The sequence below is a fragment of the Microcebus murinus genome, chromosome 27, assembly GCF_040939455.1.
Source record: "Microcebus murinus isolate Inina chromosome 27, M.murinus_Inina_mat1.0, whole genome shotgun sequence".
Lineage (NCBI taxonomy): Eukaryota > Metazoa > Chordata > Mammalia > Primates > Cheirogaleidae > Microcebus > Microcebus murinus.
Genome location: NC_134130.1, coordinates 6416701 through 6694714, shown reverse-complemented (window position 1 = coordinate 6694714; position 278014 = coordinate 6416701). Strand labels below are relative to the sequence as shown.

The 278014-nt window shown below is 54.4% G+C and overlaps 8 protein-coding genes and 1 long non-coding RNA gene across 12 annotated transcripts; 4 read left to right on the top strand and 5 right to left on the bottom strand.

Annotated features, from left to right (window-relative positions):
* The first annotated feature begins 11966 nt into the window (after window positions 1–11966).
* GADD45B (growth arrest and DNA damage inducible beta) lies at window positions 11967–14056 on the top strand. The gene is made up of 4 exons (XM_012769388.3): window positions 11967–12244; window positions 12354–12455; window positions 12838–13060; window positions 13293–14056. The coding sequence occupies exons 1-4, from the start codon at window positions 12201–12203 to the stop codon at window positions 13404–13406; spliced, it is 483 nt and encodes a 160-aa protein (XP_012624842.1). The 5' UTR covers window positions 11967–12200; the 3' UTR covers window positions 13407–14056.
* A 24472-nt stretch (window positions 14057–38528) lies between these two features.
* On the bottom strand, window positions 38529–162431 carry GNG7 (G protein subunit gamma 7). 2 transcript variants are annotated; one of them, XM_020283859.2, is made up of 5 exons: window positions 162341–162431; window positions 127652–127709; window positions 70831–70866; window positions 44533–44648; window positions 38529–42554 (listed from the first exon to the last, which is right to left on the bottom strand). In XM_020283859.2, exons 4-5 carry the CDS (start codon window positions 44611–44613, stop codon window positions 42429–42431), a joined length of 207 nt encoding a protein of 68 aa, XP_020139448.1. In that variant the 5' UTR covers window positions 44614–44648; window positions 70831–70866; window positions 127652–127709; window positions 162341–162431; the 3' UTR covers window positions 38529–42428. The 2 variants fall into 2 exon arrangements, with proteins under 2 accessions (XP_020139448.1, XP_075854293.1); XM_075998178.1 differs by lacking the exon at window positions 127652–127709 and having other exon boundaries at window positions 162341–162417.
* Window positions 162432–165724: 3293 nt separating this feature from the next.
* DIRAS1 (DIRAS family GTPase 1) lies at window positions 165725–171331 on the bottom strand. The gene is made up of 2 exons (XM_075998174.1): window positions 171242–171331; window positions 165725–168751 (listed from the first exon to the last, which is right to left on the bottom strand). The coding sequence occupies exon 2, from the start codon at window positions 168681–168683 to the stop codon at window positions 168087–168089; it is 597 nt and encodes a 198-aa protein (XP_075854289.1). The 5' UTR covers window positions 168684–168751; window positions 171242–171331; the 3' UTR covers window positions 165725–168086.
* Window positions 171332–177860: 6529 nt separating this feature from the next.
* Window positions 177861–185835, bottom strand: SLC39A3 (solute carrier family 39 member 3). The gene is made up of 3 exons (XM_012769385.2): window positions 185714–185835; window positions 184074–184405; window positions 177861–179906 (listed from the first exon to the last, which is right to left on the bottom strand). The coding sequence occupies exons 2-3, from the start codon at window positions 184281–184283 to the stop codon at window positions 179172–179174; spliced, it is 945 nt and encodes a 314-aa protein (XP_012624839.1). The 5' UTR covers window positions 184284–184405; window positions 185714–185835; the 3' UTR covers window positions 177861–179171.
* Window positions 185836–193780: 7945 nt separating this feature from the next.
* Window positions 193781–214260, bottom strand: SGTA (small glutamine rich tetratricopeptide repeat co-chaperone alpha). 2 transcript variants are annotated; one of them, XM_012769384.3, is made up of 12 exons: window positions 214138–214260; window positions 204026–204164; window positions 203327–203433; window positions 202953–203043; window positions 201705–201804; window positions 200600–200704; window positions 199864–200002; window positions 199049–199111; window positions 197367–197404; window positions 196305–196394; window positions 195999–196121; window positions 193781–194267 (listed from the first exon to the last, which is right to left on the bottom strand). In XM_012769384.3, exons 2-11 carry the CDS (start codon window positions 204123–204125, stop codon window positions 196007–196009), a joined length of 948 nt encoding a protein of 315 aa, XP_012624838.1. In that variant the 5' UTR covers window positions 204126–204164; window positions 214138–214260; the 3' UTR covers window positions 193781–194267; window positions 195999–196006. The 2 variants fall into 2 exon arrangements, with proteins under 2 accessions (XP_012624838.1, XP_012624833.1); XM_012769379.3 differs by having other exon boundaries at window positions 193781–194434; window positions 214138–214259.
* Window positions 214261–215910: 1650 nt separating this feature from the next.
* Window positions 215911–237333, top strand: THOP1 (thimet oligopeptidase 1). The gene is made up of 13 exons (XM_012769365.3): window positions 215911–216127; window positions 218757–218969; window positions 221595–221743; window positions 222897–223004; window positions 225873–225975; window positions 229083–229243; window positions 230199–230334; window positions 230593–230959; window positions 231394–231595; window positions 234408–234594; window positions 234769–234897; window positions 235633–235769; window positions 236906–237333. The coding sequence occupies exons 1-13, from the start codon at window positions 216112–216114 to the stop codon at window positions 237056–237058; spliced, it is 2061 nt and encodes a 686-aa protein (XP_012624819.1). The 5' UTR covers window positions 215911–216111; the 3' UTR covers window positions 237059–237333.
* A 3958-nt stretch (window positions 237334–241291) lies between these two features.
* ZNF554 (zinc finger protein 554) lies at window positions 241292–250180 on the top strand. Of its 2 annotated transcripts, XM_012769374.3 has the most exons (5): window positions 241292–241488; window positions 243606–243676; window positions 244652–244778; window positions 247347–247538; window positions 248205–250180. In XM_012769374.3, exons 2-5 carry the CDS (start codon window positions 243644–243646, stop codon window positions 249389–249391), a joined length of 1539 nt encoding a protein of 512 aa, XP_012624828.1. In that variant the 5' UTR covers window positions 241292–241488; window positions 243606–243643; the 3' UTR covers window positions 249392–250180. The 2 variants fall into 2 exon arrangements, with proteins under 2 accessions (XP_012624828.1, XP_012624822.2); XM_012769368.3 differs by lacking the exon at window positions 241292–241488 and having other exon boundaries at window positions 241540–243676.
* Window positions 250181–255042: 4862 nt separating this feature from the next.
* Window positions 255043–265912, top strand: ZNF555 (zinc finger protein 555). Its single transcript, XM_012769354.3, has 4 exons — window positions 255043–255604; window positions 263041–263167; window positions 263713–263773; window positions 264178–265912. The coding sequence occupies exons 1-4, from the start codon at window positions 255311–255313 to the stop codon at window positions 265742–265744; spliced, it is 2049 nt and encodes a 682-aa protein (XP_012624808.1). The 5' UTR covers window positions 255043–255310; the 3' UTR covers window positions 265745–265912.
* Window positions 265913–269126: 3214 nt separating this feature from the next.
* Window positions 269127–269757, bottom strand: LOC105873974 (uncharacterized). The gene is made up of 2 exons (XR_001155297.3): window positions 269671–269757; window positions 269127–269306 (listed from the first exon to the last, which is right to left on the bottom strand). It is a non-coding gene; the product is annotated as an uncharacterized LOC105873974 (long non-coding RNA).
* Between the last annotated feature and the right edge of the window lie 8257 nt (window positions 269758–278014).

Here is a 278014-nt window from a genome sequence, read left to right as displayed (position 1 = left end):
ATCCGAACGCGGGACCCTCTGAGCCCCGAGTGGCTACAAAGATAATGGCTAATTGCTGTCTGCTTTGGGGTTATGGGGTGCAGGGTGAGACATCCCCGTCCCCGAGGGCTGTGCAGGCCCGGGAAGCCCCCAGTCCCGAACAGTCCCTCCCTCCACCTCCTCGCCGCCAGCCTCACCCCGCGCTCGATTTTGGCGCCAGATTAAAAAAAAAAAAAAATCTCAGCCCAACGGCTGCAGCTGGCTCCCGGCCCGGACTGTAAGGCTGGATCCGGGATTCCAGAGCCTGGAGGCCAAACCTGGAATCTAGAACCAGACAGAATTCAGGGACCTGGGGCCGGAGCCTGTAATCCCAGCAGAGACCTGGGAGGCGGGCAGGGCACTGGGCATAGTGACATCAGCAGACATGGATGGGCACATCTGCTCCGTGGCAGGCACTGGAGAGCGAGCTGTATGTGTGCTATGCCAGGTAAGTGCAGAGCAGACATAAAGCGGGGTGAGGGGGGTGGGGACTGTGTGGAGGAGGGGGGTGCATTTCAAAATAGGGTGGGCCTCTAGGAGCAGGAGGGGAAAGCATTCCAGGGAGAAGGAACAGCCTGTGCGAAGTCCGTTAATTTCCTGATTTCCTGGACACAGCCGATACAGCAATGGATGAGAACTGCCTGTGGGTAGGGACCGGTATGAAAGAAGGAAAAAGGTTGGGCGTGGTGGCTCACGCCTGTAATCCTAGCATTCTGGGAGGCCGAGGAGGGAGGATTGCTTGAGCCCAGGAGTATGAGACCAGCCTGAGCAAAAGGGAGACCCCTCTCTGCTAAAAATAGAAAGATTAGGCCGGGCAAGGTGGCTCACGCCTGTAATCCTAGCACTCTGGGAGGATGAGGAGGGAGGATTGCTCAAGGTCAGGAGTTCAAAACCAGCCTGAGCAAGAGCGAGACCCCCCATCTCTACTAAAAATAGAAATAAATTAATTGGACAACTAAAAATATATATACAAAAAATTAGCCGGGCATGGTGGCACATGCGTGTAGTCCCAGCTACTTGGGAGGCTGAGACAGGAGGATCGCTTGAGCCCAGGAGTTTGAGGTTGCTGTGAGCTAGGCTGACGCCACGGCACTCGCTCTAGCCTGGGCAACAAAGTGAGACTCTGTCTCAAAAAAAAAGAGAAAGATTAGCCAGATGTGGTGGTGGGAACCTGTAGTCTCAGCTACTCAGGAGGCTGAGGCAGGAGGATCGCTTGAGCCCAGGAGTTGGAGGTTGCAGTGAGCTATGATGACACCACTGCACTCCAGCCTGGATGACAGAGTGAGAGTCTGTCTGGAAAAGAAAAGAAGAAAGAAATACACATGATGTAACATCAGTGTATTAGTTAGCTATTGCTGTGTAACAAACATCCCCGAATATAGTAGTAGCTTACAACAATTCATTTTTCTTATCTCACAGTTTCTGTGGGTCAGGAATCGGGAGGTGGCTTAGCTGGCTGGGGTCCCCTGGCTCAGGCTTCAACGGCTGCCACCACAGTGTCAGCCTGGGCAGTGTCTGCTTCCAAACTCACTCATGCGCTATTGATAGGATTCAGTTCCTTGCAGGCTGCTGGAATGAGAGCCACAGGTCCCTGCTCACTGTTTTCTGGGGCTATCTCAGTTCCTCATCCATATAAGAGAGAGGGTTTGATTTGGGTTTTGAAACCTTCACTGTTTGTAATAACAGGGAAACAAGAACTGAAAACAACCCAAATTTCCATAGATAAGAACAGACCAGACCAAAAAAAAAAAAAAAAAAATGAGAACAGACCAGTACCATGATATAGATCACACAGTGGAATATTATGCAACAGTGAAAATAAATGCAGCCAAAGCCTGCCGACAGCTACCAGAGAGGAGCATGGAGTAGATTCTCCCTTACAACCTGCAGAAGGAACCAGCCCTGCCAACATCTTTATTTCAGACTTCTGGCCTCTAGAACTGGGAGATAATATACTTCTTTGTTTTTTGTGTGTGTGTGTTTTTTTTTTTTTTTTTTTTTGAGACAGAGTCTCATTCTATTGCCCGGGCTATAGTGCCATGGCATCAGCCTAGCTCACAGCAACCTCAAACTCCTGGGCTCAAGCGATCCTCCTGCCTCAGCCTCCCAAGTTGCTGGGACTACAGGCATGCGCCACCATGCCTGGCTAATTTTTTCTATTTTTAGTTGTTTGGCTAATTTCTTTCTATTTTTAGTAGAGATGGGAATCTCGCTCTTGCTCAGGCTGGCCTCGAACTCCTGAGCTCAAACGATCCTCCCGCCTCGGCCTCCTAGAGTACTGGGATTATAGGTGTGAGCCACCACGCCCGGCCAGACAATATACTTCTGTTGTTTTAAATCCCACCCAGGTCGTGGCACTTCGCTATGGCAGCCCCAGGAGACTCATACCCTATCCTTGAATCACCTGTAGAGAAAAACCGTGAAAGACTGTTGACCAGTAATGTGCTAGGTGCCTTTCCATGGGAAACTAGGTGTATTAGTTAGCTATTGCTGCGTGCCAAATGACCTCATGTGTAACAGTTTAAAACAACATATGTCATTTTTTATAATTATATAATAAGTATATAATTATGAGTAATAATAGCATTTATTTTTTCACAGTTTTTCTGGGTCCAGAATCTAGGTGGCTTGTGTCACGGTTTCCCACAAGATTGCTGTCAAACTGTCGACCGGGGCTGTGGTCTCACCTGAAGGCTGGACTGGGGAAGAATCTGTTTCCCAACTCATTCGTGTGCATGTTGGCAAGATCTACATCTTTGTCGGCTGCGGTACTGAGGTCTCAGTTCCTACTGGCTGTTGGCCGAGGCCATCTTTGGTTCCTTGCCAGGTGGGCCTCTCCATCAGGGTGAGAATGCCAGGCCGGGCACGGGGCGGCTCATGCCTGTAATCCCAGTGCTTCCAGAGGCCGAGGCGGGAGGATCACTTGAGGCTAGGAGTTCAAGACCAGCCTGAGTAACATAGTGAGACCCTGACTCTACAAAAATCTTTAAGAATTAGCTGAGTTTTGTGGTGTGCATCTGTAGTCCCAGCTACTCGGGAGGCAGAGGTGGGGGGATTGACTGAGCCCAGGAATTGGAGGCTGCAGTGAGCCATGATCACACCACTACGCTGGGGGACAGAGCGCCGTGGCCGGTCATGTTGACACATAAAATTAACCATCGCAGGGAAGTCACTGGAGCCAGGCTGGGAGCTGCCCCAGCCCACGAGCATTGTCTGTGTCGTCCGATTCTCGGGGTCCCTGCCTCTCTCATTGTCTCTGAGCTCTTTTACAAGCCTGCGAGACATAAAACACAGACCGTGTAACTGATTCCTGTCCATTGTGTGGTAAGAAATGTAGCCTCCCCCAAAGAGAGGTCTGGTCTGCAGCTGCCGGGAGGTGGCCTTTGGGCCCCTGGAATGTCCTGCGCGACGGGTATATCTTTGTTTGCCTGGAGGTGCTGGCCTCTGGACAGTCCAGCCTAACAATAGGCCATGTGACCAGGGCCTGGGGCCGTGCCCTGTCAGCCCATGCAGGAGGGCTGGAGACGAAAGGCCGGTCCTGCCGGTGCTATGTGACTGAGCCCCAGTAAAAAGCCAGACACCGAAGGCTCAGGTGCACTTTCCCACTTCGGAAGACCCTGCTCGTATTGTCACATGTCCCACCCAGGACTCCAGGAGGACCCAGCAACCGGAAGCTCTGCCTTTGTGTCCCTCCTGGGCTCTGCGTCTCTGTCTTCTCAGTGGATTGTAACTTGTGTCCTTTTGCTGTCACAAAACTGTACGTGGAGTCCTTTTCTGGGGTCTGAGTGCTCCTAGCGAGCCATCGAGGCTGAGTGTGGCTGTGGGGTCCCCTGGGTTTATAGGCAGCTGGTCTGAGCTGAGGGAGGTCTGGGGACCCCCGAATGTGCAGCTCGTGTCTGAAGTAATGGCCATGTCTTGTGGGGACTGTGCCCACTGACCATGCAGTTGCTTAAACTCCAGGCACCCATAGAAATACAAATCATCTCCTAGAGAACTAAAGGTTCCTGATACAATTTTGCATCTTCCAAGCAAATTCATTCTGGCATCCTAGTTGCTTATAAAACATGTGGTTGGGCCGGGCACGATGGCTCACACCTGTAATCCCAGCACTCTGGGAGGCCGAGGCGGGAGGATCACTTGAGCTCAGGAGTTTGAGACCAGCCTGAGCAAGAGCGAGATCCCATCTCTACTAAAAATAGAAAGAAATTAGCCAAACAACTAAAAATAGAAAAAATTAGCCGGGCATGGTGGCATTTGCCTATAGTCCCAGCTACCCTGGAGGTTGAGGCAGGAGGATCGCTTGAGCCCAGGAGTTTGAGGTTGCTGTGAGCTAGGCTGACTCCACGGCACTCTAGCCCTGGCAACAGAATGAGACTGTCTCAAAAAACAAACAAACAAACAAAAGGTGGTTCTTTTAATTCTTTGAACTGAGGATAACATTCTAACTAGTTCCCTCATTCATTAATGCATTAGATACAATCTTTGACACATTCATTGTATCCTATGACAGCCTTGCTTCTTCCTTTCTATTTATTGTTAAAATGTATCATTTAACTTAATGCTCAATCTCTGAAAGGGTCATCAGGGACCTATTCATTCATCGAACCAGCCTGTATTTATTTTACTTATTTATTTAGTCATTTTTGTTTTGGGGGGTTGTTTTGGGTATTAGGGGGTTTTTGTTTTTGACACAGGGTTTCACTCTGTCACTTAGGCTGTAGTGCAGTGGCGTCATCATAACTCACTGCAGCCTTGAACTCCTAGGCTTAAGTGATCCTCCTGCCTCAGCCTCCCGAGTAGCTGGGACTACAGGCACCACTGTGCCTGGCTAATTTTTTTTTTTATTATTATTATTTTTTTACTTTTTGTAGAGGGGGCCTGTGTGGTCTCATTATGTTGTCCAGGCTGGTCTCAAACTCCTGGGCTCAAGTGATCCTCCCAGCTCAGCCTCCCGAGTAGCTGGGACTGCAGGTGGGGCTCATTGCACATGGCATAGTTATTCATTTAGATTGTTTTCAGAATTGCATTAAAATATCATTTGTCATTGCGACTGAGTTTTGTGGTGCCTCACGCACATGCATAGTTATTGAGCACTTGCTATGCACTAGGACTACAGCAATGAGCAAAACAGAAAGAGAAAATTCTCGCCCCAGTGGAGCTGACATTCTAGCAAAGGGCACAGAAATGAGAATTTGGGTGAATAAGTAAACTGGGTGGTATGTTAGATCCTGTTCAGTACCAAGGAAAAAGAAACAAAGCTAAGAAGGGGATGTGACTCCTGGGAATTGGGGAGGCGGCCGGGGAGGCCCCCCAGGGAGGCGGGGACACGGATGTGAGGACGTGGGTGAGGAGAGGCGCCCAGGGAGAGGAGCTGGCGGAAACTGGAGGGAAATTGGGGCAGGGCTCATCCAAAGAACAACAGGAAGTGTTTTCCGGTGGTGTTTTGTTTTGGGAGGGTGAGCAGAGGAGGAACGTGCCCAGCTTAGGTTTCGGAGCCGCTGGGTGCTGTGGGCAGAGCCAGCTGGTGGGGAGGGGTGCGGAGTGACATCCAAAGGAACTGCGGCAGAGAAGGTGTGCGCGTTGCTTTTGGTAATCTTTTCTGCATCCAGATTTTCCCATGAAAAGAAGGAGTTTCAGAGAGACCAAGTCACCGCCTCGAGAACACAGAGCTCATGAGGGGTGCAGGCGGGATTTGAAGGAGGTGGACTTGCTCTCAGAGCACAGCCCCCTGCCGCCTGCATTTCTCAGCCAGACGCGGCCCGCGCCCCACCCTCCTGCCGCACCGCCTCCCGCCCCCACCCGCCGCCGGCTGCCCAGACGTGTCTCAGCCTTCCGGCCTCTGCTCTGGCCACTGGGGCCACCTGGCATCTCGTTCCCACCTCCTCCCAGCCCCTGCCTGTCTTACGAATGTCTCTAAGTTCAAATGATGACTCACCTCCATCCAGAAACCTCCCCTTGGGGACAGGAATCACGTCTTGTTCATCTTTGAAAAAAGGCATGATGTCAGAGCGCAGCCCTTGCCAACGGCTTCCTGGCTGCCCGGAGTCAAGCCCAGACCCCTCCCCGAAGCCCCCCCGGACCCGCCTCTCTGACCTCCTTTGCCCCCCTCACTCTGCCACCCTGGCCTCCTGCTCAGACTCCTCCAATACACCGCGCAAGGTCCCATCTCAGGGTCTCAGCTCAAATGCCACCTCCTCAGGGAGGCCCACCCTGACCACTCCCTCTGAAGTAGCAGTGTACTGCCCCCCCCCCACCACCAATACCAAATCAGCCCCCAGGCGGCACCCACACATGTGAAAGTCAGATAACAGCCCCAGTTCCAGGGCACTTACTCCACACAGAGCCCTCTTCCAAGGGTGGACCAGAATGAACTCGTTTCATGCCCAGAACAATCCCAGATAGTGTTATTATATCCATTTTGCAGAGGGAGAAACTGAGGCACCGACAGTGGGAGAATGACATGCCTGAGCTCACACAGCTGGCCAGGAGGGGAGCTGGGATTCGAACCCAGGTGGTCCGAAGCCTCCTTGGCCATCCCCATCCCTCCCCACATACTGTTTGGGGGACCCCGTCTGTCCCCGTTTCCCCACCCCAGCCCCCCACACTGCTCCTGTCTCAGTCTGCTCAGGCTGCTAGAACAGAATCCCATAGACTGGGCGGCTTAAACAACAGGAATTTATGTCCCACAATTCTGGAGGCTGGAAGGAAGTCCCAGACCAACGTGCTGGCCGGTGCCTGGGTGAGGGCTCTCTTCCGGGTTTGCAGAAGGCAGCCTCCTGGCTGTGTCCTCACGTGGTGGAGAGAGAGTGAGTGCTGGCCTCTCCTCTTCTCCTAAAGTCACTGGTCCCACCATCAGGACCCCCCCCATGACTCCTCTAAACCTAATCACCTGCCAAAGGCCCCACCTCCTATAGCACCCATTGGTGGTTAGGGTTTCAACGCGTGGATTCGGAGGGGACACACCTACTCTGTCCACAGCACCTCCTCTAATGGCAGGAGGCCTCCACCTCTGCACCCAGCTCTCTCCAACATCCCTCCCACTCCTGGAACTCCTAATTCTGCAGAGTCCCGGCCACCCTGCTGGGAAGGATCCCTGGATCCACCCCCTGCAGGCCGGTCAACCCTAACCCCAAGCCCTCAATGTTCTGGAGACAGGGTTTTCTCCTTTGCCCAATGGGAACCTGCCCCAGGTGTGCTGGGGCCGGCAGGGAGGAGGGGTGGGAGAGGCACTCACCTCTGCGGCAAAATGCTAAGGAGGCATCACAAAACTCAGTCGCAATAACAAATGACATTTTAATGCAATTTTGAAAAGAATCTAAATGAACGCAAAAAAAATCATGCTGGATACATTTCTGAAATTTTATTTTATTTTATTTATTTATTTATTTTTGAGACAGAGTCTCGCTTTGTTGCACAGGCTAGAGTGAGTGCCGTAGCATCAGCCTAGCTCACAGCAACCTCAATCTCCTGGGTTCAAGCGATCCTCCTGCCTCAGCCTCCCGAGTAGCTGGGACTACAGGCATGCGCCACCATGCCCAGCTAATTTTTTTCTATATATATTAGTTGGCCAATTAATTTCTTTCTATTTATAGTAGAGACGGGGTCTCACTCTTGCTCAGGCTGGTTTCGAACTCCTGACCTCGAGCAATCCGCCCGCCTCGGCCTCCCAGAGTGCTAGGATTACAGGCGCGAGCCACTGCGCCCGGCCTCGAAATTTTAAATCAAGACAGGATCACTCATACTGATCAGTTTTCTCAGCCGAGGCTCCAAGATGGCACTGTTATGGATCCTGTCTTGATGAAAAATTTTAATATTTAGTTCATCAAAAATTTGGTTTTTTAAAAGATAGCATCTCACTCTATCACCGGGGACAGATTATAGTTCACTGCAGCCTCAAACTCCTGGGCTCAAGCGATCCTCCCATCTGAGCCTCCCGAGTAGCTGGGACTACAGGTGCATGCCACCATGCTCGGCTAATTTTTTTCTTTTTATAATTTATAATATTTTATAATTTTTTATAGTGGGGGTCTTACTATATTGCCCAGACTGGTCTCAAACTCCTGGCTTCAAGTGATCCTCCCACCTTGGCCTCCCAGAGTGCTAGGATTACAGACATGAGCCACTGGGTCCAGCCATTCGCATTCATTTTGATGTAAACAACTTCATTAAAATTTTTTTTTTTTTTTTGAGACAGAGTCTCACTCTGTTGCCCAGGCTAGAGTGAATGCCATGGCGTCAGCCTAGCTCACAGCAACCTCAAACTCCTGGGCTCAAGCGATCCTCCTGCCTCAGCCTCCCAAGTAGCTGGGACTACAGACATACACAACCATGCCCGGCTAATTTTTTCTATATATATTAGTTAGCCAATTAATTTCTTTCTATTGATAGTAGAGACGGGGTCTCGCTCTTGCTCAGGCTGGTTTTGAACTCCTGACCTTGAGTGATCCTCCCGCCTCGGCCTCCCAGAGTGCTGGGATTACAGGCGTGAGCCACCACGCCCAGCCTAAAATATTATTTATCTCATTCCAGATTAGGGGGTGATGGTTGCACAAACTCGTGACCTTACTACAACCCACCAAACCAGACACTTTTTTTTTTTTTTGAGACAGAGTCTCGCTTTGTTGCCCAGGCTAAAGTGAGTGCCGTGGCGTCAGCCTGGCTCACAGCAACCTCAATCTCTGGGGCTCAGCGATCCTACTGCCTCAGCCTCCCGAGTAGCTGGGACTACAGGCATGCGCCACCATGCCCGGCTAATTTTTTGTCTATATATTTTTAGTTGGTCAATTAATTTATTTCTATTTTTGGTAGAGACGGGGTCTTGCTCTTGCTCAGGCTGGTTTCGAACTCCTGACCTTGAGCAATCCGCCCGCCTTGGCCTCCCAAAGTGCTAGGATTACAGGCGTGAGCCACTGCGCCAGGCCAAACCAGACACTTTTAAAGGGGGAGTTTTATGGTATGTGAATTATAGCTCGACAAAAAAAAAAAAATGAGAGAAGAAAATATGACTTACCATGACAACTGAGTTTTTTCGGCACCTCTTGCACTTCACTCTTCTGACTAAAGAGGGCATGCAGAGGCTCAGAGAATGTTCATCCAAGTCCTTCCTCGCTTGTACACTTCACAGCAGCCATAACAACCTCTTCCCTGAGGGGCTGGGCTCCCGTCCAGGCTGTTTCCTCCGCCTGGGATTGCGTTTCCCGTCTCCACCAGGAAAACACCACTCATCCGTCAACACCAGACTTTGTCTCCACCCAGACTGACCGCCCTCTACCACGTGGCCCTCCAACCTCAGGCCTTCTCTCTCTCTCTCGACCCCAAACACCTGGTGACCCCCTGTCCCCAGTCCTGACTCCAGGTGCTGTGGAATAGCCCCAGGAAACTCGGAGCTCTGTGCCCTTGAGCTAAGACCAGTGATCTTCCCGAGGCTTGATTCCCGCCTCTGAAAACTGAGAACAGTAGCAGAAGCGCTGCTTCTGGGGCATTGCAGGAGGAAATGCTTAGTGCCTGGTAAGCTCTCAAGAAATGGGTGCTTGACTAGACTGGGGGTGCACACCTGTCGCCCCAGCTACTCGGGAGGCTGAGGCAGGAGGATCCCTTGAGCCCAGGAGTTGGAGGCTGCAATGAGCTGTGACGATGCCACCGCACTCCAGCCTGGGCAACAGGCTGTGTCTAGAGAAAAGAAAAAATAAAAAGGAAGGAAGCTTTGTCATAGGCTACCACAGAGATGAACCTTGAGGACATCGTGCTCAGTGACATAAACCAGACACAGAAGGACACCCAGTGTGACTTCACCCACAGGAGGTCCCTGGAGTCATCAGAGCCACAGGGACAGGAAGCAGGGTGGTGGGTGCCAGGGGCTGGGGAGGGGGTGGGGAGGGAGTGTTTCATGGGGACAGAGCGTCAGTTTGGGAAGAGGAGAAAGTCCTGGAGGGTGGTGACGGCTGCACAGCAGCGTGAGTGTGCCTAATGCCACTGAGCTGTGCTCTTAAAAAGGGTTGAAGTCGTATCTATTATATGTATATTTTACCATAGCAATAAAAAAGGTAAATTGTAAACAGTAAGTTGTCGATTGAATTATTTTTAAGAAATTGCATCTTGGCCAGGCGAGGTGGCTCATGCCAATAATCCTAGCACTCTGGGAGGCCGAGGCGGGCAGATCATTTGAGCTCAGGAGTTTGAAACCAGCCTGAGCAAGAGGGAGACCTGTCTCTAATATAAATAGAAAGAAATTAATTGGCCAACTAAAAATATATAGAAAAAAATTAGCCGGGCATGGCACATGCCTGTAGTCCCAGCTACTCGGGAGGCTGAGGCAGGAGGATCGCTTGAGCCCAGGAGTTTGAGGTTGCTGTGAGCTAGGCTGACGCCAGGGCACTCTAGCCCAGGCAACAGAGTGAGACTCTGTCTTAAAAAAAAATCGCATCTATAAAATATAAAATAGATATATTGCACGTGTAAAATATTGTATAATAAAAGTATATAAAATATTGCAACCCCACCCCCACCCCAGCCCTGCGCCCAAGCAGATCTGGCCCTTCCGGCTCCGTGGTCGCAGGGACCTCGCGTGGCCACCAGGTGGCGCCGCCGCGCCTCGCAGCCGGGCCGTGGGGGGAACATTTCGCGCCCTCGGGTGGGCGGCGCGGAGGCGGCGCGATGCGTCAGCCGGACCCGCGGGCCGGGGAACCGGGGGATCTGAGCCGCGGGGCCGAGGCCAGGTCCCGGGCTGGCGGAGGAGGGGACGCAGATGTGAGTCAGCCGGGAGCCCCCAGTCTACCGTGGGAGACAGTCCCGGGGCGGCGAGGGGGAGCCTGGCGGCCGTGCCTGGCGCTCACGCGTGGCTGCAACACGCACCAGCCTGTGGCTTTCGGCAGTGGCGGCCTCCCCAAGCCTCAGTTTCCCCTTTTGCATAATGCACATAAGCATCGCCCCTGCTTCCCAAGCCCTCGGTCACATAGAATCCAATGCACGAGGAGGGGGCGCCCGGCGCACGTTGCTCACTGGACACGCGCCAGCGCCCACCCCGAGGGAGGAAATAAAAGTGGCACCTCCAGTGCAGGCGGGGCGGAGGTGGCGGCGTGCCGCGCCAGCCACAGCCATTCCCCGCCGTGCCTTCTCCCGGGCCTCGGTTTCCCCCCACGGTCAAAGAAGCACATACGGTCAAATCGGGGGGCGCGCGACAGCAGGCGCACTGGGGGGGGGCTGCGCCACCTGCGCCTCCCACGCGCACCCCTGGAACTCGCGGGGGTGCAGTGGGGGCGCCCCGGCTGTCCTCCAGGGCTCCAAGGACTTTGCAGGTTCCACCACTAGGGACCCCGAGGCGCATAGCTGGTGCTAATTGAGCGCTTAAGGTATGCCCTTTATCGTATTTAATCCGCTCTCCAACCCAGTTAGGCTGGCGCGGGATCCCCTTTATTCGGATGGGAACGCAGAGGCCGGGAGACGTTAGGTCAACCGAGGGTCTGGGGTCGCCCCAGCCGGGAGAGACCCCCTCCCACCACGCCCGGGAGGGATCCGGCTGCAAATGGGACCCCTTCCCGGTGCAGCCCCTCAGCAGAGCTTGGGAAAGGCTCGAGCCCGGGACTCTCCGGGGACCAGGAGGGGATTCCAGGCGCCCCCCTCCCCCCCACTCCCCGAAAGTCCGAGCCGCCTCGCGCTCTGGAAATCCCGCGCGCGCCCTGAACCGCGGCGCGGCTGCCGGGAAATCAGGAGAAAAACTTCTGCTTTTTTTTCTTTTCTGGCACTCGCGGCCACCCCCCGCGCCCTCCTCCCGGCTCTCGCCCCCACGTGGGCGCCCCGGCGCGGCGCTCCGCCCCCCGCCCGCCGCCGGCCAACCGCAGCGCCGGCTGCGCTCGCCTTTGTTTTTTCACCAATAGGAAAGGCGAATGGCCCCGCCGAGGCCACGCCCCGGCCTCCAGAGTCTATAAAACGCGGCGCCGGCGGCTCCGGGCTCAGATCTCAGAAGTGGACTACCTGGATTCACATCTGCGACCAAGGGGATCCTTCTTCCTAAGGACTTTGCAATTTTTTTCCGCCTATTTTTGAGGGGAATTTTACTGCCTCTGGAAGATCTTGGACGAGCGCTCGGGCTCCGTGGGAAGATTTTGGGCTGTCTGGCTCGGATTTTGCAATTTCTCCTTGGGGACTGTCGTGGGACTGCGTCCACTGTGGATTATAACTGCAACATGACGCTGGAAGAGCTCGTGGCGTGCGACAACGCAGCACAGAAGTAAGTAACCGGGAGCCCCCGCCGCCTGAGGTCGGCCAGGCTGGGATGGGCCCGGGGAACGGACCGGAGTGGCCCGCCCGGCGCTGAGCCTCCTCTCCCCCGGCCTCAGGATGCAGATGGTGACCGCCGCGGTGGAGGAGCTGCTGGTGGCCGCGCAGCGCCAGGACCGCCTCACGGTGGGGGTGTACGAGTCGGCCAAGCTGATGAATGTGTGAGTCAGACCCCCTCCCTGGCTGGGCGCGGGTGGGGACCCCCTCCGCTCTGCACGCTCCCCCTACACCCTCGTCTTGCTGAGGCTGGGACTCTTCCCCAGGTGCCCCCACTGTAGAATCAGGGCTTTTCGACTAATTTTTTGAGGGAAGGGCTGCAGTATTCTAAGGCTGCTTCCTGTGCAAGTGCTCCCTCCCTCTATGGTCCAGTCTTCCCCCACAAGACTTTGAACCGTGCCCCCCTCCCCCACCCTGTCAGCCTGCAGAGGCAATGCCCTGCAACGGTGCAGTTTTCCTCTTTGCTCTTGCACACTCCTTTTTTGCATGCACCGCGGCCACTCCCCGGCTCCCAGCTGACCCCCCCCCTCCTTCTGGCCCCCTCAGGGACCCAGACAGCGTGGTCCTGTGCCTCCTGGCTATTGACGAGGAGGAGGAGGACGACATCGCCTTGCAAATCCACTTCACACTCATCCAGTCCTTCTGCTGCGACAACGACATCAACATCGTGCGGGTGTCCGGCATGCAACGCCTGGCACAGCTGTTGGGGGAGCCGGCCGACACCCAGGGCTCCACCGAGGCCCGGGACCTGCACTGCCTCCTGGTCACGGTGAGCTGGGCCTCTGCCCCGCCCCACCCCGGGCACCTGGGTCCCTGTTTGTCAACAAAGTCAGGCTGGCCGGCCCCGCACCAGCTCAGCGCTCAGCCACGCTCGGCATGTCCCGTGGGCAGCCCGGCCAGGGCCTCCTCACCCAGAGTTATTTTGAGTCCGCCTGTTTTCCCCAAACAGGAGCCTGGGGAGAGGGAGTTGCCCGCTAAAGCCCTTCTTTCCGCTCCCGCAGAACCCTCACACGGACACCTGGAAGAGCCACGGCTTGGTGGAGGTGGCCAGTTACTGCGAAGAGAGCCGGGGGAACAACCAGTGGGTCCCCTACATCTCCCTCCAGGAGCGCTGAGGCCCTCCCAGCATCGGAACCTGTTGAGTTGCTGCCAAAAATAAAATAAAACAAGTATTTGACCCCCCCTCCCCCCAGAACAACCCCAAAACAACCCAACCCATGAGACCATCGGGGGCAGAGTCACTGGCGACTGAGGAGGAGGAGGAGAGGGGAGTGTGCGACCACCCCCAGGGCGAGAGCCGGGAGCAGTGCCAGAGACAGACGGGCGGGCGGCGGCCACCGGGCGAGGAGAACGGACGGGCACCCAGGCCAGCAGGAGATGGACCCTGGAGCTCAGGCCTCGCGACAGAGCAGGAGCCGGAGTGGGGGAGTTGCTGCGTCCCCCTCGCAGGGGGTCTTGGACTCCACAGCTGGAGGGTGGGGTGAGATGGATGGCGTCCCCCCTCCTGGAGACGGGAGCTGACCTCTGCAAGACGAGGCGACTTGGCTGACCGAGGGCGCGGCCCTCACGGGACTACACGCTGGGACTTGGGGGCAGGGGCTGCTGTTGCTCTGTGCTCAGGAACTCCCAGTTTGCAAATTATATAGACAGTCTATTTTGTTACTTGCACTTGTTACTGCAACCACTGAAAGAGAGACGGGAAGCTTGGAGATACATATATTTTTATTTCTACTATGAGGGCCTTGTAATAAACGTCTGAAGCCTCTGGGTTCTTGTATATTTTCTGTTTCTGAGAACCCCCACCCCGTGTGCTCCAGCGCCATTCTCCCCCCCCCCCAGCTCACCAGGAAGTGTGACTTAAGTCCCTGTTAGCAGTTCCAGGCTCCTTTGCACAAACAGTGCCTCTTCTCTCTGCGGCAGGCGCGCCACCACCCAGCTCCAACAAATCTTTTTTTTTTTTCCTTCTCCTGCCCTGTAGCAGTTAAGAGACCGGTTTATTACGAAACCTGGCCCCTGTGCCACCGCTGTTACTGGCTGTACCGGAGCCAGCCCCAAGCAGCTCTGGGCACTTATAGACGCGCCCCAGGGAGGGGGGTTGTGCTGGCTGCAGCCCCTGACTGCCCAGGTCCAGAGGTCAAGGGGGCACCTGGGGCCACACAGCGAGGTGGGCTCGGGCCAGGTAGGAAGGGATCCTTTGGGGATCCCCAGGGAGGGGGCCCCCCTCCCCCACCCCCACCCCCGGCGCTCTCCGGCGCTCTCCTTCCTAGGATGGGCCTCTTCCCTGCATAGAAAATACTTTTTTTATTTCTTTCTCTAACCTAAAATCAACAAGCAGAAAAATACCCCAGGAAGTCGGCCTGCAGGCCCAGCTGGGCTTGGCACGCGGCTGCGCTTTGCTCTAAACCGAAACTGAGCCCGGCCGGGCCACCACGTAGTCCTCTCGCCGCCGCCGCGCGGTGACGCCCCCTGCCCCGGGCTGGGGGCGCGGCCCGGCCCTTCCGCTGGGCCTCAGTCCTCCTGCCCCGGGTCTGCGGGGTGGGCGCGCCCCAGCCCGGCGCCCAGCAGCCGCGTCTCCCTCCGTCCCGCAGCCCCCGGGGCCTGGGAGCTGGGGAGGAGCCGGACGCGACGGGGGGGGGGGGCCTGCCCGCAGGCCACGACCTTTCCACGGAGCCCCGCGTGGGCGCGCAAGGAAAACCCCGACGGCTCCCTGGGAGTCACGGGGCTGGGGGCAGCCCCGGCGGGGGAGGATGGGGGAGAGGAGAAGGGGGAAGTCCCCGAGGGAGCTGGGGAGGGGCTGGGAGGAGGGGAGAACCCCAGTGGGGAGACTAGAGCCCAGAAGAAAGGGAGGGAAACCCTCAGGCCGAGCCAGAGCGGGTAGGGGAACCCAGGGAGGGGAGGGGCAGGAGGGATCCCTGCAGGGACTGGGGGAGGGGAGAATGGAGGGGAACCGGCGGGAGCCCCCAGAGGGGGAGGGGGCAGTCCCAGGGGGTCGGGCGTAGGGTGGGGAGGTAAGGGGGGAGCCCTGAGGGGTCAGGGCACCTGCAGGGTGGAGGAGCAAGGAGGGAGACGGGGAGGAGGATCTGTCCCCATCCTGACTCCAGCCACCCAAGATGGCTGTGTGACCCCTGAGTCACCTGAACAGTGAGGGCAAGACCCCAGGCCCCAAGGGAAACAGGGTGTGGGGGGGCCCCACTGGTGGGACCCTCAGCTGGAACCTTAACCTGTGTGTGCCTCATTTTCTCCCTCTGAAAAGTGGGTATAATAATGCTACCTGGCTCGTATTAATAGATTGTTAAGGAGATTAACTGAAATACAGATTCCTTTGACTATATTCCCTGGATTATTCAATTCTTTCGATTATATTAATGCTTCCAGCATAGAAAGTATATAAAAGATTAGCCATTGGCAATGGCTCATGCCTGTAATCCCAGCACTCTGGGAACCCAAAGCAGGAGGATCCCTTGAGGTCAGGAGTTCGAGACCAGCCTAGGCAGCATAGTGAGACCCTGTCTCTAAAAAAAAAAAAATTAAAAAGAAGGTATTCCATAATTATCAACACTATTATTATGCTCCAGGCACTGGCAGGGTGACTGTTCACCCTCTCCCAGCTGCCCGGGGAATCCGCAGAGCTGGAGTAGCATCCTGCAGCCAGGCACACTGCAAAATTAAAAACTCAGTGGCAAGACCAAGAATATCTTCAATCACTATTTCTGAAGCGCAAATGAGTGCAAAAAAAAAAAAGAAAAAAATCTGTGGTGAACAGAATTTCAAAACTGTAAATCAAAGAGGAGTCAGCATTGCTGACTTGCTGTTCTGACTCAGGCTCCGAGGCCGGAGCTGTGGACTGTCACCCGTTCGAGCGTGCAGGACTGTGGCTTGTGTGTTCTGACAGTAGTTCTCCCATTACTGTTACTACTGCTGCCCTCGTCGTTGCTGCTGTCATTAATAAAAGTGTTCCGCGGTCGACCTGACCCAGCCTGAGCACGCACAGGAATCAGCTCTAACGCCGCCGCCTCGCCTCGCTGGGTGAGCAAGAGCAGCTCTGCCTTTAATATGCTCAGTCCTCCCTGGGGGTAAACCGTGAACGCCCTTAAACTTGACCACGGCCCTGTAGCAAAGATACTGTTGTCCCATTGTCCAGAAAAAGAGACCAAAGCTCAGAGTGGCAGAGCGGCAGCCTGGCCAGCTCCTGGGGAAGACCCAGGCTGGGAGGGGTGGGGAGGTTGCGCCACACCCGGCCCCGCCCCTCCCCCACCTCCAGTTCAGGCTGGGGCAGAGAGAAGTTGTCGCAGGTCACCAAGGCTCTGTCAGCTGGCACGGGCCCTGCTCCGGGCTCCCCGTCCCCAGGACTGGGTGCCAGCTGCCGTGTGTGTTCGTTGGACGAGGAAGAGCAGGAGTGAGTTGGCAACGGCAGCCTCGGGTTGCAGGCGGCCAGGCTTCTCCCGCTGGGCACGTGTGTGGTTGGGGTGCATGCTCGCCTTGGGGTGCCCACACTCACGCCTGCACCCACGGGCCCGAGACACGCGCGCGCGCACACGCCCCTCTGCACTGCTCACACGTACACACACACACACACGCGCCGCACTCACGTCACACGTGCAGGGCCACGTCACCTCTTGCATGAGGCAGATGTCCTCCCTGTCCCCACGCCTCAATAGTTTACAGGTTTCCGGCTGTTTTCCTGAACTCCAGGGAAGCAGGGGCGGCCTTGTGAATATGTCACGAGGCGCTTGGGGGACCGGCGGGGGGAGCGGGGAGCGAAACAGCCCACATGCCACAGAGGTGTTGGGGAGAAGTAGTATAATCATCGCTGGCCTTGCACTGGGCTAGCCCTTCACCCTGGTATTTCTCTCAATCCCGGCAAGACCCCCACAAAGCAAACACTATTATTATCTGCTTTTTGCAGAAAGGGAGCAGCAGAGGGTCCAGAGAGGTGCGGGGATTTGCCCGAGCTCACACAGCAGGATGATTGCAGAGCCAGGAACCAAACCAAGGCCAGTGCGATTCAAAGTTAGAGCTGTTTTACCATATTCACACACTCATAATATATATGAACATAATAACATATATTACATTGAGATAGAGTCCACGTACCATCAAATTTGCCCCCTAAGTGAACTCAGTGTTCAGCTCAGTGCTTTTTAGTATGTTGACAGAGTTGTGCGACCATCACCTCTATCCAATTCCAGAACATTCTCATCACCCCAAAGGAAGTCCCATCCCCTTGAGCAGTCACTTCTCATCCCCCCTCCCCCAGCCCCTGGCACCCCCGATTCCACTTCCTTTCCCTGGATGTGCCTGTTCTAGACATTTCATATCAATGGAGTCATGAACCATGTGGCCTTGGTGTGTCGTGTCTTTCACTTGCGTACTGTCTTGGAGGTTCGCCTGCATTACAGTTCGCGCTGTCTGCGGTCTCCGGCGAATGTGCCTGGGAACCCTAGCAGTACACTAGCACCCTCACGTGCGGACAAGGACTCGCACCCGGGCGTTCAGAGTCATGTACGTAATTCATATTTGGTGAGCGTCCCATGTGGGTGGGCATCGCACACACACCCCGGACTCACACATTGTCCCCACACTCGGCTCTCTAACCCGGGCCAGTGCACATGCCAGAACACTCCTTGTCTGCCTTTCCCCATGTTATCGCCGACTCACCTTTTTGTTCTCATCTCACATGTCACCTCCTCTGGGAAGCCCTCCAGAGAAGACCCAGCAAAGCCTCTCTGCTAGCTCTGCCCCCCTCCACCTCTTGGCAACTGTCCCCATTTGTAATGACGTATTTAATGCTGTCATTAGTGGCTTCTTGTCTGTCTTCTGTGTTCGGCTGCGCACTCCCAGAGAGATGTGGAGAGAGTCTGTTTTTGTCACCTCCAGACCCCGAGTGGCTTGCTGAGAGCCTAGGGTACAGTTGGCACTTGATAAGTGCTTGTGGCATCAAGACTCAATCCAGTCCTGTACGATTAGATATTGACCCATCGATGACCTTCTGTGTCCAGGCTCCAGGACAGATCGTTTCGTTCCTAAGGGACACACACTGGCCTGCCAACTGCTGGGTCCTGGCCAGACACAGTGACACCACTCAGCTCCGGGAGGCTGGAACCTGGCCCTGTGGAGGTGGCCGGCTGTGTGACATTGGGCAAGTGGCTTTGGCTCTTTGGGCTCAGTTTCCTTATCTGTGCAGTGGGAACACCAACTGCAGTGTTTATCTCTAGGGGCTGTCGTGAGCATTGAATTAATTAAACTACGTAAAGCACTGAGAACAGTGTGGAGTTTCCAGAAAAGGCAGCTATTATTACTCGAGTCAGGGCGCGACTGTACCCCATGCAATCCTTCCTACCTGCACACAAACACCTCCATCTCCACTTACCTGTGCGTTGCAACTTGGCTCTGAATCTGCACACGGTGGTGTGTTCAGGCACGAGAACCTGTGCTGCTACATGGGACCCCAGCAATACATGTACACGTACGCAGAGTCCCTGCAGTGAGCCCTGACCAACTCGGGTCCCCAGATTGTACCTAGACCCCTCCTGCCTCACTCTGATTTAGAGGGGCAGCCCTGTCGACTTTGCTTATAGCTCACCTCCCACTCCAAGGTGGCCCCAGGGCATAACCTCTGAGTAGGAAGCGGCTGACCTGGCTGGTGACCCAAGGATGATCTATTTATTCTAAGCTGTCAGCATGGATGGCCACGTGTATACACACAGGCACACACGTGGGTAGCAAACAGACACATGTGCAAACGCACATGGACACACAAACACGTGCCAGCATTCCTTGCCTTGTTCCACACTCACCCACTGCATGAGTGTCCTGGGGCTGCCAGAACAACATGCCACACACCAGGGGGTGTAAGCAACAGAAATTTATTCTTTCACAGTTCTGGAGACCAGAATGCCAAGTTCAAGGTGCTGGTCATCAGGGCTGGTTCCTTCTGAAATTGGGAGGAAGGATCAGTTTCAGGGCTCTCCCTAGTATCTGGTGGCCTGAAGTGTTTGTTGCTTGGCTTGTAGACGGCCCCTCTCCCTACACATCATCTTCCCTCTGTGCATGTCTGTGTCCAAATTTCCTCTTTTCCCCAAAGCCCTTAGCTATGTTAGACCAGGGCCCACCCCAACCACCTCATCTTAACTTGAGATCACATTCCCAGGGACAGACGATTGGGGACTTCAACATCTTTTCTGGGAGACGCAGTTTGACCCCTAACCACCCTCACACAAAAATACCCAGCCAAGCGTGCAGACGCTTGGGAGCTCACACTCATGTTCAACAGACACGTACGCACCGCATGCACACAGATGCCTCTCCACCTCCTTCTTGTGTTTTCCTAACACTAACACAGGCCCTAGCACCCAGTAGGGGCTCAGTAAATATGGAATGAATCAAAACACCACCCAGCGCCACGTGGTCTCAAGAGCATGTAAACCCCTCCCCCACCCCTGTGGCCAAACACACTCCCACGATGGAGGAGGCAGGAGGGAGGTCAGATGGGAGAAAGATGAAAGACGGCGGTGGGTGTCTGGGGTGGAACCCCACGGAGAACTGGAAGAGATGCTGATGGGGTGACGGAGGGGGCCGGGCACCTATTTATGGGCCAGCTGGGGTGCAGACTCCCTGGTACTTCCTGGCACCCAGGAGGGGCTGGAGTACGATCCTGCCATTAGAGAAAGCTTGTAGGGAATGGTCCCAGGCTGCCTCCTGGGTGGCCCACCCCCCCGCCAGGCCCCTGGTGCCCTCTGAATAGAGACTCTTACAATTCGGGGTGCACTGGCACCCCCAGAACACTTTCAGCTTGGTAGGTCAGATGATGTCCCGGGGCACACCGATGTCTGCACTGGGCGGGGGTCACCCTTTCCCTCCTCTGTCCCAGCGTTTGTCTCTCTCCTGGCACTCCCATCCCCAGAACTCAGCCCTTTCCCACCCCCTGGGCTTGGCCCTGGGAAGCACCTCCACCCGCTGTGCCCTAGGGTGGCGGGGGCTCCTCCTGGCCTGGTCTTTCCTCTCCCACCTCTCTTGCAGGAGTGCGGTCTCGCTGCTGGACTTGCCCCTTCCCAGCCATGCCCAGCTGGGGCTCGGGGAGGCGAGCAAGTGGCCAGCGAAGGTCCAGTTGTGCGGAGAGGGGCCTCGGTGACACACCTGCTGCCTTTCCCAGCCCCCGCCCAGTGGCCTGGAGTCCTGCACACCACCTGCGACATGTAGGACATGTGATCAACAGCTTTGTAGATAGATCCTCAGGGATGCATGGCGACCTGGATGACCTCTAGAGGCCCAGAATGACCCACAAGATACAAACCAGGTGGGCCGAGGACCTGCTCCCAAGGGCGCTGAGCCAGGGACACTGCAGACACACTGCAGGCCGTGCTCTGGGCCTCGCTAGGCGGGTCTGCACAAGGGGCAGGGGGGTTTCCTTTTGCGCCTCTCCCCATTCTTTCCCTTCATTGTTTCATCCTTCCCACCCCACCCCCTCCACCCGGATGCGGGCTGTTCCCAGGCCCCAGGGCTGGGTTGCCCTGGGGCAGGGTGAGGGGCATCTTACGACAGCGGGTGAGACCCTAGTGCACTTGTGAGCGCCCCTGCCCCAGGCAGGAGCGCACACAAACGTGGGAGCCCGAGCCTGCGCGCGGGTTGGTGCTGTTGCTGCTGCGTACACAGCAGGCACGCCATAAATGCCTCTAGCTAGCATGGCTCCACGGGGTGGGGGTGGGGGTGGGGGTAAGGCAGAGTTCAGGCCGTTCTGGGAGGGGTAGCGGCCTAGCTTTGGGTTTGATTTTCTGCCAATTACTAGCCGGGGGCAGCTCAGCAAAAGTGTGACTCAGTTTCCCCCCTCCATAAAGGGAAAGTCGAGTCGCCCTCCCACGTGGCGAGGTGAAACCAGCTCATGCACCGAGCGCTTAGCAAAGCGTGCTGCCTTGAGAACCCTTATTACGCCTTCCCCGCGCCCTACCCTCTCGCCAGACACTCTGGGGGTGGAGAGGGGCGCTGACCCGGACCCAGACGCCCCTCCCGCCTGCCCTCCCCGGCAGGCCCGGAGTCCCGGCTTCCCGGTTCCTTAAATTGGATAATTGGAGACAGGCGGGTATGCGAGAGACAGCGCAATCCTCCAGTGGGAGAAACGCACGGACCTGTCCCCCTGGTTTCCCCACCTTGGGGGCCCCTCCGACCCTGTCCAGGGCTCCTTCCGGTGCGCCCTGGGCGCGCAGCCTGTGCGCTCGGGAGCCCCCAGCGCCGGCCGCCGGCCCCCTCTGGTGCCCAGCGGTGCCAGCCTCCCTCTGGTGCCCGCCAGGCGCGGTGTCTGCGGCCGCCCGGGCGGAGGGGGGGTCCGGCCCGCGGCGGCTCCGGCGGCGTCTCCCTCCCCCAGCCCCTGGCGGCGGGCGGCTGGGCCGAGGGCGGGGCGTCTGCACAGACCCTCCTTTTGTGAGCGGCGCCTTCCCCGGGCGGCCTGGCGCGCGGGGCTCGGGCACTGCGCCAGGGCCCGGAATAGCCTCCCCGCCCGGCCGCCCGCCCCACGCCCCGGTGGAGCCGCCTGACCTGCCCGGCCGGGCGCTGGGGGAGGCCGGGGCCGCGGCGGCGCTGGGACCGGGTGCGTGCTCAGCCACACGGCGCAGCCAGGCAGCCTCTCTCCTGCACGCACGTGTCTGCTGTGTGCGCCCCCTTGCTTGCATGCAAGCCTACTGTGTGCAGAGCCCCACCTGCGCTAACACCTACTGTGTGCACACCCAGATACACGCAGCACATACTGTGTGCGGGCATACAAACACCTGTGGGAGAGAACAGGTACCCTCACACGCGCCAACACCCACTGTGCGCAGTCACACTCACCAACATCCTTTAGTGGAGACTTCCCCTACTTTCAAACACCCGTCTATGCAAGCACGCACGGTGAGTAAAGACCCTACTATGTGCACATCTGTACATCTACAAGTAGACGTGCACCATGGGTAGTCATCAGGGAAGTGCAAGGGTTTCTAATTCAAGTGCTCACTGTGCAGAGCCCCAAGCCTGCAAGCCCCCACTGTGTGCAGAGTTCCACAGGTGGCAGCACCCAATCTATGCATGTGTGCGTGTGCTGATTTGGGGTGGGAACAGCGTGCAGGGCACCCTCTCTGAGGGCCCTTTGTGTGTGCCTCGGTTTACCCCACTGAGGGCGAGACTGCCCTGCTTGAGTCATTTTGAGGGACGCTGAGGTGTGGGAGGGAGAGGGGGTCGCACACCCCCTCTGCTACGTGGGGTCTGGGCAGTGGACTCAGGAGTGCAAGCAGGGCTGGGGGCTGGGCCTCCGGGGCCTTCCTGGAAACCCAGGGGGCAGGTGCAAGGGCAGGCAGTCTCCGTGGGCAGGGTGCCAGCCCTTGGCTTCCCTGAAACTGGGCACAGCAGCTGGGAGAGGTTTCCGGCCCGCCCAGCGCCACCTGGCCCCGGGCACTCTCGGGAAGATGGGCGGGGCTGGCAGGCCATGCCAAGGACAAGCCAGGCCCCAGCCTGCACATGCCCGGACAAGGACCTGTGTGCACACACGTGTAAGCATGTATGTGTGTGCCAGGCTGGCGCAAATCTCTACCCCACATACAAACGTGTGTGCTTGTGCATACACACGGGCTCACACGTGTGTTGCACAGTTAGCGCACGACACAGGCAATGGCCCACGGAGGTCCACATTCACCCACAAGTTCCACAAGACATAGATATCTGTCTACTTTGCTCAACGTGCGTCTTCAGCGCCTGACCGTTGGCGATTGGTACCACTTGAGTGGACAAATAAATTAATAAATGAACACATCATTTTTGCAAATATGGACTGAGTGTCTACGACGCACTAGGCATTTGTCATTGTCAAGCAACCAAAAGATCCTTGGAACTGACATTCTAGACACACACGCAGGGGTAGTAATAAACTCACACTTGCACACACCTGTGGGTACACACGTGGGCCCACCAGGAAGCACCTGAGTCCACTTTTATTTCCTCACCTGCAAAAATGAGCCAGGTGGACACACAAAGGCCCTGTGGACTGGACAGGGGCACATTTTTGTACATGCAATTTTCTCCTCTTCTACTCCCCGGCCACCTTCTCTTGGCCTCCCCTCCTGAGGCCTCTGGGTATCCATCCATTCCTGGGTTTGCAGGGGTTCGTCGGAGCCTAAAGTGCTGAGCCCTAAACCCAACTTGCCAAACATTTTCCATCATTTGAGCCCTCCTAGGGCTAAGGCTGTTGCCCGCAGAAAACTCCAGAAAGCGTGCAGCCGGGGTTGATGGGTCAGAACCATGTAGGATGGGGAACTTGGGGAAGAGGCTCCCAGATACTCTCAGAAACCATCCACCCATTTCACAGCAGGGGAAACTGAGGCCCAGAGAGGATAGGGTCTTCCAGTTGCGTCGGGGAGGGAGATTGTGAGAAACAGATGGGCTGGCTGGGCACCCTCGTCCTTCTCCCCTTGCAGCTGGAAACAGTAGGTTCCCAGGCCAAAAGGGCAGAGACTGGAAGGTGGGCATCCCGCAGAGAGGAGGAGGCAGGAGGGGGGCCCTGTGGGGAGAGGGGCCTGCCTATGTCCTGGAGACAGACACAGAAGAGGTGGGCTGCCCAGAGACCCCCACCTGGGCAGACAGACACGTGCTCGGCAGCTGGCGACAGAGACCCAATCTGGGACGTGCAGACACTCATCTGCCCTTCCTGTTGCAGATCCCCCCTCTGCAGCCTCCAGATGGAACTCCTAGGTGCTGCTGGAGCCTCTTTCCTGCCAGCGTGTGTGTAATTGTGTGTATGCATAGGTGTGTTTGTACCTGTGAAGCTGCACATGCATATATTTATGTATGAGTATGCATATGTGTGTGTGTGTGTGGTGCCTAATTGTGTGTATGTGGGTGCTTGTGTGTGGGGTGTGTTTGTGTGTGCATATGTGTGTTTGTGGGTGCCTTGTATATGCACACATGTGCTTGTGTTAATTTGTGCACGTGTTTATATGCATATGTATGTTTTGTGCACATATGCTTGTGTGGGTTTGTGTGTGTCTGAGTGTATACCCGTGTGTTTGTGGGTGTGTAGGTGTGTGGTTTTTTTGAGTGGATGTGCATACGTGTGTGTAGGAGACTCCAGGTGTCCCAGGTATCCAAGCCTTCAATTCAAGGATCTAGTTTTATGGGGCCTGGATACTCCATTGCACACACATAACAACAACAATGGCAATAATAGTAACAGCTACCCTGTATTTGAGGGCCTGGAACTCCTGGGCTCAAGTGATCCTCCTGCCTCAGCCTTCCCAGTAGCTGGGACTACATACCACCATGCCTGACTAATTTTTCTTATTTTTTTTAAAGATGGGATCTTGCTATGTTGTCCAGGCTGGTCTGGAACTCTTGGCCTCAAGCGATCCTCTCGCCTCAGCCTCCCAAAGTCCTGGGATTACAGGCATATTTTTCAAAATTATTATTATTTTTGCTATGTACCAGGCATTTTAAAAAGCACCTTACATTTGTCTTTGAAAGCTAAGTGTATTAAGGTCTAATTCACAAATAGCAAATTCATGCTTTTTAGGTGTGCAATTTGGTAAGTCTTGACAAATGTCTGCAGTCATGCAACCCTCACACATTCAAAATAAAAGGCGTTTCCATCATGCCCCAAATCCCTTCTCCCCACTCCCAGGCCCACTCCCCTGTGACCCTGGCCCCAGCAGGGCAGCCACTGATCTATTCTGCCCCATAGTTTTGCCTGTTCCAGAAAGTCACCCGCATGGAATCACACGGTAGGTGGCCTTTTGAGCCAGTTCCTGCCACTCAGCACAACGCATTTGAAACTTATCCATGTTGTTGTGTGAATCAGCAGTTTGTTCCTTTATTTAAAAAAAAAACAACAACTGAGCTATAATTTGCACATCATAAAATTCACTTTTTAAGGTGCACCATTCGGTAGTTTTTAGTACATCCACAAGGTTGTGCAACCATCACCACTGTCTAATACCAGAACATTCCCGTCACCCCAAAAGGAAGCCTCGTCCCCATCAGCACCCACTCCCCCCCCCAAGCCCCTGGCAAGCACTTTCTGTCTCTGTGGATTTGCCTGTTTGGGACATTTCAAATGAATGCAGCCGCACACTATGCGGCCTTTTGTGTCTGAGCACGTGTTCCAGGTTCGTGTGTTCCCCTTTAGTGACTGGGTGCCTTCCATCCTATGCGGGGACTTCAGTTACCTGCTCGCCTAGGGATGGGCGTTTGGGCTGCTGCCAGCGGTAGGTGATCAGGGCAGGTCAGCCTGCCCTGCATTCCCCTCCGGGTCTTGGTGTGGTCGTAAGCATTCATTTCTCTTGCATAATACCAAGAGAAACGGGGTTGCTGGGTCCCCATAACCTTATGGGGTTGGGACTATTATTGGATCCATTATATTTGTCTGCCAGACTCCCCCTCTGTCACAGGCGCGCGCACACAAGCAGACACGATGCCATCACTCACGCAGACCCGCCGGGACCCACGCAAACGCCCAGGGCTCCCCCACGCCGCGCTGAGCACCAGCTGTCCCGCACTCCACCCAGGGCCGCGTCACGCCCCACGCCCCCGGACCAGACGCCGGCGGGGCCCGCGGCCCCAGAGGTGCTGCAGACGCACCGCGATTTGTTCATCTTTCCAGCCAGCGCGTCTCGTCCTGGCGGTAATTATAATAGCTCCCAGACTGCCGGGGAGACGGTGAACAGTCTCGCAGTCATCGCCGCGGCCCCACGCCCACAGGCCGCGGGCACCGGGAGCGAGCGTGCGTCCAGGCTGGGGAGGGGAGGAGGGTTTCGGGTCGGGGCGCATCTTGCGCTCCAACCGCTGACATCGCCACGGGTGCCCACCCTCTGCGTAGAGCCAGCGCCCTGCGCTCCTGGGCGCCGGGCGTTCCACGCGGGATCGTGCCCGCGAACGCGTGCACGCCCGCACCCGGAGGGCCTGCCCGTGCCTGCGTGCACACGCGCCGCGCCCCGTGCATCGCGCGCCCGTGAAGTGTGCACGCGTGGGGGTGGGGGGATGGTGTGCGAGCTCGCGCACTCGGCTCGCGGAGGGCGGAGACAGGCCGTGCTCGCGCGCTCCCCGGCCGCGGTGGGGGTGGGGTGGGGCGGCCGCGCGGGAGGACGCCCCGCCCCCCCTTCCCCGGGCGCGGGCCGGAAGAACTGCGGCGGCGGCGGGCGCTGGCGTCACGGGTTTCCACTGGGGCCCCCGCGCGGGGGCCGGGATTCCCTGGCGCAGGAACGCCCGTGACTGCGGCGCCGGCCTGTGGATGACATCAGCCCCTGAGTTTCTGGAGCTGGCCTGGGCGGGGGTGCGGGGGCCTTGGAGAAATGCGAGTGACACCGACTTTGATTTGGGGTTAACACTTGCAGAGGGCTGAGAGCGCGGCCGTGGGCCGAAAGCTGTGATGATGATGCAGGTACTCTTAATGTCCACATTTCACAGACAGGGAAACTGAGGCCGGCGCACTGCCTGGCACAAAGTCGGTTGCTCAGTTCTCATCTCCCGGCCCGGAGTGCGGGGCGGGGGGCGGCTGGAAGCACCCCCTTTGTCCAGCGCCCCTCCAGCCCCCAGTGTCCCTCTCTCTTCTGCACGAGCGGGCTCAGAGAGGGCCTGCGGGTGTCCCAGCGCCACCCAGCAAGTTGGGCGCTGAAGCCAGATCTGTCCACACAGTTGTTCTCTCCCCAGCTCTGGCCCCCGTGGTGGCCAGAGGCGGTGCCCGAGCCGGAGCCAGGGCGCCCGGGCTGCCCGATGGGGTGTGCCCGCCGGCTGCCTTTGTGCTGACGCCAGGGCCAGTGGATTCTAAATATAGCCGGGGAGGAGGAGAGGGCTATTTTTAGCTCGGGCAGCTTGGGCCCTCCCAGGTCAGCGGCGCTCGGGCCAGAACCTTGGGGAGGGGGGCGGGGCAGCGCCACCTTCCAGGGTCGCCACGGGCTGGGGCCGCCGGTCTGCCCCTCTGCGCGCAGCCCGCCCGGGAGGACCGTTGGGGGTGAGCGCCTTGGGGGCCCGGGAGCGGGTGTTGTGGCGGGAGGGGCTCCCCGGTCACCTTTTCTAACCATCCCCCACCCCGTAGCTACCGGCCCGCCCTAGCCTTTTGTTGGGCTAAAGGCTGGTTGCTATTTTGGGAAGGTGTTGGAATAATTTCTCCGGCTATTTTTAGCGGGTTTGGGGATTCCTCCGCCCAGGCTGACCGCCCCGCCTCTCTTCCTCCTCCTCCTCCTCCTCCTCCTCCCCCTCCTCCCCGCTGACCCAAGGATTGCCTTGCTAGGCTGAGGGCAGACGGGGACACGCAGCCCCTGGGGGAGACCCAGAGTGGGGAGAGCCCCCGTATTTCCTGTTTTTGGGGGGCTCTTCCAGGGCGTTCCCAGGTGAGCCAGACATTCCGGTTAAGGAATCCGTGACACCCCACATCTGAATTCTGTCTCCAGGGCAGGGTGGGGCTCCCCGGACTCTGACCTTTCACCTCCTTTCAGGGTTGTCACGCTTCTGCCCTGCTGAGAACAGAGTTTTGACTCCTACACCGCTTGGCTGGGGGTTCCTGAGAACCCCGAAGAGGGAGAGCTGGGAGGTGAGGGTAAAACTGAGGCACAGAGAGGACGCCGGGGTGGGACATTTCTTAGGCTTGTTCCCTGATGGTTTCATTTCCTTCCACGCTCTACCCCTTAACAGCTGGTTAACCTTGGGTCAGTTACTTGACCTCTCTGTGCCTCTTTCAGGACATGGGGTGATAGTGGCAACCGAGTTATAGTGAATATGTGAATGAATTTATTAAAGCTCTTGGAGAGCAGGATCCTGGCAGGCGATGGCCCAGTGGAGCTAGGAGGATGCTGAGATACGTCTTGCTGGAGCAGAGAGGAACATTCTGGGCTCTGGCTGGCTCTATACTTCCGGAGGACACTCAGTTACTCCCTTACTCCTCCCAAGTCCGTGAGGCTGGTGAGAGTGACCCTGTGTTACAGATCAGGAAACCGAGGCCCCGGAGCAGTTTCACAGGCCCAGGGTCCCATGACAGGTGACACACAGGAGGCCAGAACGGGCTCCTGACTCCTGGCTGTGACCCACAGCGTATTCCACAGCTGCCTTCTGCATTCTTTCATCTGCTCCTTCACTCAGTCAGCAAACATGTGTCGGGCACCGTATGAATGTCCCAGGATTGCGGTGATGCATCGCCACAGTTTTAGTGGCTTAAAACAACACAATTTATTCTTTTACAGTTATGGAGGTCAGAGTCCAAAGGGGACCTCCGTGGGCGAAAGTTAAGGTGTGGGCAGGGCTGGTCCCTCCTGGGGGCTCCAGGGGAGAACCTGTCTCGGCCTTTTCCAGCATAGAAGCCTCCAGAATCCCTCACCTTGGGGCCCTTCCTCCACCTTCAGGGCCAGCAGCACAGCACCTTCCGGTCTCTCTGCCTCCAATCCTCCTGCCTCCTTGTGTGAGGACCCTGTGCTGACACTGGGCCACCCCAATAATTCAGGATAATCTCCCCCTCTCAAGATCATTAACTTAATCCCATCTGCAAAGCCTTTAAATTGTTTACAGGTTCCAGGGATTAGGACATGGACCTCTTTGGGGAGCTGGATTCAGCTCACCCCAGGTGCCTCCATGGTGAGGCCCTGCTGGGTGTCCAGCAGACAGTGAGGAATGAAAACCGAGGGCTGCCTGTCCTGGAGTTTACAGTCCTGGGGCCATGGCCAGCATCGATCAGGTGGTCACAATGATACACACACAACTATGAATAGGGTTGCCAGATAAAATATTAACACAAGACACTCAGTTACATTCATAAACAAATAATTTTTAAGTATAAATAGGTCCTATGTAATACTTGGGACATAATTATTATCTCATTTAATATTTTAGCCGGACACGGTGGTGCGCGCCTGTAGTCCCAGCTACTGGGGAGGCTGAGACGGGAGGATCGCTTGAGCCCAGGCATTCTGGGCTGTAGTGCACTATGCCGGGTGTCCACACTAAGTTTGGCATGAATATGGTGACCTCCCGGAAGCGGGCAACCAACTGGTTGTCTAAGGAGGGGTGAACTGGCCCAGGTTGGAAACAAAGCAGGGCAAAAGTCCAGGGCTCGGCACTCTAGCCCACGCAACAGAGTGAGACTCTGTCAAAAAAAAAAACAACTCTCCAGGCGTAGTGGCTCACGCCTGCTGTCCTAGCTTTCTGGGAGGCCGAGGGGGGTGGATAGCTGCTGCTTCAGGGGTTCGACAGCAGCCTGAACACAGCCTGAGCACAGTCAGACCCCGTCTCTAAATCTAAAAAGAAAAAAGAAAAAAAAAGACAAAACAAATTACACAAAAACCAACAACAAAAACAAAAAACAACGAAAAACTCCCATGCTGATCAGCAGTGGGATCGTGCCTGTGAATAGCCAAAAAAAAAAAAAAGTTTTAAAAATTTAGTGTATGTCTCATTAAATACATCAGTCATACTTATACTAAAAATATAGCTGTTTAGTACTCCCACGTGCTACTAACTATAAATTATAATTTATCATCGAAAGGCTTTAATCAGAAGTAACAAGCTGACTTGGGTGTCCAGATGGCTCTGGCCGTGGAGCAGACAGTGGGCTGCAGTGACATAGGTGTCTGCAACACCCAGGTGTCTGCCCAGGCTTTCCCACCTGTGCCCGATTCTCTGTTACAGCCTCTGGTGGGCGGGGTCTATGCTGAAGGCCCCGCCCCATAGGCCCCGCCCCTCACATTTGCACATGCGCATTCTGCCTGTGAACCGTACTGAGAGGAGGCTGGCCCTTCTGCGCAGCCTCGCGGGGGCGGAGCCTCGCGGGGGGCAGGGCCTCGTGCTGGCTTCCCGCGCAAACTGTGAGCTGCCAGGTCTCAGGAGGCGCCACGAGGCCAACCGAGGCCTCTGAGCGCCCGGGGTGGGTCCCCGGTGGCCTGGTCGTCTGAAGGCCCCAGCCCTGCGGAGGGGACGCCCGCCCATCGTGTTCTCTCACGGAAACCTGGGCCGAGTGTGAGGTCCTGGCGGGGCGGAGGCCGCCCGGGAACAGGCCCCTGGCCGGGCGCCCTAGCGTCGTGGGGCCCAGCTAGGCCCCTTCGGAGAAAGGAGCCGGCTCCTCCCGCTGGGGCCTCCTGACTTCGGAGAAAGGAAGCAGGACACTCCCCCGGGGCTGCAGCTGCTCATCTTCGGAGAAAGCGTCCGGAAATGGGGAGGAAGCGTCTGGCGGCCGAATGGGGGAAGTCAGGCCCGTACCCTACCCAGCTCAGCTCAGCTCAGCTCGCCTGGCCGCGCGGCCTTCCCCGGGGCCAGGCTCCAGGACGGGCTCAGGCCCCCTCGTGCCCTGTCCTTCTGTCCTAGGACTGGTTTTGTGAGGGAAGAACGGTTCAGCACTTCCCCAGCCCAGCAGGTCAAGACTCTGGCCTTCAGGGAGCCTCTTGGGACTCGACCTCTCTTTGCACTGAGCTGGGTGACAGCAGCCGCTATAGCGGGCCCTGGTTTTCTTTCAAACAAACACACTTTTTTCACTGTGCAAGTTGATTTTTTATGAGCATGTTGTTTCTCCTCGGGAGCGGATAGCCTGACTGGGGAGATCAGACTCATGGACAGATAGTAAATGTCAGTTGGGCGTTCGGCAGGAAATGCCAGTGGCCTTCAGAAGGAGACAATTGTCATTTATTTGTCCTAGGTGCCAGTTGGATATTGAGTGCCTTGCACAATCTGGAGACCACCAGCCAGTTTGATTTGTTGAATGCATCTTAAGTACTTTACGTCTATTGAATATCTTCTTCACAACCTTGATGGTATTCATCGCCCTCACTTTACAGACTAGGAAACAGACATAGCCATGAGTTGTTGGAAGTCCCACAGCTAAGTTGGTGGCAGAACCTGCCTCGACTGTCCCTTTTCCATGTAGCCTGTGCTGGAATGCTTTTAGGGGCTGTGCAGACCCACTCCTGAGCCGCCATCCTCTTGCTCCAGCCCTTTGGCAACAGTCAAGAAGTTAATGGGTTCTGTTTAATATAATTCCGGGCCCAAGCGCAGTGTGGCTCTCCCAGTCTCAGGTGTTTTGAAAACAGCCTCCGAGAGCTCACAGAGGGAACTTTTGGAAGTGTGCTGGCCAGGAAGGAGACCAGACGTGAAGGGTACTTCCTCCCTCGCTCTCCTCCAAATGGCTGCTCCAGGGGTGGCCAGGATGAGGCTGCCAGATAGACAAGACAGCAGGAATGTCAGGAAGAGGGCAGCTTCCACCACTTCCTCCCTGTGGGGGGATGTTGCCAGAAGAGCAATTTCATGACCCAAGGGTCGGGCTTTGGCTTTCCTTTACCCCGAAGCCAGCCTGTTAAGTGCCTCCTGCCAGGCGGGTGACTGCAGCTCTGCCCCTGTCGTTGTGCCCAGATTGTCTCAGGAAACTTTAAGACACTGGTCTGAGAATTCCACCTTCCCAGAGGCAACAGCTCTGTGTGGCATTGCATGGTGGGGTTGGGGGGACATGAATGTTTGCCAAACTCAGAATCTTCCTAGATCCCCCTGATTCTTAGAGAGGGGGCTGGGGGCAGCTAACCCCCCTAGAAGTGCACGCAGGGCTTTTGCTGTATGTTTGCTGGGGTAGGTGATCATTTTTCTCCTCCTTAAATCCGGTCTGTTACCTAGGATCTGAGGCTTTAGAAAGGGGAGTGTCACTGCTGTTTTTACTGATCATAAATAGACCAACAGAGCTAGACATCCCTGAGATCGCCTGTGGAGGGCAAAGGTACAAGAAGGGGTGTGGCTGCGTCGCATCATGTAAGTGAGAAGCAGAGCTGGGACCCAGACCCTGGACACCTGTCGGCCTAGTCCTCCACCCTACCCCGGCCTGCCTTGCTGTGAGCTGACAGTCTGCGTTCCGAACACAGGAGAAGTTTCTTTCTCAACCTTGGCTTGGAGTTCTTCCCAGAGCGATAAATCTTGGCTAGAATGAGTGCCACATTCTTGGGGCCGGCTCGCACGTCACTCTTTCCACTGTAAACCTGGTGCTGGCTTCTACACGTCAGCCCCAAGTGCACGGCTGAAAGTGCTGAACCTGCCGTGGCCACCCAGGGACGCCCCCACCACCACCATCCCGGAGACTCTGCTGTGCCCTCCAAGGCCCCTAAGGTCAGATTTTTTTATTTCTTCTTCTCATGTCTGTGAGCCTGCCCCACTGGCTGCCTGGGCTCTGGGGCCCTGTCATCACTTGTCAAGGACTTTTCTTGGAGTCCTGTGGGTTAGCCAGCAGGGGTGGGCGTGGAAGAGCAGGCACGGGATTCTGGAAGAGGGAAGATCCCAGTGGGAGGGATCTGAAACTGGCAGAGGGTCTGAGACAGAAGTCCAGATAGACAGGTTTGAAGTCTTTGCTTAGATAAGCACTACAGCCCTTTCTTTTACCTTTTCTTGAGTACGAAAAGAACCTTTCTAGTTATTGTAAGTAAAATGAGTGTAGTGTGAAGGGTGGTGGTGATGGTACTCACCGTCTTTCCCTTATTTGACATCAAGCGAATTCCCACCACCAAAAAGGACGCACAAGGCCTCATGGGTCTCTCTGGATTTTGGAAGCAATAGGTGCTTAATTTGGACGTGCCACTGAGGCCCAATTAGGGAGGCCATCAGAACCCCCTCAGTCGGCACCCTGTGTGGCCCGGACCCTTCTCTGCTTTGCACGGAGGGATGTTTGCATACTGTGTTGCACCCAGCCCAGTCCGCAGTTGACACGAGGGTCACTCTGGGACGTGGGCGTTCTTGGTGGTGGGTTTTGCCAAAGGTATAATGTCATGTATCCGCCATGACGCTATCGTACAGAACGTCCTCTGTCCTCTGCTTGTCCATCCTTTCTGCTCTCCCCTCAACCCCTGTCAACCACTGACCTTTTTACTGTCTCTGTAGCTTTGCCTTTTCTAGAATGTCATATAGTTGGAATCGTACAGTGTGTAGCCTTTTCGGACTGGCTTTTTTCCCTGCTTAATCCCAGGAGTCTATTCCAGCTTCTAGAGGCCACTTGTGTCCCTTGGCTCGTGGCCTCACATCCCTCCAACCTCTTGCTTCTGTTGTCACATCTCCCTCTCTGCCTCTGACCCTCCCGCCTCCCTCTTGTAAGTCGGGCCCACCGGGACAATCGAGGATACTCTTCCCACCGCAGGGTCCTCGGTGGAATCACATCTGCCAAGACCCTTTTATCCCGTGTAAGGGAACACAGTCACAGGTTGTGGGATTAGGACATGGACATCTTTGGGGGCTGGTCGCACAGGCTGCGTACCAGGCCTGCCTGTTCTAGGATGTCCTACAAATGGAACCACACTATCCATCCTCTTGTGCGAGGCTGCCTTCACCCAGCGAGCAGTTCTCTCGAGTCAGCCGTGTTCCAGCGTGTTCCAGCTCCGGCCGGGAGTTCGTTGCTTTTCACTGCCGAGCGGCGTTCCGTGGTATGAGTGGATCACAGTGCGTTGATCCATTCATTCACCTGCTGCCGAATACCTGAGATGTTTCCGGTTTTTCACTCTTACGGGAAAAGCTGCTCTGAACATTCTTCCCGAGACTTTTTGGGGATGTGTGTTTTGATTTCTCTTGGGTAAACACCCAGGAGTGGAACCTGCCGGGTTACGGAGCAGGCGTGTGTTTAGTATTATAAGAAACTGCCAAACCTTTTCCCAAAGTGGGGCTACCGTTTCACACTCTGACCGGCAACTCTGAGAGTTCTGGTTGCTCCACATCGTCCCCAACCCCAACCTTTTAATTAGCCATTCGGGTGAATGTTGGATAAGGCTTTTTGTTTTATGTTTGTTTTTACGGTAAAATATACACAACATAAAATTAACCATTTCAACCATTTTTAAGTGCACAGCTGAGTGGCATTAAGCACATCCACAGTGCTGTGCAGCCGTCACCACCCTCCGTCTGCAGAACTTTCTCGTCTCAAACTGAAACTCTGTCCCCATGAAACACTCACTCCCCAGCCCCTGGCACCCACCATCCTACTTCCTGTCTCCATGAATGTGACTACTCTAGGGACCTTATATAAAGGCAAAGTTATAAATGTTCCCTTCAACCTGTTGTGACCTTTTTCCTGTCATAGGAAAGCTAAATAAACCCTTTTTAGACTGTCTGAAAAGTATTGTGGTGGGTGTATGAGACAGGGGCCACTTCATCACTGTGTGACCTGTGAGTCATCCAGGCCCCCATGTTGGGAAGGGCCCCAGGCTTCGTTTAATGTCCCATTGTCATTGTCTTGAAATTCTTTTTTTTTTTTTTTTTGAGACAGTCTCGCTTTGTTGCCCAGGCTAGAGTGAGTGCCGTGGTGTCAGCCTAGCTCACAGCAACCTCAAACTCCTGGGCTCAAGCAATCCTCCTGCCTCAGCCTCCCGAGTAGCTGGGACTACAGGCATGCGCCACCATGCCCAGCTAAGTTTTTCTATATACATTAGTAGGCCAATTAATTTCTTTCTGTTTATAGTAGAGATGGGGTCTTGACTCTTGCTCAGGCTGGTTTTGAACTCCTGACCTTGAGCAATCCGCCCGCCTTGCGTGAGCCACCTCGCCTGGCCTGTCTTGAAATTCTTAACAATTTTTTTTTTTTTTTTTTTTGAGACAGAGTCTGGCTCTGTAGCCCAGGCTGTAGTGCAGTGGTGTCATCATTGCTCGCTGCAGCCTCCAACTCCTGGGCTCAAGGGATCCTCTTGCCTCAGCCTCTTGAGTAGCTGCGACTACAGATGCACACCACCACGCCTGGCTAATTTTTAAAAATTTTTGTAGAAGTGGGATCTTGCTATGTTGCCCTGGCTGGTCTTGAACTCCTGGGTTGCAAACGATCCTCCTGCCTCAGCCTCTAGAGTAGCGAGGCCTACAGCTGTGCACCATGGTGCCTGGCGCTGCTCTGCAATTTCTTTCCCCTGGGGATTACTGGCAGATGTCTGAGGCCCTGGGCAGTCTCTCCTCTCTCCCCAGGGTCACTGTGGACCCTCCCACCTTCTCCTCTTCCATCTTATTTGGTGCAGTTGCATTTTTATATGCGGAAATACAAGCATCTAATTGTTGCAGAGAGAAGTATACACATGTACACACACATACAGATGTGTACAAGTGTGTGTGTGTAGAAACAAATATAAGAAGCTTCGTTGAAAGATAGTTTGTAAAAGTATTAATAGTGAAACTCAGAAGTAACCTCAATGTCCACTAATAGGGGAACAAGTAAATAGCTTACTCTGGAGTTATTAATAAAATGCACTGACTTAGAAAGCTGGCCGTGGTATGAAGTTTAGTGGAGGAAAAAGAAAAAAACCCAGCTAAACTAGTTTCAGAGCAGTCTGTACGAAGTGAGCCCAGTTTTGAAAATCATATCGCAATTCTGTGCACAAGGCAGTACCGATCTCTGTGAGTGACAGCAATTTTAGGCATGAGCCCTGGAGTCCCATGGTCTGGCTTCAAATTCTGGCCGCGCCACTGACCAGCTGTCGGACTTGAGCGGGTTGTTTAACTTCTCTGAACCATCCGCACACTGATGGGCATAGCCAGGGCTCTTACCTCACTGGGCTTCCGGGAGGATCAGATGACACAATCTCAAGTAAACGGACCATTAATGCTACTTCCTGTCACTGCCTTCTCCCGAGGGACGCCAGCCTTTGCCTGTGCTTAGAAGTTTGGGCGATGTGCCTCAACTGTGACCGGTGGGCACAGGTCCTGAGAATGGGATCTGATGAGAGACCATGCAGGGAAATCTTTATTTGTTTACTTGTAAGGAAAAAGAAAGAGGTGAAATTAAGGATGACTTTTGAATACCCAATTGCTTTCTGTAACTTCTGTAAGGATTGTATTCTGTTTGGGGGATTCAGAAAAAAGTTGTAAGCCTTTTTTTTTTTTTTTTGCCTATTTCTTATGTCTTTTTTTCTGCGCATTTTAAAAAGCACAGTTGATGGTAACGTGTATACAATTTTGTCCCTGGGTTTTTGGATGATTATTATAGAAGCATTTTCTTATGTCCTTAAAAAACCAATCACAATGGATAAACACAACCTGGTCCATCCACACGTGGACTATCATTCAGCCATGGAAAGGGACGAGGCTCTGACGCAGGCCACAGAGTGGAGGGACCTTGAGGACATCGTGCTAAGCAAGAGACGCCAGACACAGAAAGACACACAGTGTGAGACTCCATTTATATGAAATGTCCGGAACACGCAGATCCACAGAGATGGGACATAGATTCGTGGGTGCCAGGGGCTGCAGGCAGGGGATGGGGATTAACTGCTGATGGGGACGGGGTGTCTTTCTGGGGTGGCAGAATGTTCTGGAATGAGACAGAGGTGACGGCTGCACAACGCCTATGTTTTAAAGAGTGACTCTGTGCTATGCGAATTACATCTCAATTTTAAAAATCATAAAAATTTTGAGGGCTGCAAACATCCCGGTGCGTGACTGCATCACAAGGAGCGACAGAGCCACTGTGGTTGGACGTTGCCGGCATTGCCGGCATTTCAGATCATTACTGTGGATTCTCAGAAGCGAGTGCGTCCTTGGCATGAATTGCTAAAGCACTTTCCAGGAAGGTTGTACCAGCTTCGAGGTCCCCTGGCAGTGGGTGACGGCTTGTATCTCCCTGTGTTCCTGCCAGCACAGAACCCAAAAGCTTATCTTAATCTTGATGAATTTGAGGCAAAAGGAAAACTTCATCCTTTAAATAAATTATGAGTAAACACGGTCTCATCTGTTCTCTGCGCATATCCTGGGCCCATTTGTCTATTGGAATCTCAAGAGTTTTCCTTTCTAATTCTCAGGGACTCTTTTTTAAAAATTGTGGTAAATTTTACGTAATAATAAATTTGCCATCTTAACTAAGTGTATAATTTAGTGGCATTAAGTACATTCAGAATGTTGTGCAACCATCACCACCATCCACCTCCAGAACTTTCTCATCTTCCCTGTCTGCCGCTGTGTCCCCATGAAGCACTCACTCCCTGTCCTCTCCCCAGCCCCTGGGGACCACGAATCCACGTCCCATCTCTGTGGATCTGCCTACTCTGGATGTTTCATATAAATGGAGTCTCACACTGTGTGTCCTTCTGTGTCTAGCATCTCTCCACTGAGCACGATGTCCTCAAGGTCCATCCACTCGGTGGCCTGTGTCACAGCCTTGTCCCTTTTCATGGCTGTGTGATACGCCAGGGAGTGGAGGGACCACGTCGTGTGTATATATCCATCCGTCTGTGGACACTTGGGTCACTCCCACCATTGGCCATGTGAGTCCTGCTGTGAGCGCAGGTGCACAAATACCCCTTTGAGATCCTACTTCTTGCTCCTTTGTGTACATACCGTGGCGCTGCTGGGCCTACAGTGACTCTGTGTTTAGGCTGTGAGCTGCCTTCTAGTCTTAGGCTTGGTAATCTATAGCAGATTGGTTTTTTTTTTGAGACAGAGTCTCGCTTAATTGCCCAGGCTAGAGTGAGTGCCCTGGCGTCAGTCTCGCTCGCAGCAACCTCAAACTCCTGGGCTCAAGCAATCCTCCTGCCTCAGCCTCCCGAGTAGCTGGGACTACAGGCATGCACCACCATGCCCGGCTAATTTTTTCTATATATATCAGATGGCCAATTAATTTCTTTCTATTTATAGTAGAGATGGGGTCTCACTCTTGCTCAGGGTGGTTTCGAACTCCTGACCTTGAGCGATCCGCCTGCCTCGGCCTCCCAGAGTGCTAGGATTACAGGCGTGAGCCACCGCGCCCGGCCTATAGCAGATTGTTTTTATGCAGTCGAGTCTGCACCTGTTTTACACTGACAAGGTTCCTTGCTCTGAAGTCACAGTCACCCACTTAAATACTTTAATATCAAACCTCGAAGTCTTCGAAGTGCGGTACAGAGATTGAGCTTTGACTCACTGGACTTTGTCCCCTGGGCTCGGGCTTTGACGGTCCAGCCTGGTTTCATGGTGATTGGAAAGCCCAGGATGGGGCCTGAGGTCCAGGATTAAAACGTTCCCACATTTGAGCCCTTAAAAGAGGGTCATGCCTCCCCCCTCCCCCGCAAAACAACACACAAACACCCCAAACTGTGGGCCGCACACCCGAGGCTTGTGCAGACCTTAAACAGCTCCTCCTCCTAGATTTTCTAACCGCAAATCTGCAAATCCGTCCTTGTCCGTGCTTCGGCCAGGCCCTGGATGCCCTCGGCGGGGTGCAGAGTCACCCGGGGATCCCCTCCCGGCACCTTGTCCCTGGGTGGGCGGAGGGGGTGGGGATGATGCGGCCCAGCCCGCCGCCTCTGCTGCAGCCGCAGAGAGAAGCAAGAGCCCAGAGCCCGGGGAAAAGGAAACGTGAGCCTTTTTATTGTGTATGAATTCACTGCGTATCAACAATTCCACACGATATTAAAACACTGGAGAAAGTGGGTGCGGCACGCCTGGAATCTTAAAAAAATAATAAATAAAGATAATGGGACATCGAAATGCAGATGGGGTGGGACCGGCCAGAAACTGGTCTTCACCGCGCCTGGCGACTGCGTCCCTCGAGGACAGGGGCGGGCGGTGAGTGCCTGGCGTATGGCTTCTTAGGTTGGCTGACTTATTTTATGAGCGCCCCTCGAGGGAGAGAGACGGTTCAGTGGCTTCACCTCAGCCCGGAACCCCCTCCCGGGTCACTCCCTCGCGGGCAGGGCTCCGATGGCCTTTTCCTGTGGCCCCAGAGCTTGGCGGAGATGGATGAGGGGCCCGGCGGGCCATCAAAGGGACCTGGCAGAAAGGGAGAAAGACAAACACCTTCCGCCCCGGCCTCGGGCCACGCTGGCCACAGTGTGTGTCCCCAGAGGTCACAACCCAGCCACTTCATGCTTGGCCTGGGGGTCACCTTCGGGGAGGGGTGCACATTCTAGCGCCTTCCTGGGGTGGGGGAGGCCAGGGGAGGGTGCCCAGGTGGGCCACCAGGTGCACCCCGCAGCCTCCAGCTGGCCCTGGCCCGTGGCAGCTCCAGACGGGGCTGCAGGAGAAAGGGAAGCTCGTTCGGTTCCCGCTTCTGCCCGCGCCGGTTTTCTTCCTTTATGTGCAGGCAGGTGCGTGGATGGGTATCCTCAAATCTTCCTGCCCCGACATGGCTGAGAGACGCTGGCCTCCCCACGGCCAGGGCCGGGGCTGTCCCCACACCTGCTTCTGCCACCGGTGCACCAGCAACCCCAAAACGCCTGGATGTGGCCCGTTCTCGCCGGACATCCCTGACAGATGGGCCCACGCGGTCGGCAGCACGGTGTCATCAGGTGTCAGGTGTCTGTCCCTCCCTGTGGGCTCGGAGGCCGACTCTGAAAGCTTGAGAGACACCCACAGGCTTTTGCCAAGTGCCTCCTCCCTGTGGTCTGAGGCTGTGGCACCTGGTCACCAGGCTCGAGAGGCAGGACAAAGGGGGCGGTGGAGCGGGTGGGAGATGGCGGGGCAGGGGGCAGGGACACGTAGCCAAGGCCCAACTCTCGAGAGACACCAGCCTGTCCTTCCCCTCCCTGGGCCTCAGTTTACCTAGAAGGACCCCAGGGTCCTTTTCATGAGGGGGAGGATGTGGGTTTAGTGTCCGCTGGTCGAGTGGGCCCAGAGTGGGCACCAGGGCTGGGAAGCTCCAGCTTAGCCCCATCATCTCCCTCTGCCCTGGGTCCCTGCTGGCTTCTCTGGGGTCGCATCAGTGGGGACACAGGGTGGGACTGGGCTTGGCACAGCTGCGTCCCCCTCCTCCCTGGGCCCTGGCAGGGCAGGGGGCACAGGAGGAGGAGGAAGGAGGCTTGGGCCCCTCGGGTGCTGCTGACCCTGAACTTAAAATCTCCCGTCTTCTGTGGGGCCTGGTGGCCAGAGGGCCAGGATAGTGGGGACGGAGGAAGGATGGCTGTGTGAGGATGTGACGCCAGCTCAGGGGATTAAGGCTTCTTTCTAGGAGAAATGGGGGCGCCTTGGTTCCCAGGCGCCAAGACGGTTGGTTGGAAAGGGAGGAGCTGGGGTGGGTCTTCCCCTCCACCGCCTGCTTCTAACGCCGCCCCGCCCGCCCCTGCCTCAGCCTCCCTGCTGGGGCCGCTCCCCAGGTTTCCGGGACAGGCTTGTGCCCCTTCCCACGGTTCCTGCCAGGCATGGCGCAGAGGCCCGCCCTAGGTCCCCCGGCTCCCAGCCCAGCAGGAGGAGGCTGCTGTCCTTGGGTCCAGCAGCAGGTTGGTGGAGCCAGGTCTCCCCCGAGTCCCAGCCCCCCCGGACCGGCCGTAGAGAGCTGGGTGCCTGGGAGAAGCCTGAGCTGCCGTCTGATCCCTCGGGAGCCAGCCCGGGGTGGGGGGGTCGAGGGCCACCCCCTGCACCTGCACCTGCTCCCTGCCCGCGGCCACCCGATCCTTCCAGCCTTGGCCCTGCCCCGGGAGGCGGCCGAGGCTCCAGCCCCTGCCCTACTGTTGTGCAGGGAGGACCCGGTGGCCGTCCTGGAACCCTCCGGGCACAAGCCCTTAGACTCTGATTTCTGTCGGGGCCTGCCGAGTCCGGGGCTGTGTGGGGTTCCCCTGTGTGATGGGTCCCCACTGCCCAGGACCCATCTCAGGTGTGGCCATAGGTGATGCAGGTGGATGCCGGACGGTGTGCCCGCAGCACCTCCCTTCTGCCACCTGCCGCTGCCACTCTCCATGTTGTAAAAGGGGACAAAGCCATCTTAAGAAAGCCCTGCCTCTATGACATCTTTTTTTTGAGACAGAGTCTCGCTTTGTTGCCCAGGCTAGAGTGCCGTGGCGTCAGCCTGGCTCACAGCAACCTCCAACTCCTGGGCTCAAGCGATCCTCCTGCCTCAGCCTCCCGAGTAGCTGGGACTACAGGCATGCGCCACCATGCCCGGCTAATTTTTTCTATATATATTTTTAGTTGGTCAATTAATTTGTTTCTATTTTTAGTAGAGACGGGGTCTCGCTCTTGCTCAGGCTGGTTTAGAACTCCTGATCTGGAGCAATCCTCCCGCCTCGGCCTCCCAGTGTGCTAGGATTACAGGCATGAGCCACTGTGCCCGGCCCCATGACATCTTAAATTTCCAAGGCCGTAGGGAAGAGTGAGGGATTCTCCCCCAAAATGCGACTCTCGTCCTCAAACCAGCCCTTCCAGGTTGCGACTTGGGTGGAAAACCGCAAGGATCGGGCGTGAGGGATGATGGGGAGACCTGAGCGGGCGTTTCCATCTCTGGACGGAGGATCTCGCCTCCCACCGTCCTTTGAGGTCACTTGGAGATAATTTGGCAACTGTGCACACACCCAGGCGCAAGGCGGCTCGGCCCGCCAGGCAGGGGCTCCCTGGGCGGCATTTCGGTTTGAAAAACCGCCATGGTGATTCTTCGAGAAAGTGGGAAACAACCCGGAAGGGCAGGGTGTGATCAAAGCTTCATGCTTAGAATGAAACAGCCACCCCTCCCCCACAGGGGGCAAGTCCTGAAAATCCGCTTTTGGGGTCCCCTGGAAGGGGCGAGTGGCAAATGCCACACAGGGGAATGACACTCGGCAGCCTGGAGTGCATATCAGAGACAAAACCCCCTGCCCGGTCCCTACAGTCCATCTGTGCACGACACGTACAGTTTAGCTACAGGTTCAGCCACCGAAATCTGGTGTCAGCTGTGTGGAATAACAATTTTTTAAATGGAAAGGAGAGATTCTTTTTTTTTTTTTTTTTTTTTTTTTTTTACAAAAAAGTTCATTAGGTCACCCAACCCCCCAACCCCAGTTTTACCTCTACTAAAAAAAAAAAAAAAAAAAAAAAAAAAATCCCAGCAACCTGGCGACCCCTTTCACGTGTGGCCAATTGTGAAGGAATCGCTGCCCCGGGCCGGGGACAGGTGCCCTGAGCCAGCTGCAAATTCACCCTCCTTTCCTTCCCCGCTCCGCTTCCGCAATGCGGACGGCAATTGAGAGTTTTAAAAAATTGTTACCACGTCGCTTGGGCATCTCAGTTGTTCCTAATTGGAAGTGGCTGCAGAGCCACCGACCCGGGAGAGACCGGTGTCCTCGGGTCTGAAAATCCATCTAATCTGGAGGATACATTTTACCCCACCTGGGCAGTGCAATTTTTTTTTTTTTTTTTGCTTTGCTTTTGGAATTAAAAGTTTTGGGGACTCGAGATGTTTTGCTCGAGCTGGGCACTGAATGATGCCGGGGAGAGAGACAGACAGACAGACAGACGGAGAGAGAGGGAGGGGGGAGGAGCCGAGCGCAGGGAGAACACAGCTATAGAATAATACAAGGCTTCTTGTCCTTAAAGGGGTTCTCGGAGGCAGGGACCCCGACCAGCAGAGGGTCGTTCCGGGCGTGCTGTTCGCAGTAACTCATGAGTTCCGACGAGGCTTTGGAGACCTGTGTGTGGCACAAGGAGGGGAGAAGAAGGGTGAGAAGGGAGGAGGCACCGTGTGCCCGTGGCCGCATTCACAGCAGCCCCAAGGGGCATACAGCCCGGTCTCCACGGCGGGAGCAGATCAACACGACATGGGCTGTCCACACAGCTGGAACATCACTCAGCCAGGAGAAGGGACGAGGCTCCGACACAGGCCACAGTGTGGAGGGACCTTGCGGACATCGTGCTCAGTGAGAGACGCCAGACACAGAAGGACACACAGTGTGAGACTCCGTTTATATGAGACGTCCAGAACAGGCAGATCCACAGGACGGGATGTGGATTCGTGGTCGCCAGGGGCTGGGGGAGGGGGAGGGGAAGTGACTGCTGATGGGGATGGGGCTTCCTTTTGGGGTGATGGAATGTTCTGGAATTAGAGACAGGTGCTGGTCGCATAGTGCTGTGAATATACTAAATATCACTAATAATACATTTGATATGTGTCTTTTACTACAACTGCAAAATGATTTTTAAAAAAGAAAGAGAAGGCTGAGCTTCCTTCAGGAGTCGCCAGGTGTTGAACAAAGAGTCGGCTGGACGCCCCACGCCCGCCGAAGGATGGGAAAACCCGCCTGAATATGCAACTCGATTGCCAGAGGTCTGACAGCGTTACAGGCGACACTCTCCTTCATCCGGTCGCAGCCGGAACCCACGGGGGACACTCCCGTTCACGGGCGGGACCCTCTGCCATGGGTTGCAGCCACCAGCCGTCCCTGGGCCACACTGCTGGTCCTCCAGGCAGCGCCTCCGGGAGGCCGCAGGTGCTGCCCCGAGGCTCACCCCAGCCGGGCAGGAGGCCAGGGTGTCCAGTGTCCCAGGCCAGGGCGAACGGGGACACTCACGTCCCTCTGCCCTGGAACTCACCCCCAGGGTGGCAACTCTCTCTGCGGAACTTGGCGACCGTCTCCAGCCTGGCTGCCTCACCTGGAAGGTGCCTTTGCCCCCAGACACCCCATCCTCCCTCGGACCCCAGGGACCCTGGGACTGCATCTCCTCGGGCCAGCTTCAGGGCCAAGCCGGGCAGCCCTGGGGGGCGCGCCTGCCCACGGGTGGATGGAGAAAATTGCCACTCTTGTGGGCTCGCTGGCCGCGGCCTTTGATGACTTGGGTCGGGCTCGCTTTCTAGACATCCATTTGGGAAGCAGCGTCCTCGAGGACAGAAATAGCCTCGAGCCTGGAAATAGCCGGCGCGGTGGCCCTGGCACAAACGGAAAGCCTGTGCCCGCCACTGCCCAGGCTCTGTGGTTCTGGTCACCACTTCGAGGGGACAAAAAACCTCAGGCGGGACTGGCAGGGGGGCGTGGGCTCTAGTCCTGACCTGACTTTCACGGGGTGGGGCTCAACCCTCGACATCAAACGGGGCGGGATGAGTCACCGCCTCCCCAGGAAACCCACTTCAACCGGGGCCTCTCTGTGCTCAGCCCAGAGGAATGCTTTGAATGCCCAGGTCTGCCCGGCAGTCGGGGTTCTGGAACATTCAGACACCTTGTGGGGGGTACCCCCACCCCTCCTGGCTGGATCCCAGCTGGCAGCGGTGTGACGGGGTCCGGGAGGGCTCAGGGCTGGGCTGGAAGCCCACCGGCTGGTTGAAGCCCTCCCGGACCCCCCCCACCGCCAGGCCAGCAGGGCAGAGTCTTTCCGTCCCTGCCTGGAGCCACCTAGGGGCCGGTCACCCCTTCCTAGTGAATACGCATGACCAGTGACCACCGTGGGGGACAGGTGCTTGAGAACAGAGGTCTGAGCGGACACGTGGGGGGAGGGGCAGTTGACTTTATGGGTCCACTGGGCCAGGCCACAGTGCCTTGTTGCATGATCAAACGTCAGGTGAAAGGCCCGAGGTCACACAGCGAGAGGCGCTGCCACGGTGGCGCAGCCTCTGCCCTCCTGCGAGGCCCCCTGCCCGTCACTGGCTGAGCGCCCCTGGACCCCCCAGCTCCTCACCTTGATGCGCTCGATGCCGGCTTCGATGCGGAGCTGCTCCACCAGCTTCCGGGCCTGGGCTATGTTGTTAGTGGCTGACATTGTCTGCCATCAGCTCGGGGCCGTCGTCCAGAGACCTGTGGGGGGGGCAGAGGGACATGAGCCGGCTTGTGACGGCCAAGGATGCTGGACCCAGGAGGGCAGCGGGGCAGGACGCCCCGTCCCGCAGCCCCCCGCTCTGGGGAGTGGCCATGGCCTCTGTGTCCCCAGCTCTCCGGCCAGCGGGAGGGAGCCCGCTAAGCACGACATCCCACTTCCCTTCCTGTAGCCGATTGGGGCCAGTGCCCCCGGCTGTGACCATCAAAGCGCTCCCAGGAGAGTTCCAGAAACAGCTGCTGGTTGGGCTGGAGTGAGGGGCTCGGCAGGAAACAGAAAGGAGCTTTTGCTCTGCTCCCCGCCCTGCCCCAGGCTCTGCCCTGGCACTGGGCAGCCCGGACACTGCAGCCGCCCTGGCCTCCACCCACCCATGCCAGGAGCACCCCCGACCCAGTCGTGACAGCCACAAATGTCCCCAGACATGGCGCAGTGTCTCTGGCGGGACAGAGGCAGGTCTTGGGGATCCTGGGGGGGGTCGCCCTTCTCCTTAGGGCCTGGGCTCACTTCACTCGGCCTTCCCGCCGTCCGTTCAGCAAACCTCACAGAGAGCCGACCGCTGCCCGAGGGCAGGAAGTTGGTACAAACACTTCCGGCCTCCAGGTCCCTCCTGGGAAAGCCGTACCCAGCCCGGACCCTACCCTTAATCTCCCACAAATACCGGTATGCGCTCCTTTCCCAAACTTTTATCATTTTAAGAGTGTTGCCAGGTGCGGTGGCTCATGCCTGTAATCCCAGCATTTTGGGAGGCCAAGGCAGGAGGATCGCTTGAGCCCAGCAGTTCGAGACCAGCCTGGGCAACATAGCAAGACCCCGCCTCTACAAAAAATAGAAAAATTAGCTGGATATGGTGGTGGTGCCTGTACTCCCAGCTACTCAGGAGGCTGAGACAGGAGGATCCCTTGAGCTTAGGAGTTGGAGGCTGCAGTGAGCTGTGATGATGCCACTGCATTCTAGCCTGGGTGATAGAGCGAGACCCTGTCTTAAAAAAAAATAAAGAGAATGCTACAGAAATGGGACAATATGGTATGTAACCTTTTGGGATTGGCTCCCCCCGCCCCAGGCGGTTGCAGATATCAATATCTCGTTCCTTTTTGCACGAGCAGCACTCTGCGGTGTGGAGGAACCACGGTTTGCTTAACCATCCACCTGCTGAAGGACATCTGAGCCGAAGCTAGTTTTATCTACCACGTGCAAGGCTGCTATAAACACTCCTGCTCGGGTTCTCGCGTGGACATAAGTCTTTATTTCTCTGGGATAAACCCCAAGGAGCGCAGCGGCTGGGTCACACGGTAGCTGCAGGTTTAGTTTTTAAGAAACCACTGAGTGGTGCTTACTTGTCTATATAATTCGGTTATGTGAAAATTTTTCTGTTCCTATAGGCAGCAAAAATTCTGCTTCCATCTAGTTTTGAGTTATTGGGTGAGTCTTAATTCAGTGGTTCTCGACTACGGGTGATCCTGCCCCTCTCCAGGGGACACTGGGTGAAGTCTGGGGACATCCGTGGTTGTCACGACTGGAGAAGGGGGAGCCCCTGGCACGGGGTGGGTGGGGGCAGGGACGCTGCTCAGCACCTGCAGTGCCCAGGACGACCCCACCCCGAGAACGACCCGGCCCCAGTGTCAGCAGCATCGGCGTTAAGGGACCCTGTCAAGCAGGACCCAGCAGGGGTGTCCGTGCTGTTGGGGTGCCAGGCACAGAGCCCCGGGCCTGCCACTTATTTAACCGGGTGACTAAGTAGCGCTGGTGTCCGTCACGGCTCGCGGTGTCGCCGGCAGTTCTGTAGAACTAGGCGGCCGCAGAAAAGTGAAGGCAAGATTTCAGATTTTCAGAACATTCCGACTTCACGCTCAGTGGACGTTACACGCGGCGACGGGTACGAATCTCCAGGGAACGGGGCAGAGGGAACAAAGCCAGTCCCAGCAGTGACATGCTGTGTGGCTCCCTGGATAGAACGTGATTGGGACGACAGCCCGGGAGACACGGAGACCGGATTAGAGGTCGCCAGGGGTCAGGGAGGGCGACAGGAAGGACACTTGCTGCGTCTGTCTCGGCCATGCGCGAACCTGCCCAGGAGGTGGCCTCGGAGGGAACTCAGGGCGCGCAGGCCCAGGGCACGAGTGAGACTGCAGAAAGGAACGGCCGGGTGGGCTGTGTCACCGTCTGTCGCGCCGTAGTCTTACAAAATGCTACCCCAGAACCGGGTCAAGGAGACGCACTTTCCCCGTGTTCTCTGGTACGACTGGATGTGACTCCACAGGGATCTCAGTAAAAGTATCAATTAGGGAAAACATGCCTGGACACCGCCCGGCTCCCGCGTCCCCTGCAGACGTCCAGCCCCGTTTGGGGCAGGAGGCCCCGGGCCTGGCTCCTGTGTGCCCCGTGCAGGCCGCGTGTGGGCTCGCGCAGGGCTGTGATTCAACAGGGAGCTTCAAAGCGGCCACAAAACATCCAACCCAGGGAAAACCGCCCTGGGTTCGGCTTAAAAATACCTAAATTACTCAGCGCTAAATATAGACACGGACAGAGAACAAACGGGCTGGCCCCACGGCCTGTTTTCCTTGGAAGGCCAAGGGGCCCTATCTGACACGCACAGGACCCTGGAGCTGCAGCCGCCACGTGACCATCGGGTCCCTGCTCTGGGCAAACGGCATGGCAGAGGCTTGCTCTGGGCTGGTTATAGCCCAGGCTGGCTGGAAAGGCCAGAGAGGGCTGCGTTTGTGTGTGACTGTGTGCGCATACATTTGTGTGTTCACATGTGTGCTTATGCGTGTACATGCATATGTGTATGCACACGTGTGCACATGTGTATATGCTGGTGTAAGCATGTCATTGTGCATGTGCACGTGTGTATTTGTGCATGTGCGTATATGTAGGTGTCAGTGTGCTTAGGTATATGTATTTGTGTACACACGTGCACTTATGCATGCATCATGCACATATGCACGCCAGCATGCATCTGTATGTCCACACATGTGTTTGTGCATGTGTGCGTATGTATGTCAGTGTGCTTGTGTGCATTTGTTTACACACATGTACGTGTGCATGCACGTACACATGTGCAAATGTGTACTTGTGTGTACATGTACACACGGACACCGGTGCATATGTGCACATGTGCATACATGTGTGTCTGCACGTGCACGTGTCTGTGTGTGCTCACACTGAGATTCAGACACAGGTTGCATCACCCACAGCCCTTGCAGCTGCGTCCTGAAGTCCCTGTCTTAGCTGCTGTCACCAGCCAGCCACACTGACTCAGGGAGCAGCCATGCCCCCCACCGAGAATTTAGCCAACGCCAGCAAAACACGCCTGGGTGCTGAGTCAGCCCAGGGAACATTCCTCACCGGCTGCCTCCCCGAAAAGGCACGTGACGGTGCCGGGCACCCTGACCTGGCTGGGCCGGGCAGGGCCTGGGAAGGCTCTGGTGGCCGGGCAGGGCCTGGGGACGCCGGTGGGCAGGGGTGGGGTGGTCAGAGCCGTGCGCAGCCCCGGGGGCACCTCCCCGACATGCTCGGTGCACAGTGCTCCGGGCTGGGGAGGCTGGGGAACAATGTGGGGTGAGGCTCTCTAAAAATAAAACTCTAATGGATGCTGCCAGGCTCTGGGCCGGCCTCCTAGCCAAGGGCTAACAAACCACGCCCGAGTTTAAGCCTCCGCAGAAGAATCCCACAAAACGCACGGCCTGAAAGCGTGCCCAGGGTGCCCCCCAGGACACACAGTAAAGCCTCATTACCCCTAAATAGAGCAGGTCTGAGCTAAGAAGTGAGGCTGCAGCGCGTGCAAGGATTCGGCAAACCCAGGCGACAGGCAGCTTCCCTCAGCCACAGGACACGTGGGTGGCGGAATGGCAACGCCTGGTCAGAGCGGGGTCTGAACCTCGGCCCTGCGCACACTGGGGCCGGCTCAGTCTCCGGGGGCGGGCCGTCCGGGGTGCTTCGGGGCGCTGAGCAGCACCCCTGGCCTCCACCCGCCCCACGCCAGGGGCTGCCCAGGCACAGCCGCAGATGTCTCCAGATGTGGCCAAGCGTGCCCTGGGGGTGCTGGGCAGAACCGCCCCTGGGTGAAGCACTGGGTTGGAGCAGACCTTTTCCCACACTCCCGGAGATGCTCCATATAAACAGCCGCAGACTGAAATGGAACCATACCCAGAGGGGGCCAATCATAGGGAATATTCTTTATCAGAGAGCGGTTACATCCTGGCGACTGCATCAACAGAACGAATGGAGATTGGGAGCTATGACCACGTACAAGGATTTAGGGCTGGGCGTGGGGGCTCACGCCTGTAATCCCAGCTACTCGGGAGGCCGAGGCAGGAGGATCATTTGAGCCCAGGAGGTGGAGGCTGCAGTGAGCTGTGATGATGCCACTGCACTCCAGCCTGGGTGACAGGGTGAGACTGTCTCAAAAAAAAAAAAAAAAAAATTAGAGCTTCATGACAAATACTAGTAAAACTAAAACCCAAGACCATTGCATCGATGTGACAAGGACACTGGAAGAAAACCTCTTGAGCATATTAATTCCGTAGCCAGGTCCTGGTTGATATAGCGAGTAAAGGACACATTTAATTAATTCGTGTAAGAAGAATTTAACTGGTAAATAACCGGTTAGAATGGCCTCATTAATCATGAAAGAAAGCGGGTTGGAAGACTAACAGGTGGCACTCTATGTAGTCGCGACACCAGTCAAGTGAGAGAAGGAGTAAGAAAGTCCCGTGTAACTAACGCCTTTGTGGCCTGCCCCTGTAGCCACCCGTCTGTTCACTGTCCGTATAGCTTTGCCTTTTCTGGAAAGTTCCTTAAATGGAGTCATAGGGTACATAGTCTGGTTTCTTTCCCAGGGCATGAAGTGTTTCGATTCGTTCCTGTTCTTGGCCGTGTAGGATTCCACCCAGGGACAATGCCACAGCCTGCGGGTCCGTTCACCACTTGGGGGACATCTGGGTGGCTTCCGGTTTTTGACGATTGTGCGTCAACCCGCAACGCATATTCACGTACAGGTTTTTGGGTGAACCTGTTTCCATTTCTCTTGGAGAAATCGTTAGGCCTGGGGTGTCTGGTTCCTGGTTCACTTTATAAGTTAAACGCTGTTCCAAACGGTTTCCAAAGTCACTGCATTGTTTTGTATACCCACCAGCAGTGCAGGAGAGATGGAATGGTTTTTAATATTATATACACACACATATATATATATACACATATATATATATATATATTTTTTTTTTTTTTTTTGAGACAGAGTCTCACTTTGCTGCCCAGGCTAGAGTGAGTGCCGTGGCGTCAGCCTAGCTCACAGCAGCCTCAAACTCCTGGGCTCAAGCGATCCTCCTGCCTCAGCCTCCCGGGTAGCTGGGACTACAGGCATGCGCCACCATGCCCGGCTAATTTTTTGTATATATATATATATTAGTTGGCCAATTAATTTCTTTCTATTTATAGTAGAGACGGGGTCTCACTCAGGCTGGTTTCGAACTCCCGACCTCGAGCAATCCGCCCGCCTCGGCCTCCCAGAGTGCTGGGGTTACAGGCGTGAGCCGCCGCGCCGGCCTGTATATATATATTCAAAGCAGATACAGTGTAGAGAGATCCAGGAAGAAGGTAAACCAGTGTGGCCACGGGCACGAATAGTGTGCGCCTGGGACGCAGGGGCTTTCCTGGACATGGAACGTTCAGTGTTAAAACGGGGAGGGTCCCTGGTGCACTGGGATACGATTCTGTCACCCCAGCGGTGAAAGCAGTCACAGAGGGGCTCTGACCTGTGCAGTTGCCAGGTGTCCCCTCTGGCCTGCCACCAGCTGGGAGAGATGTGGATCCATTTCAGGGGATCCATTTCAGGGTCCCCAATGTCCCTTCATGATGAAAACCTCAGTTAAAGCGACTACGAGCACCTGCACGTCCAGAAGCTTGCAAAGGTGGGACAAGGTTCTCAGGCCCGGGGGACCTGGCTGGGGCTGAGCCCCGCCAGCCTTGGGGCCGCACACATGGGTGGTCCTCGTGCCCGGCTCCCCCTGGAGCTCTTCTCAGCCCCCGGGGAGGCAGAGTTTAGCTGAAAGGTGTCCTCGCTTTGGAGCAAGGGGAGGAGAGGGTGGAGGGCTCGTGCATGGAACTGAGCTAGCAGATGGGACCTTCCCCAGGACGTTGTCCGGTGACACGGCCGGAAGGACGCAAGGGGACTGACTAGCATGCTTCACCGCCTCGTGGTCTGGGCGAGGACAGTGAGGGCCAGAGAGGTGAAGCGACCTGCCCAGAGCCACAAGGAGTCAAGACCGAGCAGGAGGTGGCTGACCGAGCAGGAGAGTGTGGGGGACTGTCTCTCCCGCACCAGGAGTAGCCACTGTCTGGGGACAGACGTGGGGGAGATCCGAGAGGCAGCCCTGGGGGCAGCGGGAGACCAGGGGGTCTTGGGGTGCGCTTCTCTGGGGACAGCCGCCACCGTGTGGGGCTGGTTTAACACCAGGAGAAGGGGCGAGGGGCTCCCCACCCGGCCTCGCTCGGGCTGCCCCAGCGCACAGAGCCAGGGAGGGGAGGGCTCTGGGACCTGCGAGGCTCTATGAAAATTAAGAGATTTTGGAGGGTCTCTTCTAACTGCTCAGAAAAATTATTTTTAAAAATAGAGGCCAAAAACTTTAAAAATAAAATAAAATAAATAAATAAAAGATTTTGGAGGGGAAGGTGAGAATTGCTACTTATTTTATGTTTATTATTATTTATTCATATCATTTGTTGTATACTTATCATTATTATATAGTTGTTTATATTGTAATACGCTGATTTTTTTTTTTTTTTTTATAGAGACAAGGTCTCGCTCTGTCACACAGGCTGGAGTGCCGTGGTGTTATCACAGCTCGCTGCAGCCTCCAACTCCTGGGCTCCAGTGATCCTCCTGCCTCAGCCTCCCATAGCGTGAGCCACTGTGCCTGGCCCCAGTAATGCTAATTAATATTAGTAGTTTTGGGGGGAGGGGGGAAATGGGCATTTATTGAAACCTTAAAATCTGTACCCCCATAATATGCCAAAATAAAAAAAAAATCAGTAGTTTTATACATACTTATTCATAGGTTTATGTTATTTATTGTACATTTGTTAAATATTTAGATCTTAATTCATTTTATTGATATTATTTGCTATATATTTATGTTTAAAATACTTTCATATTATACATTTATTAGCTACATATTTATTTACCATTTATTTATAACTATTATATTCATGTCATTTATTATTTATTATCGCTTATATACTTATTGGTTTATAATATAGTTATGTTATACATTTATTCATATTTGTATATTTATTCATGGATATTTATAGTTTATTGCTCATTATATATTTATCATATATTTATGTTACTTATTATATATTTGTTACATCCTCGAGTATTCATTCACTATATAGTCATATCATTTATTATTAATATATGATTTTATCAGTATCTATAACATGTTTGTATTACTACGCATGTTACATATGTGTATGTTTATTTATCATATTATGTAGTTTGATTTGTATTCATGACATGTTTATATAGTTTTTTATTAATTTCATATTGATTTATATTTGTAAGATATTTAAATCACCATCTATTTACTTTGCATATATGTACCCATTATGTACTAATATCCCTTGCTATGGCCTCACTGAGCATCGTGTATTTTACCTTATTGAGAAACAGTCCCAGACCCACAGGCAGCTGCAGAACAGCCCAGGGTGTCCCACGCACCCTCCCCCCCAGGGTGTCCCACCCACCCCCCCCAGGGTGTCCCACGCACCCTCCCCCCCAGGGTGTCCCACCCACCCCCCCCAGGGTGTCCCACCCTCCCCCCCCAGGGTGTCCCACCCACCCCCCCAGGGTGTCCCACGCACCCTCCCCCCCCAGGGTGTCCCACGCACCCTCCCCAGGGTGTCCCACGCACCCCCCCCCAGGGTGTCCCACCCACCCCCCCAGGGTGTCCCACGCACCCTCCCCCCCCCAGGGTGTCCCACGCACCCCCCCAGGGTGTCCCACGCACCCTCCCCCCCAGGGTGTCCCACGCACCCCCCCCAGGGTGTCCCACGCACCCTCCCCCCCCCAGGGTGTCCCACGCACCCTCCCCCCCAGGGTGTCCCACGCACCCCCCCCCAGGGTGTCCCACGCACCCTCCCCCCCAGGGTGTCCCACGCACCCTCCCCCCCCAGGGTGTCCCACGCACCCTCCCCCCCCAGGGTGTCCCACGCACCCCCCCCCCCCCCGGCAGTGTCTCGAGTGACCACAAGGCGACATCCGGACCGGAATCAGACGCGCACGGTGCTGTGTCTCGCTCAGATGCCCTCATCTGGGGGTGCCCAGGGGATCTGGGCGGCCTGGGTCCCCTGTCTGTGGCCTGTCCAGGCCGGGCGGGGAAGGTGTGCTCTAAATGTCTGCAGACCAGATGGATGACACAGAAGAAAAGGTGACACAACATTGGCGATGGCGCCAGTGGAGAGAGCCGAAGTCTAGGGCTCCATCTGCAAATCTGGCTGAACGATTACGTTTATAAAACCCTAAAGGCACTGGATCGATGGTTGGACATTAGCACCGCATGCGCAGGGTCTCCCTGGGCACTGCGGTCATTCGGGCTGGTCGTTCTCCGGGGCGGGGCGTCCTGGGCGCTGCAGGTGCTGAGCAGCGTCCCTCTCCCACCTACCCCACGCCAGGAGCACCCCCCAGTGTGACAACCACAGATGTCTCCAGATTGAGACATGTGTCCGTGGGGGCAAAACCTAAGGCCTTTACGGAAACCTTGAGGCTTCAAGTGGCTCTTTTAGGTGAGATGCAAGCGGTTTGAACTCAGCCGGATTTTGCTACCCAAAGAAACAGTCCTGAATGAAACAGAAGCCTGTTTCGAAAGAGGATTAATCTTATTAGCATCCCATGACCCTCCTTCCCCTAGAGCTCACACCTTTGAAGGGGGTCGAGACCACAGCTCCAAGAGAGGAGGGGACTCTGGGAAGGGGAGCCACTATGGAAAATGGTAGACCTGAAACTGGCCGCAGCTCTACCAAGCTGTGTGGCCTTGGGAAAGTGGCCTCCCCTCTCTGAGCCCCAGTGAACTCTGCTGTGATGCCCAGAGGGACATGCCCATCTCTGCACTGGGGCCTGGCAGGAGGCCTCCCTGCCCCAGGTCCCAGGGCCCCAGAGGCTGGCGGCCAGGAAGAGGGCCCTCTTCCGGGGACCCGTGGCAACTGCGCAATGTAAACACAGCTGCTGGGGAGAAAACGTGACCAGAACACCCTGCACCCAGCGAAGGTGGAAGAGCAGGTTTGCTGGAAGCCAGTTGAGAAATCCCGCTCCCCAAGGAGCTCGCTGGCACCCGGTGGCCACTCCCCTGACCTGTCCCCCGAGACTGGGCTTGGGCAGGGAATTGCTCCAGGGAGGCCCAGGCAGAGTCGAAGTCAATCGCACTGAAAATCAAAGTGGACGGAATTAGCAACAGAGCCAGAGACTCGGTGTCCTGGAATGACCCATTTTTGGGTTGTCCAACTTAAATCACACGACCCCGTCTTTTAGGCTGTGCTGTTAGTTCGGAGAGTCTGTGATGACCGGTCATGCTTAGGTCACTTCCGTGTCATTTATGGACATGAGAGGCCTAAGGGCCTCTGGCAACCGTGGGTGGCATAAGCCTCTTGCTGAGTCGACACGACTTTCAGGTTTCAGGGAGAGGTGAGGTCATTTCCAGGGACCTTATTCGCGGTTGCCGCCAGTTCCTGGAGCTAGAACACACGGCTCGCGTCTGCAAACGGACGACCAGGAGCGCACAGCCCAGCTCTACTCCTGACTCGGGACTTGACTTCCTCAGCCGGAAAATACGAGGGTGTTCTCAAAGCTGGGGAGAGGTCCCCGTTGGTCATTCTGTGGTTCTGAGTTCAAGATGATCCCTGTCAATGACCTCTTTCTAAAGTACTCAGACTTTGAATAAAAATCTCCATTGGTAGATTTTGTCTTGCACAACGGTGGCTCAGCTAATAAGGACAAACTCACTGTCCTGTTAGGGGCAACTAGAAAAGTGGGACAGAGTATTCGAACGTCTGCCCGAAGGTTCTGGAGGGTTGTTAAGATAGTGAAGAATTTCCAGCCGGGATGTGGGAGGGATGGAAGCCTGAGAGGCTTTGGGGTTACTTTATTCTAGGGCGGGGAGTTTGCTAAGAAGCTGAGTGGTTTGTGCATTAGCCTCACAAGGCCAGGGGTACAGAGATTGAGGTCTAGCACCTGTTGAGGGGAAAGGGTTTGGTGAATTCCCCCTCGGTGTGATTTGGGGCAACTTTGTGTTACTTTAGAACTAATGGTAAACAAGACATGCACAGGGCCATACAGAGACGGCAGCTGAGTTTTGAATAATCTCAATCGCCGATATGGCATTAAGGCGACCCTAGACTCCTTGCAGCCCTAGAAGCCTGGAAGAAGTAGACATAAATCCTCTCTGGAGGAAAACATCATCTCAGGCCTTGAAATATTTCTACATACTAATCTGCAAATACCATGTCTGGCACAAATAAAAATAACCAGACATACAAGGAGACAGGACCACATGAAGAAAAACCAGCAGAAATAACCGGCAATATAAACAGACCCACAGGGGTTCCACAGACTGGTGTGGACAGAGACTTCAAGAGAATTGTGTTCATTATGTTCAAGGAGATAAAAAGATAAGGTTGGAATTTAGGCAGCAAATTGGAAACAGTAGGGGGAAAAAACAACAGTGGACATGTGGAAAATGACAATATCTGAAAAGGAAGAGCTCAATTGGAGAAATAAAAATTAGTGAACGGAAAGATGGAACAGAGGAAAATATCCAGAATGAAGAAAGGAGACACAAAGGGAAAGAAACTATAGCGTGGAGGGTAAAAGACACGGAGGGTGCAGTGAGGTCTACGTGTAATGCTGGAAGGAGGAGAGAGAGAATGAGGCGGATGCAATCTTTGGAGAGGTAATGACAGACAAATTTTCAAAACTGGTAAAAAGATTTCAAGCCACAGATTCAAGAAGTCCCAGAGCCTCGGGGACAATAAATGTCTTAAAACCTGACAAGAGAAATGGCCAATAAGCACATGAAACAGGGCTCAATGATTAGTCACCTGGGAGATATGGATTAAAACCGCAATGAGAGGCGGCGTCATAACCACCTGAATGGCAAAAATTAAAAAGACTGACAACACGGGATATTTGGGAGGATGTAGAAAAACTGGAAGCATCATACATTACCGATGGGGATGTGATATAGTACAACCACTGCAGACAATGGTTTAGCAATTTCTTATAGGCAAAACACATACCTAACCTGTGACCCAGCAATTCCACTCCGCGGGATTTACTCAAGATAAATAAAAACATGTCTCCGCAAAAGGACTTGTACAAGATGTTCACAAGCCTTTATTCGTAATAACAAAAACTGGAAATGGTCCAAATGCCTGTTGACAAGGGAATGGATAAACAAGCTCTGGTATTTCATACAATGAGATACTACTGCAAAAGCAAAAGAATAAACTATTGACAGATGAAGCAACATGTATGAATCTCAAAAAAATTTTTGTCAAGCAACAGAAAGCCAGATGTTAGAGGTACGTATCATATGATTCATTATCTGACTTTCCCACCAACAGACCTGTCCTTTTAAAGGTAAAACTAAGGAGTATTTCAGAAAATGATCCCAGATGAAAGGTAGGAACTGCACAGAGGAGTGAAAAACAGCAAAAACATTGAGGAGAGGAAAGAATTTGATAAAATAATTCTACAGTTCCTGTGGAAGGATGAACAGGGAGTGAAAAACACCAAAAAAGCTTTGGAACACAAATGAATCACCACAACCATCAACTCAGACCTGCCTTCAACCACTCCATCAACAGGAGATGTTCTATGTTTCTGCCTTCACATTTTTATTATATTATTTTGGTTATTGGATTCTAGTGGTCAGAGTCCTCCATATTGCTTGAGGAGTTTGCTAGTGATAACATTATTGAAATGTTGCAATTTTACACACAGGAAAAATGAAGTCAGCATCTGAAAATATATATATATATCTCCATCTGCTGCAACTGGTCCAGAGGCAGAGTGACAGGACTGAAGGCCAGCTGTCACCAGAGATTTTTCCTCGGTTCAGCTATCCCCTCCCTCAGTGACCATCTCAGCAGCCCTCAGCAGTGTCAGGCAGAGTCCTGTGTCCCCTACCAATGGCATCTGACACATTCTCCACTCCCTCCAACTCTCTTCCCAACAGCCAGAGGGAGCTTCTGAAAGTGCAATTGAATCTGTTCCTCTCCTCCTCAGAAACCAGCAGCAGCTTCTAATTCCTTACAAAATCAAGCGCAAAAATCAAAGCTTATTGTTCAGTGCCCCCTGCCAAGAATTATTCCTCCCCCAACCTCAATTATGCCAAAGACTGTATTCTCTGGTGCCTGGCTCCAGGGTCATCTACTTCCTCACCCTGTGGCCTCACGAGCTCAGCATTTTCCTGATTCCCGGAAGGAGCCAACAGGGGAACAGCTGTCCCTGGATAGCTAAGGCTCAGAAAAGGGAAGTGGTTTGCCCCAAAGAGATTTATTACAAAAAATTGGCTCACATGATTATGGAGGCTGAGAAGTCATAAGATCTGAAATCGGGGAGCTGGAGACCCATGACAGAGGAGTTCCAGTATCTGAAAGCCAGTAGGTACCAGGTCCAAGAGTGGATGCTTCAATTTGAGTCCAAAGGTTGGAAAAGATTTATCTACCAACTGGAAGGCTGTCAGGCAGGAGGAATTCTCTCTTACCCAGCCTTTTTGTTCTATTCAGGCCTTTAACTGATTGGATGAGGTCCACTCACACTGGGGAAGGGCAGACAATCTGCTTTACTCAGCCAAAGGTCCATTTCATTCAGAAACATTCTCACAGACACACCCAGAATAAGGTTTGACCAGATATCTGGGCACTCTGTGGCCCAGTTGACACATAAAATTAACCATCACCACCACTTGGGGTAGTCATTCAGCCTGCCACACCATTCTCTCATGGCTGTCTCTCTTCTTATAGTACTTATAATTTGATTTTTTTTTTCTTTTTTGAGACAAGGTCTGTCACTGGGGCTAGACTTCACAGCTGTCATTATAGCTCACTGCAACCTCAAACTCTGGGCTCAAGTGATCCTCCTGCCTCAGCTTTCTGAGTAGCTGTGACTGTAGACACCATCATGCCCAGCTAATTTTTCTGTTTTTTGTAGAGACAGTGTCTAGCTCTTGCTCAGGCTGGTCTTGAACTCCTGACCTCAAGTGATCCTTCCTGCCTCGGCCTCCTAAAGTGCTAGAATTACAGGCACGAGCCTCTGTGCCTGGCCATAGTTTGGTATTTAAGTTGTCGCCCCATTGGACTGTAATCCTCATGAGTCTACAGAGCTGGGCTGTTCTCCTCAGAGCCTCGCACACAGTAGGTACTCAAAAGACATTTGCTAGAGGCATGAAGAGGTCGGGGGTTGGGGGGACCTGCCTTTTTAGACATTGAGCCCTAACCCTAGAGGACCACTTTGTGTTTTGACACTTTCATCCTTTACAATGGTGGGTTCAAATGTTATTTCTTCTGTGGACCCTTTATTGAAGACCTTGACTCAGAATTCCTAGAACACTCCAGGGTCCACTCAGAAACTCAACAGTGGTGTTTGCTATGGACTAAATGTTTGTGCTTCTCCAAATTCATATGTTAAAATCCTGCCCCCCAGTGTGAGGGTCTTAGGAGGTGGGGTCTCTGGGAGGTGATGAGGTCATGAGGGTGGAGCCCTCATGAATGGGATTAGTGCCCTCATGAAGGAGGCCCCAGAGAGCTCCCTCGCCCCTTCCACTGTGTGAGGACACAGGGAGAAAGCGTCATCTATGAACCAGGGAGTAGGTTCCTTTTTTTTTTTTTTTTTTTTTTGAGACAGAGTCTCGCTTTGTTGCCCAGGCTAGAGTGAGTGCTGTGGCATCAGCCTAGCTCACAGCAACCTCAAACTCCTGGGCTCAAGCAATCCTCCTGCCTCAGCCTCCCAAGTAGCTGGGACTACAGGCATGCGCCACCATGCCTGGCTAATTTTTTCTATATATGTATTAGTTGGCCAATTAATTTCTTTCTATTTATAGTAGAGATGAGGTCTTGCTCTTGCTCAGGCTGGTTTCGAACTCCTGACCTCGAGCAATCCGCCCGCCTCAGCCTCCCAGAGTGCTAGGATTACAGGCGTGAGCCACCGCCCCTGGCCAGGGAGTAGGTTCTTAACAGATATTGAATCTGCCACACCTTGACCTTGAACTTGCAGCCTCTAGAACTGTGAGAAGTACATTTTTACTGTTCATAAGCCACCCAGTTGATGGTACACTTTTGTGGCAGCCCAAATGGACTAAGACAGTGGTTTTTTGTGTTGTTTTGTTGCCACCTGCTTAAGTGTGTGTCTCCCTGGCAAACCGTGGGCACCCAGGAGGCAGGGGCTGAGTCTTTCTTCCTGTGGTCAGCAAGGCTGTAGGCACAGAGCAGCCCTTGGGAGGTGAGAAGAGCAAGAAGCACCCCCAGCCGTGAGCAGCTGCCCCTGCAAGCACAGTGGGAAGTGGCTCTCTCTGCTCTTGTCATCCCAGAGCCACAGGACATTGGCCCAGCACCCGTCAGCTTCTGCCTGAGCCAAGTACTTGGTCTGGGAAGCACGCACTTTAAAAAAATCATCTAGCTATAATAAAATCTGGCCATTTAAATTCTGAAATGAACAATTTAGTGGCATTTAGCACATTCACAATTGCTGCGCCATCATCACTAGCATTTCTAAAATGTTCCATCAGCCCAAATGGAAGCCCCGTCCCCACCAGGAGTCACTCCCCATCCCCTCCCAGCCCCGGGCACCCACGAATCCACGTCCCATCCTTGTGGCTCTGCCTGTTCTGCACATTTCATATAAACGGAGTCACACACTGTGTGTCCTTCTGTGTCTGGCGTTTCTCACTGAGCACGACGTCCTCAAGGTCCCTCCACGCTGCAGCCTGTGTCAGGACTTCATTCCCTTTTAAGGCTGAATAATATTCCATTGTCTGTACAGAGCAGTATTTAGAAGCAAACATTGTTTTAAAAGAAAAGCAAAAAAGAAAAAGACCTCAGGTTGCTGTTGTTGGAATCGAAGCCACATGGCTTTTTTTTTTTTTTTTCCTAAACAGAGCTAAAGTGAAAGATTAAAACACTCACTGTTTTGTTTGTCTTGGAGCAAGAAGCAGATTTCTGTTTCTGGCTCGTGGACGGGAACACTGGGGCGCTGGCGTGCGTGCGTGTCGTGCAGACCACGGGGCCGTGCAGGGGAGCGCGCGCTCGGGCCGGGGACCCGGTTCTGGGCACGTCCCCTGGACTCCCTGAGCCTCAGACTTCTCAACTCGAAAGTTCAGAACTAAAGAGCTGTTTCCTCCTTGCTCCGTGGCGCCCCTGGGGTGCCGTGTGGAGCTGAACAACCCTGGCCTCGCGCGAGTAGCCCCCGCGGGTCTGGGGTACACTCTGCACCTCTTGGCCAGGTTCTGTTTTGTGTGTGTATCTTATCATAAATATAATAAAACAAATATTATATATAACATACAATAGCTTCATAATATATAAATACAATCCAGAAACAACACGCTGAACGTACTTAAAGCGCACGATGCCATGAGTTTGGGCGCAGGTATACACCCGTGAAACTGTCACATAGTCAAGATAATGAGTGAAGGTGGGGGTCTCCATCACTCCCAAAAGCTCAGATTCCATTTTAAAAGAGGGATCTGTAGCTTAAGAACCAAATCTGAAAACCGCAGAGCTGGAGAATCGCTGGTGTCCCTCTCTGCACAGAAGCGGAAGGTTTTTTACCTCGTCCTCACTTCATTTTGCAGACACGGAAATCGGGGTCTAGAGTCAGGTGGGGATTTTTTCTTTTAATTTTAAAATTTTATTTATTATTTTTTTAGAGACAGGATCTTACTCTGTCGCTCAGGCTGGAGTGCAGTAATGCAATCATAGCTCACTGCAGCCTCCAACTCCTGGGCTCAAGCGATCCTCCTGCCTCAGCCTCCCGAGTAGCTGGGACTACAGGTGTGCACCAGGCCTGGCTAATTTTCCTATTTTTTGTAGAAATGGGGTCTGGCTATGCTGCCCAGGCTGGTCTGGAACTCCTGGCCTGAAGTGATCCTCCTGCCTCAGCCTCCTAAAGTGTTGGGGTCACAGGCGTGAGCCACCGGGCTTGGCCCCACAGTTCTAGATTCTAAATACACACAGTCCCAGAAACCTCTCGCCACTTCTTTCTTTGGGGTAGCACCGGTCACGGTTTGGGCCTCTGCAGATGTTGCAGACTCCCGAGAAGCAGAGCCTGGGGCGGACCTCACTGCCGCCAAGGTCGGGGGAAACCCTGGGTGAGATCTGACAGCGAAAGCCCGCGCTTCCTGCCTCTGGTGTGGTTTGTGAGCGGTGCCAGGGCGCTTCCGAGTCCTGCCACCTTTTCCCCAAGGGCGGGAGCAGACTGTCCTGCCAGCGCCCCGCGGGGCTGAGACTGGTGGGTTCCTCCAAAGGCACTATGGTCCCTGAGCCCCATGGAGGACTCTGCAAAGGTTCCTCAAGTTCGAGGTCCTGTCCCCTTTGCTCCTGGGACTCCTGTCCCCTTTGCTCTAGTAACTGGGCTTTGCACAGAGTTTTGCTCCTGCCTTGGGGAATCAGGAGTAACCGGTGGCCCCTAAGGTGTTAGGACAGGCTCAGACTAAGGAAGTTCCAGGCCAGCACGGTGGCTCATGCCTGTAATCCTAGCTCTTTTGGGGGGCCCCCAGTCTCACTCTAGCCCCGGGCAACAGAGTGAGACTCACTCTCAAAAAAAAAAAGAAGTTCCAAGATGCTGTTCTTTTCCGGGTCTTGCCAAGACTCTTAGCACGACTGGCCCGAACCGCCCAGAGGGGGCTGCCTGGCAAACAGGCACCTGAGACCCAGCTCCAGCACGGTGGCTGAATCTCAGTGTCTGGGGTGCAAAGCCCAGAGGCAGACGGCAGGTTGGGGGCAGTGCCAGACTTTGCAGGGACTCTGAGGTTGCAGCTCAAAACTGCCTGGCGGGGGCGGGGCATGGATCCCGCCTGTCCCCTTCCCTCCCACCGAGACTTCCAGAGAAAACCCAGCTCCTCTTTTGGGCCTGCTAGGCCTCTGCCACCCTCAGAGGTGTTTTCCAGCCGGGACAGGAAGCAATGACAGCAGACCCAGAATCGCCTGCAGCGAGCGCACCGGATTCCAAACATAGTTGTCATAGTTGGGAAAGTGCCGCTCCCAGCCCGCTCCATAAACCGACACCCGAGCCTGGCCAGGGCCGTCCTCTTCTTACCAGAAGAGAAAGAACCTGCAGCCGCTGGAGGCTTCCGAGAGGTGGCCAGCAGCTGCGTAAAGGGACAGGAATGTGAAGAATGTGCCTGGCCAGGCAGAGGCAGAGGCTGGGCCTTTGCAGAGCAGCTCAGGGTCTGGTGGCTGGAGAGGGCTGTGCGCTACTGTGGGTCGCTCCATGCGCCCCAGCCCTGTTGAAAGAGGCTGACGAGGGCTGAGCTGGGGACAGGTGTGTTCCTGCAGCCAGCGTGGCCAGGCCTCCGCCTGCGCTCCCTGCAGGGGACACGCGCCCAGGATCCAGCCAGGCTCTGGGAGGCAGCTCGGTGTTTCCGGTTTTCAGTTCTGGGCCCAGGACGGAGCTGAGCCGACTAAGGCTGCAGCCCTGAGGCTCTTCTCGGAGGCAGGCGCAGAGAAGCTTCCAGAGACTGTGCCTGTGCTAACGCCTAAGCCCGTGACAGCTGGGGCTGATTGCTCTGTGAGATGAGGAGAGCCGGGTTTAGGAGTCGGGGTCTCTCTAGAACCTGCTGCCTGACCTCTCTGTGTCCCAGAGAGGGACTCAACTTCCCCTAACAGCACGGGCCCCCAGGCCTGGCATGAGGTGGGCGGGCAGCACGCCTCGTGGTCAGGTGGTCAGGCGTGCCGTTGTCGCTCTCTGGGGCGGGCCGTCCTGGGCACTGCAGGTGTTGAGCAGCGTCCCTGCCCCCACCCACCCCGTGCAGGAGCACCCCCAGTGTGACAAACACAGATGTCCCCAGACATCACCTCGTGTCTCCTGGGGGCAGGATCACCCTGAGTGAGAACCCCTGGGCTAGAACATAAATGCTCTTTCCTGAATTCTGCTGTTAAGGAATGAAAGGGGAAATCTCAGGGAAGCAGGAATTCAGGTTTTCTGTTTGCAGTTTGTTGTTATTCTCAGGCCAAACCCTGAGCCGGGACTTGCTTGGCCCAGTCTGACCTGTGCCTGCAACAACTGCCTGGGGCCAGCCCGGGAGGCCCCCCCCATCTCCCCGGGGGTGCCACTTGGCAAGTTGTCACACTGAACTTCCACCACACCCTGGCAAGGGCGGCTCCCCTGGGGCTGCTGTGCCCATTGTACAGACGGAGCCTCAAGGCATGTTGGGCAGATGTCTTCGATGGGGCCCAAAGACCGTGTGTGAGCCCCTGACCTGAAGTGTAGGTGGGACCGTCACTAAGTTGGACCGTGGCTCTGGGAGTGTGCCCGGCCACGCGGCATGGCGGCACAGCTGACTTGAAGAAGACTGCATTGTCCTGGGTGGGGCTGATCCAACCAGGTGACCCCTTGCAAGGGCCGGTGTCCTTCCGGGCGAAGTGATTCGAATGTTGAAAAGGAGATTGTCCGTCCCTGGCTTTGCGGTGTGGACACGGGGCGGCGGTTTGAAGCTGCTAAGCTCGCGGTATTTGTTACGCAGCGCAGAGAGCTGACGCGCCAGGCCAGGGTGGGACCAGCCGCGGGGCTTCCTCGGTGAGCAGGCGTCAGCCCTGCGGCCCGGGCGGGCTCCAGCGGCCGCCCTGTTTGCTGTCTCTGGGTGCCGACTCCGGCCTGGGCGTGCTGCACACACGACCTCTGCAGGTCTCCCTGGGACAGCCGGGGCTGAAGGTTACGGCAGTTTTCGGGGACTTTGCCATTCACGGGCTGATCAGTTCCCAGTGCATCCCGCCACCCGGCTGGAGCAGCCCGCGTTTGCTCCCCCGACGGGGTCGGCTCGGAGCCAGCTCTGGTGGCTCCCAGGCAGTGTCACACCGAGGCACCCGGTGCGCTTTTCCAGCCTGTTCATCAAAGCAGCGGGGCCTGTGCCGTGGGCGGCTGAGTGGCCTTGCAGGGGTGGGGGCGGGAGCTGGCAGCAGCAACACCTCGTCTTCGGAGAGAGCAGGGACACTGCATCTGGCTTCAGCGCTTCCGGAACCGGTAGCTTTACAGCTCGGCACGCTCCTGGACTCTGTCCCCCGGGGCCCGGCCACCCCCCAGCCCGCATTCTGCCTGCCACGAGAAAGGGACGAAAACAAAACCCCGAACAACAAAAACCTGCAGCCAGATCTTGCAGGAGGACAAACAATGCCCGAGCGCGAGCGCCAGCTCTTTCCCCAGCGGAGGGACGGCTGCTTCTGAGTACACCGTGTTCGGAGACAAGGAGAGACGGGTGTTATGATTTAAGAGGAAAAAATCCAAACCAAAACAGAACGAAGCGGTGGTTTGGGAGAGAAGGCGGCTCTGAGGCGGGGCTGGGAACAAGTCGCCCTGGAAGGCGGCCGGAGCCGGCGTGCAGAGAGCCGTGTCCTCGGGCACCTCCACGACCCCTGCACGACCCCCACAGGGCCGCGCTCTCCTCCCGGGAGACGCAGGTGTCTTGGTCCATGTAACAGCAGCTGCAAGGACACTGGTCCTCCATGGGGGTGATTCGGTCCCCCTCCCACCAGGGCACTCTGGGGTATATCTGGGGACATCCGTGGTTGTCACATTGTGGGGAGCTCCTGGCGTGGGGTGGGTGGGGGCAGGGACGCTGCTCAGCACCTGCAGTGCCCAGGACGGCCCCACCCCAGAGAAAGACCTGGCCCCGATGTCCACAGGTCCCTGGGGACCGGGACGCTGGTCGTCACGGTGAGAAGGCACAGGGTGGGCACCTGCCTGGATGTGGCCAGGATGGACCCTCCCCATGCTGTCTGACCCCCGCAGGCTCCACGGGGACCCCAGAGAGGGGATCTATGCAGAGCCCAGGTGCGGGTGTGGCACTGGAACTTCAATATGGGGACACGTCTCCAGGGCCGTGGTCACCCAAGCAGGGGTGGGAAGGCAGCCACGTGAGCCAGGGCCCCTCCGTGCCGGCTCTGGCCGCTTGCAGCTCGGCCACCTGGTGCAGGACGGCGGGGCCCGGGGCTGCAGTGGGGCTTTGGCTGCGCAGAAGGGCAAGGGGCACCCCCGCTAGAAAACAGAGTCTTGTGACTGTCCCCGTCAGTGCGGGCCCATTGTCCCCAGGCTAAATCGGTCCCCCGGGCAGCTATATTTAGAAGGGGCCGAAGACAGGGAATGAATGAGCTGCCCACGAGAGGGTGAGAAACAGCCCGGCGCGCAGGTCCCTCTGCGGGGAGCACGGAGCCCAAGAATGGCCCGGCTTGTTTGCACAGACAGGCCCGTGATGACAGAGGGTGACGACGCGGCTCATGTGGCTTTTGTCGCCGTGGTGACGGGAGTGGGAGAATAGCCTGCTCTCTGTCCATGGGGTGGAGGCGGCGGCGGGGTTGGCGGGGGCGACCGCGGTCATGTGAGAGTTTGCAAGCCCAGGAACCCGGGCAGGGCCAGGACGCCGGACCCCGTGCCTCCTGTCACTCCTGTTCTGGGCTTCCCGGCACTTAGGAAATGCTGTCACCCTGGCCCCGGGCCAGGGCAAGGGGCAGCACCGGCCACCAGAGGGTGTGGCTCAGGAGCCAAAGGGCAGGAGGGCAGTGACGGGACTTCCCACCTCAGCTGAGACCGGTCTTTTTTCATCTGGGCCCTAGAAAAACTCCTATACATCCTGCAAAACCCCTCTGAGAAGCCTCTGATCAGAACCATGCAGGTACAACTAGGCTGAGCTAAAGCCCCTTCTCGGCATCCCCGCAGCTCCTTGGACCTTCCTTGTGCAGGTAACGTTGCGGCTATTGTGACAAGTCACCACGGACTTGGTGGCTTAAACAACACATGTTTCTCATCTTACAGTTTGGAGTCTGCAGTCAGAGATCCAAACGGGACTCACTGGGCTGACACCAGGGTGTGGCCGGGCCGGTCCCTCCTGGGGGCTCCAGAAGAGAACCGCCTCCCGCCTTTCCCATCGTCCAGCAGCCTCCACGTCCCTCCTCTCAGGGCCCTTCCTCCCCCCCAGAGCCAGCAGCGAGCATCTTCCGGTCTCTCTGCCCCCCCTCCTGCCCCTCATAGGAGGACCCTGTGCTGACGCTGGGCCCCCAGGGCGTCCAAGGTGACCTTCTGTCTCAGTGGCCCGAACTCAATCCATCTGCAGAGTCCCTTCGACACGTGAAGTGACACATTCACAGGCTCAGGGGGTAGGACGGGGATGACTCTGGGGCCACCACTCTGCCAGGCACATCCCAGGAGCCGGGTACCAAAGGGGCCACCTGGGAGCCGGAGGCCTCGTGCATAGCACGGGGAGTTTACTTGGTGCTACTTCCAGGAACTCACTCTGTCCCCAGGGCCAACTTCCCTCCGGGATAGGGGCTCCCCGGGACCAGGCAAGAGGACCAGAGTGCCCGGCGCCACCTGTGCCCACAGTGGACGCAGCTCGTGGGTTTGTGCCTGGCACAGTGTGTCTACCCCCCAGGCTCTGCAGAAGGGGCAGCCCCACAATTTAGGGACGCAGTGAAGTGGCAGAGAGGAGACAGCGTTGGTCCAGAGGAGAGTTTCTGCAAACGCCGGCGGGGCGGGGCGGCGGTGGGGGCGGGAGGGCAGGGCTTGCAAATCTGCATTCTCATCCAGGACTCCCACGAGGCAGGTTCCGTACCAGCTAAGTGTGACCTAAGCATGGAATTTTAGTCTCCTTGCAGAACCTTCCAGCACTGCAGCTGCCAAGGCCGGGCCTCCCCGCCGCGCTGCCCCCACGCCCGCTAAGTACCAGCTGACCGGGTGGGAGGGGCCTCAATGCCCATCCTGGGTTGGCACAAAACTCCTTGTGACCGTGAGCTCGTCCCAGCTTCCTGATGGCCTCTGCCCCAGATGAGGTTTCGATGACCCACGTGGAATTTCTAACGAGGAGAGCAAGTGTGTGGTTTTGCACACGCTCACATCCCCTTTTCTTGTCTGTCCAAGTTCCATGACGCCTTTTCTTGTCAATGCAGAAAACGCAGCCAAGCCCCGGGCCGCCCCAGGAAGTGCTGAGGTCTCTTGCAGCTGTCACTCAAAGGGGAAACGTGGCTGCCTCGGGCTGGGCTGCCCGTGGCTCTCAGAATCTCTGCAGAATAGGGGGAAGACGGCTTGGGTCACAACCGGCAGGCAGGAAGCGTACGGCGTGCACAGGAAGAGCCACCGCAGCCCCCCCAAAGGCACCATCTTGTTGAAGTTTCTCGGTGCTTCCTCAGGGCCGGGACTCTCAGACCCCTGGCCCCACCTCGAGGGACCTTCCTTGCTGGCTGGCTGGAGTCGGTGACTGTGTCGGGGAAGCCCACGTGGCCGGGAGCAGTGGGTGTTTTGTCCCTTCCAGGCTGCGCTAACAAAATACCTGGGAGGCTCATGAACATCGGAGACTGAGCTCTCCCAGTTCTGGACGTCCAGGCCAAGACGTGGCAGATCCAGTGTCCGCTGGGGACTCACCTTCCGGGTTATAGATGGCACCTTCTCGCTGTGTCCTCACACCGTGGAAGGGGTGAGGGAACTCTCTGGGGCCTCCTTCAGAGGGGCACTAAGCCCAATTCGTGAGGGCTGCGACCTCCTGACCTCGTCGCCTCCTCATGTCTCTCCTTGCAGGGTGAGGATTTCAACATACGGATTTAAGGGGGACCAGGCAGTGGGCAACCCCTAAGTGTGGCCTCCACCTGACAGCCAGTGAGTAGCCAGGTGCACAACCCTACAACCGGAAGGAAATGGATTCTGCCACACCCAGAGGGCGCCAGGAAGCAGACCCTTCCCCAGCCGGGCCTCCGGATGAGAACGCGGCTTGGCTGCTACCTGGTGGGACCCTGGACAGAGGACCCAGTTAGTGACGTGATAATGTGTGTTGCTAGAAGCCGCGGAGTTTCGGGTAGTTTTTTTGAGCAGAGTCTCACTCTGTCGCCCAGGCTGGAGTGCAGTGGCATCATCACAGCTCACTGCAGCCTCCAACTCCTGGGCTCAAGGGATCCTCCCACCTTGGCCTCCTGAGTAGCTGGGACTACAGGCATCAGCACTCCCAACTAATTTTTTTATTTTTAGTAGAGACGGGGTCTCGCTCTTGCTCAGGCTGGTTTCGAACTCCTGACCTTAAGCAATCCTCCCGCCTCAGCCTCCAGGAGTGCTGGGATTACAGGCTTGAGCCACCGCGTCCGCCCCATATTTCATATAAGTGGAGTCACACACTGGGTGTCCTTCTCTGTCTGGCGTCTCTCTCTGAGCACGATGTCCTCAAGGTCCCTCCACGCTGTGGTCTGTGTCAGAGTCCCTTTTCATGGCTGAGCGATGTTCCAGTGTGTTTATAAACCACGTCGTGTGTGTGTCCATCCGTCCACCGTTGTGCTCTGTGCACGGTGCTGCGGTGAACGCGCTGCACACGCTTCTCTTCGTTTTGCGGACTCTGCCTCCTCCACTCGCCTTCCCACCAATCTCCCAGCCGCTGTGACTCTGCCCCAGGGAAGGTGGCCCTGGTGGGCTCCACAGGGCCTTGTCCACATGGGCAGGTGGCTCGTGCAGCCTGGGAGGCCACCGGGTGCTCTGTGGCCAGTCAGGAGTTCCAATCCAGCCCCACCTCCGACCAGCCCTGCATCTTTCCGCTGCTGTGCCTCAGTTTCCCCACCTACCAAAGAGGGACCATGAAGCCTGCTCCCCAGGGCTCCCAGGAGAACTAAACGTGGCAGAACAGCTAGGCCTGGCCTGTAGTCGCCGAGGGGCGGAGTGAGGGCAGCCTGGGACGGCGAGGCAGGTGGCAGCAGGGGCCTGTGGGCCGCCTGGGGCTGGGCTGGGGGTTGCCTGGCCACAGGCGGATGGGAGCTGCCTGACGTCATCGCTGGAGGTTTTTCTCATCCCCCCTGGCAGGTGCTGCAGCACAGGGACCTAATCCCGGTGGCATGCGGCCACGCGGCTGGCGGCTGGAGCCTGCATGCTGGCGACACCTGAGCCGGCCGAGGGCTCCGCCGCACCTGCCGCCCATCGGCCAACACGTGCGCGTCTGGCTGGGGCGGGCTCTGGGGCCACACGCCCGCGGTCCGGCCTGCCTATGGCAACCACCGGAGCTCTGGTCTCCCTGTCGGGAAAACTGGTGGGGGGGACGGGGGTGGGGACCCGTGCTCCATGTGCGGAGGACGTAAAAGGATCTGCAGACGTAAAAGGACCATACGTGTGGGAACCACTCAGCAACTGGCCGCGTTTTGAATCTTCACTGACTTTGTCGTCATCGTTACATCAAGTGTGCAGGGCCGGGGCCAGGGTGAAGTGGTGAGACACGTTGGGAGCAAAATTATTTTTTAAAAAAATGTGTTTTTTTTGAGGCAGCATCTTGCCCTGTCACCCAGGCTGGAGTGCAGTGTGTGGCACTCTGGGAGGCCAAAGCAGGAAGATCATTTAAGCTCAGGAGTTCAAGACCAGCCTGGGCAACGGCGACACCTCATCTCTACAAAAAATAGAAAAATTAGCCAGGCGTAGTGGTGGCACCTGTAGGCCCAGCTACTCGGGAGGCCGAGGCAGGAGGATCGCTTGAGCCCAGGAGTTTGAGGTTGCTGTGAGCTAGGCTGACGTCACGGCACTCCAGCCTGGGCGACAGAGCAAGATCCTGTCTCAAAAAAAAACATAAATCCCAGAAGACACGGGGGCCGTTAAAGGAACACCCCGCACCCCCGGCAGAAGCAGCCTAGAGGGAGGGAGAGCTGGCCCTGAAGTGTCCCTAGAAGTCACAATCCCGTCAGAGACGGAGGTGGGCTGGGGTGTGGGGAGGGGGTCCCAGCGCACACAGGTCAGGGTTTGGGGGGGGTTACAGGTTAAACTTCGTCCCTCCAAAACGGCATGTCGGGTCCTAATGTCCATCCCGGCCACGCGGCAGGTGCGGCCACCAGAGTCCTGGCTGCAGACGCAGTTCACCCAGAGGCGAACAGGTGACACTCTGCAGGGACAAGACCCTGCAGCCCGAAACCAGCCCGAGGGGAGCGCGGCCTCCCCAGGGGTCCGGAGACAACGGCACAGAAACCTGTTCCCAACCGAAAACATCCTTCCCGGCCCTCCCTCTCCCCACACCAACCGCGGCATGTGCAGAGACGACACACGCGCCCTCAGACTCCCGGTGCGTCCCAGGAGGAGTCGGGCGGGAAAGCGGGGAGCCCACCGGGACGCACGAGGAGGGAACGCAGCCTCCCGGGCCGTACACGCCCGCGTCCGGGAGGGAGCGAGGTTCAGCTCCACACACTGCCGTGACACCTTGAAGCGTGAACGAAACCCGCAGGCAGCAGGAGGAAGGAAACGATAGAGATGGGGAGAGATAAATAAATAAAGACTAGAGAATCAGCAGCATGGGGAAACCAAAAAAGTTGGTTCTTCGAAATGGACCCTGAAATTGACAGACCTCTAGCTCCATTGACCAAAAAAAAAAAAAAAAACCACCGCCACCAACAACAAAAAAAACGGAGGAAGTGGGGAGATAAGATGCAAATGAACAAAGTCAGAAAAGAGAGGCGGGGGACGTTACTCCATGCCCCCGACCTCATGGAAATCAAAAGGATTAGGGGAGGATGTCGCGCTGTGTGGACAAGCGTGCACCGCCCGATGAGACAATCCACGTGAAACGCACGGATTCTTAGAAATACACCAGTGACCGGAACAGCCCCGGTTTCGGATTCGACTCACATTTCTCACATGCCAGGGGTTGTGCTGGAGGTTTTTTTTTTTTAACATTTCGAGATCTGTAGCCTCATTTAATCTTTGCAACATTCCTGCAGCGTGAGGAATGTTATCTCCAGTGCAGACAGATGACGGGGACCCACCCAAATGTGGCGGGGTGGGGTGGGGGGAGAGGTGGGCCGGGGATTTGAACTCGGGTTTCCTGGCTCCGAGCCCAGAGCTCTCTGTGGGATGACTCTGACTCCCCATGTGTCAGGGGCCCATAAAATACTGTGGCTTGTTTGTTCCTTTTGCTAAAAAACAAGAGATTCCAAGCTCTTGAAGTAAGATAAAACGCTACATACCTTTTATAGCTTTCCCAGGAAGCACGGCTGTACGCCCTGGTTAAAAAAGGAGAGAAAGACAAAAGCATGGTTAAATACTTTTTACTTACAAGGCGCCCGGAGAGCTATCTCCGGCGTTTCTAACCATGTTGCTGTCCCCACAAATGGGGCGTGGGAATTTGAAACGGCTGTGTCCTATGCAGAAAATGCCCTGGGGAGGGGACAGGCCTTATTCTTTTGCGACCGAAGCGTTCAGAAAAGGACAACTGTTGTTTCTTTTGCAGGGGAAAAAAAAGCAAGAAAAGGTCAGGTTTTCTGTAGAAGTTGTATTATTCCATTTGGGAACACGGGAGCCCCAACGTGTGGTCAAAGCGCGGTGTGTCACCCGCCTCGGTGCGAGGACAACAGGACATGCAGGGAAACGAGCCCGAACCTGGAATACTCGGGTGTTTTTCCATCTCTGGTTTCTGCTTTTATGTGAGCCACGTGCCGGGGCAAAGGGGGAGGTAGCAGAGTCGGGGGGCGACCGATTAACCTTGGACGGAGGAAATGAGGGGGTGGGACAGCTGACGAGGGCCAGAGGTCGGCAGGAAAGGAGGGGAGGCCCCATGATCGGACGCTGGAGGTGGGGTGGGCTTGGGCGCTCTGGACCTGCCACTTTCCCCGGAATGGGATCCTCTGCCCCACGCCGGCCCCTGGATGGAGCTGGGGCCGCGTCTGTCTCTGACATTCAGTGCATGGAGAGTGAGGGCCCTCCTGGGGACAGCACCAGCTCTCTTCATTCCCACCAAGGCTTGGAGGGAGGGGCTGGCAGGGAGCCTGCCCCCTCCGGCCACACCCCGTCTGCCAGGCCAGCACCAGCCCCCTAGTGTGTGGGCGGAGAGACTCGAGGTGTCCTTGAGCAGCCAGGACCTGCACCCAGCTCGGCTGCGTGCCTGTCCCCCGTCCCCGTGAGGATGCTGCTTTGCCACGGCCACGCTCTGCACAGCACAGAGCTGGGGCACCCTTGGCTCTCGGGGAGGCCCCGTCCTGCCCAGCAGGGCTCACTCGGCAGTGGGCTTGCCCGGGAGGTCAGTAGAGGCCCCTGCCCTGGGCCCAACCCAGGCCCGGCTTCCTGAGCCGCTGCAGGCCCGCCTGGGCTCACGTGGCCTCGAAGGTCCCGTGTGGCGTCCCAGAGCCAGCCCAGCCCCTCTTCCTTTACAAACATTTGCTGTTTCCACAAACCAATGGGGTTTTTTCCACCCACACATAGGGTGGCCGCAGGGCTGCGGGGCCTGGGCTGAAGCTGAGGGCCTTGCACGAGTCCTGCTCAGCAGCCCTGGGTGGCGTCGCTGTAGCAGAGGCCAACGGGCGCCTGAGGTCCGGCAGGACGGCTTCCTGCAGCCCAGTGGGGCAGGCCGAGCCGGCTCCCTGGGAGGTTTCGGGAGGCTCTGCCGCAGGAAGCAGGTAGCCTCGGGGGGCTTTCTCGTAAGCCAGGGTCTCTCCCCTGGGCTCTGCGGACTCTGGTCCCAGGTCGTTCTCTGGGGAGGGGCGTCCTGGGCACTGCAGGTGCTGAGCAGCGTCCCTGTCCCCGCCCACCCCATGCCAGGAGCTCCCCTGCCACCCAGTCCTGACAACCACAGATCTGTCCTGACATTGCTCAGTGTCCCCTGGGGGGCCAGAGCACCCCCTGCAAGATCTGACCTAGCAACCTAGGGACGGCGGGGGGATGCCTGCCCTCCCACCTACACACACACACACACACACACACACATACGTGCAAATGAGAGCCTGCGCCCAGTCCTGCAGAGAAAGCAGGGCCTTGACCGTGAAAACACAGGAACCAGGGCCTCTGGAACTCCCCTCCCCCGCCCAGGTCGACTCAGAGGCCCTGCCCGGCCGAGTCAGCAAACGGGGTCCTGACACCCTCCCAGGACTTGGTAGAGAAGGAAGGGAAATTAGATTTCTGACCACCGTAAACACTAAGTGAAAGTGACGGCCCTACGTCAGCCCGGTGGGACCTCAGCCCCGCCTTGCACCCGACCAAGGCTCCCAGATCCATAAAATCAGAAAATGAGCGAGTACACTGCAGCCCACAGCCAGCCCCAGGCTCCGACTCTGTCCTGGGGCACTGGGCCCATTATGGCTCCTGCTTCTGGCCAGGGGACTGTCTCTTTCTTTTTCTTTTAGAGATAGGGTCTTGCTCTGTCACCCAGGCTGGAGTGCAGTGGCGCAATCACATCTCACTACAGCCTCCAACTCCTGGGCTCCAGTGATCCTCCTATCTCAGCCTCCTGAGTGGCTGGGACTACAGGTGTGTGCCAGCATGCCTGGTTAATTTTTAAAATTTTTTGCAGAGTTGGGGTCTCTCTATGTTGTCCAGGCTGGGCTCAATCAGTCTTCCCGCCTTGACCCCCTAAAGTGCTGGGATTACAGGTGTGAGCCGCCGTGCCGGGCCAGTCTGGGCCCATTCCTGACTTGGGTTTACTTCTGGGTGGCTAGAAATGTCACTTCTCAGCACCAGTGCATTATTGCCAAGACTGTTGCTGTCAGTAGACTCCTTCCCAAGCACCAGGCGCCATGCTTGTCTCGGCTCATCCTAACAACAACCTGAGAGACTCCGTGTACAGACAGGGACATTGAGACCGGAGAGTGAGCCGCAGCTCGTCCAAAGACGCGTGCCCCTTGAAGGCAGCGGACCCAGAGCTCTCGCTCGTGCATACCCCGAATCCCCTCGCTGCACCTACGGCCAGAGGACTGACTTCTCAACACCTCCGAGCAGGTGCAGGCTGGTTGTCTTCTAGAACCTTCTAGAACCTTCTAGGAGGTTCTTCCTTCTGCCCGACCCAAACACCTCATGCTGAAGCCCAAATCTGTATGCTTTTTTCTGCCTTCAGGAGCAAAAGTGCAGACAGTAATGATGATAATGAAAATCATAATACCGATGACAGCAACACCACAATAGTGATGCATTTGGGAGGAGGCCCTGGGGAGCTTTTGGGGGTGGTGCTAGAAATGTTCCACATCCTGATGCAGGTGATGGTAACACAGGTGTGTACATGGTTAAAACGCCTGGGGTTGGAGGCTGCAGTGAGCTGTGATTGTGCCGCTGCACTCCAGCCTGGGCGACAGAGTGAAACCCTGTCTCTAAGAAACCTAATCCAGCTCCAATGTCCCCAGTGTTGAGGGGAGAGACCCTGGTCAGGTGGGGTCACAGGTGGTGCCAGGGGCAGCGCGTCCTTCCCCGCCCAGGAGGACCCGGTCCCTGTCCCTCCGTACTGCTCCCTGGTCCTTTCTCCCTCCACGTCTGAACTCTCAGCCTTAAAATGCAGGCAATCGCCTCTCCTAGAAGGACTTCAAAACAGATCATCTACTCATTGTTCTATTCACTCTCAGAGATGCGAAAGCTGCCCGGAAGCCGGAAGCCCGGCCCTGATTTTACCAGCTCTTCTGGGAGACTGGCGGGTAATCCCCGTCCTCGGCCGCTTCTCTGAGAAGCCCGAGCTCCACTTCTCAGAATGAAACCGGCTCTCCGGCAGGCATTCACATCTCCGCCCACTGGGGGGTTTGCAATAAAAATCCATCCCATTCGCAGGGTTCACATGGGAGCTGGAACCCTGAGTCACCACAAACCTTCCGAGAGCTGCAGGTTTCCCCGCGGGGACACACATCTATAGCGACTCTTTCTCCTTTTTCTTTTAAATGACTAGCAAACATTATTTCTGTTCAGCTGAAAGCTACACTCACTTTCAATATCTGCAACAGGGTTTTTCCCCCTGGGCACTGTGAACATTTGGGGCTGGATTTTTCTCTGGGGGGAGCCATCCTGGGCATTGCAGGGTGCTGAGCAGCGTCCCTGCCCCCACCCACCCCATGCCAGGAGCTCCCCCCCCCCAGTCGTGACAACCACAAATGTCCCCTGCGAGATAGAACCCCGCCCCCACTGCTCCAAGATTATTGAGGTAGTATCTTTGAAGCCCTTCAATGAATTCCTTTTAAGTATGAATTTTTAGCATAACTGTTAACTGTCCGGTTATTTAAACATTCCTACCCAGCCACCCTTCCTTGGTCCAGGAAGGATTTGAAGCAATTATGCACTGCAAACAACACAATGACATTGCAAAAACCAGGCATGGGAGAAACGGCAGAGGTGGTATTTAGGGGTGGTGGGCTGGGGTGGGTGAAAGGGCAGGAAAAAGTAAAAGCAGAGTTAGCAAAACGAGGAGGAGGACGTTTACATGGAAGGGCTGTTTTTTTTTTTTTTTGAGACAAGAGTCTCGCTTTGTTGCCCAGGCTAGAGTGAGTGCCTCAGCGTCAGCCCAGCTCACAGCAACCTCAATCACCTGGGCTCAAGCAATCCTCCTGCCTCAGCCTCCCTAGTAGCTGGGACTACAGGCATGCGCCACCATGCCCCGCTAATTTTCTATATATATTAGTCGGCCAATTAATTTCTTTCTATTTATAGTAGAGACGGGGGTCTCACTCTTGCTCAGGCTGGTTTCCAACTCCTGACCTCCAGCAATCCGCCCACCTCGGCCTCCCAGAGTGCTAGGATTACAGGCGTGAGCCACCGAGCCTGGCCTGGAAGGGCTGTTTTGTGTTCATTTTAAGTGTGAGTAGTTTTCAGTTCAACAAAGATAATATTTATGGATTGCAGTGAGTTGAATAATGTCCTGAAAAAATTCATGCCCCACCCCCCAAGCTCAGCTTGTGACCTCCTCTGGGGACTGGGTCTTTGTGGCTGAAAAATAAGGCTCTGAGATGAAAGTCATCCTGGATTTAGGTCCCACCCAGGAGATGGTGATCAAGCTGGTCTGGGGTGTGGCTGGGTCGTGGGACAGTTGAGATTGCAGGTAACTGTAGCTGGCAACCCGGGGTGCAGCCCCGGGCACCCCAGCAAATGAGTGTGCCCAGTGCCCCCCAATGGGGTGGGCACAGTAATGTGTTCAGACATTTAATGACAGTAGGAAACAGAAATAAAAAAATAAATGATCAAATTCTGCCTTTAGAAACTTTCTGTGCAGCATGAGTGGGGGAAGGGAGGAGTTCTTAAAAGGCACAAATAGCCTATAAAATAAGAAGTAAATAATGAGCACGCTTTTTCTGTAAAAGGCCAGAGAATAAATACTTAGATGCTGCGGGCCCAAGGGCCTCTGTTAATACTATTCATCTCTGCCTGCATAGGGAGAAACCAACCAGGGATGATATGTAAATGAGTGGGTGGGGCCATGTGCCAATAAAACTTTATTTGCAAAAAACAGGCAGAGGGCCAGATGTGACCCACTGGCTGCAGTCTGCAGAATTTTGAGCTGGAGAGATGAAAGCCTCTGTAATGAAGGATTGGCAGTTCCTCAAAAGGTTAAACATAGTTTCCACGTGACCCAGCAATTCCAGCCCTGGGTGTCCGCCCAAGAGAACTGAAAACGTATGTCTGCACAGAAACTCGTATGGGAAACTTCACCGCCGCGTGACTCATGGGAGGCAGAAAGTGCAGGCAGTCCAAATGCACATCAACGATGAAAAGATAAGCAAAATGTGGTGCATCCATGCAATGGAATATCGCTCAGCCATGACAAGGAAGGAAGCTGTGACACAGGCCACAGCGTGGAGGGACCTTGAGGACATCGTGCTCAGTGAGAGACGCCAGACACAGAAGGACACACAGTGTGAGACTCCATTTATATGAAATGTGCAGAACAGGCAGATCCCGCAGAGACAGCACATGGATTCGTGGTCGCCAGGGGCTGGGGGATGGGGTGGCGGGTGACTGCTGATGGGGATGGGGCTTCCTTTTGAGGGTGCTGGAATGTTCTGGTCTGATAGTGGTGATGGTTGCACAACCCTGGGAATATGCTGACAACATTGAATTTCATCATTCAGGTCGGTGAGTTTCGCAGTATGTGAATTATATCTCAGTTAAGGAGAAGAAAAGGAGTTAAGGGAGACGTCCCAGTGGAGACGATGTCTCAGTGGAGACGATGTCCCAGCGCACGGGGGAAGCGTGGGTGCCAGAGTGGGGCTGGAGGAGCCATGGGAGCTGCGCCTGCCCAGAGGTGTGGGCTGGGACACTACCCGAGTTCAGGGCCAGGATGTGGGTGTGGCCAAGGTGACAGGGGCAGTCAAAAATGTCCTTGCCCACCATGTGCCCTTCACTGGGCTGGGAGGAAGTTTCCACGGTTACAATTATCTGTTCTGAGGGGAGGGGACATGCCAGCAGTGTCCCATTATGACATCTGTGGTTCTCCCTCTGTAAAGAAATACTGATTTACGACCGTATTGGTGGAAGGATGACTATGACAGGGGCGGTGGTATTCATGGCTTCTGATTTTAATAGAATTCGGCTGAGCGAGGTGGCTCACGCCTGTAATCCTAGCACTCTAGGAGGCCAAGGCGGGCGGATCGCTCGAGGTCACAGGTTCGAAACCAGCCTGAGCAAAGAGTGAGACCCCATCTCTACTAAAAATAGAAAGAAATTAATTGGCCAACTAAAAATATATAGAAAAAATTAGCCGGGCATGGTGGCGCATGCCTGTAGTCCCAGGTACTTGGGAGGCTGAGGCAGGAGGATCGCTTGAGCCCAGGATTTGGAGGTTGCTGTGAGCTAGGCTGACACCACAGCACTCTAGCCCAGGCTACAGAGCGAGATTGTCTCAAAAAAAAAAAAGAATTCTGAGCACTTTGGTGGCCTTCATGGATATGTCAGACCTCAGACGGAGTGAGGTGGGGAAGGGGGTGTTCCATGGCCCTGACCTGGGTGGTGACAGGTGTGGCAGAGGGGTCTGACATATGGGGTCGATCCTGGGGGGAGGGCAGGGGAAGCTGACCTGGGGGTGGGGGAGGGGAAGAGGGGCCGAGATGGGGTGCAGGGATTGGGGGTGTCTGCAGGACAGTCTGGGCCGCCTGCTCCCGCTGGGGTCTCCCGCCAGGGTCCCCCCGCTGCCCTCTCAGGCAGCAGCCACGGGACGACGTCACACAAGTACTTTCTGCCAAGAAGTCTCTGCAGCCAGAAGCAGCAAAGCTGACCCCCGTGTGCAGAGGTGTGCTGTCTGTGAGACCGGCCACCTGGCCCCAGCTGGGCCTGCGACACCCAGACCGCAGCGTGAGAGCTCGGTGGGCCCGTGCAGAGGCTGCGGGTGGAGGACAGGCAGCAGAGGCCGCCGCTCAGCGCCCCGCACAGCCCCCCAGACGGCCCAAACCCAGCGAGGCCCCCGAGCCTCTTGCTGCCTTACTTCTTTACCGGGCCCGAGGGCTTCCTCCAAATCCTGAGCGGACACTCAGGAACCCGAGGACCCCGTGTTGGGGTGAACTGTGTCCCCCCTCCCCAAATTCATGTGTTCCAGTCCTAACCCCCGAAATGTGACTCTACTTGGAAATAGGGTCTTTGCAGGTGGACGTAGTTAAGATGAGGTCATACCAGAGCAGGGCGGGCGCCTAGTCCAATAACCGGGGTCCCTACACAGAGGGAGTTCGGGTGCAGACGTGCACACGGGGAGAGCGCCACGCGAGATGGAGGCAGAGCTCCGGATGGTGCTTCTAGAAGCCAGGAAACGCCAAGGACGGGCCACCGCCAGAGGCTGGGAGAGCCCTGGGACAGACCCTCCCTCACGGCCTCAGGAGCCAGCCCCGCCCACACCTTGACCTTGGACTCCCAGCCTCCAGAACTGGGAGAGAATGAACTTCTGTTGTTTAAGCCACCTTGTCAGGGCGGTCCCAGGACACTCACACGGAGCTCCCATGGGCAGTGTGTGAGTGAGTGGGCGTGGCGGCGTGCCAATAAAACTTTATTGACAAAAGCACCCTGTAGTTGGCTGACCCCTGTCTAGAAGCCCCTTCACCTCAAGCTCTGCGTCGGTGGTGCTCATTTCCTAATACACAATCACCGTACCCATCTGTAGATTCATTTCTTTTTGGGGGTCTTCTGTTATGTCTTCCTACACTTTGGCTGCTTGCGAGCTGCAGCGGCCGAGCCGAGCAGCTGTGACAGAGGGCGTCTGGTCACAAGGTCAAATGCTGGGGCTCTCTGGCCCTTTGCGGGAGCAGCCTCCGTTCCTAGACCAGCTGCCGGCGGGCGAGGGTGAGGCGCAGGGGACGTGGAAACGTGAGAACCCCGTCCCTTGGTAGCACCGGGTCCCAGCGGGGGACAGAACGATGCCCCTAGTGGGGGAGTCGCCCATCCGTTCAGGGCGGGACACACCGAGATGCGGAAGTGAGAGAAAGTCCTCCCCACTCTGCGGGAACTCGGGCAGTGGCGTCTGCTGAGCCTTCCTGGAAAATGCGCCTCATGACGCAGCCCGGCCGTCCAGGGATGGGTTTACACGCACGTGACCACACACGAACACACACACGCAGGTACACACAACATGCATGCATACACGTGTGCACACAAACACACACACAACATGCATGGGCACACACACGCACACACACATGGGAACCTTGGACAACACGGGGCCACTCATCCTCGGATTTTCCTCCGCCTCTGCCACGCCCACGACAGCGAGCCCCACCCTCCTCTTCCTCCTCCACGTAAAGATGACCAGGACGGCGACCTTTAGGACGACCCACTTCTGCGAACAGCAAATCCGTTTTCTCTGCCTCAAGGTTTCCTCCACGACATTCTCTTGCCCGCAGCTCGCCGTGTTGCAAGAGCACAGCAGACACACGCGGAACGTGCAAATCCGTGTCCCCGGCTGTATGTCATCAGTGAGGCCCCCGGTCACCAGGAGGCTGGTCGTAGTTAAGTTTCGGGGGAGTCAGAAGCTTTACATGGTTTTTTGACTGTGCAGGGGTTGGCGCCCCCAACCCCACGTTGTTCAAGAGTCAACGGCATACAAACACGCCCACACGGTGTGGGTGTCCGCGCGCGCACGCACGACTCAGCGATGGGAGGCCGGGGCAGGGGGAGTTGGGCGGGATCTGGTTAAACACAGAACAGAATCGAACCACCTGGAGAAACAGTGGCCACCAGACAGACCATAATTATCCTAATTCTTGAATGAAAAGTGCACAAAATGATGTGCAATTTGTTGAGATTATATTAGAATAGGGTCTCCCCCGGGCGCTGTGGACATGTGTCCGGATCATTCTCTGCGGAGGGGCCGTCCTGGGCCCTGCAGGTGCTGAGCAGGGTCCCTGCCGCCACCCCCCCTCTGCGCTGGGAGAACCCCCATGTCCCCAGACATGGCCTGGTGTCCCCTGGGGGGCAGAATGGGTCCCAGTTGAAAACCACTATACTAGAACAACAAGGACAAAAACACCTAGAAAATCCCAGAAACCGCCAGCACAGAACTGAACAAGGTCAGGTGCGCAGGGGCACACAGAGCTCCAGGGGCCTCTGGGCAGGACGGAAGCCGCCCTCCTGTCACACGTGGGCGGGGCCTGTGCGGGAAGTCGCAGCCACAAGCCTCAACTCTGCCACCTGTACAATGGGCACGTCTGCCCCCGTGAGTCTTCGAACTCATTGGGAACAAAGGAGGCGATAAAACCTCAAGGACCCGGCATTGGACGGCCCCCGAGGGGGGCAGTGGAGAGAGACAGGCAAGTCTCAGCCACGAGTGGAATGTCCCGGAAGGTTTTCCATCAACAGACAACTTCCCCCACGGTGGAAAGATGGCAAAAGACATAAATGTGTACGATTCATATAGGGAAAAAAACAATCCCCAAACCAAAAAGCCCCGCCAGGTGGCTCAGGCGGAAGCCGTGCGGCCCAACCAGAATCCCAAGGTGATGGCAACTCTCTCTGCCCCCCCCCACTGGCTGACCCCCCCTTTGCCCAGGGGACCTGGACAGCTGGGCTCAATGCACGATTCTCCTCCCCTGCTCAGCTGCCCTTGCCCTACTCCTGCTCAGGCACCTGGAGTGGCCCTGCCCAGTGGAGAGTCCGGGATGGGCCTCAGTTTCCCCACCTGTCACACACAGCAGCTCTGGAAGTCGGGTCAAGGCGTCAGCACGCAGGAAGAGCTCCGTGCGTGTTTCCTGGGGCTGCCCTAACACAGTGCCACGAACCGGGCGCTGCAGACGACAGAAGCGATTCTCCCAGCTCTGGGGCCAGGGTCCCAGACTCAGCGGTGGCAGCGCCACGCTCCCTCTGGGTTGACTTTTTTTTTTCTTTTTTTGAGGCACAGTCTCACTCTTTTGCCTGGGGTAGATTGCTGTGGCGTCAGCCTAGCTCACAGCAACCTCTAACTCCTGGGCTCAAGCAATCCTCCTGCCTCAGCCTCCCTGGTAGGTGGGACTACAGGCATGGGCCACCATGCCCGGCTAATTTTTTCTATATATTTTTAGTTGATCAATTAATTTCTTTCTATTTTTTTTTAGGTAGAGACAGGGTCTCGATCTTGCTCAGGCTGGTTTTGAACTCCTGACCTTGAGCTATCTGCCCACCTTGGCCTCCTAGAGTGCTAGGATTACAGGCGTGAGCCACCGCGCCCGGCCATCTTAACCATTTTTAAGCGCATAGCTCAGCGGCATTAAGCGCACTCACAGCGCTGTGCAGCCGTCAGCACCCTCCACTTCCAGAACTTTCTCGTCTTCCCCAACTGACGCTCTGTCCCCATGAAACACTCACTCCCCAGCCCCTCCCCAGCCCCTGGCACCCACCGCCCTGCTTCCTGTCCCTGTGGATCTGACGACTTTAGGGACCTCCTGGGAATGCAACCACACAGGACGTGTCCTTCTGTGTCTGGCATCTGTCACTGAGCACGATGTCCTCAAGGTCCCCCTGAGCTCCCAGAGCGGCAGGCAGGCCCCAGCGGGTGACTGCATTTGTCAGCCTGCAGCAGCTGCTCTGCATGCGGGGGACAGCGTTGTCACGGAGCTGTCAGAGAACCGGGGAAGGAGTCTCTGCTTTTGTTTTGCTTTGCCATCCTTTGAGACTGCTCTGGAAAGCTGCTGGGAGGTGCCTGAGGCAGGAAAAGGGACACCTACCCGTGGTGCCTGCACACGCAGGCACACGCAGGCACACGGACACGTGCCATACACGTAAGTGCTCCCGGAGCAGGGGTCGTCGGGTTGGCGAACTCTGAGACTGAGTTTCCCAACCCACTGCGGCGAGGCCGCCCCGGGTGACGTGCAGGCCTGCAGTGCCCACGCCCTGGAGGACCGCAAGGAAAACAAACAGGCCTGGGGGTCGAGCAGAGCAGCAGAGCCCGGCCCGGCCCGCAGGCCGCGTTGGAGCTGGGACTCGCCAAGCCTTCGAGCCCACGAGCCAATGCTGTCCAATAAATCCCTCTCTATGGCTTTTGTCCTGTTGGTTCTGTTTCCCTGGAGAGCTGTCACCAACACGCCCTGTGAGTGACACCGGTCAGGCCCACGAGCTCTCCAGACTTCCACCTGCTCCGGGCTCTCTGGGCAGAAGCTGGAAGCGCCCAGACTCGGGTGCAGGTCCCCACCCTCCCACGGGCCCACTCCCACAGGGCTGACGGGCGGGGGGCCGGCCACGCCCACCTGATCCCCAACTGGGCCTCGCCCAGAAGACACGTTGCAGGGCATTCGGGGCAAAGAGTACCATTTCCCAACACCCAGTGACTCGAGAGGGATTATTTCTTTTTTTTTCTTTCTTTTCTTCATTTTTTTTTTTTTTTTTTTTTTTGTTGTTGTTGAAGACAGGATCTCACTCTATTGCCCAGGCTGGAGTGCAGTGGTGCAATCATAGCTCCAACTCCTGGCCTCAAGTGAGCCTCCCACCTCGACCTCCCAAAGTGCTGGGACTACAGGTGTGAGCCACCACACCTGGCCTCTTTTTCTTTAAAGAATCCAAACTATAGTCCAAGCCAGGTGGCTCACACCTATAGACCCAGCACTCTTGGAGACCAAGGTAGAGGATCGCTTGAGGGCAGGAGTTTGAGACCAGCCAGGGCAACATAGCAAGACCCCATCTCTACAAAAAATAGAAAATTAGCTGGGCATGGTGGTGGTGCCTGTAGTCCTAGCTACTTGGGAGGCTGAGGCAGGAGGATCACTTGAGGCCAGGAGTTGGAGGCTGCAGTGAGCTACGATGACACCACTGTACTACAGCCTGGGCGACGGAGCGAGACTCTGTCTCAAAAAAAAAAAAAAAAAAAAGAATCCAAATTATACAGTTTTATGGAAAATGAGCATTAATAAAGTCATTATAATATGCAATTTTAAGCATGCATTGGTAGCCAAATTAATTAGAAGCAGACATAGATTTCATGTATCACTGTAGGAGTTCAACAGTCAAGTCTGCAACCCAAAAGAAAAATTTGTGAAGGAAGCTTTCCTCCAGCAGATACCTTGTATTTGGTCTGACCTTCCATAGCATGCAACGTTTTATATGTTAAAATATAAGTATCATGTAATATCTTACATATTTTATATGCATATTAACATGTATGCATATGCTACACATTTATATAGCATATATTGACATATTATGCGTATATCCTATATATTTGTATGGAGGAGTAAATCCAAATAAAATAAAATGTAGAGCATCCCTATATCAAATGTGATGGCATTCGTCCCACAGCATCACGGCGCCACAGAGAGGGGCAATTCTCGGAGATGAGCCTTTGCAGCTGGAGTGGGACCAAGAGCTGGGACCGAGGCTTTTCCAGGGCCGGGGACCCGCGAACAACGTGGCGCCCGCCGTGGAGCTGCCTCACCTGGCGCCGCACTCGCGTCTACAGAGCCGTTCCTATTTTCCTACTCGGTTGAATCTCTTCCTGAACGCTCGCTGCAGTTCTTTGCAGAACGAGGCAGAATATAAATGAATCAACAGAAAACTGTGCTCCAGCCACGTGCCACGCAGTGCTCGGCTCGCGGGGCGGAGGGAATGCCGGAGGTGCGCCCAGGGCCCGGGCTCCGCGACACCAGCCAGGGAACCGGGGCCAAAAAGCACCTGTTTGCTGTCCTGTTCGCCAGGGTTTCGGCCCCCGGGCACTGCGGGCACTGGGGCCGTCCTGGGCGCGGCAGGTGCTGCCTCCACCGCCCATGCCAGGCTCAGCCCCTCGGCCAAGAATCACCTGGCTCCAAGTGTTCCCACTGCCCAGGTGGGGAAACTCCATGCCGAGGGATGTCAAGGTCGCACATCTGGGGAGGGCTGACCTCAAACCTCTGTCTCCTGGCTCCCGGAGGCCGTAGAGATGCAGGTTGCAGACTGTGACCGCACCCCCCATGGAAAACAACCGCCTGGCCCCGAGCCAGCACCGCTCATCTGTCTGCACAAGGCCAGGAAACAGCGGGCAGACGGATGGACGTTAAACGAAAAAACATCCCAAGAATGCAAATTGCGCCTCTCCGCCCCCGGCAGCTGGCCCGTGCCTATAGAAGGGACCAGGGCTCCGGGCTTGGACCTGGCATGCTGCAGGACTTGTGCCCCTGGCCAGGCAGGTCCAGACCCTAAGGCCGGAGCAGGGGTCGCCCAGACACCCCTGACACCAGCCACGTGGCTTTGGTTGTTTTGAAATTTCACTGTTCCCCGTAAACCAGCGCTGGGGCAAGTCCCAGCCCTGCTGGCCCCTGTCCGGGTCACCGTGTCCTGCAGCTCAGGGCGGTTGGGGCCGGCGGGGGGGCCCTGGATCAGACCCAGACCTCCACCCTGGCCGTGGGGCTGGCCAGAGGAGCCAGACGGGCAGGGGGAGCCGGGCAGACGCACCGGTCTCAGGGAGTGCGTGGGGAAGGGTGCCCAGAGGGACTAGCGTGGCACGGGTGAGTCTATAAAGCCCGAGTACTCTCGAGTACTGGTTTTGCTCTGAAGTCTGCGAGTGTTTACGGTTGCAAGAGGAGGAGGGGATGGGGGCGGCCACCGCCGGTCAGCAGCTCCGCCTGCTGGTCACTTCCTCGGGGACACATGAGGACAAGCCACCGAGCTGAAGGGCTTCAGTAGAAACGGGGTTCTTGGGGAGCAAAGGATGCGCCCCTCACGGACAGGTGCTTTTCTGGCCACCAAACATGCAAACGACAGGCCCGACCTCCCAATTTCTCAGTTACCCTGTGGACACGTGCCCTGGGGCGGCTGTAGGGAGGTCCCCTTAAGGGCTCCTGAACAAGAGACAGTTAGCCTCCTACGTGCTGGAGGCTCCAGGGCAGGGTCCTTCCTGCCTCTTCCAGCTCTGGGGGCTCCAAGTGGCGCTTGGCCTGTGTCCTCCTCAGATGCCCTGCCAGGCCCCACAGGGACTTTTAAAACTCTTTGCACCGCCTGTCCCCGGCCCAGAGCACACACCACGTAAGGTTTGAGGAAATCCTCAGGGAGCCACGGAACAGAAGTCCGCTGGGGATCAGGGACCAACGCCACAGCTAAGTGTGCCCCAATGTCCCCATCAGCCCTAGGCCCCTGACATCAGCATCCCCCCCCCACTCTTCCCTTCTAATCTCTCCCTTCACGGCCCTGTCTCAGTCAAGGGACAGGGACAGGGACAGGATGTGTCCCTGCCACTCTCTGCATGGTTCTTTTTTTTTTTTTTCTTTTGATAAGGGGTCTCACTCTTGCTATAGAGTGCAGTGGCGTCATCATAGCTCACTGCAGCCTCCAACTCCTGGGCTCGAGTGATCCTCCTGCCTCAGCCTCTGGAGTAGCTGGGACAACAGGCATGCGCTACCACACTCAGCTGATTTTTTTAATTTTTTTATGAGATGGGGTCTCACTATGTTGCCCAGGTTGATCTCAAACTCCTGACCTCAAGTGATCCTCCTGCCTAGGCCTCCCAAAGTGCTGGGATTATAGGTGTGAGTCACCACGCCCCGGCCTAGTTCTTGAGGGCTTCTCTTTCTCCTCCCACCGTCCCCCCATATCAGGCCACAAGAAAGAATTGATATGAACCTCATGGAAATTCCCACTATGGTCCTGTTCACCAGTCATCTGTGGTTGGGCCCCTCCCCCAGCAGAGTGTGTCTTAAGGACAAAAAGTGCCCAGTGGTCTGGGTGACAGTCTGATTGGGGGTATCTCTGGGGTGGCCTGGAGCACCATGCTGTCAGTTCCCTCACTTGCAAATTGCCCAGGAGGGGACAGGGAAGCCACAGAGTTCTCAAACCACAGGGGGGTGAGAACCTGTGGCTGTGGGTGGGGCCTGGGGGCCACCTTGCTGGCCCCTGGCTGCAAAGCCACACCTACAGGCAGGCTCTGGGCTCCACGCCAACACTCGCTGGTGTGGGGCTTTGTGGCCTTCCCTGAGGGGATGGGTTTTCCTGCACCACGTTTATGGTGACACCTCCCCTTTTCCATGAGGGTGGGGATTCGGTGACAGGATCCTCCCCCCTGTCCGCCCCCTGCAAGGTGCCCCTTTCACTCTGCGTCACTCAACAGATGTTGGATCAACCTGTGAACCGTGATATGGTCTGAGACGCAGGCTCTGCCCAAGCTTCGCACAACTTTGTGGAGTAAAAATATTGAGGTTTCACAAGGTGACATGTGGCCAGTTGCTCGACTTGTGTTAGAAGAATGGAGAATGTTTGTGAGGGGACGGGAAGGTGTGAACAGTTTGTGGAGAGCCCGGCATGAGGCCTCTGCACCGCCGGGTGCCTGACACTCATTCTGTAACCCTTGCCTTAAACCAGGACACTGGCGTCACCCTATGTCACCTGCCCACCATCTCTCTTTTGTATTTTTTTTGAGTCAGAGTCTTACTCTGTTGCCCGGACTAGAGTGCCGTGGCGTCAGCCTAGCTCACAGCAGCCTCAAATGCCTGGGCTCAGGCGATCCTCCTGCCTCAGCCTCCCGAGTAGCTGGGACTACAGGCATGCGCCACCAACCCCGGCTAATTTTTTGTATATATATTTTTAGTTGGTCAATTAATTTCTTTCTATTTTTAGTAGAGACGGGGTCTCGTTCTTGCTCAGGCTGATTTTGAACTCCTGACCTTGAGTGATCCGCCGTCTCGGCCTCCCAGAGTGCTAGGATTATAGGCGTGAGCCACTGCACCTGGCCCCCCACCATCTCTTGAAGTCACCACTAAACTAAAAAAAGCAAAATGACAAATACTTTGCCAAAGGTATGAGGGACAAAATGTGGAGGTCTTTAATACATAAAGATCTCCAACAAATCAATAAAAAGTAAACAAAGCAGTTTAATAAATGTGGGGTCCTCGATAGAATCATGGAATAGAAAAAGTATATTAATGAGAAAAATGGTGCCATTTGAATGAGCCCCGTCTGTAGTTAATAACATCACAGCAAGACCGATCTCTCGGTTCCGACACACATTCTGTGGTTACCGAAGACGTCGGCCAAGGGGAGGCCGGATAAAAGTTGCAAAGGAACTTTGTACTATATTTGCATCTTTCCTGGAAGTCACAAATTATCTCCAAATTTGAAAAATGAACAGTTAAAAGTGACCTTTATATGAGATGTTCCTTTTAGCCTTTAACTGGCAGATATGTCTAAAAAATAGACAATAACCAAGGATGCACAGGGGTGAGAAATCACGCATGAACACAAGGGAGAAAATTGGAATAATGGCTCTGGAAGCTCCTTCTAGGCTGTCCTGAGGATGTGACCGTAGGATTTGCACAGGTGCACACCCGACACTTTAACTGCAGTGCTGTTTACAAAGGCAAAAAGTAATACACAATGTAGAGGCCCAATCTTAGGGGACTGGTTAAATCATTTATGGTACAACCCAAAGATAACATATTAATTAATAATAATTAACACTATAGTATTATTTTAATACTAATAATTAATCATTAATACTATAGTATATATACTATATACAACTATTTCTCTATGTGTATATATCTATATTGATACACACATACATACACATAACTACATATAATATATGCATGCACACATATACATGCGTGTGTACATATGTAGTGAATGATTGAGTGAGTGAGAGGAGAGAAAGAAAATAATAAAAGAAGGGCCGGGAGCAGTGGCTCATGCCTGTAACCCCAGCACTCTGGGAAGCTGATGTGGGAGGATCGCTTGGCGCCAGGAGTTCAAGACCAGCCTGAGCAAATGCAAGACCACATCTCTACTAAAAAATAGAAAAATTAGCTGAGTGTGGTGGTGACACCTGTAGTTCCAGCTACTCGGGAGGCTGAGGCATGAGGATCACTTGAGCCCAGGAGTTGGAGGCTGCAGTGAGCTATGATGACACCATTGCACTCCAGCCTGGGTGACAGAGTAAGACCCTATCCCCTGCCTCCCAAGAAAAGGAAAGAAAAAGTAAAAGAAAATAATAAAGAAAACAGGACAAGTGTAAACAGTTGGCATATTAGAGTATAAAGAATGGACAGAGTTCCTTATACTGTTCTTGTAACTTTTCAATAAGTCCAAAACTATATAAAAAGTAGACAGAAAAAGACAGCCTGGAAGATATTTTAACATTTATCTCTGGATTGGGATTACAGGGAAACTTTCCTTTTATTAAAAAGAAAGGGAGACATTCCCATCCCATAAAATCCACCTTCTTAAAGTATAAAATTCAGTGATTTTTTCAGTATCCTTTCTTCTTTAAACCTTTGCATGTTTTCTGAAACTTTTCTTAACAAGGAGCCTGTGTTACTTTTACAAGAGAAAGTGATACCATGTTGATGGTTGGAAACTGACCTCTCGTCCCCTTTGCAGACTGTGGGACTGCGGCTGGGGACTCGCACCTCCGCCCAGTCCGACCCTCCCTCTGCTCAAGCTGTGCGACTGGCTGCCTTGTTGGTGCAGGTGCCGGGGCTGCTGGCGCTTCCCGCCTTCTAGGGTGACTGTCACCCTCCCTGATGAGTTTGCCATCCGCTCAGTAGGCCCATAAATCCAAAGCGGGGGCTGCAGATGGGCACCTGGGATGGCGGGTCTGGCCTGGGGAGCTGGGAGCCAGCGGGGTGGGACAGGCTGCTGGTGAACTGGGTCCCCCTGAGCTCAGCGAGGCTGGGAGCAGCGGCGGGGGAGGGAAAGACACCTGCAGGCCGGAGCCGGGCCAGCCCACGTGCAAATCCCAGCCCTGACATTCGCAGCCAAGGGCTCTTGGTCTCCTCTGAGCCTTGACTTATTTCCTCAAATGAAAAAGAAGATAGAGGCCGGGCGAGGTGGCTCACGCCTGTAATCCTAGCACTCTGGGAGGCCGAGGCGGGCGGATTGCTCGAGGTTGGGAGTTCGAAACCATCCTGAGCGAGACCCCGTCTCTACTAAAAATAGAAAGAAATTAATTGACCAACTAAAAATATATATACAAAAAATTAGCTGGGCATGGTGGCGCATGCCTGTAGTCCCAGCTACTTGGGAGGCTGGGGCAGGAGGATTGCTTGAGCCCAGGAGTTTGAGGTTGCTGTGAGCTAGGCTGACGCCACGGCACTCACTCTAGCCTGGGCAACAAAAAGTGAGACTCTGTCTCAAAAAAAAAAGAAGATAGAATCTACACACACACACACACACACGCACCCCTCAATGGGAGCGCAGAATAAATATCATCTCAAAGGTATAATTGCAGTGGGGAGACCTGGTGTACACTACATGCACCAGGTGACCAAGATGTACGTTGGCCACCATGTGCCCTTGACACTAGGTGGTGAGAAGGGCCCTCATGTCTGGGGTCTTGGCCCCCAGAACCCATCGCCCCAGCCTGAGCATGAGAAAAACATCAGACAAACCCAATCGATCAGCATCCTACAAAACTGCTGACCAGTCCTTCTCAAAATTGTCCCCCCGGGCATCAGAAACAAGACAGTCTGAGAAACGTTCTCAGTCCAGATGGGCCTGAGGGGAGGTGATGACTTCTTAGGGTGGCTGGATAGACGGATGGATGGATGGATGGATAGATGACAGAGATGGATGAGTGGATGGACAGATAAGTGGATGGACAAATGAATGGATGGATGGATGGATGAATGGATGGATGGATGGATGGATGGATGGATAGATGACAGAGATGGATGGGTGGATGGACAGATAAGTGGATGGATGGGTGGATGGGTGGATGGACAGATGAATGGATGGATGGATGAGTGGATGAGTGGATAGATGGGTGGTAGGTATATGGATATAGACATATGAGATAGATGACAGATAAAATAGTTTTAGATGCATACACTCACCTTTCCATATATCTGCACATGCACACATGTTTCCATACATATGGTTCATATAAACGCATATATTTTCAAACATATATTTACTAGAACATTCCTGAATTGAACTTCTTTCTCAGAGGCGTCCCACTCTGAGCTTCCTTCCTGCCTCCTACCTGGCCCTCCCCTCTCTGTCCACAGCAGACCAGTCAATAAATCCTGCCAGTTCAGCTCCCCCAAGGTGGAGGGGTCAGCTATCCGGTTCTCGTCACTTCCCCCACCCTGCCAGGCACTAACTTGCTAGGAGCCACAGGAGCTCTCCTGCCGCCAGGGTGGCCCTGCATGTCCTCACCAAAACATAAGCCTGACCACAAATGTCCTCAACCTAATCCTGGCTCTTTCCCCCCAGGCACTGTGGACACTGGGGCCGAGTCGTTCTCTGGGGTGGGGTCGTCCTGGGCACTGCAGGTGCTGAGCAGCGTCCCTGCCCCCACCCCCCATGCCAGGAGCACCCCCAGTGTGACAACCACAGATGTCCCCAGACATGACTCAGTGTACGCCAGGTGAGGATGGCCGGGTCAGAGTTTTCACCACGAGGACTTGCGACGGTGGCAGTAGGATCGCAGGAGCGCGCTGGCTGCACATGCGCCATCAGTCCACTTGTACTTAAGTCTCTGCTCGGACCAGACCATACCCAGACCGAGATCCAGGGGTCTCCGCTGCCCCTCGGGAGGCCGCGTCTGCTGATGGGAATTCCAGCCGCAGAGACGCGGCTGCAGAGGTCTGGGGAAGTTCCCGGGGCTGGGCCGTCAGATGTAACGCCCGGCCCTGGGAACGGCTCATGTGTTTCACAGAAAGTTACGAACTCGGGGCAGCATCATGCCACCACCTCGCCCCCCCCCCCCCCCCCCCGCCGCTGGCCAGGACGAGGAGGAGCAGAATGGCTCAGCCGCCAGGAGGTCCCGGTGGACATCTGACTAACGCTCAGGAAACGGAGTTCACAGCCACGTGGGTTATCCTGTGACTGGTCATTTTTTACAACCCACGGATGCCTTCTGAACGGGGGGGGGGGTTGCCTTAGCCGGGGTCTCCATCCAGCACCAAGTACGGTCACCCTCCGGGGCGGGGCGTCCTGGACGCTGCAGGTGCTGAGCAGTGTCCCTGCCCCCACCCAATCCATGCCAGGGGCTCCCCCCAGTGTGACAACCACAGATGTCCCCAGCATTGCCCCATATCCCCTGGGGGGCAGAATCACCCCAGGTGAAACCCCCTGGATCAGGGGATTCCACTGACCTCCGAGAGACTTTGTGTCCCACGGTCCCCTGCCCTGCTGAGGTCCTGGGAGGTTCCGCACATTTAAATCCACACCTGAGTGGGTAGGGAGGGAGAAGGGAAGTCCCAGGAGCTGGGCGTCACCTGGTCTGTGCCGTCTGCCCCGTCGGGAGTTTATTCTGGTGTCTGGTGTGAGCAAGGATTGGATTATATTTTTTTTCCAAATAATTAACGCAGGATCTCTGCCCCGGGGCACTGTGGACACTGGGGTTGGGCGTTCTCTGTGGAGGGGCCATCCTGGGCATTGCAGGTGTTAAGCAGCGTCCCTGCCCTCACCCACCATGCCAGGAGCTCCCCCAGTGTGACAACCATGGATGTCCCCAGTCATCGCCCAGTGGATTGCCCGGTTGAGAAGCACTGCTGGGCCACCACCCATCCTCCCCGCAGCCCTGTGAACAGGGTCACAGTCAGGGTTAGATGCATCGGGAACCAAGGCTGGGCAGCTGGTGACCCCGTGGTCTTCAACGAAATACTAGCAAGACAAATCCAGCTATACGGAGAAAGGCTTGAACCCCGTGGCTGAGCGGGATTTGTTGCAGGAATGTAAGGTTGGTTTAACATCTGAAAGCCGATCGGTGTAATACACATTAGCCACAGGATAAACGACAAAACCCGCACGACCATCTCAGTAGATGCAGACAAAATTCAACACACAAGTAGATTGTGTGATACAAACACACAACCTAACTTGGAGGGGAAGGGGACCTGCTCGAGGTGATGAAAGGGGTGCTCAAACACCCTGGCGGTGCGAGTCTGATGCTCTCCTCTAAGGCCAGGAACGAGACCAGTTTGCACAGGCGTGCTATTCGATGTCGCACTGCAAGTCCTGGCCAAGGCAAGTGAGCGAGACAAGGAAATAGAAAACACCCATACTGGAAAGGGAGAGGGAAACCGTCTCTGCATTTGCAAACGGCACGCGCTCGCGTAAAAGCTCGGCGGGTACACGCTGTGCGGCGGCCGCGCAGCTCGGGACAGGCTGCGTAGAGCCCTCGTGGGTCTGCAGAGCACAGACTATTTTCCTAAGCCCGGCGGGGGCGTGGGAGGGCGCCCAGGGTGTGTGACAATGTTGTTTGTGCTCCGCCGGGAGACAGGGAGTCTTGGTGAATTACGACTGGCCTTTACATCCTAATCAGGTCCCTGGGGACAACCAGAAGGGCATCAGATTAAAAAGTCACACGGAGATAAAGCAGGACCCAAGGGACAGGTAGTAAACAGACCTCTTAAAGCACGTCATGAGGTCTGTTTTTCTTTCTTTCTTTTTTTTTCTTTAAAGTCAACAGCTGGTGAGTCGCGCAGAGCCGGGGGCAGGGCGGCCAAAAGGGCCGGTCCCTCCGGCGGGGAATGGGGCAGGAGCCGAGGGCGGCGGCCGCTGGACGCCGGCCCTGCCTGCGGAACTTTCTCCCGTCAGGGGCCCCGTTTCTTCCCCATCCCCCCCTGACCTTCATTCCAGGCCGCCCTCTGACGCAACTGACCTCGGCCGAGCTGTGGGAACTCCAAACGCAGGGTGACCAGCTGTCCTGGTTTGCCCGGCCTGCACGGGTTTGAACTCTCAAACCTGGACGCTTGGTGCCACTGCAAACTCCACCCGGTGGTCACCTTTCTGGGGAAACTGCCTTCCTCTTCCCCCTCCTGACTCTTGCATGGCTCTGTGGCTCCATCTCCCCTCCTGGTTGCTCCGGTGTGACATCAGCCATCCCTTGTGGTCCCCTGGCGCTGGCCAACTCCCAGGTCCCCGCTCCTGCCGATCCTCAAATCCCTCGACCTTCCCACATCGTTCCCGCCTCCGCTGTGTGATCTGTCCCCTTTGTCCCATGCCCAGGCCACGAGGACAGCAAGGGCAATCACGCACTGGTTTAGCGTCCTGAGCCCTGCTGTGGAAGGTCTGAGCATCTACCCCGCAGCACCCAGGCGCCGGCGGGGAGAACCCAGAAACACGGAGCGCAGTGACAGGCGCCAGACACAGGAGGACACGCGGCGTGAGAGTCCGTTTACATGAAATGTCCAGAACAGGCAGAGCCACGGAGCTGGGACGTGGACTCGTGGGTGCCAGGGGCTGGAGAGGGAGTGACTGCTGATGGGGAAGGGGCTTCCTTCTGGGGTGATGGAATGTTCTGGAATTAGATAGTGGCAACGGTTGGATATTTGTTAAATATACTAAAAACCTTTGAATTGTACACTTAAAATAGGTGAATTGTATAGTATATAAATTTTGTCTCAATAAAGCTGTTAGAAAATAAATGATAGATAACACCATTATCAAGAGGTTGGGCCCTTTATCTAAATGGATTTTCAAATGAATCAGGTTTTTTTGTTGTTTTTTTTGAGACAGAGTCTCACTCTGTTGCCCAGGCTAGAATGCCGTGGCGTCAGCCTAGCTCACAGCAACCTCAAACTCCTGGGCTCAAGCAATCCTCCTGCCTCAGCCTCCCGAGTAGCTGGGACTACAGGCATGCGCCACCATGCCCGGCTAATTTTTTCTATATATTTTTAATTGGCCAATTAATTTTTTTCTATTTTTAGTAGAGACAGGGTCTTGCTCTTGCTCAGGCTGGTTTCCAACTCCTGACCTTGAGCAATCCTCCCGCCTTGGCCTCCCAGAGTGCTAGGATTACAGGCATGAGCCACCACACCCAGCCTGAATCAGTTTTTAAAAGTATCATTAAAAAATAACATTATAAGTGCAATGAGCAGAAATACAATAGGTAAAGAGAACAGGATGTTGGTCTTTACTTTTTCTATTGGGCACATAATAATTTATATCTTGCAGATGAAACTGAGGCTTAGAAATGGTAGAATTATTTGAATTATATTTCAATAAAGCTGTCATCTATGTCTATATGCCTATCCACCCATCTACCACCCATCCATCCATCCACCCATCCATCCACCCATCCATCCATCCATCCACCCACCCATCCACCCATCCATCCACCCATCCATCCACCCACCCATCCACCCACCCACCCATCCATCCATCCATCCATCCATCCATCCATCCATCCATCCACCCATCCATCCATCCATCCATCCATCCATCCATCCATCCACCCACCCATCCATCCACCCATCCATCCATCCATCCATCCGTCCACCCACCCATCCATCCATCCACCCATCCATCCATCCATCCATCCATCCATCCATCCATCCACCCATCCACCCATCCATCCATCCATCCACCCTTCCATCCATCCATCCATCCACCCACCCATCCATCCATCCACCCATCCACCCATCCATCCATCCATCCATCCACCCTTCCATCCATCCATCCATCCACCCATCCACCCATCCATCCATCCATCCATCCACCCTTCCATCCATCCATCCACCCACCCACCCATCCATCCATCCACCCATCCATCCATCCACCCACCCATCCACCCACCCATCCATCTATCCACCCATCCACCCATTCACCCGTCCACATACACACACTGGAAATGGTAGAATTGTAACTAGAATTAAAGACTTGAAAATCCTGGTTCAATATTTTTCTGATTCCTTTTAAAATGTCAATATCTATTTTATTTTCAAAGTTGAGCATGATTCCAAATACGTTGTTCCCTGGATTCCTGGTGCTCTCTGTAACCTAGCAACTCACCGACTCCCAGAGAACCTTCTCGCGCAGTGTGTTCGACTCGCAAACTAGCGTTCCACATCCGAAGGCTTGTGTGAAGCCATGATGCGGGAGTTAAAAATAATCACCCCTCCCTGCGGCTCCGTACGAGACTTGTAAGGAATACTCCTACTTGCCAATGCTGTTTGCCACTGTACTACCTTGCCTCCTCTCTGCCGTTTTCTCCCCCATAAGATGTCGATGACGCATGTAGGATTATTTCTGTCTCCTCCAAACCTTTTGGTATTTTCAAAATTTCCTAGTATGTCATTGCTTTTGTAATTTGAAAAAAAGTTATTAATTTTTTTAAAGGGAGAGATTATAGAGGACCAAGGAGACAACCTTGAGTTCCTCTCTCTCCCAGCTCCCTGCCGAGGCTCTTTGACTAAAGAACCAATGTAGGGAAAATTCTATACCAAGGCTCAAGATGAAAGGAAGCTGTTTTCTAGACACCAGGAGCTTTAGGATGGTGAGAGCCATAAAGCCAACAAAAAGAAAATAGCAAACTGGAAAAACGGTCACAACATATGTGACAAAGTATTAGTGCCCATCATATGTAAAGAGCATCTATAAATTAACAAGAAAAAATGTCTCAATAGATAGAGGATATACAGTTACTTAGTAAAAAAAAAACAAAAAAAAAAAACTACTAGCAGCCAGAAAAGAAAAGGTGATTAATATCACTACTAAACAAACAAAGATTAAAACATCAAAGAGATACTATTTTTCACATAACTGGCTGGCAACACTTTTGAATTTTGTTACTGACCATTATGGCAAGGCAGTGGGAAATGAGGCTCTCATTCTCTACTGATAGGACTTCAAGTGGGCACAAACTTTGTGGAAGGTTATTGTCAATGATTCACAGAGTTTTAAATGCAAATATCCTCCAAGGTGGCATTTCTGCTTTTAGGAATTTACCCCTTGAGACATTCAGACATGTTCACAGAGCTATGTGCACAATGATGTTTTTGCTGCAGCATTATTTGGACGTAGGAAAAGAAAATCATTCCGGTACATCCATACACCGAACATCCTCATCACAAAAAGCAAAGCAGACAAATTGCACTGATTAAAAAATATATATATAAGCAAAAATAACTGTTAAAATACATTTTTTTAAAGGCTAAAAAGTATCACCACTACAGTTTTTTTTAAAAGGTTTTCCTTTTGTCATAGGATTTATATTTCTAGCGACATGGCAGACGACATCGCTTTAACCCTCTCCTAAAGCCTGAGCAAGACCGGACTAAAGAAAATTAACACCCTTTCGAACCCTTAGCTGAGGTCACAAAAAAGTCAGAAAACTCGGCACAGAGGAAACGGTGACAAGACAACTGGGCTCCAGGGTAGCGGGAAGCGACCCGTGGCCGCCAGGCTGAGAGGAAGGGGTTGCTGGTCTCCGTCACCAAAAGGCCTGCTGTTGTTGTTTTTAATCTGTCTCCTCAAAATCTAGAGTGGAAAATTTCCAACACACCCTGAAGTAGAGAGGACAGGATGAGGGCTCCCGAAACACTGTCACCTCCTCCAACAGGGGTCAACATCCCACTCTTCTTGTGTTGTCCCTTCTTCCCTCCTTATTGTTTTTCTTTTTTTTAGAAACAGTCTTGCTTTGTTGCCCAGGCTGGAGTGCAGTGGCATCATCACAGCTCACTGCAGCCTCCAACTCCTGGGCTCAAGCGATCCTCCTGCCTCAGCCTCCTGAGCAGCTGAGACTATAGGGGCCACCACGATGCCCAGCTAATTAAAAAAAAAAAAAAATTTTTTTTTTGTAGAGATGGGGTCTTGCTATGTTGCCCAGGTTGGTCTTAAACTCCTCGCCTCGGCCTCCCACAGTGCTGGGATTACGGGCGTGAGCCACCACCGTGCCCGGCTGGAACAGCATCTGGCTGGCACTTACTCATCTCAGCCGCTGCTCAGCCGTGACCATCGACGCTCCAGCTCAGCACTCACGACAACTCCGCACAACACGTGGTTACCATGCCACCGCACGGAGGAGGAAGCGGAAATGCGGGGAAACAAAGCAACTTGTCCAAGAACTCATAATCAAAATCATCGGGCAGATTTAGATGCGGACTGTTTGTCACCCTCCACCGAGTTGGTGATAAATCAATTTCCACCCACCCCACGCGGCCGACGGCGCTTAATACCGGGGTTCCAGAATGGAGATTTCCACTTTCTCACTCCTGCGTGATGACATTTCCTTATAAACACTTTCCCAACGGGGCAAAAACCGGCTCTCGGGGAGGTGACAAACCATCGCGGCAAGTTGCACGGACAGGACACAAACAGATACACGGTATGTCTGTCGGGTGCTAAAATGTCACAGGTCTTCCATAAAGAGACTGTTCCCCATCGCCTCTCATTACTGGAACTTCAATTTTTCCCCATGACGAGTTAATGCCCAGCAACCCCCCAAAGTAAACATCGGAGGCTTTTTTAAAAAAGTATCTTAATGAACCCAATAGCACTGAAATATGTGATGTGTCTTTTAAAATCGTTTTCCCCTTTGAATTTAACGAGTTTACATTTTAAAAAATGAGGTAGCCGGTTCACATTTAAAAGATAAAAATCTCAGCCAGGGGAGGTGGCTCACGCCTGTAATCCTGGCACTCTGGGAGGCCGAGGCGGGCGGATCATTAGAGCCCAGGAGTTTGAGACCAGCCTGAGCAAGAGCGAGACCCCGTCTCTACTAAAAATAGAAAGAAATTATATGGACAACTAAAATATATATAGAGAAAAATTTAGCCGGGCATGGTGGCGCATGCCTGTAGTCCCAGCTACTCAGGAGGCTGAGTCAGGAGGATTGCTTGAGCCCAGGAGTTTGAGGTTGCTGTGAGCTATGCTGACGCCACAGCACTCTAGCCTGTGTGACAGAGTGAGACTCTGTCTCAAAAATAAATAAATATAAAATAAAATAAATAAATAAAATATACAAATCTTAACAATAAATAAAGAGAATGAAAGGATTTTAACTTTCACACCCCTTTTTGCTGTAGTTTTTAACTATAATTCATGTCATTGTGTCTTATTGCAAACTGCAAATGCCTTCCCACTGCTCCTTGCAATGGTAAGAGGAAATTCAAGGCAGTACAGTGTGATGGTGGCCCTCAACGGAAACTGATTTATCTTCTATTAAAGACACCCTGGTACACTTTGGGAGGCTGAGGCAGGAGGATGGATTGAGCCCAGGCATTCCAGACCAGCCTGGACAACACAGCCAGACCCCGTCTCTACAAAAAATAGAAAAGTTAGCCAGGTGTGGTGGTGGCGCCTGCAGTCCCAGCTACTCGGGAGGCTGAGGCAGGAGGATTACTTGAGCCCAGGAGATGAAGGCTACAGTGAGCTGTCGTCACACCACTGCACTCCAGCCTGGGTGACAAAGTGAGACCTTGTCTCTAAAATAAATGAATAAAATTTAAAAACAACACAAAACCCCACTATGGTAGATAACCATTGTATAATTAATAACGCTACTTAGGCACCTTTTGTCCAAAAGAATCAGATGTCTAACGCATCTAAATCCATTGCTACCCAATTAGGAAAAGTGTCTAAAAAGAAGGTAATCGTGAAAAAAAAAAGAAAGTTGCAGAAATATGGGTTGATGGTGAGCCAATATTACTTCTGTTATTTATTTATTTTTTTTAAGTGAAAGAAATGGAAACTCTTCAAACTTCCAGCTCATTTCACTTCAAGCTGGGTGAAAAAATCTAGCATCTAGCGGCGTCTGCAGAATTGGAGGGGAAGCTGCTAGCGCATAGCTGTGCCGAGCCCTGGTGAGGAAGAGTCCCCTGCCAGGAGAGATCCGGGCACGCCGGGGAGCAGGTGGCCCACGCTCAGCTGGGAAAGTAAACGCTTGCGGGAGGGACACCCAAGCCCGGGGCTGCAGTTGTGCGCTCGGGGGCCGGGGGTCCCCGCCCTGCCGCTGCCCTGCTGCACACACACCACGCGGGCTTGTGCTACAGCGGGGCCCGCCCGCTGTCCTGGCCCGACCTCTCTCCAAAAACACTGCACTTTCCCTCCCGGGCTTGGTGAATTTTTGTCTCCTCTGATATCTCCTTGAAGATCTGAGGTTTCCATTCCACCAGAATAAATACTACAATCAAAATAAACCCAGCTGGTTTGGGAGAGCGTTTCAAGGGCTTCCGGGGGAGAATGCAACCCCCTTCCCCCTGCCCCGCCCAGGACTTCCAGGCGGTGGACTGCAACCTGTGGCTGGGCCTCGGGGCAATCCTGCAGCGCAGGTGTGTCCTTACCCCTGGGGAAGTCCGGGCATGTCACTAAGGTGTCAAGTTGTAATTGCAACCCAGGTTTGGTTCGGGACACCAAAGCTCGGGCCACAGGAGATCTGGTGTATGAAAACCGTCTATTAGCAGATGGAGGCAGCTTCTGGGAGGGCCCGGAACAGAAATAAACTCTCTGCCTTGAAATCCTAGACGTGAGGATGCCTGGGGGGTGACAGAGAAATGACTACGAGGCTTCCCCTGCTGCTTGCGGATGCTGTGGGGAAGAAACTGTCTGGAGCAGGGTCTCCCCCGGGCCCTGTGGACATTCCAGCCCTATCTTTCGTTCTCTGGGGAAGGGTCGTCCTGGGCACTGCAGATGCTGAGCAGCATCCCTGTCCCTGCCCACCCCATGCCAGGAACCCCCCCTAGTGGGACAACCACCGATGTCCCCAGACATTGCCCAAGTGTCCCCAGGAGGCAATTCACCCCAGTGAGACCCCTGGTCTAGAAGAACTCATTATGCACCAATAAGCAACTGCTTTGCTGATGCGACTCAAGAAATGTTTGTGTCACCTACCGAAAGCAGATCGGGGGTTCCCCCTCTGTAGCTGCGTGACCCAGGACAGGACGGCCAACCCCTTTGGACTCCTACATCTACCCACAGCTCGCACGGGGCCTATCCCGTAGTGAGCAGCATGGACGAATGGGCAGATGAATGAACGATGTAGAAAAAACATCGTGGCGAGCAAGGGAAGTTCTGCTAACAGTCACGAAACTAATAAACTACCTGCGGGAACACTTTCTACTGCAGCCTCCCAACGACTGATTACCTTGGAAAACCTTCAGCAGAATTTGAGAAACATGAGCAACACGCGAACCAGAACGCTGCCTTCAAGATGGTGATAACATCGAAAATAGCAATTTAAAACGGGATCCGATATGCAAAAAATTGGGGTTACTGTCACTGGGAGAGGCCTGTTGTGTTCTGGGGGGAGTTAATATGAGTCCCGTGTGAGCATTCCACACCATAAATTCAACGATCATGAGCTGGATGAAAAATAAAACATGAGAAAAGTTTTGCAAACAGAGCAGAGAATCCTACACTCCGTTCCGCGATGCCACTCACGGGGTGGGTGCCCAGGGCGGGATGGAGGACGCACCTTGCAGCTCTTGCCCTCTCTCCCAGACCCGCTTCCAGCAAAAAGCCTCAAAAACCCTCCCAGTGTGTGATCGCTGTTTCTATTATTATTTTAAACACCATGGCCTCTAACTGCACAAGCACCTGCTCCCCCAGGTGAAAGTACAGCAGACTGGACTAACGCTAGAAAGAAAACCTGACTATATTGGACTCATTGAAAAACACCAGGCTCCATGATCCCTGGGAACGTTCTGCCTTATCTCAATTTTAATCTTTGAAGAGATAATAATTAGAGGAGCAAACTCAGAGCAGCTGCGAGCACAGGCTCCGGAGGCAGAAGGCGTGGGTTCCAAGTCTGGTTTCTACTGTTTGCTGGCTGTGAGATCTTGGGAAAGTGAATTTGAATCTGTTTTGGGGCTTCTCGCCTATAGTAAGAGGCTAGTAGTAGCATTTGCCCCAAAAAGTAGTCGAAGAATCAGATGAGGGAAAGATCTGAAACTGTTATTCTGCACCAGTGATTCTCAAACTTTTAGGTCTCAGAACTCACCTACACTCTTAATTTTTTTTTGTAGAGACAAGGTCTCTCTCTGTCACCCAGGCTAGAGTGCCGTGGGATCATCATAGATCACTGCAGCCTCCAACTCCTGGGCTCAAGCGATCCTCCTGCCTCAGCCTCCCAAGTAGCTGGGACCACATGTGCCACCATTCCTGGCTAATTTTTCTGTTTTTTTTTTTTTTTTTTTGTAGAGATGGGGTCTTGCTGTGTTGCCCAGGCTGGTCTCAAACTTCTGACCTCAATGGATCCTCCTGCCTTGGCCTCCCAAAGCGCTGGGATCAGAGGTGTAAACCATTGTGCCCAGCTGAAAAGTAATCATTTTTTTTAAAAAATCAGGGAGAATAGTGGCATTGTTTTACATTTTTGCAAATTCATTTCATGTCTGGCTTAATGGAAGACAGCTGGGTTCTCCTATTGGCGTCTGCATTCAATCTGCTGTGACATCAGACATCGTGTACCCTCTGAAAACACCATCCATGTGGGAGAGACTGAAAAAGGCAAATGGCATCTTAGTGGGACGATGGGAACAGTTCTGACCTGACAGTCACCGTGCAAAGCTCTTGGGGACCCCTGGACGTCCCGGGAGCACACGTTGAGAACCCTTGAGTTCCCTAAAAACCACGGGGCATGAGGAGGTAAACCCCAAATGAATCACTCCTCAATTTAATCCACCGCTAGCCGGCAGCCCTCTGGGTGCCGGGCACCGCGTTTGCACAGCCATGGGGACGCAGTCCCGCCAGGCACGGCGCATGCGTGTTGCAGGTACACTAGCGTGCTTGCAACACATGTGCCTGTCTCCCCACTGCTCCATCGTGAGCTCTCTGGGGACGAGGATTGGGAGCCTTTCTACTCCGTGTCCCCATGGCTTGGCAGCAGAAAAACAGGCACCTGCACTTAGAGCCAAGTGCCACCTCCCCACTGCGAGATTTCATCAAGGGAAAAAGAAAAGGCAGTGGAATCCCAGATGGCCCTTAATGCTCCTTCCGGAACCTGCAAGGGCCCTTCGGCGGCGGCCCAGAGAAGGAAGCTGCCGGGCTCTGAGCGCCAGCACTTCAGACCGGGCTGCAGACCCGTCCTCTGCGGCCCTGGCTCGGCGCCACCCACCCTGCGCACTGTCAGACAGAAACGCTGTCTTCCGTTGGGGCCACAGGGAGACGCTGCCAGCAGCAAAGAACAGTCTGTGCAGGAGCCCCAGGTGACGCCAGCCCTCCCGGGTCCCAGGGCACATGAATGCAGATCTGCTGCCACGCACGGGCTGGCGGGAGGGACACCCTGGGCCGGGGCCCTGGCGCATCACGGCACGAGCCGCTACGCAATCGTAACAGCATGTGCTGCCTCGCCTGGTATTCAGGGAATCTAAATTAATCCCATACGCCGGACTGCAGACCACGGCAGAAGCCAGCCCCGGCTGGGCAGCCGGCCACCCCATTCTCCTCCACACCCGCCCGCCGTTTCCTTAGATCAGATCTGCCTTTTATAGCCAGGCTGATGTGTAACAGCTGGCGCGGCTGAAGGACTAGAGGAGGAAGCGCTCGACTGGTCGCCGGGTGCAGGAGGCGAGAGGCAGGTGCCACGCACAGCAGGGGCTGGGGGAGGTCGTGGGTCCCAGGGTCCCGCAACTGTGGAAGGGCAGGGCCGGCGTGGGCACCCGGCCAAGCACTTCCTTCCCTAGGGGCATTTAGGGCTCACCGCTGCCCTGCAAGGCAGGAGGCATTGCCCATCCTTTTCTTATTTAAGAGGGAGGGGAAATATTTCACCCGGTGTCACATAGCACGTGGTAGAGCTGATTGCCACAAGAACCGTGTTTGCTCTTTCCCGCCAGGATGGTGAGAGGGAGCTGTCACCCCAACTAAAGGGGCAGCGCTGGGGCCAGGAGCAACAGGCACCAGGCGGGGCAGCGGTGGCTCCTGGGGCTGGACATTCCAGGAACCCAACGTCCCGGGGCTCAGAAATGCAAACACAGGGCTGTGCATTGAGAGCCCGGGCTGGAGACCAACCAAAAAGTACGCAGGGCTCGCTCTTGCGGGGTGGCGGCTAAATTTAGGAAACCCAGCTATCCTGGGAATGCAAGCGCACGAAGCCGTTAGCAGCACTTAGGAGGATAATGTGAGTCCATTTGTCTTGGCTGTTCACAGATTCCATAGTTTCTCCTGGGATGTTAGAGACAGGAGGAATTTCAGACTCATCTCAGCAAAATTCATTTTGCAGAGAGGGCAACTGGGCCCGTGAGTGAAGAGTGTCTCTGGACAGGCTGAGAAGTTTTCTGTCCCAGACCTATAAACAATGGCGTGAAAACCCCGACCCATGTCATCCTGGTGCCCGGGCGGGGTCTGAGTGTCCCAGCACCCCAGGATCAGGGACAAAGCGTGGTTTGCTCCAATGCCTTTCCCAGACAGAGGGACAGTGATGAGAACAAAATCCAGGTGTGACTGTGTTAGGCCATGTGGGCCCAGGAACACCCCAAATCCGGGATGAATTAGATTCAGTGACTGTGGCTGCTATAACAGATCACATTCATTCAGTGGCTTAAAAACCGCAAATGCGAAAGCAGCCTGAGCAATAGTGAGACCCCATCTCTACAAAAAATTAGAGAAATTAGCCAGGCGCGGTGGCTCACACCTGGAATCCCAGCACTCTGGGAGGCCAAGGAGGGAGGCTCGCTTGAGCTCAGGAGTTCAAGACCAGCCTGGACAATAGCAAGACTCCGTCTCTACTAAGAATAAAAATTAGCCCAGTGTGGTGGCGTGCACCTGTAGTCCCAGCTACTGGGGAGGCTGAGGCAGGAGGATCGCTTGAGCCCAGGAGTTGGAGGCTGCAGTGAGCTATGGTTGTATCACTGCATTCCAGCCTGGGCCACAAAGCAAGAGCCTGTCTCAGAAAATAAAACAAAATATAACAAAAAAAACCCCAATGCAAGTGTATTCTCTACAGTCCTGGAGGTCAAATGTCCACAATCAAGGTTAACAGAGCCACACTCCCTCTGAAGACCCCACAGGAGGCTCCTCCTGCCTCTTCCAGCTCCTAGGGGCTCCCGGCGCCCTGGGCCTGTGGCTGCATCGCTCCTGTCGCTACTCCATCTGCACCTGCCTTTCCCCTGTGCCTGTCACTCTCCTCCGCCTCTCTCTTAGAAGGACAATTGTGATGTGTTTGGGGCCACCCGGAGAAGGCAGGACAATCTGCCGTCTCAATGGCCTTAATTTAATCACGCCTGCAACCTCTCTGCCATCCACGTAGGGGGACATCCTCGGGTTCCAGAGATTCAGGAGCCGGTGTCTCTGGGGACCATTATTCAGCCTGCTGCGAAGTCTCTCTCCAGGGAAACGTATGTGCTCACAGGAAGTGCCTCCGGGTGAGCAAGTGCCTTTAGGAGTCGGGAGGAGGGAGGGCGGCCCGGGCACGGGAGACCGACCAGGAGCTGCGGCGGCGTGATCCCTCCGGAGCGCGTTCCAACACTAAGCTGGGAAGATTCCCGCTGGTGGTGATGAGAATGCTCTGGAACCAGATACGGTTGGTGGCTGCACAACAGCGAGGATGGACTTAATGCCACTGAGTTGCAGCCTTTAGCAAGATGAAAATGCCAAAGAGAGAGGGACAGAGAAACATACTAGGATGGAAAGTAAAACCGGCGTGGGGTCAGTAGGCAAGTCCCTCCCATGCCTGGTGCCGGGGACCCTCCCTGAGTTCTCAAGGAAGGGGCAGTGTCCCCGCCAGCGGCGTGGCAAAGTGGCTTGGGGTGTCAGCGTGGACTGGTGCTGAGGCTTTCTAGGGAGCTGTCCCTCCCTGGGACTGCAATACTTTCAGTTGACAAGGACACCGCTGCAAAACCGGTTCCTTCCTGGCAGGCAGCCAGAGACACCCTGGCGGCCCACACCGTTCAGAAAGTTCGCTGGTGGCCTAAGAGGCAGCTGGCCGCAGAGCGAGATTGGAAGATCAGGTGGTATTTGAGAGAAGAGTTAAGCAAACTGAGCGGGAAGGTGGCGGCGGCAGGGGGAGGGGGTTTAGACAGAGCCCGCGGCTGTCACCCGTGACACAGGGCAGGCCACACTGGTTTCAACACCTAAAAGTCAGAGCGACTTGCAGGTGGTGTGTAGGTGGCGATGAGGAGGGGTGAGGTCTGAGGGGCAGAGAAAACCGAAACGCAACAGTAATATCTGACTCAGCAAAGGCGCCGCCCACACCGGGTCGCCCCACGAAACATACAAACCCGAACCAGGCCAGGCCCGCGGACTGGGACCGGGACGGGGCTGGGACGTGGGACAGAGATCGGCTAACGGGGGTGGACGACAGCTGCAGGGGCAGCGCGCCACCCTCCCCCAAATGACACGGGACAGTGATCCGGAGACCAGGAGCTGGCTCACACGTGTCCAGGTGCAGGCACACCTGCACCGCCTGGAACCCTGCGGTCACGAGACTGGGAACCCTGACACCCCCAGGGCGGGAGCCTGGGGCCTCCTAGGGCGACCCATCTCCAGCAAAGGGGGGGAGGGGGGAGTCTCAAAGTCCTTCCTGGGAGGGGCAGAAACAGAGGACACGCTGGCCCTGCCGCTTGCGCCATGGCCCTGGCTGACCCCTGGGGCCTCCCGGGCCAGGACAACTGGCTTCCGTGCCCTGGTTTTCAGGGCCCCCCTCTGCCAGCACCCAGGCCTCCATGGGACCCCTGCACAGCTGCAACCACAGCTAAAACCTGTGTCCCTTCTCTAGAGCCACCCCCTTCTAGACATGTTTTTAAAAAATTGAGGTAAGATTTGCATAATATAAAATTAACCATTTTAAACTGTACAATTCAGTGATTTTGGGGGTATTCACAGTGCTGTGCAACCATCCTCTCTATCTAATTCTAGAACATTCCTATCACCCAAAAGGAAGCCCTGTCCTCAAGGCAGTCACTCCCCACCCCCTCCCCAGCCCCTGGTGACCACGAATCCACGTCCCGTCTCTGTGGCTCTGCCTGTCCTGGACGTTTCCTATAAACGGAGTCTCACACTGTGTGTCCTTCTGTGTCTGGCGTCTCTCACTGAGCACGATGTCCTCAAGGTCCCTCCACGCTGTGGCCTGTGTCGGAGCCTCGTCCCTGTTCCTGGCTGAGTGATGTTCCACGTGTGGATGCACCGTGTTGAGTTTATCCATCATCCGTTGATGGATTAGCGCTGGCGAACACTCACGCACACGCATGCGTTTGAGGACCTGTTTCAAGCCCTTTGAGTGCACACCCATGAGCAGAATTGCTGCGTCACCCCTCAAATGGCCTAAGCCAGGCCTCTGCGCCTTGCACCGTTGGGGCTGGATTTTGTGAAGTGTCACTATTCAGAATCGGCAGGTGCACACCTGTCTGATGGGAGGCCACAAGGCCGAGGGTGGAGTGGGAGATGGCTGGTCTTGCATGACCAGGGTCAGGTGACCCAGGCACTCACCTTGGGCACAAAATTTAAGGGAATGCCAAAAAAAGTCAGCAATCAACATAAGTAATATTTTAATGCGCTATTATAAAAACTCAAAATGAATATGCAAAACCCATGATGAACAAAACATCATGATTTTCAACCAAGACGGTGACAGTGCCTCGAGAGACACAAGGGAGCCTGAGGCTGAAGGAAAATCACAGTTACCGACCTTGTCTTGATTTAAAATTTCAAAATTGGCTTCCTTGTGGATTTCTGCATTGATTTTGAATTTTTAAAATAGAAGTAATAAATAATATTACATTGACATACATTGCTGTTACATTAAATCAAACTAGAATAAATTGCAATATAAAATAGACCGGGCACGGTGGCTCACACCTGTAATCCTAGCACTCTGGGAGGCCGAGGCGGGAGGATTGCTCGAATTCAAAACCAGCCTGAGGAAGAGCGAGACCCCGTCTCTACTATAAATAGAAATTAATTGGCCAACTAATATATATAGAAAAAATGAGCCGGGCATGGTGGCGCATGCCTGTAGTCCCAGGTACTCGGGAGGCTGAGGCAGGAGGATTGCTTGAGCCCAGGAGTCTGAGGTGGCTGTGAGCTAGGCTGACGCCACGGCACTCACTCTAGCCTGGGCAACAGAGTGAGACTCTGTCTCAAAAAAAAAAATAAATAAATAAAATGAAATTAAATAAATAAAATAAAATAGATTCAGTTCAAATAAAATTAATGAGTTTTTATTTTACATTAAAATAAAATAGTATTTCTCTTGATCGCTGAGGTTTTCCAGCCCTACTTGCTGCACCCTGGGAACTGCCTGGGATTTGGGCCCCTGACAGGTCTGAGTGACAATTGCAGTTTAGCCACCTCCTCGCGGCGGGCGGGGGACCTCGGGCTCCCTTCTGTGTGACTTGTTTTAGCCACTTCCAGAATCCCAGCTGTGCAGAGTGGGGGTGGGTTGCAGCGACACCTGCCCACCTAGCCCCGAGTGCCGCCGCACGGAAGGGTCCCACCTGCTAACAGGCTGGGCTGTCACGGATGCCGCCGGGACCTCGGAGGGGCTGGCACAGCCAGAGCTGTCTAAAGAAAAGCGGCACACAAGCTGGGGTTCCACTTTTATTTTCTGTTGGTCTTGGGGAGGAGGGGCGTGAGCAGCCACTGGCATAATTTTCTGAATCCCCTGTTTTTTGTTGACAAATTTGGGGCAGCGACCACAGCCCCATCCCTGGGGTTGTTGGGGGGATGGATGAGTCCCTCTAGAGACTTCTGGAAACAGTCCTGGGCTGCGGAGGCAGGTAAGGAGGTCTCCCGCCTCTCTGCAGGTGAGCAGAGCCTCCTTTGGAGAACTTTCCACCACACTGTCACCCTACCAGGCTTCAAGGAAGCACTCCAGCACTTTCTTAGAACATCATTTGTTTTGCAGATGGCACCGACAGGCACTTCCCTCTGCCACGCCTGGCCCCGAGCCACAGGCAGCCAGTGCAGCCAGGGCTGTGTCCCCGCCGACCTGCTCCTCCCCCTCCCCCGCTAGGTAGGCTTCTAGCTCCCGCAAAGCAAGCTGGGAGGTGCCACTGAGCACTTGCTTCCAACCTGGGACCCCACAGGCCTGCTGGAGTCCAGTGTCTGGCATTAGGGGCTGAACTGTGTCCCCTGACAAAATCCAGGTTAGGGTGAAGTCCTAACCCCCAGGACCTCAGAACGTGACCTCAATAGCATCTTTGCAGGTGTGACTGGTAAGATGAGGGCGTACTAGAGTAGGGTGGGCCCTGATCCGATATGATTGGTGTCTTTATAAAAAGGGGGAAATTTTCGGCTTGGCGCGGTGGCTCACGCCTGTAATCCTAGCACTCTGGGAGGCTGAGGCAGGAAGATTGCTCGAGGTCAGGAGTTCGAAACCAGCCTGAGCAAGAGTGAGACCCCGTCTCTACTATAAATAGAAAGAAATTAATTGGCCAACTAATATATATATAGAAAAAATGAGCCGGGCATGGTGGCGCATGCCTGTAGTCCCAGCTACTCGGGAGGCTGAGGCAGGAGGATCGCTTGAGCCCAGGAGTTTGAGGTTGCTGTGAGCGAGGCTGATGCCACGGCACTCACGCTAGCCTGGGCAACAAAGTGAGACTCTGTCTCAAAAAAAAAAAAAAAGGGGAGGAGGAATTTGAACACAGACACGCGCGCAGGGAGATCTCCACGGGAAGACGGAGGCAGAGATTGGCGTGATGCTTCTACAAGTCAAGGGTGGCCAGGAAACCCCAGGAGCCGGGAGAGGCCTGGGACGGATCTCTCACGGGCTCGGCAGGAAGCAGCCCCGCCTGCCGACACCTTGATCTTGGACTTCCAGCCCCCAGAACTGAGAGAGGATAATGTCTGTGGCTGAAGGCCGGGCGTGTGTGGCTCACTGCAGTCCTAGCAAACCAGCTCCCGGGGTTAGGAGGAACTGGTTTGCTGAGCCCATACAACCCCCGACTGGACGCTACGGAGCAATCGGACGGGACCGGGAGGCGCCGCTGGCCGGCTGGGTGGCCCGTGCTGAGCCGGTGAATGCAATGCACCTTCACATATGAGGAAACTGGGTGTCCGGGGAAAACGGGGTGGCCCGTGCATCCCAACAGCTAAGGTCAGTTGCCACGACCAAGAACCTTCCAGGCCCCACGCCGACCAGCACACAGAGGCCTGGCGTCCAAAAGTGGGGGACTCAGGACCCTGCCCCAAACCCTCGGGGGGTGATGTCACTTGGAGCAGAGGACGATGGCCCAGGAAGGCAGCGGGTGGCTCAGGCGGCCTCAGCTGACGTGACAAAGAGCGTCTCTCGCGCTGCAGAAGGGCCTGGACCGCGACGGCCCCAGGCGGCCCCTGGGATCTGTTTCTCCCGGGCCAGGTTTGGTTTCGGTCGGGCCGAGGGTGCGGACACCTGCTGCCCGGCACTAAACCTGAGACTCTCGGTTCCTACCCGCTGGGGGAGGGGACGAACTCAAAGCCACCCCCATGCCAGGCCAGGGAGACGCTTGTCAACCTTCTGGGAAGTGAGCACGCGGGTCCCGGTGGAGAGTGTCGCACGCGTGTGCCAGGCCTGCGGTGGCTCCCCTCTCCCAATCCGCCTTGCCTTCCGGGCGGCGGTGGGCAGTGTGGGCTCCCCCCGCCCCGGCCCTTACTCAGCAGCTCCGCTGAGGGCTCCAAGGCCCTGGCTAGACAGCCCCGGGGGCGCGGGGTGGGCAGCGGTGGCTGGGAGCCGAGGTGGGGAACGTCTCCACGCACACTGACTTCAGGGGACAGGAATTCCGGCCGCCGGGCGTCTAGACTGCGGTGTTTCTGGGACGCTGGGAGCCGGAGCCAGGAGCCGGCTCAGGAGGGCCGGGCTATGCTGCCACCTGGTGGTCATGGCCAGACAGGCCTTGCTGTCTCAACGGAGCGGGCGCTTAGGGGCACAGAGGTGCTGGGGTCACCGCAGCAGGCTTGCGTGGGGCTTGCAGTCCGGTGGGCAAGGACAGTGCCAAACCCGCACCCACTTAATGCCTCACTCGATAATGCAATTTAAAAGTCTTTCTTTTTTTAGCAATTGGATTGACCTTGGTGCAAAGTCTCTCCCCCTAGGCACTGTGGACGCTGTGGCCGGATCCTTCTCTGGGGCGGGGTGTCCTGGGCACTGCAGGTGCTGAGCAGCATCCCTGCCCCCACCCACCCCACGCCAGGAGCTCCCCCCCCAGTCGTGACAGCCACAAATGTCCCCAGATGTCGCCCACTGTCCCCTGGGTGGGGTCAGATAAGCCGGGGCAAGACCCCTGCCCTAGTCCAGGCTCTGAGGAGAGAGGGCAGAGGGGCAGGCGGCCCCAGAGGGCGCCTGTGTTTTAGGGTCTTTCTCCTTCAACGGCTAGGACAGACAACAGGGGAATAAGATTTTATCACTCAGAGGTCCTGGGGCCACATGCAGGGACGTCAGGGACAGAGCTGACAGCGTGGCGACTAGCAGTGTATACGGGAATAGGGTGTGGGCCACTTCAAGTTCAAGGGCAAATGCCCCAACGGTCCCTTCCAAGAAGGCGCGGGAACACGGCAGCCCAGGCTGCCGGGCGGGAGAGGCGCCTCTCGGGTCTTATCTCTGGCTGCAGCGCAGAACTGGAGACTGTGTCAAGGTGACTGAGCCCTGTGTTCAAAGTGGACCCCGAGGCGACTCGAATGCTAGGCGCTGGCTACGGCACCCCGCCCCTCCCCCAGAACCTGCCCGAGACAGGCCGGGGTCAGGCAGGGCCACGTGTGGCGAAAGTGCCAGGGGTACGGGACGAGACTCCTTGGCTGGAGAAGGGCTGAGAACCGTGTTTTCCAGGAATTGGCAAACAGAAATGTGAGAATCTGTGCTGAGAACACACCCCCCCCCAGGGCACCGGACTTTCCCTAGAGCCACACCGGTCGGTCCCCCAGATGCGTCCCCCCCACCCCCGGCATCCCCCATCATCCACCCCACAGCAAGTGTGACCCACTGGTTCCCAAATCATCTCTGTTAATGGACCCCACCAGGGAGTCTCAACCAAGGAGGCTTCTGCCCCCCAAGGGACACTGAGTGATGTCTGGGGACGTCTGTGGCTGTCACCACTGGGGGTGCGTCTGGTGTGGCACAGGTGGGGGCCAGGGACACTGTTCAGCACCTGCAGTGCCCAGGACGGCCCCTCCCCAGAGAGTGGCCTTGCTCACTGTGTCTCCAGGTCTCCCAGGACAGTGCTGGGACGTTGGTCTGTGGTGGGCTGGGCCCGGGGACCTGGGCTGACTGCTCTCTCAGAGCTCCCGCACGCAACAGGGTGAGGGCCATCCTCTGCAGGACGGCAGGATTTGGGAGCTGGGGGCATCCTCCTAAAGTTATGTCAGCCCTTCCGTGAAGCCAAGGGGCTGGGCGGCTGCAGCTCTGGCCTCCCAGAGCAATGTCAGCGGAATGCACTGGCAGCCACTGCACTTGGACTTCCGGGAAACTGACACCCGAGGCCAGGAGGGAGCCCCAGGGCAGCTGCCTGCTTCCAGCAAGCTCCAGGTAGGGGCTGGTGGGGGGTGGGGGAGGAGCCCAGGTGGTTCCTGCAATGCTCTTGGCACCCCTGCTGCGGCCCAGCCGGCTGAGTCAGGGAGGGACCGTGGGCTCCGAGCTGCACCACGTGCTGGAATGAAACACGGCCAGCTGAGTCAAGGCTGTTCCCAGCAGCAGGCTGGCAGCGGGAGCCTTTCAGAATCTCCATGGGACCACGTGCCTCCCCGCTCACAAGGCCCCCCCACCTCCCCGAGGCCCCTGCACCCCCCGGAGCAAAACCGGACACTTCACAGTGGCCTGTCAGCTTCTCAGACATCCCCGGCCACTCAGCCCTCCCAGAGGCATCCTCTTGGCACAGGGCATTTGTGCAGCTCTGCTAGACTTTCCTCCAACACTCTTACAACCGGCGCTTGTCTCTGCAGGACCTCTGCTCTGATGTCCCCACCTTTCAGTGAAGCCTTCCTTTTTTTAAAAAAAAAAAAAAAAAAGAGACAGGGTCTTTGCTGCTCTGTCACCCAGGCTGGAGTACAGTGGCACAATCATAGCTCACTGCAGCCTCAAATTCCTGGGCTCAAGCGATCCTCCTACCTCAGCCTCCCGAGTAGTTGGGACTAAAGGTGCGACCGCCACCATGCCCGGCTAATTTTTCTATTTTTTGTAGAGATGGGGTCTTGCTATGTTACCCAGGCTGGTCCCCAACTCATGGGCTCAAGTGATCCTCCCACCTCAGCCTCCCAAAGCACTGGGGTTACAGCGTCCCTGTCTTCCACCCATTCCATGCCAGGGGCACTGCCCCTCCCCAGAGTCACAGCAACTCAAAATGTCCCCAATCTTTACCAAGTGTCTCCCGGGGGACAGAACTGCCCCCAGATGAGTTAGAGGATCCAATCCTCTCCCTGCCAAGACTTTACATCCCATAATTACCTCAAACAAAATCTAGAGTTGGAAAGTATGTCACGGACGCAACCTAAAAGTACCCATCCTGTCGAGATGTGTCCCTATAGGCAACCTTCTGAATCAGGGATGGGCAGACCAGTGTCTGTGAGCCGCCTGTTTGTGCAAATAAAGTTTTATTGGCAAACAGCCACACCATCCCTTGACACAGGGTCCATGGTGGCTTTTGTGCTACAACGGCAGAGCCAGGTAGTCGCCAGAGACTATCTGAGGCTGGATATAGAGCCAGGATGGCCGCACCCCTGAGAATGATCCCGTCCCAATGTCCACGGTGCTGAGGGGGAGAGACTCTATGAACTATTTGAACAAGAATCAAGTTCAATCTCTAGCTCACACTAGACACCAGAATAAATTCCCAGGGGGTCAGATGGTGGCAGGGCCATCCTGGGCACTGCAGGTGCCCAGCAGCGTCCCTGCGTCCATCCACTCCACGCCAGGGGCACCCACCATTGTGACAACCACAGATGTCCTGAGACATCACGCGGTGTCCCCTGGGGGCAGACCTGCCCCAGCTGAGAACCTGGTTTTTGGGGGGTGGGGGGCTAAGCCCACCAGCCTCCAGGTGTCAAGCCCACCCTCGTCCCTGCAGCTCTGACCCCATCTTGGGCTGCGAGTTCTGGGGACCCTGCCGGTCTGACCAAGAAGCCACATGAGACCCACCCAGACCCAGGATGTCCTGCAGAACACCTGGCCATGGTGCCTCATGACTGTCTGCATCCTCCTCGTCCCCAGCAGCCCTGCAGGGTCTGTCCCTGCAGGAGCCCTGCAGGCTCCCCGCTCTGCTCCCAAACCACCCTCCCTCCCTCCAGGGAGCCCTCCCCCCTGCCTGCAACACCTCCCTAGAGACAGTCTCTCCTCTCAGCCCCGCCCCGTCCCATTTCCTTGTTTCCTAAGACTCTCTGTTTCCGTTTCTTGCGTGCCTGGGGGTGACAGGCCGTCCTGCACTGGAATGGACACTCCCTGAGGACAGGACTTCATTCTGTCTGAGTCAGGCTGGTCCCTAGCAGCTAGACTGTCACCAGCACACAGTGGGTGTTGTTGGGTCAACATTTGCTGACCCCCCCCATCCACCCACTGGCTTGTCCATCTTGCCAACCCCCGGGCACTGGGCACCGAGGACAAAGGTCTCGCCCTCCTCTAACGGAGCTCTCAGCCACAATTTCTTTTTTCTGTACTACTTTTAAAAAAATAAACATTTTATTTGGAGTAATTTTAGGTTTACAGGAAAGTTGCAAAGATAGTATAGAAAGTCCCCGCCTATGCCCCGCCAGCTTCCTCTAGAGGTGACATCCTGGTCACAGCTGAGTAACGGACACGGGCTCGTTACTATTAAGTAAACTTCACACTTCATTCAAGTTTCCTCAGTTTCCCCGCATGCCCTTTCCTGTCCCAGGGCCCTTCCCAGGATCCCACATGGCACTTGGTTGTCACAACATCTAAGGCTTCTCTGGGCTGTGACAAGTTTCTTGTTTTTTTTTTTTTTTTTTGAGACAGAGTCTCGCTTTGTTGTCCAGGCTAGAGTGAGTGCCGTGGCATCAGCCTAGCTCACAGCAACCTCAAACTCCTGGGCTCAAGCGATCCTCCTGCCTCAGCCTCCCAAGTAGCTGGGACTACAGGCATGTGCCACCATGCCCGGCTAATTTTTTTTATATACATATCAGTTGGCCAATTAATTTCTTTCTATTTATAGTAGAGACGGGGTCTCGCTCTTGCTCAGGCTGGTTTTGAACTCCTGACCTTGAGCAATCCGCCCGCCTCGGCCTCCCAGAGAGCTAGGATTACAGGCGTGAGCCACCACGCCCGGCCTAGTTTCTTGGTCTTTCCTTGGCTTTTCCACTAACTTTCTTGTTCGTGTGTTTTGGAAAATAGTTACTTTCCGTGCTAAAAAAATATGTGTCATTTTGGTTACCCTAAGAGTTTATTATTGTTATTTTTTAATGAATTAATACATATTTCACATTTTCTCGGTTTTAAGTTCAAATATGGCAAACATCGATAAAAATAACCCACATAAATAAAAGCTCTGGGGAATGTTCAGTACCAGAAAGTTTGAGAAACTTTGCCCTGAGCCAGGGGTTGCCCAACTGTGGCCCTTAGGCCACAACTGGCTGACTGTGTGTTTTTGTAAATAAAGTTTTATTGGTACAGGGCCAAGCACATCTGTTTACATGTTGCCTGCCTGTAGCAGATTTTCCACTACAGTGGCAGAGACTGCCTGGTCAGCGAAGGTTAAGACATCGACACTCTGGGTCTCTGCAGAAAAGTCTGCTACTCCAGGTCTAGGTTATAGCAAAGTCGCAGCAAGTGCTTGTCTATAATCAGCCAAACCATATCCACAGTGCTGCGCCCACAGCTGTCAGACTGCCACTGCGACATCCGTCACGTGCCACTCAGCCAGGAGAAGGGACGAGGCTCTGACACAGGCCACAGTGTGGGTGGACCCTGAGGACATCGTGCTCAGTGAGAGACGCCAGACACAGAAGGACACACAGTGTGTGACTCCGTTTACATGAAATGTCCGGAACAGGCAGAGCCACAGAGACGGGACGTGGACTCATGGTCACCAGGGGCTGGACAGGAGCTAGGGAGTGACTGCTGATGGGGACAGGGTTTCTTCTGGGGTGCTTGAATGTCCTGGAATTAGAAGTGATGGTTGCACAACTCTGAACATGCTAAAAAATCACTGAATTGTATGCTTTTAAAGAGTGAATTTTGTACTTTGTGAATTATATCTCAATAAAGCTATTATTTGTTTTTTTTTTTTTAAAGAGAGAGAAACATACTTGTAGAATAAAAGAGAAGTGGCACTCCTGCATTCTGGCTCCAGGAATGTACCTGACCCCCTGTAATCCCCCTACAGGCAGAAGAACGGCCTTCACCTTGTCCCCCAACACCCCAGAGGAGTTCCTGTGCGCCAGGAAACCTGCCACCCAAGGGGCTGCTAAGCCACCAGACCCACAAGATGTTAAAAAAAGGTAAAATGGCAGAATCCTTTCCTATCAAAACAAGTTAGAAAGATCTCAGGCAAGAATCCAACATTTTCAGGCAATTAAAAGCAAAAGCAGCCGGGCGCGGTGGCTCACGCCTGTAATCCTAGCTCTTGGGAGGCCGAGGCGGGCGGATTGCTCAAGGTCAGGAGTTCAAAACCAGCCTGAGCAAGAGCGAGACCCCGTCTCTACTATAAATAGAAAGAAATTAATTGGCCAACTGATATATATATATATATATAAAAAAAATTAGCCGGGCATGGTGGCACATGCCTGTAGTCCCAGCTACTCGGGAGGCTGAGGCAGAAGGATCGCTCCAGCCCAGGAGTTTGAGGTTGCTGTGAGCCAGGCTGACGCCACGGCACTCACTCTAGCCTGGGCAACAAAGCGAGACTCTGTCTCAAAAAAAAAAAAAAAAAAAAAAAAAAAAGCAAAAGCAGGCTAGGTGCGGTGGCTCACGCCTGTAATCCCAGCACTCAGGGAGGCCGAGGCGGGAGGATCGCTCAAGGTCAGGAGTTCGAAACCAGCCTGAGCAAGAGCGAGACCCTATCTCTACTATAAATAGGAAGAAATTAATTGGCCAACTAAAAATATATAGAAAAAATTAGCCGGGCATGGTGGCGCATGCCTGTAGTCCCAGCTACTCGGGAGGCTGAGGCAGGAGGATTGCTTGAGCTCAGGCGATTGAGGTTGCCGTGAGCTAGGCTGATGCCACGGCACTCTAGTCCGGGCAACAGAGTGAGACTCTGTCTTAAAAAAAACAAAATGAAACATTTTCATCAAAACATCGCAGCTGTCAGTGGGCTTCTTAGGGCCACGTTGCCGGCCACCCTGGGGGCTGGGGGTGTGCACACGCCATCGGAGCCCAGCTGAGCCGCCGGAGTACTGCAGAGTGGACATCTCGGGGCTGGAAGTGCTGACCTGCTTCGAGGCAGAGATCTGGGACCCTGGGTAACCCCCCCCCCCCGCCAGCCTGGGCTTCCAGTTTCGTTTATAAAAGGGGTGACGTGTCCCCTCCCGCAGGGCGCTCTGAAGGCTGGAGGTCACACACAGGCTGTGTGACTTGTGTGTCACCTTTTTCTGGGGTGACCTTCCGTCCCCACGACCCCAGTTGTTTACTGAGGACTGAGGACAGCCCAGCTCTCCTACAGAGGGGGAACCCCAGAAGGTGACAGCTATGTGCCCTTAAAACCCCGATGTTGAAGCCATCACCCCCACACATGCGACTGCATTTGCAGATGGGGTCTTTAAAGAGACTACGAAGGTTAAATGAGTCATAAGGGTGTTTTTATGAGGACTCGTGTCCTTTTAAGAAGAGGAAGAGGCTGCGGAGTTGCACACGCACAGAGAAAAGGCCACGTGGGGACACGGCGAGGAGGCGGCCACCTGCAAGCTCAGGAGAAACCCACCTGCCCACACCTTGACCTTGCACCCACAGCCTGTGCACCGGCAAGGAAATGAATGTCTGTCGTTGGAGCCGCCCCGTCCGTGCCGTTTTGTGACGGCCCCGGCGGACGGAGACAGAGACTGTATTTGGAAAGGGGGCTCTGTCCTTTGCAGATGTCCCTGGCTAAGGTGAGGCTGTGCTAGGGCAGTGCAGGCCCTGAGTCCAAAGACAAGTGTCCTTGCAAGAGACAAAAGAGGAGAAGACAGAGGAGGCGGCTGCGTGGAGACAGAGGCAGAGACCGGAGAGATGCAGCCACAAGCCAAGGGACACCCGGAGTCCCCCGAAGCCGGAAGAGGCAGGAAGGGCCCTCCCCTGGAGCCTCTGGAGGGAGCTTGGCCCTGAGACACCTTGATTCTGGGCATCTGACCTCCAGGACTGTGCGAGGAGAAATGCCTGTGGTTTTAAGTCCCCCAAGCTGTGGTCACCTGTCACAGCAGCCAAGAGATGCATCTGCTCCCCTCTCTCCCCTCCCGACACTGGTCGCCACCGAGGAGCAAGTTCAACGCACAAAACCCCCTCTGACTATTTAAAGGTCACTTCCTGCCCACGCCGTCCCTGCGAGCACTCAGCCTGCCCTTCAGTAACCGCCAATGGCACCTTTCCCGGAGGGTCCCTTCTTCTTCTTCTTTTTGGTGGGGCGGATTACTATTAAACTGCGGCTGTGCCCCGGGCGGGGTGCCAGGCACTCGGGCTGTCCAACCACAGCCCTGCCCCCGGCGCCCCCTCCGCCCGGGGGTGGGGTGGGGTGGGGTGGGGTGGGGGGGTTAGGCTTACGGAGGTGCGAGAAGTCGCCCTGCAGAAATAGTGGGTCAGAAATGAAGGCTAAGGGACCCAGAAACTGGTGACGCCACTTGCTGCCACTTGATTCCGGGAAGGGGAGCCCAAAGCCAGCCACCCGGCGGGAGGGAGGCTTCCCTGTCTCTCTGCAATGCTTCCATGCTTTGCATTTTTATGCCAGGGGCACAGTGCTCGCTCTGTGCAAAACCTTTGCTCCTTTTCCTGGGACCCAGGTGACGGGGGAGGGACAAGCTGCCTCTTGGCTGAGCTCCTGGACCCTGAGGCTCAGCCTGGGCTCCCTGCTCTCCAGGGAGGGAGGAGGTGACCACAGCAGGGTCAGAGGTGCCGAAACAGGGCAAAGGCACACAGGAACCGAAAGTGGAGACCCAGACACATACTTGCACACCACGCTGTCAGCAGCGTCACACACGACAGCCACAAGGTGTGTGGCAGACAGACGGATGGACAAACACAATGTGGTCCGTCCACACGCTGAATATCACTCAGCAGTGAAAAGGGTCGAGGCCCTGACACAGGCCACAGCGTGGAGGGACCTCGAGGACATCGTGCTCAGTGAGAGACGCCAGACACAGGACACGTCCCGTGTGGTTCCACTCACGGGAGGTCCCTGGAGTCGTCAGATCCACAGACACAGGAAGCAGGGTGGTGGGTGCCGGGGGCTGGGGAGGGGGCGGGGAGTGAGTGTTTCGCGGGGACACAGCGTCAGTTTGGGAAGGTGAGAAAGTTCTGGAGACGGAGGGTGCTGATGGCTGCACAGCGCTGGGAATGTGCTTAATGCCACTGAGCTGTGCACTAAAAATGGTTAAGATGGTGAATTTTATGTTACGTGTGTTTTATGACAATTAAAAAAGAGTTCCCCACCTCTACCTGCCTTTGTTCCTCCTCCCGGCAGCCGTGAGCAGCGCCAGCCAGGGTGGCCCTGCAGGCAGCTGTTCCCAGCAGCGCCCAGGCCCCTCCCTCTGCAGGAGCCGGCCTGGCACAGCCTTCTGGGAAAGGCGGGGGCTGGGGGCCTTTCCTAATGACCCCCGGGCAGTGGCTGGAGGGCAAGAGACTGGCACCGCCAGCCCACCCCCGAGCTCTGCTCTGTGGGCCAGGAAAACCAAGGTCGGCTCAGGGCACAGAAGCCACCACCCGGCCGTCATCCTTCCTGGGGGACACAGAGCCCGGGCCCCCAGGCTGGGGTGGAAGCTCTTTATTTACTTCCAGGGGACTCGGGCTCTGTGCCAAGGGGCACGTTCTGTCCCCGGGGTCCCCAGACGCCTTTCTCCTCCTTGGACAAGGGCGCAGACTCCGGAATGGGAAAAAGGGCCCAGAGTTCTGGCACCAACTTGTGGGCCACCCCCCCTTGCTTCCTGGTGTTTCCATGGTTGCCAGGGAAGCCTGAAAAGGAACAGAGCCCAGAGAGGGGGACGCAGGGAGTGACAGGGCCCACCCCTGTTCAGGGGACAGGATGCCCCCAGGGACGTAGACTGACGCTGAGCACTTCATGTTTCCTCAATGCCCTCCCTGTGCTTGGGCATGGGCAAGGACCTCGTAGCTGATTGTATCATTTATTCCTCACAACGACTCGGGTGGTGGGGTGCTTATCACCCCGATTCTACCAAAGAGAAGCAGAGGGTGAGAAGGAGGCTGGAGCCAAACCTATTGATTATCGTCATGAGTGGGGCTGGAACCCTCCATGGCTCCCTCCTGCCCTTGGGTTAAAACACATGTGCTGTGTGTCTCCCTTGTCCCTCCCCCTCACTGCGCCTGAAGTCCAGGGTCCAACTCCTGTGTCCCCTGTCCCCTCCCGAGTCAGTTCCAGGGCTCTGTCGATACTCAACTCGGATGTCACTTCCTCCAGGAAGCCCTCCCTGAAGCCCCACATAAAGCCCGTGGTGTGGGCGCCAGCTTTCACTCTCAGGCAGTGCTGTCTTCATCAGTTCACTCGATTAGGGTCTCAACTGGGGCGATTCTGTCCCCTCGAGGTGACACTTGGCAATGTCTAGGGACATCTGTGGTTGTTACAATAGAGGGAGGGGGAGATCCTGGCATGGGGTGGGTGGAGGCCGGGGACGAGGCTCAGCACCCTGCAGGGCCCAGGACGCCCCCACATTAACAGCAGCAAGCCCACCCCTGGCACGGTGCCAGGAGAAGGACCCTGGTTAATGGCTTGCCAGGGGCACCCAAGGGTGTGGTTCCAGCCCCAAGTCCCTGCTGCCACCTCCTCTGTGTGCCTTGTCCTCTCTGCACCTGCTTCCTCTGGCCCCAGCTCCCTTCCAGGAAGGCCACAGCTAGCACCCTGCATGGCGTGAACACCTGTCCCGGCGTGCCGGCCAGCCTGGCTTTCTGTCCCTGCTGGCTGCTCCCGGGTCCCCCGTCTCACGTGGGACAGAGGCTGACTGGCTCAAGGCTTGCCTGTCATTACGAGCAAAGCTCTGAATCAGACAGATATTAGTCAGGGAGCCGGGGAACAGCATGTCACATTCCGGGAGGCTAATTAGCTCAGGCCTCAGCTCCGGCAACTGACTCAGCCCCGGAGCTGCATGTGATCGTTACTCCTTCCGGGGCCACGACAGTTATGTTCTGGAGGTTTCACTCACTGTCCCATGGTGTCACTGCTCCTGGCCACAGACTTACCTGTGTGCAGGAGGTCAGGTGAGGCTATGTCCCAGGTCCTTCATTCCTTCCTTCTTTCACTCACTCGCTAAACATCTCACGGGGACTTGGACCAATCCCTGATCTTAAACAGCTCATGGTCTGGCCCCAGCTGACAATCACGAAACAGCTGCCATGTGGCCCTGGGCACGTTACTTAGCTTCTCTCCGCTACTATTCTTGTCATCTGTGAAATGGAGACAATTAGCTCCATTGCAACATAGTAAGTGTATTAGTCAGCTATTGCCGCATAACAAATTGCCACAGATTTCGCAGTTGAAAACAACACTTCTTTGTCATTTCACAGTTTCTGTGTGTCAGGGGTCTGGAATGGCTTGGCGGGGTCCTCAACTCAATCTTGTAAGATTCCAGTCTTGTAAGCCTGGAATCAAATCAGTATTGGCTGGGCTGAGTCCTCACTGGAATTTAGGGTCCTCTTCCAAGCTCCTTGGGGTTCTTGCAGAATCTGTTTCCTGGCAGCTGTAGGAAAGAGGTCCCTGTTGGATGGGGGTGTTCTCAGCTCCTAGAGGCCACCCTCGGGTCTCTGCCACATGGCACCTGCCACAGACTGCTCTCTGTTTGCTTTCTTTAGGGCCAACAGGACTAGAGCTGCTGCTTCCCCGGGACTTGAGCAGGAGGCGGCAGGTGGGGTGGGGTGGGAAGTCCTGGCAGCAGCTCCCCTGGACAGTGAGAGGCTGCTGCTCGCTGGGGAAAGGGGGGATCTTTAATCAGCAGTGTCAGGAGAGCTGGGTAAATGCTTAAAAAAGAAATTGAATTTAGATCCCTGGCTTATGCTTTAGGTTGAAACTAGTTCCGGGTGACTGTAGAGTTCGACATAGAAGCACACAGACACACAAGCATACACATGCACATACATGTGCACACACAGACACATGCACACACATGCACACATGTACAGGAACACCCACACAAATGTGCATACACTCCCCACACACACATATGCATACAGATACATGAGTACCCACAAAACGTGCACACACTCCCACACAAACACACACCCCCACACGCATGCACACTGACAGAACATGACAGTGACATTCACATGCACATGTGCACAGGTGGATGTCTGCTGACTGAATGGATGAAGCAGAGGGAAGAATAAAGAATCCTAGCGCCCACACCATCAGTGTCCACGGCCAGGTGGGATCACACTGGGGCTCCCCCGTGTCCCCCTTCCCCTGACTTCTCATCGTACGTGAGTATCGCCCCCATGTATGTTTTGAGTCAAAGGCGGCCGCAGTCGGATGACTCCATGATGACCGTGTTTGCAGCATCCCTCGCTCTGTGGGAGGCCGACTGTGCAAGCGGTTGCTTAGCAACGGGCACGCATGCGCGCTGGGGCTGCCCCTGGAGTGGTCCACTGCCTGGTCCTCGTGCACCGGAGCCTCTCCGGGTGTCCAGTTTCAGCTCCAGAAAATCGGGTGGGGACAGCCACCGACCCTGGAGAAGGACTAACTGAGAGGACGCCTGTGAGGGGCCTTAACCTGCAGGGCTCCAAAGAGTGGGTTTGTTTGCTGGGGCTTGAGCGGGAACCACAGGAAGCTGGTCAGGCAGGGAACAGACAGGATGATCTTGACTCACCCCCCAGGCAAGGTTCCCCGGGACCAGGGTCTCCCCCGGGGCACTGTGGGCATTCAGGGCTGACCCCTCCCCTGCGTGGCAGGACACTGAGCTGCGTCCCTGGTCTCCACACAGGAGCACCCATCAATCCAGACACCCAAAAATGTCTTGGGGACAAGAACGCCTTCAGCCGAGACCCCCTGGGTGAGGGGATTCCACAGGCCCCAAAAGACTCTGCGTCCCACAGTCCCCTGCCCTGTGAGGTCCTAGGAGGCTACACACGGTTAAATCCACACCTGAGTGGGGAGGGAGGGAGGAGGGGAGTCCCAGGGGCTGGGGGTCCCCTGGTCTGTACCGCCTGCCCCATTGAAAGTTTACTCTGGTGTCTGTCATGAGCAGGGAATGGACTCAGTTTTTGTTCCTAAATAAGTACTAATAACTCAGGGTCTTCCCCCCGCCCCTGCACTGTGGACACTGGTCCAGATCATTCTCTGTGGGGGGCCGTCCTGGGCAGAGTGCTGGGCAGTGTCCCTGGCCTCCACCCACCCCATTCCAGGAGCACCCATAATCGTGACAACTACAAATGTCCCCAGACATGGCCCAGTGTCCTCCAGGTGACCCTACTATAAAGGGTCAAGGTCGTGTCCGAGCTCCCCTGCCACCTTGGGAAGCACCACGTGTCCTGCAGACTAAGTGGCAACAGGGTGCAAAGAGGGGCTTCCAGGCACTGGGGGCCATGGCAGAGGCCCCCGGGGGTTCCGAGTGGCACCCCCTAATGACAGTCTACTGTACAGGTGTTTTGTGGGGCGGGCAGCAGCGGCAGCCCGTGACCTTCTGTGAGCAGAACATTTTAAGGTTTCCACAGTGTATCTTGGCAGTTCTTTCAAAGGAACAACTTGTCCACAGAAAAAAAACTGATCATAATGTGCATTTCAACATGCCCAGGACAGGCTGAAAGCCGGGAGCCAGCCGGGGGGAAGAGGTGCGCTGTGACGGGCACGCTGGGGTCTGAGTTTGCTCACCACACAAGGCTCGCTCTCGAGATAAAAGGCTCCGGTAATGCTCGCGGCAGAAATACTCAGAAACTCCCGGGGAGAACAAAGGGCTATCAGAAAAACACACGCTTCGGTTTGGAGGTCACAGAGTTCTTTGGTGCTGTACACGGTGAGCAAAGAGGACAGAGAAATGCTTATGGTGGGACAGGGACAGCCACCACGGCGCTGTGGACACTGGGTCGGTCCTGAGTGCTGCAAGGCGCCGAGCAGGGTCCTCAGCCCCCACCCACCCCATGCCAGAAGCAGCCCCCTCCCCAGCTGTGACAACCACAAATGTCCCCAGATACTGCCCAATGTCACCTGGGTGGGGGTGCAGAGGCAGAATCACTCAGCCCCATGAGACCCACCAAAAAGTTAAATTTCAAACGGTGCAAGATTTAAGTGCAGCACATGCAGCCAGTCCAGAATACAGCTAATTTATATATATATATATAATCTCAAAATCTGGAAGAATGCCACGCAAAACAAAGGCAGACACTGATGTATGAAAAACACTGAAAATCCTCTGTGGCAAGAGCCACTGTAAGCGAAGTCGAAAGACACGCTCGGAAAAATATTCGCAGAGTTCAAACGAACATATATAAAGACTTCAAACAAAGCGAGGAGAGACAGAGACCTCAGCAGGGAGGTCAGCAGAGAACACGTTGGTGACGCGCCCAAGAGACACCTGAGGGGGCGGGTGCTTGTACCCGGGGCCCCAGAGACCCAACAAAACAGGGAGGATCTGTTCTCACTTGTCAGGTTGGCAAGCATTTAAAAACTGTAGCTGGGAGGGTGGAGAAATGGGCATTCCTGGCGGGAAACGGGACATTTCTGGAGGTCGTCGTAGTCGAATGTCAAAAAGTCAATCGCGCACGTGGTGCAGAGAGCACTGCGAGGCTAATTACAAACCCCTGTTTGCAGGAAACCACGGCCACCCAAGGGCTTACAAAGGTGGGGAGAAGGAAGAAAGAGAGGGAGCGAGAAAGGAGAGAGAGAGAGAGAGAGAGAGAGAGAGAGAGAGAGAGAGAGAGAGAGAGAGAGAGAGAGAGAAAGAGAGAGAGAGAAACACCCCAGAAGCCCATCCAGGGAGAATCACTTAAATAAATTACAAAATCATTTAAAAGGGAATAAATGGCCACACCCTGTAGCATGGAACATTAAGCAAGCGTTAACAACGATGACGGCAATGTAGAGTTACTGACAAGGGGCCCATTCATCAAAATGAGCCCCCTGAAGAACAAAACCCCATTCACCTAGAATCGTACGTGTGGATGTAATTCGCAAACAGATCGCGGGATGTGTTCATCGGCACGGGGACAACGGTCACTGCCGGGCTGGGCAGGGGAGGGCTTGGCGTTCCTCTTTGTAGTTTTCTTCATTGATTTTAATTTTCTTTTTTTTTTTTTTAACAAGAAGTCTGTCTGACTTTGACTTTGGAGATGGGATGGGCAGGGCTCCCTCGTTTCCCACGCAAGGTGCACACGCGCGCACACGCACACACACGCACCCCACGCGGGTCTTGCCCAGCAAAGTTAAACATCGCCATCTGTTTTGCACCAGGCTGAGCACAAACAAGCCCAAAGAGACCAGGACTCCTGTCCCAGCTTTGCTGCTGACTTGCTCTCTGGCTTTGGGGACGGCCTGTCTCTTGCGACTGTGTCCCAATGTGTCTCCCTGGGGCTGGGAAATCCTTCCTCCACCCAACTCACTTGGCAGGGCCTGCTCTGGCCCGAAGACCCGGGGGAAGATCTGGGCCGGGGGCAGGTGGTGCTGGAATGCCATCCTCTGGCCCCCTGGGCTCCCCTCCAAGAGGGGGACCAAAGAACCAGGCTGCTGCCTCAAAACTGCCCTGTCCCCCGTGTGGCCCTGGGGCTGCTGTTTGTGCCCCTGAGCAGACAAGCCTGAGAGGGAAGGAGCTGCCCAACTTGGAAGGCATACTCTGTGCCCGGGCGCAGATGGCTTTGTGATGGCCTTCCTGGGAGACAGAATTATAAACTCGAAGCCTGACCCATAGCAGTGCGGTGGCCTGTCCTGTCTTAGCCTGGCGGGGGAGCCGCAGCCGGCTCTGCGTGCGTCCCCTCCGAGCTCTCGCCCTGGCCAGAACGCTCACCTAGCAGGGCATGCCACCAAACCCAGACCAACCGCAAAGAGAATTTTGATCTCGCCAGGGAGGAAATAGCTTCAGCTCAAGTTGCTGTACATAAAGTGGCCCGATTGATACTATGAAATCATGGAAGTTATTAACGATGGGAATTAACACTATGAAATTAAGGACAAGGAATCAGCAGGTGCCCCCCCCACCCCAGGGGCAGTCCCAGAAGAAGGGACCCAGGTATGGGCAGCTGATCCCTGTGGTCACAGAATGGAGAGACCCAGCCCCCAAATGGCCAGAGTCACGCCTGGTGGACGCCCCCACGAGGGGCGGGAGGGGCGGACAGAGACTGGAAGACGCTGCGCTGCTGGCTCTGGTGGGGGAGGAAGGGCCCCGGGCCAGGGGACTCGGTGGCCGCTGGATGCCGGGAAAGGCGGGAGACGGTTCTCCCTGGAGCCCCAGGAGGGACCGGCCCCAATGACACCTTCATGTCAGCCCAGTAAGGCCCATTTGGACCTCTGTGCTCAGAACTGCCAGATGATAGCTGTGTGTGGCGAGCCATTCCAAGTTGGTAGGCATTTGTCACAGCCAACACTGGAGAGCCTGGCCACCACCCGTGATCTGTGTGATATCTGGGAGCTCTAACCTGAGCCCTGGGGGGTCGGGGCAGCCCCTCCTCCAGCCGACAGGCCTGCCCGCCAGAGAGCTGTTCTCCCAGACCCCACTGGGTGACACTTGTTGCCGGGACAGGTTCCGGAGGACAATGACCCTGTCAAACAAGGTCTTTCCAAGAGGCCTGTGGGAGACCAGAAAGCCCAACGCTTCTTGCCAGGAACTGATGTATTTCACCTGGAAGACGCTGTTATTTCTGCAACCAGTGGCATTTCCCCGTCAAACTGAATGTTTAAAGAAGCCCAACACAAGCTGGGCGCAGTGGCTCCCGCCTATGATTCCAGCCCTTTGGGAGCCCAAAGCGGGAGGATTGCTTGAGGCCAGGAGTTTGAGATCAGCAACAGAGCAAGACCCTGTCTCAAAAAAAAATAAAATAAAAGAGCCTGGCACCAAACACCTATGGTATGGCCAGCCCCAGTGAGCTCCTGGAACTTTTCTTTTTTAGAGACGGGGTCCCACTCTGTCTCCCAGGCTGGAGTGCAGTGGTGTCATCGTAGCTCACTGCAGCCTCGAACTCCTGGGCTCAAGCGATCCTCCTGCCTCAGCCTCCCGAGGAGCTGGGACTACAGGCACCACCACACCCAGCTACTTTTTCCATATGCTGCCTGAGCTGGTCTCAAACTCCTGATCTCAAGCGATCCTCCCGCCTCGGCCTCCCAGACTGCTGAGATTACAAGTGTGAGCCACCGCGCCCGGCCTCCCGAAACTTTTTAACACCTCCCTGTCTCTGCCTCGCCTTCCTAGCCGTCTGTTCTCTTTCCAACTGAGCTTTTTTGTTTGTTTAATGGCCTCACTGGGGTACGAGTTACGCGCCTGAAGAGGCACCCGTCTTTCAGTGTGCACAGTTGCAAGAGCGTTAGTTAATTCATACAGTTGTGCGACCCTCGGCAAGATCTCCTCGCAGAACACTGTCGTCAGCCCCAAAGGCTGTTCCGATCCCACCCCTGGCCCCCAGGCAACTGCCAATCTGTAGCTTTTTCGAAAAACTTCCTATAAGTGGAATCATACAATATGAAGCCTTTCACACTTTTTGATGTTTGCACCCTTTTATATATATATGCGAGAGCTTTTTATATCCGTGCTTTATATGCATAAAACAGCTCTCTATACATACACGTCAGCTTTACTGAGATACAACTCATATGCCACACAATCCACCCATCGAAAATACGCAATTCGGTGGCATTTAGTATGTTCAAAGAGTTGCGCAACCGTCACCTCTCCTCCTGCCTCGGCCTCCCAGAGTGCTAGGGTTATAGGCGTGAACCACTGCACCCGGCCCAAATAATTTATTTTTAAATGATTTCCTCCTCCTATATTTTAAAAGCCTCTCAAAAACCTTCAGAAGCGGCCGGGCGCTGTGGCTCACGCCTGTAATCCTAGCTCTTGGGAGGCCGAGGCGGGCGGATTGCTCAAGGTCAGGAGTTCAAAACCAGCCTGAGCAAGAGCGAGACCCCGTCTCTACTATAAATAGAAAGAAATTAATTGGCCAACTGATATATATATAAAAAAAATTAGCCGGGCATGGTGGCGCATGCCTGTAGTCCCAGCTACTCGGGAGGCTGAGGCAGAAGGATCACTCAAGCCCAGGAGTTTGAGGTTGCTGTGAGCTAGGCTGACGCCACGGCACTCACTCTAGCCTGGACAACAAAGTGAGACTCTGTCTCAAAAAAAAAAAAAAAAAAAAAAAAAAAAAACCTTCAGAAGCAACCAGAGGACAGTTAAGGGACCAACATCGGAGTGATAGCTCTGCTCCTAACTTGTTCAAAGGAATCTTCCCGCTGGAAGGAGGAAGTGGCGTGGTGCCGTCCTCGAGGTAATGATTGGGTCTTTGCTCTATTAGTTCCCGAGAGAGCCGATTCACAAAAAATAAAAAGAATAAAAGAGCCCAGCACCTCCTCGCCCCGCCCCCGCCGCACCCCTGCTCCCCGGGCTCTCCCCGGGGACAGAGGCAGCGACTCCGTGCACAGCCTGCAGAACCACGAACCAAATAACCCGTTTTTATGCGTCACCCGGCCGGGGGCATTCCTTACAGCAACGTGACAGACTAAGACCCCATTGGTCACTAGAGGGCGGATGGCGCGTTTCAGACGCAAACGGTGTCCAGGGACTCAGCTCCGCACTGGGCGGGGACCGTCCACCTGCACCATGTGATCGGGGGTGAGGGCTGAAGCCTCCTTCTGCGAAGCCCCCTAGGACGGGAGACCCCGGACAGGCGGGGACACAGCCGTGCGCCTGACCAGTGCCACACACCCTGCTTCGAGGGCGAGAAATGCACCCTTGGCGGACAAGTGGCCGACACGCAGCCGTCAAGGCCAACGCGTTCGCCCCGATGGCAGCCCCACGTCCCAGAGAGCCAACCGAACGCCAGCTTCAACTGTGAACGTGGGACAAAGGGAAACATCGTGCACCCACCTGTGCCCAAGGCCTGCTGTCCCCAGCGCCGAGAGGCTCGGAGTCCAAGCTTCGCCCCCTGGAAGAAGATAGACAGATAAAGAACACAGATAAACAACACAGCATTTTAGGCCGGTGTGGCCAGGCGGGTGTTGGTCAGGGTCAACATCGAAGGACAGTCCCCTGCCCGTGACCAGACATGGTAGAGGTCATTTTGTGGGGTCCTGCCTTTCCGTTTCCAGCCAAACTATGGGGACAGTGCGGAGGTGACCCCAGAGAGGTTCCGTTCAAGAAGGCAAGACATTGACTGGAGATTCACCACGTTGCTCCTAATACGTTTTCCAGGTGTTTAAAACCCGAATTGAAACAAGGATCGATGTTTACATGACATTCGATAGTTTATAAAAGATGTTTATCTGTGTCTTTTGAGCTCCTGTGGTCCCCCTGAGAGGAAGAGGTGGAGGAAGCTGAGTCAGTGCCCTGTCCCTGCTGCCCACGGGTGGCCGACTCATCCGGGTCTGCCCGGGATGTCCCCAGAGTTAGCGTGAAAGTCCTGAGTCCCGGAAACTCCCCCGTCCCAGCTGAACTGGGACAGTCAGTCTCCGAGCAGGACAGAGCCGCAGCGCAGGCCTGGACGGCCCCACCCCGCGGACTGCAGGGGCGGCTGGGCCGGAACGGCTCCTGCAAACACTGAGGTCTGGGTCCGACCCCAGGTTTCCTCTGGGCTCTGGAATCTCAGCACAGGCCAGGCAGGGGGCCGGTGTGACCAGCCCCCACGGACACCCAGCTTGGAGTCTCTGCCAACTTCACTGGGGACAACACTCCTTACGTGTCATCACTGCTCCACGCTGGGGGCAGAGCATGTCCTGGGTGACTCCCCAGGGAGAGGGTTCTGGAAGCTGAGCCTGGCCTCCCTCACGCACCCTGCACGACCTTCCCCTTTGCTGACTCTGCCGTGCCCTTTTGCTGTCATGAACCACGGCCGCAGGGACAACCACACGCTGAGTGACTGCACCTGGGGGTGGCCTTGGGGACCTCTGGCCAGTCAGCATGGTGAAGCCTCATCTCTCAGACTGGACACCCCACGTCCAGGGCCCCAACCCTCCTGGCCTGGCCCTTGCTGAGGGGCCATTTGGCTCCACTAGGCAAAGTTGGATCTGTCACCTGCACCACCCCGGATCCCTGCAGGCCAGGGGCCAGCTCAGCGCACTTGACCCTGAACTAGAGAAGTCAACCAAGAGACCCCCGCTGAACCAAGGTCACACCTGCCTTTCCTGGTCAGGTACCTGGACAGGGAGGTCACCTGTAGGCCACGCCGAGACACACCCCACCCTGGAGCCGGGACAGCCCACAGAAAAGGTGCCACAGACAAACAATGCTCTCCACACGTACTCCTGCTCTAGCCTGTATTGGAGCTCCATCCTTTTTCACGGTCCAGTAATATTCCACCGTGCGGATGGAGCACACTTTGCTGACCCATCGCTCACCTGTTGAGGGGCCTGCAGTTATCCCCACTTTTTTCAACTACAAATCACGCTGCTATGAACATTTGCATGCAAATCTTTTTTGTGGACATATGTGGTCATGTCTCTTCACCCTCCCATACCAAAAGCCCCTTTGAGAGCTCTAAGAGACTGGAGAGTTTTCAATGCCACACACTCACATAGCCCGGAACTGGTCTCTCCTGTTTACCAATACACTGGCTAACATAAGGACGCATGCTCAGCAAGGCATGACGCTGGGGCCGTAGTGGACCCCCAGCCGGCCCAAAGCGGTGCTCAAAGTCACAGGCCAGGAAGCCAAACCATGGCCCCAGGTATTAACAGAGAAGATTCAGGGGGGCAATGTGGCCATCGGGGGACTTGAGGGTGACCCGGCTGCAGGGTCCTCACTGTGCCTCACGGGACGGGCGAGACTTTGAGAAGAGAGGAGGACGTGGCAAACGGCGTGACACCATCTCCCAGCCGTGTGCCCAGCTGGCCAGTGAGGCTGGAAGTGCAGGGCTGCGTAGACAGGGCTGGGGGGTTTGGCTAACTCAGAGTCCCCCACCCTGGGAACTGTGGACACTGGGCCTGGGTCGTTCTCTGGGAAGGGGCGTCCTGGGCACTGCAGGTGCTGAGCAGCACCCTGCCCCCACCCACCCCACGCCAGGAGCTCCCCAGGGTGAAAACCACAGATGTCCCCAGACACTGTACAAGGGCCCCTGGGAGTGGGATCGTCCCCAGTGAGACCCCCTGGTTTAGCCCCATACATGGTGTGAAGCCACCCAGTCGGGGAGGACATGGGGCCCCCCTGGGGACAGAAACTGGAGATCCCCAAGGCTGCAGCCTAATGACATCACGGACAGGTGGTAAAGGTAGCTGGAAATTTGGTGCCAGGGTGCAGGAAACGTAGGTTTGTCCGTGGAAAACTGTCCTGAGACTGAAACGGCCTGAAAGTGTGGTGGGTGTGGAAGAGGGGGCAGAAGTCACTAGGCAGGGACTCTTGTCTCTCTCCCCAGCCAAGGCCACACACAGCCCCTCCAGCCCTTTCTACAGATTAAACAGGGTCACTTTTACAAAGCCTTTCACATACAGTTGGCGCTCAGCAAGTGCAGGCTCCCCCCATATGCTATGACGAGGAAAGCATCTCCCTGCTGGGACGTTCTTCCCGGAACCCACGACCCCGAGTAACGGGGAGAAGTCGCCAGACACAGCCGAGGCGGGGAGCTCGTGCGGGCCACCTGGCCTCCCCCCTCGAGACCGTCAAGGTCACGGAAAACAAGGAAAAACTGAAAAACTGTCACTGCCGAGAAAGGAAAGGAGACCCCAGATGGGGTCCTGGGACCAAGAAAAGGACATTTGGGGGAAACTAGTGACACTGGGATAAAGAATGGAATCTGGCTGCTAGATGGGTTTCCCAGAGGTGGCAGATGGGCGGAGATTGTGTGAGGCACTAACGCTAAGGGGAAACAGGAAGCGTGTAGACGGGAACTCTCTGGCTTTCTGTGCAACTCTTCCAGAAACGTAAGGTTATTCCAACTAGAAAAATTTGTTTAATAAAGCAACTAATTAAAAAATATATATATCAATGCTGGTTCCCTTTCTCTGAAGCCGAAATCCCCGCTGCGCCCTGCAGGTGGCGCCCCTGCCGCAGGAATGTCCTGAAAGCCCTTGGGATCCAAGAGTTGCCGGACCAGGGCGGTGACCCAGGACAGGTGCTGCCCAGGCCTCCGTGGCCGGCAGGGATGAGAGGTGAAAGGGCCGGAGCCACATGCCCACGCAGATGCTGGAGGCTGGGACTCCCGACTCCACCTTGCAGGGCTACCTATGCCCATGGGCCTTCAACTTTGAATTACTGAATTGATTAAAGACTCATGGGACTAGCACTCTGGGAGGCCAAGGCAGGAGGATCACTGAAGATCAGGAGTTCGAGACCAGCTTGAGCAAGAGCGAGACCCCGTCTCTACTAAAAATAGAAAGAAATTAATTGGCCAACTAAAATTATATAGAAAAAATTAGCCGGGCATGGTGGCACATGTCTGTACATGCCTAGCTACTCGGGAGGCTGAGGCAGGAGGATCGCTTGAGCCCAGGAGTGTGAGGTTGCTGTGAGCGAGGCTGACGCCACGGCACTCTAGCCCGGGCAACAGAACAAGAATCTGTTTCAAGACAAAACAAAACAAACTCACGGAGGTTTCAAAAATAGTACGGAGGGGTCCCGTGTGCTTTTCATCCAGCTGCCCTGATGGTGACACTTTACACGACAAGGGGACATTATCAAAGCCAGGAAACCGAGACAGGGCCACACGCTCGGTGCGCAGACCCAGCGCTGGGGAGCGCTGTTTCTCAGACAGGCTTCCCAAGAGGCAGAGCCACGCCGCACAGTCCACACCTTTAAAGCGTACAGTTCAGTGGTTTTAGTTACATTTGCAAAACTGGGCAACTAGCACCTCTCGTACCAGAACATTCTATCATCCCAAAAGGAATCCCCGTCCCCGTCAGCAGTCAGGCCCACCCTCCTCCCCCAGCCCCTGGCGACCACGAATCCACGTCCCGGCTCTGTGGCCCTGCCTGTTCTGGACGTTTCATATAAACGGAGTCTCACACTGTGTGTCCTTCTGTGTCTGGCGTCTCTCACTGAGCACGACGTCCTCAGGGTCCCTCCACGCTGTGGCCTGTGTCAGAGCCTCGTCCCTCCTCATGGCTGAGTGGTGTTCCAGTGTGTGGAGGGGCCGCGTCATTCCTGTCCGCTCCCCAATTGATGGACACGGGGCTGTCCACACTTTCTCGAGACTGGGAATCTGCTGCTACGGACGTCTGTGTCACATGGACCGTTTTTAAGACGGTTTCTCACTCTCTGCCTTCACAGCCACAGGCTGCTAACCTGCCCGCCCCAAGCCCCTGAACCCCAGCTGATGGCTGTCCCCGAGCCTGCGGACATGACAGCGCAATGACCACTGCAGACGCCCCTGCTCTCGGCACAAGGAGAGCACAGCGTGGGTGAACCCCGGCCCGGCCACTCTGTCCTCTGGGCCACGAGTCACACCAGCTGGCGCCGGGCCGTCTCCAGCGACCTTCACTCGCTCACTCGTCTGGACAAAAATGCTAGGCGTTCCCGTTCCCCGTCTGGATGGATTCCACCCCTCCCCCGCCCCGGGGCGGTGGCAGTGGAGCAGAGGAGAAGGGACCTCTCCACGGGGCCCAGCACAGACCCTGCAGAGCCAGGGATGACATGAACCCCTGGGGCCCCTGCTCGCAAATTAGCAGGAATTTCAAGGGACCGGCAACAGCATTAAACCCAGCCCCGCCACCCAGCAGGGCAGGTGGGCCTCAGACCCCGGCAGCGAACACGCCAGGTAGCCGGCGCCAGGCGCTGCAGGGAGAAATCGATCATGCTTGCTCAGGAAACAGATGCCACGTCCGACGGTGGCAGTCAAGGGACGCCCTCGTAGAAGGGACTGCCACCTCCTTACTGGGCTCCCATACCCCGCTGTGTCCCAAGACATGCATCTTACGATCTCTCTTCCCCACCTTGGTGGTCACAGTTGTCTCTTTCTTTCCTTTCTTTCCTTTCCTTTCCTTTCCTTTTCCTTCCTTCCTTCCTTCCTTCCTTCCTTCCTTCCTTCCTTCCTTCCTTCCTTCCTTCCTTCCTTCCCTCCCTCCCTGCCTCCTTTCTCTCTCTCTCTCTCTTTCTTTCTTTCTCCCCTCTCTCTCTCTTTTTTCTTTTAACTGAGACAGTCACACACCATAAAATTCGCCCTTCTAGAACGGGGAGGTCACAATGCTAAATGACACATGCCCAGACAGAGAGAGGAAAACACGGCACGGTCTCATCACATGTGGCCTCTAAAAACAAAACACAAAACTCAAAATACACAGGAACAGAGAGTTGGGGACAGGAGGGAATCCGGGAGAAGGCATTCAAAGGGCCCAAAGTGTCACCCGTGTTGGACACATTAGCCTGGAGTGCTAACCACGGTGTGCTGGCTACAGTTAAAAATAGTGTCTTGTATCTTGGAAATTTGCTAAGAAAGTATCTTTTGGGGATTTTTACCACACAGGGAAAAGGGTGACCGTGACAGATTGACGGAAATGCTCAATCGCTTGGCTGCGGCACCATTGCACGCTGTGGATATTACCAAAACATCCTGTCATATCCCTTCAATATATGCCATAAAAATAAGTATGTAAATTCACCCTTTTAAAGTATACAATTCGGTGGCTTTTAGGATGGTCACAGGATTGCGCAACCATCGTCTGTAGCTAATTCCGGGGCGTTTTCTTCAGCCCTGTAAGGAGACCCCGCGTCTACCTGCAAGGGATGGTTTAAAGCCCAGATTCTCCCAGGAGAGGGGAGACCCCAGGCGCCAGGGACTGTGGGGTTTCGCTCCCACAGAGCCAGGCCTGCAAGAGGCGCTCAATAATTACGGGGCCTTGCCTGTCAACCAGGAGTGGCATTTGGGAGCCTCGCTGCATTGCTACAGGACCAGTTCAAGGAGAACACTTAGCAGAGGTTTGGCCAGGGCAGGACACTCAAAAGACGCCACGGCCCTGAGGCTCCTGCCACCCGCACAAGGGGAGAGAAGGCGGCTGCTACTATGGACTCCAGCTGTGTCGTTTGTCACATTGCAAAAAGGAAAACAAAAACCAGATCTCACCAGCCGTGTTCATGGAGGATCTTCTAGGCTTACTACGTTGGCTGCTGGTTTCTATTTTGCTCGGAAGATTTTACAGCGTAATGTCCCCAAGCAGTGCGTGGAACACAAATGGCCGGACCCTCAGCCCCCAACCCTGGGGGTTTTGCAATGACAAGAACAGAGCGGGGAGATTCAGGGCCAGGGAAGGAGGTGAGGGATTGCTCTGCCTCCCACGGTCCTCTGCCTTGCTGAGGTCCTAGTAGGCTAGACACGTCCAAATCCACACCTGAGTGGGGAGGGGGAGGGGGGAGTCCCAGGAGCTGGGGGTCGCCTGGTCTGTGCTGTCTGCCCCGTCGGGAGTTTATTCTGGTGTCTGGTGTGAGCTGGGAATGGACTCGATTCCTCTCCAAATAATTAACGTAGGTTCTCCCGGGCACTATGGACATTGGGCTGGGTCATTTTCTGGGGAGGGGCATCTTGGGCCCTGCAGGTGCTGAGCAGCATCCCTGTTTCCACTTACCCCATGCCAGGAGTGTCCCCGGTTGTGACAACCACGAATGTCCCCAGACATCACCCAGTGTCCAATGAGGGGCCAGGATTGAGCCGAGGGGACAGGAGGGGAGAGGAACTCCTCCACGGCAGTTTCTGGGGCTCCTCTCTGAGGCTCTGAGACTGGCCCCAGGAGTTCACGAGCTGCGGCCACCTCTGAGCACCCCGCCCCTCTTGGAGAGTAACTCCTGTCCACCCAGAGCCCTGGGGCCCATGCCATGAGCCGGGGGAGGGGAAGGCGGAGTGGAGGACACACAGGAGGTCGCTGCGAGCCCTGCACGGTGGATTCTACTGGCTTTGACCTGTCAGCCCCGCGGCCCCGAGCCCCGGGTAGTGTTCAAGACACATCGGAGAGGCCAGATAGAATCCACTCTCTCCAGAGCAGCAGAGAGAAAGAAACACCATTCTTTGTCGCTGACACCGAATCACGTGTTTTCCCCAGGGTTAAAACACATGATTGGTTTTTGGAGCAAGGCAGGAAAACCTTAAATATTGAGTGGTTTGTGGCCCTACTCAGTTCCCGGCACATACAAACACAGGCGGCACAATCGTGGCATTGACATTTCCTATAGGCTGGGTGTTGGTGGCACCTGTGGTCCCAGCCACTCGGGAGGCTGAGGCAGGAGGATCGCTTGAGGCCAGGAGTTGGAGGCTGCAGTGAGCTGTGGTGATGCCACTGCACTCCAGCCTGGGCGACAGAGTGAGAGCCTGTCTTGAAAAAGAAAAAAAAAAAAAATTCTAAAGATGTTCTGGGGGGTGGGGAGGTTGAGCGCAGATAAAGACAAAAGGTTGATAAACACGGGTTTCTTCTTCAAAAGGACGACACCATTCCACACTCGTTGCATTGCAATAGTCACTGTCGACTCAAGAAGACCAAGGAGCAGGCAGACAAGTGTCCGAATCCCAGCCACAGCGCCCGCCGCCTGCGTGGGTGACGCTCCTGTGACTCCATGTCCTCAGCTGCAAAAAGGAGCTGAGGGTCTACTTTGTGGGGTTGAGAAAAAGGCTAAAAGCTGATCACAAACATTAACACGAATCCCCCTGCACTCCGAGAGAGCCACGCCTGTAGCTGGGAACAACAATGACAGAAACGCAAATATCTCAGCAGCATGAAAACAAATAACTCGATTGAAAAAAAAGAATGGGCAAATGACCCGCGTAGACATGTCTCAGAAAAAGACATGCAACTGGCCAAGAGGTGTATGAAAAAGCTCTCATGATCGTGGTCATCGGGGAAATGCAAATTAAAACCACAAGGAGATACTTCTTACCCCAGTTAGGATGGATGGCTGGGGCCAGGAAGACAACAGACACCAAGTGGCGGTGAGGACGTGGGAAAGGGGACCCTGACATGCAGCTGGTGGGAATGTGAATTGGCACAGCCACCCCGGACAACAGCATGGAGGTTTCTCAAAAAATTCATAGAGGCCAGGCGCGGTGGCTCACGCCTGTCATCCCAGCAGTCTGGGAGGCCGAGGAGGGAGGATTGTTCGAGCTCAGGAGTTCGTGACCAGCCTGAGCAAGAGCGAGACTCCGTCTCTAATCAAAAAATAGAAATAAATTAGCTGGACAACTTAAAATATATAGAAAAAGTTAGCTGGGCATGGTGGCGCATGCCTGTAGTCCCAGCTACTCGGGAGGCTGAGGCAGGAGGATCGCTTGAGCCCAGGAGTGTGAGGTTGCTATGAGCTAGGCTGACGCCACGGCACTCACTCTAGCCCAGGCAACAGAGTGAGACTCTGCCTCAAAAAAAAAATTAAACCTCGAACTAGCACATGATCCAGTGCCCCACTACCGGGTACATATCCCAAGGAAAGGAAACAGTACACAGAGCAGACATCTGCACCCCAAGTTCATTGCAGCCCTATTCGCAGTAGCCAAGATACAGAATCAACCTAAGTGCCCATTGTTGGATGAATGAATAAAGAAAATGCACATATATATATATATATATATATATATATATATATATACAATGGAATACTATGCAGCTGTTTATTTTTATATATCTTTTTTTAATTTTTTTTTTTTTTTTTTTGAGACAGAGTCTCACTCTATTGTCCCAGCTAGAGTGCCCTGGTGTCATCACAGCTCACTGCAGCCTCCAACTCCTGGGCTCCAGTGATCCTCTTGCCTCAGCCTCCCGAGTAGCTAGGACTACAGGTGCAGCCACCACGCCTAGCCTGGAAGGACTTTCTTAATTCTGCCTGCAATTCAACTTTTTAAAAATCTTCTGTTTTGGAATGACTTTGGATTTACAGAAAAGCTGCAACGCTAGTACGGCGTTTCCAGACACCCCTCAGCCAGCGTCCCCCCAGTTAATACCTTCCATCAGGGCTTGGCAAGCTTTTTCTGTAAAGGGCCAAAGAGTAAATCGTTTAGGCTCTGTGGGCTGTAGGGTCTCTGTTGCATCTTCCTCTTTGTTATTTTTTTTTTCAACCCTTAAAAAACATAAAAGGAATTCTAAGCCCTGACCTTTTTTTTTTTTTTTTTGAGACAGAGTCTCACTTTGTTGCCCAGGCTAGAGTGAGTGCCGTGGAGTCAGCCTGGCTCACAGCAACCTCAAACTCCTGGGCTCAAGCCATCCTCCTGCCTCAGCCTCCCAAGTAGCTGGGACTACAGGCATGCGCCACCATGTCCAGCTCATTTTTTCTATAGATTTTTTAGTTGGTCAATTAATTTCTTTCTATTTTTAGTAGAGACGGGGTCTCGCTCTTGCTCAGGCTGGTTTCGAACTCCTGACCTCCAACAATCCACCCGCCTTGGCCTCCCAGAGTGCTAGGATTACAGGCGTGAGCCACTGCACCCGGCCCTAACCCCTGACTTTTATAAAAGCAGGCTTGGTATAAACAAAACATGGTATATACAAAGCAAACCAAAATGTGCGCCCATGTTCATAGCAGCATCATTCACAGCAGCCACGGGGCACAAGTGACCCAAGTGTCCACTGACAGGTGAGTGGACACACACAGCGTGGCTCACCCACACATGGAACATCACTCAGCCATGAACAGGGACGAGGCTCTGACACAGGCCACAGCATGGAGGGACCTTGAGGACATCGTGCTCAGTGAGAGATGCCAGACACAGAAGGACACACGGTGTGAGACTCCACTCACAGGAGGTCCCTAGAGAATGAACCACACCCAGAATGAAGCCGAAGCACACTGCTGACTAGGGTTAACAATATCGTATCAATATCGGCTCACCGATGGTAACACGTGTAGCACACTGATAGAAGTTAGAGACGTGACAACGACAGGGGAAAGTGCCTATGCAGGGACAGGGGATAGATGGAACTTTCTGATCGATCTTTCTATAAACCTAAAACAGCTCTAAAAGTAGTCTATGAAAAGGGGACTTGAAGACGCAAATTGCAAGAGTTAGGTCAAGAACCAAGTATTCTGATTTAAGAGAGAGGGAGGGAGGGAGGGAAGGGACCCATGCTAGACTACATGATCTCCAGCACTCACATTTATGAGCTGATTCATTCAACAAGCTGTTTTGAAAAGCCCCAGGGAGAAGCCTGGTCACTCTCCCGGCCAAGTGGCTTTCTCTCGGCGTCCCCATAGTCCCAGTGAGTATCATAACGACATAACACCAAGAGGATCAAAACCGCCTGCCTGCTCAAGCCTGGATTAACCCACACCGGAGCCATCAGCAGCAACTGGGGGCCCCATGAGCGGATCACAGAAGAGTCCTAATGGAATCAGATGCAAATGACAGCCCCTCTCGGATTACCCATGAGACAAGCCGGCCACTGGGAGGCAGATTAGCCTGGGTTGCGTGTGCAAATCCTATTTGGCACAGGAAAGCATATTACTGCAGGCAGTTAGCTTGTTTCTGCAAGGGGACAACCTCGTCTCCATTCTCCTGTCACCCCAGCAGGGCTCCGTGCAACTCACCCTGAACCCCATCCCCTTCCCTGCGGGAGAGACACAATTCCCTCCATTCCTGCTTTGGGCAAGGCCAGCTTTCTGTCCCACTCCAACACCACGTGGAAGGAGAACTGAACATAAGATTTCCATCTGCCCGCCCTGTTTCTGTCGTCCAGGATAAAAAGGGACAAGCTATAAAGTAGCCAAAATAAGTGGACAAAAGGCATTCCAGGGATGGCCTTAAACTCCTGGGCTCAAGCAATCCTCCTGCCTCAGGCTCCTGAGCAACTGGGACTACAGGCATGCGCCACCATGCACGGCTAATTTTTTCTATATATTTTTAGTTGTCCAGCTAATTTATTTCTATTTTTAGTAGAGACGGGGTCTCGCTCTTGCTCAGGCTGGTTTCGAACTCCTGACCTCGAGCAATCCGCCCGCCTCGGCCTCGAAGAGTGTCAGGATTACAGGCGTGAGCCACGACGCCCGGCGAGGGCGCCATCTCGGGAGCGGATCCTCCGCCCCGCTCAAGCCTTCAGGTGACACAGCCACGGCCGACGCGTGCTCAGCAGCCACATGAGAGACGTTCAGCCGGAACCACCAGCGGAGCTGCTTCCAGATTCCTGACCCTAGAGACCGTGGGTGATAAATGCTCACTGTCCGCGCTAAGCGTGGGGCTCATCTGTGTGCAGCACGAGATACCAAGAGCACCTGCCCAGGGAAGGAAGGGCAGGTCCACCTGCTGTCTCCATGCTGCGATGGTTTCACTGTGTCCCCCAGAGAGCGTGCTTTGGAAATTTAATCCCCACTGCAACCATGGCCAGAGGTGACCAGGTCAGGAAGCCTCTGTCCCCATGAACGGAAGGAACGGGTTACCCGTCTCTCTCTTGCCTTTCAGCAACGAGAAGGCCCACACCAGATGCTGGCGCCTTGACGCTGGCCTTTCCAGCCTCTGGACCCGTAAGAAGTCAGTCTCTACTGCGTACAACTCACCCAGCCTGTGGTATCCACGCCAGCCACACCCGACAGATGTGTAGGCAACCGTTATATTTTTCTAACAGCAGGCACTGAGCGGCATGGGGCCTTTCATTCACTCCTGTCCCTGACGTCGTCGTCCTGATGACCTGGTGAGACCCCAGACCCAGTGATGCTGCACACTCCATGCGGGAAGGTCAGAAGAACACGTAGGCCAAGAAAACGAAGCATTTGGCTGTTTTGCAAATTATCAAGATATAAATGCCAGCGTCAGTTTTGAAAACTGAACAAGACCACACGCTAATCTGTTTCCCACTAAAGCGGGGTCTGCCCTGGGCACTGCGGACATTTGGTGCCGGATGGTTCTCTGGGGAGGGGCCGCCCTGGCACTGCAGGTGCTGAGCAGCGTCCCTGCCCCCACCTGCCCATGCCAGGAGCTCCCCCCAGTCGTGACAAACACAGATGTCCCCAGACATCACCAAGTGTCCCTTGGGGGTAGAATCACCCTGAGTTGAGACCTACTGCTCAAAGGCACGTCCCTCAAGGACAGGGACAGCCCGGGACCTAGCATTTGGTGACAGGCACAGCCCCCCCAGCCCGGGCTGCAGTTCCCTCTCCCGGGGACCGGGACGGGGACGGGGTGGGCGGGACAGGCTGTCAGAGCCCCCTCTCCTCCCACGCTGACACCCGCCGGCACGTGGCAGCAGCGTCTTGTCTCGTTGGAGGCTGGATATAGAAACGCAGCCCTGTCCTTTGTGCCATCGCCAAAGTTGTCAACCTCAGCCTTCACTCATCACCACGGCAACCATCTAAATATGTCACCAGCGGAGCGCTGATTGCAGAGGGAGGGAGCGCGGGGCCTGGGTGACGGGCTCGAGCCCAGGTGCGGGTACAGGCTGGGGGAGGCGTGGGGCCCGGGGCGGTGACGTGGCTGCCCCATGGCCACGTGGCTGATCCCGACCCAGAACAGGGTCCATCGCAGCCTGGATCCGACGGAACAAAGGGGCAGTCCTGCCTGCCCCCCGGGGCTGAGGGTGCGAGGACGGAGAGGGGACGCTGGCACTGTCCTGTCGGTTCTGCGTCCCTGGCGCTTTTAAAAGCCTCCCGACCTAGTCCTCTAGGTCACACAGGGAGGGTGGCCCTGGGTCTGCTCCGTCAGGGACCTATTCGGTGCCTCCCGTGAGCAGGAAGCAAAGCCCACCGTTCACCAAATAACGAACGCAGGGGCTGCCCAGGACACTCGGGTGAGTCGGATCGTTCTCTGTGGGGGCGTCCCGGCACTGCAGGTGCTGAGCAGTATCCCCGCCTCCACCCACCCCACGCCGGGGGCTCCCCCTGCAACCCAGTCGTGACGATCACAGATGTGCCCGGACATGGCTCAGCGTGCCCTGGGGGACAGGATGGCCCGGCCGTGCTGGGCAGTCCACGCCCACCACTTGGGAGTCGGACTGTGCGGAGAGACGGGCGACAGCAGTTGGGAAGAGAGCCAGTTCAAGACAAAAAAAGAAAGAAAACGTGTACAAACGGATTTCTTTTTCCCCTCAAAATCAGAATAGCTGCCCTGCGAGGCCTGGGGAAGGGGCTGGGTGGGGGCGCACTTCTGCCCAGGCAGAGAACCGGCCAAGAACCGCTGTGCCCTGGCCTCACGACTCACCAGCCGGGCGACCGTCACCCCTTCCTGCCTCAGTTGCCCAGTCTGTAAAATGCAGGTGGCAGCAACACCTACCACGAGGTTGTTCTGGCATCTAAATAAATATCTATAAGATGCTGAAAGCAGTTCCTGCGACATTGCTCATAGTGTGTAAAATCTGTTATTTAGAACTTGAATTCCCTGCTGTAGTGACCGGACCAGCGCTCAGCAAAGCGTGTCTGTAGAAGGCCAGATAGTCAGATAGTAATTTTTTTTTTTTTTTTTGAGACAGGGTCTCGCTCTGTCCCCCAGGCTGGAGCTCAGTGGCATCATCACAGCTCACTGCAGCCTCCAACTCCTGGGCTCAAGCTCCAGACAGTGCTTATTTTCAGTTCTGAGGCCATATGGTCTACCTTCCAGCTCGTCAGCAATGCCATCGTATCGCGAAAGGAGCCGTAGACTGTGCAAAAAGAGATGGGCGTGGCTGTGTGCCAATAAAACTTTATTTACAACACCAGGCGAGCTGGATTTGGCTGGATCATGTGAGACCCCCCGCCTGGAAGACGGTCGTTGAGAACAGGGCACTATTTCAGCCACTACATACTGTCATCCGGGCAGCTTTCCAATCTTACATCCCAAAATTAGACCCCTGTCCACATGAAGAAGCTCTAGGTCCAATCCTCATTCCCATACAGCAAAATCGTCAGAGCATCACTTAACACAAAGCACACATTCAGAAACCCAAACTTTTGCTTCTTTTAAATGCAGAAGAGGCCATTGTTTTCATTATCATCTGTTGTTGTTCGTGAACACCTTGACTTTGTCTACTGGCTTCAAAATCTTGTCTGCAAAGCGCATTCAAAATATCTAACTATGGCTAGGTGCAGTGGCTCACGTCGGTAATCTTAGTTCTCTGGGAGGCTGAGATAGGAGGATCACTCAAGGTCAGGAGTTCGAAACCAGCCTGAGCAAGAGCAAGACCCCATCTCTACTAAAAAAAAAATAGAAATAAATTAATGGACAACTAAAAATATATAGAAAAATTTAGCCAGCCACGGTGGCGCATGCCTGTAGTCCCAGCTACTCAGGAGGCTGGGGCAGAAGGATTGCTTGAGTCTAGGAGTTTGAGGATGCTGTTAGCTAGGCTGATGCCATGGCACTCTAGCCCGGGCAACAGAGTGAGACTCTGTCAAAAAGACAAACAACAAAAAAAAAAACCTAACCATGGAGAGCAAAATGTTTATCTCGTTCTAAACAGGACAGTGTCAGTGTGAGACCTGTAAAATCACTGCCAGTAGCAGCCTCTAATGAGTGTCCCCAGCGTGAGAAATGGTCTCTGCATACAGTTGCAGGATAAACTAGATGCCCCATTAAATGTTAATTTCAGACAAATCACAAATAGATGTTTAGTATAAGTATGACCCATGCAATCGTTGGCATAAACTTATAGTGAAAAAAATTTTTTCTTTGTGGTTTATCTGAAGTTCACTTTTAACTGGGAAAACTGGATTTCTTTTTTTTTTTTTTTAAGAGACAGGGTCTTGCTCTGTCACCCAGGCTGGAGGACAGTGGTGTCATCATAGCTCACTGCAGCCTCTAACTCCTGGGCTCAAGTGACCCTCCTGCCTCAGCCTCCCAAGTAGCTAGGACTATAGGCCCACCCCACCACACCTGGCTAATTTTTCTGGTTTTTTATAGAGATGGGGTCTCGCTATACTGCCCAGGCTGGTCTTGAACTCCTTGGCTCAAGTTATCCTCCCGCCTCGGCCTTCCAAAGTGCTGGGATTGCAGGCGTGGGCCACTGTGCCCAACCAGCATCCTGGAATTTTATCTGGCAAAACGATCACTGGATTTCTGCATCTCTGAGTTTTGCAATGTGACAAAGCAGAGGGGACATGTTGGAAGAGGCGGTGGAGGTGGTGGGGGGAGCAGTGGCGGCCCGTCCCTCCCACCTACCCGAAAACGTAGGACTGAAGACGTGGCAGGGCCCCCGTACTCACGTGCGGGCTGCCCACAGTGACGCCCTTCCGAAGGGGACAGTATGCAAAGTGGAGAAAAGAGTCACTTTGCAGGAGAGACACCTGACAAACACACCTCAGCCAGGTGACTGGGGCCAGTGGGTCAGGTGGACGTCCTGCACCCTTGACACTCGACAGGAAGGGACAAGAAGGGCCTTCGCCTCTGTGGCCTTCCTCCCCCAAAACCCACCACGCCAGCCTAATCGTAAGAAAAACGTCGCATGAATCCCAGTGGGTGGACACTCTGCAGGACACCTGACCAGCCGCCCTGAGATAGTCCAACAGAAACAACAGAAGTCTGAAAAACCGTCACAGCGCGACGTGACGACTAAATGTCACTTGAGATCTGGGACAGGGCCCTGGGACAGAAAGAGGATGCTAGGGGAACATACAAAACGTGAACAAACACAGGCGTCAGCTAACCACCATGTAGCGACGCCGGTTCACTGACAGTGACGGTCGCCCCGAGCTGACGCAGGACGTGAACAACAGGGGCAGCTGGGTGTGGGGGTATAGCACTCTCTGTTCTATGTTCCGTTTCTTTCTGTGAATCTCAAACTATTCTAAAACGAAAAGTTTATTTAAAAAAAAAAAAAAGGAGGGGAGAGAGAGAGACGACAGGCAATTAGCTACTCATGCTAGAAAAATGCTCTAAAATGTGATTGAGGGAACATTAAGTCCCCGTGACAGCATCTAATAATGAGATGATTATGTAAAACCTAGAAAAGAAAGACGCTAAAAACGGGATATGCAAATCGGCAGGGGAAGTTTGCTCTTATGAAAGGGGTGGGGGAGGGGAGCAGGTGGCTGAGTGACTGGAGCTGCCTCCTGCTCCCCCAGCTCGGAGGACCCCAACCCGGCCGGGCGCGGGGGGCTGCAGGAAGCCCCTGGAACATCCGAGGCTGACTTCGGCAGTGCACTGTTGAGGCTGCCGCACCCAGGCGGCATGCAATAAATGCCCACTGAGGGTGCTAGTTTTATGGATGGAAAGTTCTAGAAGTTGTTAGACGTTTCCAGTTACACTGGGGTTTCTCGGCCTTGGTGCTGACATTTGGGGCCAGATAATTCTATTGTAGGGGGGGCGTCCTGGGCACTGCAGGTGCTGAGCTGCGTTCCTGGCCCCACCCGCTCCATGCCAGGAGCAGCCCCCACCCCCCGTGTGACAACCAGAAATGTCTCCAACCGTTGCCAAGTGTCGCCCAGTGAGAACCACTGTCCTAAAATATTCAACTCAATCTGCCCAACCACTCCAGAAAGGATCCATATTATCTTTACCCTACGGATGGGGACCCTTAGGTTCAGAGAGGTGATAAAACCAGCCCAAGGTCACCAACCTGGGGTTCTCTATGGGCGCAGTGGTTCGTGCCTTTAGTCCTAGCTTTCTGGGAGGCTGAGGCGGGCAGACAGCTGCAGCTCAGTGGTTCGACACCAGCCTGAGCACAGTGAGACCTCGTCTCTATCTCTAAAAAAAAAAAAAAAAATTAAAAAAAAAAATACACAAAAACTATAAAACCCAGCCAGGAGCTCTGGCAAGCGCCTGTAGTACCAGCTACCTGGGAGGCTGAGGCAGAAGGATTGCTCACAGCCCAAGACCTGAAGTCCAACCCCAGAGAAGGAGGTGGTTGCCTTTGTCAAATGCTACCTTAATATTAGGCCCCTCTGAGTTGGACAATGGACAATGTTAATCTAACACAGCAGGGGGCAGAGGACTACAGCCAAAGCCGGCCCACCACTTGTTTTTGTCAATAAAGTTTTATTGAAACACAGCCACACCTGTTTACCTGATAATGGCAGAGTTGAGCAGCTGCAATAGAGACACCTGCCCCTCGGAGCTGAAAGTATTTAGTCTCTGGTGTTTTACATTAGAGGTCTGTTGACTCGTCACAGAGAGAGATCCTGCCTCACCACTTCAAGCCCTTGACTGCTTTCCTGTCACACACGCCATTGGCGTGCTCCGTGAATGTCGTGTTGAAGGAACAAATGAAGCAGGGGCAGCCTCCCCGAGGAGTGAAATGGATTCTTCCTGGTCTGGCCAAGGCCTCGCTGGCGGTTTGTCCCCTCCCTGCTCCCTAACCCCAGCCTGGCGGGGGTGCGCCACCCCCGTCCCAGGAGCAGTGACTGGCAGCTCTCCCGCCTCTGAGGCCCCGTGCTTGGCCCCGCTGTCACCTCGACCCCGCTGTCACGTGGGGTGGGGCTGAGGCTTTGCTCCCAGCTCTGGTGTCTGCGGGACACACGTCGGCCTGACTCCACAAGGTCAGCCTTGCCGCCTCCGCGTGGCCAGAGTGACCAGCCTCGTTTCCCAGGCCGGGGCTGCTCGCGCACAGCTGTGCGTCCGGGTGCCGGGCGTCACAGGACACCCTTTAACCCTGTGCACTTGCTTGCCTTTTCCTCATTATCCACTCGACCTTATCCACACTCGACATCCGAGTGCAAAGGGTTAATCTGAAGGTCACCTCGGCCCAGGGTCTCCCCACAGGCACTGGGACTCTGGGGCCGGATGGTTCTCTGGGCAGGGGCCGTCCCGGCAGGTGCTGAGCGGCGCCCCCGCCCCCACCCCCCCATGCCGGGAGCTCCCCCCTCTCTCAGCTGTGACCACCACAAATCCATCCCCGTCTGGGGCTTAGGTCTGTCTGATCTCAGACAGTCGCCTCCCCACTCCACAGAAGCCCATGAGCTGCTGCCCTGTGACGGCCACCGGGGTCTGGAGGGAGGAAGGACCTCCCCACCTTCCTCGACTTCCTCGCGCTGCCCTCCCCGACACTGATGGTTCGGTGGAGTTAAAGCGAGGGAAGCTTCAAGGTCACTTTGTCCCCTGCGTTTGCCTCCCTGAGTTACAGCCGCCTGGAATGAGCCGCGCAGGGGGACATTCGCCCTCGAGGCCGAGGAGAGGGCTGGCGGGGCTGGCCCATCGCCAGTCCCGGGGTCAGGAGCTGGGGGTCAGCCCGAGGAGGCAGGTGTGGAGCTGTGGAGCCCGCAGACATGACACCTGCCTCGCTCACACCGCTCCTGGCCCCTGGGGACGTAGCCCAATGTGGCCGGCTCTTCCAGTTACTCTGAGAGAGGCTGTGAGATCTCATACTGTAGAATCTCCCAATGCCTAAATGTCGGCAATAATTCAAAGCTTAAAACCACCGGGCTGGCCAGGTGACCGAGGCCGACCGCTCGTGGAGAGCCCATGCCCCTCGGTGTCCCTCCCCAGAACCCTGCGCCAGGACTGTTCACGGGGAGACATCAGAGGAACCCACAACGGGGGACGTCTTACAACACTCCTGCCCAGGACCCCTCAGAGCCACCAGGTCACCAAAAACAAGTCTGAGAAACGGCCCGTCTCAGGAGATGCACCGAATAAATGTCACCGGGGACCCTGGGTGGGGCCATGGCTCAGAAAAAGGACCTCAGTGGAAAGACTAAGAACATCTAAATCAAGTATGGACTTTAGTTAATACTAGTGTATCGATATTCCTTCAATAATTGTGGCAAGCCAGGCACAGTGGCTCACATCTGTAATCCCAGCTACTCGGGAGGCCGAGGTGGGAGGATCACTTGAGCCCAGGAGATTGAGGTTGCTGTGAGCTAGGCTGACGCCACGGCACGCCAGCCTGGGTGACAGAGCAAGACTCTCACCATCTCACTCTCTCTCTCTCATCCCATCCTAAGTCCCCCTCTAAACACACAGAGGCTGGTCTCTAATTCTCCATGAATACTCAAGGTGACCATGGACAAGTAGCTGGGTAATCAACAGACATGACAGAACTATGCAGGCATTCCTCCCTTTAAAGAGCCACTTTCAGAAACGACTTCAAAGCAATATGTCATCTCATGATGTTGTCGCATCCACCCTCTGAAACCGCCTTCAGAGAGTAAAAACTGGATGGCTAAGAAATACAGCGCCACAACCTGGCGGTAGTATCTTTGTCCAACCCAAATCCACCTTGTTCCCATTGGGCCATCTGCCTTACTGAGCCCTGAGTAGCCTTTGACAGTGTGGGAGACACCCTAAGATGGTCCCCAGGGATCCCCAATCCTGGTGTCTGTGCCCTTTGAAATCCCCTCCCTTGAATGTGGGCAGCACCTGTGACTTGCTTCTGACAAACAGAATATGCAGAGGTGATGGGCTGTCACTTCTGTGAGTATCTCCCACGGGGACGTGACTCCCGTCTTGCTAGCAAACTCCTTTGCTAGTTTGACGAAACAAGTTTCGGTGTTGGGTGAAGACTCACATGCCAACAACCGAGGAACCGAGGGAGCCTCCGTCACGCCAACAGAAAACTAACACCTGCCAACAGCCACATGAGCAAGCGTGGAAGCACACCCTTCCCCGGGCGAGTCTTTGGATGAGACCGCAGCCTCGGCTAATACCTCCACTGCAGCCCGTGGGAGCCCGAGCGGAAGACCCAGCTGAGCCATGCCAGATTCTCGACACGCAGGGGCTGAGAGACAACGGGCACGTGTCATTTCAATCCCCTGCGTTTGCGGCGATTCCTTACGCAGCATTAGCTGACTGACTCGGGCTGTTTCCAAATTCAAACCTACCCTCCAGAGATAAAAGGCTAAAACACACTCAAAATACACAAGAGCAGCCGCAGCCCATTCTTGGAGGGAATTGCCGCCGTCGGAAGTGCAAGGTCTGCGCCCTAAAACGGAGCGGACACCTGCTTTGATGCGAAATCTGGGGGCGTTGGGAGAAAACAGAGGGATCCTTATTTGATGTTCACAACTTAGGTTTTCACACTTAATCGCACGTGCTACACCTGGCAGTTTTTATACGTAACCAGGCTTGGAAACGGTGCTGTTGTGCATCCCTGAACATTGACTGGATTGGAAAACAATGCTATATCGTTCTGTATACCGTACTAGTTTTCTTAAAACAGAACTGTTATAACGCCTCCCCCTCCGGCTGAGACTAGAATAGACAAAAAGTCCAGATTTTCACACACTTGGGACGGGTAATGTTTCAACACATGCAGAACGCTATGGGGTTACAGACTGCTTTAAATTCTGCAAACAAATGTGCAGCCGTGCCAACCACTCCTCCCAGCCGGACGTGTTCGTAAGTGAACCCAAACAGATCACACTCCCGAAGACAAATGTGCGCCGGAAACTCACGTTGTCCCCCGCAAAGAACTAAAGGGTCTCTCTGCGGCACAGGATTGTCAAACCCTGGGACCATCCCGGGCAAGGCAGCCAGCGTGAGGGTCCCAGAACAGGGGACTGGCTTTTAAGAGAACACGGGTAAGGGGTGGCTCGGTGGCCAAGCCAGGTGTCACCCACAGAAAACCTGCAATCACAAGATTGCAGGAAATGCCACCAGGGACAGGAGAGGTCGCTCGGGAGTAGAGAAGCCGGGAGTGTTATTTACCAAACCCTGCTGGTGAAAAGCTGGTGAAAATAGCTGATGTCACGGCCCCTCCGTGGAGGACAGTTCTGAAGGACAGCGATGACCTCAATCGGCTCATGCGAGGGACCTGTCACACAAAGAACTGCTGGGGAAAACATTCTCCCGGATCTTATAGGATACAAAGGAAAACACATAAAAGACACATTCCTTACACAGGGGTAGGGGCAGCGCAGGGGAGGGGATCCTGTCCCCAGGGGACACTGGGCCATGTCTGGGGACATTTATGGCTGTGGGGACTGGAGGGAGCTCCTGGCATGGGTGAGTGGGTGCAGGGACGCTGCTCAGCCCCAGGACAGCCCCACCCAGGACAATGATCCGGGCCGAGTGTCCACAGCGCCGGGGAAGATAGACCCTGAGTTAATTACTTGGAAAAAAAAGTTTTGAGCCAGATGCCTCAGAACGGGGCCTTATTTGGAAGCAGGGTTTTTGCAGATGTAATTAGTTAAGATGAAGTCACACAGGACTAGGGTGGGCCCTAAATCCAATAACTGATGTCCTTATAAGAGGAGGGAGATTTGGACACAGACACGCGCAGGGAAGGAGGCCACGTGAGGACGGAGGCAGGGGCTGGAGTGGTGTCATGGCCAGGGTGTGCCAGGGACGGCCGGCCACACGGGACGCTGGAAGAGGCAGGGAGGATCCCCCAACTGGAGCCCCCAGACAGAGCCCAGCCCGGCCGGACTTCGGGCTGCTGGAGGGCCCGACAGAGAAATGACCCACTTGCTCCGATCTGCGTTTCCCTCCTAGACAGGGTCGAGTCCCACCCGGGGGGCCTGGGCGCTCCTGATTTCCAGAGAATCTCAGAGCAAGTTCTCCGGGCTCTGACTGGCCCCTCATCTCTCCAGAGACACCTCGTCTTTATTACAGACCCGAATCTGTGTCAGCGCCGCGGAGGGAAGGCGCCACTTAATTACACTTCCGTGCCTGCCAAGAGTTCTTCCAGGGAATAGGATTTGGGGACATGCCCTGGAGATGGGACCTTCCGAGCAGTGCTGAGCGCCGAATCGGAGCGACTGGTCTGATTCTAATCTAGTGACGGGATGGCACACAGCAGCCGAAAACGCCAAACAAATTTGCTTTTGCTTTGATTCTATTTTTTCCTTTTTTTTTTTTTTTTGTCTTTTTTGAGACAGAGTCTCACTCTGTCACCCAGGCTAGAGTGCTGTGGCGTCAGCCTAGCTCACAGCAACCTCAAACTCCTGGGCTCAAGCAATCCTCCCGCCTCAGCCTCCCGAGTAGCTGGGACTACAGGCATGCGCCACCATGCCCAGCTCATTTTTCTATGGTCCTTAGTCTGGGCTTGGCCGCCTTGCAAAGACAGTGTGCCCTTCCCTTGGTTGGGTCCACACCTGTGGTGTCGGTGGTGAAAAACAGTAAAATAATAGTAATGCATACGATCATATTAATATTCATATACAATATTTTGAGTGATATTAACGGTGGTTACAGCAATAACAGGGATAACCGTGGCCACCGCCAACCCCAGGTCACTATCTCCTTCACGATCTCCACCCTTACAACGGCCCTAGGAAGTGATTTCTATCCTGTTTGGAACCTTCCTCAGGGCCCTTCCTCCCGGTCCAGAGCCAGCAGCGCAGCCTCTTCCAGGCTCTCTGCCCGCCCCTCCCGCCCCTCGTGGGAGGACCCTGTGCTGACACTGGGCCCCCGGGTCATCCAGGGCCACCTCCCCACCTTAGAGTCCTTGATCACAGCTGCAGGGTCTCTTTTGCCACATAAGGTGACTTTTTGCCACTATTATCCCCTGGTTCCAGGGATTAGGACAGGGACATCTTTGGGGTCATCGGTCTGTCTCCTACACCTTCCCCCAGGCTTCTACCTAAACCAAAGCCCATTTCTTGCCGCACTCTGAGCACCTGCTTCGTGCTGTGCACACATTTTACGTGGGCTTCTCAGCCGCGCTTGAGGCAGGAGCCTCTTTTACAGGCTCCTCTTACAGGAGAAGGAACAAAGAAAACCAACGCTCAAACTAGAGCACGTGCGACTTCCTGGAGGGACGGGAGGGGGGAGGTGGGGGGGGCCAGCGGCGCCAAGGTGGCACCGGAGCACTCGGCTGGACGGAGACAGGGTGATGAGAAGGGTGCGGAGGGTGACAGTGAAGTGTTGTCAAACCCGAGCAGAAGGCATTCCGGGTGACACGGAAAACAGGACAGAGACCCGGTGGAAGGGGAGAAACGTAAACTGCGCCATGAGCAACTGCCCAGGGCTGACCGGCGGGCCGGGACAGGCTTTCTCCTGGGAGGGGCCCGTACAGAGATGGGGGGAGGTCGTGCCGGGCCGGGAAGCTGAGGGGCTCGCTCCGCCGGAGGAACCCAAGTCCTTCCAGGGCCCCAAAGGGGCTGAGCTGCAAAAGGAGCCGCAAATGGACAAAAACCCCACTGGGCACAGAAGCGCGGACCAACGAACAGTGTGTGTGTTTAAAACAGACGATGGGTCCTGAAATGCCACTCCTGGGTGTCTGCCCGAGAGAAAGGAAAGCCTACGTCCACAGGGGAAACCTGGCCCCGATGTGCACGGCAGCGTGACTTGCAACAGCCAAAAAGTGGACGCAGCCCCTGAGGGGCGGGTGGCTGACCACGACGAGGTCCGGCCACACAATGGGACATTACTCAGCCTTCAAATGCGAACACGGGGTGAACCTCGAGGACATCGCCGTGCTCAGAGAGAGACGCCAGACACAGAAGGACAAATCCTGCGTGACTCCATTCCCAGGAGGTCCCTAGAGTCGTCAGATCCACAGAGATAGAAAGTAGGGTGGTGGGTGCCAGGGGCTGGGGAGGGGGGGAGTGAGTGTTTCATGGGGACAGAGCGTCAGTTCGGGAAGATGAGAAAGTTCTGGAGACGGAGGGTGGTGGTGGCTGCACTGTGAATGTGCTGTGAATGTGCTTAATGTCGCCAAACTGTGCAATTAAAAATGGTTAAGATGGTACATTTCACGTTGTGTGTAATTTACCACAATTAAAAACAAAACAAAGCAAAACAACAACAAGAACAAACAAAACAACAACAAAACCAGAGCAGGCAAGACAGGAAGTGGATCTGGGAGGAGGGCGAGGGCAGGGCTGGGAGGTCACTGGGGCGGGGGCCGGTGTGTGCAAGTGGCCGGCGGGTCGAGGTCACGTCTGAGCCCGCCAGGTCTCCCCCTCCCGAGGCGAGGCCCGGCGGGCAGGCACAGCCCTGAGCACCCAGTGCCCAACGACGCCCTGCCGTGTTTGCCGAGTCAAAAGAGGCCACGAAGAAAAAAGCCTCCGTGAGACAAAAGGCCCCATTCACTGTCCCCAGGAGCGGAGAGCCGTCCTCTTTCTCCCGGCCCAGTTTCCCTTTCAAAGGGCACGCCAAACGCCCCGACACGCAGATATCCTGGTTTCCAGCAATCTTCTCCTTTTTTGCCAGACACGCCATCCACAAAAGGAGTCGGACCCCAGGACATGTCACCTCGGTCCCCAGAGGCCGGAAGGCAGAAATTGGCACGAGGTCAGGTGGTTCCCCGGCCTTGGGCGGCCTGTGTCTCAACTGTACCTGCGGGTCTGCGTCTCCCCCTCCCTGGCCCAGCGCGGTGGCTCATGCTGGTAATCCCAGCACTGTGGGAGGCCAAGGCGGGAGAATCACTTGAGGGGCAGGAATTTGAGACCAGCCTGGACAACATAACAAGACCCCATCTCTACAAAAAATGTAAAATTTAGCCAGGTGTGGCGGTGCACACCTGTGGTCCCAGCTACTCAAGAGGCTGAGGCAGGAGGATCGCTTCAGCCCAGGAATTGGAGGCTGCAATGAGCTATGATTACACCACTGCACCCTAGCTTGGGCAACAGAAGGAGACATTGTATCTGAAAGAAAAAAAATGTATAAATACATAAATCTCCCCTTCCTTTTTAACAAATGTGGCAGAGCTGTGCAACACTCCAGGCCCGCTTATGCCTGTTTCGGTTCCTAGCACCGGGATCCGGGCCAAGCCCCCCTCCCGACACATTTGGGACCAACAGGACACATATGTCTCAAATCAGAAGGGAAATGTTTCTCCGAGATGCTCTTCAGCGCTTGCGGCCAAGACAGATAAGACGACGATGGGATTCTGGGGCCCCAAAGCCATCTTGAGGAGCACAGCCCGTGTTGGGTGGGGCGAAGAGAAAGTTGACATCATGATTTGAAGATGGAAGGCCAAGTTCTCGGGACACAGGAGAGAGGATGCCAGTGCCAGTGTCGTGGGGAGGCCGGGGTTCCCGCAGCAGGTGGTGGCCTCAGAGGCCCTGGCAGGTGGGCAAAAGCTACCTGGGCAGGATCTCACGGTTAATGTCACCGATGGGGTGTCTCGAGGGTATCACGCACCCCTGGCAGGGTGCGACCAAAAGGGCCCCTCGACTCTGTGCGTCTTCCCAAAGCCCATAACCTCGGTCTGACCGTGGGAGACACATCAGACCAGCCCACGCTGGAGGACGGTCCGCAAGATGCCCAGCCAGCCCTCCGGGGCCCCGCCCGGGTCACAAGGGACCAGTGTCTGAGACGTTGTCACGATGGACTGCCGTGGGATCCCGGATGGGGCCCTGGGGCAGAAAAAGGACATTAAGGGGAAAATGAATGAAATCTGAATGAAGTGAGAAGGTTGGTTAACAAAAATGTCCCCATGTTTATTTCTTCCTGTGACAAACGCACCAAGGCACTCTAAGACGTTAAGTCCGGGGAAGCAGGATGAGGGACCTCTCTATGCTCTCTCTGCAACTTTTGTAGAAATATAAAATTATTCCAAAATAAAACATTTCTTTAAAAAATCACGCCTCAGAGCGCAGTCCGATACCTTTCTCAGAGACGACGTGCAGGCGGGGGGCGTCCTGTTCTGTTCCAGGCGTGAGGCTGCTCCGATCAGCGGAGTGACAGTTATGAATGTGACCTTATCATGGGACCCGTTTCACAGCTGAGAAAACGCAGGCTGAGGGCAGACGCAGAGCCCAGACCAGAAGCGAAGGTTCTGGAATCCTGGTTCCCTGCCCTTGTGTGCCCCAAACCTACGAACACATGTCTGAGTTTTGAGATGTACAAACGGGCATCCTTGGTTTTCTTTACCCAGACTGAGCGCCTTCTGGAACCCAGAGAGACAGAGACAGAAAAAAGCAGAGGAGACAGAGAGAGAGAGAGAGAGGGGTACAAGAAAAAACAGCCAAGCGATCCACAAAGTTCCACGGAGCCCCACGCCCTCCCATCTCCTCCTGCCCTTGGAGCATCAAAAATTCAAGTTGAAAACAACTGTGCATTTTCATAAGCAGCAATCTGCAAAGAGAAAACCCCCCAAAATATAAAAGCCAAACTACCACTTCTCTCCCCTGCCTCGAATATTTTTACATCAGCCTCCACTGCTAAGTGCTAACGGTTTGTCAGTTCTCAGCCTCCAGAGAAGGGCGGGTCTGAGGTCAGCTGGTGTTGAAAGACAAAACTGTCCCTAGCTCCCAAGCCGACAAAAGGAAACATTGGTTTTCACTTAAAGCCCTCACCGTTTTCAAATTTTGCTCTGAAAAACTTTGCCAGGCTAACTGCCAGGATTAAAAACATCATTCTTAAAAAACACCCGCCCAGGCCAGGCGTGGTGGCTCACGCCTGTAATCCCAGCACTCTGGGAGGCCCAGGCGGGTGGATCGTTTGAGGTTAGGAGTTCGAGACCAGCCTGAGCAAGAGCGAGACCCTGTCTCTATTAAAATAAGTGGAAAGAAATTAGCTGGACAACTAAAAATACATTTAAAAAATATTAGCCGGGCATGGTGGCGCATGCCTGTAGTCCCAGCTACTCGGGAGGCTGAGGCAGGAGGATCGCCTGAGCCCAGGAGGTTGAGGTTGCTGTGAGCTAGGCTGACGCCACGGCACTCACTCTAGCCTGGGCAACAGAGTGAGAGTCCGTCTCAAAAAAAAAAAAAAAAAAGATTGTATTTGGGACAAGTTCTCTGAAGTTGAGTATTAGGGTTCTGCCAACACAAAGGCTTAAATGAAGTGATAATGCACCATTGTAGCAGGGTGCACGAAGCTGTGTGCCAATAAAACTTTATTTCCAGACACTGAGATCTGAACTCCATATAATTTTAATATGTCATGATCTTTTTCCCTACCATTTAAAATATGTGGCCAGGCACAGTGGCTCACACCTGTAATCCCAGCACTCTGGGAGGCAAAAGCAGGAAGATCATTTGAGGTCAGGAGTTCGAGACCAGCCTGAGCAAGAGCGAGAGCCCATCTCTACTAAAAATAGAAAAATTACGCAGGTGTAGTGGCGCATGCCTGTAGTCCCAGCTACTCGGGAGGCTGAGGCAGGAGGATCGCTTGAGCCCAGGAGGTTGAGGCTACAGTGAGCTGTGATGACACCACTGCACTCCAGCCCAGGCAACAAAGCAAGACTCTGTCTCAAAATAATAATAATAATAATACAAATGTGATAACCATCTTAGCTCACGGGTCACATATAAAAACAGGCTGTGAGCTGGGGTGGCCCAGGGGCCATGCTTTGCCGACCCCCGGACCAGACAATCTCCGGGGCCCTTGGTGAACTGACGTTCTAAGATTCTCTGATCCTAAATCCACATAAGTTTCTCAGCCCGTCGGCTCAGTTCCACCAGAACAAAGCTGCGTGTTCCCTTGTGTTGACCTACACTCTACCTCCAAAATAGCACCAATGTGCTTTTTATAATATTTAATGCACTGTAAATCTTTCAACCCTCATTTTAGCAAGCAATGAGTAGACTGGCTTTTTTCCCCTTTGGAAAGTCTCAACAAGTACTTTCTTGGCGTCCGGCACCATCCCTCGGCAAAGCAAACAGTTGAGTAGTTCCAAAAACGACCACCGCCGTGTCCAAATGTGAAGATGCGCGCACACGCCTTCAGACGTGTTATTTTATCCTGAGACTTTCCCTGTTTACTTCCCAGACCTGCGCTTCTAGCACGGCTGCCGCTGGCCTCAGGTGCCACGGAGCGCCTGGGAGTGGCTCCCCCAAACTGGGATGGACTGTGGGTGCGAAACGCACCCCTGACCTCCAAGACTTAGCGGGAAAGGAAGAATGGAAAAAAGCTCGTTCATGCTTTCTTTACATTGAATGGCATGCTGCCATAATGTTTTGCACTCTGGGAGGCTGAGGTGGGAGGATCACTTGAGGCCAGGAGTTCAAGACCAGCCTGAGTAAGAGCGAGACCCCATCTTACTAAAAATAGAAAAATTAGCCAGGCATGGTGGCGCATGCCTGTAGTCCCAGCTACTCGGGAGGCTGAGGCAGGAGGATCGCTTGAGCCCAGGAGTTGGAGGCTGCTGTGAGCTAGGCTGACGCCACTGCACTCCAGCCCGGGCAACAGAGTGACACCCAGTCTTTTAGAAAACAAAACAAAAGAATAATTTCACCCACCCAGAGAGTGATCTTCCCCCAGTGTCCAAGTCTAAGAGACCCTGGTTTATTCAAAGGCCTGCATTTTAACAACAACACGTTTAATATTTATAGAGCATCGGAGGAGGATGCAGCGGGCGGTTTTCGGGGGGCCCCTGGGGACATCCAGTTCTCCGTTTTGTGTGCAGCGTTGCATGATTTAATTTCTATATTGTTAGGAATGACAGAAGGAGGAGGGACAAGCAGGAGGGGGCTCAGCACCCAGACCACAGTCTGGGGACATCCTGAATCTCACCACACGAAAGGGACTGACCGCTTTCTAGGTGTTGGGGGGTGCACTGTGTCCCCGAAAAAGATCTGTCCATGGCCTAACCCTCTATACCCGGGAATGGAACCTTATTTAGAAATAGGGTCTTTGAAGATGTAACAAGTTAAGATGGAGTTACCCTGGCGTAGGGTGGGCCCCGATCTGGTGACAGGTGTCCTCATAAGAGGACACACACACACACACACACACACACACACACACACACACGGGGAGAATGCCGGGTGACAACAGAGGCAAAGATTAGGGTGATGTGGCCACAAGCCAAGGGATGCCCGGGGCCCGCAGGAGCTGGGGGAGGCAGGAAGGTTCCTGCCCGGAGGCTCCAGAGGGAGGGCAGGCCTGCCACCCCTTCATCCCAGACGCCTGGCCCCCAGGACTGCAAGAGAATAATACATTTCTTTTAACTACCCAGTTTGTGACCATCGGTGACGGGGCCCCAGCCCACGGGGACCCGGCACGGCACCGGTGTCCAGGCTGAGCACTGGATGAAAGGAGAGCCCCAGCCGCCTCTGTGCACACACGGAGATGGGGCGCTCTCCCACTGTCCCCTGCTCAAAAGCTTCCTTTTGGCCTCTTCTCTGGACCTTCCCGGCCACAGACCTCACCCCACCTCCGCGCCCCTCCACCCTGGGAGACTTCCTACTGTGCCTGCAGGGGCGAAGCTCACAGAGTACCCAGGCTGAGCCCCTCTCCCTGCCACCCCCGGGGACCCTGCCTCCCGGTGCCAGGGCTGGCAGCAGAGCTCAGGCACCTCCAACCCCGGCCGCCACCTCCATGCCCCCCGCGCCAGCACACAGGCGGCTCATTCACGTGGCGCTCCCAAGGCCTGGCACAAGTTCTGAGGCTTAAAATAGGCACACAACGGGCCTTTGTTGGACAGAGGAAGGAAGGAAGGGACGTTGCAGACAAAGGAGACAGCAACGGCGGCATCCAGGAAACCCGGGGGCAGCGGGGAGTTGGATGGGGTGACAGGGTGGGGGGGGCCTCGGAAGGGTCAGGTGGGGCCAACTCGCTCAGGGCCACGTGAGGACCTGCGATTCTGGTATGGACGATGAGCTGGTGGAGGTGACAGGGAAGTCACCATCTGATTGCCGATTTAGGGAGCTTACTGGGGCCTCGAAGGATCCACCCACCCACTGGAGTGACAGAGATTGGAGGCTGCTCTTAGCTCAAGCGGGAGCGCTGGGGTGGGAAAGAAAGCAGACAGAATTGAGGCAAAAACACCCCTCGATGAACACCCTAAGCTTCAGTCTAGTGGGCCACCTGTGCCCCATAAAAGCCATTTACATAGCTACTGTACGCTTCAACGCCAAAGGTGGACATATGCAAATCCCATCCACAAATGAGTGGATGAACGTGCAACAGAATATCACTCGGCCATGAACAGGGACGGGGCTCTGACACAGGCCACAGCGTGGAGGGACCTTGAGGACATCGTGCTCAGCGAGAGACGCCAGACACAGAAGGACACACAGCGTGAGACTCCATTTACATGAAATGTCCAGGACAGGCAGGTCCAGAGACGGGACGTGGATTCGTGGCTGCCGGGGGCTGGGGGAGGGGAGGGGGGTGACTGCCGATGGGGACAAAGGATCTTATTGGGGTGGTGGAAAGTTCTAAAAGGGGTTTATGGGGATGGTTGCACAACTCGATGAACTTATTAACAAAAAACACTGAATGGTAGGCTTAAAAGAGTTGAATTTTATGATATGTAAATTTAGCTTCCATTTAAAACAATAAAAAGCAAAAAGACTTTCCTCTCTTGCAAGGTTCTCGGGAAGAACCAGCAACCATTTCTGGAAGAGTCTTGGAGCGGCCCAGGAGCCGACCAGTGGCAAGACCAGGCGGGAGGTGAGGACCCACACAGGGACACGGGGAGAAGGTGGCCCCCCACACCACAGGACAGGCAAGGGGAAGGACGGCTGTGACGTGCGGGGGCCAGTGTGCCATGGAGAACAAGTCACCCCATCTCCTTGGCTCTGGCATGCGGTCCGCAGCGCCGGGCCTGCTGGGTGACAGGGACCATGAACCCTTCTCTCTCACCCTTAGCGGACACAAGCCAGGCCAACGGGGGCAGCAGCAAGAGGCAGTGACAAGTGAGGTCGACCAAGGTCAAAATGAACAGCGCTGCTGGGAGGGAGGCGTCCTGACACGGCCAAGGACGTGGCCGCACTGCACAAGTCTGCCGGGAAAGGACACGAGCGTGTGGCAGAGCCGAGACAGACCTTCCTGGGGACAGAAACCCAGCTCAGGCTGTCACCCCCAGGGCTGCCCGTGTCATTTGAGACACAGCAGCCAGCAGGGGACACAGCGTGGGACACAGTGAAAGGACGAGAAGGCTGTGCCACCCTGATCCGTTGCACAGCTGCCACGGTAACCAGCCTCCTCAGAAAGCACCAGAAAGTTCCAAAGCCAGAGAGGCCAGGCACAAACTTTTTGGAAGAAATCGCCCTGGATCTTTAAAACTACCAATGACTTAGTTCATATGACATTTTTTTTTTTGAGACAGAGTCTCACCCTGTTGCCTGGGCTAGAGTGCCGTGGCGTCAGCCTAGCTCACAGCAGCCTCCAATCTTGGGCTCAAGCGATCCTCCTGCCTCGGCCTTCCGAGTAGCTGGGACCACAGGCACGCGCCACCATGCCCATCTAATATTTTGTATATATATATTTTTAGTTGGCCAATGAATTTCTTTCTATTTTTAGTAGAGACAGGGTCTCGCTCTTGCTCAGGCTGGTCTTGAACTCCTAACCTTGAGCGATCCTCCCACCTCGGCCTCCCAGAGTGCTGGGATTACAGGCGTGAGCCACCGTGCCAGGCCAGTTCATATGGTTTTAAAGGCCATCCCTGTCTGCAGATGCAAATGAGAAAAATCTGCAGTAACACCTTGAATGGGGAAAAAAAGGAGTTTTTCACACTGCGACGTGGCGTACGAGAAAAACGCCTCCATTCGGTAAACACGCCCCGCGCTATCCACATGTTAGGACAGTTTGTGTTTACTTGTCTGTCCCCACACGGCAGGGCCCCAGGGTTTATTACGTATGAAACAAGAACAGAAAATAATGGCATCGGTCAAAGCATGTGTTCTCAATAAAGCTCCTCTGTGGACCAGGACTCACTTGAGAAATTCATTCAAGCCACTTTTGGGACCTCACGCTCAACGTTAGAACCGAAGAAGCGACTCACCAACTGGCCACCTTCCCGTGCCTGCGACTGGCACATTCAAAATCCATTTGAAGTGTTCAAAAGCCACACAAAAGCCCCACCCAGAAATAAGCTGGCATTTCCCAAATTCTCTAAAAGCAGTGATTTTTGTTTTCTCCCCTACTCTCAAAACAAGAGCACTAAATGATTTAAAGGACAATCCCGGTTCGGAATGGCCACGGTCCCTAAGGCTCCTAGGTGTGTGTGTTGGGGGGGGGTCTTTAAATGAGAAAATAAATCAGTTTTGTCTGTAACAATGGCTTTCAACTGGAGTGATTCTGCCCCTACAGGACACTGGGTGATGGCTGGGGACATTTGCGGCTGTCACCACTGACGGGTACTGGTGGCGTGGGCTGGGTGGGGGCCGGGGACGCTGCTCAGCACCCTGCAGTGCCCTGGACGCCCTCACCCCAGAAAACGACTCCACCCCAGTGTCCACAGTGCCCGGGGTCAGAGACCCGAATGCGTCACATAAAGTCAAGTTGTAAAGCTGATAAATTTAAAGAGCATAAAGTCAGGGCTCGCTGGTTCCTTACGGGGCACACATGGGACCTCCAGCAACCTTCTCAAGCACATGCACCTGTCCTTCGCTTGACAAGCCTTCAGAAGCTCCTGGTGCCAGGTCCAGATAGATTCTACTTCCTTTTGAGTTTTTTTTCTCATTTTTACTAACACACAGACTTTTTTTTTCTTTTTTTTTTTTGTAGATTGTCTTTTAAAGCCCCCAGGGTGACCCTTATGTGTACCCCAATGAGTAGAGTTAAATGCCAACTGCTTTCTTTCCTTGCCTCTATGCCATCCCAGTCATTCTACTCCCCCACCGCCACCCCAGCACCCCAAGAAAAGACTCCATTTAGAACATTGTCCTCAATGCTTCGGAAACCTTCAGGGTGTGCCAGGGAGTTGTGTTTGGGGCAGGGATTCCCCCATCGGATGTTGCAAGGACCCTACGAGGCACATGCTACTGTATTTATGATTCCCGCTTTTCCGGGGGGCAAATGACATCGCTGAGAGGTGACACTGCCGAGTCAGTAGCTCGAGGCAAGATCTCAACGCCGGGCCCATCTCCCTGAGCCCCTTGACGCCCCATCTCGGCCAGACCAGACCGCAGCCCCCCGCCCCGCACGAGTGTGTGAACTTGGCACTTGCCTCGCCAATACCTAGCAACAGTTTCAAGACTCCTCCCTGGGGGCCTGCTGCTTTTCTGCTGTCAAGCCTGTCTTCCACCGCCCACCTCCCAGCCCCTAGCAACCCCCGCTACCCAGGAAAAATAAAGTGCCGCCCACGCCCCTCAATATCATCGTCCCAAAAACTCCCACTTCAGTTCCTGAAAAATTCAGTCACCAACATGAGCCTTTCTGCTTCCTAAGACATCTCCTTTGCACCCTATATCCTAGAAATAGACCTCGGAAAGTATTTTGAACTCCCATCTCCTGCCGCTGCCTGCTCCCCTGGGACTTCTGCCCGGTGCCCTTTTCTGTGACAGATGATTAGTCCCCCAAAAAAGTATAGGGGGTGATTCCAAATTCCTTATAACGAAATCCTACCGAGACCACTCCCCATTACCTCCTGAATGGTCATCCTCTAGCAAAACACCCTAACCCTAACCCTAACCCCACACCTAACCCCACACCTTTCTCACCTTTCTCTGCCCTAACCCCACACCTTTCTCACCACCTGCCCTGATGTCCTCCCCCACCCCGTGCACTTCAAGCTCTCCATTTCTCCTCTTTGCCTGGACCCCTTCTGGGATAAACCTGACCTCGGCCTCCCTGACTTTGTCCCTGTGGCCCTTCCCCAGATAACCCTAACCACAGGGTCCCTCGATCCCCCTTCTCAACAAACTACACCCCTCAGCCCCCTCCCCAGCTAAGCCCAGCCCTAACTCTGTCTGCAGCCCCCTCCCTTGAGGACCACACTTACAACTCCATCCCCAACCCCCTCTCTGGCTACCCATGGCCCTCAACTCCACTAACAAAGTCCCTCCTCGGATAACCTCCAACCTCCACTCAGCCCTAGCCCCCTCCCCAGCTAACTCAGACCTCCAACTCCACCCTCAGCCCCCTCCCCAGCTAACCTCGACCTACAACTGCAGCCCCCTCCCCAGCTAACCTCGACCTACAACTCCAGCCCCCTCCCCAGCTAACCTCGACCTACAACTCAGCCCCCTCCCCAGCTAAACTCGACCTACAACTCCAGCCCCCTCCCCAGCTAACCTCGACCTACAACTCAGCCCCCTCCCCAGCTAACCTCAACCTACAACTGTAGCCCCCTTCCCAGCTAACCTCGACCTACAACTCAGCCCCCTCCCCAGCTAACCTCGACCTACAACTCAGCCCCCTCCCCAGCTAACCTCGACCTACAACTCAGCCCCCTCCCCAGCTAACCTCAACCTACAACTGTAGCCCCCTTCCCAGCTAACCTCGACCTACAACTCAGCCCCCTCCCCAGCTAAACTCGACCTACAACTCCAGCCCCTTCCCCAGCTAAACTCGACCTACAACTCCAGCCCCTTCCCCAGCTAAACTCGACCTACAACTCCAGCCTCCTCCCCAGTCAACCTTAACCTACAACTGCAGCCCCTTCCCCAGCTAACCTGGACCCCAAGTTCAGCCCCCTCCCCAGCTAACCTGGACCCCAAGTTCAGCTGCCCCCTCCCCAGCTAACCTGGACCCCAAGTTCAGCCGCCCCCTCCCCAGCTAACCTGGACCCCAAGTTCAGCCCCCTCCCCAGCTAACCTGGACCCCAAGTTCAGCCCCCTCCCCAGCTAACCTGGACCCCAAGTTCAGCCCCCTCCCCAGCTAACCTGGACCCCAGCTAACCTGGACCGCAACTCCAGCCTCCTCCCCAGCCAACCTCGACCTACCACTGCAGCCCCCTCCCCAGCTAACCTCGGTCCTCAACTCCAGCCTCCTCCCCAGCTAACCTCGACCTACCACTGCAGCCCCCTCCCCAGCTAACCTCGGTCCTCAACTCCAGCCTCCTCCCCAGCTAACCTCGACCTACCACTGCAGCCCCCTCCCCAGCTAACCTCGGTCCCCAACTCCAGCCTCCTCCCCAGCTAACCTGGCCCCCAACTCCAGCCCCAGCCTGCAACTGCAGCCGGGTCCCAAGCCCCAGCCCCCTCTCAGCTGACCCCCGACCCCCAACTCGTCCGCATAGTCGGAGCTGTCCCAGCCCCCTTCCCGGGTCGCCGGCGCCGCCCTCAGCCCCCGGCCGGGCTCCCGGGCCCGGATTGCGGCGCCCTTACCTGCAATCGGGCCCCGCGGCCGCCTCAGCCCCGCCGCGCAGCCGAACCCGCCGCCCCGGCCCGCGAGCGCTCGCTCCCCTCCGGGGGGCGGGGCCAGCGCGCGGGGGGCGGGCCCTGGCGTCCCGGCGCGACCAATCGCGAGCCCGGGCAGCTGGAGGCCGGCGCCGGAGGCGGGGCGCGGGGCAGACAGTGGGGTAGGCTGCACCCAAAAGAGCGGGGCGGGACTCCGCGCGCGGGCGGGGCCGGGGGCGGAGCTCTGAGTGGCACCGCCGCGGGCCACTCGCGAGCCGGAGAGCGCACAGTGGGGCGGGGCAATGCTAATATGCAAATCGGCACGCTGTGGGGGACTCGAGGGCGGGGTGAGGAGCGGCTTTCTTGGGGCGACTTCATGACGTCAAAGAGGCGCGAGGTGTTGCGCGTGTTCGAATCCCGGGAGTGGGGGCAGCGGGTTCGAATCCCAAATCCTAACTCCGGGGTCACATTTTCGGGGGAAAATGTCAGTAATAATAACAGCGGTGCCTCTTTCCTGAAACATTTCATGGGCTCCCTCTCGTGGAACCCTCTGCATAAAGCAAGGAGGTGAGATAATGATGAGCCCCATTTTACAGAGGTGGAAACTGAGTCTCAGGGAGGTGAAACACAAGGTCACTCGCCTAAGCCCACCTCCCAATTGCCAGGGTTTCACAATTTCCTAACTCATGGATCTTAAAGTGCAGATTCCTGGGCCCCCACCCAGATGGAATGAACCAGAATCTTGCCAGGGAACTGGACGCCGGAATCTGCATTTTTGGCAAGCTTCCCTGGTGACACTGGGAAACATTTGGTATGTCTCCAAAAGCAGCAAGGGGTCCCAACAGGGAGCCATTCCTATGTGGGAGGATGCAGCCACCATATTCTGTGAACTCAGGGACTAGCCAACGCTGACACTCGCGTCCCCTGCCACCGCCACCGCCTGGGCCCTGTGATCTGGCTGCTGGCCTCCCAGCTCTGCTCCCCCAGGGCTCCTGTCATCCCTGCAGGAAACTCCCTGCTCATCTCAGGCTCCAGCGGCTTCCCCTGCAGCACACAGAGAAACCAGGCCCGGGGGCGGCAGCTCCCTCTCCCGGTCTGCCCACCCCTGGCTCGCCCCAGCTCACGTCCCCCAAGAGGAACGACTGTCTAAATAGGGGTTGCAAACTGGTGGCTCCTCCATGCTAGATGTGTCCCAAAAAAATCCTTTAAAAATTTTAAATCTGTTGCCAATGTTTTTAAATCAGGATGGTTTGCAAAAAAAAAAAAAAAAAATCCAGATTTCCAGGCGCTCTTGGGAAATCAGAAAGTCAAAAGATTTCCTGCAGCAACTGCGTGAAAATCAGCTGAGCGCAATTCACTCAGACACGTCACTACTTGGCCCCAAAGGAAAATCAGGGCTGGGATGAGGGTGAGACCAGTGACGCATGTGTCTCAGATCTAAAATGTATTTTTTGAATTTTAATTTTCTAACTGACAAATAAAAACTGTTTATGGTGTGCAACGTGATGTTTTGGAATATGTATACATTGGGGAATGGCAAAATCCACAATTCAAATCCAATATTCAAATCCAAATTTTAAATAGAGGCAAAAGAAAAAACAAAAAGAAACCCAAGTCCCCATCAAGATAAATACTATGTTCAGACAATATTTTAAAAATTCAGAATAAATGCACAAATAATCCATGATGAACAAAACACCAGCATTTTTTTTTCAGCATTGTTTACATGCAGAAACCAGCATTTTTTAAAAGACGAGATCTGATTGATGCTACACTTGTACGACTCACCTCGCTAACTCCCCACAGCCTACTCAGATCCTGTCTTTATTTAAAATATTGATATTTGGTTCATCATGGCTTCCTTCGCATTGAACAACGCATTAAAATAGCATGTAGCTTGATGACTGGGGTTTTGGGAACCTGCATCCCTAGTGGCTGCCACAGTAGTTAGTACACAGTAGGAGCTTAATTAGTTCCTGGCAACTGGAAGGATGAAGGAAGGAACCTGGTGGGGTGGGTTTAAGACTGGAAAACAGGGGAAACCACGGGGGTGAAACTGTCACCGAGTGACGTTGATAAAAACGATCTGAGGACGACGTGGACACGTTCTGCCTTGCTCAGCACCCGACCCCCCTCGGGCCACCCTCTGGGAGTGGCCTGGCACGTCGCGGGAGGTCTGCATAGCAGAGCCTCTAAAATCACAGTATCTGCTTCACCCGGGGTAGCAGGTGATCTGAGATCAGCGCCGTGTGACAAAAGCAAAGATATGGAACCAACAGGGCTTCCGCTATCTTCCCAACTGCCACGAAGGACAGGCCCTAACCACTGCCCTACCCTGCCTCCCAGGATCCTGGCAAGCCAGATTCCAACCATGCATTTCCATTGTACAGATGGGGAAACCGAGGCCCCGTGGACTCCTCCCTGTGTAAGATGGGAGTGCCTCCCCAGTCCCCTCAACTGGCTGCAGCAGGTGCGTGCAGTGTGCATGCGACAGGGCCCTCTGGGTCTCTTGTGGGGACCACAAGGGGAAATGCTGACATGTTCCCATAATGCACCCCACCGTCCTTGTCATTGAAGTCCAAACTCTTCCCACAGCCCACCGGGTGCTGTCTGACGCTGGCCGACTGCTCTGACTTCACTGGCCACCACCCCTTCCTCCCTCCATGCCTGCCCCAGTGCCTTTGCACATGCTGCTGCCCCCCCTACCCCCGCCAATGCTCATCTCAGATCCTCTCAGGGCTGGCCTCTTCCTTGCCTTCCCAGGTCAGCTCGAATGTCACCTCCTGAGCCAGAGTGGCTTCCCTGGACACCAGGACCGCACCCCTGCATCTCTTTTGTGGTGCAGGCTCATCTTCTTCCCACGCAGCAGTGCGCATCTGAAGTGGTCTGATCCAGTTCTTCTCAGGCAGCGTCTCCCCCAGGAGGCAGAGATTCTGGGGCTTGTGTTGGTCACCACCATGTCCCCAGCATCCAGGACAGGGCCAGGCACACAGTGGTGCCTACTATGTACTGGATGAACGAATGAAGGTACAATGAGCCCATGAATAAATGAATGAATGGTGACTCAGTTCCTCCCACTCTGCCCCTGAAAGAGGCCTTACCTCCTCCGCTGAGACCCCTGGCCCAGCCTGGCCTGGGTGGGGAGGATGGCGTCTGGGTGGTGGATGGGACGTGGGCAGAGCGAATGGGGAAACTGAGGTCCGAGGGATCCTGTAGTGGAGCTGGAAGCCCTGCAGCCCAGACTGCCCCTGCCTCGACCTCCCCTGCTCCATGTCCTCACCTGGCCCCTCCCACCCCTCCAGACCCCCATCCTTTGCAGGCGGCGAGCAGAACCCCCCCACCCCAAAGAAGGGGCGCGGTGCGGGCGGGGACTGCAGGATCCACTTTATTGCGGGAAGACTACATCTACAGCGAATGCTACACAGACCCCACGCTGGGGGGTGGGGCGCCCACATGCGGAGGGGGGAGGGGCGGGGTGACAGCAAGCGTGGCCGGCCAGCGTCCAGAGAGAACCCTTCTCTCTCCCCAGGGTCGGGGCAGGGCCCAGGGAGGGAGAGGCCTGAGGCCGGCGGGGCCCCAGGGGGATTGTGCTATCAGGGTGTGTCCCTGAGAAAGGGCCCTGTCCAGCCTCACCCTCTCGGCACCTTCCAAGTCCAGAAGCCACTCCCAGGGCAGGGGAGGGGGCCCGGGCCAGCCAGAGGTTCGGGGGGCTCAGCTGTGCTCAGACTCCACGTGCGGCCCTCCTGGGGCCCCGTCCGCGTGCTGGGCGGCGACTCACACGCACTCTCCCCCAGAGTGTGCCCAGCAAACGTGTGTTGAATGAACAGTCACGTGAACACAGCAAAATAAACATGCTGACAACAGGTCAGACACGAGTAACCCTTCCTACCTACAGCGTCCCACCTGGCCACGTGACCCCAGAGCCGCACCGTGCGTGCGACCTCTCTGGCGGGACGCTGGCGGGACCTCTCTTCCTGGGTAGCCTAACCGCCCCATCCCAAGCCACGCCATGGAGGTGCCACGCCATGGAGGTGCCACGTGGCAGCTTCCAGCTGACAGCCAGCAAGGAACAGGGGCAGACAGTCCTGCACCGTGAGGACCTGAATGCTGGGACAACCTCGTGAGTGCCAGAAGCATATCCTGCCCCCATCCAGCCTTCCGATGAGACCCTGTCGCAGCCAACGCTCTGATCGCAGCCTCCGGAGACCCCGGGAGGACCCAGCTAACCTGCCCACAGAAACTGCAAGATAGTGAGTGCGCCTTGCGTGACGTTGCCGCGTTGTGGTAACTGGTTACGCAGCAACCGCTGGCTGAGACAGACTTAGGGCCCAGAGTCCCCTTGCTGAGAGCCCCTCGGTCAGAACCAGCAGGGTCACAGATACATGCTCTCGGATAAAACACATCACCCACTCCTGAAAATACAGTCACGCTCACACGGGTACAAAGATCCACACGGACATGTCACAGAGACCCAGTCCTGATGACAACCACACGCATGAAGCTGCAGCTACCCACCTCTAAGGACATACTGTCCCGATCACTACCTGCACAGATTTGCGACAGGTGCACCAGCCCCGTGGCAGACACACGCACGCACAGACACACCTTTAGATACAAGCCACCCGTCCACACACCCTGAGCCACACGGGCACGTGGTTCCACAGTCATCTCTGTGTCTGCTGACAAAGCCCCTGGGGTCACGTGAGTGTGGAGTGACCCAGAACCTCATGGCCGCAGAGACACCCCCACTCCGGGACGCCGCCCTCCCGGCAGGCTGGTGGGAGGAAGTGGCTGGACAGGATTCTGCCTGGACCCCCCGCTACTGCTGGTGCTGGTCCTGCCCCTGGAGGGGGTGGTGTGTGTCTCTCACTGCAGGTCCAAGCACCCCCTCCCCAGCACCCAAGAACCCCAACCAGGGCACTGTCAACGTCTCTGTCTCCATGGAAGGGGCGGGCCCCCCAGGCAGGGGGCGTCCAGGAGGCCCGTCCATGCTCACAGCGCCAGGCCCGCCTGCACCTACCCAGCCGGGCCGTCCTCGCCGGACAGTCCCAGAGTTGTGCTGTGGCTGTCGGCTGGTCCTGGGCCTCCCTTGGTCTCTGCCCCGTCCCAGGGGCGAGATTTGGGGCTGGCTGGCGAGGAGGCTGCTGCAGGGCCTGTGGTTATTGCCTGGTGGCCTGAGGCCTATCCCGTAGGCCCCACCCCCACCCCAGTGTAGGGACAAGGGCGAGAGAGGCTGTTTGGGGACCCGGGGAAGGGGTACAGGTCAGAGGTCACGATGGATGGCGTGGGGTGTATGTTAAACACCAAATGGGAGGAAAGAAAAAAAAAATCTGAGGTCGAAGTGCATCTCCACTGCCCCCTCCCCTGGAAGGTCACAGTGATCAAATGTGGTGGGCGGGGACACAGGTCTGGCGGGGGACACCGAGGAAAGGGGACAGAGAAGGGGGTCCTCAGGCAGAGATGGAGGAAATGCGCCCCCTCTGCACCCGGCGGGGACAAGCACCCCCTCCTGCCGGCTCCCCGGTTTTCTCTCACGCAGGATCGGGGGGCTGCCTCCGGCTCTTGGTTTTGGGGGTACAGGTGGAATGGGAGGGCGGAGGTGGGGGGAAGAGCCCAGCTCTGCCTCAGGCTGGCCAGGAGGGAGCCTCGGTTTCCCCGGCTGGAGGAGGGGGAAGGAGGAGGGGGAGGCGGAGGAGGGCGAGGGTGTCGGGAGGCGCGGGCGGGGCGCCCGGGCTCACATGAGGGTGCATTTGCCCTTGATGCGGTCTGTCCTCTTCTGCTTGCTGGAGCGCTTGCCGTCGATGCTCAGGCTCATGTTGCGGCGCGTCTCCAGCGTGAGCAGCTCCTGGAAGAGCTCCTTGACGTTGTAGTTCATCTTGGCCGAGGTCTCCATGAAGGCGCACTTCCACTGCTGGGCCACCGCCTGGGCCTCGCGGGTGTCCACCTCCCGCTGCGTCTCGTCGCACTTGTTGCCCACCAGCATGACGGGGATGTCCTCCACGCTGCCCTTGATCTGCACGATGAGCTGGTAGATGGGCCCCAGTTCCTCGAGCGACTGCTTGCTGGTGATGGAGTACACCAGGATGAAGGCGTGGCCCTTGGAGATGGACAGCCGCTGCATGGCCGGGAACTGGTGGCTGCCCGTCGTGTCCGTGATCTGCAGCGTGCACACGCTCTTGTCGCAGCTGATCACCTGCCGGTAGGTGTCCTCGATGGTGGGGATGTAGGTGTCTCGGAACGTGCCCTTCACGAAGCGCAGCACCAGCGAGCTCTTGCCCACGCCGCCCGCCCCGAACACCACCACGCGGTAGTCGTTGCTTTGCTCGGGCATCTTCCCCGCGGCGGGTGGGGGACGGGGCCGGGAGGGCTGGTGCCGGCTGCTAGAACCCCAGACTGACCCTGTGCGGAGAACAGCGTCAGATGCAAAAGGCCACCTGGCCCTGGGAGGGGACAGCTGGGGGCCCTGCTGGGATGGGGTGGGAGGGGCAGCTTCTCAGGGGAGGTGGCGTTCCTTCCTTCTGCGTCCCGAGGCTGACTTTGCAGTTCTGCCCTGCCTGCGGGCTCGCCGCCAGCCCCTGCTGCTTCCCCTAACAAAATCTGGGGCCCGACTAGCCCAGGGGACTCTGCCTTGGAAGAGGCGTGGGAGACACTGGCGTGCGTGCCCAACTTCCACCCCGGTGCGCGAGCCCCTTCCAGGCTGCCCCGGCCTCCTCCCCGCCCCAGCCCCACAGCTGCCCGGCTCTGAGACCCCTGCCAGCCACCTTGCCACCCTGGGCCTCAGTTTGGGGGGTGAAATGGTGCCAATCCCCAACCACCACGGGGTCCCTGCCCTTGCCCCAGCCCAGAGCTACCTAAACCTCGTGGGCCACTTAAAATGCGGATGTCAGGGCTTTGGCCCCAGATGTGATGGATCAGTTGCAGGTGTGGGGGGGGAGGAACAGCCCTGGTAATGTGTATTTTACAGCTGCTCCCCCCACCCCTGCCCTGCTAAATGTCACCCTGATGCTGGGGCCAGAGAACCACAATTTGCAAAACATGATGTTCATTCCCCAAAGCAGCCCAGGCTAGAGATGAGAAAACAAAAACGGGAACCGAATGGAAAAGTCCCTGCTCCCTAAACTCTGCACCCAAACTGCGAGGCCCCGCACGCCCTGGGGCTCACGTGCAGGTCTGACGTATCCTTAGGAATAGAATCATCTCTCTCCTCTCCTGTGCTCAGAGAGGTCCAGCGGCCGGGGTAGGTCACACAGCACAGCGATTCCTGACATGATGGAGGTGGGTGGGGAAAGACCCTCGGGCAGGGGGACAGGAGTCCTATCTCCAGAATCAATGTCCTGGTTTATGTAAAGCTGGGGAGACCCTCCCCTTCCTTCTTCCCAGCCGTGTCCGAGGGTCCTGCAGCCAGGGGTCTACAGTGGGAGAGAGGGGACACCAGTGTCTGCCTGCCTGGGCGTCACCTCCCCGCACACTGTGGGCAAGGCCCCTCCCCGGGTGTCTGTGTGTCTGTGGAGGGCGCAGGGGTGCCCTGGAGTCAGCCAGGAAGGAGCCAGTGGTGCGAACCAGAGCAAATCTGTGTCCCCAAGCCTCGGTTTCCTCATCTGTGAAATGTGAGCAGTCACAGTGGCCCCTGCGGTGACAAGGACTGGGATAAGGTGGAGAAAGCCCTTAGGCAGGTGCCTGGCACACAGGAGCCCCCACAGAGATGGACAATCATAACTGCTGTCACCGTCCCAAGGGCTCAGGGGACAAAGCACTTAGCCGTGCTCGTTGGTTGCAAAGGCACGTGCCCAATTATCAAAGATACCGGATTTGCCAGGGAAAAAAACCACAATGACAAAGCGTCAGCCGACACATAGCCGGGCTGTTAGGTGCCAGCAAACTTCGGGGAGCTTCAGCCGAGCTACCTCCCGGAACCGACTGCGGGGTGCATGCATGACACGCATAGTGAGTCCGGCACCGGGGAGGCCGGGCGCAGACTCTGCCCTTTCCTGGGTGGGCTCCCCGAGAGGTGGGTGCACTGTGAGTCTGGCCAGACCCTGCAGCAACTGGCAGGGGACCCGGTGGTGGTGGGATCTGTTGCCCCCAACCCAGCCCTCGCCCTGCTGTGGGTGCTGAGGGCTTCGGCCCCCGGCAGCAGGAGGGTCCTCTCCCCCTGGGTCTGGGATTCCTGCCCAGGAGCCCCCAACTCAACACCCCCAACATCAGCACCCACCTGGCTCTGTGGGAATCCCACCCCCACCTCCTGCGGGGAGTAGGGGGAAGAAGAGGGGAGGGGGAGGGACTGGCTCAAGGTCACAGAGCAGTGGGGTGAGCAGAGCAGGACTTGGAGCCGGCCCTGGGTGGCCACCCTGGCCAGGGGTCTTTCTCTAGAGCCAGGCAGCCCAGCCCGAGATGCCCAGGCCGGGCGGGTCTGCACCAGCCCCAGGCCACCCGAGCCCAGCGCCAGGCCAGGCACAGGGCAGCGAAGCAACCTCAGGTGCAGGGAAGCAGAGAGCGCCCTGACCCAGGGAGAGTCGCGGGGAGGGGCCCTGGCCAAGGGTGCGGGGTCTCATCCGGGCTACATGGCCAAGCAGGGGCATGACTGAGAAAGGCCTGCTCCAGGGGCCTTGGAGAGATGGCACAATGGGGCGACCCAAGGCCCTCAGGCCAAAGGGGGCCCTAGGTGGAGGGGGAGGGGAACCTAGAGGGGGCAGCGAGGTGGGCCCGAGGGAGGGGTCCGGGAGGGGACGGTGCGGAGGGGGTGTCCAGGCCAGGAGCGGAGGGGACCCGGGCCAGGCCGAGGCGCGGAGGCCGGGAGGGTGGGGCCGGGGAGGGGCGCGCGGGATGACGGCCGGCGGGGCCTGGTCGTGGGGGCTGCCGGGGACCCCCGCCCCGCCCCGGGCCGCCTACCTGCGCCCGCTGGTCCCCGCGGCGCCGCGGCCGCTGCTCCTGCCGCTGCGTGTCCGCCGGCGCCGCCCCCCGCCCGCCCGAGCCGCCGCAGTCGCGCCCGCGCCGCCCCGCCCGCCGCTCGCGCCGCCCCGCCCCGCCCGGGCCCCGCGCCAAGGTCGCCGCCCCGCGCGCCCCCCGCCCCGGCGCGCGCGGACCCCGGCCTCGTGGCCGCCTGCGCGCTCCGGCCGCACGCGCGGGGGTCTGCGTCCCGGGGAGCCCGGAGCCGGCCCGGGGTGGGGGGCAGAATGGGACCCCCCGGGCCGGCTAGGGGCCCCCGGACGCATGCAGGGCGGCGACCAGGGGCGTGCATTGGCGGAAAGGGCGAGTCCATAACAGATTGATCAGTGAGGGGCATACGGGAAGGCAGAGGTGGCCCAGGGGGCTTAGGGCAGCGGGGCACAGCTGGTGGGGAGGGCGGGCAGGAACGTGCAGGCGTTGGGCTGGGTCGGCGGGGAGGGGGCGGCAGATCAGCCCCTGTGGGTCTGGGGGCCGCAGGAAGGAGGGTGAAGTGCGGGCCTGTTGGGAGGGCAGTCTGTCCTCCCCAGCAGGGCATGTGTCTGGGAATGAATGTCTTTGGGGAACATCTGTTCCTTTGAGTGCGACCCTGTGTCTGCCTTTAAGCCAACAGGAGACCATCACCCTCCTCCCTCCTGACCCCATACCGTGACCCCAGAGGACACCAGACACTGGGGTCCAGGGACCAGGCCGGAGGGCCCACCTGGGCTGGGCATGAGACAGTCCCAGGCTGTCCGAGGAAGGCGTCCCTCCACGAAGAGCCCGCACTCGCCCGCAGGGAGGGGCCTTCTGAAGTCAGAGCAGGTGCAGAGTGGGAGGCTCGCCTGGGAGGTGGTGAGGTCCCCGTCACGAGGTCTGTGAGCAGATGGTCAGCAGGAGCCCAGGGTCCCTCCGGACCTCAGCAGCCGCACAGGCCTGGTTGAGGTGGGCCCTTCTCCCTCCACACTTGGCACTGCCACCAAGACCATCCGCCCCTCCTGTTGCTGCAGAGGCTGGGGCACTGGGGTTCATTCTGTTTTGGGGCTCAGAGTGCTCTCCTTCTCCCTACGCCACCCGACCCTCCCTCCTGGCCTCCCAGGCTAACCCCCTCCAGCCCTTCTTCCACTCTGCCACTCAATGCTTGGCCTCAAACATGAGCCTCCCCTGCTCTGACGCTGCCCATGGCTCCCTTTTCCTCCCAGGTCAAGGTCCAGCTTCTTGGCCTGGCATTCAGGCACCTCTGTGACATGACCTGAGTGCCAGCCCCATCCATCCCAGGCTCATCTTGGGGTGCTCTAGGCCAGAGACGGAGACAGCCCTGTGGGCAGAGAAAGCCCAGCTTCTGGTCTGTGTCGCTGCATCCCAGGGAAGTGCCCTCCAGCCTCAGTTTCCCCATCTGTCAGTGAGGATCATGGTTGCCCCGCCAGTGGGGTTGCTAGGAACACGTGGACAGGCTGCCCACCCACGTGGGGCTGCCGGGCACAGAGCACTCAGCGACGGCAGCCCTGCAGCCTTCCCACTCTGCCTGCCTGTGTCTCCAGAGCGACCGGCCAGCGCCCGGCCGGGGCTCTGCCCGGCTCCCTGGCTCCTCTGGGCTGCGGCCCAGGCCGGGCGGGCTGACTCATGCGTAGGAGAGTGGGCACGGCGGCAGTTCTACTCTGCGGCTGCTATTTATAGCGCCAGGCCAGGGTGCGGGCCTCGTGAGCCAGGGGGGGACGGGCCGAGTCCCTCCTCGCTCTCCCTGGAGCCCAGGGCTCCACCGCCAGCCGGGCACCCCTTGCCCCACCGCGGGGAGGGGAGCAGAGGGCTGGGCCCCTCCTTGGCAAGCTCCACTGTCCAGCAGTGAGGACAAGGGACTCAGATGCCGGGAGGCTGAGTGAGTCAGGGCTGGGACTCGTGTCTCCTGGGTTCCCCGCCACCTCTCATCCCTGCTCCCTCTTCGGAGAGTCCCTGAGTGTCCCAAGCCTCACAGAAGTGGGCGAGGAAGAGCTCAGAGGCCAGCACCTCTCTGGCAGGGAGAGGGGGACCCGTCAGTCCCTCCAGCTCCCAAGACTGTCGGGGTCCACCCATGTTCACGCTAAATCCTCACGGTGAACCCTGCTGGGCAGTGTGCAGGACGAGAGCGCCTCTTGCATGCACTGAGCTGCATATGGCATGCTGAAGCCACTGTCCTGCCACCATCCAAACACTGAGGCTCAGAGAAGGAAAGCGGCTCACGTGAGGTGGCCCAGCAGGGAAGAGGCCAGGTCGGAACTGGAACTCGGATCCATCAGGCTCTGAGGCCACAACCCAGCCTGCTGGGGACGGGCGGCCGCCCCTTGGTGACCCCTCCTCCCTGTCCCTACGTCCTGGCTCCTCACCTGGCCTTGCAGCCCTGTGGGACCTCTCCCCACCCTGGTGCCCCAGCCTGGGCCAACCTGTGTGTCCCCGGCTGGCTGTGGGAGGAGGGCAGCTGGGCCTGTCCCCTGCTGTCTCCCGTGTCCTCGCACCAATGCAATTATGTGGGCACAGGGAGGCAGAGGCTGGAGGATCTCTCAAGGTCAGGAGTTCAAAACCAGCCTGAGCAAGAAGGAGACCCCGTCTCTACTAAAAATAGAAAGAAATTAATTGACCAACTAAAAATATATATACAAAAAATTAGCTGGGCATGGTGGTGCATGCCTGTAGTCCTAGCTACTCGGGAGGCTGAGGCAGGAGGATCGCTTGAGCCCAGGAGTTTGAGGTTGCTGTGAGCTAGGCTGACGCCACAGCACTCACTCTAGCCTGGGCAACAAAGCGAGACTCTGTCTCAAAAAAAAAAAAAAAAAAAAAAAAGATGGTGTCTTTGTAAGTTTAGCATTAATACTTCAAAATAAGAACTATTTGTCAAAACCCAGCCTGCCTTCAAATGGGCCAGCTTCCAGGGCCCGATTTCTGTCCGTTGGCATCTGCGGAGCCACCACTGCCGCTCCCTGAGCCCCTGGCCCGCCGTGGAAGATGCATGGCTCACCAAGGCCTCCTGCCTGGCCCCTGGAGGTGGCCTGGATTTCCCCCCTAACATTGGGGTGCTGCTTCACGCCCCCCTCAAGGAGTCACTGAAGCCTCCACAGCCAGCAGGATAAACCCCAGTACCACTGGGGGTTTTGTACTGAAAGCTGGGGCCACTTTGGTCATCAGAAGAACAAGCTGAGCTCTGCAGAGGCCCCAGGGCCTTTGCACAGACGGCTGCTGCTGCCAGAAAAGCTCTCCCCGTCTCCTTTTAACCCACTTCCTCCGTCCCTCCCAGACGTCACATCGGAGACCTCTCTGACCACGGTGCTGAGAGTCTCCCTCGCTGTCTCTCAGGGCGTTGATTGCTACCTGATATGCTCATGCTATGTCACGTCACTGTCTTCCTCGATACGATGGGAGCCGCCTGTCCTAGGGCAGTGCTGCTCACCTGAGGGGCCATCCTGCCCCAGGTGACTCTGGGTGGTGTAAGGGGACACCTCTGGTCGTCACAACTGTGGGGTGGAGTGGGTGGGGGCAGGGACGCTGCTCAGCACCTGCAGTGCCCAGGACGGCCCCAGCCCAGAGGATGACGCAGCCCCAGTGTCCACAAGGCGCCCCTAAGCAGCGCCAGCCTCGAGGGGGAGCTTGGCAGAAACAGTGTCTTGGGCCCGCCCCAGAGCCACAGATGCTGCTCAGCACCTGGGACACACAGGATGGCCCCAGAGATCTACAGTGCCAGGAGCCCTGGGCTAGGGGCCACCTTGCCTGGCCTGAGTCTGGCTGGGCCGAACTAGCTCGGATGGAAGCCCTGGCCGTTCTCACCACAGTGCATGCGGCACCGAGGCCCCCAGAACACAGGGGCCCTGAACCCAATTCCCACCCACGAGACTAGCACAGCATGGTCACTTCTGCCCTCGGCCAGAACACTGAGGCCAGCGTGTCCCTACCCTGAGGGGCCACAGGTGTGGGGCCCACAGAGGCCTGGGGTGGGTACCAGGGACAGAGGCAGGGCATCTTCCCGCCCCACCCCAATCTGGCCTCAGCACCTGCAAGCAGGGAGAAGGATTGGAGGGTCTTCACGGACAAGCCCCCCGGCCCTGCAGCAGCCGTTGCTGGTGGGGGACAGGGAAGGACCCTCTTCTGCCCTTGGAGCCTTGGCCCCTCCCCACCTGCAGGGGGACCCTGGATAGTCTTTACTGGTGACAGGCTGGGCACTGTCTTGCCTGAAGCTGGTGCAGCTCAGGGCCCATGCTGGGTGCAGGAAGGCGGCTGGGACAGGTGGGACATGGCCCCTCTCTTCCTGGCAGGGCAGAGGGCCCGGAGCGGGTGGCCAGGACAGTGTGACGGCGCTGTGGCCCAGGAGACACCATCCCATCTGCCAATGCTGGTTGTTCTGGGCCCCCAAAAGACGTGGAGGGCCCTGGGGACCGGTGCTCCCTGTCCCCGCCCCTCGCTAATAACTTCTGCAACAGAAACGCAAACACGAGACGAGGGAAGCCCGACACGCTGTTATTACGGCTGATTCAACCCGGAGGCCGGTGCCGCCTTGCCATTTTCTGCTCTTTTGTCTCCAGATCAGGGGCGGGGGGACGACTCCATCCGGCTGCCTCTGTGCCGAGAACCCCATGGGCGGCTCCCAAGGGAGGCACCATCCCCCCAGACCTGGGCAGGGGACCTGAGCCCAAGTCCTGAATTAGCTCTCCAGCCCCAGGGTGCTGAGGGGGGCTCCTCCCCGTCCCGCCCTGGGACTGTGCTCGCCTGGGCGCTGGCTGAGGCCACGGGTCTGTGCTGGCACCTGGCAGCGCCTGGGCCTGACCTTGGTCCTTGCCTGTGACAAGCCCAGGTCCGGACAAGAGCAGCCCTGGCCAAGCAAAACAGAAACCTGTTTGTGCTATTAGGGAGAGAGCTGTCCAAGCTCCGGAGGCTGCTCCTGGCCCTTGCCTGCAGGTCAAATGGCAGGTGCCTCCTGCGCCCTCCCCTCTGTCGGTCTCTGTCTCCATCTGGCCCTTGTGCCCAATCCATCGGCACTTGCACTGGGTCTTCCTAGCAGCTGGGGCTGGTCTCTGCCCCTGCGCACTGTGGACCTTTGGGGGCCGGAGCGTTCTCTGGGGGGAGGGGCCGTCCTGGGCGCTCCAGGTGCTGAGCAGTGTCGCTGCCTCCACCCACCCCAGGCCAGGAGCTGCCCAGTTAGGACAACCATAGGTGTCCCCAGACACAGCCCAGTGTCCCCTGGGGGGCGGAGTCCTGAATCCCCCCCTGACTGAGAATCACAGTCAGTGAGAGACACCCCTGAGGAGGAGGCCTCTGTGCTCCTGCAGGCCACAGGACACTTCCAAAGTGCCACAGAGCCACAGAGGTAGATGAGGCCTTCTGTGGCGGGTGCTGGCCCGCCTGGCATTGCTCGTGATGCTGTGTCCAGGCAGGGGCCGGTCCGTAGCTGCGGGCAGTGACACATCCACAGCCTTCCTCCACCGGAAGCTCCTGCTACCGGGTGACAGTGTGCTGTGGTCACAGCCGCTGGGGTCCAGCTCTGGGCCTCAGGAGTGGCCCTGCTTCTCCCCGTCGGGTGGGCGAGCTGACAGCCCTAATTCTTCTCACGCCGACATGGAGCAGCTCTGATTTCCTCATTAAGAGTAGGGAAAGCGGACCAAAACCAGCCCCAGTCACCCTGTGGCCTCTGCGGCTGGCCGAGCCGGCCCTGTCCTCTGAGCTCAGCAGCCGGGAGGCTGGACACAGGCGTGGGGGTCCGGCAGGCTGTGGCCCTGCCACACCAGCCCAGCCTTCCCCCAGACCTCTCGGGGGTCCCGGAGTCCTCGTCGGGGCCTGGAAGTAGCTTTGCTGGGTCCGGCGGGACCCTAAGGAGAGAAAGGCAGCCGGCCCGGCCACAGCCCTGCAGCAGGCAGGAGGCACATGGCAGGGCTAGGGAGGCCGAGACTGCTGGGCTGAGGCCCCCAGGGTGGCTCTGCCCGGGTCCCACGTTTCCAACTGTGGCCCTAAAGGTGTGCAGGAGACTGGTGGGTGGGCTCTTGGGGCCTTTCCACACCCTGGGGCCCCCTGGTGGCTTGGTGGCACCCTTGGGGGATGACATGGTCTCAGAGGCTCCTCTGGGGAGGAGAGGAGGCGCCTTGGGGCCCTCGGGCTGGGGTCAGCAGGCTTGCTGGTGTCCCCAGGGTGCCCTGAAAAACTGACGGCTGGTAGGAGAGCAAGGACCCATTTCCTGCTTTTGGCAGAGGGGGGGATCCCCAAGTGGACTGTGCTCTGCCCCCACGTGGGGCTCCGGGGGATTTGCGTACAGACTGCAGACCTCCCCTGGCACGGGTCCAGGCCTCACATGGACCCACCCGCCCAGGGCAAAGGCCAGTGGTGGAACCTTCTGGTGCTTGGGCATGGTTTCCAGGTGAAATGGCAGGCGGAGGTGGAAAAACAGTTTCAGGCACGGCAACACTCCTACCCCCATGGGGCCACTGTCCTGGCACAGGGACAGGGTCAGGCTACACGGAGGTCAGAGACGGTCCCCGGGAAAAGATTCAGACAGAAGCTCCTAGGAATGGGCCCAATACTCCCGACGGCAACAGCGGGGCCCCCCTGAGTGGAAGATGGGGGGTCTCAGACCACGTCCCAGACCCCCAGGAGCTGGGGGTGAACTCTGGTTTATTTCCTGAGATTTGCTAACAACTCCTAAGGGGGCCAGGGCTGTCTCAAAGGTCATTTCTTCCTGGACCAGGTGCACAGAGGGGCTGAGCTGGCGACAGCAGACCAGTCATTCTCGGGGCCTGGAACCCCCCATTTGGCCGCAGTGGCGGGGGAGGCCCTGCCCAGCCCAGGGCCACCGGCAGAGGGCGGCCCCTCCTTGTCGGGGGCTTAACTGGTGCCCGCAGCTTGGTCTTCGGAGCACAGGACGAGAATCCGGATCCTGGGCCTTGATGCCAGCCGAGCGGATGAGGGAGGCCAGAGCGCGCCAGGCGCAAGGAGGCCCCGCCAGAGCCGCCAGAGGCAGAGGCCCAGGCTGCCGCCAGGCTCCCTCAAGCTGCGCCCCAGAGGCTTCGAGCCAGGCAGAGCCAGGTCCCTGGAGGAGGGTGTCTCACTGATGCCCGTGTCCCAAGACAGGCCACCAGGGTTACCGGGACGACGGGCCAGGCGAGGGGAGGTTGCCATGGAACCAGAGCCCAGGGCTTCCCCTGCCCACACTCGGCGGTCTCCGGGGTGGTGACTGGTCTCACGGTGTGGCATGTCTGGCGGGGCGATTGCACCATGGGGCCTGCCCCGTGGCCGGTGGGGTCTGTCTTCCTCTGGAGACCCTGGGGTTGTCTGGAGCTGAGCACTGGTGGCCAAGCGCTGCTCACCCGGCCTGGTGGTCCCAGCTCCTCCCAGCTCCAAGGGGCCACACGAGAAGGAGAGGGGGAGGGGCCGCGCCGAGGGCTCAGGGTGCGTTCGCGCTCTGGGGCACAAAGTGGCGTGGCAGGAGGGGCAGGGCCTGGGCCGTCTAGCTGTGAAATGGGGGTTCCACGCTGAGGGGCTCCTTCAGAAACCACCCGACGTGCCCCATCGCAGCGACTCGAACCTCTCATAAACCTTGGGCCACTCTTGGGACCTGGGGGGCAGGCGGTGGGGTCAGGTCTCGGCAACAGGGCAGGACAGACCGAGGCCTCCTGTGGTGCAGACGGCGCTGCCCGCCCCAGTCCCACCTCCCTCGAGTGGCGAGACCCATTGTCCGAGGTTGACAGGCCATGCAGCTTCGCTGAATACTTTTAAGAGAAGTATTTCCAAAAGGGGCAGTGCCCTGAGGCTCGGGGCGCGGGGTCTGGGGCGCAGCGGTCCGGAGGCCCCTGGTGCCCGGGCGAGTGGGGCCATGGCACCCCCTCTCACAGGACGCGGCCTGAGTGTGGCCGGGACTCCGGGCTGCAGCGGCGAGGATGGGCGAGGACACTCACCACTTGAGGAAGACCATGCCAGCCAGGACGGCGTAGCCCAGCACCAGGAAGAGGACCTTGAGCAGGCGCTCGCCCTTCTCCTCCAGCTCCTTGGCCAGGATCTCGAGGAAGGCGACGAAGAGGAAGGTGCCACCTGCCAGGCCCTGCAGCAGCGCGGAGGCCACGCTGCCGGACACACTCTGGCTGCTCTCGATGCCCAGGCCCACGCTCACGCCCAGCGGGATGGTGACACTCACAGCCACTGCCAGCTTGGCCGCGTCCCTCAGGGGCATGGCGTTCCTGGCCATGCTGATGCCCAGGGCCACCGCCACCAGTGTCTCGTGGACGGCCACCCCCACGAACAGGCTCACGACCTTCTCGCCCTCCTCCTGCAGCCCCAGGGCCAGGCCCTCGAAGACCGAGTGGGCCGCCAGGGCGAAGACCAGGCTGAGCAGGCGCACGGGGCTGGGCCGCGCCAGGCCCTGCACGCTCAGGCCGGGGCCGTGGCCGTGGGGCTCCACGTAGAGCGCGTGGCCCCGCGCGGCCCCCATGAAGGGGCTCTCGTACTCCGAGTCGCTGCCCACGTCCGAGCCGGCGTTGAAGGTCTCCAGGTCGATGAAGGACGGTTTCTCCTTGCGGAAGGTCAGGACCAGCTGCTCCAGGAAGACCGTCATGAAGAAGCCCAGCAGCAGCAGCGTCTCGGCCAGCGGGTAGTCTGTGCTGATGTGTGCGGCGCTCAGGACCTTCTGGAGCTGCGGCAGGGACACGCGCGGGACAGGGACACGTCACCGTTTCATCAGAAAAGCACAGAAACGCCTGATTCACACCCAGGTTAGGAAAGAGCGGGGCAGGGAGGGAGGGCTTGCCTGTGATGGATTAAAGAACAACCATGGTGAGCCAGGCATGGTGGCTCACGCCTGTAGTCCTAGCACTCTGGGAGGACAAGACGGGAGGATCGCTGGAGGTCAGGAGTTTGAAACCAGCCTGAGCGAGAGCAAGACCCCTCTCTACTATAAATAGAAAGAAATTAATTGGCCAACTAATATATATAGAAAAAATTAGCACCACGGGAGGCATGGTGGTGCATGCCTGTAGTCCCAGCTACTCGGGAGGCTGAGGCAGGAGGATCGCTTGAGCCCAGGAGTTTGAGGTTGCTGTGAGCTAGGCTGACGCCATGGCATTCACTCTAGCCTAGGCAACAAAGCGAGACTCTGTCTCAAAAAAATAAAAAATAAAAAACAACCATGGTAAGAAACCCCAAGGTCTCCAGTCACATCGACTCAATGATTTTAAGGTATCACAGTGGCTTAATTGGGGCCGCCAAAAGATATGTCCACGTAGAAGCTCAGACGAGACCTCATTGGGAACAACTGAACGTGATTAAGGTGCTAGAGACTGAATTGTGTCCTTCCCCCGTTTATATGTCGAAGTCCCTCAACATCCAGTAGCTCAAAATATAATATCTGGAGATAAGGTCTTTAAAGAGGCGATTAAATTAAAATGGGGTATTGGAGTGAGGCCCTAATCTAATAGATCGAATAAAACTTGTTTTTTTTTTTTTTTTTATAGAGACAGGGTCTTCCTCTGTCACCCAGGCTGGAGTGCAGTGGTGTCATCACAGGTCACTGCAGCCTCCAACTCCTGGGCTCAAGCGATCCTCCTGCCTCCTCTGTAGCGGGGACTACAGGTATGCACCACCACGCCTGGCTAATTTTTAAATTTTTTGTAGAGGCAGAGTCTGGCTAGTTGCCCAGGCTGGTCTCAAACTCCTACCATGAGCGATCCTCCCATCTCTGCCTCCCAAAGTGCTGGGATGACAGGTGTGAGCCACCATGCCCGGCCCAGGAGTAGTTTTCTTATAAGAAAAGGAACAGGCACCAGGGACAACTGTGTGAAGAGGTGGCAAAGAGAGAGGCTTCAGGAGGAACCCGCTCTGCTGGCCTTGACCTTGGGCTGGGGTGTTTCACTACGGCAGCCACGGGAGGCGCAGGGAGAAGGTAAGGTGTGGCCCTGGGTTCCCTGGGACAGGCACTCTTACGAAAGGCAGAAAAAGAGAAGTCGGGACGGCTGGATACAGCCTGGCGTGACTTGCCTGCCTGGACTGGGCAGATATGCCCAAATGACCCTCTCTCAGTCACAGCGGGACCCCACGGAGCTGGCGCCTGCTGGCCCCAAACCCAATCAGAACTCCCTGTGGGAAACTGACTTGGGTAACGACAGGGACCCAATTAAGGCTTCGAGGCACAGGTCCCCTGAATCGCTCACTTGCTCTCCCTCGCTCCCTCTGCCCGCCAGCTAATCTCCCCCCACTCCCCCTGGGATCTCACCTAACTCTCTCCTGGGCTGGGCTCCCCTAGAGAGGGCCGTGGTGGTAGGAACAAACTGCACGGGGGTCAGACAAGAGCTGCGAGGGAGTCTGCACCACGAACAAGCTTCCTGTGAGGGCAACGCCTGGTCACTTAGGCATCAGGCCTTAAGGATAAAGAAGTGTCCCAAAGGGGTGCGCACGCACGCACACACACACACAGAGTGGTTCTCAACTGGGGAGACTCTGCGCCCAGGGGACACCTGACAATGTCTAGAAACGTTTTTGGTTTTCACGACTGGGCCGGGGACAAGGTGCTGACATTTGAGGCCAGACTGTTGTCTGGGATGGGGCCATCCTAGGCCCTGCAGGGCACTGAGCAGCGTCCCTGCCCCCACCTGCTCTGTGGCAGGAGCACTTCCAGTAGTGACAACCACAAATGTCCCCCAGACATGGCCCAGGGTTACCCCTGGGTGAGAGTCCACCTGCAGCAGAGGCCGTTTCTGTAGAGAAGCCATTGGACTTGCTCCCTAGGGATCTATTAGAGGCCTCCCACATGCCTCACCTGGGGACACGCATCTCATGAGGAAGTCCAGGTATGCCCAAAGGGACAAACTGATCAGGACAGATGAGACGCACACAGAGAGAGCCATGAGCTAGGCACCATTTTCTGGAGGCCGTCTGTGAGGCTGTGCAGTCCGGAGGAGGGACTACGTCCCTGAGGGCAGGGGGTGCGGCGGGGGTATGGTTGGGGGAGTCCTGAGAAGGTTGCATGCGAGGAAGGGGGCAGGAAGAGCACAGACTGGGGATGACATGATGGCTGTGTGGGACAAGGAGGGCTGGATGTGGCATTTCAGGTGCAGAACACATCAGACACAACTAAGTTGTTTTGTTTTTCATAGAGATGGGGTCTCTCCATGCTGCCCAGGCTGGTCTGGAACTCCTGGGCTCAGTGATCCTCCCGCCTGGGCCTCCCAAGTGGCTGGACTGCAGGCGTGAGCCACCGTGCCTGGCACAACTCAGATTTTTATCCTCATCGGTGCCAAGTGTTAGCTTTCGATGCTAACAGCGAACACAGACTTAGGGGCACCGAACAACTCAAATGCATCGTCTCAGTTCTGAACGTCAGAAATCTAGGCATGGGTTGGCTAGGTCCTCGGCTCAGGGTCTTGCTGGGCTGAAACCTCATCTGAGGCCCTGGGTCCTCTTCCAAGCTCACTGGTGGCCATCAGAATCCATTTCCTTGAGGCTGAGGTCCCCGTGTCCTTGCTGGCTGTTGATGGGGACAGCTCTTAGCACCGAGAGGCCACCTCGGGGCCTTGCCTGTGTCTCTCCTCTTGTACACCGTGGCTTTTTGCTTCTCCAAGGCCAGCAGGAGGGTGATGGGCTTGCCTGATTAGGCCTCACCTCCTAGCCACTCTCCCTTTGGATTACTCGATGTCAACTGATTAGGGGCTGTCATCACAGCTGCAAAATCCCTTCTGCTGGACGGAATGGTTGCGGGAGTGACACCCCACCATGGTCCCAGCCCCACCCAGAGGAAAGGGCGGGTAAACTGGGGGCTTCCGTATCTCGTGGGGCCTAGGGGAGAACTGGGGTCCTCATGTCTCCACCAAGAACGTAGCGCAATGCAAACCCAACCAACACGTCTGGCATTGGCCCAGAGAGAGGAGGCAGCTCACCTGGGGTGCCCCAGCAGGCACGCCAATGGCCCATCCGGCTGTGGCCCTACAAGGGCTCCCGATGTCACTGAGCTCAAGGACCAGGTCATTTTAGGAGTTGGGGCAGATAGACTCCAAGATGGGCCCCAGTGATCCCTGCAGGGTCCTCACCCCTTGAGTGTGGGAGGGACCTGGAACTCGCTTCTAACCAGCAGAACACTAGGGCAGTATCCATCACTATGATACACAACACTGTGACTTCTGTCTTGCAGGCTGGCTGTGCTGTCTCCTCTGCTTGCAGATGAAGCAACTGACCACCTGGGTGAGGCCCACAAGGCAAGGAGCGCTGCCCCTAGCCAACAGCCAGTGAGAAACAGGGGCCCATGGTCTGAAAATTGCCAAGGAACTGAATCTGTCTTACGACCACGTGAGCTTGGAAGCCGACCCATCCCTAGTTGAACGTTCAGATGAAACCACAGCCCAGGAGATGCCTTGAATGTTGCCTTGTGAAATCCCGAAGCAGTGCCCAGACTCCTGACCCACAGAAATGGTGAGATAATAAACGTCTTTTGTCTTAAGATGCTAAGTTGTCAGAACTCATTACGCAGCAATAGCTGACTAATACGGGAACAGAAGAAGAAAGGGCACACTTTCCAGCTTCCAGACAGAGTCTGTGCTACCTGGGGTGGGTGGTCTAGTTTGAAAATTTATCAGGTGACAACCAACAAGCCCACTGGTTGGGAATCCCAGGCCTACTCCAAACCCCTTGATTGCAAGGCGCAGAGAGGAAGAGCAACCAATGCACAATCACACAGCAAATTCTTTTTCTACCCCTCATCACCCTCGCCGCATCAAGGACCCCACTGGAACTTGGGATCAATGTTGAAAACGCATCACAGCCCCTTGCCCAAAAGGTGGCCACAGGCTGCCACCACTCCCCAGGGAGCTCGTACCTTCTCCCGCACGGCAGGCAGCAGAGCATTGAAGCAGGTGGCCAGGAAGACCCCACCTCCAAAGGTGTTGCAGAGAGAGAGGATCTTTTTCGAGCGATGGGCCTTCTCAAAGTCCGTCTCGATGATCTTCACGGGGACCAGAGAGCCCAGCAGCATCAGGAAGAACACACCCACCATGCAAAGGATCTTGGCCACCAACAACTTCGCCATGGCGGCGGCCTGGGCTGCTCTGGTCACCGCAGGGCCCAAACCATGTGCAGGCACACACTCCGCCCCACGCCGTGCTACCGGGCCAGGCCACGCGGCTGGAGGCTCATGCCTCAGTCCAGCAACTGTGAACACGAGGGGCAACCGTGTTAGCTGTCCGATTATCTAACCAGTTCAGGTGACTGAGGCTGTCACACCAAGAACTTCACTCCATTCTCTGGCTTGCTACATGTCACTGCCTCCTACAGAAAATTCTCCAGGGCTGTGGCATCTACCAGTGTGTGTCTCTTTAATTAAAATTAAATAAAATCTAAAATTCTGATCCTCGGTCTGGCAGGCCACATTTTGAATGCTTGGTAGCCACATGAGCCTAGTGGTTACTAGGTTAGGCAGCACAGACAGAGAACATCTCCATGGCTACAGAATGTTCTACTGAATGGTCCTGCTCCAGCGGCTTCTCACCGCCGTGACATAAAATACCAACCCTTTACCCTTAGGCTAGAGCTCTGGACAGAGAGAGTGTGCCAAGCTTGTACGTGCCTCAGGGCCCTTGCACAGGTTGTTCTCTGTCTGCCTGGAACACTCCACACACCCACTTCCCCCCACAATCCAGTGATGTCTTTTTGTCTTTTGGTTCACTGCTTCAAGGGCCCCTCAGAAGGGCCCCCTCCAGCTGACCTCTGCTCTAAACCGTGTGCCTTGCACCTGCCACACGAGAACAGAAGCTCAGCAACTGCTGCCTCAACAAATGGGAGAACTGAAGTGTGTGGACACTGACCAGGGCCTCTTTATGTGACTCAATGGGCAAAAGTAGGGTATGTTTCACCCTGGACTCCAAAATGTCACCATTATTAGGAGGAATCTCGGTCCCTCCCCTGTCCTTGGGGTTTCCCCCCAACCCCAGGCCCCTAGCTCTTCCCATAGCCTGCTCCCTCTCTTCATTCAGGTCTCTGCTCTGAGATCCAGGTCAAAGAGGCCCCCTGCATCCCCTTCCTTAACGTTATTTTCTTCTATCCCGTGCTACTGGGGAACTACATCATTTAAAGTCCTTTAAAGTTGTCCCTCCCCCTAGGCTGTAAGCTCCACGAGGGCAGGGTGGCTGCTCTGTTCAAGCCCGGCAGCATCCAGCGCAAAGCCACAGAGGCACACAGTAGGCGCCCAATAAACGTGTCAGATAGCTGGATGCCCCAGTCTGTAGAGTGGGGGTAAGGAAGGCCTGGACGCTCTCAAACTGGAGGCTGATTGGGCCAGGCCACAGAGGGGACGGACTCATTCATTCATTCAGCACTTAATAAGCGCCTCCTGTGTGCCTCCCGCTGTGGGACGCCGGAGCCTGGCCGCGGCTAAAGAGCGGGCAGAGTCCGCCAAGCCACCAGCCGCCCGGCTGCGCCCCACCGCCCCGGCCCCCCATCCCCTCGGCCCGCACATACTACCTTCGCCGGGCCCCTCGGCCGCCGTCCAGCGCCGCCCGCAGCCCAACTGCCCCGCGGTCCCGACCCTACACCCGCGGCCTCAGGCAGCACCAGCTCGGCGCGCCGCTGCCCACGTCCCGCCCACGCCCCTGCCCATTGGTCTCCCCGAGCACCGCCCGCCGAAAGCTCCTCACCATTGGCTAATGAGGCTGCCACTCATCCTGCGACTCCACCTCTCCTACCAGCACGGGAAAGTAGTTTCCTCCAGTGGAGCGATGGGTGCAGCCACCAGGAGGCTCCGGCGGAAAACTCGGGCCGCCGAGGAGCGGTTCCGGCTGGGTTTGGCTCCCAGAGCTGTCCAGGGGCGCCTGGTGCTGAATCCTGCTGCCAGGGACGGTTGGCGGGAAATGGGAGGCGATTTCCTACACGGGCGAGGGCTCCTCCCTGAGCATCCTCGCCGCTGATGCCCTTCCCCACGGCTAAGAAGCAGATTCCTTTATTTATGTTATTTATGTTTTTGGTTTTTTTTGAGACAGAGTCTCGCTTTGTTGCCTAGGCTAGAGTGAGTGCCGTGGCGTTAGCCTAGCTCACAGCAACCTCAAACTCCTGGGCTCAAGCAATCCTTCTGCCTCAGCCTCCCAAGTAGCTGGGACTACAGGCATGCACCACCATGCCCGGCTAATTTTTTCTATATATATTAGTTGGCTAATTAATTTCTTTCTATTTACAGTAGAGACAGGGTCTCGCTCTTGCTCAGGCTGGTTTTGAACTCCTGACGTCGAGCAATCTGCCCGCCTCATATTTATTTTTTATTTGTCTATATCCATGGAGCACAAGTACAACTTTGCTACATTGATATATTGCATTGTGGTGCAGTGGGGGCCTTCAGTGCATCTGTCACTAAATGCACATTGTACCCACCAAGCACCACCCATCGCCCACCACTCCCGCCCACACCTCCCCGAGTCTCCACTGTCTGTTGTTCCACACTGTGCTCCCACCTGTGCACATGATGAGCTCCCACTTGTAAGTGAGAACATGCAGTTTCACTTAAGATAATGGCTCCAGTTCCACCCATGTGGCTGCAAAACACATAATTTTGCTCCTTTTTATGGCTGAATAGTATTCCATTGCGTATATACACACCACATTTTCATTATCCAATCCTCCACTGATGGACACTTAGGTTGATCCTATATCTGCCTTATTGTGAATAGTGCTGCAGTTAACATACAAATACAGGTTTGTATTTTTTGTTGTTGTTTTTTTTGAGACAGAGTCTCACTCTGTTGCTCAGGCTAGAGTGCCGTGGTGTCAGCCTAGCTCACAGCAACCTCAAACTCCTGGGCTCAAGCAATCCTTCTGCCTCAGTCCCGAGTAGCTGGGACTACAGGAGTGTGCCATGCCTGGCTAATTTTTTTCTATATATTTTTTAGTTGGCCAATTAATTTCTTTCTATTTTTAGTAGAGATGGGGTCTCACTCTTGCTCAGGCTGGTTTTGAATTCCTGATCTTGAGTGATCCACCCACCTTGGCCTTCCAGAGTGCTAGAATTATAGACGTGAGCCACCACAGCCAGCCCAGGTATGTTTTTAATGTATTGATTTCTTTTCCTTTGGGTAGATACCCAGTAGTGGGATTGCTGGATCTTAGGGTAATTGTATTCTTAATGCTTTGAGAAATCTCCATACTATTAAGGAGATTTAGTGAGGCATGGTGGCTCACCCCTTTAATCCTAACACTCTGGTAGGCAAAAGGGGGAGGATCACTTGAGTCAGGAGGTCAAGACCAGCCTCAGCAAGAGTGAGACCCCCATCTCTACAAAAAGAAAAAAAAATAGAAAAAATTAGCTAGGTGTGGTACAATGCCCTTGTAGTACCAGCTACTTGAGAAGCTGAGGCAGGAGGGTCACTTAAGCCCAGAGTTGGAGGCTGCAGTGAGCTACAATGATGCCACTGCTCTCTAGCCAGGGCCACAGAGTGAGACTCTGTCTCAAAAAATATAATAAAATAAAAAATGCATTTAAAAAAAGAAGCAGATTCATTGGTCCAACAAATCTCTGTTGGAAGACAAGAGGAATATGTTCAAGTGATCTATTGTCTATCATGGTGACTACAGTTAATAACAATGTATTGTATACCTTAAAATTTGTAAGAAGGTAGATTTTAAGTATTTTCACCGCAAAAAATGATAAGTATGTGAATGAATGCATATTTAAAAAAAAATCTCAAATCTTTGTTGAGCATCTATGTGTCAGGACCTTTCCTATAAGAACATCTGTGAACAAAACAAAGATCTCTCCCCTTTCAGAGGCTAGGTTCTAGGAGAAGACACAGAAAATAAGAAACATAATACAATAGAGAGTTAAGTCAGAAGGTGACAAGTGCTCTAGAATAATACAGCCTAGTAAGAGCTATCAAGAGTGCTAGGTGGGGGCTGGGTGTGGTGGCTCACACCAGCAACCCAACACTCTGGGAGGCCAAGGCAGGAGGATCACTTGAGCTCAGCACTTCAAGACAAGCCTGAGCAAGAGCAAGACCCCGTCTCTACTAAAAATAGAAAAACTAGCTGGGCATGATGGCCTGTACCCATAGTCCAAGCTACTCAGGAGGCTGAGGCAGGAGGATGGCTTAAGCCCAGGAGTTTTGAGTTTGCAGTGAGCTATAAGGATGCCTTTGCACTCTAGCCCAGGCAACAGAGTGAGACTCTGTCTCAAAAAAAAAAAAAAAAAAAAGTGCAAACTGGTGAGTTCCTATTTAAATAAGATACTCAGATAGATCTCATTGAGAGAGATTTGAGAAAAGACTTGAACATGGTGAAGTTAGTCAAATGGATATATGAAGGCAAAGCATTACATACAGAAGGAACTGCAAGTGCAAAGGCCCTGAGGTCAGGAGTGTACAAGGCCACTATGGGCAAAACAAAGTGAAGTGGGGAAGCATAGCTGGAGATCAGGGAGATAGAGCATGAAGGGCCTTAGAGGACATTGAGAGACCTTTGCGGGAAATAGAGAGCCATTGTAGAATTTTGATCAGAGATGTGATAAATCCAACATATTTTAATGGAATCATCTTGGTGGTTGTGTTAATGCTGCTGATAGGTCAAGTAAAATCAAGGCTGGTTATTAACAATCAATATTTTTTAGATCAATTAAAAAAACTGCTCCACAACCTCATCAAAGCAACCCAACTTATGGAGAAGACTGGACTCCTTTGTCAGCCAAAATCGTTTTGCTGGCCTACCATGAGCTCAGCATGAGAAGGGATGCTCAGTGAGAGACATTAGTCACAGAAGGACAAATCCTGTGTGGTTCCACTCACAGGAGGTCCCTAGAGTCATCAGATCCACAGAGACAGGAAGTAGGATGATGGGTGCCAGGGGCTGGAGAGGGAGTGGGGAGCGAGTGTTTCATGGGGACAGTGTCACTTTGGGAGGATGAGAAAGTTCTAGAGATGGAGGATGGTTATGGCTGTACAGCACTGTGAATGTGCTTAATGCCACTGAGCTGTACTCTAAAAATGGTTAAGATGGTAGATTTTGCTATGTCTATGTCACTACAATTTTTAAAAACAAATTTTAAAATTTTAAAATAGGCCGGGCACGGTGTCTCACGCCTGTAATCCTAGCACTCTGGGAGGCTGAGGCAGGAGGATGGCTCAAGGTCAGGAGTTCGAAACCAGCCTGAACAAGAGCTGAGACCCCGTCTCTACTAAAAATAGAAAGAAATTAATTGGCCAATTAAAAATATATAGAAAAAATTAGCCAGGCATGGTGGTGCATGCCTGTAGTCCCAGCTATTCGGAAGGCTAAAGCAGAAGGATTGCTTGAGCCTAGGAGTTTGAGGTTGCTGTGAGCTAGGCTGATGCCACGGCACTCTAGCCCAGGCAACAAAGTGAGACTCTGTCTCAAAAAAAATTTGTTAAATAACAAATGGAAGAAAAAGCAAAGCCCCCGCCTTCACAGGTTATGGTGCAGGGAGAGAGACAAGCGTGAACGAAGCAATAACATACTGCAGCAGGTAGACTTCTAAGACGTCCCAGATGATCCCTACCTCCTGGTTTCCCTGGCCTTGTGTAATTCACCCCCTCTCTTTGGGTGTGGACTGGACATAATGAAGAAGAAGACCCCGCTAAACTGCACCTGGATTCCTGCCCCACAGAAACTGAGATACTGCATGCTGTTTCAAGCCACTAAATTTTGGGATCACTTGTCATGCAACAATAGATAACTAATACATACACGTAATAGGAAAACTATAGGTTGGACTTGAGCACCATGAAGAAAAAAAAGAGAGAGAGTTCTTTGTGGGAATTAACCAAGTCAAGTGTGCTGAGAAGTGAATGGAGAGGACCATTCCGGGAGAGGAGAGATAAGGGCAGGGCTCACAGACTATGTTGCAGAATTTGGACTTTACCGTAAGTGCATGTGTGATTCACTGAAGGTTTGTTTTCTTTGAGACAGTCTCACTCTGTTGCCTGGGCTACAGTGCTGTGGCATCAGCCTAGCTCACAGCAACCTCAAACTCCTGGGCTCAAGCAATCCTCTTGCCTCAGCCTCCCAAGTAGCTGGGACTACAGGCATGCGCCACCATGCCTGGCTAAGTTTTTCTATATATTTTTAGTTGGCCAATTAATTTCTTTCTATTTTTAGTAGAGACGGATCTCACTCTTGCTCAGGCTGGTTTCGAACTCCTGACCTTGAGTGATCCACCCACCTCAAGACCTTGATCGGCCTCCCAGAGTGCTAGGATTACGGGCGTGAGCCGCCGCGCCTGGCCCTCCTGAAGGGTTTGAAGTAGGTGAGAGTTGTAATCTAACTTATGTTTTAAGATAATTTTGAGTCCTGTGTAAAGAAAGTCTGAGTTACAGGGAAGCAAGTACAGAAGCAGAGAGGCTAGTTAAAAGCCACTTAGGCAAGAATCGATGGCAGTTTGGATGAGGGAGTAGGCAGGGGAGGTGATGGAGTGAGTGGGTGAATTTGAGAAATATTTTGGAGCGTGAATAATCGACAAGACTCAGCATTGGTTTGCCTGTGTGGGCTGCGGGGGGAGGAGGTGTCGGGGATGACTTCTAGCCTTCTGGTTTGAGCAATCAGATGGATTCTGGTGTTGGTCCCTAAAATAGGCAAGGCTGGAGGAGGCACAGAGACTGAAGGTGTCTAAAGACCGAGTTCAGTTTCGCAGAGGCTACCAGGAGATGTGTACGAGTTCTTAGCGTTTAATGCCATGTCCCGCCTGCACGGCATTTGCTTCATCATGGGGAACACGCAATATGTGGGCAGCTATTTTTATCATGAGACACCGAGTGACTTGATCCTGTTTCTGTTTTCCATAATTCACAATAAGAAAGATGCCTCGTAATACCAGCACACCAGGGATGATTCTTTCCTATGGAAGAATTCATAGTGTGCAATATGTATTCATAACTATTTGGAGAATGAGGCTGCTCAGAGAAGGAGCTGCATATGCTGTGGGCTTTTATTCATTTAAGACATGTTTCTGAAAACCTTCTAGGCACCAGGGCCTATGTAAGAGCAGGTATGTTTAGAGTGAGGTAGAAAAAAATATACTAATAAATTTGACTGCATCGAACAGTTCCAAAACCTTCCATAGTAAAAGACACTGTGAATGGGTTTAAAATACAAGCTACAGGCTGGCAGGAAATGTTGATTATCTATGAGACAGAGCACTTGAGAGAGATCAAGCATCTTGAAATAAAAATGGGAAGAGAGATGACTGGACAATTCGCAGAACAAATATAAGAGATGTTCCATTCATGAAGATAATCATGGAAATACAAAATAAAACAATGTGTAATAGGCCAGGTGTGGCAGCTCACACCTGTGAGCTCCCAGCACTTTGGGAGGCTGTGGTGGGAGGATCTCTTGCGCCCAGGAGTTGGGCTCAGGCTGGTCAGCTGCATGCACATTTGTGGCCTCATGGGAGCAGGACAGCCCTGCTCAGGGGGACGTTTCCTGTGTGTCATTCTGAAAGGAGAGCTAGTTCTGATGTCTGCACCTGGGCTCCAGCCTGGGTTGTTTTGGGACCAGCCGCCGCCCCCTTCACCCCCGCCTGATGCTCCAGCCCGCAGGTGGGCCTGGCAGCACAGGCAGTCGTGCGCCTCCTGGTGGCCACGAGCGGTATCGCCCCAGCTCCTTGTCTACGCAGGCCACCTCCCGAGTGCTAGCCCTTAAAATCTGTACCCCCATAATATGCCGAAAAAAAAAAAATGTCCCCAGACATTGCCAAGAGTCCCCGGGGAAGAAAACTGCCCCCAGCTGAGACCCTCTGCTCCTGTGAAGACATAATTTGTTTCCTCCTGGCGGGTCATGGGGCTTAGTCTGGTGGGGTCTGCAACCCCGGAGGGGTCGGGCTGCCCGGGAACTGCACGCCCGGAGTGCAGAGGGCAGCAGAGCCTCCTGATCCGATTTCAGATGCTGCCAGCTGCTTTCTGTCTCAAGGCTCAACCTACTCTTGGAAACCTAAGTCACGACTTCAACACGATCCACGGCTAGTTGCTGTCTCTCTGCTCAGCGCACCTTGGACGGGAGTATGCAGAGAGATCCGATTTCTGACGCGTGTGGGAGCGAGCGGTAATTATCTCTGACACAGTTCCCATCAAGTCACACAGGAGCCGCTGGCTTCTGAGATGAGATGTTGACAGCTCCTCCTCCCCACCCCCTCCCCTCCGCCTCTGTGATTCTAGAACAGAAAGTTCCTGGATGTGTCCTCAGCGTTTGGGCTGAACTTGGAAGAGGCTGTGCGGGTTCCCCTGGCGGTGGACAAAGCAAGGTGGGAGCGATGAACCGAGGGACCTGGGGGACATGCAGGTTGCTTGTGGGATACGCAACGCTAGTGTTTCTCAAAGTGGGGTTCTCCAAGCAGGTCACCTGGGCTGCTTAAATGCAGACCCAATAGGGAGCTGGACCAGGGCTCCCCAGGCTCCCCTGTGCGCTAACATCCCCCAGAGGGCTCCATGAACACACCCGCCTGGCTCCACCCCCAGAGCAGGTCTAGGGTGGGACCAAGACTTTGCCTTTCTCCTGAGGTCCCGTGTGCCACTGACACTGGGGCTGGGCACAGCACGAAACTCACAGCCCCACCGCAGGTGCTCTGCTCCTCAGCAGCGTGGACACAGGGGCCGCTTGTTCTGCATCGGGCCGTCCCGGGCACTGCAGGTGCTGAGCGGTGGCCCTGCCTCCACCACCCCACGCCAGGTGCTCTTCCCCTGTGGTTGTGACAGCCACAAGTTCCCTAGACACTGCCGAGGGCACCCTTCCTGCCCAGGTGAGACCCGCTGCCTTGACCTGAAGAAGCCTGCCCACCCTCCAGTCTCGCCTCCGGCCTTCCCCGCGGGTAGCTGCTCTCTCATCGCTGATATTTGTGATTTTTGGGGGTGTGATTTCTGGGAGCTGACAGTGGATAACGGCTGAACCTGAACTTCACCCCTACAAATATTGGTTCTTCCAGACTGGAGGGGGGAAGGCTGGGCACCTAAGGGAGGGCTGACACTCCTCCAGGCACTGAGAGGACTTACGACAGCCTGGGTGGTCTGCAAACTCCGTGCTGGGGGCTCCTGGAAGTGTGGGATGGAGTGGGTGTCGGTGGCGCCCAGAGTCAACACAGCGATGGACAGAGATTGCGACGTCTATTTATTCCCACACGTCACGTTCCGCACCACGGTTAGCACGGGAGTCAGCACGCCTGGCTGCCGTGCCCGGTGGCGGCCCTTCTTCCTACTGGTTACCTACGACACACGGTACTGCGTCTACCTCGAGGATGGCCCGAGACTGCCAGGGAGCCTCAGGACACGCCAGCTGACAACACTGCCGCCAGGACAGCTCACCTCCCTCCCCAGCCCTCAGGAGCCAAGGCCACGCTTCCCAGCTCTGGTGGCTGTTTCAGGCCTACACGGACCCTGGGCCTGTGCCACACCAGGGCAGGACAGTGGAATGGGACACAAAGTCGGACCTCTGCCAGAGACAGCAGGCCACGATCACGCCGCTGGGTGTCAGCCGTGAGGACTGGAGAGGGTGAGAAGAAATGGAACTCGTGTCTCTCAACACGCTCAGCTGGAAGAGAAGTCACAGACGCTGGTCCTGGGCACCGAGGATGGCTCCTGGGCCGGCGAGGCTCGGGTGACAGTTGTCTCTCAGGCGTCTGTAGCTAAAGAGTTCCTCATGCAAAGACACGTGGCCCGAGGGCATGGGCGGACGACGGTGCCCAGGCCTCGGCTGGCAGTGAGCTCTCCCGGGCAGGCAGGTGGCCGGGGGGCCGGGCGAGCAGAGAGGTCGACTTAGAAGGTGGCTTCTCACAGGACAGGAAAGTTCTTGAAGACAGACCCAAGGATGAGGGGCGCGGGGCGGGGGATGGGAGGACTATAAAAACGGCTCCTGGAGCCACAGGAATGCGCCACGTGGCTCAACCCAAAACCTGCCACTTCTCCAAGGGCAGCCCGAGACGCACCCCCAGAGTTCTAGAAAATACTTTAGTGACTGGGCTTCCTGGGGGTGGAGGGGAGACGGTTGCTGGTCTGCGTTCGGCTTGCTGGCTCTTGTTTCGAGAGGGGTCTGGGGGCTGTGAGGAAGTACAAAAAGGGAGGGGGCAAAGGAAAAACAGGGAGAAAAATCCATCTTAACATGCACATCCGATTTCTTCTTCTCTCTCTCTCGAGCGGCCCAGCAGGAGGAAGTGGCAAAACATGAGAACGCTTCTAGTCGGCCGGGAGGACGAGGTCGGGGCAGCTGGAGGGAGAGACACGCGGGCTAAGTCCCAGGTGGGAGCCCAGGATGAGGAGCACCATCCAGGGAGGAGCGATTCCATGTTCACAAGGTGGCCACGTGTGGCTGGGCGCATTGTACCAGCACAGAGAGAGAACATGGCCACTATCTCTATAGAAGGTTCTACTAGTATAGACATGAAAGTGTTGGTGAAGCTACTTTGGGTATAAGGTTACAACGGTGTAAAATTGATCTGGAATATGCTTAACAACAACAACAAAAAAACAAAATTGTAAAAGCTTATTAAAAAGAAGGGCCAGGTGTGGTGGCTCACACCTGCAATCCCAGTACTTTGGGAGGCCAAGGAGGGAGGATCACTTGAGCCCAGGAGTTCCAGACCAGCCCGGACAACAGAGTGAGACCCCTTCTCTAAAAAGCTATTTGGGAGGCTGAGGCAGGAGGATTGCTTGAGCCCAGGAGTTGGAGGCTACAGTGAGCTGTGATGACACCACTGCACTCCAGCGTGAGCAACAGAATGAGACCCTGTCTCAACAACAACAACAACAACAAAACAGAGAGAAGAAGAAATGGTGCCCAAAATATTAATGCTGGTTGCTGCTCTGGGCAGAAAGATAAAAGGTTACTCTTAATGCTTTTTAATGTTCTGACCTTTAAAATTTTCTATAGTGAGCATGGTTAAAAAATTTAAGTGTGGGTATGTGTGTGAGGGGAGATGATGGCAAAATAAAAAAAGGCCCTGTCAAAGCAGAATAAAACATCTCCTGGGGAAGACAGGGCTACTTGCCAGCCACCCCAGGGAGCCGGCGTCAGCTGGAGATGAGATGGAGTCCAGGAGCTCCGGGCCATGGAGAACGGCCACGGGGCCCTGAACCCACCTGCAATGTCTGGGTATGCTTTCTTTTTTTTTTTTTTGAGACAGAGTCTCCCTTTGTTGCCCAGGCTAGAGTGAGCGCCGTGGCGTCAGCCTAGCTCACAGCAACCTCAATCTCCGGGGCTCAGCGATCCTCCTGCCTCAGCCTCCCGAGTAGCTGGGACTACAGGCATGCGCCACCATGCCCGGCTAATTTTTTGTATATATATTTTTAGTTGGTCAATTAATTTATTTCTATTTTTGGTAGAGACGGGGTCTCGTTCAGGCTGGTTTCGAACTCCTGACCTTGAGCAATCCGCCCGCCTCGGCCTCCCAGAGTGCTAGGATTACAGGCGTGAGCCACCACGCCCGGCCTCTGGGTATGTTTTTAAGCGACTGTAAATGTAACACTTGCTCACAGTGAGAAAACAGCAACAAAAGAACTCCACAAAATGCAGGCAGATCACTCGGGCATGGGTGCGAAGGCAGGTGCCTGGCTTCCCCACTGCCTGGGCGACCTCGGTGCCACCTCTACAGTGGCTGTCCTGACGCTTGTGCACAGGTGGGCTGCCTGTGGGGATCAGTCCCAGCCCCCCCACAGTTCTGATCCACAGGAGGGTCACGGGATCAGAGACCCCCCCCCCACCGGCCTCCGTGACTCAGGGTGACCCTCCCACACCTGGCCCCCGTGCCCCCTGCTGCCCCGCCGGGACTCACGTGGCAGGTCATTCCTGCTGGTCGTCGTTGCTGGCACTGGGGGTCCGACTTCGGATCTGACTCCTGAGCTGCTCTATCAACTCCGGGTTCTGCTGCTGCATCTGCTGAGCGAACTGCTGGCCGCTGTGGGGGGTGTCGGGGCTCAGTCGGGCCCAGGAGGAGGGGACGCACCTCCCTGCCTGCGCCCACTGACCCCTCAAGTGGTTCTGGCCACCTGGAGGACACTGGGCCCTGCTGTGTCCCCGCTTCCCTCCTGTGCATGCGCCTGCCCTGCCGCCCAGCACGTCCTCCCCACGGGCCACTCACGCCTGGATGAGGCTGGCCAGGTCGTTCTGCGAAGGGCTGGTGCCTGGCGTTCCCAGTGGGTTGTGGCCGCCCGAAATCATCCCGGACATGCTGCAAGCAGAGAGCCGGTGACGCACAGACAGGACAGCAGCTGCCCAGCCTCACTGTGGCCCCTCATTCTTCTCACCCCTTCCCCTTCTCTTGCCACCTGTCGGACCCTGCACATCCCAAACTCGCCCTCCTCGGGCCCTGTGAATTTTGTCAGCTTTCCCAGGAATATCCTTTTTTGGCAAACACAGCAGTTCCCAGCTGTGGTGAGCCTGCCCCCAGAGGACGCTGGGCAATGTCAGCATTGTCATGACTGGGGCAGGGGCAGCACCCGCAGGGGCCAGGACGGCTCTGCCCCAGAGGACGTTTCGGCCCCACGTGCCAGCAGAGCTGTGGCTGGGCAACTGTGCTTTACGATCTGACCACGGACACAGGCTGGTGGTTCCCTGGGAGGTTAAACAGTCACCCTGTGAGCCAGCAATTCATTCCTGGGACACACCCAAAGTAACTAAACAGGGACTCAAAGAACAACTTGTGCCCCGGTGTTCCCAGCAGCAGCGTTCACAAAAGGTGCAAACAGCATGTGAGCACTGAGGGATGAGGACACACAAGACACGGTCCGTCCACACACTGGAATGTCACTCAGCCACGGAAAGGGACGAGGCTGTGACACAGGCCACAGCGTGGAGGGACCTTGAGGACATCGTGCTCAGTGAGAGACGCCAGACACAGGACACAGTGTGAGACTGCATTTATATGAAATGTCCAGAACAGGCAGAGCCACAGAGATGGGATGTGGATTTGTGGTCGCCAGGAGGGGAGGGAGGTGACTGCTGATGGGGACAGGGCTTCCTTTTGGAAGTGATGAAAATATTTTGTTACTAAAAACACTGGTAACAGTCGAATGACATTGTGAATGTACTAAGTTGTACACTTTCAAGTGTTAAAATGTTGAGTTTTATGTTATATGTATCTTGCCAAAGTAAAAAGACATTTAGCCAAGAGCAGATACAAAGGAGAATGGTTGTCACTTACAGCTGTTGAACTTGGGGATTGTTCATTAGGTTTGATGCCTGAAGAAAAGAATAGCTTTGTCAGAAAAAGCAAGCTTCCACACACATTATTTTCTGTAATTAAAAATCTTTATCTTCCAGGCTATGCTCAGGGGTTGAATGCCTCAGTGAGGCATGCATTTCCTTTTTTTTTTTTTTTTTTTTGAGACACAGTCTTACTTTGTTGACTGGGCTAGAGTGCTGTGGCGTCAGCCTAGCTCACAGCAACCTCAAACTCCTGGACTCAGGCAATCCTCCTGCCTCAGCATCCTGAGTAGCTGGGACTACAGGCATGCGCCACCATGCCCGGCTAATTTTTGCTATATATTTTTAGTTGGTCAATTAATTTCTTTCTATTTTTAGTAGAGACTGGGGTCTGGCTCTTGCTCAGGCTGGTTTTGAACTCCTGACCTTGAGCAATCCTCCTGCTTTGGCCTTCCAGAGTGCTAGGATTATAGGCGTGAGCCACAGTGCCCGGCCAAGGCATGCATTTCCTACAGCGCTCCTCCAGCTTGTGGCACTGGCTGACTCCAGGATTATAACAAAAATAAAAAAAATCTGTAACTCAATCAAGCTTGGTTCTATGACCCGAGCACATGGAACACCAGCAGGAGCTGGGCATTTGATCTTTCGCAGCCTTTTCCCATACTCTGCCTCTCCCTCATGAGCTGTGACCTCACATTTACCACTGATGTCCTGTTTTGAGCAAGACCCCTCAGCGCCATGTCACGCTTTCACTGGCAGCTCGGGGTTGGCTGGGCAGATGCATTTCGGTTCCTGACACTGTCGGGGCTTGGCTGGGTTCCAGCTTTGCTCTATCAAGCGAGTGTTGTTCTGGGCATTTCCTTGTGCTAACTTGCCCATTAGGACTACTCCTTGGGACCTACTTAAGGTGGACAAGTAGGAACTTAGCAGCTCTGCCGCCGTATCGTATATCTGAGCTGAGTATGAGTGCGCGTGGCTGTGCCAATAAAACCCCGTTAACAAACCCTGCAGCGGGCTGTGACCTGCCCACCCTGCGTGCCTGACGTCAGAAGCAGCCGGGCCGAGATGTGCTTTGAAGGGCCAGCGCCCGCCTACCCCCCACTATGATGGTGACAGGCCCCGGGTGGCCCAGGCCACAGCAAACACAGCAGTCTCTGCTGATTTACGTGGCCACCCGCTCCTTGCTCTGGCGAGGAAACTTGTCTGACCGCCAGTGAGGGTGGAGGTTTTTCTCTTCCTAACAGTTTTAGGGGAGTCGCTGCATCCCGAGGCTGTGGGAGCCGGTAGATCGGCTGGAGGGTGCGGAAGACCACCCAGGAAACGGACATGTGTGGAGACAGCCCTCCGAGGGTCCCAGCCAAACGTCCCTTCTGTGGCACGAGCGCCCTGGCACCAGGAGGGGGCCTGGGCGCCCGGTGCTGAGCTATGTCATCTGCACCTCAGGAAGGGGACGTGGCTGTGCCGTCACCACCGGCCCCCCACTGCGAGGGGGAAGCAGGGTGGAGGCCAGGGGTGCGGCTCAGCACCCTGCAGGACCCAGGACGCCCCCAACGAGCGAGAATCATCTGGTACCACAGGCCGTCAGCGGGAAGCCCTGGCCCAGGCAGAGCCACGACTCGGCGTTTGAGCGCCTGTGTCATGTGGGGACGCAGAGGGGCGAGAAGCGGGGCCGTTACCAACCATGCTCATGAAGCTCGGGTTGTTCAGCAGGCCGGCGATGTCGAAGCTGCCGACGCCTCCCGTCTGCGGGTGAGAACGGCACTGGTTAGTGACGCCGGGACACGGACCGTGACGGGCAGGCCCCCGGGAACTGAGATACAGCAGCCCCCGCAGGGCCCGATGGTCTATCCACTGAGCCAGTCCCCACGGCCAGAGGGGGCTGGGAACTACAAGGCACGGGCTGATAGCTTTGGGAAAAACGTGGTATATTATCCACAGCTTTTGTTTTTCCGTGTTCTGATGCTCTGACATCTTGGGGCCTTGCAGACCTAGGATAGCCGGCCCCTCCCAGGGGTGGCAGATTCCTAGATAACAAAGGGCCGGCCCAGAAGTTCGGCCTTCATTTGCAAACCGGCCTACCCGGCGCCCACACCCCACACTTCCTGCACTGGGTGCCCACGCTGGGGGCCGAGATCCGTCCGCCCTAATCACCAGGGCCAGGTACCAGATGCCCAGGGGTGGCCTTACACCCAGAGCCCGCTGACATGATTTGCATGAGCCACCCGAGTCTGCCTACGCTGTGTCACCTGCAAAGCCACAGTGAAGGCTCCTGCCCACATCCTGCTCCCTATTGCCCAGCCTGACCTTCCCGGTGGCCCTGTCTGCCTTCTGCTTCTAGGGACCTATGGGCCTGAATGTCTTCCCTACAACAGTCACTCCCACGCTGTTTCTCACCACACCTGACTGAAACACACCCCGGGATCATACAACACGCAGGCCAAGCCTCAGGCCGGTGAGAACACCCTTGGGGCGCACCCCCTCCCCACCGGACTCACGGGACTCGGGGCCTCTCTCAGCTTCAGCTCCGCGATCTTGAGATTCGACTTGTACGTCTCATTGTCGGGGTCTAGCTCCAAGGCCTTCTTGTAGTAGGCCACAGCCTCCGCGTGCTTGTTCAGACTGGACAGCGCCAGGCTGCGGGACAGAGATGGCCCCGGGAGGCAGCCTGTCCCTGTCACCCCAACTCCACCGGGCCCCTCTCCAAGCCCTGGTCCCCATGGGCCCCAGCAACCCCCAAACTGCCAGGGTTGGCATTACTCCCTGCCTGCTCATGGCGCCACACACAGAACTTCCCAAGCCCAAAGGTGGGGCTGAGCGGAGGGAGGGGTACGTGTGGGGTAGTGAGAAAAGTGCATCTGATCTCCCCACCCCCGGCTCCCTGCACAGGGCTGCTAGAACCCCTGGAGCTTCCTGAACGACAGGAGCATCTCCCGTCTTGTAGCAGCAGCTGAAGAAATCCCCGTGTGGGCTGTGTAAGGAGGTGATGGCGGGTCAGAACCCTGGACAGGGATGGTCCTCAGAGGAGCAGACATGGAGCAGAGAGTGGACGCCCAGCCCACCCTTCCCAACCCTCAGGGACATCCGGAGAAATCGTGCAGGGGCCACGCTCAGTCTGGAGCTAGCATCAGGACTGGACTGGGGTGGGACAATCGGTTGTGGGAGTGGGAAAGCCACACAAGGGGGGGTGCTCAGACTGGGAAGACGGGCTGGACAGGCGCTGGGAGCACTCACCCCATCCTGCCGTAGGCCTTGCTGTAGGCCGGGTCTATGCAGATGGCCCTCTCGCAGTCCTGCACCGCCCCCGCGTAGTTCCCGAGCTTGCTGTAGGCCGCGGCTCTAGGGGGACAAGAGCAGGGCAGCCCCTCACCAGCGGCTCTGGGCCACGCAGGTGGCGGGAGGAAGTCAGCCGTGTTCCTCACAGGCTTCCTGAGAGGCGCTACCTGGGGTGTAAGCCTCAGTTTCCCCATGGAGAAGGGGCTGATCTGGAGTTGCTGAGAAATGATAGGCTCAAAACACCAGGGGCCGCTCAGAACAGCGACTCTGAGCTGTCCGTCTGGGAAGGTGTTTAGGTTTACGGCTGGGCGAGAGCAGCGAGCAGGAGCTGGTTTACGCTGCCAAATAGTGAAACGTTACGAAAAACTGATCCAGCTCCACCGAGGGGCCGACGTCAATGTGAGCCGTTGTCCCCAGTTTTAGTATTTCACTGAAGGTTCCTCCTCGCCCCCAGGCACAGAGAGGCGTTAAGGAGAAACCACCCAGCGACTTGCGGCCACGTGGAGGGCAGGGCAGGCGGGAGCGCGCTGCACGGTCCCCGCGACTCTCCCGGAAGCTTGGAGTAGACGCAAACCACAAGGTAAGAGAGAAACAAAACCCCAAGGCAGCTGCACCCAGGTGGGGCGGGTCAGGCCGTGGCTGCCCAGGAGGATGCGCGAGTCTCTGCTTCCCACTCCTCCCCCTGGTTACCGCCAGCCTGCGAGCACAGCGCTCCACGCCGGAGGCTCCTCGGGTTACTCGGTCTTTCCGCCGCAAGTGGAGGCCAGACACGCTCCCTGTGATTATTAGTCACGCTGCCGCGGACACACGCACAGATGCTCTCACGTTCTGGGTTATTTTCTTGGCGTGACGCCTTGTGTGGAGCACTGAGCCGCCTGGTTACAGTGTCACTATCACTCCCCACGACCCCCTCGCTGCACCTGACACCTGCCGGCGTGCGGAACTGCCCCTGATGACCCCTCACTGGCAGAGGCCTCCCCGTCTCAGACCCTTGCAGGAGCATCTCGGAGGATGAGGACGTGTCCCTGCCTGGCGCCCCGCCCGGGAAGGCTGGAGCTGGTACCTGTTGCAGAAGTAGACGGCGTTGGCTGGGTTCAGCTCGATGGCTCTGCCGTAGAGGTGCACAGCGGCCTCGAAGTTCTCCACTTTCATCTGCTCGTTCCCTGAAGAGGAAGAGAAGAATGTTTAGCCAGGCCATTCGCGCCTGACTCGGGTCTAGATGACATCGCTCTTGGCTCTTCTGGGCGTGTACTCAGGGGATTAACTCGCAGTCTCAGAGGCATCTGCACCCGCTGGGGTCCAGCCACGAGCTCTGGTCTCTGCACCCGCTAAGGTGTGTGTGTGTGTGGGGGGGGGGGCGGAGGGCAGCAGGGCCCGGCCTGTGCCAGCAATTGCCGTGTGGGTGGTGACTCCGGCTCAGGGACCAACACTGTCCTTTTTCTTTTCCTTCAGAAACAGCCCAGGCAGGGGCCCGTGTGCCAGAACACTGAGCAACAGGATTTTTCTCTAAGGCACAGGTCCCGGCTGGCAGGTGGGGGAAGGCTGGCCCAGACTGAAGACACAAACCCAAGCTTCCCGCTGCCACCCCATGACCCCAATTCAGGGGCAGGGGTCGGGGAAATGGGCTCTGCCTGTGTCTTTAAAAACAGTGTTACTAATACAATTTACATACCATAAAGCTCACCCTAAAAGACAATTCAGTGGTTTTTAGTATAGTCACTATGTTGTACTACCATCATTGCTATCGAATTCTAGAACATTCCATCACCCCAAAAGGAAGCCCTGTCCCCTCATCCTGTCTCTGTGGATCTGCCTGTTCTGGACATTTCATGTAAATGGAGTCACACACTGTGTGTCCTTCTGTGTCTGGCGTCTCTCACTGAGCATGATGTCCTCAAGGTCCATCCACGCTGTGGCCTGTGTCAGAGCCTTGTGCCTTTTCTTGGCTGAGTGATGCTCCAGCGTGTGGATGGACCACACTGGGTTTATCTATCACCCATCTGTGGACACTTACATTTTGTTTTCACCTTTGACCCTTATGAACAACACTGCTATGAACGCTCATGGTGAAGTTGTGGAAACAAGTTCCCAGGCCTCTTGGGCGAGGATCTAGAAGTGGGATTGCTGGGCCCAGGGAAATTCTGTTCAACCCTTCCAGGAACCACCAGCTGCATACGAGGTCGGAATCTCTCCACGGCGTGCGTCTGTCTCACAATCACCTCCCCCAGCCCCAGCAGCCAGCTTGCCCCCTCTCCCAGTGCCCCCGAACCCAAGCAGTTACTCCTGCAGGGACGGGGAGCCCTTCCCTCACCTTCAGTCTTGAGGCGCTCTGCCTCCGCCGAGTCCTCCTCGGAAGGTGGGGTCCGCTCGGGGCTCCTCAGGTCCTGCGGCATCTCCTGGCCCTGGGGCAAAGATGACCTCTGTCCTCTCCCCCCAGCCCAGGACCCCTGACTTCCAGGGCCGCCACCGAGGGCAGCCAGGCTCCAAGGGACCCAGAGGCTCTGCAGGGCACTCCTGGCCCCCGTGCCTCAGCCCCACCTCTAGGACGAGGACAGCCAATCACTCCTTGTGGCCCGCAGTTCCCAGCCCGAGATGATGCAGGTAGAGCACCCAGGCCCTGCGGACGCCACCACTGCTGCTGCTCTTAACTGGGGCGCAGAGGCTGGGGGAAGCCTAGAGGCTCACCTTGCCGGCCGCAGCCGCTTCGAATATCTCTGGCAGGGTCTGAGGGAGTGCGAGGTCGGAGTCTTCCACTGTCACCCCAAACGCGGTCTCCAGGCACTGGATTGCAACTGGAAGGGGGAAAAGGCACCCATACGTGCCAAACTTGATCCCGAGCTTACTTTTCAGGGCCCAGAGGGCAGGGCTCAGAGGGACTCTGCTCTAGCTGTGCTCGTTCTCAAAGACCCCGGGACACACCGGGCTCATCTGTGCCCCGAGGAGCCCCTGCTTTGGATTCTCTTCCTTCCGAGCCTCGAGCCTCAGAAACTGGAGATGGACGGACACACCCCACACACCTTGCGACAGCAAAGTGGGCCCAGGTGGTGACCTCGGGCCACTGTGGGGTCACAATGCCGGGGCCGCCTGGCTAAGGGACAGTGGGGGCTCAGGTTGTGCGTGTATGGGGGAAAAGGTCCCCAGGGATGCCGGCAGACCTTCAAGGGAACCCAGCTGGAGGGAGAGCTGGAAGCCAGCCCCGAGGCAAGTCCTGCATGACTAAGGTCCCGGAGCATCAGTCCCAAGCCCCACACTGGTTTTCTGCGCTATGGAGGCCTGGCAGGACCCGGACAGGAGCCCACCAGCCTCTTGAGGGCACCTCCAGAGCCTCCTCTCCCTGAGTCCTGGGATGGGGGGACAGAGGGAGGATGGCGGGCGCCCACCTACCCTCCAAGCTCTCCTGGGCGTCGGACGAGAGCCCCCCGTGCCGCAGCTGGTCGTGGAGGAACCGGATGATGGCATAGGCAAGGCGCTTCTTGTTGTCCATACTGAGCCGGGAGGAGCAACGCTGGGGGGTCCTCAGGATCTGCGGGGCCAAGTTGGGAGCCTGTGTGCTGGGGACACAAGCCAGCCCCCCGCCCCACCATGCCCCTTCACGCCCACCACAAATGCCCCAGACCTGTCCCCTAACTCGCTCTGCGAGAGCCACTCTGCTGGCGCTGGCTCATCTCACTGGAGGCAGAAATGTCTAACTGTGCCCATTCGCAGATGAGGACCCCGAGGCTCGGAGTTCACTGAGCTGCCCGCGCACATGGCCAGAAGTGACTGAGGGCAGCAGGCAGGTGGCGGCTGCCCGGCTCTGCCCACTGCACTCCCAGTCCTCCCGACTGCTCCTCCTGCAACACCGAGGCCTCGTGGGGCCCCAGCCTTGCGACACCTTCATTTCAGACCTCTGGCCCCAGAAGCCAGGAGAGAACCAAACTCTGTGGCTTTAAGCCACCAGACTGTGGTCATTCAATGGCAGCCCCAGACCCGGCTAAGGCACAATCTTTGCATTTGAGGGAGGGGCCGGGGACATGTCGAGTCATGGATCACAGCAGCATGACTCAAGAAGCGGGGGCCGAGGAGCCGAGTGACCTGGCCTCTGAGCTCCCAGGACTCTTGGGTGGGTGATTAGGCCTGTCAGAGCCCTGATCTCCATGCCTAAAAAGTGGGAAACGCCCATTAGGGCCGCTGTCAGGACCACAGCTGGAGGGGCCCCTCAGTATCTGCTGTTAACATCACGATTCCTCAGGGTAAGTAGCTGGCCGTTTTTGGCTGTGTGATCTCAGGGAAGCAACTCTAAGCCTCAGTTTCCTCCTCTGTCACCCGGGAAAGTGACAGCAGATCCCCAAGGGTGGGTGGGTGTGAGGAGGAGGAAGACACGGAGTGCACAGCGCTGGGTGTGCAGCCGGTGCTGGCAGGCACTGCGTGGTTTTAGGAAATTTAAGTCCTGGGTGGCAGCTCTTCATGCACATACGCTAGAAGTACCCGGATTGATGCTCGCTGTGGCTCTGCCAGAAACACTTCTAGACTGAGCAGTTCTGCTGGGGGCAGTGGAGGGTTCTCCTGGCTGGAGGTGGCAGTGGAAGGCTGCGCTGGCATCAGGTGTGGCAGGGCAGCATGCCCAGGAGGCCCTGGTGCAGGGACGGAAGCCACCACAGTCCCCTTGGCCAGGCCCTCCCCGCCCAGGGCCCCAGGTGTCTCCCCGAGAGGGGGTGCTTCCTTCCGCCGCTGGACTGGCGCACAGGGAGAGAGAGGCTCAGCGCAGCGGGCCACCCTTTTGGCTGTGGCCTATGCCTGGGCACCCGGACATGGAGGGAAAGGGAAGGGCAGCCATAGGTCTCTGGAGTGGGGACCTGCTGGGATCAGGCACAGGGGCTGAGAGCCTGTCCCCCAGAGGGGTCTGGGGGGAGATCCTGAAATGCAGGCTGGGTCAGACGGGGCCTGGTTAAGGGGACCACCAGCCTGGGGCTGAATGAGGGAAAACTCAGGGCTGGAACGAATTTCACATCTGCTTGTGACAGCTGCTTCGTAATAACCTGCTACTCTTTTGTGCTTTGTGCCCGGATCCGATTTCCAAAAAGAGACGAAAATAACAAACACCTAGACAGAGAAATGCCGTCCCAGGACCCAGGAGGGCTGACGTTCTCCTCTTGAGCTAACTCGGCACAGAAACAGCATACCCCGGGGGCTCGTCTGCCAGATTGTACCTCGAGCTGAGCGCCCACGACCCTCTGCGCACACACAGTCACGGGCTCCATTCGCTGAATGCTGAATTTCGCCCCCCAGAATCCATATGCTGAAGTCCTAACTGCTGGACCTCAGAATGTGACCTTATTTGGAAATAGGGTCTTTGCAGATGGAATTATTTAAGATGATGTCATACCAGAGTAGGGTGGGACCCTAGTGCAATAACCAGTGTCCTTATAAAAAGGGGAAATTTGGGCCAGATGCAGCGGCTCACGCCTGTAATCCTAGCACTTTGGGAGGCCAAGGCAGGAGGATCCCTTGAGGCCAGGAGTGAGAGCCTAATATCTACAAAAAATACAAAAAATTTGCTGAGCACGGTGGTACGTGCCTGTAGCTACTCGGGAGGCTGAGGCAGGAGGATCACTTGAGCCCAGGAGTTCCAGGCTGCAGTAAGCTGTGACAATGCCACTGTACTCTAGCCCAGGTGACTGAGACCCTGTCTCAGAAAAAAAGAGGGGTGACTTGGATACAGACAGGAACACAGAAGGACGCAGTGTGGACGAGGGCAGAAGTTGGGTGGGCACCCACAAGCCAAGCAATGTCAAAGACCAACAGCCCCTGCCAGGAGCTGGGAGAGCTCTGGGAGGGTCCTCCCCATGGTCTCAGGGGGAACCAGCACCTTCAACACCTAATCTCTGACTTCTGTCCCCCAGAACTGTGAGTCCACGTTTCTGTTGTTGAAGCCACGGCTGATGGCACCCTGCTCGGCAGGCCTCACGGTAGAGAACCACCTCTACCCTCCAAACACCCCAACGGGCAGGCTGCTCCTGTTTTTAGATGCACTGACGCAGGCAGAAGGGCTTGGTAGTCTGCCCAGGCCTGAGCGGCCGTGAGGACGACTAGCCTGTCACAACACTACACAGAAAGAAGCAACAACTGCTGTGTCCACCGCAAGGGACAGTGCCAAGGGACAGAGGAGGGAGTGACCAGCTGTGCTTCGCCACTGTGCTGGGGACCAGGAGCTGGGAGCTGGCAGCCAGAGGGGCAGCTCCTCCTTCCACAAGAAAAGGAAGCTTTGTATCGTTTCCACACGAATGCCCGTTTGAACCGTAAGTGCTCAGCTGTCCGACGGCCCACGACACACAGGGCGACACACACGTGTGCACACGGAGGCCGTCTGGATACAACCAACCCCCACTCGGGTGAAACTGGAAGCAGAGCCCTGAGGACCGAGAACACAAGGACCACCTGTCTGATCTGCTTCCTGCAGATCTAGAACATCAATGTCATGAAATACCCGCACGGCTACCTGGGCAAAGGAGGGGGCAAACCTCCGAAGAATTTTCAACAAACTGATCTCCCCTAAAATGCAGCCTTCATGGATGCTACTTACCCACAGCCACCTCCTTCTAGACTGTTTAATGCCTACAACGTTGGTGCTCAGTGGGTGTGATTCTGCCCCCAGGGGACACCTGGTGAAGTCCAGAGACACACCCCTGGCACAGAGTGGGCAGAGGCCAGGGTCGCTGCTCAGCACCCCATAGTACCCAGGACCCTCTCCACCCTGCCTGAGAATGCCCCGGTCCATATCCAGGGTGGAGGGGACAGACTCTGGACTAGAATAGGACAGCGTGAAGAGCCTGTCGGTCCCTCTGCACGGTGACCTACACGGTAGGCGCTGCGACCCTGATGCAGGCTCAGACTGGGGATGCGGTGTTTGCCCACGGCCACGGAGCTGGTTAGCATCTTAGTCCCCCTAAGGTGCCCCAGAGGGGCGAGGAGCCCGTGCCCCACAGAAAACGAGGAGTTGGCGCCCTGGCCGATCTGCACCAAAGGCAAGCAGGTCAGTGACCCAGCAGGCCTTAAACGCCGCTGGCATCAGACTCAGATTATGGAGGCCACTCGGTACTTAGAAGTCACCACACAGAAGTTGTCAAGACATGCTGGGTGTGCTTAAAGTTGCTTCCATTTCAGGGAAAACGACATCCACCGGTAATTGTTAAAAAAAAAAAAAAAAAAGGAATGAAAGAAGCCAGACACAAAAGGCCACATGGTATATGATTCCATTTATACGAAACATTAGAACGGGAAGACCCACAGAGACGGGAAGTGGATTCGTGGGTGCCAGGGGCTGGGGAGGGGTGGAGAGTGAGTGACAGTTGATGGGGACGGGGCTTCTTCACGGGGTAATGCAATATTCCAGAATAAGATAGTGGTGATGGTTGCACAAGTCTGTGAATGCACTAAGAGCCACTAAATTTTATGCCATGTGAATTATATATCAATTTTTTAAAAGAGAATGGCTTCAAAGACTGTGTTTCGTGCAGCTGGACAGAAGTTATGGTCTCCAAGAAAGCTCCGTGGGGAGGATGAGTTTTCTGCCCCCATCTCTGCGCACAGGAGAGCCCACGCCTCTGAGTTCTGGATCGGGACAGGCTAGAGCCCGGCAGACCAACAGCCAGCCCAGAATCTGAGGGTCTCCTGTGCGACACAGCAGGGCCCACTGCACACAGGAAAGTGCAGCCACAATGGTGAAGTCACCTCTCCTGGCTAACAGGGTTCAGAGAGCAAACCAGTCAGATCTGCTGACCCCGAAACCCAAGGAAAACAGACACAAGCCACCCAAAATATTTTTGAGTTTTTTTTTAAACAGATATTTGTTTTGACTGATAGAAGCATGATTCGCAACAGCTAAAAGGTGGAAACAACCCAACTGTCCATGGACATGTGAGTGGAAAAATTCACCTGGACCATTCATGCCCTGGAATATCACTCAGCCATGAAAAGGGACAAGGCTCTGACGCAGGCCACAGCATGGATGGACCTTGAGGAGATCGTGCTCAGTGAGAGACGCCAGACACAGAAGGACATATCCTGTGTGATTCCACTCACGGGAGGTCGCTAGAGACATCAGATCCACAGAGATAGGAAGTAGAGTGGTGGGTGCCAGGGGCTGGGGAGGGGGCAGGAAGTGAGTGTTTCATGGGGACAGAGCTTCAGTTTGGGAAGGTGAGAAAGTTCTGGAGATGAAGGTGCTGACGGCTGTGCAACCATGTGAATGTGCTTAATGTTGCTAAACTGCACACTGAAAATTGGTTGACATGGTAAATTCCACATATGTTTTACTACAATTAGAAAAAAGTATCCTTTCAAAGTCTGGGGTCCTTTGGAAAAGAACCTCTGTGACCTGTGTAGCTTGATTCTTTTGTACATTGTGTTTTTTTTTTTTTTGAGACAGAGTCTCGCTTTCTTGCCTAGGCTAGCGTGAGTGCCGTGGCGTCAGCCTAGCTCACAGCAACCTCAAACTCCTGGGCTCAAGCGATCCTCCTGCCTCAGCCTCCCGAGTAGCTGGGACTGCAGGCATCCGCCACCATGCCCGGCTGATTTTTTTATATATATATATTAGTTGGCCAATTAATTTCTTTCTATTTTTATGGTAGAGACGGGGTCTCGCTCAGGCTGGTTTTGAACTCCTGACCTTGAGCAATCCTCCCTCCTCAGCCTCCCAGAGTGCTAGGATTACAGGCGTGAGCCACAACGCCCCGCCTTATGTTGTGTTTTAAATCAGGCTCGCAGGTCACATCTGGCAAGGTGTCCCTTTAGTGCACAAAGGGACTAGTGCACTGCTGGAACACCCCTCCCCCCAGTGAACTTGTCAGCCCCAGCAGGGCGGACTGGGTGGTCTCTGCCCTGTCCCCACTTCTCCCCATTCCCCTGGGGCAGGGACAAACTACTACCAGTCACTTGTTTTTGTAAATAAAGTTTTCCTGGCTCACAGCCACACCCATCCTTCGCTGCTTTCATGCCTTTCTGAATTTCTTAGGAGGTCACACTTTAAATGATTACACGACAGGCTGAACCTGGTAAGGCTTCCATGAGGCCGTACCTGACTTACCTACTTTGGGTTAGGAACAAGTCCTCCCACAAACCTAGAATGCTGGAGGTCACTGTCACATCTTACAGAGCGAGTGACAGGTCCAGAGGGGTGCCGCATGCAAGATCATACAGTGAACAGCTGGGACTGGAGCTCCGTGTTCAGGCACCACCTCTGAGGACTGTTCCTCTGCCGGCCACCCGGGGCCCAGCAAGACCCACACTGGGCTGTGTGCGTGCGTGCAAGGGGGTATCAGCGTTGTGTCTTTGGGAACTAACACAGAACAAAGAAATCTGTGAGAACTGGAAAAGGCGGCTACTGACCTTCTGAAGGGGTCACTGAGGGATCAGAAACTTGAAAGAAGTCAGACTCATTTCTGGTGCTCTCTGTTCTTCCAAACTTCCCCGTCCACCTCTGACCTCACGGCCTTTGCACATGCTGCCCTCGCTGCTGGAACACCCCTCCCCCCCAGTGAACTTGTCAGCCCCAGTAGGGTGGACTGGGTGGTCTCTGCCCAGTCCCCTCTTCTCCCCATTCCCCTGGGGCAGGGACAAACTACTACCTGTCGCCTGTTTTTGTAAATAAAGTTTTCCTGGCCCACAGCCACACCGATCCTTCGCTGCTTTCATGCCTCTGGCAGAGTTGAGCAGAATCAACCCCCCTGCAATTCAGGGGAGTCCACTGACCCCCAGGAGACACTTTAAATCCCACGACCACCTACACATCTAAATCCATAAACTAGCAGGAGCCCTTCAGGCCTAGGCAACACAGTGAGTCCCCCATACGGAGTGGGGAGAAATGAGGAGAGGAGTCCCAGGAACTGGGGGTCACCTGGTCTGTACCATCTGCCCTATGGGGAGTTTATTCTGGTGTCCACTGTGAGCAGGGAGAGGACTTAATTTTTTCCCAAATAATTAATGTGGGGTGTCTCCACCTCGGCACTGTTCACATCTTGGGTGGATAACCCTCCGTCCTGGGCACTGCAGGTGCTGGGCAGGTCCCTAGCCTCCACTCACTCCGTGCTAGGAGCACCCTTAGCTGGGACAACCACAAACGTCCCCAGACATCGCCAACTGCCCCAACTGAAAATTACTGACAGCAACTAAGTGGGAAAAGGAAGGTTCCAGTCAGCACAAGCCAGCTTTTTATGGCCAGATGACTCTGCTGTGAACTTTCGAAAATCTGTTTGCAGAGTATTCTGGGTTTCAGAGCAGCAGAAAAGGGACAGTGGATCTGTGGCTGAGGGCTGCCTACCTAAGGTAAGTACAGGGCCCAGCCTGGTAAGTGACACGAGTCTGTGGTTCTAGAACCTGCTACTTCTCTCCCCTCACCAAGCCAGGAGGACATAAGACGGTTCTCAGATCTTCCTTCAACACCTGGATTTGCACATAAAAAGTTTTCTGCTCTTTGGAGCCAGGTGCAGCAAATGCCGGCCAGCACGCTCCTTCCTCAACTGCGACGTGGCACACACAGCATCTTTTGAACAATCACAACTTGTGGGGTTCTGGCTGCAGGACAACGTTCCCAGAGAAGGCCCACTCTTTCTCTGAACAGTGAGGGCTTTGTGAGCTCTCAGACACCGCCGCCCGGCCTGGTGTGAGAGGCGGAGGGCGCAGCGGTGAGAATGCAAGGATGCTGGTCCCCATGGGGTGGGGGTCCCCGCGCCAGCTCCTCTCCAGTGGGCTTCAGGATTCCGTTCAGCTCTGAGTCTGTGACTGTATATCACCCTTTCATTTTCTCACTACCATAAAATAAAATGAAAACAACAGCCTCTATTCCTGTCTTATTTCCCTGCCTAGAACAGATCATTAAAAGGGAAAAATGGCACACCCTATCAACATGAGGTCATTTTGTGTCCCTACACCCCGGGAAGGAGAGGTGCCCCCTGCCCACCCCCGTTCTAGACCCACAGCAAAGGCAGGAAAGCTGGCTGCTCCATTCCTGCCCCCATCTTGGGACATGTAAGTTCTACCTCAGTCCCTGTCCACTCCCAACATCAGAGTCCTGTTTTCTTCTAAAATGCCACCATGTCATCGTGCATATAAAAATCCTCCACCGCTCCCTGGAACCTCGAGAGCGTGCAAGGAGGCCCCTTACCAGCTGGCATCGTCTGCAGAGCCGGCTCTGAACCCTGTATGTGCCACTCAAACTCAAGCGCTCGCCTCTCCTTTGACTCCCCTGGGAAAGAAATTCACTACTGCAAACTCTGAGTCCTCATCCTACCTCTGCCTGGCATGTCTTACCAGGTTCCATACCCCTTTATGGGGCCTGTCTTTCCTTCAAACCCCTGCGGACTCGGGGACACGTTAGATCATTGGCAAATTCAGAGCCACCTGATCGAGTTCTGTGGGGATGTCACTTCTCTCTAGGTCTTGGTTTCTTACTCGGTAAAAAACAAACTCTGTTCTGTCTACCTACCAAAAATTCCTTCAGCCTTTACTGAACATTTCCTACCAGGGCCAGCACTGGGTCTTCGCAAAAACAAAACAAAAATGTAGAACTGAGTAGACTACAGCTCATAAAGATTCTCCAATCTGGAGCAGAACTTATGCCTGTTTGGAGTCATTCATGCTTCTAGGAAGATTTAATCATAAAATCTCTGCTCAAATCTTTGGCGTGCTCAGGACTTTGCAGGCATCCAGATAAATGCTGTGCATGCAGTGGCTTATTTTAGGGGCCAGCAAAGGTTTTCTGGAAAGGGCCAGAGGAAAAACTTTCACCTCTGCAAGCCATAGGTTATTCCATGACAACTACTCAACCATGCCCTTGTAGCTCAAAATCAGTCACAGACATTGTGTAAATGAAGGAACGTGGCCGTGCTCCCAGAAAATTTCATTTGCAAAACAGGCTGCAGCTGGATTTGGGCCTCTGCTCACAGTTTTTGGGTTACTTTGTTGTGTTTTTCTCTCACTCCATTTTTCTCTCACTCTGTGGCCCAGGCTGGAGTGTAGTGGGACGATCACAGTTCACTGCAGCCTGGAACCCCTGGGCCCAAGCGATCTACCCGCCTCAGCCTCCCAAGTAGCTGGGACTGCAGGCGTGAGCCACACCGCACAAGGCCTCTCTGGTCAGTTTGCTGAGACTTTGGGTAGTTTCATCCTCACACACTTGAGGTTTTTACTATTATAATCCTCATTCTACAAAAGAAGAAAACCGAGGTCACCCAGCTGTGACAGTGCAAATCAGGAGTTCTGAACCCGGGCAGGATGACTCTAGAGCCCAAAATCCAAAGCGCCCTTTCCTCTCCCCACAGAATTGGGCACACACACAGAACCCTACACACAATTTCATGAGCTCACACACCCCCTGCTGCCCACACTGGTGAAGAATCCCTGGTCTAGGGTAGGGTTTTTAACAGCATCATTATTGACATTGGGGTGTAATCGTTCTCTGTGGGGGGCTGTCCTGGACACTGCAGGTGCTGAGCAGTGTCCCTGGCTTCCACCCACCCCATGCCAGGAGCTTCCCCCAACCCAGTCATGACAACCACAATTGTCTCAAGACATCGCCCAAGTGATTCAGGGGCTGAGAATTGCCCCCCACCGCCCGGCCGAAAACCACTGGTCAAGGGAGAGGAAAGACAAAACAAATAATCAAAACAAAATAACAATCAAAAGCCAAATAACCCAAAGGAAATAGGAAAATCATTTAACCTAAGGGATGCACACTGCACACGTTATTTTCCAACACCTAAGAATAAAAATAGCGATTCTCAAGCGAGGTCTTATCAAGTTCTAAGCACCTGATTAAAGAATTTTTATTTAATTCTCCGAGGCGTATATGTTTACAACTCCTATTCAGAGAAAACGAATGGGCTGCTCAGAGCGGGAAAGCGAGTTGCCCAAGTTTACACAGCGGGCGCGATGTGGTGGGCCGGTCCTCAACCCCATATTCCCCCCAGCTCTCGTACGATATGCCAAAGACTCTGAAAGCGAAATAAGACAAACGACTGCAAACCCTCTGGAGCTCTCACTTTGCGCCGGGCCCTGCGGTTCTCAGCCTCCCAGGCAGGGACTCTGACAACGCCGGTTTTACAGAGGAAGAAACTGAGGTTCCAAGAGGCTGGCCACGGCCACCCGGGTAGTGACTGGTGGCTCTGGGACAAGAGTCCCCATAAGCGGGGGTCGCCGAGTCACAGGGCCGTGTCTCCCGGCAGTTAATAAGAACGAGGGCAGCAGCGAACACTCAACCGCATGCGGGGCGCTTTCGCCTCCCACCGTCCTCGCCGCCCGCCTGCGGACCAGCGATTCCAGGGGCCGGGAGACGACGACCAGCCAGGCCTGCCCGACGCCACCCGGCCTCAGTTTCCCCTCCGCGCTGCCTACTCACACGACTCGGCGGGTCGTGGCGACCCTAGCCCCTGACCAACCTCCTCTTACGAGCTCCGGAGCCCCGTGAGCTCCAAGCAACAGATCCCGGGCCCACCCGGCCCAGCGCCGAGCCCCTCACTCACCTCTCAGGCGACCGAGCCCCGACCCACCGACGGCTGCGCCTGCGCACCACGGTGCCGTCCGGCCCCGCCCCCTGGGCGAGACGCCTGCGCAGAAGGAGGCCACTGCTGTTTGCTTCCATTCTGCGCAGGCGCGTCAATGATCGGGGCGGGCCTGGAGGGAAGTGACGCACTGTAGAGGCGGGAACAAGCTGGTCGTTAGGGCAACTGACCTCTGTGACTAAACGGAGGCCGGAAATAAAGTCTCGTTTGCCCTCTAGAGTAGGAATGCAGCGGTGCATGGTGGGACAGTGGCGGACAGGAGCGAGCCGGCAGAGCCGACCACGTGGTTCAGAGACGGCCACGTGGTGCCGCTGCCTTTGGACACCTGGCACCCCAAGCGTCACAGACTCGCAGAGAATGGGAGTGTCTGTTATCCACTCACTCTTTATTTATTTACCCACCCATCCATCCACTCACCCACAAATGCATTCTTCCAGTCGATCTGTGAGAGGGGAAGGAATACAGATTTATTTGTAGACAGCAGGCGCTTAATCTTCCATTTAACAAATATGTATTTCAAACCTACCGTAAAGACCAGCAAAGTGTCTGCTCCCTGGTATTGGGGTAGCCAGACTGTAAACTAGTCCATAAATAAATAGGAAATTGCGGGTCATGGCAAGCACTATGAAGAAAAATTGAGGCGATGCGGTTGTGACTGGGAGCCGCGTCGCATGGGATGGTGAGGGCAGTCCCCTCCCCTAGATGTGGCCTTGAAGGATGTGAAAATCCCAAAAGGAGAGCAACTCAGGCCCAGGGGACGGGGAAAATGAAGACTGATGTAAGATTAAGCTTGGTGTGCCAAGAGACAGAGATCAAGTGATGTGACATTCCCTAGGACCACGGAGAGCTGACCATCTCCGGAGTTAAAGTTGCCCGAAATGTCCTCCCAATTGACTTTCAAGGACATCCTGCACCATTAATGCCTGGATTGCTTTAATTTGTTTACAGAAAGAAAGGATGTGGGTTGTGGGGTTTTGTTGTTGTTGTTTGGTCAGTTTAATTCTAGTCATTTTTTTTCTGGGTACCTTAGAAAGTTCAAGTTTTTTTGTTTGTTTAACCGACGACTGGATGAAGGTCAGGCTCCTGTCCTGCTCCCAAACACCTGTTATCATCCGAAGTCATGAGTCTATTTACCAAAGCTTTCTCGACTGCACTAACCGGCTTACGTTTCTGGGTCTTTTCTTTTCTTTCCTTTCCTTTCCTTTCCTTTCCTTTCTTTTCCTTTCCTTTCCTTTCCTTTCCTTTTCTTTTTTTTTCTTTTTTGCAAAGCTAGGGGTAGCTTAATCGATTTACCAGATTCAACTCTCACATGTGGAGCACCTACTGTATGCATCAGATGCTAGAAGCTGAGCAGGATGCTGGGGAGGAAATAACCTACAAAAAGCCCCTCGGACACAGTAATCGATCGCTAACGTGAAGCCTCTAAGTGAGGGAGAAAACTTGTAAAACTAGCCCAATACACAATGATAAGAAAGGAGGCGCGTGCACGTTAACACTGGAGTCTGAAATCACGGCAGAAAGAGCCGCAGACACAGCAGCTCTGAGGCGTCAGCGGTGTGCGGTTACCATGGAAACGGTCCTTTCAGTTTCCTCCTCCCACCCGGGCTCTCAAAGGGTGGAGCCCCAGAGCTCCGCCCATCCGCCTCTGAGAGCCAATCACGGGAAGGGAGGGTTGCAGCGCGTGCGCGGAGGGCGTCAACCTCTCGGCCGGCTAGCCCCGGCGTGGGCGGAGCTTGGGAGCGCGTGCGCCCCGCCCTCCGTGCGCACGCGCACTCCCAGCATGCCCCGGGCGCGCGGGCGGCGGGCCCCTTATTCTGCGGGTGGCGGCGGCGGCAGCAGCTGAGTCCTAGTTGGGCAGTCGCGGCGGCGGTGGAGGCGGCTCGAAGCAGACCAGGTGGAAGGAGAGAGCGGGCCGCTGGTGCACAGCCGCCCGTCATGAAACCCCCTGCAGGTATCGGCTGTTGCTCGGTGCGACCCCGCTGGCTGGACCCAGGCGTTCCCGGCAGCCTCACGCCTTCCGGGGTCGCGCCTTGGGCCTCAGACCGGAGCCCAGTGACCCTCGAATGACCCTGGGCCCGGGCCGGAGGCGTGGGGAGCGTGGAAGACTCCACCCCCTCGTCTGCCTAGTGAATGGACCGGGTTTTCCAGCGCTTCATTCATTCAGCAAACTTGATGGCGCTTCCCCTACAGACGGGTCGGGCCCTGGGGTGCACTCTGGGGAGACAGTGATTTAAGGACCCCGGTCCTCCCTTGTCCTCCCGGAGTTATAGAGCCAGAGACAGATGTTCAGCAAGTAAATGAGCGAAGATTTCAGAGAGGCCTCGGTCCCGGGGGAGCAGAGACACGAACGGGGCAATCTTAGGGACCCCTCTTTGGAGAGGGTGGCCCTGGACGGCTTCTCTGAGGTGAGCCGAGACTTGATGGGGAGAAGCAGGTGTCCTGCCCAGACCTGGGGGAGGAGCATCTCAGGTAGAGGGAAGCCGAGGACGCAGGAACAGGTGTAACCTGTTTGGAGAGCAAAAAGTCTAGAATGTTGAAAGCTGGGGGACCCTTCTAAGGGCAAAGGGCCGCTGTGTGAGGGTTTTCATTAGGGGAATGATGTGACCTGTATACTGTATTTTAGAAGATTCCTCAGGTTCTTGTGTGGTGCCTCCTTGCTCTTTATCTTTGAATTCACTATCTTGAAATTTTTTCTTTGCCACCCTCCCTCCCCCAGTTCTTTGTCTAGCACATTGCAATGAGAATAATTAGGGTTGTTCAAGCTTCAGGAGGGCAGGAATGTTGTCCACCTTGTTTGCTGCTGGGTCGTAGGTGGCAATCAGTAAATATTTATGGCAGTCAGTAAATATTTACAGAGCAAACTATTGACCACAAGTTTTTCAGATCCTCCTCAGAATTTTCTGACAATTCCAGTTCCCACGGGTCTCCCTCTTTCCTGAACTCCTGAAGCCCTTCTTTAGCACAAGGTTTGATGTAGAACAACAGTCCCTTTTTTTTTTTTTTTTTGCAGTTCTGAAATTCAAAATACTCTGCTAACAGGAGGATTTGCTTTAAGTTCGAAGCAAAGTCATTTGGCCAGAAAAATCTGACCTGCACTGACTTATTTAGAGCCTTTCTTTTTCCCACTTATTGCATATCAGTGGTTCCCAGCTGGGGTGATTATGCCACCTCAGGGAACACTGGGTGATACCTGGGGACATTTTAGGTTGTAACTATTGGAAAGTGCTCCTGGCATGGAGTGGGTGGAGGCAGGGACACTGCTCAGCACTCTGCAGTGCCCAGGATGGCCCTGCCCCAGATGTCAGTAGTACTGACGGGAAGAAACCTTGGTTATGTTCTGACATTTCACTGCAGAAAGAGTAATTTGACTACAGGGTCCTGCCTCAACCACCCTTGATGTTATATGATACATTGCATTTGTACCATATTACCTTTTCAAAATAGGAAAAATTTTTGAGTATTGAGATATCCCTGGCCCCAAGTGTTTTTGGATGACTGTGGTCTACAGTAACATCTCCCACTAGAAAACTTGCTGTCTCGTAGTATTCAGCATGCAAGATATTTTGCATTTATTCCCTCATTGAATTCTTAGTTGTGTACTCGGATTGTCACTGCCATTTTACAGATGGGAGTCCTTGGGTTTGGAGAGTTAAAGTTTCTTGTGAGATCCCACAGCTAGGGAATGGCAGAGGAGGGTGTCAAACTGGGCCGTCTGACATTAGCGTCTGCGTTCTGAATTAGCATCTTTGCCCCTACCTCTATGCCAGTATACGTCAGGTTGTCAGGCCGCCTGTCACATCCCTGTCCTGGTCCCCTTCCAGGACTCCACCTTGCACTTGGGCTTAAAGTTCAGATCTTCATCATAGTCTACAGCAGGAGTTGGCAAACTACGGCCTATTTTTGTATAGCCCACGAGCTGAAAATGATTTCTGGATGGGACAGAGACTATGTGTGGCCTGCAAAGCCTCCGATATTTGGCCCTTTGCAGAAGCATTGGCTGACTACACTGTATTGTCTACACTATACAGACCTCACTGGGTCCCGCCCGGTCAGGTGTTGCCGGCTGGTTTTGCCCACTTCTCTGGGCTGAGCCACACTGACTTTCTCCAAGAAGTGGCCCTTCCGGCAGGTGGTTCTGCCTGCTGGGAGCTCCTGCCTGCCAGTTTTCCTTCACAGCTGCGTTTACTCACCCCCTTCTCTGAGCAGCCCTAGAGTGGATGGGCCAGGCCTTCATTACACTCCCATAGCATGCGAGGGTCTTAGACGGCCATGTCCTGCCCCCAATTATGTGCCGAGTTAGTGAATGGGGCCTGCGTGTTCCCTGGGTGGGCGTCAGGTGTGGATTAAGCCAGTAGAAGAGGGGGCTTCTCTCGGCCACCCCCCTGTGCCTCACTTTTTTTACTTCTCCCCTCTGGCATGGCAGGATTTGAACAGTGCCTCGGTGGACTCCTCTTCCCCACTCCTCTACCTGGGTGGGGGAGTGGGCGATCTGCTCCTTCCCCTGCCCCCAAGTGACTCTCTCCCTAACTCGGGTATAATGTGGACCCGGTGGCATCACGCTCATTCTTCTCTATGCCCAGCGTGCCCAGGAGATGTCCTGGATGCAGCGTCTCCGTGCTCGGTCGTGAACTACCTGCGATGGGACCTGCGCGCCCAGCAGATAGAGGAGCTCACCAAGGAGCTCATCGAGCAGACCAAGCGCGTGTACGACCAGGTGGGCTCTCAGAAGTTTGAGGAGGTGTCGTACGAGAGCACGCTAAAGGCGCTGGCCGATGTGGAGGTCACCTACACGGGTACGTCCAGGTCAGGGTGAGGGCGGCCGTGCAGCAGGTCAGACCCCTTGACCCTGGGCTCGGGAAACCCTTACCCATCCCCCCCGGGGCGGTGGCCAGGGGTGGGCCTGATGACCTGGGCAGAGGCACCAACAGGTGCTGGTCATCAGAAGCAGCCAGGAGAGGCGGTTCCCTCTCCCCACCCGCCTGTCCGTAGTGCTCATGGGTTGCGTCATCTGAGAGCCCGAGACAGGACACGTGTCTGCACAGCACACCTCTCCGGGAGCCAACTCGGGTGACGGCCTTGAAACCTGAGTCCCTTCTGACCTCTTTCCCAGTCCCAGAGGATATTTGTTTTCTTTCTTAACGACTGAACTTGACCCCTTTGGTTTCCTCCTCCCACCTGCCACTTTGGCCCCTGCCCTCCGGTTTGGGTCGTGTCCTCATGTGTCCTGCCCCCAGCCGGGTCTTTCTCTTCCTGGAGGTCTCCCTACTCACTGCGGAGGATGAAGTGCTGGTCAAATAGATCATGGCCACCGCTTCCCAGAGCTGCCCCTGGAGAGGGTGACAGTGTGCACATCTGCCCAAGAGGCCAGAGAAGTCCCTCAGCAGAGAACTCCGAGCAGGGACACTCTGTCCTGCAGGTCTCTAGCAGAAGGCTTTTGTTCTGGCAGCCACCGAGAATCCTTGAATTCAAGCTGAGGGCTTCTTGTGTGTCCCCAAGGCATCACCCTAGTGGTCTGGCCGACCCCTGGCCTGTGCCGTTCAGACTCCAGAGGGTCTGCTACTGCTGAGGGGTGGGCGGGCCTGGGCCCGGGAGCAAGGCTGTAGCTCGGGGAGTGGCCCTGCACCTGCATACCTGGCTTTGACTCCCAGGTCTGCCTCCCACTGAGCTGGGGCCTCAGTTTCCACTCCTGCCAAGCGGTGGCTCCTTCACTCCTTTTTCTCTCTCTCGCTCACTCTCACAGGAGTCTCACGAGGCTGGAGTGACACTAATTCCCTCTTAACCAGTGTGACTGTGCCAGGTGTCATTCAGCCTCCCCCCAGTCCCTGCCTCCCCCTGATGCGGCCTTTTATTTCCTCCTCTGCACGGTAACCAGAGCGATTTTAAAACCAAAATCAGGCCTGGTGCTGCCCCCTTATCCCCCTGCCCACAGGAGGACAACTAGCATCCTTGGTGCGGCCCATGGCACCCTGCGCCATCTGTGTCTGGCCAGGTGGCCGCCTCGCATCTCCTGGAGCCTGGCACGCTCTCCTGTCTCGGGCCTTCCTGCTGACCCAGGATCCCCGCTTCGCTGTGCGGAACACCAGGCTGCTGTCTGATCGTGGGTTAAGCCCGCTGTGCCCAGGGACCCTTCCTGTCCCTCCTGCCACACCAGTGCCTGGATTTGTCTCAGTACCTGTGTGCAGCTGGTCGTCACACTTGGTGCCGTTACAGTCGCTTGTGTAATCAGTAGCCTGTAAATCCCAGGAGTACAGGCCTGTTTCCTGTTCCCTCTTCAGCGCCAGCACCCGCCAGAGCCCCCCACTGTGTTTGTTGCAGTTAGACTACAGGCTGGGTCCCCTCCCAGGCCTGACGGGGAGGGTCTCTACTGCACGGTTCTCCACTACACACACTGAAGCCTGGGGACGTTTTTGTTGGCCCAGAATTGTGCTAGTGACCAACCCTTGATTTGTATTCAAGTGTGTCTGACAGACTATATGCTTCGTTCTGTTTAAACGGCTGTATTGAGATGTAATTTGCATAGCATGCTATGCACCCATTTACAGAGTATCTCAGTCATTTTTAGTAAATTTGCAGTTGTCCAGCCATCACTACTCTTCAATTTTAGAGCATTTTCGTCACCCCAAAAAGAAACTCTGCCATTTACCAGTCACTCCCCATTTCTTCGACTCCCAGCCCCTGGCACCTGCGACTCCACATCCCGTCTCTGTGGACCTGCCTGTTCTGGACATTGTCTATAAATGGAGTCACACACTGTGTGTCCTTCCTGTCTGGCGCCTCTCACTGGAGCACAATGTCCTCAAGGTCCATCCACACTGTGGCCTGTGTCAGAGCCTCGGCCCTTTCCGTGGCTGCGTGATATTCCATTGTGTGGTTGGACCACGCTGTGTGTGTCCATTTGTCCTTATTTCCGCTTTGTGGCTGTTGAGAATCGTGCCGCTGTGAATGTGTGTGTGCAGGTTTCTGTGTGGACGTGTGTGTTCATTTCTCTTGGCCAGATGCCTAATAGTGGAGTTTTGGGGTCATGGGGTGACTCCACCTTGAAGCTTATGCTTTTAGAGCCACTGATACTTCCTCTATCTACAGAGGGGATGTGCTCTGGGAATTACAAAGTGGCTTTAAAATGCAACCATCACCGGCCGTGGTTCTTTCTACAATGGGGTTCTGTTAACTCCTCGTCACACTTGTCCCCATTGGGGTGATTCCTGGCTTAGAGTATCGTGAGTTGAATCTGTGTTTTTATTTGGACTGTCAGATCCCCAAGGACACTGGTGACAGGTCCTTGTGTCTCCAACCCAGGCCTGGTGCCGTGTGTGTTCACAGAAGGATCTAGCAGATATGCCTGGCCTGGGGGTCTGGCTGGCACTTGCCAGGTGCATCTGGGGCCCATTTTCACGCCTGTCTCGTTGTCTCTGTTGCAGTTCAGAGGAACATCCTTGACTTCCCCCAGCACGTGTCGCCCTGCAAGGACATTCGCACAGCCAGCACAGAGGCCGACAAGAAGCTGTCGGAGTTCGACGTGGAGATGAGCATGCGGCAGGATGTGTACCAGCGGATCGTGTGGCTCCAGGTGAGGGGAGACGGCGGAGAACACAACGTCTGGGCCGGCTGGGTCACGGCTGATGTGGCACAGGACTGGGCAGGCTGGAGGTAGGAGACCCGGTGGGGCTGAGCCTCCCCGGAGGAGCAGCAGGGCCAGAACCTCTTCAGAACCGGTGTCTCTGCTCTGGGTTCTAAACAGTGTAAAGAGAACAGAGTTGGAGGCGGATGGTGGTGATGGTTGCATGACAGCGTGACTGTGCTTGCTGCCGTTGAAGTCTATGCTAAAAATGATCAAAATGGTAAATATTATGTATGTTTTACAATTCTTTTTAAAAGCTATTAAAAAATGACAAAGGCAGATGGAGAACGATGCCAACAAAGTATAAAATGCTGGGGCTTCTGGATCCTTCCTCACACATACAGCTCCATTCCATGTCCCAGCCACCCTGGGCTACACATGGGGCCAGAGAGGCCAGTGGCGTGGGCAGGGTGTGGCGTGGCCTTTGCCTGGGCTCCCGCCTCCCCCTGGACACTCCTCTTAGGGCCTTTGCTGTGACATCACGTGGTCAGGAGGGGAGGACCAGAGACATTTGTCCTGCTGCTGTGTCTGTCCTCTTAGGCAGGGACCCCTGAGAACACACGTGTGCCCTGCAGTGTCAGAACACAGCCCATGTGCTTTATTACAAATATAGGTTGGGAGAGCAGTTGGATTTTCTTTTCTGACTGAATTTTTTATTGTGACAATTGTAAGGAGCAATCAAGGCGTGCCCTGGTACGCTTTGCCCGGTTTCCCCAAATGATGCTACTTTGCAAAACTGCAGGGTAATCTAACGACTGGCCTTGGTACAGTCCAGCGATCTCATACTGTTCGACCATCGCCCTGTTAGAGGCCTCTGGGCTGGCTCCAGTTTGGGGCTGTTCAAACAGGGAGCGTCTGCGCGCAGGTGTCGTGTGGACACAGGTCGTCATTTCTGTGAGATGGTGACCGGGAGTGTCATTGCCGGACCACGGGGGTTGGATGGTCGGGTTTTTAAGAAGCTACCACACTGCTCTCTGGAGCGGCTGCGTCATCTGATGTCGCCACCCGAGATGTACAAGTGACCCAGGCTCCCTGCGCCCTGCCCAGCGTGTGGCGCCGTCCCTGGTTTTCACATAAACGGTGTTTTCATTGCGTTTTCCAGGAGAAAGTTCCAAAGGACTCGCTGAGGCCAGAGGCGGCGCGCTACCTGGAGCGGCTCATCAAGCTGGGCAGGAGGAACGGGCTGCACCTCCCCAGAGAGACGCAGGAAGTGAGTGCGCGGCTCGGTTCCGGGGGGGTCCCTCAGGTCCCCATGTCCCCTCCGCCTCAGAAATGTCCTGCATTCAGGGCTGAGACCGCCCATCTTTCTGCTGCTGGAGCATCTGTACTCCAGGGAGGTGGATCTATCCAAAACGGGATTCTCTGGAGTCAGGGCTGCTTCTCAAGAGAACGGGGCCCCCTCGACTTGAAAGACAGCGAGAGACCTCACAGGTGGCATCCGGCACCTCCCTTGCCCATCGTGTCAGCCCTCTCTATGGCCTGCTGTGAGGGTGTCACCCGTTGTCTGGCTGGGAACTGGGGCTGGGGGAGGGCAGCCACCTGCTCAGGTCCTGTGGTTTGAAGTGAGGGTGTCAGTGTTTGTGCCCACGTCCCTCTTCTCTTAGCTGTGCCAGGGCGCCGAGCCGCAGGAACAAGGCGGCCTGCCTGCTGCTCACTGTCCATGGCGCATGTGGTCTTAAGGGTAACCTGAGACAGCTCGTGCAGAGCTCAGCGTGGTGCTAGAGTCGCATGTGGTATGTCGGTAGGAAATTTGAGGTTCATTGAGCCTGAGAGGAAAGACACTTGTCACAGTTCCCAAGAGGGGACAGCTCTTGGCCAGTCACGTGCCCCTCTGGGGACAGCGAGTGCAGCCCTGGGCACAGGGCTGCTGAGTTGGCTGGTACCGCCCTGGGGTGATTGTGGGCGCTGGTAGCCCAGAGCACGGTTTGCAGGGGAGGGTGTGCCTCTGCTCACGGTTCACTGTCTCCAGGACCTGGTCCCCTGGGAGACCCCAGGCATCCAGGCACCACAATACACACAGGCCCCTACTTAATGTGGTTACAAAGGTGCAAAGGTGATGTGCATTCAATAGAAGCCACATTTGGAAGTTTGCATTTTGATCTTTTCCTGGGCTAGCGACATATGCTGGACTTCGCTGTGGTGCCAGTGGCAGTTGGGGGGTGACCCACCGGTACTGCAGGGTGGCATGCCGCTGCTGCTGCGTTCAGTGAATCTCTCGAGGGAGTCAGCACTTCACTGTGCATTAAGCTTTGTGTGCGGTGACTGCTCCACTGTGGGCTGGCGGGTGTCCGAGCATGTGTGACTCAAGCATGACGTGCCTTTGGAGTATTAAAGACGTTTTCGACTTAAGGATGTTTTCAATTTTTTTTTTTTTTTTTTTTTTTTTTTTTTTTGAGACAGAGTCTCGCTTTGTTTTCCAGGCTAGAGTGAGTGCCGTGGCGTCAGCCTAGCTCACAGCAACCTCAAACTCCTGGGCTCAAGCGATCCTCCTGCCTCAGCCTCCCGAGTAGCTGGGACTACAGGCATGCGCCACCATGCCCGGCTAATTTTTTTATATATATATCAGTTGGCCAATTAATTTCTTTCTATTTATAGTAGAGACGGGGTCTCGCTCTTGCTCAGGCTGGTTTTGAACTCCTGACCTTGAGCAATCCACCCGCCTCGGCCTCCCAAGAGCTAGGATTACAGGCGTGAGCCACAGCGCCCGGCCAGGATGTTTTCAATTTATAGTGGGTTTATTGGGATGTGCCCCCCATCGCAGTTGAGAAGCATCTGTGTGGGAAATCGGAGGTGTGGTGGCACAGTGGCCAGGGCTCTGTGGCTGTGGCCACTCTGGTCAGGTGGGCGTCGCCACCTTCTGTTTGAAGAATCCAAGATGTGGAGAGGGGGAGGCGTGTTTGTCCCTTCAGGCCAAGGCTGGTAGCTCAGGGTTGGGCTCCATCTCAGGACTCTGGGGCCCCTGAACCCCAAGAATGAGCTCCCAGCTGGGGCGGGTGCAGGTTACAGCTCAGCCACAGCTGATGACAGTCACAACTATTTTTAAAACTCCATCAGATTGCTGGAAGTGCGGTGTGCGTGGCTGTGTGCACGGGAGAAGTAACAAGGCTGTCCCTTGAGGACCAACAAGCGAGGAGGGAGCAAAGGCTGCACCAGTCGGAGGAACTGGTGGGCGGGGCTTTCTAGCACCTTCCCTTGGGCGCCTAGGGCTGCCGCTGCCTCACTCTCTCTGGAGGCTCGCCTGGCGTGGCTGGGCGGGCTGGTGTGAGGCACCAGTGAGGGAAGGGGACCTTTGGAAGAACCCCGTGTGGGGCCTGCTCCCAGGAGAGGCTGAGTGCGCCTGGTCCAGACCACAGTCCTGCTGCCCCCGCCCACCCTTCTGTCCTTCCGACGGGCACTTGTGCTCCAGCCCTGGGGAGCAGCGTCATCCTCATGCCGAGGGGCAGGGACCTGCTGTCTGAGGCCTCAGACCAGCCCGGGGCAGGTGGGCGGGTAGCGTGGCTCCCTGCAGTTCTTTGCCAGCAGGAGGTTCTGAGCTGAAGCCCAGCTCTGCTGCCAGCCTGTCACCTGTCATGCAGCCCTGAGCGATGTCCTTGTCATGCCGTGGTCGCCTCCTCACGATGGCAAAGGGATCTCTCAGGAGTCACTTTCTTAGCTGTGACCTCATGTTGCCAGGACTGGTTTTTAACTTTCTAAAAACCGGATTTACCACATAAAGGGTGAAAATGTGTCTCCTTTAGAATATCCAAAAGCAGAGGCGGTTCCTGAGTGCAGGGGCTCGGGCCTGCTGGGTCCTGCCTGGCTGGTGGGCACAGCCCTGAGGTTGCCAGCGCAGCAGAGAGTCACGTTTAGATCCGAGCTACTAGGACAGTCTTGTAACCTCCGAGTCTGTCTCAAGTTTGTTTTCTTCCTGTCTCGATGGTTTTTACTGTTCCCACCCGGGTTGTCTCTTCTCCCTGCTGAGGTCACGGGAGGAAACCCCTGGGCCCCGGCTTTGGCGGGAACAGCGTCTTCCCGCCGCTGTAGTGGCGCACGCTGCCCTGCTCTCTCCCTCCTCCCACGACTGTCGTCTTTCTCTCAGAAAATCAAAAGCATCAAGAAGAAGCTCAGTCTCCTGTGCATCGACTTCAACAAGAACCTGAACGAGGACACGACCTTCCTGCCGTTCACGCGCGAGGAGCTAGGTACCAGCTGGGCCTGCCGTTCCTGGGGTTCCGTGTGGGCCTGGCAGCCCTTGGGGGCCGCTGCTTTGTGCTGGGGGCTCCTGCAGAGGATGACGGGAGGCATGGCAGAGGCGCAGATGGGGCCGAGGATGTCTTCAACCAGGAGCACTCGGGCGTTTTAGAGCCGAAAGCTCCAGATCCCGACTTGGGGACGGCCGTGGTCTGTCCCACAAAGGTTCCACCCCGACAGATACACCCCAGGCAGTGGCAGGAGCCCTGGGCTAGGACGGGCAGTTACGGGGCTCTCAGGCCGGCTGCCAGATTAGTTGGAATCTCCCCTCTGAGACCCCACACACCTGCCACCTTTTACTCTTGAGAAAATGAATGGGGTAGACTGAGTCCAGAGCACGTGTTAGAGTGCAGAGGGCTCGGGACGAGGTGTCTTTCTTTTTTTCCCCTCCTTTCCCTACTCCTTTCCTGAACTTTTGCAAAAGTTGCAGGCGTGGTGTGACGGAGAGAGAAGCCCTGTGCATGTCGCCTTGGCGCCTGTTAGCGACCTGCTCTGGCTTTGTCTGCAGAGACACTTGTGTGTGTGGGGTTTTCCCTGAGACGTTTGAGGGATACTTGGGGGCCTGGTCACACTTTACCAAGAGTACAGCCACCCTCCCACGTGACCTTGGTGCCGGTCTCGCCAGGAAGCAGTGTTGAACCTGAACCCGGTGGTGTCTGAGACGGCGGGTCCCCTTTGTCCGGTGACGGGCTTGGCGACTACTCTTCCCTCCCCGTCAGCACCTGTTGGGCTTTGGCATCTGGGGCCTGCCTAGGGTCCTTCTGTCCTTTGGTCTTTCTCCTTGTGGACGTTCTTGAAGTGCCCAGGCCCCGTGTTTCGCAGCAGTCATCGGCTGCCTTCAAGGCTCCGCTGGGAGTTCAGATGGGGCCCAGATATTCCAATTGGCTACAGCCGTGATCTCCAGCTCTGGCATTCTGCCTGTGGTTGCCTCTGAGGGAGCCGGCAAGGAGGCACTGTCCTCGGCCAAGGCCTCCCAGGGCGGCTTGGTTGTGCAGCCACCTGGGCATGTGTTTTCCTGACCAAGTGCCCACCCATCTGGCACTGCTGAGCTCATTGTCCTTGCCTCCTGCTCAGCCCTCCCGCGTCTCGGGCAGCACGTCCCACCACTTGGCCCCCAGTAGCTAGGAGAAGCGGTGGTCTTCGGTTTGCTCTAAAGTTCCCTGTCCCCAGCCAAAGGGGCCCTGGCTTCTCCTGTTCTGGGACATGCTGGACACCTACAGCACCTTGTGTGGCTGCTCGTCCAGCCCCAGGGCCTCAGCCTGGCCTCCACTGTGGGTTAGGCGGTGGCCCTCATTGCTGCAAAGCAACTCGGTTTTTCTTTGTGGTCACTAATATGTCAGTTGGTGCTTTGAGACTTGTTGCTTATGACAGAGTACCTGAAACTGGGCAGTTTAGAAAGAAAAGGAATTTATTTCTTACAGGGCTGGAGGCTGAGAAGCCCAAGGTCGAGGGGCCGCATCTGGTGAGGGTCTTGCTGGTTCTGCATAGTCCCAGGCGGCACAGGCACATGCTACTGTGCTCACTCAGGTCTCTTCCTCACCTTACAGAGCCACCGGCCCACTACCGGGATCTCCCCTTGATCCGGGAACGCGTTAATCCTCGAATCCACCCGTAAGGGCAGAGCCCTCCTGACCCAGTCACCTTGTAAAGCCCCGCCTCTCAGTCCTGCCACACAGGCTTAACTCTGAGCATGCGTCTCAGAGGGACAGGCGTTCAAACCACAGCGAGGCCAGGCAGTGTCTGTAGCTCGTCCCAGCAGTTGCCGTGTTGTAGCCACGGGGTTGTAGCAGCCACATATCTAGGTTCTCCCCGCGTTGTCCTCTCCACGTGCGTTAGGTCCGCTGTCTGCCTCCTCCAGTCACTTGTCAGCGTGTATCCACGTGGACTTGGAAGCTCCTGCGGGCTACGATCTGTCACTGTTGTTATTTATCTCAACGCCCAAACTGTTCCACTCTGACTGTCGGAGCCCTTCCAGCTGTCCCTGTGTCCTTTGGACCTGCCTGTTGCTCTCTAAGCGCTAACTGTTGGACACGTGGTACTCCAGGCAGGTCCTGAGTGTGCCCCAGCCTGGCCCTGGCATCGGCTGTCTCTCCAAGGGGTTGGGTCCCCGGAGTGGAGAGTGACATGTAGCAACCAAGATCTGGGTGTCAGGTATGCGCATCGCTACCAAGGAGCTGCTATTCCCGGGCACACTCAACAGACAGCTGGGAAATAGATGCGTATCTCCAGATTGCGCACGGATACATGCACACCTACATCTGTATGTAAAAATCCACACGTGCACATCGACACCTGCACCCAGATAGTGAGCCCTTTCCAGGTGGGGAGGTGCCGTGTCAGGGCATGCAGAACCCCCGGGAGACACCGTTCTCGGTGCTGCTCCTGCTGCCTGCCGGCCCACAGATCCCAGCCGGGCGTGCGCAGCGTTTGTCGGGCCTGCGCCAGTGCCGGGGGGGCCGAGGGCCATGGGAATCTCAGCCTCTCCTCACTGCCCACACCCCGCAGGCCTCCTGAAGCATCTCTATCCGTTACTGCCCCACACACCTCATCCCTTCTCACCTTACCGTTCTGGGGTTCCCAGGGCACCAGTCTTTGAGGGGCAGAAGCCGACAGCAGTTTTAGTCCGAGGCGGTATGGCCCGGCTGTGCCCGGCCGCTGTCTTCATCTTTGACGAGAATCCCTGCCCTCGAGTTCATCTTACCTCTCAGCTCCCAAGGGTCTCCTCGTGTGGCGGCCTGGCCATCCTGCCCCCTGCCCCCTCCTCCTTGCACACTCGGGACAGAAGCTCCTGGAAGCCACACTGTTGGAGGCTTGAGCTGGATTTAGCTTTTTGTCCCCAAGGGCATCCCAAGGAGAACAGAAGGTCTTCTCGGGGCTCTGGAGGATTTCCTTGTGGGGTTGAGAGGAGGAAAGTGAGTAGGGCAGAGGGTGGTGGAAGGCTGTGGCTGCCCCCCGCAACCCTGCCTCCCACACGAAGGGGAAGCCCACCCCCTTCCCACTCGCGCCATGTGCCGGCCCGTGGGGTCCTTTCAGAGCTGCCCTGGCCTTGTCCCCGTAGGAGGGCTCCCCGAGGACTTCCTGAACTCACTGGAGAAGACAGAGGATGACAAGCTGAAGGTCACCCTCAAGTACCCACATTACTTCCCCCTGCTGAAGAAGTGCCACGTGCCCGAGACCCGGCGGAAGGTGGAGGCAGCCTTCAACTGCCGCTGCAAGGAGGTGAGGCCTGCCGGAGCCCCAGGCTGTGCAAAGGAGCCGCAGCCGGAGGCCTGAGGTGTCCTCTTGCAGGCAGGGCAGGGTGTGAAACTCCTGCAGCAGGTGGCATGGTAGAAGCAGGTGGTAGAGTCCTGTTTTCTGCTTCCATGGGCTGAAGCAGACACCTCAGTCTCCCGTAACCCAGGGTTCCAGGAGAAGCCCCACTGCAGGGCCTGGGGTATGGCCCTGGAGGCGGCTGTGTACCCGGGCGAGAGCTCTGATCACTCGCAGAGATTGAGGGCTCAGGTGGGGCACATTCTGCCCTCCAGCCTGTAGCCATGAATTCCTGTCACTAAAAGCCTCTAGTGAGCAGCTCTGTGGGCTGGTAGGGTCTTGACCTCCTCGATGCTCTTGGAAGGTTGACAGGGCAGAGATCGGGGCCAGGGAGAGTCATCCCCAATCCCACCCAGTCCCCATGTCAAGGGTCATAGCCAAGAGGCAGGGCGTTGCAGGCCGAGGGGACCAGGAAGAGGCCAGGCCACACCTGCACAGTTCCAGTCGGGTTTCCTGTGGGCCCCTTGTCCTGAGGGCGCATTGGTCTCAAACGGGCCTCAGCATCTCCCTGTAAAGAGTCAGATGGGTTTTGTGTGGCCGTCAGCCCTGCACCCCAGCGTGGTCTGCATTTTGTGCCAGCAGAGCTGGGCAGGGCCCCTGAGGCTGGTGACCAGGCCCTGGAAGATGGGGCGTCCCCAAGTGCAGCGGCGATGTCCTCAGAGGCTCCCCCAGCAGCCCCTGCCCCCTACTGCACTTTCTCTTTGGAGCCTCGGAACCACTCGAGCCTCGCGCCCTCTCTGGTTCCGAACAGGAATCGAGGGCTTGTTAAGCCCACGTGGCCTGGCTGGACGGAGTGTGGAGACCCTGCCGGGAGGGGCAGGAAGCCCGGCTGAGCCCCTGGCTGACCGCACGGTGCTGTTTGCAGGAGAACTGCGCCATCCTCAAGGAACTGGTGGCCCTACGGGCACAGAAGTCCAGCCTGCTGGGGTTCAGCACGCATGCGGACTACGTGCTAGAGATGAACATGGCCAAGACCAGCCAGGCCGTGGCCACGTTTCTAGGTAACCTCCGCTGCTCTCTGCTGGGGGCCCTGCAGGGGGACTGTGCTTGTCCGTGACATGGGGTTACCTTGAGTGGGACTTTGGAGCCCCCCGACTCCTGGTTTCGGCTGCAGGCCCCCAATGTTCCTGGCCCTTTGGGGATCCAGGAGGTGCTGCCAGCACCTGCCACAGTGTCGGGGTCAGTGAGAGGCCCCATGGCTCTGGCCTTCCTTCTGCACCCTCCGCAGTGAGGTGGCCCCGCCTTTCTGCCTCCCACAGACGAGCTGGCGCAGAAGCTGAAGCCACTGGGGGAGCAGGAGCGGGCCGCAATCCTGGAGCTGAAGAAGGCGGAGTGCGAGCGGCGGGGGCTGGAATTCGACGGGCTAATCCACGCCTGGGACATGCGCTACTACATGAACCAGGTGGAGGAGACGCGCTACCGTGTGGACCAGAACCTGCTCAAGGAGTACTTCCCCATGCAGGTGGTCACCCGGGGGCTGCTGGGCATCTACCAGGAGCTCCTGGGGCTGACCTTCGACCTGGAGGAGGGCGCCAGCGTATGGCACGAGGACGTGAGGCTGTACGCGGTGCGGGACGCGGCCTCGGGGGAGGTGATCGGCAAGTTCTACCTGGACCTGTACCCGCGGTGGGTGTGGGCAGGGCCTGGCGGGGGGAGGGACCTGCTCAGGCCCCAGAGCTCCTGTGCGCCCAGCTCTGCCCTCCATGGATGGGGAGGAGGTCTGCCGCCTGCCACGCCGTAGGCGTTAAGTACACAGTGGTCACTGTGGCTCGGCCACGTGGACAGGGATCCCAGGGACGGGAGCTGTGACCTGGTCCGTGGCTCTCACGCTGCCCTGCAGAGCCAGGCACCTCAGGAGCTCTGCCCGAGGAGCGGGGGCCGCAGGGCAGCACAGGGGTGACTCAGACCCCTGCACCGGCTGCTCCCCTGTTGGGAGGGAGGTTTGGAACCTGGAATGTGTCAGGCAGTCTCAGCTGTCAGGTGGGCTAAGGGACTTGGTGTTGGGGACCGTCGTCCTGTCTCTAGTCCCAGGTAGGGCCTGACCCCGCCTCCCTCCACAGGGAAGGGAAGTACGGGCACGCAGCCTGCTTCGGCCTGCAGCCTGGCTGCCTGCGGCAGGACGGGAGCCGCCAGATCGCCATCGCGGCCATGGTGGCCAACTTCACCAAGCCCACCCCTGACGCCCCGTCCCTGCTGCAGCACGACGAGGTGGAGACCTACTTCCACGAGTTCGGGCACGTGATGCACCAGCTCTGCTCCCAGGTGGGTGCAGCCATGGCTCCGCAAGGGCCTGGGAGGGGCTAGAGTCGGTGCCCAGGTTCTGCCTGTTGCCACCTTCACCTGATACTGAGGTGGTGGCGCTCCCTTGTGTCAGTGTCCTTGGGCTGCCGCAAGAAAGCACCACAGGCTGGGGACTTAGGCAACAGGCGTTGATTGGCTCTTTGTCCTGGAGGCGGAAGCCTGAGACCAAGATGTGGGCAGGTGGTTTCTCCCGGGCTTCTCTCCTTGGCGTGTAGATGTCGTGTCCCCATGGGGCCATCCCCTTCTGCCTGTCTGTGTCCTTATCTCTTCTTTGTATGAGGACCTGTCATGCTGGCCTAGGACCCACCCTAATGACCTCTTAAAGACCCTGTCTCCAAACACAGCCACCTTCTGAGGGACTGGGGTTGAGGACCCTAGTGTCTGAACTTTAGGGGGACCCACGTCAGCCATAACGCCTCTCAGAGCTGTTAGGAGGAGGGAGTGGAAATGGCACATGTCACTTACCAGAGACAGTGCTTGGCACAGAGGCCCTGCGCCCTGTTAGCAGCAGTTGAGCCGTGTGGCTTGATGACCCCATGAAAGTCAGTGGTGGACGCAGGGTGAGGGCGCCAGGACCCCAGCACGGAGCCCCGCTGTGGGCCCAGTGGACGCGGCCCAGGGAAGTCGAGGTATCATTCCTCAAAGGAGATGACGGTCTCGGACGGTCCCTGGTGACTTGACCTCCGGGGATCTCACTGACCAGAATAGGCCTCAGCCTTGTGTCCGCGTCCCAGGATCCCAGCTTTGCACATGGCCTCGCTCTCGGCCTCCTGCTGGCGCTCAAGACGCCACACGCGCTCTCTGGTGGTGGGAACATTCTTGCAGCCTCACTGGGCATGTGCAGGCCTGGGTGCTCATAGATTTTAGAGGATTCACCAAGTTGTGCCACTGTCATCACAGTCCAGCTTCAGAAGGTTCCCATCGTCCTGAAAAGATCCTCCATGCCCCGTCTGCAGTCTCTGCCCCTCCGCAGCCTCGGCAACCACTAATCTGCTTCCTGTCTCTCTGGATCTGCCCACTCTGGACGTTTCCCATAAGGGAGCCCCTCGTCTGGAACCATAGGCAATGCCGAGCCGCGTCCCACAGCTGCGGTTCTTGTAAACGTACACCTCGTGATGACGTGTCACTCGTCAGTTATGCATGGGAGGAGATTAACAGCAATAACTAATAACAACATAGGACCAGTATGACAGCGTGATAAGTTGCGTGTGGTCAGGGTACCCCTCTCTCTCTCTCTTTCTCTCTCTCTCTCTCTCTCTCTCTAAATACCCTGTTCTGTGCTCACCTTTCCTGTGATCTATGGGTCTGTTAACCAAGGTGGCTGTTTAGCACCTGGCAGCTGGTGGCGGCCACAGCGTGGATGTGATGGGCACAGGGCGGTTCGTGTCCCAAGCAGGACGGAAGAGGACAGCATAAGTGTGAGTCACGTGACTCAGAATGGCGCATGATTTAACACTTAGGAATTGTCATCTCTAGAGTTTTTCATCTAATGTTTCCGGACCGTGGGTAATAGAAACCACAGAAGGTGAGACCGGTGGTGAAGAGGCCTCGTGGAAATGTCATCACACACTGTGACTTTCTGTGCCTGGTGTCTGTCACTGAGCACGATGTGCTCAGGTCCATCCACGTGTGTCTCTGTTGAGTGATGCCCTGAGGAGCCCGTGTCATTGCTTCATAAACATCAAACTCAACACCAGCAGCTCCGTCCCTGGGGCCTGAGTGGAGCTTCTCCCACTCACGTCTCCTCCAAGAGGCTTGTCACAGCCTCCTGGCACCCAAGGACCCCAGTTGGCGCTTCAGCACCACGCAGGGGGGCATCTTAAACAGCAAAGTCACCAACAAGCACAAAAATGCAAAAACCATGGCTCTCAGTGGAACGAGGAGAGGACCCGTGTTCACAGAGAGAGCTGAGAGGGGCGGAGCGTCACCTGGTCTCTGAGGAAGCGACGTGAGTGTTGATGTGAATGTTGTTATAGTGAGCAGGCAAATTCGAAAACAGGGAATCCAAGAGCGAGGGCCTGTGTGTGTCCCACCTGGTTTCCCCATCACGCGTGCTCTCTCTCCACGGCACTTGCCCTTGGCACGCATGTGTGTGCGCACACATGCACACGCAGCCTGCCCTGCCCCAGACGCCCCCAGAACACGAGTGCTGCTGTTCGGCTGAGCGTTGGCGTGGCGAGTGCAGCCATTACGAAGTGCTGCTTGCCGCGAGTCCCCTGCACCCAGAACAGCGCGCGGCATAGGTGCCTCCGTGCGCACTTGCACCGTCCTTGGAGTGGAAGAGCCTCTGTGCTATTGAGAGGACTTTGCAGGGTCACTCAGGAGGCCATTTGGCCCACGGGCTGCCAGACATGGCTCCGGCCGGACTGGATCAAGGGCTATGCCTTTAGAAGATTCTAGACACAAGTAGGGAGATGCAGTGTCCCTTCTGACGCTGGCACCCAGGGTCATCCAGACCCAATGGTCTGGGGCCCCTTCCACACTGCCTCCTCTGGCTCTTTGGGGCACAGAGCCTTCGGGGAGCACTGGGTCTATGGACAGGGCAGAGGAATGTGGGTGGCCGGCAGGGACAGGTGCAAGTGGTGGGCATCTTAGGGCATATCTTCCTGGGACAGGTTGTCCAGCAGCAGCCCAGGGGCTGCCCTGTTCCCTTTGCAGTTGGGGGGTGGGGTGGGACCAGCATGCTACCTGCCTACCCAAGTGTGCTGGGGAGGGCGGCCCAGGTAAGGCCAGGCCCTGGGCACTGGCGAAACTCTCCACCCCCTGCCCGCAGGCGGAGTTTGCCATGTTCAGTGGGACCCACGTGGAGCGGGACTTCGTGGAGGCGCCTTCGCAGATGCTGGAGAACTGGGTGTGGGAGGAGGAGCCGCTGCTCAGGATGTCGCGGCATTACCGCACGGGCGGCGCCGTGCCCCAGGCGCTGCTGGAAAAGCTCATCGCGTCCCGGCAGGCCAACACAGGTGCGGCGCCTCGCCCACCTCCATGCTATCTGGTCACCATGGGGGAGGGAGCCTATCACTGGGGTATCTGCCGTTCTGGGGCCCACGTTGCCTCAGCAAGTGCCTGCTGTGTGCCTGGGGGTGTTGGGGACGCCACATAGGAACCCAAAGGCCAGCTGCTTCCCTTCCTCCTAGGTCTCTTCAACCTACGCCAGATCGTCCTCGCCAAGGTGGACCAGGCCCTGCACACACAGACGGACGCAGACCCGGCCGAGGAGTATGCTCGGCTCTGTAAGGACGTCCTTGGGGTCCCCGCCACACCAGGTAGCTGCCCCGAGCCGGGGCTACCTTAAAACTTGGGGCCAGCCCTTCCCCTGGGAACTCAGAGGGAGTGCATGTGGGTGTTTTGCTTCACGAGTGCAGAAGTCCCCCTGCGGGGGCCACAGAGCCTGACGGAGCTTCTCGGGGCAGCAGCAGGACGGCAGCCCTGGCTGGGACACAGCTGTAGGCCTCAGTCGTGGTGGGCGTGGGGCCCTGGCCTCCAAAGAGGAAGGTGTTCTCTGGAGCCTTCACTTTAAATAAATAGACAAACAGAGCTGGTGTTTTCTTGATCCAAAATTATAACGTGATTTGTAGAAAGCCTGGGAAAGTAGAGAAAAGACTAGTAATCATAGATCCTGAAGATGACATGTCAGTGACATCCTTTATTTGCATGTGTGTGTAGACGTGTAGGTAGCTGGGATCTTAACGTGTCATGTACTGGTTTGATATTTCATGAATACTTAAGAACTGTTACCAGTAGTCTCTTACGCAGCACGCAATGTCCCATAGTGTAGACGGGCAGTCTCCTCGTGGGGTGTGAGGGCTGCAGCAGCCGGTGCCACCTTTAACTGTGTCCTTGCCCCTCTGCGGCAGTGGGTGGAGACGTGTCCCCCAACCCTGCTCTGACCACGAGCCTCCTGGCCTGTTCTGGCCAGAGGCGGGGTGCACCACTGTCCCCTGGGGGAGGAGTGTGGGTGACGGAGCTTTGGCACTGACCTCGCCATGTGTCTGTCCCAGGGACCAACATGCCCGCGACCTTCGGCCACCTGGCGGGCGGCTACGACGCGCAGTACTACGGCTACCTCTGGAGCGAGGTGTACTCCATGGACATGTTCCACACGCGCTTCAAGCAGGAGGGCGTCCTGAACAGCAAGGTGAGGGCCGGGGCTCACGGGGAAGGATCTGGCGCCAGCCACTGGCAGCTGAGTGATGCCCGCTGTCCAGGACCAAGAACAGCGTGTCCTTGGCCTCAGGCCCAGCCTGCGTGTGCAGCCAGCCCCGGGCCGAGCACCTGCTGCTCTCCCGGGGCTGCGGCTGGCCCCTCCCGCCCTGCAGGAATCCCTCGCTGGGCCGGGCTGGGTGCTGGGAGCCGCGTGTCTCCACTGACTGGGCTTCAGAGCCTCAGGCGCTCAGTGGGGACAAGGCCATTTCTTCCCCTCTCTGACCCTCAGCTTGCTCCCCTGTGATGTGGGGACATTAATGCCCACCCCAGGCTCGTGCCTCCTTCTGGCCTGATGCATTCCCAGGCTTGGGAGCAGCTGTCAGAGTCTGTCACGAGAGACAGATGGATACTGGCTGCCCCGAGGAGCCTGTCCCAGCCCCGGGGTCCCTGAGGGGCTTGGGCAGTGTTGCCCTGGGCAGGCCGCAGGCGCCTCAGGCCTCCAAGACCAGCTCGTGGCCACCCCCGGCACAGACATGAGAAGCTGGGGCTTAGAGATGTGACCCCCTGGCCCAGCAGGCCCCTGGGAGCACAGCTGGGAGCTGTGTGCTTCCTGCACCAGCCCCTGGCAGCCACCGCTGCACCTGGGGCCCCGCTAAGGACAGGACAGCTGTCACGCCCTGTAAATCTGCTGTGAGGGGCTGGAGGAGCAGAGTAGGCCCTGATGGCATGGGGCCGGCTGGGGACAGTGGCCGCCTGGCTTTGGAACCTGCGGTCGGTGTAGAGACCAGTGAGGCTTGAGGGTGTCCTGGGCTCCTTTGTGGCCAGGACTGTTCTGGGTCCCTCGACTCCTTGCAGCCAGTGCCAGCCGCCTCCTGTCCCGTCTGTGCTATGCCCGTCCTGGAATGGGGCCTGCATGTGCCACCGGGCACTGCTTTCCCAGAGCTGGTTCAGAGAAGGAGCAGGGAGATTGGGGTCCTCGGCATCTGCACCACCACGTGATGTGATGTGGGCGGCCTGCGCTGGGGAAGGGGCTGCTCCGAGGACCACGCAGGAGGGTCCCTGCAGATCCCTGGCCTTCTGCCCCTCCTCCCAGTGCCCTCCCGGCCCAGCCCCTGCGTCCCCTCACAGGTCGGCATGGACTACAGAAGCTGCATCCTGAGACCCGGCGGCTCCGAGGACGCCAGCGCCATGCTGAAGCGCTTCCTGGGCCGAGACCCCAAGCAGGACGCCTTCCTCCTGAGCAAGGGGCTGCGGGTGGGGGACGAGTCGCAGGCCTGCTGACGCCCCAGTCCCCCACTGCCCTGGTCCTGCCCACGCCCTGCTGCCTGTCGTCTCAGCCTCCAGCCCGGACGGGGGGCTACAACACGGTGCTGGGCGGGACACGTGTGCGGGAGGGGCCGCTCTTGCCCCACTGAGGTGGCCCTGTCAGGTCTCCTGCTCCAGGTGTCTGGAGGGCCCTGGCATCTGCCCGGGGCCTCGTCTTTGTTGCACTAACACGTCCCCTCCCTGGGAAACGCTCCTTGTTGAAATGCAGTCATTAAAAAAACAAAACAGGAGAGAGACTCCCAGCCTGCTGTGGCTTCCGCATGGTCTGTGTTCGGTGGCGGATTGTGGTTCACTGCACATGGACTCAAACGTGGCGTTTCTGTTGAACCCTGGGCTTTGTCAGGGCCCAGCCCTTGGGCTTCACCAGCCTGCAACCCCAGTCTCTGCATCGAGATGTGCTTGGGTCCCTGGGGACGGCTACGTCAGAGGGAGTGAAGCCCCAGGGGCTCGGGAACCCTGGGAGGGTTCCCTGTTCTGTCCGACCAGGCAGGGATGTTCACGAGAGAGTCCCGCTTCCCAAGCACATCTCACCTGGCACCGTTCTGGAATATTCTGCAAAATGCTTTCCCATGCCTGTTCTGCTCCGGCACACAGCAGGACTAGGCCGGAGAGTCCAGGGAGCCGAGGCAGCCCCGTCTCAGCGCGCAGGCAGCGGAACCCACAGCTGCCGCCCTCGAGCCCTGGGGATGCCTCCCTCCCGTGCGTGCGCAGGGAAACCCACTGCTCTGGCTTCATGGCCAGATTCTGGGTTTGCTTGACACAAGCTGGCTGCCGACTGACCAGTGCAGCTGCTGGGACCTCTGCCGTGGCCTCTGGCTGGGTGACTAGGCCAGCCTCAGCCCAGAGACACCAGTGTCCTGTCCTCGCCTGGCCCTTAGAAACACAGCAAAGCCTTGGTCAGGCGTGGGCAGATCCACTTCTTGGATCCTCAGATGAGTTCCCCCAAAATGCCTCGGTTGAGTTGCTTGGTTGGGTCCCTGAGCCCCTGAGCAGGATGGCGGTGGGGGCCCTTGTCCCATCTGTGTGAACACTGATGTCCCCTCCCGTGCTCTGAGCCGCCCCGGAGTCCTCTGCAGAGGAGGCTGGGCAGTGGGACTGGTGACATTCATCACCCAACCCTTCCCAAGCTCAAGCAGGCAGCCAGATGGCCACCTGTGCTCATCACCTCCATGGGGACAGGATTCCTGGGGCTGTGCCGTCAGTCCCATCCTCTTTTCCCCAAGCCTGGGCCGGCCCAGCACCCTCCTGTGCACCCAGCTCTGCTTCCTGCACCCCCTTCTGTCTCTTAAACTCAGGGGGCAAAGGTGGGTGTTCTCTCGGCAGAGCTGGTGGGCTCACCATGCAGCCAAGAGAGTGTCCTGTCACTTGTGCTGAAAATACCTGGGGCTGAGAAGACAAAACACAAAAAACCACAGCAGGGCTTCCTGTGACAGACACAGGACAGAGCCCTCACAGGGTGCAGGGAGGTGGCCAGCCTGGGGACGCCCTCAGCCTCCCCTGCGCCGAGCCCGCAGACAGCCTCCACCTCGTCCCCGTGCAAGATGAAGATGTGCCGGAGCACTCCTTCCCGTTGTGCCCTGGGAGCTTGGGGGGTGGGGGTCACGGCCTTGGGCACATGGCCCGCCTGTCCCTTGGAGCTGCCTGGCCCTCTTAGCCCCTCTGCCCCAGACCTGTCCAGGGGGCCAGCTGTGGGCTCAGAGGGCAGCCTGGCATGAGGCTCCCAGCAGGTCCAGCCTGTCATTCTCCCAACCTCCACCATTCTCCCGAGAGAAGAAAAAGGAAAAAAATAAAAATTAAAAAGTCGGTACCTGTACCAATCTTTGTAATGTTTATCTATAAACTCGTTCGTTGCAGTTTCTCCCACAGTCACCTGCCACCTGTCCAGCGCTGGGGCCACCTGGGGGGGGGGGCTCTGGCTCTTGTCCCTGGGATCCCATCCTTGCCCCAGGCCCCCACCAGTTGGGCCGCTGTGGGACTCTTAGCAGCAGCAGGCATGTCTGGCTTCCAGCAGAGCAGGCTCTGCTGTGTCCTCACAGTCCTGCGGGGTCAGTGTCACCGTCCCTGTGTCGGATGGGGTGTCTCAGGATCAGAACCCACGTCTACTTCCTGATCAGCAACACCCGCTTGAGGAACAGCCCACAGGGCCTCAGCATCTAGGGCCTTCCCTGGTTCAGGGGACGAAGGGTCAGTTCTTGAAACTCAAGTTCAATTCAGACATGTGGGCAGCTTGAGGGCGGGGCGAGCCGTGGGCGGGGAGCGGGAGGCCTGGGTTCAGCTCTTACGGTACCGGGGTGGAGGTTCCAGCATGAGCTGGAGGCCTGGTGGCTGCCCGAGCAGCTCCCTGGGGCCTGAGCTCACTGTGGCTGTGCACCGAGCTCTTTGTTTTGTCACTGGGTTTGTTTTGTCATTTAAGGTTTATAGCGTGCATCTCTAACACGTTAATTTACCCTTATGTGATATTATTCCATTTTTTGCACAGTATAAAAACCCTTCAATAGTATATGTCTGTTCCACCCTTCCAGAATATATTATGAATCTTCGTGCAATTGTTGCCATGGCTTTTACTTTGACATTTGTTACAAACCCCTCAACATACTGCTGTTATTTTTGAGTAAGCTGAGGACTGTCAGTCTGTGGCATTAGGTCCTTCAGTACAGAGCGGGGACTCTGGGCAACACAGCACATCAGCCACATCACAGACTAGGACGGAAAAAAATGGGTTGAACAAGTTGGGTTGGAACATTGATCAACACGTGTTTATTACTGATCTGTGCTTGGGCCACACAGTCCACGGTTTCATCCACACACCGGAGCCTCCCACCTGATTTGCATTCAGGGCTAGATCCCCAATCTGGCTTGCAACAAGCATGATGTAAGGCTGGAGAAAGGATCCCATTCATTCTGCCTGAGCATCTGTTAATCGTATGACAGTCACATTCATAATGTTTATAATCATACATCACACAGCACATCATCTCAGGGGTGGAGAGACCATTAGCGAATGTTTAACTGTAATGGGGGAAGCACCGTAGGTCTCTTGCGTTTCCCTCGGATCCTGTTTCTTTGATAGAAAATCTGCCGTGGAGGGTTTGGGCCGCTGCATAGACAGCATGATATATAGAGAAAGAAAGTGAGAAAGAGAAATAAATAGTATTGGGGGAGAGAGGTAACACATATCATGGTTTGGTCCAATAATAATAAATATATACAATTTATTATATATTTATATAATTTATCACCAGATGTGGTGACATACACCTATGATTCCAGCTACACAGCAGCCGGAGGCAGGAGGATCACTTGAGCCCAGGAGTTGGAGGCTACAGTGAGCTTTGATGACGCCACTGCACTCCAGCCTGGGCAACAAGAGTGAGACCCCGTCTCTAAAAACATAAATATAATTTATCAATAAATAACTTATTTATTATTTAACAATTATTAAAGTATTATTTTAATATATAATATAAACATATTGATATATACCTAATATACATAATACATGACATATTCATATATTCCACAATGAATATGTTTATAGTTAATATAAATATATTTTATAATATTTATCATGGTATATAATACATGATTATATTACATATAAATTTTATATGTAGCGTTATGTATAAAATTATGTATTATGTTACTAAGAATATATTATGAATCTATTATAATATATACTAGTAATAATTTATCATTAATAACGTCAATTAATGTTAATATTAATAAAGAATAATTATTTCTGGTCATGTCAAACTTCTAAAAAATAATTTTTAAAACAATCTAAAAATGGGTATAAATGCATCATATTTATATAATTTGTTAGTACATAATAAATGTTTAATGGCAAACCTTTGTGTGTCAGGCTTCGTGCTAAATACATGACTCGCGTTTTCTCGGTGTAACTGGGTACCCCGCTGCACGCCTCTGGCAGTCGCGGCCAGGCGGTGAATGGGCTGCGCAGCTGGTTCCGTCTCCAGAACTGAGGGTTTAGGTTTAAGGCTCCGCCGACCTCAGAAAGCCCCAGGTATGTGCCGACGCTGGGGCCCGCGGTCTTGCGAAGACACCGCCCGGCCGCAGGGGACGCTGTGACTGAGTTCGCTGCCCCGGAGTCCCGGGAGCCCGGCCCTACACCCCGGGGCCTGCTGGGACTTGTAGTTCGGGGGCTCGCGGTGCGCAGGCGCAGTGCTGATCCGCGGCCACGCGCGTCCGCGGGCGACCGCGGGAGTTCACACGGGCGCGGCGGGGGCCGTCGCTGGGAGCGCGAGCGGCCGAGAGGAGCGGCGGTCGCGGGACGCGCGGGGAAGGCCGTCGGCCTGCGCGGGCCGCTTCCGCCGTGGGGACAGCGCCCCCACGGCCACCCGCGCGCACGTGGGGCCCGCAGCGCCGTGAGTGGCCGAGCTGGGCTCTGGGGCAGCGGCGGGCGGGCCGGGCGGCGGGGACCGTCCTGGGCTCCGGGTCCGGACGGAGGCTACGCGGGCGAGGCCGGCCGGCTTGCGCACGACCCCCGGCCCGCGTGGCCAAGTGGGCGACAGACCCGCGAGGATCTTTTATCGTGAAGGCTTCGAGTATAGATTGAGTTGGGCTCCTTGTGGGGGTAGGGGTTCTCAAGTGGGGGTGATCTGCCTCTAGGGGACACTGGGAGATGTCTGGAGAACATGTGTGGTTGTCACTCTGGGGCTGCTCCTGGCATGCTGTGTGGAGGCAGGGACGCTGCTCAGCACCTGTAGTGCCCAGGACAGCCCACCCCAGAGAATGATCAGCCCCAAATGTTCCAAGTACCGAGGTTAGGAAATCCAGCGTTAGTTATTTGGGGGAAAAAATTGAATTTGATCTGTCTCACACTAGACACCGGAATAAACTCCCAAGGGGCAGATGGTACAGACCAGGTGACCACCAGCTCCAGGCACTCCTCTCCTCCCTTCCTCCCCACTCAGGTGTGGATTTAAACGTGTGCAGCCTCCTAGGACCTCAGCAGGGCAGGGGACCGTGGGACGAAATGTGTCTTAGGAGTCCGTGGAATTCCCTAGCCCAGGGGTCTCACCTAGGGCAGCTCTGCCCACCCATCCCCAGGGACTCTGGGAGCCATCTGGGGCCTTTGTTGTTGTCACAACTGGGGAAGGAGTGCTCCTGGCATGGAGTAGGTGGAGGCCAGGGATGCTGCTCAGTGTTCAGGACAGCCCCACCCCAGAGAATGATCCCGTCCCAATGTCCACAGTGCCCCGGGGAGAGACCTGGCTTATGCCTCAGTGTTATGATCCCAGTGACAAGGTACCAAGGGCCCATTCTGGTTGTCCCCATGCACACTTGCTGAGGAGTGAGGAGGCAGCTGGTCTCCCAGCACCAGGTTCCCTGCCTCTCCCCTACCTGGGCTTGATTTCATTTTTCTCTGCAAGGACGTCCTCATCTGGCCTTTCTTGTGGAGCAAGCATGAGTCTCAGGGATCGGACCTTGGAAGGGACGCTCCTGGTCCAGGTGCCCAGGTCTGGGAGACTGAGGGGGTCTGAGGATCAGCCGGGGGGGAGGGGAGGGTCCTGTGAAGCACAGGAGGGTGGGAGAGAATTGGTCTGCAGGAGCTAAGGGGCCGGAGGTCCTGTACCCATTGCCATGAGCTGCAATTTAAGGTCCCACCAGCAAAGAGGGAACCTTACCCCGAGTGGAGGCCGAGGGGAGCCTAGCAGGTTGCGCATCCTTGAAGGCACTTGAACACATCCCCTGGGGGCAGCTCCGCGGTGGCAAGGCTGAGGGGTGAGCAGGGAGCAATGTCTCCATTTGCATTTGGTCCTTGTGTGAGTGTCCCACAGCTGCTGTCACAGCTTACCACAAACTGAATGGCTTAAAACAACAGAAACTTACTCTCTCCCAAGTCTGGGGGCCAGAAGCCTGGAATCAAGCTGTGGCAGGAGGGCCGTGCTCCCTCTGAATTCTGCAGGGGAGGATCCTTCCTGCCTCTCCCAGCTGCTGGCAGTGACCAGCAGTTGCTGTCATTCCTCTGCTTGCAGCTGCGTCACTCCATGTCTGCCTTTGCTACTACGTGACCTCTGTGTCTGTCTCTCTCTCTCGTAGAAGGGCACCAGTCATGCCACCAGAAGCCGAGAGAGATAGGAAAGAATTTCCTCTTGCTCAGGAAGGAACGTGGCCCTGTCAACATCCCAATCTCCGACTTCTGGCCTCCGGAACTGAGAGAGGATAAATTCCTGTTGTTTGAGGCCACCGGGTCTGTGGTTCCCTGTTAAGGCAGCCACAGGAAACTCACAGGGTGGCTCACTTCGCGGTAGAGCTCGTATGCTTTGTAAATTTCAATAAGTTGGTTGCTTGCAAGAGCTTCGGAATCTCCGTGCATCATATGGAGCCTTTAAGGCCCCTGGCCTCGGTCCTGGCTTCATTCTACCTCCCTGTGCGTGTGGGGGTCGCCCCAGGTGGTGCAGGGGTCTCTAGCCAAGGATGCTGGGACTTGGGGATGGGCCTGGGTCTGGTCTTCACAGCACCTCTCTCCTTGCTGCAGCCCTGCTGGCCCCGAACCCGCTTTCCCCAGAGGCGAGAATGGCGGCTGGGTACCTGCCCCCCTGGTCCCAGGTGAGACATCCTCGTTCTCCTGAAAGGTGCCCAGGATATCTGGAGGGAACAAACTCGTCAGAATGTCAGTCACTGATAGAGAAGGAGCCCCCGCTATGTGGGAAACACAGGAGTCCTCACGAGTGTTTGGTTCTAGTACTCGCCCTTCGTCCACGTGTAGGGACGGACGTTGGGTAGGTCCAGGGAGCAGAGCGCCTGGCCCTAGGAGAGAGGTGGGCTCTAGCGCCTTCCCCCATAAAGCAGGGAGGGCTGCCCAGAAAAGCACCCTTTTTATTGAGGGGGCAGGATGGGGTGGGCCTACCTGCCTGCCCTCCCTCTCACCTGAGAGAGATTGAGGGTTAGGCAGGGCCCCCATGTTTTTCCCTCTTTTTTTTTTTTTTTTTGAGTCAGGGTCTTGTTCTGTCGCCCAGGCTGGAGTGCAGTGGCACAATCACAGCTCACTGCAGCCTCTAACTCTTGGGCTCAAGTGATCCTCCTGCCTCAGCCTCCCGAGCAGCTGGGACTACAGGCACCACCACACCTGCTAACTTTTCTATTTTTTGTAGAGTCAGGGTCTTGCTATGTTGTCCAGGCTGGTCTTGAATTCCTGGGCTCAAGCGATCCTCCCTCCTGGGCTTCCCAAAGTGCTGGGATTACAGGCATGAGCCATTGCACCCAGTCCCTGCAGTAGGAGATTCTCAAGCAGGAATGTCATACTCACAGATCTAGAAGTTAGAATAACCAGTCCAATGAGAAATAGGCCAAATATTTCATTTGGACCCGTGCACGGGTCCCCCTCGCTGTGTTTGCAGTGGGCGGGAGTCTCTATGGCCCTCTGATTGTAAACCACGGACAGGTACCCACGAGGCAGCTGGTGGAACCTGATGTCAGCACTTCGCTGACTTTTCTGAACTTCCCTGGTGCCACCGTTCTCACCTCTCCTCCCGGGAACGTGGGGATGGCCGCATCTGGAGCAGAACTGCTGTGATATTTTAGGAATCAGTGACCTTCGAGGATGTGGCCGTGGACTTTTCCCCGGAGGAGTGGGAGTTCCTGGCCCCTGCTCAGAGGAAGCTGTACAGAGAGGTGATGCTGGAGAACTACGGGAACCTGGCCTCCCTGGGTAAGACAACCACCATTCGTTCCGGCAGCCGTTGATTCCGCATGGATCTTGCATTCGCGGCTGCCAGGCGCTGCGCCAGGGTGTGCGGATTCAGTGGTAAACAAGGCAGACGTGGCTCCTGGCCTGTGGCTTTCACGGTCTCCTGGTTTCTCTGACAGATCAGATGACCTTATTCCTTCAGTACGTGGTAGCTACAGTGGCCGTTGAGTTGCACGTCTTAGTTCAGCCGCAGGTAACGTCTCTGATTCCTCCTGGGTACGGAGTCGGAGCATGTGTAACTCTTTCTGCCAACGTGAAGAGCTGTAATTTTTTTTTTTTTTTTTTTTTTTTTGAGACAGAGTCTCGCTTTGTTGCCCAGGCTAGAATGAGTGCCATGGCATCAGCCTAGCTCACAGCAACCTCAAACTCCTGGGCTCAAGCGATCCTTCTGCCTCAGCCTCCCAAGTGGCTGGGACTACAGGCATGCACCACCATGCCCGGCTAATTTTTTCTATATATATTATTTGGCCAATTAATTTCTTTCTATTTATAGTAGAGACGGGGTCTCACTCTTGCTCAGGCTGGTTTCGAACTCCTGACCTCGAGCAATCCGCCCGCCTCGGCCTCCCAGAGAGCTAGGATTACAGGCGTGAGCCACCGCGCCCGGCCGGAGCTGTAATTTTTTAAAAAATGTTTCTATTTTAAAATATATATAACATGAAATTTGCCTTTTAAGTATACAGTTTGGTGGCTTTAAGCACATTTATGATCTTATGCAACCAACACAACTATCCGTTAACAGAACTTCTTTATCCTCCTAAACTGAAACTCTGTACCGATTAACCACTGACTTCCCATTCACCCCTGCCCCCCAGCCCCCGGCAACCACTAACCCACTCTCTGTCTGTGTGCATCTGCCCATTCTGGACGTTTCATACGAATGGAATCATCTAATATGTGCCCTTTTGTGTCTGGTGTCTCTCGCTGGGCACGATGTTTTCCAGACTCCCCACGTTATAGCCTGTGTCAGAGCTTTGTCCATGGGTGGATAAGATTCCCCCATATGTACAGACCGTGTTTTATTTATCTGTCAGTGGATGGACACTTGTGTCGTTTCCACCTTGCGGCTGTTGTGAATAACACTGCTGTGAACATTAGCAAACAAGTATCTGTATCAGTCCCTGTTTTTGGTTCTTTGGGCAAATGCCCATGAGCGGAATTGCTGGGTCATATGGTAATTCTATGTTTCGAATTTAGCTTTTTGAGAAATTGCCACACGGTTTCTCACAGCAGCTCTATGTCCATTTTCCATTCCCACCAGCAGGGTAAGCTCATTTCTCCACATCCTTGCCAGCACACTTTTTTTTTTTTTTTTTTTTTTTTGAGACAGAGTCTCACTTTGTTGCCTAGGCTAGAGTGAGTGCCGTGGCGTCAGCCTAGTTCACAGCAACCTCAGACTCCTGGGCTCAAGCGATCCTTCTGTCTCAGCCTCCCAAGTAGCTGGGACTACAGGCATGAGCCACCATGCCCGGCTGATTTTTTTATATATATATATATATATTAGTTGGCCAATTAATTTCTTTCTATTTTTATGGTAGAGACGGGGTCTCGCTCAGGCTGGTTTTGAACTCCTGACCTTGAGCAATCCGCCCGCCTCGGCCTCCCAGAGAGCTAGGATTACAGGCGTGAGCCACCGCGCCCGGCCCCAGCACACTTTTTAATCATCCCACTGTGAAGTGATATCTCACTGTACTTTTTTTTGTTTTTTTTTTAGACAGAGTTTCACTCTGTTGCTCAGGCTAGAGTGCCATAGCATCAGCCTAGCTCACGGCAACCTCAAACACCTCGGCTTGAACAATCCTCCTGCCTCAGCCTCCTAAGTAGCTGGGACTACAGGCATGTACCACCATGCCTGGCTAATTTTCCTATATATTTTTATTTGGCCAACTAATTTCTTTCTATTTTTAGTAGAGGTGAGGTCTCACTTTTGCTCAGGCTGGTTTCAAACTCCTGACCTTGAGTGATCTGCCCGCCTCGGCCTCCCAGAGTGCTAGGGTTACAGGTGTGAGCCACCACGCCTGGCCTCTCACTGTAGGTTATTATTATTATTTTTTTTTTGAGACAGATTCTCACTTTGTTGCCCAGGGTAGAGTAAGTGCTGTGGTGTCAGCCTAGCTCACAGCAACCTCAAACTCCTGGGCTCAAGCAATCATACTACCTCAGCCTCCTGAGTAGCTGGGACTACAGGCATGTGCCACCATGCCCAGCTAAGTTTTTCTATATATACTAGTTGGCCAATTAATTTGTTTCTATTTATAGTAGAGACGGGGTCTCACTCTTGCTCAGGCTGGTTTCGAACTCCTGACCTCGAGCAATCCGCCCGCCTCGGCCTCCCAGAGTGTAGTTTTGATGTGCGTTTTCCTCATGACTAAACATCGAGCATCTTTTCATGTGTTTATTTACCACTTGCATATTTTCTTTGGGGGAAACATAGCATCCAAATGGAATCCAAGATTTTTTTAATTAGGAAAATAATATCTCTAGCTTGGGAAACGTGCTACCGCTAAAAAGTACTCTTGTCTCTTTCAGAAGCCCTGAAGAACCAAAGTACTGATGCAGGAATTGAGGACGACCCGTTTTCCCCAGCACAGACCCCTCAAGCCACCAGGCTTTCCCCACGGATGGGGTATTCACTCTTTCGGCCAGTGGAGCCTTTCCGTTTGCAGCAAAGAGAAGCCCTGTGGGTGGAGGAGAAAGGAATTCCCCAAGCCTCCTGTTCAGGTGAGGCTTTTTCTTAGAGGCAGGGTCTTGCCCTCTTTCCCAGGCTGGAGTGCAGTGGTGTGATCGTAGCTCACTGCAAATTTGAACTCCTGGGCTCAAGCAATCCTTCTGCCTCAGCCTCTCCAGTAGCTAGGACTACAGGCACCACCACAACCACCACCACCACGCTCAGCTAATTTAAAAAAAATTTTTTTTGTAGAAACAGGTCTTGCTCTGTTGCCCAGGCTGGTCTCAAACTCCTGGGCTCAAGCTATCCTTCCACCCCAGCCTCCCAAAGTGCTGGGATTACAGTTGTGAGCCTCTGCACCTGACCCCATTTTCTTCTTGAAGTCATTCTGCCTTTTCTTCTAGTTACATCTCTTCTCCTTTTGCTGTCTTGATGCTTCACTCTGCCATCTTTATTCTCCCATCATTATTGAGTAATTGCTTCTATGCATCCACTTCCACTCCTCTCTGTCATTGCCAAACTTCTCACACTGTGTCCTATGCTCAGCTTCTTTACTGACCCGTGTCTCTCTTTCTCACCCTTCCCCCATGTCGAAAGGCAATATTTGACCATCAGTCCACGTGGGTCTTGTGTATGTTGGAAGGGCTTTTGTTGCCCTGTTCTTAAGGTAGCAGTTTCTTCCTCCAAAAACATTTTTTTTTCTCTCCAATGTATTTCAGATTGGGAAACAAGACTGAAAAACCAAGAATCAACTTATAAGAAGGTGGTTTGTGGGGAAGAACCATCCAGTGGTGTGAATATCATAAGACTTGCAGTAGAAGACTGGGGATGTGACCAATTCAAGGAAAACCACGATGACCCCCAGGGGCTTTTGAGGCAAATGGCATCCATCCAAATAAAGGCAGTTGCTCAGCAGAAAGCAACTGCATGGTGTGGATTTGGGGACAACAGTAATCTGAGCTCAGACTTTGTTCTATCTCAGGGAAGGTCAGTAGGAAAATCCATCCGTGACAGTGAGCTAGATATTGAGAGTTTGGCATCTGATTCAATCTTAAAGTGCCATCAGATGGGATATGTAGCTCAGAGACCCTGTGAAAGTAATGAATGTGGAAATGCTGTCAGTCAAGACAGTCACCTTATTCAACATGAAAGAACTCAAACTGGGGGCAAAATGTCTGTGTATGTGGAAAATGGGAAACCATTGAATCATAGTATGGCTCTTACCATGCACAACAAAATTAATACAGCAGAGAAACCCTTTGAATGTCACCAGTGCGGGAAGGTGTTTAACCGGAGGCATTCTTTGAGTGAACATCAGAGAATTCATACGGGAGAGAAACCGTATGAGTGTCAGGAATGTGGGAGAGCCTTCACACATAGCTCGACCCTTACACGCCATCTGAGGACTCATACTGGAGAGAAGCCCTACACCTGCGGCGAATGCGGAAAAGCCTTCAACAGGATTTCGTCTCTGACTCAACATCAGAGGATTCACACAGGGGAAAAGCCTTATAAATGTGAAGACTGTGGAAAATCCTTCTGCCAGAGCTCTTACCTGATTTTGCACAAGAGAACACACACTGGCGAGAAGCCCTATGAATGTAACGAATGTGGGAAAGCCTTCAGTGATCGTTCCTCTCTCAACCAGCACGAGCGAACTCACACTGGGGAGAACCCCTATGAGTGTAACCAGTGTGGAAGAGCCTTCAGCCAGAGGTCTTCTCTCGTGAGGCATGAGAGAACTCACACCGGAGAGAAACCTTATAGCTGTAATGAATGTGGGAAAGCCTTCAGTCAGAGCTCTTCCCTTATCACACATCAGAAAACTCACACTAGCCAGAAAACCTATAAGATAATAGACTGTGCAAAAGCATTCTATCAGAGCGGCCACCTTATTGGATTTTAGGAATTGCATGCTGCCTCAGAAAGCACCTCTTAGCACTCTGACAGGTAACTGTGATTAGACTTTGTCCTGGGTGATGTACTATTTGACAGGAAGTAGGTTCATGTCACATTCTTGAAAGAAAGCTCTGTGATATACTCAATAAGCTATACTCTTTTAGAAAAGATTGGCCAATGAGAATGCTAATGTGGAATGGGATTTTGCTGAAAACCATCACATGTTAATTTAGTTGCTGAAACTAAAGGTATTCTGTTTGCACTTTCAACTTATTAATTCAACATTAAGTATTTTGTTTCAATGTTTTACTTAGTCATTCCACCCCTGTTGGTCACTTAGCTATTTCTTTTTTTTTTTTTTTTTTTTTTTTTAGACAGAGTCTCGCTTTCTTGCCTAGGCTAGAGTGAGTGCCATGGCGTCAGCCTAGCTCACAGCAACCTCAAACTCCTGGGCTCAAGCGATCCTCCTGCCTCAGCCTCCCGAGTAGCTGGGACTACAGGCACGAGCCACCATGCCCGGCTGATTTTTATTATATATATTAGTTGGCCAATTAATTTCTTTCTATTTTTATGGTAGAGATGGGGTCTCGCTCAGGCTGGTTTTGAACTCCTGACCTTGAGCAATCCGCCCGCCTCGGCCTCCCAGAGTGCTAGGATTACAAGCGTGAGCCACCGCGCCCGGCCACTTAGCTATTTCTTAATTTTCCTCATGCCCTACTATGGCAAAGCAGAGTGTGTGTTAAGATGACAATTGCTTTGGATGTGAAGTAAAAAAATAATAAAGGATGCAAAATAATGTGTGCAATTTGATCCAATGAAGCCTACACACACACACACACACACACACACACACACACACGGCAAAGTTTAGAGATGTAAAGAAGTGGATAGTTTATCCACTTGATTGTTAGTCAAGGTTATCTGATTATGTGTGATTTTTTTGGAAAAATGGGGAAGTTTAGCAACCTTGGGTGGCCTGGGAAAAGTCCCAGCTGTGAGATGTGCTTGGCAGAGTAGAAACCAAGAGTGTGGTTGTACATCATCATTAAAATTTATTGAGTGTTTACTGTATGCCCGGCACCAGTCCAATACTTACACGTGGTTTCTGATTTAACCTTCACAACAGCCCCATGAGACGATCACTATTCATCCTCCATATTGCAGAAGGGGAAGCAGAAATAAAGTAACTTGCTTAAGGTTATGCAATTAGAAAGTAGTAAAATCTGGATTTGAACTCTAGCAGCCTGTACAAAGCCAATGCCTGATTTTCCATGTGGCCAATCAAGGAAGTACCTAGGGGAGTTTGTGGTTTTCAAATTTCCCCTTGGAAGTCACCTCACTTTTCTCTGAATCTTCCCTTTTTCTAAGAGCTAATGAGGGAGGTTTCAGCTCTCCTTTCACCCAAATGGGACCTGTTCATAGGAATTTTGCTACCTTTCCTTAAAGTAGAGATCCTTTATCTGGGGTCTATGTAGGCTCAACTTGGTTGATGGGTAAGTTTCTTAAGGGCTCCATGAACAGCCTTGTACTGTATGGCAAATGTGTGTTGGTGCATAGATGTGTTTTCTGGGGAAAGTATCTGTAGCTTTTAGCATACTCTTGATCTTGAACTCCTAGCCTCAAGTGATCCTCCCGCCTTGGCCTCCTGGAGTGCTGGGATTACAGGCATGAGCCACCATGCCCAGCCTATATTCTTGAGAAAAGTTGACTTAGATGTATCATGAGTACACTGTTTTCAGTCTTGATATCTCCCTCCCTCCAAGAATTATTCATAGAGAACTTTGGTGACTGTGTATGAGGCAGACAGGGTTGCTGCTCTCATTGGACACATATTCTAGTGTTGAAGGAGCAAGACTAGCTTTATGGGCATGGGACCCCTCTAGTCACACAAGGCTCGATTCTGTCCTGTGATTGGTTTAATATCCCCACCTTTATATTCTTAATCATATGGAGAAATAGTGAGATATTATCAAATCATTATGATTTTAATAATAAGAAACCCCTACCCACTTTCATGCTGCTGTGAGCCCTGAACATTCTGTAGCCTGTCCCATATGGGAGTGGGGGGTAGGGACAGATATTAAGCAAGTAACCAAATAATTTAATTAAGTAATTACAGATTTGGGGAGATGCTATGGAGAACATGCACATGATGCTGCTGTGACAGATAATCCACAGGGACCAGCCTCAGATAGGACCTTTCTGAGATGAGCCATCAGAGCATCCAAGATGAGGAATTAACTCAGAGGAGAGCTCCAGTATAGCTTTGTTTTCACCTGTGAAATGTTAAGTATTTTCTAAATCTACAAATTTTTGGTTCAATATGTCTGATTTGAAAGTGTTTTGAGAGGGAATATATATATATATGTATACTATATATATATTTTTGTTGTTGTTGTTTTTGTTTTTGAGACAGAGTCTCACTCTGTTTCCTGGGCTGGAGTGTCATCGTGTCAGCCTAGCTCACAGTAACCTCAGACTCCTGGGTTCAAGCAATCCTCCTGCATCAGCCTCCTGAGTAGCTGGGACTACAGGCATGTGCCACCATGCCCAGCTAATTTTTTGTATATATTTTTAGTTGGCCAATTAATTTCTTTCTATTTTTAGTAGAGAAAAGGGTCTTACTCTTGCTCAAGCTGGTTTTGAACTCCTCACCTTGAATAATCCTCTTGCCTCAGCCTCCCAGAGTGCTAGGATTACAGGCATGAGCCACCTTGTCTGGCCTGAGAGAGAATATATTTTTTAAGTTTCTGTTGTTTAAATATATTTTTCTTAAATCTTTTTCTTATTGTACTGGCTTGGTCCTCTGGAGTCATGCTGGACTGAAATGGTAAGAGTGGACCCCCTTGCTTTGTCCCTGATCTTAGGGAAAAGGATTCAGTCATTCACCATTAAGTATCATGTGAACTGTGGGGTTTTCATAAACACCTTTGATGTTTTTCTTTTATTAAATTTCTGCTTTTATTGCACTGTGGTCTGAGAATGTGTCTACTGTTTTGAATCTTCGGAGTTTATCGAAGCTTGCTTTGCAGTTTACCATGTGATCGGGTTTTAGAAGTTTTCCATAGATGCTGGAGAAGAAGGTGTGTTTTCTGTTTCTGTGATTCAGAATCTGGCTTGTTCTATTACTTTAGCCATATTAATAATAAGTTTCTAATTTCATTTCCAAATCAATGGTCCATTATTATGTCTTACTGATGGATGCTTATGGCTTGGGATAAAATTTGTAGATGGAAATTATCCTGGAGGATCGATCCAAAAATAGTATATTACAAACACAAAGATGCAAAGATGTTGTTCTCTGAAAAACTGTCAGATCCATTTTTCTGTAGTATGAGCAGAGTGATGTTGAAGAAGGTGCACATGGAAGGTTCAAAATCTCATGAAATATGAGATTGGGAACAAGAGTTGTTTGTGCCCCATACTAAGCCATTGTCTCTGTGCTTCAGCTCCACTATATGAGCTTCCTGTTGCTGCTGTAGCAAATACCACCAATTTAGTGGCATAAGACAACAGATTTATTCTCTTAACAGTCCTGGAGGTCAGAAGTCTAAAATCAAGGTGTGCAGGGCTATGTTTTCTGAAAGTCTAGGGGAGATCCTGTTCTTTGACTTTTCTAGTTTCTAGAAGCTATCCCATGTTCCATAGCTAATGGCCCTTCATCACCCCAATCTCTGCTAATGTCCCATCTCTCCTGCCCCCCTCTTCTAAGGACTCTTGTGATTATGTTTAGGGTCCAACCAATAATCCAGGGTAGTGTCTCCATCTCAGATCTGTAATATAATCCCATCCCCTGTGTTACCTATAAGGTTACATATTCACAGGTTCCTGGGATTAGGATGTAGACATCTTTGGGGGCCATGCTCCTGCATGTCAGAACTACCCTTTCACACTTGACTTTGTGATGTGCAAGAGAAATGCTGCAACTCACATATTACCTTGCCAGCAGCTTCCCATTAGGCTGTGCTAACGGGAGACTTCGCAGGTAGGATGGAAGGCTGGAGAAGAGAGAAGGGATCTGCTCCATCCTGTAGACTTCCTGTCCCTGCCACTCCTTGCATGTTTGAGAATGACTATGTTACCTTTATCCTCGAATAACATCCTGGCATGCTCTAAGTATCCTGAACTTCTTTCTGCTCAAACAACCATAGTTGTGACTCTTCTCTCTTGTGGTAGTCAATGTTGTGCGAAGAATTCAGAGACCAGCCTAATTTTTCACCCTAATAAATGAAACAACATCTTCTTTATGTGTGATGTTACCAAGATATGAAGACAAATGTCTGTGGAGACATCATGGAAGCACATAGGACTCCTAGAGGTACACGCCAAGAGCCAGCCATAAGGCAGACTTTTAAATTTCATGCGGATTTTTCTTGAAACTTGACATTTGCTATTAATGCATAATAAATAAAAATGTATATGGAGATATTTTATGTTTTAATATTTTATACATCCAGTGATTAATTTGCTTTTAACAGCAGTTTCTTGTCTGTGTTAATCCTCTAAACACTAATTTTTATAAAAGTGTATAAAGCCTTTTTGCAAACAATAAAAAGCAATGTTTTGTTTGTAAATGAAATGACAAATGATACCAGAGTTTGTACATTCACTTAAGCTAGACAATGTTTTCTGAATTGAGTAGCCAATTAAATGCATTAGGTATTCAGCCTCAATCTATTAACTGTATGGAGAGTTTTCGGGTCCATCACAAATTTATATTAGGTTTTGTTTGTTTTGTGTTATATCAGTTAAAGTAGGAATCCAATCGCCATATCGATATCATTGCCATTTTAAAAAAATACAACTTTAAATAAATAAATTTAAATAAATAAATACACACAAAATTTACCATCTTAACTTTTTTATTTTTTTTGAGACAGAGTTTTACTCTGTTGCTCTGGGTAGAGTGATCATAACTCACTGCAGCCTCCAACTCCTGGGCTCAAGCCATCCTCCTGCCTCAGTCTCCCATTTTTTTTTTTTTTTTTTTTTTTTGAGACAGAGTCTCACTTTGTTGCCCAGGCTAGAGTGAGTGCCGTGGCGTCAGCCTAGCTCACAGCAACCTCAGACTCCTGGGCTCGAGTGATCCTTCTGCCTCAGCCTCCCGGGTAGCTGGGACTACAGGCATGCGCCACCATGCCCGGCTAATTTTTTATATATATATCAGTTGGCCAATTAATTTCTTTCTATTTATAGTAGAGACGGGGTCTCGCTCTTGCTCAGGCTGGTTTTGAACTCCTGATCTTGAGCAATCCGCCCGCCTCGGCCTCCCAAGAGCTAGGATTACAGGCGTGAGCCACAGCGCCCGGCCTCAGTCTCCCATTTTTAAGTGTACAGTTCCGTGGTATTAGGTACATTCATATTGTGCAATATAGCCTTTTAATTTTCAAAATCAACTGGGCATACGCTAAGAAGCTGATGTGAAATAAATTTTCTTGCAGGATAAAATGTGAATTTGAAGATTTTAAGGAACATCTTATATCTGATGGTTTGGAGAAGAGGCCCTGCCCCCGGCCGGGCGGCGACCTCCAATCCCCCTACCCCCAAGACATTTCTGGTCTCCAAACCCAGCGCCGGGGGCTGGGCGGGGCCTCCGCGGCGTGCGTGGTCCGACGTCCGCGCGGAGCCGACGTGGTGACGTCACGCTGAGGTCTTGTCTGAGACGCGGATCACAGACTCGGGAGCTCTGGGCCCAGTCCCGCTCCACCTCACAGAAGCCCAGGCAGCCGGCCTGCCCTGGCGCCTCCTGCCTCGGACTAGGGTCGTAGGATGGGGAAACTGAGTCTGGAGTTCCCACGCTCATCCAGGAGGGGCCGGAGCAAGTTAGCCCAGATACGAAGGTCCCCGGCCCGCGGGGGCAGCCACGGGTGTTCGCGACGCGCCTGTCACTCAGGCTGCAGGGGGGCGGGTCGTAGAGAACTATCCAATGAGGGGACAGATGGGCGGTACCTGGCGGTATTGCCCAATCAAGGGCGCCAGAGGGATGAGGGGTGAGGAACTCTCCAATAAGGGGCTCAGACATGAGCAGCGCTGTTCAATCAAGGGCGCCGCTGCCCTGTCCGGCGTCCAATCAGGCTCCGGGGGCGGGCCTTTGCTGTCTCCCGGGCCGCGCGCGCCCGCCCCGCCTGTCCCCGAGCGACGCAGGCGTCCCGGTGCCCGGCGCGCTCCCCTGCACGGGCCGCGGAGCTGCCCCGGAGCGCCCAGGAGCGGGCCGGACATGGTGAGTGCGCGGTGCCGCGGAGGCCGGCGCGCGGGCGAGACCCCCGGGGAGGGTCTGCGACCCGGGTCAGGCGCGCTGGGGGTCCGGGGCCCGCCCGGCTCCCCGACGTCTCCAGGGCGGGGGATGTCGGTGCCCCGGGGGCCACGGGTCCCGCCCATTGTTCGTGCGCAGCGCGGCCGACGTCTGTCTCCGGGGCTTTGGTCCCCGCGTCCCTCCGCCCGGCCGGAGCGGGCGGCCAGAGTCCCAGTCCCGCGGGGACAGTCCCGGGCTCTCCCCCAGGGCCTTCCCGGGACGGGCATCCCGGAGCCGCGGCGGGTCGGGCCCGGGTTGGTGTCTTCTCAGCTGCCCGCGCTCGGGGACCCGCCGGGCTGCCCCGCTGGACAGCGCGCGGTGTGGCGGAGGTCCCCAGGCAGCTGCCTGGTGCCCTGGGCTGGGAGGAATCGCTAGGCAGCGCCCCTCCCATGTGAACAGCCCACCGCTGGGGCACGCGGAGACGTGCTCCCCTAAGTCCAGTGTCCTTCTTGGGGACACTGTGGTTAATCTGTCACCTGCAAGGTGCTGGTAGTAAGGGGGAAAGACAGGTGACTCCGGGCCCTGGGCTCTCACACAAGGAGGAAACTAACCAAGACACAAGAGGACCCCAGACCTGGGAGGGAGTGTAACGATTCGAAAAGCAAAGTGCACTGCAGACACACAGCAGGGACACGTCCAGTGTTCTTTGTTCAGGGAACACTTCCATGAGCAGGTGGGGTATAGATATTCCTCATGGTAGGATGGCCAGACACGACCCCTGGCTGGGTTTGCCCCTCCCTGTAAAGATTTTTTTACTTATTGGAGCCTCACTTTTTCAGTAAATATAAAATGCATTTAATTAATAGAGCTTGAAAGATAAGCTAAAATATTTCCAAAGGGGTGACTATCAGGAAAACATTAACGTTTTAGTCTTACTTTCCATTTGTTAAACATTCCTTTTATTTTTATTTATTTATTTATTTTTCTATTGTCAAACCAGTTTTGAGATTTGTTAAACATTCATCTTTACCTTTTACTTTTTGCCCCGGAGAATGTGTAGTGAGTTTCTCAGGTCTCTTCCTTTCTAAAGTTGAGTGATAACCAATGGGATTCCAGGGCTTAGCCTTGACAATGTTCCTGGGGAAAAGACTCTCAGAGAAATAGAGGAAATCTCCCCTCCAGTCTGGCTGCAGGAAAATGAATACATTTCCACAAACGTGTGTCACAGGTAAATTGGAGGATTATAAAGATTCACCGAAATATCAGTTGTTCTGCTCGGCATGATGGGGAATTTGTGGCACTGTATTATTTCTGTTCTGATTCCAACGATCTCCAATACTCTTTCCTTAAATCTGCGATAAATTCTTTGTAGTTTTTTTTGAGACAGAGGCTCACTCTGTTGCCCTGGTTAGAGTGCAGTGGCCTAAGCCTAGCTCACAGCAACCTCAAACTCCTGGGCTCAAGCAATCCTCCTGCCTCAGCCTCCCGAGTAGCTGGGACTACACGCATGCACCACCATACCCGGCTAATTTTTCTATATAATTTTAGTTGGCCAATTAATTTCTATTTTTTTAGTAGAGACGGGGTCTTGCTCTTGCTCAGGCTGGTCTCAGACCCCTGAACTCAAACAATCTGCCCGCCTTGGCCTCCCAGAGTGCTAGGATTACAGGCGTGAGCCACCTCGCCCGGCCTACAATAAATTCTTTATTGGTCATGAAATAGGTGGGACTTTGTCTTTTTTTTTTTTTTTTTTTTGAGACAGAGTGGCACTTTCTTGCACAGGCTAGAGTGAGTGCTGTGGCATCAGCCTACCTCACAGCAACCTCAATCTCCTGGGCTCAAGCAATCCTACTGCCTCAGCCTCCCGAGTAGCCGGGACTACAGGCATGTGCCACCATGCCCGGCTAACTTTTTGTATATATATTAGTTGGCCAATTAATTTCTTTCTATTTATAGTAGAGATGGGGTCTCACTCTTGCTCAGGCTGGTTTTGAACTCCTGACCTCGAACGATCCTCCCACCTCGGCCTCCCGGAGAGCTAGGATTACAGGCGTGAGCCACCGCACCCGGCCAGGGAATTTGTCTTATGTAGATAACAATTTGTCATTGCCTCATGGGTTAACGTGTGTGTCATCTCTTCCACTGCTCTGCAGTGACTTCCCTCGCATTAACCACATTTCACCAAACACAATGGCCAGGGGCAGGGCGCTCTTCCTTTCCTTTGAATGAGTTGACTGTTCTGCTGCAACTGCCTTAATGTCAGGATGACTGTACTTTAGAAATCTTTCCTGGCCGGGCGCGGTGGCTCACGCCTGTAATCCTAGCACTCTGGGAGGCCAAGGCGGGCAGATCAGTTGAGCTCAGGGGTTTGAAACCAGCCTGACCAAGAGTGAGAGCCTATCTCTACTATTAATAGAAAGAAATTAATTGGCCAACTAAAAAAATATATAGAAAAAATTAGCCAGGCATGGTGGCGCATGCACGTAGTCCCAGCTACTCGTGAGGTTGAGGCAGGAAGATCGCTTGAGCCCAGGAGTTTGAGGTTGGCTGACACCACGGCACTCTAGCCTGAGCAAAAGAGTGAGACTCTGACTCAAAAACAAAACAAAATAAAACAAAAAAAATCTTTGCTGAATGTTAAGCAAGTCCACACCTTGTTCTTCAAGTTGTTTTGGCTAATTTTGGACATTTGTTCTTTCTATTAAGTTTCTAAAATGAGCATTTATCAAGTCCTTAAAAAATATGGTTCATGGGCCGGGCTCGGTGGCTCAGGCCTGTAATCCTAGCACTCTGGGAGGCCGATGCGGGTGGATTGCTCAAGGTCAGGAGTTCAAAACCACCCTGAGCAAGAGCGAGACCCCGTCTCTACTATAAATAGAAACAAGTTAATTGCCCAACTAATATATATAGAAAAAATTAGCCAGGCATGGTGGTGCATGCCTGTAGTCCCAGCTACTCAGGAGGCTGAGGCAGGAGGATTGCTTGAGCCCAGGAGTTTGAGGTTGCTGTGAGCTAGGCTGACGCCACTGCACTCACTCTAGCCTGGGCAACAAAGTGAGACTCTGTCTCAAAAAAATATATATATATCGTTCATGGATTTAATGGAATTTTATTAAGTTCATAGGTCTCTTTTGGGAGGGTTGATATCTTGGTAACACTGAGTTCTTTCTGGGAACTTTTCCTATTTATTTCTATCCATTTATTTCCTTTTGCTTTGACATTTTCCAATATTGTTTGTGAATTTTTCAATTGGGTTCTTTTTATATCTTTAGACTTTAGTACTCAATTAAATTTGGTTTTTACCATAGTGTTATCATTTTAAAGATCACTTTTCTAATTTGCTGTTGCTATTAATTAGAAAGGTATTTTTGAGACAGAGTCTCACTCTGTTGCCTGGGCTAGAGTGCTGTGGTGTCAGCCTAGTTCACAGCAACCTCAAACTCCTGGGCTCAAGCTATCCTCCTGCCTCAGCCTCCCAAGTAGCTGGGACTACAGGCATGTACCACCATAACTGGGTACTTTTTAAATATATTTTTAGTTGGCCAATTAATTTCTTTCTATTTTTAGTAGAGATGGGGTCTCACTCTTGCTCAGGCTGGTCTTGAACTCCTGAGCTCAAACGATCTGCTTGCCCCAGCCTCCCAAAGTGCTAGGATTACAGGCGTGAGCCACCACGCCCGGCCGTTTTTCAGCAACTCTTAAGTCACCCAAGCTGAAGTACATTGGTGCAATCTTAGCTCATTGCAGCCTTGAACTCATGGGCTCAAGTGATTCTCCTGCCTCAGCCTGCCAAGGAACTGGGCAGGCATACTACCATAGCCAGCTAATTAAAAAAAAAAGAATTTGTTTGTTTGTTTTGTAGAGACAGAGGTCTCGCTGTGCTGCCCAGGCTGGTCTCCAACTCCTGGCCTCAAGCAATCGTTCTGCCTTGGCCTGCCATTGTGCTGGGATTACAGGCATGAACCACTGCCCAGCTTGATTTTAGAGCTTTCTATTGTACAATATGACATCAATGCAGAAAAATAGGTGTGACATATGTACAGTTAACAAAAAAATATTAAAACATAATCCTCTGTGAAATGAAAGCCAGCCTTAGATGTAGAACAAGCTTTCACCCTGACACCCCACTTTTAATGCATCCCAGTCGAGGCCGCTTTACTCTCCAGATGTAACCATTATTTTGAATTATTCATATATGTAATTCACATATGAATTATGGTATGTAATATAGTTATATAATTACATATAGTTATGCACATATATGGGTATTGTTATAAATGTGTTTGTACAATATTTAAAAGCAATTTAGGTATCACTTTGCAGTGTTTTCTCAAATGGTTACATTACTACTATTCTCCTTTAGGCTGCTCTACAACCAGTCATGCATACAAACACAGTCTCAGCTACCAGGGGTCAGGATATGGACTTGTCTTTCCGGGGACAATCTACAACAGAGGCCTGGTTGTCAGCTCAGCACTTGCAGGGATGAGATCGCAGCTGCTGGGGAAGACCTTGGCTGGTCAGGAGGCTCCGACAGCCCCAGCAGCAGGATGAAAAAGGCTAGAGTGTCTCTGCTCCCCTTCCCCATTGTTTATCTAAAATCTTGCTCCAGGCCTGAATTGATTTAACATTTTTTCCCCTCCCAGTGCAATGCAAACTTTTAACATTTCTTGCCCATCCAAAGCTTACCTTTGGGAACATGGGATCCCTTTCTCCTACCCGGAGGAGAGAACAAAACCAAAGGCTGCACTTCTTCTGCCACTTAGCCTGAATGGCCAAAAGCAGGCAGGACATCCAGTGAGCCCACCCTCCTGCGGTTGCATCTGTTGCCTTCCCCTGCATGAACTTTTAATTCTCACAGCAGACAGTATTTCAGCTGCTGTTTCCTACCCTGGATGACTCCACAGCCACCCAGGCACCAAAGACTCACCAGCCTCTACCCCTTCATCCTTTGCTGTACGATGCTTTTGCTGTATTTCAGTGAGTCAAAGTTATTCTACCAAATCCCACCTCTGATGCCAACTGTATCAGGTATCCCCAAGACCACCCCTATGTCCTATTAGTAGGATTCCCAAGACTCAGCGTACAGTCATACTCGTGACTGATTTGTTACAACAAAGGGGCACACAGCAAAATCAGCAAGGAAAGGGCGCCTGGGAAGAGGTCCAAAAGAAACCAGATGCAAGCTTGTGAGAGTACTCTCCCAGTGGAGCCACTGCGTCTGACTCCCCTAGCAATGAGTTGTGACAACACGTGATATGTCTACCAAGGAAGCTCACTAGAAACTCAGTGCCCATGATTTTTATTGCTGACAGGTCACATAAACATCCTCTGCCTAGTATGTAGCATCTTCTGCCTGGCATGGTACCCAAATGCCAGACTTCCAGAGGGAAAGCAGGTGTTCAGCATTAACAGTGCTCTTTGCACAGTGAGTAATATTATTTAGTGTGGTGTGAATCCCAGACACCAGCCAAGGCCATCGTTACAGCAAGCCTTTCTAAAGATGAAGTCTCAGGCCTGCAACGTTAACTCTTTTCTGCACACTAGGTCAGGGAACTTCATTATGAGAAAATAATACAGACACCCTATACCAAGAGCAATGAATTCTGACCCAGGAAGCTCATGTCATTCCCTGTACCAATGATATGGTAGTATAGGCATGATTCTGTTGCTTTGTTAAGTAGGTAAATGCTAGCATCAGAATTTTACATGACAGGCCGGGCGCGGTGGCTCACGCCTGTAATCCTAGCACTCTGGGAGGCCGAGGCGGGCGGATTGCTCGAGGTTGGGAGTTCGAAACCATCCTGAGCGAGACCCCGTCTCTACTAAAAATAGAAAGAAATTAATTGACCAACTAAAAATATATATACAAAAAAATAGCCGGGCATGGTGGCACATGCCTGTAGTCCCAGCTACTTGGGAGGCTGAGGCAGGAGGATCGTTTGAGCCCAGGAGTTTGAGGTTGCTGTGAGCTAGGCTGACGCCATGGCACTCACTCTAGCCTGGGCAACAAAAGTGAGACTCTGTCTCAAAAAAAAAAAAAAAGAATTTTACATGACAGTATTTTCTCTGAATCCTGCTTGTGGATGTTAGTGGGTTGATGATCTTTTTTCAGAAACCAGGGTTTAAAGGAACCATGTGTCTCAGTGGTTCCTATGCTCAGGGTTTGGGCTGTCATGCTCATGTGCCCAATATGGGATATGGAAGTGAGAAATTGAGAGTGTAGCCTCTTACTGGAGGAACCACTTCCTCCTGGAATTTGAGACAAGGGAATGTTTTGTTGGAAGACACTGCTGAATCCTTTATATCTTTTATATCCATGGCAAATTTTTAGTCAGATAAGTTTTAGACTTCAGTTAATTTCTTTGCAAAGTGGGATTCTTAACCTTATTTGTAAGGTTTGCAACACTGCTAAATCCTTCATATCTTTTATATACATGGCAAATGTATAGTCAGATAAGTTTTAGACTTCAGTTGATTTCTTCACAAAGTAGGACTCTTAACCTTATTTGTAAGGTTAGCAGGAATAATCTTTATGGCTTTGGTGAAAAGAGCTGTTTGGGCATTGTATAACCTCACTGTGTATAGTGTGTGTGTGTGAGAGAGAGAGAGAGAGAGAGAGAGAGAGAGAGAGAGAGAGAGAGAGAGAGAGAGAGAGAGAGAGAGAGAGAGAGAACACGATCAAATTCGTAAGGCTTCAGTACTGAGGCCCAGGAGTGTGCGGAATGTGTAGAGGCCTTAGTTCTCGTATGTTTTTCCTCTTTTCTGAGCTATAATTTCTCAGTAACTTTGTTTCCATGAAAATACACAGAGAAAAATAGCATCTGAGCCTATGATAATTATTACACACAAACATTCAAATGAATACTTCTCTGAAAGTATGTTTTCATTCAGCCTGTTGGACCTGCAGTTCTTTAAGACACTATGGCTTCCTGGCCTTTGTTGCAGTTTGGGTCCCCTCAGGCTCCTTGGCCCCATGTTTGGTGAAGGTAACAGAAAGAAAAGTTCCCAGTCCTAAAACTTCATTTAAGTTAGACCCTGTGCTGGATGTAGTGCTGGGTGGTGTGTGGTGTGCAGTAGGGGAGGACTGAGATATTTTGTGTCACAAGGGATTGATGGTCTTACAATGCAAACATCTGTTTCATTTGTATAGCATTTGTTTTATATCTCCAATGTGGTCTGAAGTCTTTTGATAGAAGTAAGTCTTGAATTGGTAAAAATGTAGAGATACGTTCAGGGTATCAATGGTGCTGTTAAATCTGTGAGGAAGTGCGTGTAGACAGAGAGGAAGACGCCAAACAACTGAATCACAGAGTAGATGTTGGGAGACCACAGAATCTTGTATGAACTATATGTGAATTGAATACAGTGCTCTCATGCTGTCCGTCTCACCATACTCCGCCAAAACATGTTTGATGTTTTAGGATTCAGTGGTCTTTGAGGATGTAGCTGTGGAGTTCACCCTGGAGGAATGGGCTTTGCTGGATTCAGCTCAGAGGGATCTCTACAGAGATGTGATGCTAGAAACCTTTCAGAACCTGGCCTCAGTAGGTAAGGATGCCATCATTCCTTCACTTAGTTTACGTACAGAACAAGTATTTCTTACACATCAAACCTGTTCCAAAATTTGGAATGTGGAAAGGGAAACATTGGTAAATAAGACAGATATGGTTACAGCTGTCATAGTGCTAGAATCTAATAGTTTTCCCATGAGAATGAGAATCTATGTATTAAACTGAATTTTTCTTTCTGTAAAGAAAGCTCCCTTTGTGTCGTCATTGTGGATATAGGCTTCATTGGCCCAGTGAAGTTTGTTTTTGCAACCCAGTGAAAATTTTATTGTGTTTATTAAATTGCTTGTCATTTTGACACTGTGTGCTTGATGAAGTCCTGAAATAACTGAACTCCTCAGTGTCCTTTTTTGGCTAACAGGTGCCCTTTTTCTTTAAGATTTGTTCACTTTTTGGTTATGGATGATGAAACTTAATTTAAGGCCAATGGGTCAGTTTCTAAGCAGGATGTTTATGGAGAAAAAATACTCCAGGAACCTAAAATAGCAGAATTCATCAGAAATGTTTCCTGGGCCTCTATTTTAGGAAAAATTTGGGAAGACCTTAGCCCCGAAGATCAGCACACAAACCAGGGAAGAAATCTGAGGTGAGTTGTACTTATAAGATAAAGTAGTATTCCAGAAAATAATCTTAGTATGTCACAAAATTTAAAAAGCAAGCAAACAGAAAACTCATATATGCCTATTTCCAAATTTATTTATTCACAGCAGAATTTTTACAAAAAATATTTCTTTAACTGTGACTTAGACATTGAATATTAGAAACATAATTCAGTTGAAAACAATTATCAAGAAACCACATATATAAGAAACATCTTTAATAATGGCAATGGTCAAATCCTCTTCCAGAGCATTGTGTTTATTCTACACTGAAAGAATTCAGAAAGGGGAGAAAACCTACACTTTCACTGAAAATGGTTAAAATGCAATTCTAATAAATATTAATAGATCATTATTAAACCATTAATAGGATACTTCTCATTTTTAATAGAAATGACATGGTGGAGAGACTTTGCGAAAGTGAAGATCAATGTGGAGAAGCCTTCAGCCAGATTACAAATCTTAATCTCTACAAGAAAATTCCTACTGGAGTAAAACAGTATGATTACAATGCATATGGAAAAGGCTTCATGCACCATTCATCCCTCAAGAGTCACATCACAACTCACACTGGACACAAACCATATCAGTGCCAGGAATGTGGGCAAGCCTACGGTTGTCGTTCACACCTAAGAATGCATGTGAGAACCCATAATGGAGAGAGACCCTATGTGTGTAAATTATGTGGGAAAACCTTTCCTCGTACTTCTTCCCTCAATCGACATATGAGGATTCACACTGCTGAGAAAACCTATGAGTGTGAGCAATGTGGGAAGGCCTTCATTGATTTTTCAAGTCTTACTAGTCATGTGAGAAGTCACACTGGAGAGAAGCCATATAAATGTAAGGAATGTGGGAAAGCTTTCAGTTATTCCTCAACTTTTCGAAGACACATGATAACACACACTGGAGAGAAGCCATATAAATGTAAGGAATGTGGAGAAGCCTTTAGTTATTCCTCAACATTTCGAAGACATATGATATCACACACTGGAGAGAAGCCACATAAATGCAAGGAATGTGGAGAAGCTTTCAGTTATTCCTCAGCTTTTCGAAGACACATGATAACACACACTGGAGAGAAACCCTATGAATGTAAACAATGTGGGAAAACCTTCATTTATCTCCAATCCTTTCGAAGACATGAAAGGATTCACACTGGAGAGAAACCCTATGAATGCAAACAGTGTGGAAAAACCTTCATTTATCCTCAGTCCTTTCGAAGACATGAAAGGACTCATGGTGGAGAGAAACCCTATGAATGTAACCAATGTGGGAAAACATTCAGTCATCCCTCATCCTTTCGAGGACATATGAGAGTGCACACTGGAGAGAAACCGTATGAGTGCAAGCAATGTGGGAAAACTTTTAATTGGCCCATATCCTTACGAAAACATATGAGAACACACACTAGAGAGAAACCCTATGAATGTAAGCAGTGTGGGAAAGCCTTCAGTTTATCTGCTTGCTTTCGAGAACACGTGAGAATACATCCTGAAGACAAATCCTATGAATGCAAGCTCTGTGGGAAAGCTTTCTATTGCCACATATCCTTACAAAAACATATGAGAAGGCATACTGCAGAGAAACTCTATGAATGCAAGCAATGTGGGAAGGCCTTCAGTTGGCCTGAACTTTTGCAACAACATGTGCGAACACACACTGTAGAGAAACCTTACGAATGTAAGGAATGTGGGAAAGTCTTCAAATGGCCATCATCTTTACCAATACATATGAGACTGCACACTGGAGAGAAACCTTACATATGTAAGCACTGTGGGAAAGCATTTAATTGTTCTTCATCCTTAAGAAGACACATGAGAATACACACTACAGAAAAACACTATAAGTGTAATATGGGACCTCCTCCTGCAAATGGATTCATGTACAATGCTTCAGAAAATTCACACCAGGAGAAAGATCTTATAAAAGTTGTAAATGTGGTATTGCCTTTATGAGTACCTCATCTTTAAAGTGAACATATAAGGAGTGTATTTATACCCTATTTACAAATAAATAGGTGAAATAATTCTCTAAATACCATTAGCTTACTACATATATGTGAGCGAGTAGTTTTTTTTTTTTTTTCTCACAATTTGGTAAATAAAACTTTTATCTTTACAGTTCATTGGACTCATGGATGATTTGAAGTGTATTTTAAATATACAAGTAGGTTTAATTTTTACTTAGTTTCTTAAATTGTTCTCTAAGGAGTTATTGGCACAAAGACACTTTGGTATTTGTTGTATTTTTTTTTTTTTACTGATAAATGTAGCAGATACTGAAAGTAACTTACCTATTTTATTTTCATCCTTTCTTATTGGGAGAATCTTTATTTTATTTATTATTCCATTTCCCTCCTAAAAAATAACAGAAATTTGTAATTATGCAAAATTCTTCATAGAGTATAGTCTCAAGTGAATTGTCATTTTTAACATTTGCCGTTTACTGCTTGTCTTTCTTTGCTTGTGATTATGAAGTGGACAATAGGCATTGACTTAAGAGACACCTGGGATGTGACAATGAAATGTACAGTTGGAGATAGTTCTGCTGGCTTGTGGTATGTCAGTGTGGATAATGTTAGGAAAAGCATTTGTAAGAATCCCTTCTCTTGGCCGGGCTCGGTGGCTCACGCCTGTAATCCTAGCACTCTGGGAGGCCGAGGCAGGCGGATTGCTCGAGGTCAGGAGTTTGCAACCAGCCTGAGCAAGAGTGAGACCCCATCTCTACTATAAATAGAAAGAAATTAATTGGCAAACTAATATATATAAAAAAAATTAGCCAGGCGCAGTGGTCCATGCCTGTAGTCCCAGCTGCTCAGGAGGCTAAGGCAGAAGGATTGCTTGAGCCCAGGAGTTTGAGGTTGCTGTGAGTTAGACTGACGCCATGTCACTCACTCTAGCCTGGGCAACAAAGCAAGACTCTGTCTCAAGAAAACCCCAAAAAAACAAACAAACAATAACAAAAAAGAAACCCTTCCCTTTATGGTTCCATCTTTATATTTACCAATAGCCTAATTTGCACGAGATTTATAAGGAAGATGTGAAGAAGTCACTACTGAGTTTTGGGGGGCCATAATAAATGGAGACGGGCATAGCGGCATTGTGGACACCAGCCTTCAGCTTTTTTCCAGATTATTGGCCCTGCCAATCAGAGTATCATCAAAACAAACACTAAGTGCTTGATTTCCTTTTGGTCAGAGATGTAGTCTTCCACAGACATCTCCAGGAGCTTGGTATCAAGATACACCTGTGTGGTCAGGCACCCACAGTTTGGATTTTCCTGCAAACCCTATATGACCTCCAGACCACTGATTCAGACTGTCATGGTTGGCAATCTCTGATGTTCTGATTTTCCTTTTCTCTAGATCAGGCATCCTCAGACTATGGCCTGTGGGTCACATGCGGGCCACCTAGCACATTTATATGGCCCTCTAGGTGTTTTTGCTGCTGTTGCCTGTCCCGCTTAGCGGCTGACTTGTCCCAGGCCCACAGTGCGCACTCTCCAACAGTCTGAGGGACAGTGAACTGGCCCCCTGTTTAAAAAGTTTGAGGACTCCTGCTCTAGATCTTAACACATTTGTATAATGTCTAATTTGTATAGTGAACACCTTGTTCTCTTCATACTTCTAGTGGCTCTGATCCTGGTTCCACCACAAGGCTAAAATGTTGCAGCAAAACAAGAAAACAACACATGGACTTTGTTACCCTTTTGCATTTTTAGATGTGCTTACCCAGTCCTATGAAGAACAAATATCTTCCTCATATATTAGATTTGGGGAAATTTCTTTTACTCAAAGCTGAATGCAGTTCCTTGATATGGCTTTAATGTTTGATTGTGTGTCATTAAAATTAATGTGCTTTTTTCTTTCAAGGAGAACCTTCTAGAGATATTTCTTAGAAATATCCTGGCCAGGTGCAGTAGCTCATGCCTGTAATCTACTAACACTCTGGGAGGCTGAGGTAGGTGGATCGTTTGAGCTCAGGAGTTCGAGACTAGCCTGAGCAAGAGCGAGACCCCATCTCTACTAAAAAATAGAAAGAAATTAGCTGGACAACTAAAAGTATAGAAAAAAATTAGCCAGGCATGTTGGCACATGTCTGTAGTCCCAGCTACTCCGGAGGCTGAGGCAGGAGGATTGCTTGAGCCCCAGGAGTTTGAGGTTGCTGTGAGCTAGGCTGATGCCATGGCACTCTAGCCTGGGAAACAGAGTGAGACTGTGTCTCAAAAAAAAAAAAAAAAAGTAAGAAAGAAAAAGATATTTTCTTTGCTTTCAAATCAGTTATATACTGACTGTATACTAGTTTCCCAGGGTTGTCATAACAAAGTACAAAGACTGTGTGGGCTAGAACAACAAAAATTTTCTTTTTCACAGTTCTAGAGCCAGAATCCCAAAAACGAGGCATTGGTAGGCCCATGGTCCTTCTGAAGAGGTTAGGGAGGGATCTGTTTCAGGCCTCACCTAGCTTCTGGTTGTCCCTTGACTTGTAGCAGCATAACTCTAATTTTCACCTGGCAGTCGTCCTGTGTACTGGTGTATATCTTCATATGGTGTTATTTTTATATGTACATCACTCATATTGGGCCCTACCCAACTTCAGGATGACCTCATCTTAACTAATTAAAACTGAAAAAATTGTATTTCCAAATAAGGTCCCATACTAAGGTATCGAGGGCTTCAACACATAAATTTCAACTTGTAACAGTAACAAATGTTATCTTTATTTTTCATTTACTGAATTATGGCTTTCAAATTAACTTTGTAATTTTGTTAATTTAAGCATTATACATTCCAAATCAATATCACCAGGTGTATACAAGTATTTTTGTCATGTAAATTTTATTTCTTTTTATATACCTACATTTACCCTTGAAATGATTTTTTTATTCATTGTTAAAAATAATAAAGAGCGTAAATAATGTTGTTGTCAGTGTGCTTTTGCCAAATCTCACCTGGATCAGACTAGTAGTCAAAGAAAATTGGCTATATTGAGTTAAAGCAATTTGAACACATGATGAACTGTGGGTTACATGAGGGTGTTTTAAACGATTTATTGTCAGATTTGGTCTTGTCTTTGGTGATTTTGGTGAGAGTTCAAGGAATTCAGGCTTTGGCCTGGATTGGATGCTCTCACATCATGAATATAATTCTCTCTGGGAGAAATTATTCCTCTTTAGAAGGCAGAAAAAGTTAAGTGGAGTTGAAAACTAATTGGTAAGTCAGCAGCAGTAAGTCATATTGGGGATGTTTGGTCATTTTTGTGGTTTGAAGGTGAGCTCCAGAATATAAAGTATCAATTTGAGTAAAATTTAATAGAAAAGAAGACATTTTTGACATCCTAAAGGAGGAAAAAATTTAATGTGTTTTACAGTGGAAAGAGTTCATAGAAGCGTTTTGTTTTGTTTTTACTCCCCACTATGCTAATGAGGAGCTTTTTCTTTTAATGATCCACAAAGGCCCAAAAGCCTATTTAACTCTTCACAGGTATCGTTTCCACTTCTGTAGACTTCCAGCACTAGCTAGGGAAGAGAAAAGAAATGTAACACCTTAGTGTTTTATTAAAGAGCAAACAATACTCAATCTTTCTCCATCATTTTCCATCTAACTTACGTTTTCATAGCCCCCAAGCTCCTCATCTGCCTCCTCGCAACGCCCCAGGGCAAATATTATCAAACGCCTCACTGCTGCGCATGCGCACTTCCCAGGAAGCGCCCACCGCGCAGAGCCCCAGCCCATTGGCCTGTGGGAAACGTAGTTCCCAAGAGAAGCCCCTCAGGCTCCGGGAGCCCCGCCCTGCAGATTGTTCCCAGGATGCAACACGGGCTTCGGTCTAAAAGAGCTGTGGGAGTTCCCACTTTCGAAGAAGTACACAGGCACACTCACCGGAAGTGGAGACCTTGAGGAGACAAGAACAATAGCAGAACCGGAAATGGTGGAAGCCCTTCTCTTCCTTCCCCTCAGCTTCTGGTGTCGTAGGTCCCGGATGTTGCATGTCTGTTGCGGGTAGACGGTGCGTGCTCCAGAGGCCTCCAGCGTCTCATAACAGCAGATGTACTTGAGCCGTGAGGTCGGATGGACGAGGCCCCTGACCGTCCAAAGGACCCTCAATGGCGGATAGAAGAGACTGCAGCAGATATAGTGGCGTCAGGGGTGACTGCAGAAGAGGACATGACGGCTGAGCAATGGAACAGATACCAATGATGTCTTGAGCTACATGGAGCTCATTCTTGGAAGAACTCTAGAGCAGCATGAAGGGTACAGCATCATAACTCTTGTCACGCGGTGCCCTGACACTCAGGGACTCAGGCTCCTAGTTCTCAGGTTCTCATGTGAACAGTGAAGCCTCAGCCCACCAAGCCACCGAGAGCCATCGTTTTGGTGGCTCTTCCCCCACCAAGCGCCTTAGTTTAAGGGCCATGGAATATCCTCTGCCACCCAGGATGGGCGTGAAAATTAATTCTCTGAAGTTCAGATGGATGTAGCCCTATGATGAGATTTATGCACAAATCTCTGAACGTGTGTTTGTGTTGAGCCTGAACATTAAATAAGTATTTCTTGATGCTCTGTGTAACAGGTCATGTCATGGGTCCTGCAGTGAACAGAATAGACAACATATACCTGTTCCCTTAAAGCCAACATTCTCAGAGACAAAAAGCAAGGGATGTGAGTGAAATACACATTGTATGGATGATGGTAATTTCTAAGGAGCAAAACAAATCTGGGGTCAAGGTGTGCAGAGGGCCTGGGCTAGCTGTGTCTGTGTGAGAGCCTGTTACTGCCTCTGGGACCAGCATATCTTAGGGTGTGTCTGTGATGTGTGTCTGGGTGTGTCTACTTCTTTTTCCTAGTGACAAAGTCTGGGTGATTCTGTGAGGCCGCACTGGTATGTCTGGGAGGTTTCATGTATCAGTCAGTGGGCCCTGTGTCCAGGAGTGTCTGTGTGTCTCTCTGTGGTGTTTCTGTGTCTCTATGTGTTTCGTAGTCTTTGTGTAAGGAAGTATAAAGGCCTAGTAGGCTCAGAGTTACAAATGAGTGGTATTTAACCTTCAAGAGTCATGTAGTTATTGTATTGTTACATTCTTCCCATATATAGTAAAAAATAAAAAAACTTCCTAATTTTTAAAGTTTGTTATTGAATGAAATAGAAAGGTTGGGGCCAAGCTAACTTTTTTGGTTTATTGAGTAATAACTAAAACACAATAAAGTGCACATATATAGAGTATATAATGTGGTAAGTTGTGTTTTTGTTTTGTTTTGTTTTGTTTTTGAGACAGAGTCTCGCTTTTTTGCCTAGGCTAGAGTGAGTGCCATGGCGTCAGCCTAGCTCACAGCAACCTCAAACTCCTGGGCTCAAGCAATCCTCCTGCCTCAGCCTCCCGAGTCGCTGGGACTACAGGCATGCGCCACCATGCCTGGCTAATTTTTTCTATATATATTAGTTGGCCAATTAATTTCTTTCTATTTATAGTACAGACGGTCTGCTCTTGCTCAGGCTGGTTTCGAACTCCTGACCTCGAGCAATCCACCTGCCTCGGCCTCCCAGAGTGCTATATAATGTGGTAAGTTGTGACACACATATGTATCCAGGAAGCCATCCTGTCATCAAAATAATGAACCAGGCCTGGTGCGGTGGCCCACGCCTGTAATCCCAGCATTCTGGAAGGCTGAAGTGGGAGGATCACTTGGGAACGGGTTGAATACGTCCAATCAGGGCCTCAGAGGTGGAGCAATATCCAATAGCATGCTGGGGGTGGAGCATGTCTAGAGCATTGTCCTATCGGAGGCTGGAGGGCGGGGTGTCGCTGTCCTGGCTGAGCAAATGCTCCCGTCGCCCCGCTGGCCCCAGGCGTTGGAATCCCCAGAGCGTTGTCGCCGCCGGGAGCTCCACTGGGAGAGCCCACGAGCGGGGCCGGGACATGGTGAGCGGGCGGGGCCGGGAGCGGGCCGGGCCAGGGTCGGAGTCGGGGTCAGGGTTACAGTTAGGGTTAGTAGAGTCCCATGAACTGCAGCCCCGGGTCATCCTCCAGGGAGGGCGGGACAGCTCGCGGGGTGGGCGCGCTGGGGACCCCAGGTGCAGCCTGTGTCCCCGTCTGGTCCCTGGGCCCCGCAGAGAGTCTGATCCCGGCGTCGCTTTTCTTACGGAGACGTTGCCACCTGGCGGGACGTTGGTCCCGAGTGGGGACACGGAAATGCTTCCTGCCCCTCAGCCGGGGAGAAAAAGTAACCCAGAGCAAAGCGAAACACACCGTGGTCTCGCGGCGGGGACACAGCCAGGGCCCCTCAGGCTGCTCTTCGGGAACAGGTGCAGGGTGGCCGGACCTGACCCTGGAATCGTGTCCCGCTCAGCCCTGCCTCTCCCTGGCTTTGTCCCCTTCAAGAGATTTATTTGGTGACTCAGCCTCAGACGTTTTTTTCTTTTCCCCAGTAAGTGTAACACATGTATAATGAATAGAGCTTGAAAGATACGCTATTTCCAAAGAGGCAACTTAGAGGTGAATTTCAGAAAAAATAACGTTCCAGTCTTACATTACATTTGTTAAAAAATACTTCTGTGTATTTTTTTCTTTTTTTAATTCTCCTGTTGTCCCTTTTTGCCCGTGTCCTTAAGTTTCTCACATCTGTTGTTTTCCATTTCGTGATGACAAGTGGGATTCCAGGGCTTAGCCTTGAAAATGCTCCCGGAGAAAGGAATCTTGGAGAAATAGAATAAATCTCTCTTCCGTTATGACGCCCCCCAAATCAATGCATTTCTACAAGTAAAAAACGTATTTTGTGTATCAACTGGTGAATTACAAAAACTCACTGAACTATCAGTTATTCACCTTTTGCAGGGTGGAGCATTTGTGACAATAGATCATTCTGTTCTCTTTTATCATCTGAACTTCAGGGATGAATGCAAAATGCTATGTCCTGAAACTTGCACCTCCTAGAAGGTTTGAGATCTGATTAAAAGCATTTTGTTATCACAGAAATAATTGGGCGACTGCTTTATTTTCTGAAAGGGATACTTGTGGGTTTCCTTCTTGAACCATAAAAAGTACTTACATTTTCTTCCCTCGTTTGATTCTTCTCTTCTGTCAAACGCTGGGTTTGAGTGATTTGCTGGATTCTTCAAACACTGGGTTCGTCTTGTTTAAAATATCCATGGAGGTCCAAGCAGCAGGGATCTGGGGCCAGTGACTCCAAGCTAAGGCCAATGGGGGGCTTCCAAAGAGGGGAAATGAAGTTGGTTCTTCCTGGGGAGCCTCGCCTCGCAGGTGCCACAGCCTCTCTCACCCTCTGCAGAAGCAGCGGGTCACACCTGGAACAGCTGTAGGGCGTTGGGAAGCTGCGGACCCGCGGGCAGATGTGGGTGCCCGGCGATGCCCTTTCTGAGGTCATAATTGCCATTGTCTTGGGCTGTTTCCTGCCAGTAGGTTTGGTGTGGCATCTAGAGCGTTAGTGGGGTCTGAGTGTCATTTGTGCAAACTGAGACAGTCTCTCAAGGTCAGACTGAGAGAAAGACTCCTTTGGGTTCTGGCTTCTGGTAAAAGGGATGAATTTGAGTTTTGGGGGGTCAGAACTTAAACTGCAGCTGAGAGTTTCATCATTACTGGAGATCGAAGTCCTGGGGGAGGGAGTGTTTTCACACTGTCAGGAGGGGAGAGAGGTCCTTGAGTTCCTTCCCGTGGCTGCTCAGGTCCCCCTACCCTCCATCACTGGGGACCGACCCACTCTAGGGGTTATATTTTTTGCAGCGAGAGTCTGGACCCCAATGTTGGGAATGTGTTTCAGCTTCTGAATGTGAGTTTTCTTTGAAAACTGTGGGTGAAGCTGGTTGCGTCATCTGAGCTGATGGAAATATTTATTTTCTTCCCTTTTTATTCCTGTGTCAAATATTGTTGCCAACTACCTCCAATTTCCCTAAGCATTTGGTAATTTTACTTCCTTGTTTGAGTCTGTAAGAATTTTATTTTTGTGGGTGAAAATCTAAGTGGATTGAGAGATAAAATGTAAGATGATAATTCTGGAATTGTTCTTCCTTTTTGGAAAGAGAACCTTGAGATATGTATGGTAGGGTGTATTTAAATTTTCAGGTTGATTTTTCATGTTTTTACATCAATAATTGTCCCTAGAGAGTTTTCAGATTTAAAAGGCTGTACTATTTCTAAGACAATTCCTATTTTAGCTGACATGAAGACATATATCCTTTTAGGATATATAAAGTCTTGAAAATTGGAGTTCCTTTAATGGGTTATGCCCAGACCCCTGAGGCATTAAATATGTTCCTCATTTCTGAAAATACTCCTCAGAGATAGAATAGAAATACAAACTATGATGTCACTTGTCATTTTTGTTATCAAGATACTTGAAAATATTTCATTTCTTATGGTTTGTACTTTTATAAACTTTAGTGTTTAAAGAATTCAATCTTAAAATAGTTTCCTATGTAGAAAAGTGGCTTCCAAATAAAAATAAAAACCATTAAAAAGCAAAATATGATTTATGTAAATTTCTCTTGATTTAAAGTAAATAACACATGCAAAGTTTAAAAAATCCACAAAAACGTTTTAAGTTTAACTTAGACCAGCATAGCCTGGTCTGCTGCAGTGTTTTTGCCTCAGCCAGCTTGGACGACCAGTTTTAATTATTTCTTGCAAATTATGCCAGTGTTTCTTTATATAAAAACTGGCCAATAGGAGTGCATATTTTTCTTTCCCCCCTTTGTTAAAGGAAAAGTAACATTCATAGTACACTGTGCTTATCTGTTCTCTTGGTAACTCCTGCAGATCTTTTCATATCGATACCTGCTGGTATAGATTTTCATAAAGGTGCTTATGATGAATTTACATAACCAATTCTCTCTATTAGGCACTTGGCCTGTTTCCAGTCTTTTGCTACAAAAGACTGTCAATAACAGCTGGCACAGTCACATTACATGGTGCAACAAACACATAAAAAGTCTATTTTTTCAACCTTAATTGATGCTTTACATTTTTATGTGAAATCTATCATATTCACAAAAGAAGGCATAAAGTGTTTCATGGAAGCTTTTTTAAAAAAGTAATAACTACAAAAACATCTGGGACTGTCCATCAAGATTCACAAATGGCCTTGGGTAGTTGGTAGGGTCTCTAGAGGTGCCTCTCCCTGCACTCACTGCCATCTGGCCACAATCAGTGACCACTGTTTGATTCTTTGCTTATTCTTCATACTTTGACCTTCTACTATTTTTTTCTAAGCAGAGTTCTGTTTAGTTTTGCCTCTTTAGAGCTTTCAATGAGTGAATATTCTGAGAATTCTTTGCTCATGCTGGTTTCTGAGGCTGTGGGCCATCCTAGTCACTCTTCCAATGCTATGGCGCTTGGGTTTTTCAAGTTGTTTTTCTTTTTTTCCTCTTGTGAAAACTGCTGCTTCTGTGATTCTGGTTTCAGGCTACAATTGCAATTACAAATGCACAGTAAATTCTCCACCTATTGGAAAAACGTTGCTGGGTTCTAGATCATGGCCAAGTCCAAATTTACTAGGAAGCTCCAATAGAGTGTACTAGTTGATTGTTCAAACACCTGAGCATAACTGCTTATTTGTTCAATAGGGTTGCCAACATGGGATTATCTAATTTACTAATTTTTGCCCTTCTTATTGGTTTGTAATGGGATCTACTTGAATTGTTGCTATTTGTTCATTACGAGTGAGGTTGGCTCTTTTCATATATGGTCTTTCATCTTTTGTGAGATATGTTTGGGTCATTTTCCCATTTTTTAAAATTCATTTGATCATTCAATTTTAGTCTACACATTAATCCATATATGTAAATAAATATATATATATCAAATATCTTTCTTTAAGTTTGTGGTTTATCTTTTCAGTCTCTTCATTTTAAATAAGATTGAATTTGTGAATCTCTTCCTTTATAGCTAACACTTTTTTTTCTTATATAAGAAAACTCTCCCTATTCTTATGTTGTAAAAGTATTTGCCTGTAGCTTCCGAAAGTGTTCTTGTTTTGTCTTTTGAATTTAAATTTGCAACAAATTGGTTCTTATCCATGGAATAAGTGGGAATATAATGCATTTTTTGCAGTTAGATACCAATTTCTCCCTTCCCTGTTGTTGTAAAGTATACATCAATCTGAAAAGCCTGCTGTGTCATTATTCAGATTTTTATATGAAAGGGTCTATCCAGGACTCTTTACTTTTACATTAACCTATTTTTTTGCCCATCTGCTATTACCCTCTTGTCTTGACTTCCATAGTTTTAAATTCCTTGCTGCATGTTATTCAAGCCCCCATTTTGTCCTTCAGAACATTTTGGCTTTTTTTTTATTTACATTAGTTTTTCCTATTAAGTTTGGAAAAAGTAGTTTTTGTTTTGTTTTGCTTTTGATTCAGAATCTCACTTTGTTTCCCAGGCTAGAGTAAGTGCTGTGGCATCAGCCTAGCTCACGGCACCTCAATCTCATGGGCTCAAGCGGCCCTACTACTTCAGCCTCCTGAGTAGCTGGGAGTACAGGCATGCCCCACCATGCCCGGCTAATTTTTTCTATATATATTTTTAGTTGGTCAATTAATTTCTTTTTATTTTTAGTAGAGATGGGGTCTCGCTCAGGCTGATTTCGAACTCCTGACCTTGAGCAATCCACCTGCCTGGGCCTCCCAGAGTACTAGGATTACAGGTGTGAGCCACCATGCCCGGCCAAGTTTGGAAAAAGTAGTTTTTATAATGTCATAGAAAGTTAGGTTTGGGGATTTAATGCAATTTTATAAAGTCTACAGGTCTCTTTTGGGGGAACTGCAATCTTAGTGTCATTGAATTCTTTGTATTTATTTCTTTCTGTTTTCATATTATCCAATAAAGTTAAATTATTTTCTAAAAGTTATGATTCTTTTATATCCTTCAATAAATTTATTTATTATGTGTTAGCTTTTAACACCACAGCTTTATTGAGATATAATTTACGTACCATACAATTCATCAACTTAAAGTGCATAATTCATGGCCGGGGAAGGCCTGGAGGTGATACCGGGGCTTGGCGGGATGAAAGGAGAAGTAGTTTTGAAGTGGAGGGGACAGCCTCATATATGTCCTGAGTGGAAAGGAGAAAGAGACCCATGCACCCTTATGGAGTTCATGCCACATAAATCATCACCAGGTTTCCATTTTCCCTTTGGAAAAGAAGACTGGATAATCTAGAAAGCCATTCCGTTTACCTGGTGGGCGCTGGTGTCCTGCTCCTTCTTCAGCTCCTCGGCCATCATGGCGGCCTAATTAGCAAATAAATCAAGAAAATAATGAACCCTGATGATAGCAGGAACTAGCTCATTCTTTGAGAAGCCTTGCTGGACTCCCCTGGTTAGCAGCTCACTCGATGTTATTGCCACACTTTGGTATCATTCTTCTGTCAAGGTTCCCTCACCTGGAAGAGAACAGAGGCGTTTAACAGTTTGGCTGCAAGTAGCTGCGTGGAGCAAGCCAGGAATTGGTTGAAGTTGTGGACACCCACCCTGGCCTCCAGTTTCTGGATCTGCTTCTTCCCACCCTTCAGCGCCAGCTGCTCGGCCTCGTCCAGACGGTGCTGCAGGTCCTTCACCGTCTGCTCCAGGTTCTTCTTCATCCACTCCAGGGAGTACATTTGCTAACCATAATCCTGAACCTCACCTGAGTGTGCAGAAGTTGCGCACGCTCACTGGCATCCAGAAGCTCTTGCTCTGCCATTTTCCTGCTCCTCTAAGTCTGTTCCAGGGATGCCCTGAGCTCTTCCACTTCAGCCTGTATCAGGTTAGCTCTGCGCTCAACCATTGCCAGCTGTTCTTTCAGGTCATCTTGGCTTCTGATGGCATCATCCAAATGTAGCTGAGTGTCCTACACAGAAAGAGAAAAAAGACTCTTACTCATGCTTTAATTAAAGCAAATGCAAATTTAGAGTCATGTACATACTTTGATCTTAATAATTCAGAGTAGGACTAGCTAGGAACAATCTGTGAGTACCATTAATAAATTCTTTGTTGCTTGAGTGGCAGTTCTACTCAAAAGAACACGATGTTATATTATTTTAGATCCTGAATCATAAAAAGAGTACCATGGCTAAATCTACAAAATTTCAGATCAGGAAAGCATCCTTAGAGACCAGCTAGTTCAATGTGAGGTGTCCAAAGTGAGGTGACACAGATCAGAAAAATGGGCTTCACATGTACTCGCCATCAAATTGGTACTGACTGATTAACACTATGGTGCTCAAATGGTGGTGG

What these genes read in the sequence shown, in the direction of transcription:
- GADD45B (XM_012769388.3), top strand. Translation starts at nt 12,201, where the DNA reads ATGACGCTGGAAGAGCTCGTGGCGTGCGACAACGCAGCACAGAA. An exon ending in TGCGACAACGCAGCACAGAA is followed by an intron (nt 12,245 to 12,353) that starts GTAAGTAACCGG and finishes CCCCGGCCTCAG; the next exon opens with GATGCAGATGGTGACCGCCG. An exon ending in TCGGCCAAGCTGATGAATGT is followed by an intron (nt 12,456 to 12,837) that starts GTGAGTCAGACC and finishes TGGCCCCCTCAG; the next exon opens with GGACCCAGACAGCGTGGTCC.
- GNG7 (XM_020283859.2), bottom strand. Translation starts at nt 44,613, where the DNA reads ATGTCAGCCACTAACAACATAGCCCAGGCCCGGAAGCTGGTGGAGCAG. An exon ending in CCGGCATCGAGCGCATCAAG is followed by an intron (nt 42,555 to 44,532) that starts GTGAGGAGCTGG and finishes TGCCACACACAG; the next exon opens with GTCTCCAAAGCCTCGTCGGA.
- DIRAS1 (XM_075998174.1), bottom strand. Translation starts at nt 168,683, where the DNA reads ATGCCCGAGCAAAGCAACGACTACCGCGTGGTGGTGTTCGGGGCGGGC.
- SLC39A3 (XM_012769385.2), bottom strand. Translation starts at nt 184,283, where the DNA reads ATGGCGAAGTTGTTGGTGGCCAAGATCCTTTGCATGGTGGGTGTGTTC. An exon ending in TGCCTGCCGTGCGGGAGAAG is followed by an intron (nt 179,907 to 184,073) that starts GTACGAGCTCCC and finishes TCCCTGCCGCAG; the next exon opens with CTCCAGAAGGTCCTGAGCGC.
- SGTA (XM_012769384.3), bottom strand. Translation starts at nt 204,125, where the DNA reads ATGGACAACAAGAAGCGCCTTGCCTATGCCATCATCCGGTTCCTCCAC. An exon ending in GCCGTCTACTTCTGCAACAG is followed by an intron (nt 200,705 to 201,704) that starts GTACCAGCTCCA and finishes TTGTCCCCCTAG; the next exon opens with AGCCGCGGCCTACAGCAAGC. An exon ending in TGAGAGAGGCCCCGAGTCCC is followed by an intron (nt 199,112 to 199,863) that starts GTGAGTCCGGTG and finishes TCTCACCCGCAG; the next exon opens with ACGGGAGGCGTCGGCAGCTT.
- THOP1 (XM_012769365.3), top strand. An exon ending in TCAACTGCCGCTGCAAGGAG is followed by an intron (nt 229,244 to 230,198) that starts GTGAGGCCTGCC and finishes TGCTGTTTGCAG; the next exon opens with GAGAACTGCGCCATCCTCAA. An exon ending in GTCCCGGCAGGCCAACACAG is followed by an intron (nt 234,595 to 234,768) that starts GTGCGGCGCCTC and finishes CCTTCCTCCTAG; the next exon opens with GTCTCTTCAACCTACGCCAG.
- ZNF554 (XM_012769368.3), top strand. Translation starts at nt 243,545, where the DNA reads ATGCTGGGACTTGGGGATGGGCCTGGGTCTGGTCTTCACAGCACCTCT. An exon ending in ACCTGCCCCCCTGGTCCCAG is followed by an intron (nt 243,677 to 244,651) that starts GTGAGACATCCT and finishes GTGATATTTTAG; the next exon opens with GAATCAGTGACCTTCGAGGA. An exon ending in TCCCCAAGCCTCCTGTTCAG is followed by an intron (nt 247,539 to 248,204) that starts GTGAGGCTTTTT and finishes AATGTATTTCAG; the next exon opens with ATTGGGAAACAAGACTGAAA.
- ZNF555 (XM_012769354.3), top strand. Translation starts at nt 255,311, where the DNA reads ATGAGGGGACAGATGGGCGGTACCTGGCGGTATTGCCCAATCAAGGGC. An exon ending in CCAGGAGCGGGCCGGACATG is followed by an intron (nt 255,605 to 263,040) that starts GTGAGTGCGCGG and finishes TTGATGTTTTAG; the next exon opens with GATTCAGTGGTCTTTGAGGA. An exon ending in TCAGAACCTGGCCTCAGTAG is followed by an intron (nt 263,168 to 263,712) that starts GTAAGGATGCCA and finishes CCTCTATTTTAG; the next exon opens with GAAAAATTTGGGAAGACCTT.